The 288358-nt window shown below is 34.5% G+C and overlaps 1 protein-coding gene across 4 annotated transcripts; it reads right to left on the reverse strand.

The window, feature by feature from the left end:
* Nucleotides 1-20433: 20433 nt before the first annotated feature.
* Nucleotides 20434-205716, reverse strand: Prp8 (pre-mRNA processing factor 8). Of its 4 annotated transcripts, none has more exons than XM_014356031.2 (21): nt 205589-205716; nt 204184-204475; nt 203688-203856; nt 203435-203599; nt 203143-203358; nt 146746-147084; nt 144994-145099; nt 103423-103951; nt 102940-103166; nt 102475-102801; nt 102152-102358; nt 101775-102065; nt 57542-58087; nt 56101-57213; nt 25528-25697; nt 25304-25451; nt 23472-25184; nt 21467-21670; nt 21214-21338; nt 20986-21140; nt 20434-20884 (listed from the first exon to the last, which is right to left on the reverse strand). In XM_014356031.2, the coding sequence occupies exons 2-21, from the start codon at nt 204452-204454 to the stop codon at nt 20730-20732; spliced, it is 7176 nt and encodes a 2391-aa protein (XP_014211517.2). In that variant the 5' UTR covers nt 204455-204475; nt 205589-205716; the 3' UTR covers nt 20434-20729. The 4 variants fall into 4 exon arrangements, with proteins under 4 accessions (XP_014211517.2, XP_089451761.1, XP_089451762.1 ...); XM_089595635.1 differs by having other exon boundaries at nt 204184-204489; XM_089595636.1 differs by lacking the exon at nt 205589-205716 and adding an exon at nt 205496-205555 and having other exon boundaries at nt 204184-204489.
* Nucleotides 205717-288358: the final 82642 nt, after the last annotated feature.

Raw genomic sequence — 288358 nt, forward strand, 5'->3', positions numbered from 1 at the left:
GGTGGCGCATCTGCTACTGCTGAAGGCACTGCTACTGCTGTTACTGCACTACCTGCAGTGAAACGTGGTAGTTTAAGAGGCGTTGCAGTTTTTTTGCTGTTGCTGTTGATGTCGCTGCTGTTATTAGTAGTTTAGCTTGCTTCGCTAAATTTTGTGGTCCAAGATCTGTATACATGGTCTTGAGATCATTCAACCACTTATGTGTTAGATATATTGATAATAAAGTGATAGATCATTTGAAATTGACTCCAATAATTTCGTTAATGGCAGCTCTGTAAATAGTAAATAAGCATGTACTAAAAAGAAGTAAGATGTATGACAGTTGGGGGAAAAATGAGTTTCATTACAAATAAAGCAAAAATTAAAAACAAATTTTTAATGTCTTTTTAAATACTTATATCAGAAAAAATTGAAGTGTATTTTTCGTGATTCGTTGCTCCAGTAATTAGACGGTGGGTTGTGTGTAGTTGCAAGGAGTAAGGATGTGTGCGTGTGTCGCGTTAAAGAGTTCAGCGCCTCGCGATGTTAATGTAAATATATATCCAAACTCTACAACGCAACACACGCACATATTCTCACTCCTTGCAACTATAAATATATATACTAGTGGGGCTTTGCCCCCCTGCGCGCTTTGCGGGTCAACCCCTCAAGAAATGTTTTAATTTGAAAAATTCAATAACTTTATATGATTGAAATTTGAAAGCTACAAGACAATGAACTTGTGAGATGAAAAATCAATTGTTACTCAGTTTTTATACTTTTCTTCATGATGTTTCTAATATTCCAATATACTTAAAATATACATACGACATATAGTGTCATATCACAATATTTTATAATATAATAAATACAACTTATATTTGGATTTTAAGTATTCAGAGATAAAAATTTTATTATAAGGGCTTTTTTGTGAAAAAAATGTGCATTTTTGTACAATCGTATAAATTGAAAAATTTAGTGATTAATATTTAATATTGTTATTACATAGCAACGATATGGTATTTAGCAAAAAAAATAAAAGTGCGAAACTTTTATGATTATGAAATCGGCTTTTAAAAGTATACGACGATGTTTTTAATTATAAAATTCCTAGGAGAAAATTAAGGGCTCTCCTGTTCTTCAATTTTGTAAAATTAATTTTTAACTAAAATTCAATATTTTTTAAATGAATGTCAGAGTTATAATATGCATGAAAAATTTTATGATGCGAGGATTTCTATTTTTTTAAATGCAAGAATTCAGAAATACAGTGACTTAATATTTAAGTTTCTTTTATGTTTTCACGTGTTAAAAGTCTAATTTTCAAGATGCATTGTATATATTTGAAAAACTAAATCTCTTGAGAAAAAAAAAAAAAAATATATAAGAAATGAACTTTGACAAACAAACGAAAAAATTGTAAACGATCAAAAAATTTTTGCCATACAATGTTTTTAATGCTTGCTTGATTTTCCAAATCATTTTGTATAAATATATTGGATAATTCTCAGGATTTTCACATCTTGGTACTAATACGTATAGTTGACCATGAGAAAACAAAGGTCTTTTGTGGTAAAATCCTAATTCATCAAAAACTTTGACCTTGCAATTTATTTAATGTCATGGAAATAGCTAAAACTATTGGAAACTGTTTTCTGTATATAATAAATGATAAAGATGAGTTATTACTAGTTTTTAACGTGATTTTTAGAATAAAAACTTTATTACCAGACTTTCACCAGTTATTATTTCGCTTACAAATTATATTTAAATAATTTTGTTATACGTTGTCTAGTGCCATTGCACAATCTATTAAATATACTCAAGTTTCTTATTAACATAACAATAGCATCTACTTTGAAATTCATAACATGTGGCGGTAGTGCTTCATGTATATTTTTTAGAGTTTCTATGAAAAAACTTATGTTAAATTTTTATCAGTGCGATCACTACCTTTAAATTTTGATAATCGATGCTGTAATAAGTATGTTTTTTTCCTTTAATAAAATTCATAATTTTATCACTTGAAATGTACGAAAGTTCGTGATGAGTTGCTAGAATAATTTTGTTTATTCAGTTATTTATACCATCTCCATAAGTTTTTTTACAAACATTATCAGTTTTCCATTCCTGTGGAATTTCAAAAGACTTTATTGTTCCATTTCCAATGTCCATTAACATTAATAAAAATTTTAAATCTGTACACCACATATTACTTTTCAATTTCATAATTTTAAATTGTTTGCATAGAAATTAATACTTTGTAGTTTTACTAATTATAGAACTTTTACACCCATGCTTTATTACTGGAAGTACTTGTCTTCAATCTCCTAAAGTAACAATTTTCCACCAAATGGAATATTGTTATTACATAAACCATTTAAAGTTTTATCCACGATTTTCTAAGCTTTTTTAGAGATCATTGAAGCTGCGTCCCAAAAAATTACATATACTTCTCATGAACAATGTTATTTAAATTTAACGGTAATCAAAGTGTTTTATAACTTGTCATTCCTTTAGACAATAAAATTGAAGCAATTACTGTCAAAGCCATAGATATACCCCTTTTTTTTCAAACAAAAAATAAAAAAATGTTTTGTATAAAAATGTTTTTACGGAAGCTTCTGCACCATTAATAAAATATAATTTTGTATCACTATTAATTAGTTCATTAAAAATTATTATTGTTTTTGATCACTATTAGGGTTAACAAATAAATCATTAAACTTTGTTTCTAAATCAGTTACAGTTTTATTGTCTTCAATATTTTCAGATTTTACTGTTTTATTTGGTTCTGGGAGTCCTTAATCTTTACATGATTTTTCTTTAAATTTGGAGATTTCATATACAAGTGATAAAGCATTATTATGTTTATTGTCTTTAAAATCTTCAATAAAAAAACTGTTGGAGTGATTCCCAAATAGACTTAGCACGCACGTCTTCAGATATTAAAAATCATGCGAAAAATTTTGTCAGTTGATATGGCAGCATAACGTTACAAGCTTCTTTAAATATTTAATAAATACTTAAGAGTCGTGTTCAACTTAACCTAAAGCAATAGCATCACTAAACGTACTGTAATGTATGTTATCAACTGTTTTCAAACTTTCGAAAGATTCAGTTCCACTTGCCCGACTTAGAATTAATTTTGAAAAAAACGCTTAGAGTCCTCAGGTGACATTATTTTTAGTCACCGTAATATTTCATAACGTCAAACTTTTTCTCTTCCAACCTAAGCTCTTATCGTCGAATCAAAACAGTTTTATTCTGGAATATTCACGTATCTAATTTTTTTGCGAAACTTTCTATTTTATTTTATTTTGACCAAGCCGTTAATGCTGTTCCGGAGTTTTTTTATAGCTTTAAACTTTTTTTTTTTTTTTTAATATTTTTGTTTATTTTCAATATTACTGGTAAATTAAATACAGAATGACTACGTCTACACAGAGGAAACTTTTGCAATCTCCATGCTGCTTACATGGGGCTTCCATCTACATACTCTGATATTTCATCAAACATTTTTATATCGTCTTTTTTATCACTCGAATCTGTTTTCGTTATTTTACGTGATACTATTTTATCTCTTCCATTATGAATACAATCAAAAATATACTTCATACTTTGAATAGATGCACAATACTCAACATTAATGTGGCATTTATATTTGTATTGTATAGTACTACCATTGAATAATGAACTTAAATTTTTTCATTACTATTTTTGACTTTATATATGTGATTATAACATCTATTGTCACTTTTTTTGTAATTTGGATTTCCATTTTTTAAAAAAACAGCGTGATTAGCTAACTTTTTTGGAAACTTTTTTGAACAAAGTTTTTGATAACTGTTAGGACATGGACTATCTTTACCATAAGGTTTATGAAGCATGTGTTTAATAATTAATTTTTGTATTTGTGAATCAAGTAGAATTTCCGCTGAAATATATTATCTATGTCTATTGTAGTAAGTAATTTATTGTTTGTATGCAATGTTACAATCATATGAGAATAAGGTAATCCTCTGTTTTGAAATTTAATGGTATAAGCGTAAACAATAACTTTTCTGGAAGAATTATGTTTAGTTATATCGTCTAAAATTAATTTTAATTTTGTATGAAATAACCTAACAGCTATATTCGGTGTATCATTTGAAGTAGTACCTTCAGGAACTTTTTCTAAAATTTGCCTTACTTCTAACCATTTAAAGTTACGTGTAATGGTCATAAAATAATACGGTCGTCCAAACTTTCGCATTATTACCATTGCATCTTAATAATGTTATTATATTGCTTTCTATCATAACATATGCATGCAAAAGGAATTGTTGCATTAATTTTCCAGCATAGAGTATGGGACTAAAAATTTTACTATTTGGTCGATAGGAAGTTCGATGTAAGTAATATTGAAGCAATTTAAAATTCTCTGCTTTGGTTAAAAATTTTGGTCTATCACATATACTCCATGTTACATCTCTTACTGGAAATAATAAAGCAAGCACCATAAAATTAACATGCTGTATTCAGCATACAGCATCGATAATGCAACCTATAATGGTGTTGATTAATCAGATGATAATATTTTCGTAACTTTTCCCATAAAAATGTTAAACAATATTCGTGAAGGATTGACATCTATAAATTAAAATTATAAATAGGTACAATAATAATGTTACTTTGAAATTTAAGTATATTAGACGGCTTGTGTAATGGTACACGATTGCGGATTCCTAAATTGTTGAAGTATAACGTAGAAGGCGAGAGAAAATTGGTAATAAATTTTTTATTTCCAGAATTACATTTAGTACCAAAAATACTAATCATTACCTTTTATTTTATAAAGAAAACAATTCCCATTAATTGTAGCATTTGCTATTACTATAAACAAGTCTCAAGGTCACAGTTTCGATAATGTGAGATTATACTTGAAAAAACCTTTATTTTCTCATGGTTAATTGTACGTGGTTTTATAGACATACAAAAATAAAGATGAAATTTTTATCAAATCAAGAGAAAAAACATCTTAAATATTGGAAATATAGTTTGGAAAGAAATTTTTGATTATAAGTAATAATGCTTCTAATAATAACAACACGATTTGAATAAACAAAATTCATTACCTTATAATAAATCCAATGAAGTTATACTGTGTTTATCTATTGTATCAATTTCAACATTAACTTGCAACAAAATAGGAATAGACCTAAGTCTTCGTGGCTTGATGGGGCTTTATAAGTTGACTTATGAAATAAGTCATCTTAATGCAAAACTTCCACGGTTTGTATTAATGATAAACTAAATATAATATACGCTTTGGGCAACGACCTTCTATAAATCAATTATAACTTTTTTGCTTGCCTGCTGGGGCGTGAGTAGGGATCGTCTTGTCGGCTCTTGGCGCTCACACTACGAGAGCATCAAGGTCGTCGAGTGTTACTTAATTTAAAACAAAGAGGAAGGGAAAGCCAAGCTACCGTACTTGTGTTTACATTCGACTCTGCTGACTTGGTCGACGGGCTTTTTTCTATTTCTGCCAACATTGTCGAGCATAGTAACCTCATGGGAGTTCGTCATCTGTTTTGAAGAGCCAAGAAAATTTACTGCTCCAACGGAAGGTTATGTGTTTTTTTTGCGTTTTTGTTTAGAAATTTTAATTCGACTTTTTGTTTTGTTAGTTCTATTTATTTGCACTGTACAGATAGTTGTACTATCGAGTGCCTTGAAAACGTACATATAGCTCAAATCTGTTATTTTTTAATGAACACTGTACAGATTCAAATACAAAAGCAATATTGAATGAGACAATGGCGGAAAAAGAAATGATCAAATAAGTAAAACGCGCGAACTCGATTTCGTCATTTTCTTCAAATACATTCAAAAAGACTAGTGTTGCTAAACGTTGTTTGTACGGGGGAATGACTGTTGCAACGGTATGATAATAGACGACTTTGTCTTTCTACTCACTTAGAAAAATTAATGCAGTTGCCTACGGTTTGAGCCTGTAGCGTCGGGAATTTGTCGATGATCGTTGATTGTATTGAGGAAACGGTAAAAGCTTTTAGTGATTTGGATTGGCCTATTGAACAATACAATCATTTTGTGGTTTACTGCATCGTGCGTAAACTCGACCCGGGGACCAAGGAGTCATGGAACGTGTCCCAAGAAAAAGGAGAGGAATTTTTGAGTTATAAAGATTTGATTTTGTTTTTAGAGCGTAGAATTCGATCGATCGACCAGTCTCAATCAAATCCTCGAACTGAATTGCATATCGGAAATTAGTCAAATATAAATACTTCTGGATAATCGCAGTCTCGAAATATTGTTGCTCATGTAGGGCATAGTAATTCTAATATATTTTGCGTATTTTGTAAAAATGATCATAGTTTGTACATGTTTGAAAAATTTTGAATTTTAGTGTTACCCTTGCGTTTTTAATTTTGGAAAAAGGAACAGTCTTTTTTTTTTTTACCGTATTATCGCCACAGCTCTTAGGCCAAGTCGCCGTGGCCACCCACTTCCCAGCTATGTGTAGGAGTGTATTGCCGCACCCATTTTCCAACTCTTTTTTTTTATATTTGCCGTTTAAGCCGACGCTCTTTGCCGAAGCATTGGATCCAGGCTAATTAGCATCCCCAAAGAAACCCCATGTTTCAGGGATCACTCCTCGCCGGTAAGGCCGGCGATACCTGCCTGGCGCATCGGATTCGCTAACCCGTACCTGTAGCCCTAACACTGTTTCGCATTCACCCAGGCCCGAAGACCTGCGGGGCAAGGAAAAACTCCTGGTATTACTCTAAACGAAAATTCCATGGAAAAATCCGCCCCGAAACAGCCGGGGTTACATAGGAACTTTTCCCGATGAAAAGAGTTTTTGAAAAAATCTGCATTCACCGGAAATCGAACCCACGACCTCTGGAACAGCGTTGTATTAGTGAAAAGCATACTTACCACTGAGCCACCGCCTCTCATAAAAAGGAACAGTTATGTTTCAATTGCCTTGGAAAGGTTTACCACATGGCTGACTGACTTTTACGGTGGAGTTATAGTCATTGTGGCAAGCGTCACCACTCCCTGCTGAACATGCAACAATCAGTGAGTTTGGAGAATATTTCATCGGAGACTGCAGCCCACCAGACTCTGGCAGTGCCATCGGAATCGTCGTCTGCTTTGGAGAACTTTAATTCGTATGGTTTGCCTCTCGCTTTTGCCACGCCAATTGGTAGTCGAGTGCTTTTGGCCACTGCAAGCATAGTTCGCAATCAGACCGGTGAGTCGCGAAAGATTCGAGCCCTCGTGGATCCGGCCACTGAGCGTTCTTTTTTGTCTGAAAAAATAGCCTTATGTTTATTATTGCCTCATCGTAGGGTTTCGATATCGATTTCGGGAGTTGGTTCGACTGTTTGTGCTAAGGTTTCTAGTGAAGTCACAGCAGTATTGACCTCGAATTTTAATTGTAATTTTGCCACTGAGTGTCAGTTTGTCGTGTTGAGAGAGTTGTCTCGTATGCTCCGATCACAGATTGTAGAAATATCGGATAGTCGGTATTTGGCAGATGAAAGATACTCATTGCCAGGTCGTATAGACGCAATTCTGGGTGCTGACATTTTTTTTTAAATTCTTCGAGAATGACTCAATCGTGGGCTACCTGGTGCTCCTGTAGCTCAACTCACTGCCTCCGGGTGGGTGTGAACGGGATCGGTTTCGAGTCTTGGTGAACAATCGTCGTCTGCCATTTTTCGCTATTCGTATTTATGTATATAATATATGTGATAACATCTTTTCTGGCGCGGATACTTTATCACAAGCCTTGATTCGTCGTAATGAGTTGATTGAATTGTTAGCTGATGCAGGAATGGAGTTGGGTAATTAAGCTTCAAATGCTCGTGAGTTACTTGATGGTCTAAAGGAGATCTATAGTGCTCAGGTTTCAGTTGAAGGCGTGGAGACGGTTTCAACGTTGTGCTTGAAGTGAAATCTTTGAACGGATGAGTTCTTCATTGCATTGGATCTTCCTGTGTCATCGGAGCGAGTAACAAAAAAAAGGTCTTATCGGAAACGGCACGTTTGTATGATCCTCTTGGATTTTTGGCTCCAGTGATCGTAGTTCCCAAGATTCTTATGCAGGATTTATGGCTGGAAAAACTGGAGAGGAGCGAGGAGCTTGTTGGTGATCTTAAGTCTCGCTGGTTGAGTTTCCGTGCATCGTTGGCTTTTTTGAGTGAGATTAGAATTGTTCGTTGTTTGGTAGTTTCGGTGTCAGATGATTGGAGCCTCCATGGCTTTTGTGATGCGTCTCAAAGAGTATACTGTGCTGCAATATATTGCGTTAATGCTGACGGTCCTTTACTTTTGATTGTGGCAAAGTCTCGAGTTGCTCCTGTCAGGACACTGTCTCTCCCTCGACTTGAGTTGTGTGGTACTGTTCTTCTGGTTCGCTTGGCTAAATTCGTCGTGCAGCATTTGGAGTCAGCCCTCGGATGTGGTGTTTTGGTCTAATTTTAGAGTAGTTCTTTATTGGCTTCAGGGACACCTTTCTCGTTGGCAGGTTTTCGGGGCGAATAGAGTGAGTGAGATTTTGACTACTTCTTCATCAGTAACTTGGTGTCATGTATCGTCAGCCGAAAATCCTGCTAACCTTGCTACACATCTCAGTTGGCTTCTTCGGAGCTTTGATGGCATGGTCCGTCGTGGCTTCGATGTAGTATATCTCCAACGATGGATTTTGAGTCGACGGACGAGTTGCAGGTTGCTGTTGCCATGACTGCGTTGAAGGTGTCTGCGGATTTGGCTGAGCGAGGGAAGAATGAATTGTTAGAAGAGTTGAGACAGTATTCCAGTTACCCGACTATTTTAAGAGTTGTCACATTGCTGTTTCGTTGGCATTTGTGAGCCGAGAGATGATCTTTCAAGTGCTCAATATACACACGCGCGAGCGTGTATGTATATGCGTGTGTCATACGGCTGGCACCAGCACGGGTGGCGTGGCGGGGTCCTGCTTTTGCAGAAACGTCACGTGACTTGGCGTGGCGGACGATTTAAACTACTAACCCAGTACGTGGCGCGCACGAATACACTATTACACATAATAAGTCATAATTTAAATGAATGTGCAAGTTTTAAAGATTTGTAGATAAAACTTACTACTTTTTACTAATAGGATGGTAAACTAATTGAGCTGTTGGAGACTTACATATTTCAAAAATGTAAAACTAATGCATACGCAAGCGCTTAAGCTTCGTAAGAGTCAGAATTTATTTTACCCGTACATTGTACAGAAGGGTTTAGTATTCAGAGTCTGATCTAAAGCACAGTTAAATGTGTCTTGAATACATACAAGTGTTCAGCACTCAAAGTTTAATACGGATTTAAAATTGTAATTCATACAATACAGCACACATTGCATGGGCACGCAGATGGATAATGAGCAAGGCAGATGCTGTTGCTGTTGGTTCTAGATGACCTATCACACACTTTGAGAGACAGAAATAATTGTCAACTCAAAAATGATGAAATTCCTTTGAAGTTTTTCCAAATGAAAAATTCGAAGAACTTCTAGTATGCTACATTGATGACATAGTCCATCAATACTGTAGTTACTGGTACTGGAAGACTATTCACTTTACAGCTAGTCAAATAGGAGCAGCCATAATCCCGACTCGCATGTGAAGCAAAATATGATTTTTCGAAAAATAAAAAATAAAAAATTTAGACTCACATACGAAACAAAATATATGCTGTCTATGCACCAATGCAAGCAGCAAGCGCAAAGAAAAAGATACGTATTTCCACCCTTCCTTTTATTTTTCCTGAAAAAAAGAATCAACAAAAAAGATCAAGTACAATTTACTCCAAATATCCAAGTTGTGAATTGAAAAAATTACGATCTTAAGCAACACGTTTGTTACAACAATTTTTAATTATTTTTCAAGAGATTTAAAATTTCAAGGGATCAAATGCAAAGGTAACACCCACTGATTCCAAAAAATCAGATCTTGATTCGTCTCGAATCATCAAGGTTATGAACAATCGGAATTATAACTTACTAATTTTTTAATAAGTTGTCATTCTTCATGACGTGTTTGATTCTGGAACTTTATCATGATATGCAGTGTCTCGCAAAGTCAGCTGGTGTTGAGTATTTATTTTAACGTAAATGTGAAATTGATAAAGTTTACGACACATTACATTGACTTTTTTATACATTGTATGTTGTGATAAGACTCTTGACACATTTTTGAAAAACTGTTAAAATATTTTATTTTTATTAAACTTAATGTACTTTAAAGCCCTGCAAATATTGTTATTTCCTAATATTTTAAAAGTTTTTTTGTGCTTGCTTTAACAGTTTTTTTTTTTTTTTTTTTTTTTTTTTTTTTTTTTTTTTTTTTTTTTTTTTTTTGATAAGTCAATATGCATGATTTTAACCTGAATACCTTTTACTTGAAACGTATGATTTTAACCTGAATACCTCTTACTTAAAACGTTTTTCTTTCCAAACAAAACTTTTCAAAATTTTAAAGACAAGCCAAACAAAATATTTTGCTATCAAACTATAATTTCTCGCTTTACCTTATGCCAAGACTGTTGGATATAATCATATTACATTTAAATTTTTCTGAGAATTTTATACTAAACTCCCTAACGATGGAAAAAATCACAATTTTTGTTAAATGATAATTAATATCATTTAATTTCGCTTTCAGTTTAAAACCGAGGATTATGGACTACAGTCTCACGCTCCTTCACAGGCTGCGGGATAGCAGATAGTCCAACTATTTGTTCGTTTGTATATTGGGGAAAAGAAAAACAAAAAAGAGAGTGTTAGACATTGTAAAATATAAATGTCCACATACCTTTTTTTTATTTTTTTTTATTTCAACTGATAAAATATTCTGCAGAGTCTGGTTTGCTTTTTCTTTTTAATTTATTTAAATTTACACTAAATCACAATAATAACTATGAATTTATCAAGCAATATAATTATGAACTTATCGAGCAATTATAACAAGTTAGGTTAAAATATTGAACTATTAGTTTGGAACCACACTCGATGAGCGGTGGAAAGCTACTAACTAAAACGCCGCGCAAAAAAATGCACCTTGCGCGAAGCTTTAGTTAAAACTTCTTTATCTTACATGCTATGGGGCTGGTACTCGCTGACTTCATGTGTTCAGGCTTCGTGGCTCGCTTTGGTTGTCATTTGACACTTCCGAGAGCCACGAAGTACACAGTCAGTTTTGTTAGGTGACGACTTTCATTAAGTATAACTCTTTTAAAAGTCTTAAAATTTTATCCTTGAGAGAATAAATATAATATGAAACAGAATAAAAATAAGAAATGTATTCATTTTCGCAAGCTATCATTTAACAGAGACTACCGGTGCTTCGACTATCACAATGTTTTAGATTATTTCATAAAATAGAAGACATGAGTATTTTAAAGCTTGTATGTCAAATTTTATCACAAAATCCTACATTTACAGAGAAAGTTTACAGACGCGGTTAAGGAGGTTTGGGAGTTTCATTCAGAGAGGCGAGGAATGGAAAGTCCCCCTTGCCCGCGCATCTGGGCCCCCTCTACCGCGCACCTCCTCTAGCACTCTACAAACTTGAAACTGTACGACTGTAATTGATTATATTTAAAAAAAATGCCTGGCGAGTCATGATTTTTGTTGTTGAGAACCTTGCTTTTGTATCAAGGTATCGATGAAAACGTTTTTTTTTTTTTTTCAACACATTTAGAATATACCTTAATTGCAATTCGAAGGCAAACCTAACCTGCTCTCTCATAAGAGACTGTGTTAAACTGTCAATATTTCATAATTTTTTCTCGAAAATTTCCCCTGGTGAAGAATCTGAAAAATTCATGTGCACTCCTAACATGCTCAAATATAACATACATTTTTTTGGCATATTTCTCCATTTTCAACTTTTCTCCCAAACCTCCTTAAGACGTCAAATCTACTATCGTTAACAATAATCATTCTATCCTGTAGTGGTGAAAATTTTTGAGAAGGTATAATCCCACAAATGTCTTATGTTTGTCGACTGAATGCATCATCTCTTTACAAACTGATCAGCTGTCGGGATGTTGTAGACTGTGACGGATGGTATTATTTTACATTATTTTAAAAGTGCAAAAGTATTGATTGTTGCATAAAATTTTACTAGTTGGTGCAGCTTACATTTAATATGAAAAATGTTTCTCATTGAAGTAAACCGAAACAACTGTTTTTTAATACTGGAGAGTAATAAAACGAAGTTGAATTCAGAAAACTTTATTAAGAATCAACCAAATAATTATATATTATCTAGTATTAATCTAACAATTCATGGCTACCCTCTCAATAAGTCGGTTACAAAAAAATCGTATAGGGCTGTACTACAGTACTATCCGCCTATGTTTCGAACCTTTATTACAGATTTCTAAATGACAATTTGTAGATGGAGTTGTTCTAAGCTCACATGCATAAAGTCAACCAAGAAATCATTTTGTTGCTGTAAACAATTGTTTCCATAATAATGATGTCAATGAAATAGATCAGCTGCAGGCGGGTAATATAAACTCGACTGTTACTGTATACTATGGAACAAAATGTGTTAAATTTAATAAAAATTAATCCAATATTAAGAAAATTATTTAGGTAACCATTGCGGGAAAGACGATTTCCCGCACGAGTCGCGATTGACTCGCACGAGTGGCCGGAGTTGACGGGAACGAGTGCCAGTTGAGCACACGAGTGCGTAACACGTACTGTCACCAGCCACGAGTGCGAGTCTATCACACGAGTGCGGGAAATCGTCCCGCACGAGTTGCGTACTAGTTTTTTCGCTATAAGTATGCGGAAAATAAGTGTTTTCCGCACTGATACTAGTGTGTAAAATCAATTTTCCCATATAGTGTGCAGAAAAGGTGTGTGGCAAAGGTTTTTGTCGCACATCTTTTCCACATACTGTGTCGCACATCTTTTCCGCATACTGTGCGGAAAAACCTTTGCCGCTCACCTTTTCCGCACACTATATGGGAAAATCGATTTTCCACACTAATATTAGTGAGGAAAACACTTATTTTTCGCCCACTATTGCGAAATAGTAGTTTTCCTACGAGTTTGAAAAGTCTTTGTTTGCGAACCGAGAGGTTTGCGGCCCGAGCCGAAGGCGAGGTCCGTAACGAGGTTCGTAAAGGAGACTTTTCGAACGAGTATCGGAAAACTGCTTTTTTGCTCGAGGAAGTACCAGCCTCCCAAAACCACCCGAGGGTGGAAAAATTATTTTAAGCGAAAAAAAGGAACATATTGTATAGCAGTGTTTATGCATAGGCGCACTTTAACCACAAGTGGCTATATGTTTATATGAAAAAATTTGCCGTACTAAGCGCCTAACCATATTAGTCGATAAATGCAAAGATTGTATTGTGGAAGAGTTAACTTTATTATCTACAAAGCCGACTGTTAAAAAAATCATTGAAGTTTCATGCGTGGAAAAAATACTTAGAGAAAATTTGTATCATATACAAAAAAAGTAAAAAGAAAACCTTATTCTGTGATCGATAACGTATTTTTAGATCATTATTTTGATATATTTTCAAAGTTAACTATTTTTTGCTTAGAAATATTTGTAAGAGAAATTTATTTAAAATTGAAAAAAAAAAATAAATAAAAAAAATTATCTTATTGATTTTTGTGTAGCGCTTTTACATATATTTATGTTTTTCAAACGTAAGATATATAATAAACAGCTATACCAGTGCAAGACCAAGGAGAAAAAATACATATCTTGTACATCGAAAACTAATATGGGTATTTTAACGTATTGGTAAGTTTAAGTAAATAAATAAATCTTCTCATACACTTTGCAACAGACTTTGTCTTTGTATAACAATTTTTTTGTGTGTGAGTCTGAAAATATAATATGTATATAAATTACCATTTGTGTTATTTTTTATTTACGAAACCCTTTAAAATCCGCATAATTCCTTTCCACTTATTTGTATGTAAAAAAGTTATCAAGAGGCTACTAAGAAAAAAAAATTAAAAAACTGTCCGTGTTGTTGAGAGAAATTTTTATTACTACTGACTTAAAAGATTACATTATTACACATAAAAAATCATGATTAAAATAAAAATGCAAATCTTCAAGACTTCAAGAAAAATCTAACCTCTTTTAGAAACTTGCAAATTTAAAAAAAATAAAAGGAATGTTACGCAAGCGCTTAAGCTTCCTAAGAGTCGAAATTCATTTTACATATTCGTTGTACAAAAGAGATTAAAAGTAATTTTTTTATAAGGGTCTAAAATTACTTTAGCATTCAGAATGTGATGTAAAGCATTCCAACAAAAAAATTTTGCTTTGAACTATCTATCTCTACCTGGTTTTCCCCTCCACGTTTCAGCCAGAACCAGCCTAGCCCACGTATTCTTATGCAAGGAATCAAAAACATTATCTTGAATTGGAGACAACAAAAATCTACCATACTCCATTATAGATTTAACTAGTGCTTCAAACATCATCATTAGCACATCTAGATGAGATCCCTGATGAACACCTCTGAGACTTATTATATTTAATGTCAATATACATTTATCTTTTACCTCTTATAAATGTGAATTCCAATTCAATTTATTGTCTGGTCTCATACCTAGAAATTTCACTCTGTTACAGGTTTGATCTCATCTTTGTCAAAAAGACTAAATATCACTAGCTTACTTTTATCAGGCACCAAGCCTCTGTTACTAAGATACAGTTTTAATGCATCTACTACCTTCTGCAATCTACCAATAGTTTATGTTGTGTTTTTGTCCTAAGTAAAAGTTACTATGTCGTCCGCAAACATTAATGTATTAACATTGCAGCCACGTACTTCATTGATTTTCCTTATGTACAAGGATTAAAGGAAAGGAGTATTTGTGTTACCCTGCTTACGGAATTTGCGCAATTTATCGTGTGATAAATCGAACAATTTTTCTTGTGATTTATCATGCGATAAGTCGTATGCTATTATCGAGAAAAATGTCACGCGAGTTATTACGCGATTAGTGGTTTGAGTAATCGCACAATTTTTCTAAAAACATAGCAAAAAAAGTTATTATCCTAATAATTCTAGTTGGTTTTGTATTAAGAATAAATTAATGCTAATAATTTTAATGTCTGTAATCAATGTAATATTAATAACTTAAACAACAACGACAACAGTAACAATCAGATTGTCGAAATGGGTGACGAAAACGACGAAAACAATGAGAACAATGACGACTAGCATGACAAAAATGTAAATGCGGACGACAACGTCAAAGACAGTGAAGACAATGTTAACAAGTTTCAAATCATCTGGGACAATCATAATGTTTTATAAAACAAGATTGTCTTTTTTTAACGTTAGTCTGTATTTTACTTCTTTGGTTTTAGAAAAAGAATAACTTTGAAATACTTGATCGTAATTACTTTCACCTATAAATATCGATATTTTACATCTTTAAGGCTTTTTTAATACTAATCTTTCAAGTTACAAGTGTTAACTTGCTAGGCACTTGTAGGCTTGCATCGTCCAACCTTAAATAATTGACTAATCCTTTTAAACTACTTGTAAAAGTTACTTTTTTTTAAAAACTATATCGATAACTACATGGAAAAATTACATGACTTCATGCAGTTTTGATGGGGTTTATGATTGTAATGGACTATATTTCTACATGGCTTTTTATCTCTAATTACCTAATAGCTTTTAAATCCATGTAGTTACTTAAAACCATATTGTTTTTAAATTTTAAAAATCGCTAAAAATACGAAAAATCACTGAATTATGAGATAAAATAACTGTTTAGCATAAATTTACTCAACCCGTTGAAAAATATATAACAATCACATGGTTTTTAAGAAACTGTACATATTTTCAAAAGCATGTTGTTATTTAAGACAAAAAAACGATATAAAAGCCAAGCAAGATCAATACGTAAATAATAGAAAAACCACTATTAATTATATGGTTTTTTTTTAATAGAGAAATAGATTACCTACATACGTGATACATTAACTACGAGAGAACGTGAGAGGGTAGTTTTAAGTTTCGGCGGAGAAGAAAAATAACTCGTGTTTTTTACTAAGTAAATACATTTAAATCTAAGCTGAGAAAGATAAGGTAAGTTTTTTTACACAATCTTTCAGTAGTACAACTATTTACACTATAAAAAAACTCATAAAGATTTTGCATTAATCGTATAAATATATCAATCATCGAGAAAAAATATTCAAAAGAAATACCCAAAAAAATTGCAATCTGTAAAAAAATTATTAAACATTGATTGAAAGATTATTGAGCATTGTGTCGAAGTTTCCTGCTTGGATTTTTTTGGGTCCTAACCAGTGCCTCTGCAGCAGCTCTTAGAGATCAGATTTTGTGTCGTATAAAATCTACTGCTTGCATCACAATCAGCTTTTTTAAAAGGTAATATGGTATTTTGTATCTTATGTAATATTCAATTTCAAATAAATATTTATTTTATTTGCTATTTAACTTAATTATTGACTGATAAAAGTGTTGATTATATATTTATGAATGAGACTGATGCTTGTGTCAAAAACTTCTTATTTACCAAAAATGTTGTATAATAAATATTTTAATAAACTGTACAATTATTTAACCAAAATACGTTTTTATTATTATTCAATTTATTATCAATATTATCTTTACCAGGTGGTTCTGCCCCTTTTGGGTCTGTGCTTGTAACCTTTTCTTCCAATTGCTGCCTGTTTTTCCCTTCTTTGGTTCTCGAGATGCCAGTTTTTAAATTTCGTCTACATCCTTGTTCTTCAGAATTTTGCTACACTTGGATTTTAATATTTAGTCATTCAGACAACGCACTACGCATGTGTCCCTCTTCATAGTTTTGGTCAATATTGGGAAATTTTCTTCAGTTTTTCTAGGTGATGGTATGATTTTGTTGACCTCTACCCTTGTTTGAGTGTATGATACGTTATCTATGGCCATAATGTGGTTAATTATGTTTTGCTTGCTGTACGCATTACATCCTTAAGATTATAGGAATATAGTATACCGTTGGCTTTATGATTGTCCCTACACATGAGAATGATTTGGCGCCGTCAGAGTACTACCCGTAGTACAGAGCTAGTTCGGAAGTTTAGTGCCTCAGCGATACTAGTTGAGACGAGAGCTGCACAAAACGTGTACATGTGCTACACCTAACCTATGGTACATCTGTTGAACCACACTATAGGTAACGCTACTATGCTACTTTGGGACACTACACTTCTTGGGCAAGTAAGCACGCTGTTTGGACTAGGACACCTGCTATCCTAGTTGTCAGAGATAGCAAACTAATCATGATTTACCATAGGGAGAGAGGCAGCTGTAGCACCTAGTCTTTCTCAGTGCAGTTGGCACATGCTGGTTCCTTGTTTTAATATTTCAGTTCGTCATGATTTTCATCCAACTCCTTTGCATAGCGCATGCACTTAGGTCTATTCTTTTCTTATGGTACACCTTTTTTGTGTGTTCATAAGGCAAGCAGCTATGACATATCATAGGCCTAGGTATATAGACGTCTACTCTATGGCTACTTAAGTAAATTTTGACCTCATCTGGCATATTCTGACCCACAAAAAAGATAACTACTGCTCGGCTTGGTTTCCACTCGTTCTGCCTCTTTATTTTTTACCTCATATTCGTCTTTCTCACCTCAGTCACTTTAAGAGGAGATTTGACTCCTCTCATTATCTCTTCATCTGATATACGTAGGTTGACACCTCTTATTACGCCTCTGCGTTGCTTCCAGAACATTGGTACACTTGCAACTAGACTGTTGTTTTTTAGTTTTTCTTCCATCATGTTATTTGCCAAAAATGTGTTTGTCTCTTCCTTTTTCCTAAACAGAACCTCAACTTGGTTCCTTCCTATATGTTGTATGTCACTGATATGTGTATACCTTCTAAGCAGCGCCATACCAACGTAGCTATTATTTAGTCTACAATAATAATAAAAAGTGGTCAGTATAGTTTGGATGCACGGCTATTATAGCTTGGTGGATCCAAGCAGCTATTGTCAGGATAGGTTAGCCTGGGTGGCAAGTAGAAACTACTTGGCAGCTGAGGCAAATGTGACCAGTCACAAACTGAGTCCTGTGTATACTTGGGTACGTTGAACGACCAAACAGTTTCTGTTTGGCTAGCAGGCTAACCTAGCCTGACAGTAACTGCTTTGGTTGACCAAGCTAAAGTAGCCGTATATCTAAGCTATACTGGCCACTTTTTATTTTCAGTAAATTATTTTCCTTGCCAGCATCAAGATATTTAATCCATACCCCAAAAGGTCCTTTGTTCTCTTCACCAAATGAATCTGAATTAGCATTGTAGGACATGTCGGGACTCCTTGTCTCCTCTGTCATTTTTTAGTGATTTTCGACTTGCACTTTATTTCCTAACTTCATTTTGACTCGCTCTCTCTCTTTCTCTACTGTTTTGGTTATTATTGCTTGTTCAATCATATTACTATGATTGTCCTTGTTGGTTTTCATTTCATCGTGAAAATTGATGAGAATATTCTCCCTTACTTGAGATTGTAACATTGTTGCTTTACACCTCCCGCGAGACTGGAGACGCCCTACTTGATGACTATGCAGGTACGGGCTGTGAGGTTAAACTCTTTTATCGTGTATTTATGTCAGTTATTCAACCTATAGGCTGAAAATTCATTTCTCTACGATTATTTTCGCATTATGAACGCAGTCGTTATTAAAATAGGTTCTTTGTTTTTGTTTCTGTAATTGAGACGAAATAAAACCGACTCTTTGACTTCCCTTTACCTTTTTCCAGAGGTATGGTTTACTTATAATGGATCTGATGGGTCCGGTAAGTCTGATAAAAAGTCCTAGTAATACCTATCATGTAATAGAAAACAAATATAATGTAAAAAGAAAAACGACTCAATGAAAGTCTTCAATTTGTTTTATAAGACAGCCGATAAAATTTATAAATAGTTATTTACGTAACAAGTGCGGAAAAGACGATTTCCTGCACGAGTAGTGATTGACTCACACGAGTGCCGGAGTTGACGGGAACGAGTACCAGTTGAGCACACGAGTGCGTAGCATGAGTGTGATCGCAAGGTACGAGTTACCGTCACCGGCCACGAGTGCGAGTCTATCACACGAGTGCGGGAAATCGTCCCGCACGAGTTGCGTACAAGTTTTTTCGCAATGTGTGAGGAAAATAGGTACAAAATAGGTTTGAATTTTGATTTCCAGTGTGTAGCAAAATTTTTTCAGGTGTGTGGCAAAACCTTTTCCACACACCTTTTCCGCACACTGTGCGGCAAAAACCTTTGCCGCACACTTTTTCCACACATTGTGCGACAAAAACCTTTGCCACACACCTTTTCCGCACACTGTGCGGAAAAACCTTTGCCGCACACTATGTGGGAAAATCGATTTTCCACACTAATACCAGTGCGGAAAACATCCATTTTCCGCACACTATTGCGAAAAATATTTTAATTTACAAGTTTGGCACTTTTTTTATACACATCACACAATTTTGTAGGAACAAAAGCTTCGAACTTTTAACCCATTAAATATTCTTTTGCATGCTCACGCTGAATATTCGTATTTTTGGCGCTTGTACAACATAACTTCATAATTTAAAAATTTAGTACAACTTAAACATATTTAAGCATAGGTATGCAAAAAAATGTCTACGCAACTCGAGCATACAGTAAAGTACCACCACCCATGTGTCTTTACCGCTTTCGCCTTTGGCTCGGGCTCTTTTGAGCTTTATCTCTCATTTGCAAGTATCATAATAAACATATGTTATATAACGAGTTAAATCCCGACAAACACAAGAATCACACAAAATTTGGGAGCTTACGCGTTGTGTGGATTATGCTTGTTTGAGCTTTCAAGTGCTTTTGAAAAAAGGTGTACGCAAATTTTTCTATTAATATTTGTTAATGAAAAAAAAGGGAGAAAAAATATACACACGATGCCACTGATGTTAAAGTGAATGAGAAAGTGAAGAGGAGAATAGGCATGATCATTGTTTTGGATGTGAAAGTATAATTTAACCCTGTTTTAACATAATAGGTAATTTTCTTACATCTCGTTGTTATATAACTCGTCTTATCGATTTCATTAAGCAATATTTTCCAGTTCACTGTGCACCCTAGCGAGTTTCGCTCTACTCTTTCTGGTAAACGCACCAATTTTTTGTTAGGTAAGCACCAACGGGCAACGCGATGAGCTAATCCTATGAGATTAAAAATATGTAACATTTAAATAATAACTATAAGCTTACTTTATCATGTTTTTCTTCGTATAAATGATTGATTTTAATGTATGAATTGATCATAGGGTTATTTGAGAAGTAAATGACATCGATTGTAGCATAGCGCAGCATATTTGATTTATAAACAATTTATTTTAATAATTTCTGAAAAATAAGCTTATTACACTGTAAGTACAAATTTTTATTTGCAATAAAATGTGGTTTTAATTATATTTTTAAAATAATTAAAGAATAGAGACTGTATTTCAAGATTTTATTATAACAACATTTTTGCAAGATACTGCTTAAACTATGATTCGTAACTTAAACTTTATTTGTATTGATATTAAATAATGTAAATTGTTACTGTAGAATCGCTAAAAGTAAACGTGTATTTATCAAAACATATCAACTTTTTTTACATTTATGATGGTAAGAAAAACTGTTTATGCTTACAATTTGAGAAAAATTTTCTTAACTTTACGCGTACAGGTCTTCTCTATCTGCACCTGCTCCATCACCATCTTCTAAACTTGCAAAGTTTAAGAAGTGAGCAGGACGATGTACTTCGTGGTAAAATTCTTTTGGGTTCATGAGCTGAAGCTCGTATTTCATATTAGGATCATGTCTCACACCTTTAAATAGTCATGCAATTATTGGTTTATGTTTTAAACAAATCATGTTTACAGTTTTCTTTGTTGTTTTTTTCAATATATAACTATCATAATGTACTTACCCATAAAATTGTAATTCCAGGAGCCTTGATTTGGTACCATAAAGAATCCAAGAAATCGATCAGACAATAGCATTTGAACTTTCTCGTAGTGGCTTGGAAGATATCCTTTTGGATTATTTCCTTTATCTGTATTTTGTTTTCCCCACTCAAATCCACTGTAACAAATAGAATAAAAATTATTAATTACATTAGGTATAAAATAAATGTAAAAAAATTATCAAAATAAACCTAGGTGTAAGTTTGTAAGCAGTTAGAGAGCAAGAACCAGGAGTAAAACTGCACGTTATAACAACTGTTTTTTCTCCATCCCATGATATATTATCCGCCATAATTCTTGCATGAGTTGAGATGTCCTGCAAAATTATTGAATTTTGTAAAAACTTTTAGCCAATTTAGATCAAACCAAATTCCACAATCTGTCTGTTGAAGGAGACAAGTAAATGGATAAATAAACAAGTAAACAAATAATTAAAAAAGATACTTGAGGTGAGAGTTGTGGAAGTTCATTTGGCTGTGTATGAATCCATCCTAAGGGCTCCATTTCTTTAAGGTATTGATGATTCGGCAGCATATTTGGTAAATGAACTGTTTGATGAGTACCCCATTGAGGAGGCATCACGATACATCTGATTTCTTTGACTTGCGGATTATCTGGAGGACTGGCACCATATAAATATCCAGCAATCTAAAAATTAAAATGAATTTAAAAAACAAGAAATAAAAAAAAAAAATTAAAACAAGGAACAAAAAAAAATAAAACAAGAAATTAAAAACAAACCAGGGGGTATAAATGGGTCATGGGACCCACGGTAAGAACGAAGTTCTTTAAACATGACATGAGTATAAAAACACAATTTCTCAGGTAACAAGGGGGTCGCCAGACCCGTAGAAAGAACGAAGCTCTATAAACGTTAGTACTGCATTTATGTAGTTCACTAAACAAAAACTTGAAAAACGAATTAAAGAAAAAAATTAAAAAAATAGTTCAGTACTCACGATGGTTGAACTTCGTGAGAACGGCGTGCATAAATACAGTACTCACGAAGTTTAACCATCGTGAGTACTGAACTATTTTTTTAATTTTTTTCTTTAATTCGTTTTTCAAGTTTTTGTTTAGTGAACTACATAAATGCAGTACTAACGTTTATAGAGCTTCGTTCTTTCTACGGGTCTGGCGACCCCCTTGTTACCTGAGAAATTGTGTTTTTATACTCATGTCATGTTTAAAGAACTTCGTTCTTACCGTGGGTCCCATGACCCATTTATACCCCCTGGTTTGTTTTTAATTTCTTGTTTTATTTTTTTTTTGTTCCTTGTTTTAATTTTTTTTTTTTATTTCTTGTTTTAATTTTTTTTTAAATTTCATTTTAATACATTTTTTTCATTTTTTTGTATTTCCTTCATTTAATTACTTTTTTTATTTTCATATTTAATCTTTTTTTTTCATTCCCTTTTTTATTTTATTTTTTTTTATTCCGTTGTATTTATTCATGTCTTTTGTAATTTTATTTCATTTTATTTTCATATTTCATTTCATTAATTTTTTTTGAAATTTTTTTTTTCACTTATTTTTTTGCGATTTTATAGCTTATTAATGCAATTTTTATTTTATTTTCATATAATTACTCAATGACATTGTGCCATTATTTGTTTATCAAATTTAAAATAAGTACCCTTAAAAACCATGAAAATGATAGGAAACTCGAATTATATTTATATAATGATCTTACATAATTCATTTATAATTGATTTACTTTGAATTACTTTATTTATATAATTATGTGATAATGTAACATAATTTGTTTATCGAATTCGAAATAATCGCCTCTAAAAACCATTGATACATTCTTCAACTCTATTCCACATGTTTTTTTTTTTTTTTTTTTTTTTTTTTTTTAATTAAGTATTTAGAAAAAAAATACAAATATAATTTATCATGATTCGAATGTATTATCAGTGAATGCATGTAAAAATGGAATGTTATAGTTACGAACCACACCATAAGTACAAGAAATCGAGTTTCTATAAACGGCAGCGCTTGTAGCAGAATGGGTAAGGTACTGGACTCACATGCAGGAGGTCGAGGGTTCAAAACTCTTTATTGGAAAATGTTTTTTTTTTTTTTTTTTTTTTTTTTTTTTTTTAAGAATTGTAAAAGAAAAAAAATTCAAAGTGAAATAAAAATTATTGTGAGAAAATAAAATTGGGAGTGTGAGGGAGAATGGTGGGCAAAGGTGTGTGGAAGAGTAACACGGCACGGTTGGCCGATATACATATATAGTGGGGAGAGGGGAAGTGTATAGAGAATAGTCGGTGAGGGGGACGGGGTAAGGGGGGGAAACTTGAGAGGAAAAGTAAACCACTTTCGTTTCAAAAAAAAAAAATCTGTCGGTTTTAAAATTCCAGCCCCCCGAGTAACGCGACATAAAGAACTTCGTTCTAAAAAGTTTGTTTACAAATTAAAGGCTTAAATATTTTATTTTTACCTGAGCACGTAAATCTGAGATGGTAACAAACTTTTTGAGAACATTCTTTGGTAAAATGTACGTGTAACCAGTCTCTTTGATATCATCTGATGATACGTAAATATGATTCGTTCTCAAATGCAAATTCGTAGCAGAAATTGCTCGAATACGCCATTCGGTCTTGGAACTAAATGACTGCGTCTCGTAGTTTGACATTGTAGCTGTTATGATTTCGTCACCGTGTTTGTTAACTGTCCTGGTAGTTGTAGCAGTCAGCTGTGACTGCTCTTTTGTCTGCTTTTCGATTTCAGCGATCTGCTGTCGTTGAGCCGATGGGGCACTAATCTCCATACCAAGGATTATATCACGAATCTCAGACTGCGTGAGAGATGCCACATTTACGTTGTTTTTCTTGCCATAGTCAGCTAGAATGAGGTCTTTAAGCTGTACTTCAACTTTGACCCATTCTTCGTCAGTCAAAGAGGGCCAAATGTGATGTGGTTCTGTTATGGTTGTCTTGTCAGGTTTCAAGACAACTTTCGTTCTTTCAGTGTTGACGTGCAAGGCTCGAAGAATGAGGATCAGGCGCGAAAACGCTGTATAAGACGAGATCGTTTTGAGCCAGTCATCATAAAGATTAAACAATACCATTTGAGGCTCAGTAGCCTTTAAAATCAAGTCACCGAATTTTTCAACCTTCAGACAAGCCTGAAAGGGTAGCTGCAGCTCCGACCCTTTGATAACGATGTTTGGAAAATCAAGCAAGTGTACCTCGAGAGGATCTAGCATACCTTTTCTTGTCACGATAATTTGTTTTGGCTGTTCTTCCACAGGCAAGGATCGAATCAACGCGGCTACTTCTTCAGCAGTTTTCCACTTGGCTAATTGGCCCAAGCGTTTTTGACCAGCCCATACAGATGTATGAATAATTTTTAAAAATAACTGGCCAGTGCGAGGATTAAAGATGAAAATTGCACCATTAATGGGCTTTGTTGTCAAATTACCTTCAAAGGTCTTATGAATCGTGACACGATAAACGTTAGTATCATCGACGAACCAAATTATTTGATTGCAGAATAACTCTCCATAATTCTGTGATGACAGGTAAGGTTCGGTTGGTTCTGAAGAATAGAGTTGCAAGGCTTTTCTGATACGTTCTCGAAGTACGTAAAGCGCAGGATTTGCTTTCATAATCTTAGCCATGGCTTGCTGAATCAAAGGTTTACAGCCTGGGAACCAATTACCATAAGCGCTGTGAAGGTTGTATGCTAAATCGATAGCTATTAGCAGTCCAGTAGGGGACGGATAAATTGACATGTTATCAGTAGTGTAGTCCAAAAACTTGGCACGGGCATATCGCTCAATGTCGTGAGAATCGTAATCTCCCCATCGCAGCTGCACATCTATCCAGTATTTCTGGGTTGTTGTATTATCCATGACATCTTTTGAGTCAGCAAGAAGAGAAGGTCTTGACACGTTCCATTTATACGCAGAGAAGAGAAGAATGTCAGCGCACGAGGAATTCATTTTGTAAGACTTCCGAGGATGGATAGTTTCCTTTTGTACGGTTTCTATTTCAAGAGCATCAAGTTCTTGATCAAACACTTGACAAAGATCCATAACAATCGATTCGTGAACCTTTTGCCATAAATGAGCACGAAAAATTTGAATTAAAGAAATCTTCAGTGTTGGAATTTTGCCATGCATAAAAATTCCGGTTAGATCCAGTTGTACCTATTTTATGAATGATATATTTAAATAATATATTAGAATAAGAATTGCAGAAGAGTGAAGAAAAAAATGCTGATATAAATGTTATCAATAAATTGTTGAATCAAAATTAAATAACACACCTGGAAACCAACGTAAACATTGGCTCTGTTAATTGTTGGAGACCACCACAGTGTAAAGCGACGGTTTGGAATTTGATTTAAACCAGATCGCTGAGCATTTGTAAGTTTCTTGTACTTCATGGACTCTTCGAATCCTGAAGCTTTCTCCCTATAAAATAAGTATTATTTTAGTCTTTTGCGTCGTTTCGTAGGATTGCATCGAAATTTTTGAAGAACTTTTTTACCAAAATAAACCTTCCCAGGTTGGAAAATATGTTCCTTTAAATAATGTGTGTTCCAAAATACCCTCTACTCCACCAAGAGCTTGGATCATATCAGTTCTATAATTATTTAAGTTCCAAAGTTTACCATCGTGACGCTGGTGAGTCCACCAAAATGGATTTTGCTTAAGGACCTACATTGAAGTAAAAAAAACCTTTTAATTAGTAAAAGTATGAAATTATTGTGTTGCTTTTTTATTACAACTATTTTAAATATTTGTAAAGGCCAACGAAGGTATAAGATGAAAGGCATGCACATGCTTAACGGTAAAAGATTACCTAATAGCAACTTCCTAATTTAACGAGGGCTTTTAATTAGGGCTTGGTAGTAAGACGAGTAAATATTTCAATCCTAAATGGAAATTAGTGAATAATTCTTGGGTGGAATCAAAAAATAAATCTATCGTCTTATAACGCTGAAAATATTTTTGTATTTAAACTATGATGCCTAGATACATGTATTAATATACATAATGTACATAATAAAAACATTTATTAAAAAAATACCAATGCTCAGACCACTCTGCATGTTTATAATATTAGGATATTTAAGCTGTAAAAAAAGAATGAGCAGTAAGAGAGTTTTTAGAAATGACTGAAATATTCATGACTACTGTGATGGTTTAAAATTATCTAACTTTCAAACTTTTATCCAGTAAACCGCTCTGAGTGTGAATTTAAGCTTAGACTGAATGTAATCTTTAATCATGCACTGTGTAGGCTGGTTGCATGTAGTGAGCTTCAAGGGAGCAAAACGCAGGATAGTAGCTGATTGGCTGTCACGACCCACAAGATTAACACAGAATTCCACTCATTGTTTGTTGCAAAGTACACGTACAGATATATACGTCTAGTAGATTTTGTATAAAATGGTGTCGGTTCTGCTACTCACTCTCTTGAAACTCACTAGTTGCATGTACAGTGCTGCCTCCACTTCAAGGTAAATTCCTTGTTAAATCTTGTGAGGGAAAAACTTGTGATGGTCACTGTGAACATTCAGCTTAAATTCATAAAAATACATGTCAATAGTCAAGATGACACTGTCGTTAATTTACAACTAGTCTGTAATAAAAAAAAAATTTAGAGGTTTTAACTAGCTTAAACAAGATAAGAAGATAGATATACGTTTCAATAAAAAATATGTAGCAAATACGCGATATTTAAAAGAAAAAAGATGTTTAAATTATCCTAACGGAAAACCTGTACAACCACTTTTTTTCTGATCGACCTAGAATTCAAGGAAAAAAAAATTTTAACATTGACTGTAAGTCTCATAACACACTTTCATTCATTACATTTTTAACGTCGACTTTAGAAACAAAGTTTTATATTTTACTTTCTGTATTCACCATTATTCAGCTCTAAACAGTTCTGAAAAAAAGTGAAGTGTTAAAAAAAAAAAAACTTTAATTTCTTTATTAGATTATTTTTAAAAACGTCTAGCCTTGAAGTTATGGGTATAAAAAACTCAAGAAAAAAGCCTGGATTTTATTATATCAAAGTATAAACTCTTCTAGTATTTTTAGCGCCAAACTGTTAAATAATTTTTTTGGTTTATCATTTTTAACTTCTTCAATATAACGCTACTTTTAAAAAAATAAAACTGATAAGTGTATAAAATAAGAAAATGAACAGCCTAAAAACAGCTTCTGTTTTTTTTGCTTTAGAGGTCAGCGCTTACAGTTTTTAGAACGTTTTAAAAGGTGTTTATGGTAATAAACTGTAAAAAAAGTGTGGGTCACACGACTTCCACCATTTGACAAAAAAACGAGGTAGCTAGAATTTTAAAATTATGAGCCTATTTAGAATCAAAATAAAATGCAGCATTAGATTCTTAATTTAACTTGTGAAATTCTTGCAAAAGTAGTGTAAGCCTTAAAAAACCTTAACGTGTTCTTTAAGGTTCAGGTATCCCTTTTGAAAAATAGTAATATTGTAAATTCTCTATTTTAAAAAGAGTAATGCTCAAAAATTATTCTCTACAGAAGAAAAAATTTCTAAAACTACCATTCCTGTACAAAAATGTTTAGACTTTGATTTTTGTTACGATGCAAGGTTTGAAAAGTACCTATAGTAGATTACGAAACTAGGCCGGAAAGTTGGAGTTTATGGCTGCGAAGTTATGACGTCATAAGTCAAACGCCATCGACTTAAAGTACCCGGCCGAGTATCGTATAGTACTTTTCTTCCTTCCCCAGCCGAAAGTACGTTTTTAATTATTAAAACCTTAACGTACAGCATACGCTGATATGAAAAGGTATTATGGATATATGTGCCGCCAATGTGAGTTTAAGCTGACGAGTTGACAGCAGCGCTCTCAAAAGTGGCCACCAAACTTGGAGAGAAATTTGAATTGGCTACATAAAGCAAGACGCAAAATCCCAGATAACTCGAAAAAATTTCATACGTACTGACCTAATAAATTAATCCCAAGCTAGATAAACCAAAAATTCAACTCGCCAGTCAGCAGTATCTAGCGCTTGTGTTACTTTACTTATTGCATTATTTAATAAAACAACCAGTAAAAGCCCCAGATTATGTGGTGACTGGCGCTTGTGTCATTAAACTATTTGGAAAATTGACCAGTAATATCCCCGAGTTACGTGACAATTGAAGCATGCATAGTTAATTATTAAATTTTATTAACAAATAAAACTAAAAGTAAGCACTTTAAGTTGTGTGGTAACTAGCAGTTGCAAAATTAAATACTAAATTTTATCAACGATTACAATAACCAGTAAGCGCCCAGAATGGGTAGTGTTTGGCGCTTGTGTTATTTTATTAATTAACAAGGCCACTAGAAATAACCCTATGTTGTGTGGTGGTTAGCGCTTGTGTTATTTCTTTGTTTAATAAAGCGACGAGTAAGCGCTTGGAGTTTTGAGGTGATTTGCGATTATAATAATATGTCAAATCACAAAGTAACCAGTAAGCGCCCCAGGTTATGTAATAATTGGCCTTTGTGTTATTTTATTAATTAACAAAGTGACCAGTAAAAAACCCTAGTTATGTAGTGATTGGCGCTTCTATTATTTTATAAGTAAACAAAACGACCAGCAGGCACCCCAAGTTGTGCGGTGATTGGCATTGTGTTATTACATTAATCACAAAGAACTGGTAAGTGCCTAGAGCTGTGTGATGATTGGCGCTTGGGTTATTTTATTGATTAACAAAGTGACCAGTGAGCACCCTGAGTTGTGTCAATAGCCACTTGTATTATTTTATTAGATAATCAGAGACTAGTAAGCGCCCTAGGTTGTGTAGTGGTTGGCACTAGTGTTTTTTTATTATTTAATACAGCAACGTGTAAGCGCCCCGCGTTGTGCGGTGACTGGCGCTTGTGTTATGAGAGTAACTAACAAAGCAACTAGTAAAAGATCCGAGTTGTTCAGAGATTGGCGCTTGCGTTACTTCATTGATTAACAAAGCAACCACTAAGGGCTCCAGATAGTTAAGTGATTGGAGCTTGTGTTATTTTATTAATTAACGAAGTGACCAATAAGCGCCCCAAGTTGTATGATAATTGTGCTTGTGTTCTTTCATTATTTAATAAAGCGTCCTGTAATCGTTTTGGGTTGTGCGGTGATGGGCGCTTCTGTTATTTGATTAGATAATTAACAAAGTGTCTAGTAATCCTCCTGGGTTGGGTGGTAATTGACGCTTGAGTTATTGCGATAATTAACAAAGCAACGAAAAAGCACCCTGAGTTATTTGGTGATCGGCCATAGTATTATTTTATAAATTAATGCAGCGACCAATAAGCGCCCCGAGTTGTGCGGTTATTACCGCTTGTGACATTTTAATTGTTTTATTATTTAATGAGGCGACTACTGAGCGATCAAAGTTGTGTTGTGATTGAGGCTTGTATTACTTAATTAAGTAACCAAGTGACCCTCTGGGTTATGTAACGGTTGGCGCTTGCGTTATCATATTAATCAACAAAGCCACTAGAAAGCGCTTCGGGTTGTGTTGTAGTTGGCACTTCTGTTTTCTTATTATTTGATGAAGCAGCCGTAAGCACCGCAGGTTGTGCGATGTTTGGCGCTTGTGTTATTAAATTAATTAGCAATGCTACTAGTAAGTACGCTGGGTTGTTTGGTAATTGGCACTTGTGTTACTTCATTGATTTACGAAGCGACCACTAAGCGCCCCGGATTTTGTGATGATGGGGGCTTCTGTTATTTTATAAATTAACGTAGCGACTAGTAAGTGCCCCGGATTTTATAATGATTATCGCTTGCAACATTTTATTTGTTTTATTATTTAATATGGCGACCAGTACGAGGTCAAAGTTGTGTGGTGATTGGCGCTTGTGTTACTTCATTAATTAAGATAGTAACTAGTGAGCATCTTGGCTTGTGAAGTAGTTGTTGTTGGCGCTATTTTATCAATTAACAATCTGAGCAGTAAGCAAACCAGGTTGTGTGGTGATAAGCGATTGTCTTATTTTATAGATTGACATAGTGACCAGTGAGCAGCCCAGGTTGTGCAGTGATTAGCGCGTGTGTTATTTTGTTTAATTTTAGTATTAAATAAAGTGACCAGTTAGTGCCCCAGGTTGTGTGGTGATTGGCGGTTGTGTTATTGTATTGATCAACAAAGCAACTAGTAAGCAACAAAGATTGTGTTGTAGTTGGCGCTTATGTTCTTTTATTATTTATAAAGCGACCTGTAAGCGACCTGGGTTGTGCGGTGATTGGCGCTTGTGTTAGGTAATTTATTCTATTATTTATTAAAGCAACGAGTGAACGTTTCAGGTTATGTGGTAATTGACGCTTGTGTTATTTTATTAGTTGAGATAGCGACAAGTAAGCATCCCAGGTTGGTACGTGATTGGCGATTGCATAATCAATTAATAAAATTCAGTAATTATTACAATGACCAGTAAGGTTCCTGGGTTGTGTGGTGATTGGTGCTGTCATTAATACATTAATGACTTAAGTATCTGGTAAGTGCCTCAGGGTGTGTGATGATTTACGCTTGTGTTGTTTTAATAATCAACAAAGCGACGTATAAACGTCCTGGGTTGTGCAGTGATTAGCAGTTGTATTATTTTGTTTGCTCAATTATTAAATAAAGCGACCAGTTAGTGCCCTGGATAGTGTGGAGCTAATGGCTTGCCAAACTTATTTGATCTATTATTCAATAAGGCGACCAGTAAGCGATCCAATCCGTGTAGCGATTAGCACTTGTGTTACTTCATCAATTAACGAAGCAAATAGTAAGAGCCTTAAGTTGTTCAGTGATCGGCGTTTGTTTTACTTTAGTGATTAACAAAGCGACCACTACGCGTCCCGGGTTGTTTGACGATTAGCGCTTGTGTCAAATTATCAATTAACAAAGTGACCAGTGAGTGCCCTGTGTTGTGTCATGATTGGCGCTTAGATTATTTTATTAAGTAACAAGTGACTAATGAGCGCCCCGGGTTATGTAGTGGTTAGCACTCGTGTTATGTTATTATTGAATAAAGCAACATGTAAACGCCCCGTGTTGTGCGGTATTGGCACTTGTGTTGATTTATCAATTAACAAAGTGGTCAGTAAGTGCTCTAAGTTGTGTGGTGATTGGCAGTTGTGTTATTATATTAATCAACAAAGCGATTAGTAAGCGCCATGGGTTTTGTTGTGGTTGGCACTTGTATTATTTTGTTAATCAATAAAGCGACCAGTAAGCGCTCTAGGTTATGCGGTAATTAGCCCGTGTAACTTTATTTGTTTTATTATTAAATGAAGCTATCAGTTAGTGCCCCGGTTTATGTGGTAATTGGCACTCGTGTTATTTTGTTAATTAACAAATCGACCAGTAAGCGTCCCAGGTTGTTTAGTGATAAGCGCTTTTCCTTTCCATTTGTTTAATTATTTAATAAATCTGTAACAAAGCACTTTGGGTTGTGTGGTAATAGGCACTTGTGTTATTTTATTATTTAATAAAACGACCAGCAAGCGCCCCAGGTTTTGTAATGATTGGCGCTTGGGTTTTCTTATTAATTAACGAAATTACTAGTAAGGGGTCTGGTTATGTGTTGTTCAGCGATTGTATTATTTTATTAGTTAACGAAGCGATCAATAAGCGCCTCGGGTTGTATAGTGATTGGCACTTGTATTATTTTATCTACTTAACTATTTTATAAAGTGACGTGTAACGGCTCTGAGTTATGTGATAATTGGCGCTTGTGTTATTTAATTCATTAAGAAAGTGACCAATTAGTGCCCTAGGTTGTGTGGCAACTGGCGCTTGTGTTTTTTCATTTATTATCTTGATTAATAAAGTGATCAGTGAGCGGCTCAGGTTGAGCAGTGATCGGTGCTCGTGTTGTTTCATCCATTTTATTATTTTATAAAGCAACCTTGGAGCGCCCTGGGTTGTGTAGTAATTGTTACTTGTGTTATTTTATTAAGTAACAAAGTAACCGTTAAGTAACCTATGTAGTATAGTGATTAGTGCTTATATTTTGTTATTTATTTACAAATCGACGAGTAAGCGCCTTAGGTTGTTTAATAATTGCCACTTGTGTTATTTTATTCGTCTATTATTTAATTAAGCGACTAGTAAGAATCCTAGGTTGTGTGATCCCGCGTGGGGTTTTCACTAGTTTCTCCACACCGGGCGCTTCCCCAGGTGGCGGATAGGGGCATCCTCTTAAAATATGTATGACGATGGGCAGCTGGGGTGGCTCTCTGTGGTGGTGGTCGAGGGCGTGGATCGGGTGGCGTGTGTGTCGTTGGCGTGTGTATCTGCGGCGATGTGGACGGGGGACTAGTGCCCCATGCCTCCATCGGTGTGGATGCATGGGCCGGCTCTGCTTGTGCTCCTTGTTCTTCGCTTTTTGCTGCTTCCGTGGGTGGCACTCCATTGCTTGATGCGGGCCAACAAAAACTAGCACCCATCGTGTATAGAAGTAAGCGGCGGTTAAAATATTCTCCTCAGATACATGCATCACACACTCTCACTAAACAAACACAGGGACACTAACGGATTGTTCTATGTTGCATGTGGCAGGTCCTTTTCCGGACTTGCGTTGGAGGCCTGGCGGCGGGTGAAGCCGGATGATGAGGCCCAGGTGAGTCTGGGTAACCACATCTGATATGGCTGTACGCCTCATAAACAAAAAAGACGTGGTGGGCCGACTAATCTAGACTTGCTACCACTGAGAAGGCTATATGGCGGCACCTTAGTGCCTTACGCCAGCCCGTTTTGTTGGGTTATCTGCGCAGTCGTGGGACTGTACACCTGCCGCTCGTCTCGCTGGGATGACCGTTGTGTACCAACATATACATACATTACACACGAACACCATTCTTACACTTGTTACTCAATGCCAGGGCAGTCCCCGCAGGTGGGACTGAGGGAGAGTGGCGACTCCCGGCCGGCCCGAGCAAGTAGCGGTTCTCTCTGGTAACAGAGAGGGCTGCTGCCTTGGTTTTAACCCTTTCCAAATACTTATTTCTAGAAAAAAAGGGTAGTGCTGGCCTTCGCGGGTCAGTACGCCATTAAAAAAGATGCCAAAATGAAAAACGTTGATGCAAAACTAGTACCCCAGGCGGTAACCTCTCTGAGGGAATCCGCCGGCAGTTCCGATCCGGTGAAAGCCCGGGTGACTGTCGCAGGCCCCACGGATTTTGAGGGGGGCCACAAAGACGTGTCTCATGGCCATCAGGGACTGCTTAATGTTCCATGGCCCTTTCTAACGGACAAAGGACGAAGAGAAAGTCTGTCAAGCATAGGCACCAACGACACCAAGGACAGAAACGTGTCAGTATTTAGCTACCAGACCCAGGAGAAGCTTGCCTCTTTAGAAGAAAGTGGTGCTAAGCTCAGAGTAAAGCGACAGCAAGTGGCTGATGAAGTCGAATCAGCAACGAAAGATATAACAGAGACGCTACAATTAATCAACGATAAGTACGAGAACACAGCGAATGCTGTTAAGAATGGGCTTAAAGCCGCGCTTAAACACCTTTAAGAAGCAGAGGTGCTAAGAAAAGGCTTTCTTTATGAAGAAGAAGTGTGTGCAAACGCTTGGAAGTTGTCGTTCGAATCCCTGCAGTGGAGGGAACAAAGGCGAGATAATTTCCAACGGCATGTACAGAAAAGAACTCTGAACACTGCCCTTAAGGAAATAGAACATAGTAAAAGAAACAGGAGCCCATCGGATAGTCCTGAGAAACGCTAGCAAACCATGCCTCCAAAGAGAAAGAAAACAGGCAGTAGCAAACAAGAAGAAATTCTCCTGAATGAAATAACAAGCCAGAAGAAAAAAGTGGATGCGACAACAGCAGTAGTAGTGAAGTAATGCTAACGCGGTTCCAGGGTGGATCAAAAGCCACGCGGCATGGGGGAGGGTTTAGTGGGTATGGGTGGTCTAATAAAAAAAATCCATAGAGTCCCACACTACTACTGTCCCTGCGGTGTGCCTTAATGCATTTCCCCTCCCTCCACAAAAAAAAAAAAAAAAAAAAAAAAAAGGTTGTGTGGTAATTGGTGCTTGCGTTAGTTTATGAAGTAACAAAGTAATTAGTCATCACCCGGGGTTAGGCAGTGATAATAAGCAACTAATACGCACTCCGGGTTGTTTAGTGATCGGCGGTCGTAGTATTATTTAATTAATACAGCCACCAGTAAGCGCCACAAGTTGAGCGGTGACTACCGCTTGCGACATTTTATTTGTTTCATTATTTAACAAGCCAAGCCGTGATCGATTTAAGTTGTTTAGTAATTGTTGCTCGTGTTACTTTACACATCAACACAGTTACTAGTAAGCACTCTGGGTTTGTATGGTGATTGACGCTTGTGTTAATATATTAAATTGCAAAGTGACTTGTAAGCGTTTCAAGTAAGGTCGTGGTTGGCGCTTGTGTTCTTGAATTATTTATCAAGGCGACCTGGAAAAGCCCCAGGTTGTGCAGTGATTGGCACTTACGTTATTATATTAACTAACAAAGCGAACAGTAAGTGCTTCAAGTTGTTTAATGACTGGAACTTGTGTTATTTTATTAATTGATACAGTGACCTGTAAGCGCCTTGAGTTGTACGGTGATTGGCACTTGCGTTATTTTAATTTATTTAATATCAAATAAAGCGACCCGTAAGCGACCTTAGTTTTGTGGTGATTGGCAATTTCGTTCTCCAATTATTTAACAAAGTGACAAGTAAGCGCTTACTGGTCGCGTTGTTTATCAAAAAACAACACAAGCGCCAATCAAAACACAACACGGGGCTCTTATTTGTCACTTTATTTAGTAGTAAAATAGATAAAATAACGTAAGTGCTAATTACTACACAACCTGGGGCGCTTACTGGTCACTTTTTTAATTAATAAAATATTACAAGCACCAATTACTACACAACCTAGGGCGCGTACCGCTTACTTTATAGCTAGTAAAAAATACAAGCGCTAATTACCACACAACCCGAGGAACTTACTGATCATATAAGTAATTAATATTTCCTAATTACCAGTTACTTCACAATTTGGAGCACTTACTGGTCTTAGTAACAATTAATAAAATTTTATATACAATAACACAAGTCTCAACATCCGCACATCATAGGGCGCTCACTGGTCGTTTCTTAATTAATAAAATAACACAAAAGCTAATCAACACACTACTAAGGGTGCTAATTGGTCACATTATTTATCATGCAAAAACAGTAAATAATTAATTAATCGTTAAAAAAACAACTACTACTTAGCGGTAAGTGCCCTGGCTGATCTGGTGGTGAGCACCTGCATTATTACTTAATTAATTTTCTATTTTTTTAAATATTTAGTAAGCACCCTGGGTTGTGTGGTAATTGGTGCTTGTGTTATTTTAATAGTTAACAAAGTGATAAGTAGGTTTCCTGAGTTTAGTAGTTAGTGGCGCTTGCGTTATTTTGTTTATCATATTATTCAATAAAGCGACTAGTACGCGCTTCGAGTATTGTGGTGATTGGCCCTTATGTCATTATAATTATTAACAAAGCAACTAGTAAGTGCCCTGGATTGTTCAGTGATTGGTGCTTGTGTTATTTTGTTAATTATCAAAGCGACCAGTAAGCGTCCTAGGTTGTGTCATAATCGGCGCTTGTGTTATTCTATTACGTAACAAACGTGTTAGTTTTCATTTTATTATAGAATAAAGTGATCCGAAAGCACATAGGGTTGTGTGGTAATTAGCACTTGTGTTATTTTATCAATTAACAAAATGACCGTTAAATTATCTGCGTTATGTAGCGATTGGCGCTTGTGTTATGTTATTTATTAATAAAGTGACCAGTTAGTGCTCTAGGCTGTGTGGCGATTGGTACTTGTATTATTTTTATTAATTCACAAAGTGACCAGTAAGCGCCACTGGTTGTGTGATGATTGGTGCTCGCGTAATATTTTTTATTTTATTATTAAATAAAGCGACTAGTAAACTTCCCGAGCTGTGTGGTTATTGGCGCTTTCGTTATTTTATTAATCAACAAAGTGACCAGTAAGCATTTCGGGTTTTGCGGTGATTGGAGCTTGTATTATTTTATTAATTAATAAAGTGACCAGTAAGTGCCCTGGGTTGTGCGGTGGTTGCTTGCGTTATCTAATGTATTGTATCAATATCACGTTTGAGAGCGCTGGCTTACAGCTTATTGCTTGGTATGCTTGTATTATGTGCTGCCGTGGATGTGCGTGTTGACGCCTGTCAACCCTGCGACTTTCAGGTCTGGGGCGGGCTCTAAAAAGCCCATGCACAAGTTAACAAAATGAAAAATGAAGTCACAGGAATAGACAAAATCACATACAAAAAAATAAAATAAAACCATCTTGATTATATCAAACAAGTTATTATTTTACTTTTGATTTCGTATGCATATTGATTAATTATTTAATAAGTTGACACAAAGAGGGCAGAGCAAAACTATTGTAAAAATGCTGACCCGCACTGGCACTTGCAAGATAACAGAAATTGACGGAGGATCGCCGTTGTATTTTTTTGTTCCTTTTATTGGTTTTGTCACTGCACGATATCCTTAACTCTCTCGTAATTTGTATACACACAACTCTACAACATACACTGCTGCAACACTAAGATTAGGTTGGTCTTGGCTCGAAACGAAAAATGTCATTTCTCGACTGTAAACAAAAGAGACTCCTTCTTGCCAAGTAGACCGACTAGGAGATACGTACCTTCTGCTAGGGGAGGGAGAAAAACTAGTTTTTTTACACCTTGTTACGTAGCCTTGTCTAAGTTATAGCATATCATAATTTTTTTTTTATATTGTTAAAAATATTGTTATTGAAGACTTTATCTGTTTTATTGCCACAATTCTTTATAACTTTAAATGTTGTTACAGTTAAAAAAAAATTAAGTAAATTTTACATTATTATGTTTTGACTTCACCTTGCAGTTTTGATTTTTAAGCGTTTCCTCTTGCGTGATATCCCTAATCTGCCTAGCCATGATACTTAAAACCATAAAAAGTATCTTTAGGTATTATATTTAGGGTCAGGAGATTAAACGTTCTTATAAAGGGGTAAATATACGATTAATTGTATTCTTTTGTTCAATAGTGTTAGTGAAAAAAAAGTTATTAGGACCACCAAATTTTTTTTGCTGCTTTTATGTTGTACTCTTTTCAAAAATGGTATCGTTAACTTTGGACTGTATGCTTCATTCATAGTTAATTGAGCAATTACAATTATAATCCTTTAAAATATTTAACAATTTTCTTCAAAAACCTCATCCGAAGCGATATTTTGAAAAGAATTATTTTATTTAATTCTAATTTGTCAAATATACTATTTGGATTTTTGCACCTTAATAATGTCTATGTATCTTACTAATATATAAAGCAAAGTCGCTAAAACCGTTGTAATCGCTAACCGCGAAAACTTTTGAGCCAATTTTGCTGAAATTTTGCACACTGATTCATGATACTTCCTAGATGGTTTTAGTATAGTTTTTATCTTAAAAAATTTAATAACAATAGCAATAAATCAGCTCAAAGTTTTGCAAAAATACGCCAGCTTTTTACTTTAGTTCAGTAAAATCCGCTAGGTGGCGTCAACATAACATCAAGGCTACCTGCAACAGAATTAAATAAGTGTGGTTATAATACGCTGGAGCGTATCTGTTACTGATGCAGTCACGCTGCGACAGTTTAACAAGCTGCATAGACAATGGAGATTATAGTCTTGCAACTGGATATCCCGGTTACGGACGACACTCTTCTCTAAGGGGAAAAGGACCTACGTTTCCATTCACCCTGAATCTCGGTGAGTGCAATAAAAAAAAAAGAGTTCAGAGTTCAAACTTCAGAGTTGTGTGGCAGTCCCACCATCCCGCCTGGTGCAGTCAAAGAATTTTTGGCTACAAATGTAAGCCAGGGAAAAACAGCTCTGAGGGGTACGGGCAGCCACAACGGCTACCTTCTTGGTCGTCGCGTCCCCAACGCGCTTACCCGCATGTTCCCGTCTAACGATGAGCGGTTGGTTATCCAGGGAACGACCCGAAGACGAGATATCCATGAACAGCAGCATACCTCCATCCATTATCTCCGTACGTAGAGACTCCCAGGGTAAGAATCAAGCTACCCGTAGCCAGCTCTTCATCATCAGGAATAATAATAAGGAATAGCCTGGAAGTTTCACCACTGGCGCTTTTTAGAGCCATCATAATTATTTACGTTCCCTACTTAACCACCAATTTCATCGGTTCTTTTTAGGGGCCACCTAAGTGTAAACTACCTTGCCAACAAATACATTTTTACTACCATTTCTAGAAGCGATTCGTCGACTAAAGTAAAGACAGGCACTATTAAACCAAGTCAGCCATTTACTGGCAGTCGTCACCTGCGGAGTTGTTCTTCGCAAGGCTGAAAAACCCGGTGACCGACGACCCTATATTACCCTCTCGACTGTAAGCATTCAAAAAGGAATAACTGATCCTCTCCAAGGTCTGTGCTGGGAAAACCTACAACAGCTATGAAGGAAAAAAAACTTAAGCCAACGGGACAGCCTCTACTGGACAAGTATCACTAACCAATCTCCCCATCTAAGATCACCAAAACAACTGAATCTACAAATAAAAAAGGTGCTTTAGACACCAACGTCTTCGACGTTATACCGGAAGACTTTAGCAAAGAGCACTACAACTAGCCCCAAAGCTTCGAACTTTGTAATTTTTCTCCCGATCAGTCTGGGTCTTCAACAGCCGGCCAGAGAAGATCACCTTAAGGTATCCAGGTAGTCAATTGCTGTTAACTGCAGTCAAGAAAGAGTTGACTTAAGAAGCTCACCGGTCTTTTTTAGGGCTATCAGACGTCGAACTACCTTGCCAACAAATATATTAGAACTTTACAAAGTTGAAAGAAAACAGCCTTTAGGGGTCACAAAAATTTCAAGCATGCCAAAAGTCGCCAGAGGGTGGATTGGAAGAAAAACTTCAAATGTATCTAATAAATACTTAGGCGTCAAGAAACTGACGCATAAAATTTATCGAGATTGGAACAGGAGCGTCAAAATCGACAAATAAAGAATCCATTACGTGAGAGATCAGCTTTTTATTGTACCCTCACAGCAATCTCTGAAACCTTCAAAGATTCTACTTCAGATATTTAAATAAGTAGAAAATGTATTTGTGTTTTTTTGGCAATAAAAAATGTAGGGTTTAAGGTCCAGGACTTTGTTGCTCTTGTAATAAGGTTGTGAGATAAGAGAAAAAAAAATTTTTTTTAATATAAATTTTTTGGGAGTTTAAAATCTTGACAGCTTTAAAAAATAGCCCTTTTGGTGAATTACACGGGAGAAACTGTAAATCAACGTCTCCTTATGGCCACCGATTATTTTATGGCATAAAGAACGAACGGTACTTTCCAGCATTATTATTTTTTTGGAATTTTTACAATTTATTATTTGACCAAATAAACTATATGGGTCCAAAAAAAATATGTTTTTAATAAGAAGATTTTTGTTCTGAGATGTGTCAGGAAAATGAGTAAAATGTCTAACTGAAAATGTTTCACATAACATGTCAACACACTACGATGTTTTATTTAGTAAGTCTCGGGCGAAGCCGAGACGGGGGGCTGCTAGTGCATCGATATGATGTAAGTAGTGTGGATAATGTACATAGATATGTAGTTTCTAAAGAAAATTCTGAACATTGCGGCTTATCTGCCACACTGTACTTGATCCTCTGTAGCTAACATGCAGCACGCACGCTAGTAAGTGTATTTGTAAAATTTATGTTCCAAATAAAGAATTCTTAAAAACTAAAAAAAACTATAAGACAACTACATGACTTGAGCATAATCAGTGATTGATTGTTATTGATAGTTTTGCCACCTGACTGCGTAAAATTTAAGCTTTTCAATGTAAACCTTTGTTCGTCTCGTGTATCCACAAACTTATTTCTTCACTTGCTCGTGCACATTACTGTAGTGCTAAGATTTGTGTTTTTTTTTTTTTAATAAAAACAGTGTCACTAGGGAATGTTCGTTTTTAATTGATTTAGTATGCTGTCAATTTATTTTCAATTATTTTAGAAAAAGTTAAAGATTTATCACATTACATTTTTATCCAAAAACCTTTAATCTATTTTGTGAAATAAAAAAAACAAATATAACCTTGATAGAAGTAATGCTGTTGCATCATATATGTCGAGATGAATTTTTTTCATAAACCCATATGGTTATTACCTATTGATATGGCTTTTCGGTTACTTTTATTTATGAAAAAAATTTATAGACTAAAGTTCAAGCTAGGAAAACACTTCTTAGTATTATGAAATAATTTATGAAAGGCTCTTTAATGTGACTTTAAAAATAAGCCTCTTTAATAGTGATACTTCCATGGTTTTTGATATTCTATCAGTAAGAACAATTCAAGTTTCTATACGTACCAGTAATATATCATACAAATATATACAAAAATTAAAATTTTATGTACAGCTTTACAATAATATAAACAAAAAAGATTTTAGTGCCTCAGAAACTATATACTTACAATTAAATTATTAAATAATTTGATTATAATATTATGGAGTGGTAAATATAATAACTACTTAATAATCGTTTGTATGAAGTCAACCTACTTGCTTCAACGGCGGCATAAACAACAGCTGAAAAGCAAGTTTATCTATGAAGTATGTTCAAAAAGTATCGCAAATTTTGTAATTTTCGAAAAGTATGAATCTGTTCATAAATATCTATGTTCTCTCCTTTAAAAGAAACGCTCTTGAATATGATGTACATACGCCAAACTTTTTGTTCAACTCTCGAAGTACTTTAAAAAAAATCATTTTTTGTGATCTTGGCAGCTCTTTCTTTAATGCCGTTTTTATTTCTTTGATCATGGCATAGCCCCGTCCTTTAATAAGCCTATTTAGCTTTGGGAACAGAAAATAGTTAAAATGGGCCTCGTCGCAAAAATGCGGTAGCTAAGGCAGAATTACTGTGTTATTTTTTACCAAAAGTTCGCGCATGAGCAACAATTTGTGAGCAGGGGTATTATCATGTTCGTGTTCTTCCACTTATCTGGGAGTTTCTAATGGATTGCTTCACGCACATTTTACATAACTTGCATGTAATATTCTTCATTTACCGTCCTACTCGTTGGAAGAAATTCATGATGCACCACCCCCTGCCATCAAAGAAAACTGTGACAAAAGCTTTACTTTCGATCGAACTTTCGATGTGAGGTAAGTTCAATAATTATCAAGATTGATTATTTTTAATGTTTCGTTGGCTTTTGACAGCTGTTTGACTATTGAAAGGAAAATATTAAAGAATCTTTATTACATTTTGTGGGAAAAACAAACGAAATAAAATGCACGAACAAATTACTGCCGTCCAACAGAAAAAAGGTTTAAGTGACATTTTTATCGAAAATGAGTTATTTATACCAACCGATTCGTCAGACAATTCTGCATCTAGTAGTAAATCTACAATTTAAATATCTTATAACGTGATTTAGTACTAATTTAACGAAAATTGGAAAAATTGCTAATGGTTTTCGTCAGCGATCAAAAAAAAGGGTAAGTGATACAAAAAATGATGACAAAATGTGGAAATTGCATCAGGCAGACATCGTAAGTGCACTTACCCTTTTTCTACGTTGTAAAGTCGATGAGCACCACCTTGGATTACAGAGTAGAAAAAGGGTAAGCCCCATAACATGAGCTATATTTTTGCACTTACCCTTTTTTACGAGGAAATTGCGCCGAGTTAGAAGGGTAAGTACAGATTTTTATAGTTCCTATCGAAAAATCGTTTTTCTTTTGTGGAAAATAAAATGATTTCAGATTTATATAAAAAACAGTTTTTCAGGGGTCCAATACTCAAATGATCATTGATTTTTGAAGACACTTAGTTTTCCTTGATTTTCTCAGTTTGTCTCTCATGTCACTTATGCCATTTTCCGTTGGACGGCAGATTAGTAATGGTAACTATGTCATATGGTGAAGCTATCGTGAATAGCTTATAAATAATAGACGAAAATATAAGATAGGTAGTCGCGAAAATCGTGTCAAAATTGTTTATTTTGCTCAAAAACAGCATCATGTTCACATCGTCCAAGATGTGTTGGACTGGAATTCAGCAAGGTAGAAAGTATGTTCAGTTAAGAATGTTCTGTATTTGTATTTTGGCGCTAACAGGGCTGCCCTCATTAATGGGGCTGAGAGACAATGTCCTGGACATTATTTTTAAGCGTAGTTGGCATTTTATTCTCTATGATTGTCTAATTTAGTTACTGTCTCCCCATTTTGTATTTCGGTTGCTCGGCGCCCTCAGTATCGTAGTGGAGCGACGCGGCACGCTCGCTCTTTTTTTTAGCGAGATATCGGCCCAGAAGTATTTTTCTCAGGTGAGAGCAATTTTGATATTTATCTAGTTTTGATTTTCGCTCAGCTCCTGGCCAACTCTCAGCAGGTCACAACTCGAGCACCTCACCTTGCTCACTCAGCAAGAACGTCTACAAACTCGTAAGGATATTTCGTTCTTTTTTTTCTTATCTCACGATAGGGCTTTCACACAACTTTGATAAGCAATGTAAGACGTTAGCGTTTATAATTTTGTATATGATGTGTAAATAGCTTTATATTCTAATTTAAATATTAACATACAAGTGCTCCATCACTATGCTCGAGTATCAATCAATAGATCGACCGAGATGTCATAAAATAAATAAAAATTGTCTTAAATGAAGCTAAAGCAGTTTGCTCTACTATGTAAAAAGGTCTTAAAAAAATTAATTTTTAAATTAAATTGAATAGGCTTAATTTAGCTTAGATTATTTTTCATTAATACGTCATATCATTGCACAATAAATTTAATTACATCACGTATATTGTAAAATACAAATTTATGATGGAAGAGCTACACGTATTAATTAAATTAATGATTTTTTGTGTCAACTGATCCCACAGGACTTTTTCTTCTATACGTTTGGTGTGCAATATCTAATTAATTTTCTCATGGTACTATAGTTATAAACTATGTTTTCTTAATAGTAAAAATGTTGCGATTATGAGCAAATGATTGTTTTCGCACCTGGTGACGCATGTCTCCAGGGCAACCTTTAGGCCTGAGGGACTTGCGAAGCAGGGCCCGAGGGACTCTTATTGATTGCCCTGGTTGGATGTGTGCCAGGTGCAAACTTTATTTTTCCTACTGCGGGCGCTGTAAACGTCTAAATGTTTAAAAAAAATGTCCAAAAAAGGAAAAATACTCTTACAAAACCTAAACAAAGAAATAGGAGGGTTCTTCGAAAGTTTTTCTAAACATTCACAAATGCGGGTAAAGCAACAAATTCCTACAGCTCTTTTTAACAATTTTATGAAACGACCTATCTTTATGTTATTAATTGTCATAAAACTGAAACACTCTTACAAACCTTAAAAAAAGAAATAGGAGGGTTCTTCGAAAGTTTTTCTAAACATTCACAGATGCGGGTAAAGCAACAAATTCCTATAGCTCTTTTTAACAATTTTATGAAACGACCTATCTTTATGTAATTAATTGTCATAAAACTGAAACATAAAAATTTTTTTTAGGAAACATGACCGTCAGGCTTGTAAAATACATCGTTTCCCAACTATTTATGAATGCGCAAAGATCAAATAACAAATTTTTACAGTTCCCTTTAAGAGTGTTATAACGCTTAGAAAATAGATGTCGTTCATTGTACTTAATATCTACTTTTGGTATTTGCGTAAGAAAAAGGTCATCGTAATATAAAATTTGTTACAACTAGCATGCAGAAAATAAAAATTAGATAAACGTATCAATGTCGACTAGGACTTGAAACTCCTATTACAGTAGTGAAATAGCATGTATTTTAATAACTGGTAAAGCTTAAGAATATTTATTTAACATAATTTATATGATACTTTTCAGACTCAACAAAAATAATCGGCAGTTTGTCGATCATGAGAACAAATCGCATCAAAAATAATGAAAAATTTATAGACCACGAAAATAGTGTATAACGAGTTAATTAAAAAAAAAATTGCATAAGGCACAAACCTCTACGACACATTAAACGGTCATGATTTTTTTCTGTGGTTGTTTAGGTCGTAGTTGTCATTATTTTAGAGTAGTTTACCTGTTTCAAGGGTCTTACGTATTCTACATCTCCATCTCTACTATCCTTGGCGCCCTTTTTCTAGTAACCTTTCTTTTTTTCCAAGTTTACAAGTCTTTAATGCGGGCTCCTTGCACAATGCCCCTTAGATGACTCAGTCATCATCAATTCTACTGGCTTCGCGTATCTAGAAAGGAGAACCCTGTAAATAAATTCTGAAAACGCCAAAAAATGTGTAATTGTTAGCAACGTTTGAAAAGTTTATTGAAAAAAATTGCCAGATTTTATCTGATGTTTCAAAACTTTAATTTTCTCTGCTTCAAAAAATTTTTCAATCATGAGACGTATCTAGATCGTTTGCCAACTTTTTTCCAAGTTAGAAAAAATATGTGAAAATACTAAAAACGCAATATTATTACAAGCGAATAAATAATTGTCCTTCAAATATCGCCCCAAATATTTTCGATATACTACTATAACCCTACACGATACACACTCTATGTGCAGTTAATGGCGCCAAAATTTGTATATATAATTAAAAAAGTATAGTTTACATATCATAAGACTATAAATATTTTTAATACTACTTTTTATGATTTGAGATCCACAAGAGGTATGAATATACTTTTGAAAAAAATAGCTTTTTTGTTTTTAAATACTTAACAGTACGACTTAAAAAAAACCTGCTTTTTCAGAAGATTAGTAATATGTTCACAGACTAATGTCCAGGATATTGTTTCTTGGCCCCATTGTCGAGGGCAGCCCTGCTAACGCCAAATACAAGTACAAAACATTCTTAACAGAACATACTTCCTACCTTTCTAAATCCCAGCAACTACGAAAAATGTCTTTGAGCAAAAATTTTTATAAAATATCAGGGAAAAAAACTAAGTAAAGTATTAACTCATTAGAAAAACTTGTCGACTTGTCAAATGAAGCATAATAATAGAGTAAGCTTGAATATAAACAAAAGTACAATGTCCAAATCATTACGTGTTGCTTTTAAGGAGGTACCACAGCCACGAAGTTACCGAATAGATTTCGTTCAAACTTCGTACAATTGATGCTTTAGAAATATAGAATACACCGTCAAATTTTTGTTGCCCTGGGTTCGTTAGTTAAAGAGAAAAATGTAACATGCACTCTTATGAAAAAAGTGGAGTTTATGAACATTTTTATAAATATCTCAAAAGTTACCGAACAAATCTGTATGAAAATTAGGAAAGATATAAATAAGTATACGAGGAAAAGTATGGTAAAGAAATTAGGCAATGAGCTTACCACTGAATTCAATGATCAATCAATTATTAATGACACTCGCGGGACTTAGTTACTTTTGATGCCATGTTGCGTTGGCGCTGTTGGCAGGAAATACGAACGTAACTCCAAAAAATTTGGCTTGGCAAAACATAATTTTTTTTTTCGTCATAAGCATGAAATTAAATAACACTTAAATAACTGAATAATTTAATTAATTACAAATAATTTTGGTTACATAAAAAATATTTTTGAAAAAAAAATTACAGACTATTGAAGACTTGGGTGTTAATATAACACTACTTCCTTATCAATCTAGTATTCGGTCAAATAATTCTTTTATAAAGGTATTTATTCTGCTTATATCATGTTGTGATTTGGTTACACGAATGAGTTCTTTGGAATCTTCTCCAAACAAATCTTAATACCTTTTAAATTATTATTGATATATCAGTTTATAATATCTGAGAATGGGATATTAGCATTTACAATTTTCTTTCCAATAAAAACTCATGTCATGTTTACATATATGACACCTGCTCTTATGATCGTACGTCACACGTCACCTACGCGTCTCATCAACACATATAGCGCTAAGATTGGTAGAGAAGTATAGTTACATTTTTCTAGTGACATTTTTTAGACATTTCTAGGTTGGTACTGTATGTCTGAGGTACCTCTTTAATCTAATTAAAGCTAAGTTCTAAGACTTAGAGATATACTTTGAGTGGTCTGGGTCTACGTGTTTATCGGTTATCTGATCCGATCGATTATCTGGTTATTTAGTAAAGCTTAACAAAATAACGCTTTGTTTTTTGCAGAATTGAGCTAATAAAATTTACTAGATCTCACAGATCACCAGTAATAAAATGTAATTTTAAGTATAAAACTGTATATAATAACAATTTGACTGTGTATAAAACTATAATCAAAACAATGTAATAATCAAAAATGCGGCTTGAATAAAAACCATCTAAAAGCTTACAAAAGAAACAATGTTTTTATTTTTGCTTAACAAGCCTTGAGCATCCAACGAAAAATAAAAAAATTAATTTACAAGTTAAAAAAATTTGTATGTTCTATTCTGTTATCGTCAGAATTCTTTGAACGGAATCTTCCAAAGAGATTCAATTTATGAATTTGCTTTACAAACTGGATGAATTGTTGTTGTTGAAATCGAAACCGAAAATCGCAATGAACATTGTTTGAGATTAACAATTAGTTATATGGAAGCACTATTATTTCAGTATTTAAATTTTCTAATAATCGTTATTGGACAAATACTGTATCCAAAATCTACACCATTTGCTTGAATTAATTACAATTTTCAAACGAATAAATAAGACTTAATATTGAGAACATAATTATACTACTTGTCTCTGTGTAAATGAATGAATTTAGCAAACTTGGTTCATAAAGTTGCCATGACGCAAAGACTTTAAAACCTATGAATGTTGGTTGATCAACTGACTAGGATGTAGACATCCAGGGTATCCGCAAACTGCAGGCAAACACCATCAGGAACCGCAGCCTTGAGTATATAAATTCTAATATTTTTATAGTTTAAAAAAAAAATTTAATAAATAAATAATTTTTTATTAAACTATATTATCTCTATGCGTGTATATAATTTACTTTTTTTAAATAGTTTTTTAACTATGTATTTACAAAATTCAATTTTTGAATTTTTCAGCTTTAAAGACTACATAATTTGTCTCCACCCATAACATCATGAATTCAAAGTTTGAAAAACATATTCACTATTAGCCCCCCTTTAGTGTAATGATCAATCAAATGTAAACCAGTAGTCAGTAGTCAATGATATTGAGGCTTTACCTTAAAGCGATCGATTATTTAAGATAGGATGAAAGTCCATTAAAACAAATTTCTACACAGGAGCCCGTGTGTAGGTATAAAAATTATGACAATATTTTCCTTTAAAGAAACATTCAAATAATCAAAATTTTACCCTATCAAAATCTGAAGCCCTATGAGACATTTGTTTTGTGACAAGTTCCATACAGATCACATCGTAAGATATTAGCAATAAGGGCCCTTTAAATTTTGAGCAACGAACGAGCAACAATTTTCTCGCTTGCAGATTTGTTCCAGCCCGTTTTGAAGTTGAGGTACGTGATGTGCGTTACTGGCTTGATATCGAGCTATCAAAACTTGTCATATCTTAGTTTTCTAAATAGCAACAAATTTTATTTTTGCGTAACAAATTAGCAACAAATAAGCGACAAATTGTCCATATATTCTGTTATAGGAGTTGTTAATTGATGCTGCTACCTTGTTATACTTTAAGAGGCCTTAAAAGGACAACGCTACGCCTCGGTTAAGGAAATAAAGACAGCATTAGAGGAGGAGCTGGACAACACAAAAAAAGATTTTTGAAAGTGCTTCAAGGATACGAAAAAACGTTGATTTAAGTATATTATATTTAAGTTTAGAAGGAAACAGGAGAGATATTTATAAGGAAATAAATACCTATTAACAAAATACAAAATTCGCGATGTTTAGGTATCTATTATTTCTAAAAAAATGAATATCAAATGATATTACTTTTGAGGTATTTAAGATGGAAAAACTATAAGTTGCTTCAGCATGGATAATGCAATGTTTACAAGTGTGTATAATTAAGATGATAATATTTGTGTAAATTTTTCAATAGAAATGTTGAACAATATTTATGTAGGACTGTACTTTACAAAACCTGCATTTCTTTACGGACAATTGAACATAACTCTATCAAGATGCAGTAATAAAGATAGGATTTTTGTTCAAGTAGAAATACAGACCAATACAAATATAAGAATTTTGTTTGAAAAAAATTTTTATGTTAAAATTCATTTTTCTCAGATAATAAACAATTTTTCAATAATCTAACGACAAAAATATATATATTAAGTGGTCGTATTAAGAACTTATGTACTATTTAATAATAATATATGACATGGTGTATTATCGTATAATGACAAACTTTTGTTAAAAAATTGACAGTGTAAGAATGAAAATTATTACGTTTTATGAAGATAGACAAAAATATTAAAAGTGATGTTTTATCATTAATAATTGCATATACTATATATATATGTATAATTGCATATATTTTGACTTTCAAAATATGTTTTTATATTCATTTGTTATTCAAAAAAATTCAACGAGTTCGTCTACGACACGTACACGTCATAGGGTAAAATTAGTGTAAATAGTACATTCCGACTTCCTGTTATTTCATAACTAAGTATAACTTAAAATGTTATTAATAACTGGGATTATCAATAATGATTAAAATCTACACCTTTGTTCAAAATTTATTTTTCACTCGAAGAAAGGCTAACACCTATTTCAAAGAAATAATGACTCTCTTGGTGATGCTATCAAAATCGTTTATTGCTGTGAACAACGTTTCGACCCGTACAGTAACCCACGTTACAAGGCCCTCATTAGGTACAACTTTATATACCCACGACAATAGCGACTATAGGTATCACGATAGATGATAGATCGAAAAATACATCTACAGCAATAGGAGACGTAATAATGTAGATTACTCTATTTCATACTTTCCTTCTGATTTTCTCTTGTTTAAAGTGGTAAACCCTATATTTTTAAGAACTTAATAAATTCTGTATAAAAAATACATGAAAATCATTTTGAAAGTCTAAGGTTCGTGGTAAACTTCCGAAGTCTATTTTGTGATGATTTTTATGAGATTGTGTTTTAAATTGGCAAGTTTTTAGTAGCGATTTTCTCGAAAATAAAGTGGTAAACCGTAGTATTTCTTTAGTGTAAATGAATTTTGCATACTTTATTCACACGATATCTGATTTTCAGACATTTTTTGTATTTTAGTGTAAAATGTAGATCATTGAAGTATCATTCATTCAATTGAGTTTTTGAATTCGTTTTTACTATTTTTAAAATCAAATTTTTTCACCAAAAATAATTTTTTTTTTTTTTTTTTTTTTAGTTTAAGTTTTAAAATATTTTATGCTATAACATCTAAGAGATCGTTGAATTTTAAGCAAAATATAAATTTGCCCACGTATATCATTAATCATATTTTAAAATCCACTAAAGCAATAATGAATTATTTTTGGACTTTTTTTTTATTTTAAGATACTAATCATCTCTAGAAAAGACAATTATAATGTAATCCATCAGCTGTTACTTTAGCTCAGTTTTATCGATTTTAGAAACATAATTTTTCTTTTCTGATTTACGTTTTGTTTTTTCTATATTGAAAGATATTTTGCATAAAAGAATTTAAAAAATTGTTTAAGGCCATTTGAAATAAAATGCTGGCTAGCTCTGAAATTAAGAGATTATGTAAAAAAATTATGCTATTTTTTTATGTAAAAAAAAAGGTAGGTCACCACATTTATCTTCAAGGCAACCCCTTGTGAAAATTCGTCACTTTAACACGTAGTCTTACGAAACCTGAAATTCAATTGACTACCATACCGCAATAAAAAGCTGTGGGCCCATGCGTCAAATTGTTACACGTAGTTTAGACTATAAAGAATCTATTATTTCAAACAAAGGATAGGATCAAGACGTTGAATTTTCAAAATATAGTGAGAAAAACGTCGAACGTGAGAACTGTTTTGTTCAGGTACTGTGAGTACGCATGTGCCATAAAAGTTGCAACAGTGCATCAAAAAGATGGCGCGCCATTTAAATAGACAGCATACGTGAACGCGAATAATGGTACATTCTGTATACTAGTAATTAAAAAGTAATTTTAATAAACTGAAACTTAAATATTGTAGTTATTAAATAATAACTAACCAAATATTGTTAACTTTGTTAGAAGCATTTATTAACTGTTCTACAGCATTTATAACAAACAATATATACACCATTTTCTTTTATCCAGCTGATCAGAAATATTTTGGATGATTCTTTTGTTGGTGGTAACTAGTGGTTTATTGTTCACATTTTTTCCCAATAGGAATGTCAAACAGTCTAATCTTCCAGTTTCAATTGCTTTGAGGAACATTGTTTGATTAATACTAGCCTGAACAACTTTTTTTTTATAGCTGGTCTTATGTTTGTTATATCTGTTTTTGACTTCTTACTCTCTTTGATTTTTTATAATCAAGCTTTCGTATTTAATATAACTTCAATCCTTTTGGTATTTTTTACAATTTCAGATGTGTCTATACGAATCTGATAAATAAGTTTTTGTATAGTAAAACTAAAACATCATTTAACGTATTATGTGCGTTTATAACATTACTTTTATCGAAAAAGTCATTGGCTAAATCCACAGACTCCAGTCCAGCCCATGTGTAGGTATATAACAGCAGAATACACAAGGTGCGGCGCATAAAATATATCGTGAGAGTGTTAAAAGGTTTTTGGGATATCTTTTTTATTTAAAAATTTTTTTTTATTTTTTACTATAGTATATATTTCGTTGAAAGACAGTCAACATTTCTAAAATGGCTAGGATTCATCCTCTAGTTTACTGATGGTTCTTTACACTTTAGGACAATCGCGGAATCGACTCTGTGGGCTATTTTATTGAATACATATACAACTAATAGCATATAGGTTTTTTTACTAAGTTTTACTTTAGTATATTGAATTTAGAAAACAATTGTAAAACTACTTTAAAGTAATAGCAGAGAGTATCTCCTTTTACCTGAAAAAATTGAGTCCACGTTAGCTTATATCTAGCCAACATTAAGACAGTAAATGTTTATACAGAAATGAAAAATCTAAGTAACAAAAAAAAATCAAGACAAAATCTTAATTTTTTTAAGCTGTAAAAGCTCATACAAAAATAAAAAGCGAAGGTTCTTCAAAATCGCTCAATGAATTTTTTTAGTATGATCAATTATACGTGTAAGAATTTGTAAACCTACGCACCTGATATAACTGTCGTATATACTATATATAACATCTGTTGTATAAAGTTAAGGAGGCTTGGGCGTTTGGTGTCATATCTATTCAAGGGCTTCTGTGGGGTACTTGTCATACAAACGATTCTTCGTATTCATTTTTTTACAATCATATTGATTATACAAATGTGTCAACAAAATAGCAATAATACTTGGAAAAATCGTTAGGTAATTCAATATTAAAAAATAATATTAGTTTTCCTGAGGTAACGCGTGTAAAGTTAACGGCCCTGCCACTATAAAACTGACAACGCCGCACCTTGTGTATTCTGCTGTTATATACCTACACTTGTGCTGGACTGGAGTCTGTGGATTTAGCCAATGACTTTTTCGATAAAAGTAATGTTATAAACGCACATAATACGTTAAATAATGTTTTAGTTTTACAATACAAAAACTTATTTATCAGATTCGTATAGACACATCTGAAATTGTGAAAAATACCAAAAGGATTGAAGTTATATTAAATACGAAAGCTTGATTACAAAAAATCAAAGAGAGTAAGAAGTCAAAAACAGATATAACGAACATAAGACCAGCTATAAAAAAAAACTTGAACTTATGGCACGTTGGGCACTTTTTTGGGTGAGCATTTTTAGGTGCGCTCGCGACATGAGAAATTGTACATAAAAAATCAAGGTTATCAAAGCAATGTGGGCACTTTTTGAATAGACATGAAGTATAATAATATAGAAACTATATTCGAAGGAAGTGGTTTTATTAAATGAGTAAATATTAGTCAATAGTAAATACAAAATTTATCAATTTTTTTAACACAATACCATAACAGCAACACAAGTCAAATGAAATATTTAAATAAATAAATTTTTCGTTTAATATTCATTTTTAAAATAAATATAAAAAACTCTTAATCTCGTCTGTCACGAGGGCACGAACGAATGCCCATGCAAAGACTGCGTATCAGCGTTGGTCTGAGCATTATTCCACGCTCACAGTTCATGCTTGATCGCACATAGCGCCGCTGACTGGATCCCACCGAGAACTACTTCGCGCGAGAATTTGAATTCAAAATCGTATGATTTTTTCAACAGATAGTAGGCGCGGAAATTCAAATTCAAAGAAATTCTTGGTGTACTATTTATGTATGTAATCATGTGGCGTCTCACATCTCTCGCACTTCAGGCTCTACTCGCCAGGTGGCCAAGCCCCTGATATTCGCTCCCGTCAAGCGGCGAAATTCTCGCACAATTCATATATAAGCGCGATCGAGTCACTCTAAGCCCACATCTCTTCTGTGTCTAAGGCAGGGAGCACGTCATCAGCCTTACTGATGAGTCCTGGCGTGCTCTCGGGACGAAACACCTTTTTTCTCTCTTATAGACGACCTCTTGATCTCTATAATCATACAACATTATCCAATATTTTTAGGCATTAATTAGCCAATACATATAAAGATTTCTTTCGAATTTGAATTTCTGCGCCTTACTGTCTGCTGAAAAAAATCATACGATTTTGAATTTGAATTCTCGCGCCAAGTAGTTCGCGGTGAGATCCAGGCAGCGGCGCTATGTGCGATCAAGCATGAACTGTGATATGCTCAGACCAACGCTACTGCGTATAGCAGCAGCGCTCTCGCATACCTATACACTCTGAGTATACATATAGGTATGTAATCTCGTCTGTCGCAAGAGCTCGAACGAATGCCCATGCAAAGAGCGCGTACAGTATACATATATTATAAGAATACACGCGGAGTATATCTGTGTAAAATCTCGTCTGTCGCGAGAACGGCTGAAAATGCTCACCCACTAAAGTGCCCAACGCGCCTTAAGAAGTTTTCACTTCAAAAAGTTGTTCAGGCTAGTATTAATCAAACAATGTTCCTCAAAGCAATTGAAACTGGAAGATTAGACTGTTTGACATTCCTATTGGGAAAAAATGTGAACAATAAACCACTAGTTACCACCAACAAAAGAATCATCCAAAATATTTCTGATCAGCTGGATAAAAGAAAATGGTGTATATATTGTTTGTTATAAATGCTGTAGAACAGTTAATAAATGCTTCTAACAAAGTTAACAATATTTGGTTAGTTATTATTTAATAACTACAATATTTAAGTTTCAGTTTATTAAAATTACTTTTTAATTACTAGTATACAGAATGTACCATTATTCGCGTTCACGTATGCTGTCTATTTAAATGGCGCGCCATCTTTTTGATGCACTGTTGCAACTTTTATGGCACATGCGTACTCACAGTACCTGAACAAAACAGTTCTCACGTTCGACGTTTTTCTCACTATATTTTGAAAATTCAACGTCTTGATCCTATCCTTTGTTTGAAATAATAGATTCTTTATAGTCTAAACTACGTGAACAATTTGACGCATGGGCCCACAGCTTTTTATTGCGGTATGGTAGTCAATTGAATTTCAGGTTTCGTAAGACTACGTGTTAAAGTGACGAATTTTCACAAGGGGTTGCCTTGAAGATAAATGTGGTGACCTACCTTTTTTTTACATAAAAAAATAGCATAATTTTTTTACATAATCTCCTAATTTCAGAGCTTGCCAGCATTTTATTTCAAATGGCCTTAAACAATTTTTTAAATTCTTTTATGCAAAATATCTTTCAATATAGAAAAAACAAAACGTAAATCAGAAAAGAAAAATTATGTTTCTAAAATCGATAAAACTGAGCTAAAGTAACAGCTGATGGATTACATTATAATTGTCTTTTCTAGAGATGATTAGTATCTTAAAATAAAAAAAAAGTCCAAAAATAATTCATTATTGCTTTAGTGGATTTTAAAATATGATTAATGATATACGTGGGCAAATTTATATTTTGCTTAAAATTCAACGATCTCTTAGATGTTATAGCATAAAATATTTTAAAACTTAAACTAAAAAAAAAAAAAAAAAAAAATTATTTTTGGTGAAAAAATTTGATTTTTAAAATAGTAAAAACGAATTCAAAAACTTAATTGAATGAATGATACTTCAATGATCTACATTTTACACTAAAATACAAAAAATGTCTGAAAATCAGATATCGTGTGAATAAAGTATGCAAAATTCATTTACACTAAAGAAATACTACGGTTTACCACTTTATTTTCGAGAAAATCGCTACTAAAAACTTGCCAATTTAAAACACAATCTCATAAAAATCATCACAAAATAGACTTCGGAAGTTTACCACGAACCTTAGACTTTCAAAATGATTTTCATGTATTTTTTTATACAGAATTTATTAAGTTCTTAAAAATATAGGGTTTACCACTGTAAACAAGAGAAAATCAGAAGGAAAGTATGAAATAAATTAATCCACATTATTACTGCTCGGATTGCTTGTCCAGGTGTGCATGGCCCAGAACCGTACCTCGTATACAAGGTAACTTACAAAAATTTTTTCATTTTCACAATTAATCTTACCGGCAGTTTTATAAAAATTTCCTCATCTTGCATTAAAATTTTTGTTATAATAAGTATAGTTCTTAAAAAATTAGCTCAAACTTAAAATTTAAAATTAAAAAATATAAGTTTCTCAAATAATAACGCAAAAGGTTGGTCTTTAAGTGCTAATCACGGTAGCCATCCAAGCCACAGTGCAAAAAAATCTTTTGCGACATTATTGGAGTAACTTCTTTATTAATTAAGAAGTTTACAATTTACTACGTTGTACTTTAAATATTGAAGTATCAGATTTTGTTTCAATACGGGAAATTAACTGTGAAATACATTTTCAAGCTCGTTAAAGAAAATACGATTTTATGTTAAGCAACTGTTTTTAAAAACTTAAGAACCAATTGTACCAAAATTTTGTTTGGGTACTAGTGGACTATTATGACTAGATTTTAGATTTTAATACGATACTTATGTGAATATAAGTTATGAATATTTCCAAATTAGAGCGTATCATTGCAATTTGTGAGGAAATCAATGAGCTTATTGTGTTTCACTAAAGCTCATTTGTTGCGTTATTCTATTGCATTTATGTTTACTTAACTAAAACTTTTTACGTATATTATTATTTATTCCTCGTACAAAAACCTGTTTTTGTATTTTTTGTATTTTTTTTAACAGTGTAGTATTGATTATGTTGCAAAAAAAATTTTTAGTACCAGGGTTAAACTTCTTTAAAAATTACTAACGCATTAAGCTTATTAGACCAGTCCAATTTAACTTACTGCACTGGTACAAAATTTCACTTTCCGATTCCAGTAAGAATAACAGTATACACGACTCAGGCACAAACACAAAACCACGCTCCCAGTTCTACCTTTACGGAATATACGTATGTAATATACTATTTCTGGCTTTTTTAAGGTCAAATATCTGGTAAACATACTCGAACGTACGTTCGTAATGCAAACCTATGAGTCATTCGGAGTAACTTGGAATTACCTAAAAAGCTAATTTTTTCACACTAAAGTTAATATTCTAGAATGATCTAGCTAGCAGACTAGTGTATATATTTTTTCAATACATCTGCTGGAAGGTAAAAGTTTTAAAATTAAAAAGAATTTAACTTTTTAGCATGTACATGCAACATAACGTATACACACGTAGGCCAGAGACCAAACTACCACATCAGCAGTTGATTGTTTACTTTCTGACCTTAGTACGTAATGTACTATTCTTTCTACGTCACATATATCCTGACTTTCTATACTTACAGAAAAAAATATGCATTCCAAATTTAAATAAAGAAAAGGTTGGGTTGACGTTAGGGTATGTGGACTTCACCATGTTTCACAATGCATCGGTTCTAAATATATTTTAAATAGTTTAAAAAGGTCTAGATTAATATGTAGATACATCATGAAATGTCTAAAATATCATTTTAATATTACCTGATACTGTTTGAATTCAGTTCTAATGCGCCAGCCTTTATCATAAGCCAACGTATGTCTATCTTTTTGAAAAAGTGTATTGATCCTTGGAATACCACGATCCCAGCTATCTTCGAGATCTTCTAGAGTCAACCTGCGGTTCTGAGCATTTGCCTCTTGTCTTTTCAGGGCATATTCTGCCCACACTCTTTGTGAATCGATGAACTCAGATTCCCAAGGCTGAATGTATCTGTATAGGTTAGGAATGAGCTGATCCTCATCATGGCTCATTCCCGATCGGAAGTGAGTAATACCGACGTCAGTCTGCTTGGACCATCTGAGGTCGGACTGTGGGATAAGCACGTGACCCATGGATAGCATGCCCAGACCTCCCAGCTCTTTGGGAGTATAGAACACGACCGGGGGGAACCTCGAGGGCATTTTTGAGTTGAGACCAATCTTAATGCGAGTTTGAATCTTGTTCTCGCACTTGACTAACAAGTCTAAAAGTTCTTGAGTGTTGACTACTGCCTCACGAAAGTATGTCATCAAACCAATCAGCGCTGTATTCCATTTGTTTACAATCTTGGTAAAGGTGGTTGAGCCAGAAGCCATAAGGATCTGCCTGACGCGATTATGGAAGCGCTGTAGACTTTCATCATCGACGCGTAAAAAGCACTGAGCCGTGCGCTCCTTTGTTTTTTCATTTTGCAAGTTCCAGACACCATCCTTATGTGTAAACTCCTCGTGAGTCATGCGGCACTTAGGTAGAATACGGCACTCAAAGCCGCTCATGTTGAAAAGTAAGTTTGGGTTATCCTTACTATATACGCTCACAAAGCTATTTTCCCATTGAACGGTTGTTGTAGATCTAGGCAAACGGTTTTTGATATCCCAAAAAACAGCACGTCCGAGATTTACATCGTGCTTCATAAGGCGCATTCGCGCGTCACGTGGCCAGCATTTTTTGTTGTTGTAACCGACAATGTTTTCATTGTTCGGATCTGGGTGCTCCGTCAGGTATCGCTGGATTAGATCGCGCGCCTCATCTGCAGTGAAGCGAAGAAACAAGTGGATGCGGTCGACGTAACGACAGTATAAACGAATGGGATGGGCTGTTTCCGTTGCTTTATCCTATAAAATTAGTAGTTAATCTGATTGAATTACATTTAAGTTATTATTTTTCATATGGTTTTACAATTTTTTTAGAACTAAAAAAAAGCAGTGCATATCGAATTGTACATGTCTTAATGTGTTAAACTTTAAACTATTCCGATGATTGTAATCATTTTAAAAACTATATAAGGAGCATTTTGTATCAATAACAAAAAAAACTTTTTTTTATATTTAATTTTTAACGTGTTAACATTTTATGGAGAAAAAATATCAGTATCTGGAGCTTGAACTATTTTGATGTTTAAAAATATAACAAAGAAAATGATAAAACAAAAAAATAGCCAACCTGGAAGCTAAGAAAATCGTTAGGCATTTGGGGTGGACCAGCCATTTCACTGGCTCTTTGCAAGCCAAGAACGAGTAGATCCAGCACGAGTCCATAATATTGAGCTATAAAAGACGAAAACTGGAGTCCACGAATGATGCCGTAACTATTAATGTGGTTCATATCTTTATAGTTGATTACAATGTTGTTCTTAGCTGTCATGTAGTCAGCAATATTATGGTCAACAATCAAGCGTAGCAAACGATTGAGCAGAGTCAAATCAATTTTCTCGTACAGTTTTTCAAACTTTGATTCAAGCAAAACATTGCATTCTCCCTCACTCACGTCCCAAACATCATGGAGATTATTAATGCCCTGACACCATTTGTATACCAACAATGGTGGTGGTTCGGTATCAGCTGGCTTGACCCATGGCGGAAAAAGTCTACGTTTGTCTGCCTCGTACCATAAATACTGATCCAAATAGGCGTCTGTGATTTTTTCGAGAGGTTCAACTTCGTACACTGGAATAAGATGACTGTACAGATCCATAAATTCAATGCCAACCTGTAAAAGAAGGCAAAAATTATGTGAATTTTCTTTATCACAACAATTTGGCACTTTTTTATGACATTTAGATCAATTAGCTGTATGACATTTTTTATTAATTACATCTTGCTGCAAACAGCAAATACCTGTTAATGAGTCTATATTGAAAAAATAAAAGTCATCACAGTTGCACGAAATTTCTTTAAAATAATTTATTCATCTGATTGTATTTATTTATTTTACCTTCGATATGACAATTACAGTAATGAATATAGACAACTTCAAATCATTTTTTAGTAAATGTGCTATACTCACAAGAAAATTGCATTTTTAATCATCGTTTTTTAAATTGGTAAACAGGAATTACCAACGTGCCAAAATAGTCTATTTAAGCTTATAACATGATGATTTTCTGACACTTATAAGGGCTCCAAGTGAGCTTGAAAGATCTTAATATTTCTCCGTTAAATTATCCCAATAAAAAATACCCTACAAAAAAAAAGTATCTCCTAAGGCTCACCTAATCTTTCAAGTGATCCCTTTCACCCTTTATGATAGTAGTCAAAAGCAAATTAATAATCATAATATACATGATTGTATATAATGTACTTGTAAGACAAGATTCAGTCATTAAGCTCTCCCAGAACCCGCTTACTCACCTGCACTCCACTCTCTACAACAGAGACACCCAGTATGATTTATAACAGGTTGAACTTGCTTGGCATAGAGCTAGTGTATATGAATGTTAGGGGACAATATCATTGCATGAACACACACGCAAATAAATAATTATGCTTAAATTGTCGAGTAAAGTGTTGGAGTTAAATTAGTTTTAATTATGTAAAGAAATGGGCAAGTCGTTTAAGAAGTTTAATTATTGGCATAAAATTAAAAATACATGCTAGTTTTTCAACCTACAATGTTAATATTAATAGCATTATAACAATACGTATTAATGCAAGTGTAAATCGTGTTTGTCTGTGGCAAGACCGCCAGCACACTACACTGATAATTTCCAGCTAGCGATCGGGAACAAAACCATATCCTTTTTTTTTTTTTTTCCTATTTCTCATTTTTTAGTTTAATGTACTTTACGCTGTATATTGAAGGCACCAAATGTGGATTTTAACAGAAGGTAGAACATGCTTGGCATGAAGAAAGTGTGTATGCATGTATGGGTACATAATTGCACACACATTCATGCAAATAAATAGTTTTGCTTCAATAGTCGAGTGAAGTGTTAAAGTGTAATTAACTTTAGAATTTTGTTATTTAAGATGTAAAATAATGAATTTTGAATTGTTGAAATGACTTTTTCATGACAATTTAAATTTATAACATCATGACCTTCGTAAATTTTTTTTACAAATGTTATTAGTTTTCCTCTATAGTACTGAATACTCACTCTAATACTTACATTAATTTTTTTTTCTCCTTTTTTCGGAATTTTCCTACAGCGATCTAAATAAAAGATGTCATGCTTAAGACCGTTATCTTTTCTGTTCTGACTCCTCTCATTTTACCTATAAGAACAGCAGTCGCTGACCTTCAGAGTATCCACATAAATAAAAAACACCTAATAAATTTTGAACTTTAACGAGACAAATATCCTTAAGTTTTTCCATGTAAAAAAATGTATTGTAAACAAGCATCGATTTAAGGTTGTATAGGACACCCCTTTTACAGTAGAGTACACGTTTCAGATAAAATTCTTTATCAAGTCTTCTAAATACTTAACGATAACATTGTTATTAAATTATGAACATACAGTATGGCAACATCAAAAATAAATTTTAATAAATCACTCAATTATTTATAACAATGAAGCCGCTTAAAAAAATTAATTTCTTAAAAGACTGAGAGGTTTTGAATCGAAATTGGAAAACAATTGTATAAGTTAACAAGCGTTGAGTAAATTTATTTTAATGGCTATATTGTTATAAATAATTGAGCGATTTGTTCAAACACAATTTTTTCTTTATTTAGGCATACTATTTGTTTATTTACGATATTATCGTTAAGTATTTGGAAGACTTGATAAAAAACTATATTTGAAACGTGCACTCTAGTGTAAATGGGGTGCCCTATACAACCTTAAAAGAAAAATCTTCTGGTTGTAACCTTTATTTTTTTTTCACCCACACATATTATTTCAGTTATAAGAAGAGCACTTACCGACTTTTGAGTATCAGCTAAGATAAAGAACGCCAAACAATTTCCAAGTTTCTGTGATATGAAAAGCTTCCTATTTTCCCGTGTACATGAGGACGATATCGTAAACTACGAATACCAAAGAGAGGTCAAGAGAGCGAGAAACGCTGAAAATAACAGAACGTACCCTAAACAAATGGGGCATAGGTTACCCTCTTAAGTCTAAATAGTGAAAATTGAAGGTAAGAATAGGAATATCTCGAAACTACTATACTGAAAGTAGGGAAATCACAAAATTACTATTAAAGAATAGTAGTTTTGAGAAATCCCTTTTTTGAAAAGAGTAAAAAGCCAAAATTCTTTTTTTCGAAAGAGAAAACTTGAATTTTCTATTTTGAAAATGGTAAAAACGTAAAATTGCTTTCTTTAAGTAGGAATAAACGGAAACCCCTATTTTCAAACGTGGAAACTTTGATTTCGTCTTTTCAAAATGGTAAAAACGTAAAATTAATCATTTTAAAACAGAAATAAGCCGAAATCTAATATGTACAGGCAAGAGAGATGTACGGTAATAGATCGATTTTTCTAGAAATAATTTTTTTTGATAGACATTTTCCAGTCTAAAGGAAAAAATGATTATTACTTATATAAATTGCAAGTGTCCAAGCATTCGAACACAAGATTCTAATTTTCGATCAGTAATTTGGACGGCCAGAGTACTTGACATGCTAACAGTTCACAGTACTTGTAGTATCTTTTGACGATAATTTGACTTATTGTTAGTAAATACTATAAGCAATGCAGGAAACTGGGACACCTAAGGTGTTAATTTAAATCTTTATAGAATGAATTCAATTCAACAGAAGAGATTATATCTTTTTGTCGAAAATCTTTACTTTCTATGCAATTCTCCACTACGTTTTCACATATAGTATTTTTTTTAACAATTTAGACAATGATAATTATCATTACCAATTGCGAAAAACATTTTTACATTATAACTTGGTTTACTTAAAAAAAGTAACTGATGTCAGAGAGCCTACTCTCGCAGATTACAGAATTCGCCACTTTATGTAATTTTGCATTAGTGATTGGCAATTTAGCTAAGTTCCGACTCCTATAAATACAAGCCTTTTATTACCTATACGATAAATGGTTTAGTAAGTTCGTTACTCTGTAAAAACTTTGATACATGTTTAATTCACTTCTATTAAACAAAATATAAGATATTTCATTGCTGTATACATATCTTTATGTCACCTATTTAAAAATAAGGATTTTGGCTATCCCTCTTTTAAAAATGGAAAATTCGCATTTTTACTCTTTAAAGAAGAGGAAATTCAGGCTCCCTCTTTTGAAAAGAGGCATTATTCTCTTTTTATAAGAGTAATTCTACGTTTTTACTCTTTTCAAAAGAGAAAATCGAAGTTTCGTCTTTCAAAAATAGGGATTTCGGTTTTTTTCCTATTTTTAACAGAGTCGTTTTACGTTTCTACTATTTTCAAAATAGGAAATCCAAGTTTCCACTTCTGAAAATAGGGATTTCGATTTTTTTCTATTTTGAGAAGAGTAATTTTACTTTTTTACCATTCTCAAAACAGGAAATCCAAGTCTCCTCTTTTGAAAATAGGGATTTCAGCTTTTTACTGTTTTTAAAAGAGGGAATTCTCAAAGCTACTATTCTTAAATAGTAATTTTGAGATTTCACTTTTTTCGGAATAGTAGTTTCAAGATTTTTCTATTCCTACCCTCAATTTTCACTATTTAGACTTTGAAGTGTAAACACTCTAGTCACTAACTATTGGTACTTTCTCTCCTCTCTCCCACACTAAAGTAGGCAAAACCAAAATACAAAGTAACCTTTCTTTTAGAATTTTTCCTCTTCTTAAACTGATGAATATTTATTCATATTACTTCAATTAATATTATAGATATCATTATTACTGTTATTATTATTACTTTGTTATAATATAACTATTCAATATTCTTCTTAGGTTTAAGGAACATGGCGATCTCATTACTATTTACGATCACTATTATCGTTATGATTATTATTTCTATTGTTCACTATACTTATTAGTTTTAAGAAGATTAGTGGTCTTATTACTATTTACTATTAACATTATTATCATTATCGTTGCCAAAATAAATAATTAGTTACTATCGCCGTTATCGCATTTTTCCATGTAGCTACAAACTTTTTAATTCTCATTGCTGATCACTGCATTCTTGCATTGGTGTCTTTATTTCAGTTACATGTTCTGCGAACACTACTGTGTAAAATGTAGACAAATACTTTCTCTAACGTTAAAAGCAATATTTATTTTTTCTCAAGTTCTTTCTTAAATTGTTGTATTACTTTGTATCAATTTTACTTACATATTTACTTTTCTTACTGGGGATGAACAAGGGTATTGTTGCGGTCTTTTAGTGATTAGCTTTTATAACGTTTGTCTAAGAAATTCAGTTCGTCAAATCGTTGTAATTTTTTTTTTTTTTTTTTTTTTTTTTTTTTTTTTTTTTTTTTTTTTTTATGAATATTGGACTCAAAAACTACTGAATTCCGCTTTTATAAGCGTATAAACTCATGTATATTTGATTTAAAAAGAGGTTTGAAAGTTAAGTTGCCAATATTGGTATTATTGCGGACCTATGTGTATTATTGTGCACGTTTTATTGTGGTCAGTTTCAATACTAAAACAACAGGGTATTAGTAACAATACCAATATCATGAAAGAGGTTATGTGTGCACCAGTTATTGTGGACAAGATATTTTGTTATGCAAATGTTAAGTTTTTAACGCTATTTTGGAACTAAGTTTGATGAGTTAGATACTTTATAACTCAATTTAATGATTTCAAGTGTTCATTTACCATAGCTCATCAGTTCAATTAAAATATACATTTATACGAGAGTACCACAATAGTTATTTACGTAACAAGTGCGGAAAAGACGATTTCCCGCACGAGTAGTGATTGACTCACACGAGTGCCGGAGTTGACGGGAACGAGTACCAGTTGAGCACACGAGTGCGTAGCACGAGTGTGATTGCAAGGTACGAGTTACCGTCACCGGCCACGAGTGCGAGTCTATCACAAGAGTGCGGGAAATCGTCCCGCACGAGTTGCGTACAAGTTTTTTCGCAATGTGTGAGGAAAATAGGTACAAAATAGGTTTGAATTTTGATTTCCAGTGTGTAGCAAAATTTTTTCCGGTGTGTGGTAAAACCTTTTCCACACACCTTTTCCGCACACTGTGCGGCAAAAACCTTTGCCGCACACTTTTTCCACACACTGTGCGACAAAAACCTTTGCCGCACACCTTTGTCGCACACAATGTGGGAAAATCGATTTTCCACACTAATACCAGTGCGGAAAACACCCATTTTCCGCACACTATTGCGAAAAAACTTAAGCAACTGCAACAATAATCTTACTTACGCCTACACATACATACAATCTGTTATGTACTGCTCTTTGAAATAGTTTGTATCAGTCTGCTTACACCGCGTATAGCTAAAGCAACACGCTGTACATATTTTCCACAATACGTAAGGAGGCTTGACACTCAACACCTTTCAAAATAAAATTTTCATCAAATTAAATAACAGACAAACTAATATTTCGGAGGGCTAGGGAGCGCCTAGAGAGTATTCTAAAAAGAAAGGAGCTAAGGGGGGAGGTGGATAAGTATTATGAAAATAAAAGTGGTTGAAGGGAGACAAGGGGTATTCGTAAAATAAGGGGCTGAGGGAGGTACTTAAAGAAAATTTAATCTTATAAAATGAAAAACAAACAAAATTTATTTTAGTTCTTATAAAGGTGAGATTAGGGCGGCTGAGAGAGGGTTGAGAAGGGAATATATGGAATGAGCCTTCAAAATTACTGTTGTATATTTATATTCCTATATTGTATAGTTGTGTTAAGGGGATTCAGCCTCTAACCCCCCTTCATCCCCATTCATCCCCGTCCAACCTCTACCTTTCTCCGTAGTTACAACACCTTTTAGGATTTTAAGGGTACAATTGCATTTTGTTGGGTCGTTAATTTAATTGCGCAATTCAATTTAAGCGTAGTACACGATACATTTTTAAGAAGACTTTATATTGTATGAGATTATAAAAGATATATTTTTAAGAAGTCTTACAGTAAAATTTGTAGAGGAATATCCTATAGTAATAAAAAAAAAATAAATAAATTCATTTCGAAAAATTTATACACTATAAATTTACAAATTGTGATTTTTCATATGTCTTTTTAAATTTCCTAATCTTAAAAATACTTTTCCACATTTTATACAAATTTGTTTAATTTCACATTTACTGTGAATTTTCATATGTCTATTTAAATTTAAATTTAAAATCTTTCGAATTTTGAATCTTTTGAATTGCAATATACGCATGTGAATGTTTTTTCTAAATTATGTTCCATTTGATGCCTAACGAAATTTTGTTTTAAAGTAAATACAATTTTATAAAAATCACAAACGTATAACAATTTTCGATGTGTCTTTTTATGATCTATTAATGTTTCAGGGTTCGAAAATTTTGTTTAGCATACATTGCAGATGAATAAATCTTTTAAACTGAAACATAATTTTTTATTACAAGTATTTAAATAATTGTTTGAGATCAATGACGTATTTTTACCTTAACTGCATTGTGTGGCCTTATATAAAGCAAAGGCAAAGCGAAAACCAAAAAGTAATATCTACCGCTTGCTTGGACTAGAATTTCTTTAATTATATTACTCAACGGGATAAAAGGTCATAAAACATTTTAATTACCATTAGATTTAAATAACATTGAAAGTTTTTTTTAAAATACGAAACTTATAAAAAAAATTACGAGAAGTAAATGTAATTATTGAAGACGAAGCTTCAATGATCCCTATAAAAGCTTCGGAAATAGTGAATAAAACTGTGAAATATTAATGTAATAATAATTTTCCATTCGGTGGAAAATAATTCATTTTAGAAGGCGATTTTAGACAAATATTTTCAGTAATAAAGCATGGGTGTAAAAGTTCTATAATTTTCTTACATAGTTATTATATAATTAGTGAAACTATAAAGTATTCATTTTTATAGAAACACTTTAAAATTTTGAAATTGAATAGTAATTTGCGGTCTACAGATAAACAATTTTCATTATTAATGTCAATGGACATTAGAAATAGAACTGTTAAGTCTTTTGAAATTCCTCAGGGATGGAAAACTGATAACATTTGTAACCAAATTTATGGGGATGGTAGAAGCAGCTGATGAAAAAAAGTCATTTTGACACCTCATAACGAACGCTCGTATATTTTAAATAATCAAATTTTGAGTTATAAAGGTTGTGATCGCACTAAAAGTAATATAAACAAATTTTCCAAAATAAACTCTGAATTATGTACATAAAGGATAACCCCTTCATCTTTTAAATAAAAAAATTTACACTATTGTTATGTTGATAAAAAACTTGAGTATATTTGATGGTTTGGGCAATGGCACTAGACTACGTATAACAAAAAAATTCAAATATAATTTAAAGGACATCTTTTAATTTTGGATTCGAAATTTTACTACTATTACAAAAATCGTCGTAAATTTTTAAACGCAAAATTTATAATAATAAAAATTTCGTAATTTTATTTTCTGAGACAAACACAACATTGCTGCTATGAAATTGTTTCTATCTTTGTATAAATAACTTAAGACTTAGTCAATTGTGTAGACCGTGTGGTTTTCAATGTATGAATATTGAGAATCTTATTTTAAATTAATTTTTTAAATCTTATTTACAAAAAAATTATTGTAATTATAATTTTTAATATTGATCAAAGAATATTTTGATTTATATTCTCATACACACATGTACATTCTGCTATCACAAAAAAGTCTTTGTAATAAAATTTCCATCTCCTAATACTTTAACTCTAAGTCTATATTGTATAGATCATATGATAAAATATAGCTATACAAAACTATATGTTGTAAGTATATTTTAAATTAATTAAAAGATTGGCAACATCATCAAAAGAAGTAGAACAAACTAGGTAAAAGAATTTTACAGAGATAAAGAGATAACTTGTTAATTGTACTCGATTATATAACAAGTCCATCATTTCGTAAATTAAGTTAATTTAATGCTTGGGGGGTTGGCGCGCAGAGCGCGCAGGGGGGGCGGAGCTAATGAATGTGGAAAGGCGGAATGAATGAGATCTACATTTTGTAACTATGGCATGTATCCTCATAGCTTTTGAATGTTATTAGTATGTATTCTAAAAGCATGTAAAGTCCTCATAAGTCCCTTGTGACCATTTATATACATATAATCAAACATACATGCATCATATACTGTAATATATAATTACTGTAATATATGTATATTGGGTTGTGAGGGGCACAAATAGTACTAAACATGCATATATGGACCGATATATGTGTACAAAGATAACCAACTTGTATTGGAGCTGTTGCTTCTTAAAATTAGCAACACGATAACTTATAGGTACGCGTTCTAGATATTACTTGAAATCCAAAACTGTACGGCTAAAGAATAACCATACGATTTACATGGCTGTATACCAAAATAGTATTGAGTCAAAATTGCAAGTCATCCGGCCACCGACACCAGCATCGAGGATCAAGATCCTCGAGAGATATAAAAGGCCCATGACAAGCAATGTAAAATCACTCAGTCTTCATCTGCGAGTCCGGCACTTTGGCTAGAGAGCTCAGCTCTTCAAAGAGTCACTAATATATCTTTATAATAAAGATTTACACATATATTTATATAAATCACGTATTCATTTTTTTGTCCTTGTATTCTGTAGAATTCCCTGACAAGGTGGGAGGTGACGAGGCTAATACATTCTCCTAGCATACCCCATTTACTAGTGGTCTTGGCTGTACAAGCAAGGTAGTGAGCGAATCTCTTGGGCAGTGTGTCCTGGGGGTGATTCTCTAGGTAAGAAGTTGGCACATTGGCTCACCTACTAGGTATCACATCCCAGTGGAGATTCCCTTCTGTTGCAAATTATCGTGCCCCAAGCGAGTATAGGGGTAAACGTACCCATTACCGAACAGTTTTGCACCTACTTTTTTTGTATATTTTACTGCATCATTATTGTTTACTGTCAAATATTGATTAAAAACGTTTTAAATTGTTGTTTTGGGTTCCTTACACGTAAGAAAATTTTTTTTTCATCAGACTACCGGACCAAAATAATTTTATAACTAATCAATGATTTGAAAATTGATTTAAAAAAGGATTTACAGCATTTCTGAGAGCTTAGGCATGTGCATTATTAAAGTAACGAGTAGCGTTTATCGGTTCAAGCCAAGTAGCTAGCACGACACATACGGTGTTCATATTTAAGGTAGCTTCCTATCACTATATCATACGAAATTTTTAATTATGAATATAGCTGTTTGATGTAATCCAATAAAAATTAGATAGTGTAGTAACAGAAAGGGTAACAGAAAAAAAAATTCTTTCATAAAATGTACTTATTTTCATTCGTATATAATTCTCAATTTTACAATCGCACACAGAAAGACAGGAATCTTTTTGACTTTATACCTAATTGTAATTTATCAAAAGCTTTTTGTACTTTTTGAACAACTAAATATAATGTCACCGTAAAAAATTTTCAAAAATATTCAATGTGTCGTGACATTAGTGCAAATTTTTACTGCAAGGATTCTTGAAATAATGAAAAAGCGATATTTTTTCATAAAGTATTACATCTTATTTATTGCACATCAAATTTTGAAAAAAATTTTCCATGATGATTTTAAGTATTCTATCTAAAGAGTAAAACAAGCTTAGAAAAATGAAATTAAAAAAATTAGATAAGAAACCAAAAAGATTCCTGATTTCTGTGAGTGCAATTCTAAAATTCATACTTCCATGCAGTATAGAAACTTTTACATAATAATTTTTTTCTATTTGACCAAGTTCCCTCTTTTCCATATTCATGTAGTGGTAGAGAGACACTTAAACTTGATTTGGGAGGTACATCCACTGGGTGCATACCAAGCTGGGCCTCTAGTACAGCGTCAAAAACGTGAAACTTGGGTGCCAAAACGTGCAGACAACAGATGACAGCTAAGAAGAAAACATATACAGAAAAACAGTTTCAAGGTTATGTATGATATATGTGTGTATACTTATTTTTGATGGCGTTGTCTGCATGCTTCGGCACCCGAGTTGCACTGAATGTTCACCATGGGTGCTTAGATCGTTTCGCTTATCTCCTCCAATCACCTGCATCCAGTGAATAAGATGGTTTTAATCATTTTACATGCCAGTCGTCATTATTTTATGTTTAAAGTACTCGTTTGAATCCGTTCATTTAAATAAAATAAAGTTTTCACTTAAACCATACTTTGTGTCTACAAGGCTAAAAGTACTTTTTTAAGCTTCGGGCCCTTTGGATTGTATACAATATCAGCGGTTCAGTGCTAGAAGAAGGAACTTTCGTCCCTTAAATCGAAAAGAAAATCCTTTTTTTGGTGCAATACGGTAAACTGGTAGTTTTCGTACTTAGCGCCACGTGTCCGCAGGGTAATCATTGGTCCTGAGGAACTCTTTGTGCTTAACCTGCTTAAATACACACCAGATATAAACTATACTTTCCTACTGAGGGAGTAGTAAACGTCTAGAGGTAAAACCCCCAAAGTATAAAAGTAAATTTTTGAACATATTTCAGAAAATATAAGAGATTCAAGTTTGACATATTAAGTAAGTTCAGCCTTAAAACTTATTTTATAAAATTCATATCTTCAGTTTCATTCAAAGGAGAACTTTTTTTTAATTTCAACCATAGACGTAGATGAATAAGACTCTCAAATCCCATTTAACCCCATAATTAAAAAGTGTCCTACGGTGTGAGAAAAACACAGATCACAGAGACCCTCTCCATCTCCCTACAACCACAGTAAAATCGTTTGGTTGGAGATAAATGCTCAAGGTCTCTGCAAGCAAGTGACGTAAGACATCATTCAGCTTGCCTTGCACGCTTTATTATTATTTCTTTTTACTTTCAATATCTATGAACACCAAATATCGTAAGTTAAGAAAAAAAATATGTCTTGAAAATTATTCAAACAACGTTCTGAATAAAAAAAATTTTGAAATTGACTAATCCTAAAAAAGCTTACAATATTAGGATTTGGAGGTTGTTGCTGGAAAAATATATCGTGTTATTCAATTACATCCAAAGTTTAACAATAAAAATTTACTTGAAAAATACTGCATGTAATTTATCACTAATTCTAAAATTTATGAAGCTCTTAGATCAATTTTATTCCATTTGATTTAAAAAACCATATTCTCACATTAAAAACAAACCATCAACATTAAATTAAACGATATTACAAATCAACTTTACTATGGTGTTTAAATCCATAATTCATCTTCAAAAATATACATAGACGTATAATTTGAGACAAAAAAGCGGTCTAAGGCTCTAAAAATTAATAGAGTCGCTAAAAACTTAAAAATACATGTCACAAATACACAAGACTTCTTCTGTAGGTCATGAAAGCAACAAATTAATTTTTAGTGCAAAAATTTTTAAAACAACTTTTTTTTGTGGAGCTCAGTCGTTAAAGTGATCCAAGGTAGAGATCAGGTCATATCGCTTGCCTATTGAAGACTGTCCCGTTTTCTCAAGTTTGTTTTTCTTTTATAGCTTCTTAATTAGATTCACTGAGCGCAGACCTCAGAGAGGATTGGTAATTCACACAGTAGACGGGTTAAAATTAGCGGCATCGTGCTAGATCAATGGCAAAGGAATTTTTTTGCATAAATATGTTCATTAGATCCCACAGATTAAGAAACTTCATGTTGCCACCACGCAACCTGGTCACAATTTGTTTAAACTAACTTTTTTTAAACAAATTCGTAAAAGTGATTTTTTTGATTCAAAAAATGCTGCATACCGATGCTTGCCACTTTCTAGATGGTTAAAGTATAGTTTTTATCTTGAAAAAATAAACAACAAAAGCAATAAATAAGCTTACAGTTTTGCAAAAATATGCTGGCTTTGCGCTAGCTCAGTTGAATCCGCTAGGTAGCTTGGAAGTAGAATCAAAGCAATCTGAAACTGAATTAAATAAGTGTGGTTTAAATAGGGCCAAGCAACGTAGCGAATACGAAGTCGTTCACCGTCAGTGCCTTAAGCCTAGAGCTGAAAGTCGTGCAGCTGGGTATCCCAACTACCGACGACTCTGTTCTCTAATGAACAAGTGACTCACGTTGAACTCCATCTTGAACTACTGTGATTGACGAGAAGCCACCAATACTAAGAAGTTATGAACGCTAACGTCTCCAGCGAAATGCCGAGAGACGTCAAGCCAAAGCAGACTCTGCTCTAGCGATTTGGGGTTTTACGACCATTCTTCTAACCTACCTGGTGTTGCAAACAGAGCAGATTATATGACAATAGCAAGCTAGGGAGAACAACCCTGAGTTTGGGCAGCCACAATAACCTCCGCAGTGGTTCGTAGAAACGGTATGTCCACCAAGAAGGTATTCTGCAGGCACACTTTCCCGAATACCGATACGCAGTTGGTTATCCGGAAAACGACCTAGGGAGAACAACCCTAAGTTTGAGCAGCCCCAACAGCCTCGTCAGTGGTTCGTAGAAACGGTATGTCCACCAAGAAAGTATTCTCCAGGCATACTTTCCCGACTACCGATACGCAGTTGGTTATCCGGAAAACGACCCGAAGACGAGATACTCTTTGTTCAGTGGCGTACCTCCCTCCAGCACTGTCTCCGTACCCAGGGACTCCAAGGGTTAGAGTCGAGCTACCCGCATAACCAGCTCTCTATCATTAAGAATAATAACAAGTAATGGCTGAAAGTATTACTACTGGACAATTTCAGGACTATCATAAGTATTTACGTTCCATACTCTGCCATCTATCTCATCGGTGATTTTTAGAGCCACCTAACGTTAAACTACTTTGCCAACAAATACATGTTTAACACCATTTTCAGCAACGATTCGTCGACTAAAAGACCATATTATAAAGCAGGCCACTATTAAACCAAGTCAATCATTCACTGGCAGACGTTACGAGCGGAGTAGTTCGTCGCAAGGCTGGGAACCCCGGCGACCGATGATCCTACGTTACATTACTCTCTTAACTCTATAAGCATTTAACCAGATCTCACCAGTGCTCTCCAAGATCTGCGCTGGGCGAACCTAACAGCTTTAAAAGAAAAATAAACTTTAGCAGATGGGACGGTCTTTAACGGGCAAGCATCACGAACCAATCTCCCCACCTTAGATCTCCAAAACGACTGAGCTTTGCAAAAAAAAAAAGAAGGTGCTTTAGACACCAACGTCTCTAGCGAAACACCAGGAGACGTTGGTAAAGATCTCAAGAGCTCTACAACTAGCTCTAATGCTTCAGACGTCATAGTTTTCCTCACGATCAGTCTGGTACTACAACAGCAGGCCAGAGAAGACCACCCTGAGAAATCCAGGCAGTCACGTTTGCTGGAAACTTCAGTCAAAAAAGAGTTTAAATTACCGCTCCTTTTTAGGGCCATCGGACGTCAAACTATCTTGCCAATAAGTACGTTACAACCTAACAAAGTTGACAAAAAACAACCTTTATGCACAAAAGTTTTGACCATGCCTTTAGTCATAAGACATTGAATGAGAAGGAAAACTTCAAACGCTTTAATTGTTTGAAATTTTTCTCATCAAGAAACTGACGCGGAACATTTATCGAGATTAAAACAACAGCGGCAAATTTGACAACTAAAGAATCAATTTTGTAAGACATAAGAATTCTATTGTAACCTTGACAGTAATGATTTAAATCTTCCAGATTTTTGAATAGATCGAATAATGTGAATTTGTATTCATTGTTGCAATTAAGAATTGAGAGAGTAAAATCCAGGTCTTTGGTTTCTGGTAACAAGGTCATAAGATTAAAAAAAAATTTTTCAAATATATTTTTTTCGTCAGCTTTAAATGTTTAGAGTCTTAACAAACAGCACTTTTTAATTATTATAACATGAAAAAATGCGAATTAACAGCCCTGATTTTATATCGTCAGGAACGCACGGTACTTCTCAGCATAATTATATTTTTTCCACTTCTTATAGCTTATAATTTAACGAAATAAATTGCATGGATTCTAAATAAATATGTTTTTAATAAGAAGATTTTTGTTTTGAGAAGTGTCAGGAATAGATGTTAAATTTTTAACTGAAAACGTTTTACGTTGCGTGTCAACACACTTTGGTGTTTTATTCAGTTAAACTCGAGCAAAGCCAAAACGTAGGACTACTAGTACAGATATGCAAATATACATATATATATATATATATATATATATATATATATATATATATATATATATACACACACTCATGGGGCTCTGCGCGCTAACCCCTAAAAAATATTAAAAACTTTAAAATTTATTAATGTTGTATGATTTAAATTCAATATCTACAAAATAATGGACTTGTTAGATAAATAATTATTTGATACTTTGTTCACTTTTCTTAAAGCTGTTTTTAGAATTTCAATATACTTAAAATATACATACAACGTACAGTTTTATATTACAATATTTTATTATATGATAAATACAACTTATATTTAGAATTAAAGTAATTAGAGATAGAAATTTTAATGAAAAAAGCTTTTTTGTAAAAGAAACAAGGACATATTTGTATAATCGTATGAAGTAAAAAATAAAGTAATGAAAATATAATATTATTACATATCATATCACACAAAATATAATCAGCAATACGGTATTTGGCACAAAAAATAAAAGTGCAAAATTTTTATGATTATGAAATCGGCGATTAAAAGTATACAACGATTTTTGTAGTTGTACAGTTTCTAGTACAAAAGTGAGGGCTCTTTTGATCTTTAATTTTGTAAAATTAATTTTTTATCCAAATTCAAAATTTTCAAGGTGAATGTCATAGTTATAATATGCATGCAAAATTTTGTGCATTTGTGCAAAGTGCAATCACTACCTTGATATTTTTAAATCCATGCTGTCGTAAGTATATTTTTTCCCTTTAATATAATTCAAAATTTTATTATTTAAAATGTACAAAAGTTTGTTATAAGTTTTTAGAATTACTTTGTTCAGACAGCTATTTATACCATCCGCATTAATTTGTTAACAAACATCTTTGGTTTTTCATCTCTGTAGAATTCCGTAAGACTTTATTGTTCTATTTAGAATGTCCCTTACGAATAATGAAAATTTTAAATCTGTACATCGCATTTTACTTTTCAATTTCATAATTTCAGATTGTTTTAATAGAAATGAATACTTCATAGTTTCCTGAATTATAGAAATTTCACACTTACGCCTTATCACTGGAAGTATTTGTCTAAAATCATCTCCTAAAATAAATAATTTTTCACCAAATGTAATATTACTATTACTTAAATCTTTTAAAGTTTATGCACTGTTTTCGAAGCTTTTTTAGAGATTATTGAAGCTTGGTCCCGAATAATTACATTTCCTTCTGGTAAGTTTTTTCTATCAGCTTGGTATTCTGAAAAAGAACTTTAAATGCTATTAAAACGTACTGAAAATCAAAATATTTCATGACTTGGCATTCCTTTAGGCAATAAAATTTAAGCAATTCCTATTCAAGCCATCGATAAAACCTTCTTCTTTTCAAACAAAAAATAAAAAATAAATGTTTTGTATAAAAATGTTTTTACAAAACCTTCTGGACCATTATTAAAATATAAATTTGTATTAATGTTAATTATTTTATTGAAAATCAGTATTTTGATCACTAGGTTACAAAATAACTCCTCAAAATTTGTTTCTTAATAAATTACAGTTTCAGTGTCCTCAATATTTTAAGATTTTACTGGTTCTGGTAGTCCATAATCTTTGCGTGAATTTTCTTCAAATTTGGAGATTTTATTTAAAAGTAATGAAGCATTATTTTGTTCATCTTTTCGTAAATCTTAAATGAAAAAATTGTTAAAGTGATTTCTAAATAGACTTACCACACACATCTTCAGATATTAAGAACCATGCTAAAAACGTTCTCAGTTGATGTGGCAGCATAACGTTACAAGCTCCTTTAAATATTTAATATATTTGAGAGTCGTATTTAACTCAACCCCAAGCAATAGCAGGATCTCTAAACGCACTGTAATGTATGTTAGCAACTGTTTTTAAACTTTTGAGATATTTAGCTCTACTCGCCCGATTTAAAATCCCGATAAAAAAAAAAAAAAAAACACTCACAATCTTTAAGGTAGGACCTCCGTCTAAATATGGGGTACAAGACTTATGTAATTAAATAGATGAAGACCCACTGAATGCAATGGTACCTTCAGTTATGCTTGATGACTGACAAAATCTCGAGATATTAAAGATCAAAGTTCGAATGTTTTATACAGGCGCATACAAAAAAACCAGCAAAAAGTGACGTAATTACATATTACGAATAAAAAACAATTACGAAAAAATTTGGCTTTCTTCAAAAAATAGAAATTTCTTAGAAAGGATAAAAGTAATCACCAGGTTAAAATTTCAATTTGGCCACAATTTAAAGAAATTAAGTGTGAAAGTAGTTGATTCTTTCTTCAAACTCCACCTAGAATTTTTACGATCAATCAAAAATTTGCAAAGATACCATTAGAAAACAGAAATTTTATCAGAAATCGGCATATTGACGTGCTCTAGATATATTACGGAGGCTTTACTCCTTGAACTTTTTATGCGTCAACCCCCACTATAAGGTTATGCTGTAACCATAATTTTTTTTGAATAAGTAATTTTTTTTAATATTTCTAAGTCGATCTGACCAAATTCTGAAGATTACGGTTTTTTTCGGAAGTACTCGAAAAGACATGTTTTGCGAGGAGATCAAATTATGTTAGAATACATTTACGTGAATCACACTTTATTGTATGTAGTACATGGATATGAAAGTGAGTTCTTAAATATTTAAATCATTAAAAAGTTTTTCGATGAGAAGTGTTATACTTGCTCGTCCACACGAGTATGCATACACTTTAAATTATAAATTTTGAATGAAATAAATAAAGAAATAAAGACATATTACAGTATTGATAATGCAACGTTTTTGGAAGTCGATAAATCTGACAGCATCAATTACCCCCACTTCAGCTGGAAAAATTCAACAGATGTCACGAAAATTGGATATCGTAGAAAAATTCATTTGTTTCTTTAGTTGATGTGCTTACTGATGTCGATGACGTTGTAAAATTTACGCATCTTCGAGATTCTCTTGTAGGCAATGCACGTGATAAAATCGCGAGCTTTAATGTTACGGCAGCAAATTACAAACTTGCATGGCAACTTTTAGTAGAAACTTATCAGCGTAAGCGACTGTTAGTATACCAGCACTTAAATGCAATGTTAAGAGCTCCACAAATAACAAAGGCATCTTTTTCTGCTCTCTCACAGCTCGTTGATGATAACAAACAACATTTAGCTACACTCAACACACTAGATCTTGATACGAGTCAAATACATGATATTACAAGGTAAGATTGTTAGAGTATTCTTTGCCAGCCAATATCAAACGTAAATGGGACGATTCATTATCAGCAGATGTTCTTCGAAGTTTGGATCAACTTCAAAAATTTCTGCGCGAAACCTCATTCAAATATTGCAATTACGAGCAGGGTAGTTTATCTAAGCTAGGTACGAACAAACGCCGCTTCGATTCAACTCCATCGTCAGCCAAGGCAAGGCGAAGTGACTCCGGTACTCGAGGTTTCGTGACGTCTACGTCGGATGCGTGCGTAAAATACATATTACTTCATTCACTTCTTGAGTGCCCCGTTTATGAAAAAATGAGTTTGCAGCAACGATGGGATTTTGTTAAGTCAAAAAAACTTTGTTACAATTGCCTGCGCACTCATGAGCTGGGCAAATGCACTAGCAAAAATCACTGCAAGTATTGTACTCGTAAGCATCACTCGTCGCTGCACTCTTATAAAAGAAAAAAAAAAAAAGATTAATAGTCCGACTCTAACAGTGAGCGAATCTTCATCTACAGATCCCAAAATCGAGCTGAACAAATTATCTTGACTAGGCCATGTAACGCTAGCATCCGCATCGCAGTCTTTCGGATCTCAGCTAATGATGAGCGCTGTGGTACGAGTCAAGGATTCACGAGGCAGATTCATGGCTGCTCGTGTTTTGCTTTATACATGTTCCACTGCTTATTTTATTACTGAAGCATTAGCTAAACTTTTGAAATCGCCTACAGAATTTTGTTCGATTCCAGTTGGTGCCGTCGACGAAATGAATACAATTTCAAAGATTAAAGTGAAATTAACATTTAAGCCGCTTCACGGTGATTAAACAAAAACACTTACTTTTTTGACTATACCGAAAATTTCAGATTTCATTCCTGACTCGTTGTTTCCGCGAGACGCGTTTAATATTTCTAGTTATTTAATTTTAGCTGATCTTTAGTTTCATGTAACCCAACCTGTTGATTTACTTATTGGCACCGGCACCACTTTATCGTTATTATACATAGGCCAAATAAATCTTTCACGAAATAATAGCAAATTAATCTAACAGAAAACGTAACTTGGCTGGACAATTGCTGGGGGAATAAACGATACTCAACATGCTTTGATGGCTTGCAGTGTAGCCGATTTATCCACACAACTCCATCAATTTTGGAGTATTGAAAAGTTCGATTTTAATGCCAAACTAATTTCCCATTACGAACTTTGCAAACAACATTTTATTAAAAACTTATCTCGGGACTCGTCAGGTCACTACGAAATTGCTTTGCTTTTCAAAACAAAGAATACCAAATAAGGTAACTCTCGTGCTCAAGCCCTCAAGCGATTTCTTGCATTAGAATTTAAATTGAGTAAAGATTCAGAGCTTCAAACAGAATATTTTAAGGCAAATAATGAATATCTTGAATTAAAATAAATGAATTGAGTTGAAAATGACGACGAAACAGGATATTATTTACCTCATCACCCCGTAATTAGAAAATCTAGCTTAACCACTAAAATTTGACTATTTTTCGATGCATTGGCTAAAACGAGTATGGGTACATCTTTAAATGAATCTTTCTTAATTGGTCTGACAATTCAAGATAAATTATTTATTCATTTGCTTCGTTTTCGTATTCACCGTTATGTTTTAACAGCTGACATTGAAAACATGTATCGACAAATAGGCATACGACCCGAAGATCGAAAATTTCAACACATACTTTGGCGACATCAAAATCAAATTTGTAATAGAATTACGTTCGGAGTTTCTGCAGCTTTTTTCTTGGCTATACATACGCTACATCAATTAGCGGACGATGAGAAATTTGATTTTCCAAGAGCAAGTGTTGTTGTAAAGCGTGATTTTTACGTTGACGACCTTCTAACCGGAGCTGACAGTTTACCTAACAGCTAACAGTCTTGTTAACCTTGACGAAAAAACTTTTAAATTCAATTGCGCGGTAAAACAAAATCCAGTTCACAAAACTTTAGGCATCATTTGGAATTTACAGAGTGATTTCTTTACCTTTTCAGTAAACTCACCTAACACCAAAACAAAAGTAACCAAGCAACTGATTTTGTCTTTCATAGCAAAAATTTTCGATCCTTTAGACTTGCTTGGACCGGTTATTTTACATGCTAGATTGATAATGTAACAATGTTGTTTAGCTAAGCTTAATTGGAAAGAATCAGTTCCTTAAGAAATACAGATAAATCGACTACCTTTGCTGAACAACTTCATATGTTAGGTGACTTGAAAATTTCTCGTCGAATTTTAATAGATAATCCAGTCAATTTTCAAATACATGGCTTTTTTATGCTAGTTTCGATGGCTATGGTGCTTGTATATATTTACGATCTGTTGGTGCAACGAAATCAGCCTAGCATGTGCTAAGCTACGAGTAAAACCTATCAAAGATACAACTATTCCAAAATTAAAATTATGTGGGGCTCTAGTGTTAGCTAAATTTCTGCAAGAAATAAGATCGGCTTTCGCATAGTAACTGTACCATAAGTCATGTTTTTAGTTGGTCTGATTCAACCATAGTCTCATGATGGTTGAAAAGGCTGCTTGAATCATTGAAAAATTTTCGAGAAAAATCGAGTAGAGAATACTCGAACTTTGGCCGATTCTGTTGAATGGAGACACGTTAGTTCGCAAAATAATCCTGCCGATCCTCTTTCTCGCGGTCAGTTACCGGACAAATTTTAAAAAAATTCTTCTTGGTTTTTTGGGCCACCTTGGTTAAAACAATCAGAACATGATTGGCCTAAAAGCATAGTTAAGTCTGACGAAAGTCTCCCAGGAATTAAGGAGAATGTTTGCTTAATTACTAACAAAGTCCGCGATGATCTGTTCAATCAATTTACTTCCTATAAAAAATTACTTGACGTAACGGCATATTTATTAAGAATGAAACCCGCTAAAGTAAAAATCCGTCAGTCAAGAAGTGAAACACTTAATGTCGAAGAAAGAGCTGAAGCAGAACATAAAATTGTATCACTCTTGCAAGGTAAACATTTTTTTTCTGAGCTAAAAACGTTACGGTTAGCTCAGCATACAAATCCAGGCCAAATAACTGTACTTTATCACAAAACAACATGCTTTGACGAACTTGATTCGTTCATAGAAAACGATGACTTTTTGCAAGTCAGAGGACGATTAAAATGATCAAAATTAATGTTTGAGCAAAAATTTCCTATCTTACTGCCATCAAATAATCATGTTACTGATCTAATAATATAGGAAGTGCATGAAAAATCCATGCATACAGGTATTTAAGCAACTACATACAATCTACGCTTGCGTTTTTGGTTATTTAATGGCAAAGATCAAGTCAGAAAAGTCGTACGCCAGTGTGTCCCATGCGTCCGTATGAAATCCATGCGTCCGTATGAAATCCATTGCTTTGCAAGCTCCCCTTACCCGAATCTCGCATAACTGAAGCACCAGCATTCATGCACGCAGGAGTTGATTATTTTGGTTAAATATTTATTAAATAAAAAAAATTACGCAATCGAGTCCGCATCAAGGCCTACGATTGTTTAATTGTGTGTATAAGCACAAAAGCTGTTCACATTAAAATTGTTAGTGACTTAACTACTGATGCATATATTGGGACCTTGAGGCGGTTTGTCAGTCATAGGGGCATGCCTTCACACATTTACTGTGACAACGGTTCAAATTTTAAAGGTGCTCATAATCAACTCAATTTTTTAACGTTTCGAATTCCCTTTTGGCGATATAATTTTGTAAGTTCATATCAAAAATATATTTTATCAATACGGAAGCTTTTTCTATATATCTGCAAGTAAAATAAAGAACTCAAACATAGGATATAGCTATATAACTATGGTTTAATTTATTTTTATTTTTAGTAATACATTTTGATTTTATTTTATTAATGAAAAAAAAGTGTAGGTTTTTATATTTTTCTCTAAAAAAATACTGCTTTTCTAATAACATAAAATTCAAGTAGAAGAAGTTTTTAAAGCTCTCGGTTAAAATTATTAATTTTCTTTGTTTTAATGTTAAATGACATCTTAGTACGGCTTTATACCTGCAATGATTTGATTTTAAATAATATTACTCAAAACAAATTTCATGCCGTTGCGAAACAGAAATTTAAGGCAGCCAATGCGGATGCAACAAACAAGGGTTTTAATGTGTAAACGTTTGTTATAACTACAATGAATAGAAGTGTCAAAATTAAGAGATTAGCTTTGCTCATTTCACCGTCTAAGAGGAGACAGAGAATAACGATAAATTAGTGTCGGAGCAAGATAATGAATTTAAAAATGAGTTTTTTTTACCAATCAGTATTGCGATGTACCCAAGACTTTTCTTGGGTGCTTTCGGGTACTAGCACAAGCGCAAAAGAACCGTGCTTTCTTTCACCAGATAGGCACGAGTAAGGAAGCCCCGCTACCTATGCTCCAACTTTAACTCCATCCACTTCTCACAACTTAAATACTAACAATTGATTCAAGAAAAACGAGAACAGAATAATTGAATTTAGTTTTGAAAATAAAAAGTTATAATCTACTTTACAGTAATCATCGATTCAGAAATCTAGATTAATACTGTAAGTAAGTATCAAATTAATAATTTTAATGATTAAATACATTTCTACATCACTAATAGTCGGAGCACCAGAGACTAAAAAAAAGCGAAAAGTCGTGGTCCTTCCCATTATTTCGAAATCAGTCTTAAAATTACAAGAAAAATATATAGAACAACATCCTAACGTCTTGTCAATGGTCAAGGTCGGGAACATTGTTTATTATTGCAAAATAAGTTTTTTTTCAGCTTTTTTTTCGGTTATTGTCGATTATCTCCAAAACAGTAGCTTGTAGAGAAAAATGTTGAATACAAAAGTTGTTCAGGAGATAATTCTGCACAAGGATTAAGCATTTAAAAAAATTAAAAAAATTAATTCTCAGTTTACCCAGGCGGAAAAGTCAAAAAATGCTAATACGTGATTCACCAAAGATACGGCACATAAGCTGTTCATTACGCTATTTATATGTCGGTTTAAGACTACAAGTATTCGTAGACACTCGAGTGTAGGTGGTAAGTACAAGTATTGATCAATGAAATCGCTAAAAAACGGCTTTTTCATCGAGTGCATACGAAAACATGCATTTTTCGGCACTTTACGGAATAGTTACAACAAAATAAATGGCACCATCGGGTAGCTGACGAAAAATGACATAAGAATAGACCTTAGCTCGTTTTCGTAGGTACTTTTTTATACGAGTAAATAATTATGTAACTAAGAATCTCGGGCGGCTGCATGCACGGGCCATCGAGCGCTCTTCGGGCCGCTTCGGACGCCGTCGGCGCGCTCGGCTCGCGGCGGGCGGCGGGCTGTCTCGGCGGGAATTTCTGCGCAACTTTTTAGCAACTTAATATTTTGTTTATGCGGACAGGGTTGATCAAATTGACCCGAAAAAAATTTTCTACTATTAAGTAAACATTCAAGAAGAGGTTAGGCCGGGTTCGGAGCAGAAATATTAATTAGGGCAGGCACTACGAGTAAAAAAGTGGAAGAACCGTAACTCGGCTTCTGTTGGTCGTAGAAAAAAAATTTGTTTGTTTAAATTCATGAAAAAATCAGTGCAATTAAATGCATTTTATTGCAAAACTGTAGGTTGTAAATTGGCGAAATTAAGGTCCTTAACAACGGGTTTTTGTTAAATAACTTTTTTGTTTATTAATTTAAAAATCTGAATTTTTGGTATATCAAAGGCATCATCAGTACCTACCAATTCCAGCAAAGCAGATTTTGATTCGTCTTGAAGGACACGCTGTACAGACAATTCAAATTCCAACTTAACAATTTTGCAATAGGCCGCCATTTTGAAATTTTGCAATCGGACCGGGCGCATATTGTTAAGTATATCAAAGACTACAACATACTCAATTTTCATTGAATTTGAAGAATTTTTAGTACTGTTTTTAAATAATTTAATTTTTTAGCATTTTTTGACTTTTCCGCCTGGGTAAACTGAGAATTAATTTTTTTAATTTTTTTAAATGCTTAATCCTTGTGCAGAATTATCTCCTGAACAACTTTTGTATTCAACATTTTTCTCTACAAGCTACTGTTTTGGAGATAATCGACAATAACCGAAAAAAAGCTGAAAAAAAACTTATTTTGCAACAATAAACAATGTTCCCGACCTCGACCATTGTCAAGACGTTAGGATGTTCTATATATTTTTCTTGTAATTTTAAGACCGATTTCAAAATAATGGAAAGGACCACCATGGTCCACTGCTCTGGTGCCCCGACTATAAGCAATCTTTTATAGGTGACTATCAACGTTACTCTGATAAACAACTATTTCGTACGAACATTTAGAATGCATTATTAAATAAATTATAATTTAAGTAAACTCATTTCGATAAAAACTAAAAAACTTTGATTTTTTAATAATACTCTAATGTGGCACAAATCTAATGACCAATTCAAACATTTTACAATACACTTGTAGTGTATGAGAAAATAAATTAATAAACTAATGAAAATTTTTACGTTTGATGACACTAACTGTAATTTTTTACATAAATATGACTTTGAATTTAATTTGCAATTGACACAATTTAATATTATAGCTTTAAAAATAAACAATTGTATATAAAATCTCCCACATCATCATAAAAACAGCTGAGAATTATTTTGTATAAAGTAAACTAAGTCTTTAAGACATTTTAAATTAAATTATTGACAAGTTGAAAAAAAAATTTAAAACACCAAATTAATTATAAGTTGCCTTGAATTTTGATTTCTGGATCGACTGCTGAATCTCTTTTATACATTTTAGAGTTGAATACTTCAAGATGTTCTTCTGAAAATTTTGCACTAATAAAACTGAAAGAGATTGCATTAATACTTTGAATTGGAAAATAAGATCAAATAAAACAAATCGCGCTAAGTAAGTGAATTTTCATTTCGTTCGTTTTTTAGGTATCGTATCTGTACCGAAAAATTATTTTCGCTTTGGCGTTACAATGAGGAAAAAATGAAATAGCTTTAATTGAAATTTTTTAGTTGGGAAACTCTAGGATTTTATTCTTCAATCGTGAATCAATGATTTTTTCCAAAACTCATCCATTCTAAGATTGCAAAAAGTTAAATGATTTAAATCAAAACTTAATAGCAGCTGTGGAATTTCTTTCTTTAATAATTTAAAATTAATATCTGAAAACGAAAAATGAGTCTGAAAATCGTCAAGTAAGTTGGAATTCTAACTCTAAAATTCACTAGTCAAGGCATTTGTAGGTTCAAGAAAATTAAGCATTCAATGTACACGATCGTTTTTCAGATAATTTTTTTCAATTTCGTTGAAAGCAGTCACGTGAAAATTCAAGCAATTTTTTGAATGACCACAGAAACTAGAGAAGAAACTAGAGTCCATTGCTACTTTAAATTTTGAACAATTATTTCTGAATTTATAAATGACTGACTTTTTAGTTTGAAAGTATGCATTAAATTTATTGAAATATAGTTTAAAAAAGGGTAAAAATATAAATATGATGTCACTAAGTTATCTCTGAATTATATATAGTTATATGAGATTTTTTTTTGTCATCGTTACTTTTAGCATAGTTCTCGTGAGATTTGAGTAAAGAAAAGGATTTTAAAACTGATAATTTATCAAGTATCCGGTCAATACCATTAAAAAGTGAAAGCTATCTTGGGTTGGCTGATTTCAAAAATTACTTTGTCAAAGATTCTTCAATAATTTGAAATTCTTTTTGTTCTTGCATATCTTAAATCTATTAGAAAAGTATTTAGCAATCAATTGTAGCAAAGTCTGTCAATATGTTGGAATGTCGGCGAAACTTTTTTTTGCAACTAAGGCTAAAATATAATAAATTTAAGAAAGCAAATTGACATGTAGAGCTTTATTTTTCAATAAGGTAAAAAAAAAAAATTACATACCAAACTTGCTACATTGATGAAAGGAATTCCATGTTTTGTAAAAAATGTTTCAAACACTTACAACAGTTCTTTTGCACCACACAATTTTTCATCTAATTGAATGAAATGTAATAAATGATCAACTACTTTACCCGTTCTACGATTAAAATATTGAGTAGCGAAGCAAAACATTCTTTTGAGTGTGATACCTGTAGATTTATCCACTAACATTAAAAACCCTCAATTTTAAGAGTATTAACTACCTTTTGAAACTCATAAGCGCTCAAAAAAATTTTATCAAACTTGCACATTTTTTTCTGTTCATGCCCATTTGATCTACCATTTGTGGTTTTTTGCAGAGCTCCTGTACGAAAGGTATTAAGTTGTTTACAAGGTGAATCGGCAAATAATATTCTGCTATTGAAAGGGATATTTTAAATTCAAACTATTTAACTTGAGTAATTATATCAACAACATAGAATTATTAGGGGGATTAATTTTTTGTTTTTCAATATTTACCCTAGTTAGATGTTTTTCTGTTGAAATGTTGTAACGTTGTACCTGGCCAGTTTAGCACACGCACACCACTAGCCAGAATACAATGCTATGGGTACAGCTGTGCGGCTTCGGCCTCTTTGATACGACGGTCGAATCCCGACGCTGCCACTTAAGCCCCGCACAGCAGTTATTAAAAAACTCAATTATCGATCAAGTAACTAACACTTGGCGAGCCACTAAATTCCCGCCAACGAGCCACTGACGATTCCCCCGAGGAGCTACTACGAAAATCCCTCAAGAAGCCACTACTCGCTACTGCCCGCTATGCTCAAGGGCACGAAGTGCACCTCGCGACCCGAGTTTCCTTTACCCCAAAGTAAACTAGCCACGAGTTCTCCAATCCTATCAGCCACTAGCCCGATATGAGAGACTCTTAGTGTCCTCCTCACGGTTTCGCGCACCTTGCACACACTACCACCACTGATTAGGTATTAACAGTATTCACCCTGATGCTGGCGATTCCCCAGTCTCTTGGGTGCCCTGTTGCCTGGTGTTGGCTTCGGCCCAGATGCTCCTTCAACTTTTTTAGCCACCCGATCGCAACCGGCCAGCCAAAACCTTGGAGTTCTCTTCCCGGACACAAAATCCCAGGAAGGAAACCCAGACAATCGCGAGTTACACAAGACTTTACAAAATCTTTCTCTTTGATCACGTAGAGCTAAGAGAATCTCAACAACTGCTCAAAGAGACTCAAATTTCGCTACTGCTCAGCCCAGCTACTTCAACCTGCTTGATAACTCAGGCCAGTCCCTACCAACAATCCCTTGATCGATCGCCCACCGTCGATCAACGATTGCTGATTGGCTAATCATGCCCTAGCGCCCTTTTTTATTTATTCAATCATTTTTTAAGGGTTATTGACATAAGGTTTTGACCGGCAAATCATACCGGCGCCTCCACCGGTCTGGTCCTTCTGTTCCAGACCGTTTCACTCCCTCAAGAGTGGAGGCGCCGTCACGAACCGTCTACCCGACACCAACCAATAAGCCTCACCTCTGATGCCCGAGTCACGTCAGCACCGCTCACCGAGCGCGCACGCACGACCCATGGCCTGAGAGGCATTGCCCGATTGTGTCAAGCACACTCACAGAGACGCGCACATAAGCTTGAGGATTTAACACAGCCATGCTTCTGCGTGCGTGTGCTCGACTCTGCGACTTCGTCGCAATGTGCTTGACCAAATCTTGTATGTGATAGCACGTGAAATTGGTACTACAAAAAAAACAACGGGCTGGTTACTCAACGTTTAAAACATCATATTATAACCAATCTCGAAGCAAAGGATCGACTAACTACGCTGAAACTAAAATGCGACTGCTCTTATTTTTTTATTGATGCGCCAACATCACTGCTCTTTTTTGATTTTCGCTTGGAATTTTTATTCACACTGTAAGACATGATTTTGGCTCTAATCAAAAAGTGAAATAAACTGCCTTACGAACTCGCAAGATTTTTTACTGTGCCAGCAGTTAATTACCTACATATTACACACGATACACAGTATTAAACACTTACTTTATCAAAAGTACACTATTTCTTCGCTACTAATGTAATATAATAAATAGTAATTATTTTACTACTTTGTGATATCCGAACCTGCTTCCTCCAAAGGCAGACGCAAAAAAAAGAAAGCATAGTCCCCCACGCTGTAGTAGTGTTGCATATACGTATATTTTTTTTTTATATTATAGTGCAGTGTATATGTATACTTGAAAAACAACACATGTCGCAAAATCAAAACAAACAACATCCACGAATGCTTCAAGTGAGCCGCGATTGTCACACGTAGCTTTTGGTTTTACGCTGCCTGTAGGCACGCTCCTTCTTCTCATGCCATGCAGTAATTTATGATAACTGCTCTGTTTTTCAGAATTCTTAACTCTTGACAGATACGTATTGTCGTCGATGAGTATATAAAACTTGCCAAGAGTTGTCATGACTAATTTATTTATGTACTGATAATGTACTACAGCAAAATCACCCATGACTGAATCAGAGTTACGCCAGATTATATTGAGAAAAACTGGTCATTTATTAATTAATGTTTTTATAGTTACTAAATAATTTAAACGCATTTTCGTTTGGATCGTATCTTATTCACTCTTTTCTGAGTAATTAAATTTTTTTTTGAAAAAAAAAAAAAAAAAAAAAAACTCCTAATTTTAGTATTTTCATTATGCATTGCATTTCATTTTTGATAATTCATTCTTATAATAAAAATTATGTAAAATAAAAAATAATTATAATTAAAAAAAAGTACCACAATAAGGAAGGGAAAGGTACCTGGCTACGAGTCATGTGGTAGCAATACAGTTAGTCCGCTCGATCATCGATTAACGAATAGTCAGAATTAAAAGTAGTATTTAAGTTGTTAGAAGTGGGTGGAGCTGAAGTTGAAGGCTAGGTAACGGGGCTCCCCTACTCCTTCCTGTCATTGTGAGACAGCACAGCTCTTGCGCTACCAGCCAAGAGCATCCAAGAGGAGTATTTGATGTATTACACCACTGTTACTAATTCTACTTTATTAATACAAAATCTGTTAAAAATACAAACCCGCAATTTTCACCTGTAGTTTTTAATTTTTTCAGAAAATGTACAATAAATTTCAACCAAACAAGCCTGACACGATAAATTTTTTTACCATCTAAAACTTGTTACTTTCACTTTTTTTTTGTAAAAAGCTTATTTGGATGCGCAAAACACACGGTGTGTGCAGCGCCTTTTTTGCATCGAAGGCGTTCTTTTCAACTGTATAACGGATTAGCGATAGAAAAAAAAAGACATTAATTGATAGATTTAAACGTATTCTTTCATTGTGCAGTCAGTTTTTATAGAGAAAATTTTTTTCCTTGCTAATATCAATTTTCAAATTTACGCCGTTTTTTTCAAAGTACGTATTTTTTTTTAAGCGAAGCTAGCGAAAATAGGGAAAAGCGTCACAATATTTCTTGCCTCCTTCGTTCCTGTTCGTTCCCCCACCACCGCATGCTCTCTCGACAGCGAAAGAAGTACAGATATGTAGCTATACAGTAGCGGGCGAGCACGCGTTTTTTCTCTTTCTTTCTCTTAGTATCACCGAACGGTGAGAGAATTTAAAATAAAAATTAGACAAGAAACTCGAGAATAAAACAGGTGAGGTATACATTTTTAGAATAAATCATAAGCCAGAAAAATGTAGAAAAACCCTAATCAGAAATTTTCTACGTAAGCACCCTAGCTAGCATACATTGGTCCTCGTGCGGGAAATGCGCTGTTAGATAGTGGCATAATGTTACGGGCAAAGACCTTGGCCCTACATAGACATCTTAGTTTGTCTAAATATATAAATGTAGTAATTGTTTATACCTATATAGGTACAGTTTACAGAATAATTTTCCATAGAACTTTCAGAATTTTTCGAAATTTAAAGAAAACAGCTATCGATTAAAGAAATTAAATGATTTATTATGTAATGGGTGGATAGAACTTTGACCATTATTAAAAATATTTACTTTAAAATAGTAATATTTAGACTATTCTGAATCCATTCATATTTTTTTAGCATGTATTATATTATTAAATATTGAGAAATATGAAGATGGAAAATCGTGTTTAACACGGACTCTTATGGGACGGCTGCCTAATCAGCATGAAAAACTATGATGGAAATAATACATCTTAACAAAACTTAAAGGACCGATACACAACTATTCAAGGAGTAATGGGGCAAAGTTTCAACCCATCTTACAATACTTTTTACAGATTTAAGCATTAAACTGGTTAAAATCCCTTTAAAAATCACTTATTAGTATTCTGCTGTGCTTATCCATTTTATCTAACGCACCTGTAATGTGGTTACCTGCAAAAAAACAAATCAACTAAGCAACGTCCTTAAGGAGGTTGTTCTATTTATGCAAATAATAACAAAACGACTTAAAACTTAAAATTATGGTAGATAAGACTATTTTGCAGTAATTTCTAGACGATTAAATTTTTTTTTTTATTTGTAAATATATGTGTTTTTATATACGGCATTACATATGGCATCACTAATACAAAACCCGTTTTGTAAGGCTACGTGTAAAACCACATGCAATACCGCATGGCTTTCCCGAAGTTATGAAACATAGAATTCTCTCATCTATTTTTCAGGTAGGTAGCCTAATTGAAATCTCCGATCGGGAATGTGTGTAAACATGACGTTTCCAAACAGCGCAAAAATCTGAAAGTATATAAAACATGATGGCCAAAGTACGCGCGATAAATTGTTATTAATATAAAATAATGAATGAGCATTAATAAATTTGGCATTTCTTAGATAAAACAATGTTAAATGGACAAAAGCTGTATAATTTAAAAAATTGTTTTTCTATAAAAACCTTATCGAATATTCGCTTCTTCCATGGGGCTCGCAACCCATCGTATTTAAAATTTTTTTTTTTTTTACTTACATTCGTCAGAAGTTTGACTCTAACTATTGACATGCACATTTTCAAGTTGGGACCTATAAAGCTTGACAATTGACATGCACTTGAAGATAGCGTGGTGTAATTTAGCACTGGCAAGCAAGTATTTTGGGGAGTGTCAAGTTAGATACTGTTATACAACTCGATTATACTCTAAAACAAGTAGGTAGAAAAAATAAATAAAAATGCACAAATTGACAGATTTTGATTTGTTTTTTCTTTTACACAGTAAATTTTGTATGCTTAAAAAACTTTTTAAGAATGATTTAATCATAAGTTCAGAAAGTTTACTACTTTTAATATTAAATTATCGTTCCATTTCAAAGAATTATAAGAAAGTATATTTATTTTTCATATTTTCAAAATGTACATAATTACGATTTAGTCCTATCAATTAGAGTATAAATAAATAATATCAATCCTTCGTATTGTATTGAGAAAATTAAAATGTTGGCGGCAAAAAGTATGAAAATCATAGTGCAGCGAGGGAGCGAGACGAGGTGAGCGAGACCCGTTGTTTTAGCAGATGACACTGTTCTATCTGCCATGTTTACAACCTGTTACGCTATGTCTCTCATTCTTATGAAAAAGATGTCCTCTCGAAAATAAGTTTGTACACCATTTATTTATGTAACGTTATAAGTTATAGCTTACATTTTAGACCGAGCAACAGCGACATACCGCTGAGAACAATCAACCAAAGTACGCCAATCAGCAAATCGGTCAATATTCACATTACAAAGCTTTTAAAATTCAAAACAAAACTTACCACGTGATATTGGCACATCAGCGAGTTTTTCAAATTGTAAAGAAAAATAGTACTTTGGTACCCGAAGCTAACGTATGCCAAATAATAAGTGAAAAAATTTTAAATAAAAAAAAAGTTGACAGAAATCGAATTGCATACGTTTGTCAATGATATTTAAAAAAATTTTAATTTATAATTTTGCAAAATAAAACTAGCATCATGGTAGTATAAACTAACGTATGCAAATCTCAGATCTACGTAGTTTTACGCTTGTTAGGACAATTTAAAATTTTGCATACGTTTTCAAGGTGTACACTAAGTTCCGAAGCCGATCTCAAAATGTTACGTTTACCAATACCTCTGAACAATAATTTTACACATGTAAACAATATAAGTGTTGTTCAAGAGTAAAAATAGTGTACAATAAAAATTTGCATACATTTTTTGCGTGACTAAATTATTGGTATACGTTGAAACATGTATGTCTAAGAGGGCTTGGTGGCTTAGTCGGCTAGGTCGTGGCTCGGCACACGAGAGACCACGGTTCCATTCCCGGCCGGTGCGTCTTTTTCGGGCAAGTTCCTATGTGAATTTCACATATGCTTTTTTACTACGCAATTCTCCTCGAAGAGGGAATAAGGCGACCTCCTCGCAGCAAAATTGCCTAATTTTCCCCCAACCCCCCTCTCAGTAATGAGAGACCTCCCATCCCTCTTTCCTTCCTTCTCCCAAGTGCTAAGTGCCCTCAGTAGTGCTCTTTATACTAGAAGCCAGACGTAAAGCACTGTATTATAAAAAAGAAAAAAAAAAAAAAAACATGCACGTCTTTTTATATATTTTGAACAATAAACTAATGTATGTAAGCTTGTCTGATACAAACTTCATCAAAAATACGATAAGCAGAAAATTCAGCGTACGATATAAGAATGTACAGGAAGTTAAAACATGTTTTTGTATACAAAATTATTTAACATTTAGTAAGCAAAAATTTTTGAAAAAAAAATTTATTTTAGAAGAAACTTTGCTGAGAGTTTTTGTACACAAATAAAGAAATTTAAAATCATGCATTTTAATAATAAGTATTACATAATCTTCAGACAATAAAGGGAATTACTTAATTATAACTCAAAAATCTTTTTCGCTGTACCCGGAGCTGTAAAGTAGATTTTCAATACCTCTCAGTATCATGATATTTTCTACCTATTTATTAATACTTTCTTCTTCGTCAGTGCCATCATCTGTATCCTCATCCAAGACATAAGAATCAAGCTCATGTAAGTTTTCATGATTATCATCATTATTATCCTGGATGGAGTTTGAAAAACAACAAATGATTTACTTCACACGTTTTAATTTTTTACACACTCTACATTTGCAGTATAAGCAGTATATTACCAACATTCTCAGATAAGATGACAATCTGTCACTAATTCCGGCATTCTCTTACCATCAAACTAATAAAAATGCAATGACTTATTTTTCTTTAACCAACCAAATTTTGTGGAATCCCACTCGCAAGGGTTTTAAGTATCAGAATCTTGCTACATGCGATAACAGAGTATAGTTCTCCGCACGTGCTACTCCAATTCACGCAACGTTATAAGTTAGTGACCATTGCATAATTATGCGTAAAAAGTTGTAGTCTAGCGTCGTTGACTTTTAACAGCTTTGTAAGTCTGTTAGCTTTAATTGCATACATCTTGCATGTAAACTCTTGCAACAGATCTATCGTTTTCTTACTGATGTATAAAACAAAGTCGCTACAACCGTTGTAATCGCTAACCGCGAAAACTACTGAACCGATCTGGCTAAAATTTTGCAGACCGATTCTTGACACTTTCTAGATGGTTTCAATATTGTTCTAATCTTGAAAAATTTAACAACAATAGTAATAAATAAGCTCAAAGTTTTGTAAAAGTCCGCCAGCTTATCACTTTAGGGATATTGGGTTATTTTTTAATGACATATTTATCAAAATTTTCTTCAGACTTGGTGCATGGATCTATAAAATCCTTTCTCTTACTTTCTTCGATTGTGTGTACATTGAGCAAAAAATCAGACACCTCTGAAGGAGCAGCTTCTGCAGTACAAATATTAAAAAGCACATCGTCTTGAAGCTTGGCGAAGAAAGGATTAATTCGACTAATGAGACAGGTAATAAACTTTACCATCTGATGATGGCTCTCCTTAATCCTGTTAGGAACGAGATCATTAGTTACATCTTAATTTTGCATCAGCCTGCAATCAAAGAGTACAAAAAACGTAATGACCCTTCGAAAAGCATAACTAAGACACCACCGATATCGAGCACCTATAGAATTTGTGAGATACGAAGCTCCTTTCAGTTTATCCTTTGAGTCATGGTTTATGGACTGTTCCATGATCAAATCCAGATGAGAGCTTGAAAATGGCTTATTAGTTCTTTTTACACCGATTGAAATTTAATTTTTAAGCCTAGATGTGTTTGCTTAATATCAAAAAGTGTTATGGTACCACATCAACTAACGTGCATAATTAACGTGGTTGAAAGTAAAAAAAAGATTTGTTAATTTTAGCAATACATAAATCAATAAGTTTATGTTCACCATCCGAATACTGTATTCCAGAAGAAAATACTAATTGATGAATTCGATGTACATGGCTTAGAATTGTCGTGTTTTACCATGTATAACGTTAACCAATTCAGAATAAAAATCGCGAAAACTTCTAATCAATAAAACAGCATCTTCATTATGGATTATGAGATTACTTACATTATTTTCATGGAAGTCTGTAAGGTACTTAACGATATCATAGCTTATTTATGGGACGTTCTTTTACAAATCGAACACCTTTCTGACATTCACATCGTCGATTTGGTTGAAATTTTTTTTACATGTTGTATATCGAAAAAAAAGGGATACATTTTTTTTTTTTTTTTTTATCATTCAATTTTATGAAAAATAGAAGTGATCGAAAATTTGAGAATTTCATGATTTTTGCCTCAGAGGCTCAATTTCAAAAATTCGTAACTTTAGTTCTATTTGAGCTAGAATCAATTTTTTTTTTTATTTTATAGGTAACAAAATGAGCTTTAAGAAAAAATTGTTACACAAATAATTATGAGCAAATTTATATTGTTATAAACAATTAAAACGTTTAAATCGATTTTTAACAATTGCCCTACTCTCGTAACTAGTTTTTAATGTAACCATCGTATTCTACGACAAATTTCCTGTCGAAAACGTATATTTGTTTACTGGGGAAATTATAATAAGTATTGGAAATAAATCAATTTATGTAGTGCGGTACGTCTTATCGAAGGGCGCATTCTATCGCACGCCTCATTTTCTTGCACTCTGTCGCTTTTCTCTATAATACAAATAATTAATTATTTTTATCAGTTTAAAACAATTGTTAATGAAAAGATAGTTATTGAATGTTATAACAAATCAATTTCAGTTCTTTAGGAGTGTTTATGATATTATTAATGGATTAAGCTTATCTACTAACTTTCGTATAAGTCATACTTAAATTTCGCCTATGTTACCTATTACAATACAATCGTTTCCAATGACTCATATCTTTTAAATCCAATTACCAATACGTGTAGCTATAAAATCAGCTAAATAAAGCTCATTACCTACCTGAGCATCCTTCACCGTGTCTACGAGTATTTATTTTGAATTTATCCATTCGTAAGTGTAAACCTGTGTGTCTAAGCTATAGTGAGCCTATCGGCAAAGCGTTAATAAGAATAATAAAGATGCCTAAAAAAGTATCACGGAAATTACAAAGAACATGCATTCGAACTGACTCATGTTTTAATCCCTTTAAATTAGCTAGACATCCAAAAAAAAAACAGTGCAATTGAGAAAAGTAAATGAAAATTTGCTAGGTGCATTAAATATGTCAATATCTCCGGAGTTATTACAACTAAGAATTTGTGATACCTGTCGTCGACGCATCAAGAACAACAAAAAAGGAAATGATGCTAAGAGCAATAGTGATCATGGTGAAATGGTACGTAACTATATTATAATTATAGAGATCATGTTAATTCTTCTGGATACGTGACTGAATAGCATTTTATTAACACTTTGCCGATAGGCTCACTATAGCTTAGACACACAGGTTTACACTTACGAATGGATAAATTCAAAATAAATACTCGTAGACACGGTGAAGAATGCTCAGGAAGGTAATAAGCTTTATTTAGCTGATTTTATAGCTACACGTATTGGTAATTGGATTTAAAAGATATGAGTCATTGGAAACGATTGTATTGTAATAGGTAACATAGGCGAAATTTAAGTATGACTCATACGAAAGTTAGTAGATAAGCTTAATCCATCAATAGTATCATAAACACTCCCAAAGAACTGAAATTGATTTGTAATAATATTCAATAACTATCTTTTCATTAACAATTGTTTTAAACTGATGAAAATAATTAATTATTTGTATTATAGAGAAAAGCGACATAGTGCAAGAAAATGAGGCGTGCGATAGAATGCGCCCTTCGATAAGACGTACCGCACTACATAAATTGATTTATTTCCAATACTTATTATAATTTCCCCAGTAAACAAATATACGTTTTCGACAGGAAATTTGTCGTAGAATACGATGGTTACATTAAAAACTAGTTACGAGGGTGGGGCAATTGTTAAAAATCGATTTAAACATTTCAATTGTTTATAACAATATAAATTTGTTCATAATTATTTGTGTAACAATTTTTTCTTAAAGCTCATTTTGTTACCTATAAAATAAAAAAAAAATTGATTCTAGCTCAAATAGAACTAAAGTTATGAATGTTTTGAAATTGAGTTTCTGAGGCAAAAATCATCAAATTCTCAAATTTTCGATCACTTCTATTTTTCATAAAATTGGATAAAAAAAAAAAAAAAAAAATATGTATCCCTTTTTTTTCGATGTAGAACATGTAAAAAAAATTCCAACCAAATCGACGATGTGAATGTTAATTTTTGTCAAAATCTGTCCGGTTTGTAAAAGAACGTCCTATGTATGAAATTATTGTTAACAGTGGTATTATACTTACATGTAACAATATACGTAATGGCATACATTAGTTCGATGTACCACATTGGTTATACAAGATTATTTATTAATGTTATTACACCACGATGAACGTATCAGAAAGGTATGAAAATGTTGTATAAATAGCAAATCACATAAACTGCAACAAAAAATGTATTTAGAACCTTTAGCTTACAGTTCAGAGGTATTGGCGAATGTAACATTTTGAGATCGGGTTCGGAACTTAGTGTACACCCTGAAAATGTATGCAAAATTTTTAAATGTCCTAGCAAGCGTAAAACTACGTAGATCTGAGATTTTCATACGTTAGTTTATACTACCATGATGCTAGTTTTATTTCGCTAAATTATAAATTAATATTTATTAAATATCATCAAAAAACCTATGCAAATCGATTTCAGTCAACTTTTTTTTATTTAAAATTTATCACTAAATATTTGGCGTACGTTAGCTACTTGTACTCGAGTACTATTTTTCTTTACAATTTGAAAAACTTGCCGATGCGCCAATAACATGTGGCAAGCTTTGCTTTGAATTTTAATAGCTTTGTAATGGGCATATTGACCAGTATGCTGAGTGGAATACTTTTGTTTGGTTGATTGTTCTCAGCAGTGCGTCGCTGTCACTCAGTCTATTTTTAGATAACCTCAGATTAAATTTATATCTTCGCTCAAAACGATCGAATCATTGTATAAAACCTGTAGATACCACTTATTTAGAGTTTAAAGAATTTTCCTTATCAATATCATTTCATTTATTTCTACCTGTTGAGAAAACGTTTAAAAAATCAGCAAAATCAAAAGATGTTACCTAAACAAAAAAAACTTTTTTTAACTAATTCAAAAAAATTTTACTTAGAACGCAAAGTGAAAAAAACAGTTAATAATAAAGCACTGTAAATATATGTCAGCAAATACTAAGTTTTAAAATGAAATAAAGATCTACTTTTATTGCTGGCGTAATTTCTTATGAATATGTATATTATGAAAAATACATCTATTTGCTGCCACGTCAACTTCTTGAAAGATCTGCTTATTTTTTAATATTAAATCTAAGTTTTAATCGAAAATTCCTTGCGGAATAAGAATGAATACATTAAAATCTGTCAATTTGTATATTTTTATTTATTTTTTTAGCTACTTGTCTTGGATTATGCGAGTTGTGAAACAGTATCTCACCCGACACTTAACGAGATACGTGCGCGCCAGCGCTAGATTACACCCCGCTATCTTCAAGTGCATGTCATTTATCAGGCTTTATACGAACTTGAAAGTGTGCATGTCTATGGTTCAAGAGTTAAGCTTTTGACTAATGCAAGTGTAAAAAAAATACGTACTTTAAAAAAAAAACATAAGCTTGGAAATTGATGTTAGCAGGCAAAAAAAATTTTCTACATAAAAACTAACTGCAAAATCTGAAAGAGCAGGTTAAAATCGATTTATGCCTTTACCTTTTTTTCTCATTATTTCCCATCCGTTGTAAGCCAGTTGAAAAGAACGCTTTCGATGAAAAAATGGCGCTGCGCACTCCACGTGTTCCACTTTGCTTGGATACGCCCATACATGTATGTATATTTACACAAAAAACCGTATCTTCAATTTTTATGAATTTTGAAATTATGTTGTGCAACACCTACAGAGATACAAAAGACGCTACATTTTTAAGGATGATTCAGATTACACGACGTTATTTTTTGTTTCTAGGTAGCATCAAAAAACTTAATTTTCATAGAATCACTGGACTGTCCCATTCACAGCTGAAAACGTGAGTATTGTTCGGTGGGTTTGCCATCACGGAGTTCTCAAATACGTTAAAAAAAAGCAATACATTTTTTACTATCTCTTAACCAATCTCTGATACTTTCTGGTAAGCTGGCCGTATCTACACTCTTGGCAACTCTTTATTGGAGTATACCTTTGGTAGGTGGTGGTCTATCTTTATTGATTATTGGTTTTTTCTATCCAAACTAAGTATTGATTTCGAAGGTTTGCGCAACTGTTATCCAGTTGAGACTTCGTTGCCAACAAACTGTTTTTGTCGAAAACAAAAATAATGGAAAATTTGTGAACCACTACAAAAATTTTATTAAAAAAAGATTATTGTCACGTAAAATTTAAAAAAATGATATAATAACTCTTAAATTGTTAAGCAATCACTCAGTGAACCCGAAGCGGTAACTGATTGTATACAGAAATTGATTGTATACTAAAATAATCCTGTTCACAAAAAAAAAATTTTTTTTTAATGATAAAAAAATAATACTATTTCTAATATTAATCCAAAATTTTCTTGCGCTTGTCGAAACCAAATTAAAAGTGCTTATTAATAGAAAATTGCTCCCCACACGCTGATATTTTTATTTTTTCTGTATATCAAACCGTTAAAAGATATAAGCAAAACGAAATTTAAAACACAATTTTACACATTTTTGACATTTATAGACCACTCAAAAACAATTATAACTATTTTTTTTTTTTAATCAGCGGACTGAACTATATATAATATAAAAAACGCCTAATTATCGATCAATTTTATGTTTCAGAAGTTTCTCGGTTGGTATCCATGTATGTAATAAGAACAGAAATCAGATCGGCGTGCTGCGTAGCACAATCAGTAAGGTCCCTGACTACCAATCCAAAGGATGTGGGTTAGATTCTCGGAGTCAGTAAAGTTTGAAAATTTTATTTACACTCATATATTATATATAAATATGTATGTGGACACATATGTATACTACGTATTTTTAGCACATACATACGTCATATATACATGTAAAGAAATAATATTTTTAGACTCATTTACAAACAAAGGATGGAATTCAGTTACATATGCTTTAACATTCAGATACAAAGAAGGATTACTTATTGATTATGCTATGAAAAAAGAACGACTTATATTAGATATCAACAAATCCATAGACCCCACAACACTAATTGACCTAATTGCAACAGGTTTACCAGAATTTATATTGAATAGAATGAACAGAGATGAACTCACAGATAGTATCGATTTATTTAACGAAATTAGAAAACATGAAGGTATGATGTATAAAAAAAACTTTACAAGAAACAAAGAAACTAAACAGGATTGTAAAAAGAAGACTGAAGAGAGAAAGCCCTGCAAAACTTGCGAAGACTTGAAAAAAGGAATAAGATATCACCCAGAGGAAGCATGCTGGTTCAAAACAAAAAGAAATGAACATGAAAATATTAATAAGCCCAGAAAGGTTAATAATAATTCTATTGTGGAAGTAGATTTAAATACAGATCAATAAAATGAGTAATTACACCATTAATTAGGATCAAACTGCTAATAGAATATAAATTACAAGTAAATGGTATTTATGATTCAGGTTCACAAATCTCTATAATAAACTCAAGACTAGTCAATGTGAAAGAAAATAAAAGTAATGTAAATATAACATATATGAAAATGGTTGATGGTGTAAAGAAAACGGGTGGTTTGATAACTATTAAAATAAAAATTTTTGAAATTTAAGACAAAATAGATGTTTACATTGTGAATCAAGATGATTTTGAGGATTTTATAATAGGGTTAGGATATGATAAAAAAATTTTAATCAAGCCAAAATGAAAATTTAAAAATCGAACAGAAAAAGAGACATTTTTTGAAGAGCATCAAATTAACATAGATGAAAACTTTATCAGTAAAAAAAAAAACAGATATAGATGAAAAAACAGTTTCAATTAATTTTAACGAACATGTACAAGAAAAAGAATTTAAAATTAAAATAGACCATTTAGATCCAAAAGAACAAAACGAGATAGAGAAATTAATGGAAGATTATAGATCAGTTTTTGCAAAGAATAAATTCGATATTAAAACGGTTAAAGACTACGAAGCTCGGATAGATTTATTGATTGATAGATACTGCAGCAAAAGACCATGCAGATGTAAATTAGAAGACAAAAAAGAAATAGAAGAGCAAATATCTGAATTATTAAAAAACAATTCAATAGAAGATTCCTACAGTCCTTTTGCGCCTCTGGTAACATTGGCATTCCAAAAAGATGAGAATAGAAGATCAAGACTATGCATTGACTTTAGAGACCTAAACAAAATTATTGTACCTCAAGCCCAACCATTTCCACTAATAGATGATTTGATTTTAAAATGAGGAACTGTAAATTTTTCACGACACTAGACATCAATTCAGAATTCTGGTCAATACCCCTACGCATTGAGGATAGAAAAAAGACAGGATTTGTTACACAGAATGGACACTTCCAATGGATCTGTTTACCATTCGGATTAAGAACATCACTAGCTATTTTTCAAAGGATTTTATGCAACATCTTAAGAAAACACAAACTCACAAATTTCACGGTAAATTATATTGATGATATTTTAATATACTCACCATCTTTTCAAGAACACATTCAAGATATAAAACAAGTGTTACATGCAATAATTATAGAAGGTTTCAGATTGAAATTTAAAAAATGTATATTTGCATCAAATTCTGTAAAATATCTTGGTCATATAATTGAAAATAACTCGGTAAGACCTTTAAAAGACACTTTAACATCAGTAAGAAATTTCCTAACCCCAAAAATACAAAAAAACATAAGACAATTTTTAGGCAAAATAAATTTCTACCATAAATATACACCAAAAAGTTCAATAATATTAGATCCACTTCACCATCTTTTAAGAAAAAACCAGAAATTCATATGGACAGAAAAATGCGAAAAATCTTTTAATCATAAAAAAAAGATTTTACGTTCCCAACCAGTATTGGAAATATTCAACAAAGATTTGCCTATAAAAATTTATACAGATGCATCATTAGAGGGGATTGGGGCAGTATTGAAACAAACGCAACCAAATGAAAAAGATAAAACAGTGGCGTTTTTTTCAAAGAAACTCAACGAAACTCAAAAAAAGAAAAAAGCTACAGAGTGCCTTGCAATAAAAGAAGCTGTTAAGTACTGGCAACATTGGCTTATAGGAAAACAGTTTACTGTATACTCAGACCACAAACCTCTTGAAAATATGAACATCAAAGCTAGAACAGATGAAGAGATAGGAGACTTAACGTATTATTCATCGCAATATGATTTTAAAATAAAGTACATTCCAGGTAAAGATAATATAGAAGCAGACTGCTTAAGCAGAAACCCAGTATTAGAACCACAAGAGAACTATGAAGAACTATTAAAAATAGTTAATTTAATAAGAATTGATGATATATTAATAGACCAAAAAGAAAATAAATTATTAAGAAACGGTAAACTTCATTTGATGAAAAAAGATGAGATTTATTATAAAAAGATAAAAAGGAGAGAAAAAAATTTGTTATCAGAAGAGTTTAGCAAAAAACTTATAAAACAGGTACACGAGGATCTTTGCCATATTGGAATCAGACAGTAACAAAAAAAAATTAGTACGATATACACAGCGAAGAACTTAACGAAAAATATAACAAATATCTGTAAACACTACGAAGTCTGCGTTAAAGATAAGTCAAGAGGACAAGAAAAATATGGATTACTGTCACAATTAGGACCAGCAACAAAACCATTTTAAATCATGTCTATTGATACTATTGGTGGTTTCGGTGGAATTAGATCAACAAAAAAATATCTACACCTTCTGGTAGATCATTTCACTAGATATGCTTTTATTTCAACCTTAAAAACGCAAAGTGCCAGTGATTTTATTAAACTAGTAAAGAATGTACTAAAAACCGATAAAATTGAGTTAATTTTTACAGATCAATATTCAGGAATCAATTCAAGAGAATTAAAAAATTTCTTAAAAGAAAATAATGTGAAATTAATTTTTACAGCAATAAACACCCCCTTTTCGAATGGATTAAACGAGAGACTAAACTAAACACTAGTCAACAAAATAAGATGCAAGTTGAATGAAAAAAAAATAAAGAAAAAGACTTGGACTACAGTGGCTCACGAATGTGTTGATAAATATAATGAAATGGAACACTCAATTACAGGCTTTGCTCCACAATATTTGCTAGATGGCACTGATGTTACTATATTACCGAAGAAATTGAAAATGGAAAAAAAGGGAAAGGACTCGATAAAAGATAAAAAACAAGCTGTAAAAAATACGATGAAATCACACGATGACAATAAAAGACTATTTGATAAAAATCGAATACATTATGATTTCAACATAGGAGACAAAGTTTATGTAGAGAATGGAAACAGACTAAATAGGAGAAAATTAGATGAGTTAAGAATTGGGCGATACGAAATAGTAGAGAAAATATCAACTATTTACAAAATAAACACGGGAAAACAGAAAACAGAATCAACTTTGTTTCATATAACTCAACTACAACCAGTAATATCGGATGACGAGGGGACAGATCAAAAAGAAGAAATGAATACGGAATAACGAGATGGTGGCTGCTTCTTGCCTTGGAGGGGAGATGTAAAGAAATGATATTTCTTAAATTCGAATTTCATTACGTTTCGCGCGGTTGTAGAGTGATTGCCGAATACGTAAAGGGGAGAGTCACTGATAGAAAGAGATAAAGAAATAGATAGATATATAGTTACATAAAAAGACACACGTGTATGATTAAAATAAGTTAAATAAAATTTAAAAAAGATCAACTAATAAATGAAGAGTGAAGAAAGTGTAAATAAAGAAGTGATACAGAATAAACTTTAAATGTTGTTTCTTTGTTTACACGTGAGTTTGTACATAATGTAAATAACTGTGTAATTCCATGAATAATAAAACCTTTCTTTGTTTACAGAGAAACAATTTCTAGTTTATTTTAAAAAACCCTGAATAAATAATTGTCTTATATACATATTTGTAATTAAATATCATGTATATATATGTACAATGTTTAATTGTTATAAACTCTTCTATATAGCTATGTATACGGTTATTACACTTTAAAAAAAAGTGAGGGGCGGCAGTAAGTGCGCTGCGTGGAGAAAGAGACAGAAAGCCGAGCCGACCCGAGTGAAACCGGAGATCGTGCCATCGCTCGGTCACTTCATCGCGTCGGTCGAACTCCGAAGCGCGCCGTTAGATGTTTCACATAAAAAAAATTTAGTGTACTAACAGAGTAAAAATTATGATTCTTTTGATTACGAGCCCATTACCTAATATTTTGAACGACAGAAGTTTTATATACACACGATTAATCTTTTTACACAACGGATTCATACGAAAGCATTCAATTTTAGTGACTCAGAAGTTATAAAAACCATGGGAAAGGAATACAATTTACGTAGTCTAATTAATAAAATCAGGAATAAAGTTATCGTTGAAAAATATCAAGTTTTGACTAAATTAAAAAAACACAAATATAACCAACCTCTTTAAAAGTTCTTTGCGTAAGAAGGTGACGTTTGATTCTTGACAAAGCTTCATGTGGATTGTCATAAGCCTGTTCAATCAATCCAAGTTCCTCTCGTTGACTTTGATTTAACCTGGACTTGACACTGTAGGCTTCTTTCAACCTTTCTAAAGCTAAAATCAGCAATTTGGTATCGTGCTTGTAAGATAAAGGAGGAAATGGAATTGGAGCGAATCTTCGAGATTCTAACCAATGTACAGTTGTAGTGTAAATAGCAACTGCTTCCTCTGGTGAAATGTAAGGCCCATCCTTCAAGAAACAAGAAAATAAAAATGAAAATATTAAGAGGTGCATTTACTTATTAATGTTACAACTATTCAAGATACTTTTAGTACCTTCAGGTAATTGTGCTGGCGTTCTTGCTCTGCCTTTAGATAAAGACGAGTTAAACGTCCTAAATTCTTTTTACATACAGTTTTGTCAACAGTTGCACCTCGTCGAATACGCTCGCGATTGTAATGCGCTGTATTAGTCCACCAGTCAGCTTTCATTTTAACGTAACGAAGAATCATGTTTTCAATAGGAATGGGTAGTCCTGGAACCTGAAAATCAGAAATAGGAGAAAACTTTGTCAAAAAAATAAAATGTAAACAAACAGAAACAGAATAAAATCTTAACTGAACAGTATTAGTTTTATGTGTTAGAATGAATAGTTAACCTTCCATGGGATATTAGCTTTCCAGCATCTCCACGCTTCACTTAAGTGTTGCAAAATTGTTCTGGCCTTGTTTTGCTTTATACCTTCAGGCATCATATCAACGATATCGTGCATAACAGATGCTCTCAATTCAAGATCAAAATGAGACTCAACTCTTTGCTTGGTAACAGTTTTGGCCACGCCCTTTGAATGTCGCCCTTCAAACTGTCTCGACAGCAAGTTACCTAGCCATCTTTCAAGCAGTGGTGTAATACCACGCATAAAAAAGAGCCACACTCGCCAGCCAGGTGCCCAAAAACCGCATCCAGGACCTTTGCCAACTGGACCCTTAAAAAAAAAAAAAAAATTAAAAAATGAAATAAAATAATAATAATAAAAAAATTTTCAAAAAACAAAATAAAAAAAACACAAGTAATGAAAAAATTTGACTGTATATTTGTTTAAAAATTAAGGGAAAAAACTTACAGTGTTAAACCGATAATATATTAAGTGCTTTAAGTCTTTGCACATTCTAATTTGTCTCATTAACTTGTATTTGTATCTGTACATTCCAGTTAACTGCCCAACGTGGGCAAATATGTATTGCAAACCGTCGGCGAGTTGGAACGCATCAACATTATTCAAGCGATATTGAACATGCGAGTCGATGATTAATTTTGTAAGCCTTAATATTTCACGACACAAATGGAATGCTGAAATAATAATTGAGATTTATGAATCAAGTAATAGTGTACACTTAAATAGAAAAAAATGTTACCCTTTTAATCTCAAGCTATTAGTGTGTTATGTAATAAAAGAGAAAAAGGAAATAATTATTGAATAAAAAAAATATTAGCATGTTATTGACTTAGCCTTTAAAATGAAGAATAAATATTGCTGTGTTAATCTGGAATTATGGGTACAGAATCAAAGTAAAATTTAATAGAAACAAAGAACGACTCAACGAACCATTTCCGAAGCGTGACTTTTTTCTTTCCTTGGTTGTGAGGGTTTTGCTTGGCTTCAAATTAAAATTGTAATCAAGGTGGAGGTAATTAAGGTTCTTGCGGTGAATAAGCAGGTTCAGCATGTTATACCCTTGTCGGCAGACTTGGAGGCCGGCTTCGACCCAGTCAAGCGTCGTTGTCTGGAAGAACTTGGTGGACTTGAAGGAGCGGAAAAGATAGCGCTTTTTCTGTGGCTTCGGGTGTCGATGCTTGAGGGCGTTGAGCACGAAATATTTTAGCAGTTTTTGATAGCTGACACGCACCTTGACAGGCTGACCAGGCGGACAGTGCTCCCGGTACCAGGACTTGACGAGCGGTATGTCGATGGCCCGTCTTGTTCGGCCAGAACGCGTATTGAACGGACGTGGTGCCCACAGCAAAGCTATCCCGTTAGCCGTGTTATCTGTATAAAGTGGTGTTTCTTGCAAAAATGGCTGCACCTCCTCAGGCAAGACAAAATCTTCATCATCTTCGATTATTGGCTCAACGGTCTAAAATTATTCACAGCGTTATCGTTAGTTAATATAAGTTGTACAAATTCTTGTTTATCTGTGTTACTTTAAGATCGAATGATAAACTTTTATTCCATTTTCAATTAAATTTACTTAAACTACGTATAACAGAATGTTTATACAATTCTTGAAATGTTTTTGATGTGCTACGTTACAGAAAGTTCAACATTGACTCTGGAGTCAAAGATAGGCCAGAAAAATCAGCAAAAAACGGTGGAAAAAGTCTCTTATACGTAATGCTAACACCAATTCAAAACCAATAAACAACAATCCTATGACCATTACATGTTTTGGAGGTAACCTAAAGACTATTAATTACCAATCAGAATTATTAAAATTGGATAATTTCTCTTTTAAATAGTCGAAGTAAACAGCTGAAATTTTTTTTTTGCACTCCACTAATAATTATCTTAAAATCTAAAAATTAGTTAGAGGATCAAGAAAGCATATAAATTATCTAAATTGTTTTAGAAAGAAAAAATTTCAACTTTTCAAGAAAATCCACTTATTTTTTGAACGGCTTTAATTATGTGCACTTCAGTCGTACAATGCGTAACATAACCTGTTCAATATGATATATATATATATACATATATATATATAAGAGTAGATGGAACCACGCTTAATGAGCGTAGAGAGTTCACGCGTTGGTCGCACATTTTCTTTCTAAATAGAAATAAACCAACTTTAAAGTTATGGAATTCATAACTTGGACTGTGATTTTAAAATACTGAAATTATAAACTGGAAAAAATCATTAAAAACTTACGAATGGGTCTCAGGACCTCTTGCAGAAGTACATTTTTAAAATGGTCTGTTACTCAATTTAATCTTATTTTTAAAAAGTCATGCATTGCTTCTTATAACGTGATTTAATAGGTTGATTTGATTTGACATGTTTAATTAACTTCAAAATAATCCCTTAATTTAAAATTAAAATTTGCTTGAATTAAAATTTGAATTTTACGCCTTTAATAACAATATTAATATTAAATTATCAGTGTACATCAAATAATTATTACAGGCCGAGATACTTAAGGTGGCTACGGTTCGATAGCACTTATGTGGCAATTACTATATTTTCTACTAGTTAAGTAATTGTTGAATAAAAATATGTTCTCCATACAACTTAGACAGTGAGTTGTAAGAATCGTAATAAGAGAATTTTTTTACTAATTTAACAGAAATAAAAATAGTGTTACGTAAGATTCTATGGTCTTGGGGTGCGCACAAAGTAAATAGTCGAGGAACTAGTATCAACTTCTTTATTTATTCAAAACAAGAGAAGAGAGTGTCACGTCTGTAAGACCTTCGTCCTTGCCGGTTCTAACCCGACCCGGAGCTGCCTTCAGCATCCTATCTACTTATCCCTCTGCTCTATTCCACTACAAATGTCTTGAGTAGGCCCAAAGAAGAGGGGGCGCACGTACGTGTAGCTATGATACCGTACGTGAGACGTCCGAGGCCGCGACGCCAACTTCCTCGAAGGCAACTTCCTTCATAATTTGTATGTTTGTGATAGAATAGCGTTGGTGCAATGTTATTTGTATTGAATATTACTTCCAGTTTAAGGAAAAAGGATGGTTTCAAGCGCTGTGTTTCTGTTCCTCTTACTGCTTTATTTCATTGTATCTTATATGTATACATGTTTGTTCATGTTAGCGCACTTCTTTCATACAAAATTAGTTTGTTTCAAAATTCTTTTATTAACTTATGGTACATAATTGCTTACATATATTTTTCTTATTTTTATTTAATTATGAGCTATACAATAGATCGTGATGACACATTGTTTTTGCATTAAATAATAATTATTCCCTATATATTAAAACAATGGTTAATTTCGTACTCATTTTTTTTTTTTTTTTTTTTTTTTTTTTGTTCATTTCGTGTTCAAGAATGTCTAGGGTGAAGGGCTTACTGATTTAACCTAGTTATTATATTATCACTAGTGTATGTTTTTTGTTACTCTTACAATACATTTTATCATTGCTCCCTTCCTTTCATTCTTATATGTCATGCATGGAGAGGGAATTATGATAGAGCCTTATGGATTTCGATAATCTGACGGCGCTTGTGCCTATTCACTGGGTTATTGTTTTTTACTTTCTTCTCTCTCTTTTCACTAGCTGGTATTGCTGATTTTCGTCGATTCGTATGCTTAATTTTGCGTGCCGTAGCCTTTATGTTTGCCCGCGTAGATGACTACTTAACAACCTTTCCTATCTTTTCGTTGTTTTTTTAGGTTTTTTGGTTTTTTTTTGTTTTTTTTTTTTGCTGCATTATCTTGGTGGTTTGCCACCACCGTAACTTCCCCAAGTCTTTGGTGTGTCCCACGCCCTAAAGTGCTGGGCAGGTTTATTTTAGCAGAAATTGTTGGTGTTGTTTTCAGCAGCATTGCTGGTTATTTCTCTAACGTCACCATAGCGTCCGGGTAATCCGTAACGTTGATTTTTTTTTTTGTAAATTTCAATGCGTTCTTTGTTTTGTATTCTCCCAGATACTAGCGTCAGCTCAGAAAGTTCACTGTGCAGTCCGTGAGCCTTCGTCTTGGGTTACGAGAATTGCTTTCGATTGTTTTATGTCCGTACCGGAAGTATCTTTGTAGAATTACTGAGGGTAGCAGGGTGTTTTTAGGTTATCTTCAAGGAAGAAAGGGGTGGTTTTTAAACGCCACAGATGTGATTGCTTTAGCAGATCATCGTGTCCAGAAATAACGACAATAAGTTTGCGTTACCTAAAATCTGATCAACATTCTTTTCGGACTTTGTTCTGTCTTTTGATTTACTATTTTTTTTCGTCCATTCAACCCTGCATATTTCATGCTTACAGCCTAATTTTTGTCGTGTATATACGTGTTATATAATTTTGAAAGACTGTAGCACACCACTATAAGTCCCCACTTTAACAAGTGTGCATATATGTATTTACTTTTTTCTCCAATCCTACCGTTTTTGTTTATTTACCTGCTTCCATCAATGTATATTTTTTTTCGCAGCACGTCCGTTGGGCCACGAAAATTTAAGAAAAGAAGAAAAAAATTTTGTACGCTTTTTAACAGTATTGTTTTTTTAAAAGAGGGTGGGTTAATTGCCTGAATCTCTGTTGGTTACGCCGTTATCAGTTATTTTATTTAATTTTTTTTCGTATAATTTGTTGTTAACTCGTAGCTCATCCGAGGGCCGCAATCTAATGGAAAATAACGCTTTTTCCGCCTTTTAACCTCAAAATAGCACCTTCGCCGCTTGATTTTGGGTTCTCAGAAGAAAAAGTAGTATACGAAACTCGTTCGAAAAGGCTTCTTTACGAACCTCGTTACGGCCCTCGCCTTCGGCTCGTGTCGTACACCTCTCGTTTCGTAAATCGAAGCCTTTGCAAACTCGTACGCAATATAGTATTTCCTATATATTTATACACGTATGTTTTATGTGTATCCTGTATTCCTATGTAATACTATACTGGTATACTAGTTATATTATTCGTATATTCTGTATTCCTTCTGTCATTGTCGTCGTCGTTGTCGTCGTCGTCGTCGTCGTATCCGCCTCTGTTGTTGGAGCGAAGTTTGTTTCTGTGCTCCCTGAGGGCTTCACTGACCTACGTTCTTCTTCTTCCACGTTTTGAGCTATTGTACTGATCCAAGTTTGTGGTATGTCAGACTTAGCTATCATTATTTCTTTTGAAGGGCTCGTTGTTGGCGGCGTAATTGAAAACTTAAGCTTTTGTCTGTTTAATGAAATAAATTTTTTTTTTCTTTCCTCGATTAGTACAACTGCAGGTGTACTCGTCGTTTTTACTTCCCTTCGAAACCCTGGTTCTTTTATAATATAACATAAATTTCTATCTGTCATTTCTTGGAAAATAAGATTATCCCTTGCAGTAGCCATCGGACTCGCAATTTTTCCTGGCCACTTTTTCGCTTCGTCATCTGATGTATCCGAACCTATTCATTACATTTTCCTGTCACGCTTATATTAATTCTGTCTCTTACAGAATTATTTTTTTCTTTGCACCCTCTTATTACAGTTATTAGTACCGTCGGTCAGCGGCTTATTCGATGTATACTCGTACTGTGGTGGCTCTCCTTCACTCTCTTCTTCCTTTGATCTCTCTCGTACTTGATCGGTTCTATCTCAATACTTTGACGCCTCTGCCTTCGAAAACACCTTTTCCAGAGGTCTCAGTATCCCCTGCTACCTCATCTGCTTCCGTGAACTCTTGGGTCTCTTTCATTTCTTCATTACCTTTCACTTTCTTCGACTCTTCGGCCGCCAAGCTTGCTTGTATCAGCTGCCGGCCCCAACTATCAAGTCCTGTTCCGTGATTTCCTGATTAACTATTTATTATTACAGGTATTCCGCAATTTGCAACAACGATATCCTTTGACGGGCTCTCTTAGTGTTCCATAATAGAGAACGGTACTTGCTTTCTTGTAAGTGTATCTAACTGACGCTTATGAGTTTTCTGTCCCTTTAGTACGACCCCATTTTTCTCAATCACTGGTGTGCTTGTTGAATTTATCCCCTGTTGCATTCAATCTTTCCTTCGTAAGTAGGCTAATCTATCGTTTACCAGCCCCTGTAAAATGATTTCTTCTCCTGTTCGTCTGCCAGCTAATACAGTTCTTGGCGTGGCCGCTCAGTGTTTATTTTTCCTCTCCTATTACTGGATTTTGAGAGAGTGCATCAGGTGCTTTGTTTGAAATGCCTGGTCGATATACTACATTGAACTCGTAGCCTTGTTGTTCCACTTTCAGCCTGTTAAATCTCATGTAAAGCTGTTTTGACGTACGATAATGTTATAGTGGTTCATGATCTGTGACCACTGTAAATTTTTGCCTAAATAAGTATGTCCGAAACTGTTTTTTGCAAACACTACTGCCAACAGTTCCTTACCATACGTCGGGTAGCGTTATTCGCTACCTCAGAGGCATAGTGAAGAATATTCACACGGTTCATCTTTCCCCAGTTCGCCTTTGCTTAATATTGCCCCTATTGCGTAATCTGACGCGTCCGTTGTAACTATAAAGGGCTTGTCCAGATAAGATGCAACAGGTACCAGCTCACTACATAATGCTTCTATAAGTTTCGTAAAGGCTTGCTCCTGCTGTTTTTCCTATTTAAACCATGTTCCTTTTTTTAAGAGCTTGGAGAGCGGCTGAGCAATTTTTGCATAATTATGGGTGAATCGTCTGTAGTAGCCAACAAATCCAAGAAACTGTTCAATTTTTTTGGCATCAGTAGGTCTTGGGTATTTTCTTGCTACCTCGATCTTCTTTGGGTCCGTTTTTATTTGCCCATTCCCGACAATATGTCCTAACACTTTCACTTCCCATTTCAGAAATTCTTAGGCTCGATGGTCAAGCTGGCCTCTGCCAACTGATTTCAGAGTCTAATAAAGCGTTTATCGTGTTTCTGTAAGTTCTCAGCAAACACCATTATTTCATTTAAGTACACCTCTATTTGGTGCTCCTGTAGACCTGCCAAAGCGAGTGACATCGCTCTTAGAAATGTATTGGGCCAGTCCGTACACCCCGTTAGCATTCTCTTATACTGATAATGCCCGTATGTCCCAGAGAATGCCATTTTATGTGCGTCCTTTTCGTGAATTTCGATCTGAAAAAATCCTTGTTTTAGATCGATTACTGTCATATATTGAGCTAACGTTAAATGCTCGAGTATGTCGCTCTGAAATGGTAAGGGATGGCAGCTTCCTATGGTAATTTCGTTTAGCTGTCTAAAATCCGTTACTACGCGCTAACGCTTCTCTCCGTCCGGTCCCACGTTCTTAGGTACAATCCACATGTAAAAGTTGTATGGCGATTTCGATAGTTTGACTATACCTTGTTAAAGCCATTTTCCTATTTCTTTCTTGATTTTCTCCTTTAGTACCAGCGGATACCTATAGTGCTTAGCTGTCACGAGTTTATCTGTTGTAGTCTTAATGCTTTAATATGTTAGTGGCTTTTAACGGCTCTCGATACAGACCAAACACGAAGGGATTGTGCTGTATAAGTTTTCTGACATGTAATTTTTCCTCTTCGTTACAGCTAGACACGTCTACGAATTCCATTATTTTTTCTACTCTAGCAATTTAATGTTTATTTTACTGGCCGTCAAAATAAGTATCAAATTTTTCTTTTTCTCCTTTTTTTTTTAAACAACCTTGTCATTCCTTCATTGAAGCCGCTCGTGTCGTCCCCTTCGACGCTGAACGATTCAGCCTCTAGCATTACCTGGCACTCTAATAAATCGATTTCGGGTAACGATATTTTAACTGTTTTATCACTTGTAGTAATGCACTCTGCATAAAACTTTCCCACATTCTGTGTGGCTACGAAATTTCCAAATAATACGCTTTCTTTATCCATTTTCTGCAAAGGGACCCAACCAATATTAACATTTTCGCTCGTTTTCTTAACACGAGCGTATACCACTTGCATTTTTCTGGCAGGAATTTTGAGCATCTCTGGCTCCAATTTCATATTCATGCCTCCCAAATGCAAAGTATTTTTCCGGGCACATATACGGTCATTATACATTTTAAAAATATCCCAACCAATTATACCTTCCACATCCATCGGGAAGTTGCGTGGTACCACATGTTATGTACAAACGAGGCCATTTAGTAGTATTCATACCATACCTAAATTGCTAAGCTCACCATGCGTAACCACAATAATTCTAACTTGGGTTCCTTTGTCAACAAAAGTGTTTGGACGAAGGCTATCTTGTTTTACGATTGATATCTCTGCACTTGTATCGGCGTAGAATTTTATTTTACCATTTCATAGCCAAGAGCTTTTCATACATATTGGGGGGGGGGGTCTTACCTGCTCTAAATATACTTATAGTTCTACAAGAGGGTTCGTATTTACTATCTCTTCGTTCTTTTTCTTCCGTTCGTGGGCTATTTTGAAACTAATTATTTTTGCTTATCATCCTATCGACGTATACGCTCATAGTCAGTGGTTCTCTTACTTGAACATTGACTTCATATGACGCACTAATAACTTTTTTTGCGGACTGGGATAAGCTCAGTGTAATTTTACTGAGCTCCTCTGTCTCTACCAGCAATGTATATACACCTTCGTGCGTTTCGTTGTCTGCACGTGTGCCTGCTGCCCCTCTACCACTGAGCGCGCTTATCACCTTATTGCCTACTGCTGAATGCTCGATGTTTGGGGATCGCATCAAGCATCGTTATAGTTTAAATTTTCCACGTTTATTCTTGCGTCTTGCGACTCCCTCCATAAATTCGCAGTGGCCTCGTTTCCTCGTTGTTGGCCCTGGTTCTTATAACCCGTTTGATATTGATACAGTCCTCTATAATTATCACCCCCCTTTGTACTATTGTACTAAGCTGATGTAAGGGTGGTTATTATTGTTATTATTTTGATTTCAATTGTAATAGTTATTGTTATTATTATAGTTATTGTTATTGGGGCGCCTGTAATTACCATTCTTATAATTTTTTAACTGTTGATAATAATTATTTTTTCCATTGAAGTTGAAACTATCTCGCCACGTAACATATGATGAGTTATATTACGCAGTTCTGCTCTTATTTCCCATTACGGTAGATTCTTCGGGCGGTAAGTAGGGTGGTTTATCGGGTGTGCTAACTTTTCAGTTAGTATATCTCCATACAGCTTTTCACATTCCTTATTAAAGGGTCTTAGTATCCTCTACAATACGAACAAAATTTATCGTGTTCGTCAAACCTACTTACTACGTACTCTGTGCCTGTGCTTTTCATTTGTGCATCATTGGTTACTAATGCGTTTATTTTAGAATACCTTTTATCTGTGTGGTAACATTCTTGTGTTGCATAGGAATTGTGTGGTCCTTGACCCGTGTTACGCAAGCCCATTGTGTTGTCTACGCTTGTGGCTGCTTTTATAGCTTCATAATCTTTGTGCTTGACTGCAGTATTGTGCAATCGTTTTACTTGGGTACTGCGTTAACATTTTTAACTTAGCTAACAGCGTCTTCACACCCTCCATGCTTTCAAATCGTCGTGAGAGTGCTAGTAAAAATTCATAGACTGTATTCAACAGTGAAAGCCGCGCACGAAACTGGTCTACAGCTATACCCTTTAACTTATACCTTTGTGTCCCTGTAAAATATTGTTTATATGCCCATGGAATTCTTGTTTTCGCTATCTGTACCATCTCTTTAAATACCTGGAAGTTAATTGGGTCCCCGTTAAATTTTGGGATGCCTCCTGATGCGCTATTCACATGAGCTAGTATGTTGTGTCCATTCGAAGACTGCATGTATTTAGCTTGCTGGTGTGCTATGAGGCTGGTATGTACCATACCTGGTTGAACTGGATGTTGTTCGTGTAAAAGGGATTCCCCATTTATATTATTGCTCTGCAAGGGAAACTCAAATAACGGTACCCTTTGTTGGTATCGTCATTATTTATTTATCACAAATAATTAAAGCGACCAGTAAGTGCCTCCGGTTATGTGGGCACTTCCTGGTCTTTTTAATTGTTTGTATTAAACAAAATAATAACACAAGTGCTAATCACCATGTAACCCAGGACACTTACTGGTCGGTTACTTAATTTAAAAATAGATAAAATAATAACATAAGCACCAATCACCACACAATCTGGGGCACTTACTGGCTGCTTTAATTATTTATAATTAGTAACATAATAGGGCAAGTGCCTATCCTTACACAACCCAGAGCACTTACTGGCTGCTTATATTATTAATAAAACAAATATAATAGCGCGAGTGCCTATCCCCACATAACTCAAGGCGCTTACTGGCTTGTTAATTCATTTATGTTCAGTAAAATAATAACTTAATCGCCTATTTCCCACACAATCTGGGGCACTTACTAGTTGCTTTAATTGTTTATGATTAGTAAAATAATAACGCAAGCGCCCATCCCCACACAACCCTTCATGGCTGCCATAATTATTTATGATTAGTAACATAATAGGGCGAGTGCCTATCTTTACACAACCCAGAACACTTACTGGTCGCTTTAATTATTTGTTATAAAAAAATAATAATGCAAGCGCCAATCACCACACAACCCGGGGCGTTTACTATTCATACATATACACATACAGACAACATATACACATTTTTGTAAATTAACAATTAAAAATAAGTTTAGATCTATTACATTTAAGGTTCATCAACACTACCACTGAGAGGAATACAAATGAAAGACGACAAGGTATACTATTTTATACATAGATACTTTGTGAAGACAAGGAATCACCATTAAAACTTCTTTGAAGACGGTTATAATAATTGGAAAAATCTGGAAAAGCATAAAAAAACAATAAATCTTTATTTTACTGAAAATATGTTTATAAATATACACTTCATAAAATATTTCTTAGCACTGTAGATATCTATTAGCAAGATCTAAAGCAACAACAAGGCAACAATAGCAAAAAGATATTCAAAATAAGGAATATTCGTTGAAACTAGTGAAGACAAGTGGGTATTTACTCTTGTTTATCAGAGTTAACTTTCAGGTAGACACCAGGAAAATTTCTTATATGGACATAGGTAAAGTTTATTTTCAATTTCCTTGACATTTGATTATTTTAAAATACATTTTAATTATTGTAGCACATTCGTCTAAAACAAAATTATCAAGATAATTATTACAATGCTTAACATTGAAAAAAATTATAAAAGAAATAAAAAAATGTAGCTTTCTTTCCTTTAGTACTGATGACGCAAGATAAAAGAAAGAAGAACCATTTTGAAACAGTAGCACGTACACAGTCAACTTTAACACAAAAAAAATTTATTGTCAATTATTCTGCATCTAGAGATGTGCAAGAACTGACCACACAAACTTTTGAAATTCAAAACTACAATATTTGGGGCGAGATTTTGATTCTTGCTCGAAATTAAAACATTGGGTCTATAAATCATAATAACTTATTCAAGTATGTGTAATTTAAAATATTAATTGGCTTATCTTTTGATGAACTACAAATGTAAAAATTCATGGTCGTTTCAGAGTTTAATACAATTGTTACATATTATTTTCTTGCTATCAATTTTATTTTTTATTTATTTATTTTTTTCACGTCGAAAATAAATTTTTTTTGTTAATAAATATGTTATGAAAGTTATATTGATTGTTTATAATATAATGCTATTAAATATTTCTTTAATTTTTATTTAAAAATCTTAGCGTGATAATTAATTTTGTTGTTGTTAAAAGTTGATGTTTTCTTGAATTTCTGCAGTATTATTATAAATGTATAATTGGCTTGTTACTTAGTATTACTTAAATAAAAGGTTTAATACGATAGTCTTGTCCCTGTTATTTCAATTTATAAATGGTTTTTTTTTTTTTCATGGAATACATCGGCATTAAATGTTGCAAAACTAAACGATCTATAATGTAACTCAATCAATTGTTGAAATTTTTCATCCTTGAGTATCGGCTGCTAAATGAGTTTTTTGTATTTTTTGTATTAACCTAAAGGTAGTAACATCATTTTACCTTTGCAACAACAATTACTCTTAATTCTTTCTTGACTATACTAAATTGATGAACACTAAAAATTTTTGTACATGGTTACGTAAAAAAAAATTAATAATTTACGTTACGAAAATAATTTAATACACATTGTTTGAGAAAATTTGTTTTTTTTTAACGTATATTTGTATATTATACTTGGACATTTTTTTCGACTTCATTATTCAAATTCGAATTGTTCTTACATTGTTTCAAATATTATTTATTTTTTTTAAATAGTAGTAGAATAAAAAAATTAATGCATCTACTTTTTTTGAATGATACGTGTTTTAAATAAAAAGTTTTTAAAAAGTATGAAAATTGTTGATAAACATTTCATTAATTATTTACAAACACAGTTTAATTTACACTATCGACACGTTGAATAACCTTTTTTTGTTCCAAGCAACTTACAGAGCTATAAGATTCTATTTTTGTAAACAAATCTGTGAGACAAATGACGACATGATGATAAAAAGATTTATGTTATATTGATAATAATGAAAATAGATAAAATGATGACAATTATTGCAATTATGATAATCATATATTTATGTATAGGAATGATAACGATGATGAAAATGATAATAATAATTAGAATAGTGATAATAATAACCATAATGAAGACAATGATAATGATGACGATGGTAATAAGGAGAATGATAATTATTATTTTGGTAATGATGATGGTAACTGTGATAATGATGATTATGATAATTTGAAAATCATCCTTTTTAAAATGATTTTTAAGATTTGCCAACACTGTAACTAAGATGCTCACGGACTACATGATATCAACTAAAATACGTTTTTATTTTTAATGATAATCGACCTATAATGTACTCCTCGAGATAAATATTTTTTGTTTGCTTATTCTTTATTATTCTCAGACATGAATTACTTCAAAAATACTTGTGATATTGCATTTTTTGTAAGTTTTTTAACAAAATTTCATCTTCATAAGTCATAAAACAGTTCAATGTTACAAATTTTTTTTAAATCATGTTAGATTACTGATATTCCTTCCTAATAAGCAATATGCTATATTGAATAAATCGGATTCAACTACAAATTTTTTGTACATTATAGAAATACTTTCAGAATTTATTATTAATAAGTTTTTTTTTCATGTTAAATAATTTATTGAATTTTGCATTAAACTACACTTGATCTTATAGTTAATTCACGCCATAAATGTTGTAATAAAGCTACTGTGAACATAAGTACGTTTGTCAAGTACAGATTCGTAGTATTCAATACCAAAATAATGGGTCATATAATCATTTTCTTTATGACTCAAACCAGATACAATTTGAGAAATGCGCTAGAACTCCAAGTTTGTTATTAAAGTACTAAAACCGTTTACCCCAAAAAAAAAAATATATATAAAAAATCATGTTTAGAGTAACTACCCTAATGTTCTATGTAATAAAGGTAGATGCACATACATAAATTTCTTGTCTTTCAAGCTTAGTTTTGTAGACGGCAGAGATGGACTAAGAAAATATTACTTAAATCGAGGAAGGCGGACAAGGAGGTAGAGGAGGTGTTGATGGAGAGCGGGGAAGGAGGCTTAAATATTGTGAGGGTAGATCAAAAATCAGAAAGTGTTATGTTTAGAAATAATTTATTTAGAAACAAAAAGCAATGAAAATTAAATTGATGATGAAAAGTGTTCAGATTATCGATTAACTGAAGTATAAAAAAACGAAATTCTGACAGCCGAAAGTGAGAAGCACGGAAAGTCAATGAAAGGAAAAAAAAAGTTATGAAAAAAATTAAACCGTCACGCAGAATTCCGAAATTAAAAAGTTACGAAATTGAAACTTCAGAAACTGTACTTAGTTATGTAAATGGTTGCGAAATAGTATTTTTACGATGAAAATGGCTTAGAAACCTCTTATTGCTTGTGGTACAAGTTGAAAATGACTCCTAAAATCATCCACAGCATTATATTAAGATGAGAAATTAATTAGCATGAGCCAAAATAATTATAATTGTTTTTTCAGCTTCTACAGAATAAAATGAAGGTAAGACTGGCTTGCGTAGAAGTCACAACTGACCCCCTCACAAAATAACTATACCTATGTATACTGATATACTTTAAGTTAACTATACAAGATACATGATCATACATGTATTCATTCAGATCGGATTAGACACTGTGAAAAAAACTGATCTCATACCGATCTGAATAGCCTGACCGGAGCCTGATGATGAATCTAGTCTTGCCGAGAGTAATTTTAATTCGGGTCGCATATTTGGGAAAAAAAGGGGGAATCAAAAAATCAAACAGATAAGGTAACAGATGAAGGTGCAAATTTGTACATGAAAAAATTCTACAATACGTACACGTGAAATCTTATGTAAAACAAAAGTAATATACTCCTGGACAATGAAAAAAATTTTTATCAAGCTTACCGCGAGATACAATTGCTTACACGTTGATAAATTTAACTAATTAAATTATTGTCTGAATTTTTAGGTACGACCAGTGTATGGGAGTTCCTTATAATTTTGTCAGAGCAAAAAGTGTAACCACTTGTCAATCACCTATTTTTCGGCTAAAACATATTTTCAACCTTGTATGAGGGTGATCTGAGTTAGTCACATGGTGTATGAGATGTGAAAGTATGTGTGCACGCTATCAAGTTTTTCGACCAACCCAAGTAATTATGGTCCAAATGGCCTGAAATTTTATTTTTCAGCGATAATTTTTCTTGCGTACATTTTACACGTTCGCGTTTGAAGGCAAACTTGAAGAACTCGTTGAAATGCAACTTTTTTGTGTATCATACACTGTGCTTTAGACCGCAATGTAACGCTCCATAATAGCAAAATACACGCGAAAACAGCGAAAAAACGTGTTTTTTTGCCTGTTACGGAAATAAATGTAAATTGTACATCAAAATGTTGAATACAAAAATTGTACATCTCATAAAAATGAAACTTCATCATAACCCGTTTTATCATTAGTATGTTATATAAGTTTCTGTCGTATTAAAGCTGTCAAAACTTTATAAAACAATTCTTCACTTACTAAAAGACAGCTGAAGAACCGACGAAGAACAGTGTTAGAATTTTATAATTCTGTTATAGAATAATCGTATTTGGTAGATCTCCGTTAATACGGTAAGTTTTCAACTTATTTTAAATATTTAAAACCGTTATTTTTAAGAGTATCATATAATGATATAATAATATAAAACATCACAATAATAATAAAAATTCATTAAAAAAATAACATTGACATCAGAGTCAAGATATTTTGACTGACCACTTTTGATTATTATTATCATTTTATAAAGTATTTTTAATTATCATTACTACTTATAATTATTATTATCATCATGATTAACATTATCATCATGACTAATGTTATCATTATTATTATAATTATTATTATTATTATTATTACTATTATTATTATTATTATTATTATTATTATTATTATTATTACTGTAGCCAAGATAAAAATGGCGTTACATCGACAAAAATATTCTATCCATGATATTCTGACGTTATTGTGACGGAGATGCTGTCACAACAGTACGTCCACATTACTGGATACTGTTGTCACTTATAGTAAAAGTGTGTCAATGACGCCATCTCATTTTTCACTCAGCTACAAAACGCCACCTATGCTGAGTTTTCTGATCGTAGAGACCTCATACATCTCTACTGGTGAAAGCTTAGCTCAGAGGGCACCAGAGCCTCTCGGTTCTGGTTTATGGATGTGTTAATATATGAGCTGATGAGCTCCCGCCGATATTGTGCATCGTACGTTGCCGAGTTACCTTGTCCCGTTTTTGTGCGACTCCAACTTTAGTGTTGATACTGAATACACGTTGGCATCCCCCCCTCAAAGCAGAGTTCAGTACTCTAGAGACTCGCACACTATAGGCTGGCGCTACTAGAGTACAGCTCGAAAGTCTCTACCCCAGTTCCCCTACTCCTACTTTCCCTCTCCATGTGATGTGCATGCGATTACCCCAAGCCCGCCCAAACAGCTTGAATGATAATGTTTGGCCCCAAACTCTACCACCTGCAGTGCTGCTGCTGAAGAGCCATCATGGCGTCACAAATGTATATATAGATATACAAATGCATATCTACCATTCTTGTGTTTAAAATATATGTGTATAGATACAGTCATAAGCCTTATGACTGTATGCAGAGTAGCCTCCACTTATGTGCATGTAAACAATAACGTGACAGTCATCATTGAGTCTAAAGACGGTCAACAATATATCTATATATATTTTAGACGTCATGATATCTCTTTTTTTTTTTTTTTTTTTTTTTTTTTTTTATTCATCATCGACCGTAAGCTCAGACATGGCATTCTTTTACACAAGCATAGTGTTAATTAGCCACTGGTGCACCTGAGTTATGACCAGATGTAACTCAGTCACACCTATTGATCACGTTGACGAAGCGTCAGAGACACAGTTAATCGACCTTCGAGAAATCAAGAGCACAGGCGAAACGGCGAGACCCGAATGGTGACCAAGCGGTCACCCATCCAAGTACTAACCGCGCCGAATGCAGCTTAACCTCGTAGATCGACGGAACTGCAACTCTACCGTTGCGCCACCACGACCACTGATGGCTCTTTTACGACAGCGCTGCAGGCGGCAGAGCTTGGGGCCAAACACTCTCTTAAGCTGTTTGAGCGGGCTTGGGGTAACCATGTACATCACATGGAGAGGGAGAGTAGGAGTAGGGAAACTGGGGTAAATACTCTTTCGAGCTGCACTCTAGTAACGCCAGCCTATAGCCTACAAATCTCCATAGAGTACTGACCTCTGCTTAAATGGAGATGCCGTCTCGTCTGCATCACTAGGCCTTGACATTGACATACGTGCACCACCACACAGCATGATGCATCCACGCGTGGTTTCACCTGCCATAGATTATCAAGCTGGTGATGAAACTGAACCTCTAGTGCAACATCAGGCTGATGATGAGGCTGCAGGACAGTCTCCAGAAGCTCCTCGTGTAAGTAATATTTATTTATATTTTCACCGCAACTGCATACATTACGATTATTCAATTGTTTGTTCGATTTATTTTAAACTGAATCTAAGTAGACAGCTTAATCACTACATTCATCCAATTCAAAATTACGATGTACGTGCTTTTTCGGAGGGTGTAACTCTTCTGGATTTTTTTTTTAAATAGCATAAAAATTATTTTTCACTTATTTTAGCACTCATCACATAAGTATTGTGACGGTTTTTTCATAATTCTTTATTTCATAATTATGAGTGTTAATCACATAAAATAAAGTGTAAGTAGCATAAGTATTTCGATCGTAGAAGAATTTTTATTGAAGTGTGTGCGCTTACAGCCGTTGTCATCCTAAAAACCGGTAAAAAGTAGGAGGTTTCAAAAAATCAGTGTATCGTGCCCCTGCTCACAAGCACCTTCGTAGCTATAGTTCCAGTAGCGATAGTGAATAGTGATTGAAAAATTAATAAAAAAGTGAATATTGTGACTGTTTATTTAAAATATACAAAGTGCACACGCCCGCATTCATGTAGTAAACGTAACAGATAAAGTTTAAGAGTGTTAACAGCTTCTCAATGTTTATCCCAAAACAAGCTTTTTTTGCCAGTTTATCGGACATAAATTAATTTTTATTATGGTTAAATAATATTTACAATAACGTTTTGAATAAGATAGGATTTTCAGTAAAGTGTACGCATAAATTTGTTGTCCTCCTAAAAACCGGTAAAAATTAGGGGGTTTCAAAAAATCAGTGTATCGTGCCCGTGCTCACAAGCACCTTTGTAGCTATAGTTGCGGTAGCGATAGTGAAAAGTGATTGAAAAATAAATTTAAAAAATGAATATTGTGACTGTTTATTTAAACTACACAAGGTGCATATGCCCGCATTTATATAGTAAACGTAACAGATAAGGTTTAAGAGTGTTAACAGCTTCTCAATGTTTATGTCAAAACAAGCTTTTTTTTGCCAGTATTTTGGACGTAAACTAATTTTTATTATGGCTAAGTAATATTTACAATAACGTTTTAAATAAGATAGGATTTTGATTAAAGTGTGCGCATAAATTTGTTGTCCTCCTAAAAACCGGTAAAAATTAGAAGGTTTCAAAAATGAGCAGTTTAGTGCGTCCCCGCTCAGAAGTGCACCACCATGGCTATATCTATACCTTACACATTAATGTATGGTAAAATGCAGGGAGGTATTGACTATTGTAGTAAGGGATCTGCTGTATTTTTATTGCTCCCACATTATTGGCAGTCAAACAATGGTAGCAAACGAAGAAAACCATTTAAATAGTGCTTTCCTCGATTTTTAAAGCTGCCGGTCTATAATAATTTTAGTAGACTTATTTTACTTAGAACATTACTATCAAGTTATGTAATTCCCTGTATGCTTACCTACACTTTATATGCACACATATAACTCGAGTTTTGTTTGGATGCTCAATATAATTACATCTACGTAGAGCGTTCAAATAAAATCTATATTTTTTATAATATTCGATGATGCAAACTCGGATGCAAAGTTACTAAAAGCTAATTTTTTGCCTGCTGCTGTTACGACTTTAAACTCAAGTTGCAGCGTATCTATTGTTGTTGGTTCTTCGTTGACTACAATTATCGTTTTATATGGTGTTTTTGTTTCTTGAACTATACTGCTGAATAATTTTATATTAAAATATATTAGCTATAAAAGCCTCAGGGCTTAATAAAGCTTATTTATAAAAAAAAAAATTTTCAATATTAATATCTCATAGGAGTTAACCAATTTTTTTAGTTAATAATGAATTTTATTAACTAACCATTACAAACGTATGTGTACAAATACATGAACACTACTAATACATACCCATAAATACGTATATTAATGAATATTAAAAAATAAACAAATAAGTTACACTTATTACCATAAAATTAGTTTGCTCGTGAAGAAATATGTCTTTTAAAATAATAGTCCTGTCTTTGACAAATTTAATTTCGTAAAAATGATAATATCGTATGCATCTGTATCAGTGCACGTACAAATTTACTGTAAACAAACATGGCTATTAGGATACACGTATTATTTTTCATAGGAGTTTGCGTAGTTTACCTTTCATTTTATATATATATAACACAGTGAAACCAATGTTTTCACATTTTCTTAGCAAAATTATGATGAAACAATTTTTTTTGTTTTTGATAAATTACTTTTAACGCTCTAACAACTTATAAAAAAGAATCCCACACATTCCAAAGTTATACAACCGTTCTGGACATGAAAAAAATAATAGTATTGTTTTGAACAGAATTTTGCATAGTATGACTTTCATCTTTACATATAGTACATAATGGAACCAATGTTTTGAGATTTCCTTAGCAAAATTGTGACAACTTTTTTAACACGTTTTAAAACTTTAACCTATAAAAAAACGATAATAGGACTTTGAAGCGTGCAGCGTTAAAACGTCAATATGATAGCACTCTAAAAAGCGTGCAGCGTTGTGACTTTGAATTTTTTTTTTTTTTTTTCGTTAAAAAATTATGACAACAATTATAATAAACATTTTAAAACTTGGATCTATATAAGTAAATATAATAGGACTTTGAAGTGTGCATCGTTGCAACTTACATTTTTTTTTTGTTTTTTTTTTCTTAACTAAATAATGGCAACAATTTTTATAACCATTTTTAAATTTGGATCTATCAAAATAAATGTATTTTATGGTGTGCATCGTTGCAACTTACATTTTTTTTTTTTTTTTTTTTTTTTTTTTCCTAACTTAATAATGGCAACAATTTTTATAATGAAATTTGGATCCATAGAAATAAATTTAATAGAACTTTATGGTGTGCATCGTTGCAACTTACATTTTTTTTTTTTTTTTTTTTTTTTTTTTTTTTTTTTTTTCTTAACTAAATAATGGCAACAATTTTTATAACTATTTTTAAATTTAGATCTATCAAAATAAATGTACTTTATGGTGTGCATCGTTGCAACTTACATTTTTTTTTTTTTTTTTTTTTTTTTTTTCTTAACCAAATAATGGCAACAATTTTTATAATGAAATTTGAATCCATGGAAATAAATGTAATAGAACTTAATGGTGTGCATCGTTGCAACTTACTTTTTTTTTTTTTTTTTTTTTTTTTTTTTTTTTTTTTTTTTTTTTTTTTCGTTGATAGATTATTTTAAACGCTAAAACAACAACTTCTGTAAACGTTAAAAAATACTAATCCCTAAAAGCTAATATGATAGCACTCTCAAAATCGTGCAGCATTGTGACTTTTAAATTTTTTTTTTTTTTTCCGTTTATAAATTATGACGACAATTTTAATCAATACTTTAAAACTTGGATATATAGAAGTAAAATATGATAGGACTTTGAAGTGTGCATCGTTGCAACTTACATTTTTTTTTTGTTTTTTTTTCTTAACTAAATAATGGCAACAATTTTTATAACCATTTTTAAATTTGGATCTATCAAAATAAATGTATTTTATGGTGTGCATCGTTGCAACTTACATTTTTTTTTTTTTTTTTTTTTCGTTGATAGATTATTTTAAACGCTAAAACAACAACTTCTGTAAACATTAAAAAATACTAATCCCTAAAAGCTAATATGATAGCACTCTCAAAATCGTGCAGCATTGTGACTTTTAATTTTTTTTTTTTTTTCCGTTTATAAATTATGACGACAATTTTAATCAATACTTTAAAACTTGGATATATAGAAGTAAAATATGATAGGACTTTGAAGTGTGCATCGTTGCAACTTACATTTTTTTTTTTTTTTTTTTTTTTTTTTTTTTTTTTTTTTTTTTTTTTTTTTTTTTTTATTCATAAATTATGACAACAATTTTAATAAACACCTTAAAACTTGGATCTATAGAAGTAAATATGATAGGCCTTTGAAGTGATTATCGCTGCAACTAACATTTGTTTTTTTTTTGTAACAAAAGGCTTTTAACGCTTTAACAACTTATTAAAAAAGCTTTAACAAATTATAAAATTATAAAATTGTAATTATCTGGAGATATAAGAGTTCAAACAATAATTTACGTGTATTGGCAATAATAATGTGGTAAGGCATTAAAAAGTAATAAATTAAAATTACTACGGTGAATATGATTCAAAGTCAGTTTATGTTAACACAATAAACTATAAAAAAATATTTAAATAAATTTTACACTAGAATACGATAACGATATAACAATAACATATATCCTATATCACCTAAAAATCAAACATAGTTTAGACGAGATGTATACGCACTTACAAATAACTTGGAAATAGAAAATCATCCAAAACGTTACAACTATCTTAAAATACATTTGCACCCACGTATATAGTATACATACTTACATATATGCTCATATACAAGCTTCACACAAATACACGCGTACGTACGTACGTGGACATACTACACACGGAACGCATTATACAACAGTTATGTAATATAATACCATACATTGACCATATGCATCTGATAATCGGCAGTTTATTCATACAAACTTATTTCGTGTGTAAAGTACTTACAGTTGAGTGTATTAGGTTCAAGAGGATTGGATTATTAAAAGTATAAAGAACAAAATTAATAAACAAAATGTAGGTAACGTTTTACTGGTCATTGACTGCCTATAATTTGCATTAGTAAATCGTTATGAAAACGTGCAGGCAGTAAAGTTTGTCTGATCGTTAGAGGCTGCTTATCAATAAGTAATTAATTAGTATTATCTTATGATTTATGAATATTATATAATATTAGAATGTTCTACCACCACTTCATCAATGGTAAGCAAACAACGTACTTCCCCTCCCTCAAGTTGTTTACATAATTATTTTACAACCCTTCTGTATTATGATATAATTTTTTAGAAACTGAAAATAAACTGTCATTATATCCAGTGTCCTCATATTCTTATATTTACCTCATTTTTACTTTTGAAAAATGTTACTCTTTCTACAAGTAGTTTATTAATAGATGCGTAATTTGTATTAAAAACATGTGGGTGTCTTGTCCAGAACATGCGTTATTTATCCAAGAATTCTGAGCGTTCCAAACGTTCATTACTCAGGTAACCCAAAAACAGCTATGAGAGGTCCCTTACCTTCCCAGTTATTTCCGAATTATCTGAGTAAAAAGCGTTTAAAGAGTTTAGATAAAAAATGCGTATTTGAGACAAAAATTTGAGTGCTTGGATCTTTTGGATTGCTGCAAGCATCAAATTTCAACAGATGTATTATGTCAATCGAATATAGATTTAATTTAAAGATCAGTGTGTGATAATATAGCTAAATTAGTAAAGTAAAGCACTCTTATTCATCGACAATAATTTATCACTGAATTTCGTAATAAAGAATTGTTATTAGATGCAAATTAAAACATAAGCTCATTAATTTACGTATTACAGTTTGAAGAAAATGATCCAGATCATGATGTAACTATTACATCTAAACCTAATCGACAGTATCACTCTTTAGAAGAGCGCCGATTAAACGGAAGAACCTTTCACTATAACAAGACTGTGGGTGTTATATCGTAAGAAAAATTCAAGTAGATTTTTTTTATCGTGATTTTCCAAAAATTACACGAAATGAACAAAATTAATAAAAATTATCGAGAAAATTCAGTAAAAATCACAGTGCTGGTATGGCTCATGGTACTTAACGAACCAAGGATTTTTTTGGTTGAGTGAATAATTTAAGTCTAATAAAAGAAATTATTAATCTTAGTTCGTAATCGTGCTAAGATTAGACATTGTTAATGTACTATCACTGAAGCTTTGACTTTTTTAATTAAAATTTTCACTATTTCAACATTCATTTTCACTAAATTAACATTAATTGTTCCTATTTCAACATTAAACATCCTGTGCACTATGCAGCAAGGTAATTTGCGCTATGATTTTCTTGGTAATTTTTGTAAAGTTTCTCGATGAATTTATTAAATTATTTTTAAGCCGAACACATATAATGGTAATAAAGTATTTTTAATTTTTTAAAGTCTCTTTAATTTTTTAATACCATAAATCGATGTTCATAGTATTTTATACATCACAACGACGAAAACTTATTGTGTACCATCGAAATAACAGTAATAAAATTTAATGAATTTAATATTTTTTGTAGGTATTACAGATGCAGGAACAAAAAGTGTATTGGTAAGGCAGAAAAATTGGACACAGATAGTATCTTACATTTATCAGTCAACCATTCACAATTTTGCAAGCCAGATAATCTCGAAGAATGCATTGAAATGCGAAAATATATACGTGAACAATTAAGTCAAAAGTATTGGAGTTTCAAAGAGTTATACAAAGATGCGTGTAAAAGGTAAGTTAAACTTAAGAAAAAATTATAATTTGTAGGAAAGATTACGTCACCATAGATATATACTAAAGAGTATGTGACTTTTGAGTTTGTCTATACAAGTGATAATATCAAAAGGTTGGAGAGAAATCGCATTTCGCGTCCTCGCTCTGTTTTTGTCCTGCTGATAAACGTGAGTGGCTGCTCTGCCCCCCCCCCCACTCGCGCATTATTTGTACCACCAATTTCATCAAAATTGAGCGATTGCTTGGAATGTTTTCTTGTTCTATTTTCAACTAATGAGAATTTTATTAACTTTTACTTACTTTTATTGCTAATACCTTCAATTGTGTTAAGAGTTAGTTAATGAATTTGCTTTTTGCTTGTAACTGGACATTCACTAAGCGGAACTACACTATATAATCTAAGTTTCATATCAATTGTATTCCACGCACACTTGAAAATATTTTTTTCTAGATATCCAAACGCAGGTACTAAGGTCTCGCTTGCCACTTTGAGACCGTCAATGAAACGTTGGAGACTAGAACATTTTCCTTCTTGTCCTAAGACAATCGATCTGTTTGCCAAACAGCTATCTGAACAAAAGTATTCGACAATCTTGTTGTCTAATCACTCAGTTATAACGGCACTAACTGTCACTGATGTAAATGGCAATAAATCAATAATATTTTACGACCACGAATTTATTTTAAAAAATTTCAAAGAAGTTGAACATCTTTTTATTGATGGGACATTTCAGTGCAGACCCAAATTGGACGTATGCCAACTCTTAAATGTTATGGCAACAAAATCTGGACACGTATGTATATATATATAACTCAAAAAGTAACAACTAAAATCTACGCCGCACTAACCACTCTACAATAAAGTTTTGATACTACCAAAAGATTTTTCCAGTCGTGTTAAGTCTTACTTATTAGGAGATCTACCGAGGACATATTGTTTATCTTGGTATTATAGCTGTTGTGAGTCCTTGAAAAATAACCTATTGGAAGTCTTATAGACCAGCGCGAGCTCCTCAGTATATAAAGTACTGTGTGCTGAAAAAAATATAGCCTTAAACTTTCTAATTTTAAATAGAGAAGGACTATGTATCCAAAAAATTATTTAAAAAAATTGTTTATACTCTATTAAAATAAAATATATCAAAACAGTTAGTTCTTCTTTGCCAAATAAAATGAGTATGTCCTTTGAGTCCGAAGTTTTTTATAAAAACTCTTTTTAAACCATTATAAGTTACAATTAACTTAAGTTTTAGACTCTTATTTTTCGTCTGCCAAATATATTATTGTTAGTATTACAAAACATGAATAAAATTATTAAATATTATGAAAACAAATTGCAGTAGTAAGTTTATTAAAAAAAAAACAAAGTTATTCTAATATTAGAAATTACTTGCATTACCTTTTTGTTTAATAGAAGTTAAAAGCGTGGATTTTAGTTTTTACATTGTTATCAAACAATAACTGCTCACCCTGAACCAGGTCTTAAATTTGTAGGCTGCTCCAATCTTTTTTATTATTATGGAAAGAAAAACCACAGAATCATACGTATCTGTATTTCAAGAAATTGTGAAAATATTACCTGTCAACAAATTGAAAGTAATTATGTCTGATTTTGAGCTAGCGCTCAGGAACGCCATTAATTCCTGTTTTCCAGAACACGTTCAACTCACGGGGTGTATTTTTCACTATGATCAGGTAATCAAAATCCATTAAATAATATAACATAACTTTCTTTTGACCACTCTAAGGCTGTTTTTTTTTTTTAATGATTAAAATCACGAACAAAGGCACGCTCATTACAAAACATATCGGTTTTTTAAGTATTCCCAAGTAGTAAAATATCATTGTCGTGGTAACTGTAGTGTGCACTATTGAAAATCTAATTATTTTTCTAATGATGTTCTAAGAATTACAACGTCTTAAGTTACCCAAGTAAGCATCAATATCTATTAATCTTTCCTCTAACAATTACAATTATATAAGAGTGCAAAGTCATCATATATCTGAGCTTTTCCGCTATCATAAGGGTATTAAAACACTTTTCGTACAGAGTTCTTGATTTTATCGGTAACTGAATGATCACAAAAGTCACCTAATTTTTTAATTAAGTTGATTTAAAGCAAGATTTTGCAACAATATTAAAAAAATGTTTGCCATGTAGGATGTTTCCGAGCATATTTTTTATTAAAATATGAATATACTAAGATTAATGTGTACGTGTTACTGAATCATTTTTTTATATTTTTAAAATTTTTTACATATTTATTCATTTATATTCATATATTTTGCAGTGTATTTTTAAAAAATTAAAACCGTTAAAAAAGTTGATGGACAGTGATCCAAAATTTCGTAAATGGATTTATCGAATTCTTGCTCTTGCATTTTTACCATCTGAAAGAATAAAAGAGGGGTTTCAGTTCATAAAAACAGCAATGCCAGAGAATTACAAACGTAGACTCAGAAGCATTGGATTCTTCAAATACTACACTAAACAGTGGATCAAAATAACTACTCCCGAAGGTTATAGTGTGTATGGACTTCTAAAGCGTACTAACAACATAAATGAAAACTTTAACAGCCAATTAATCGAAGATATGGGAGTAAGTCCTTTGCCTTATAAATTTTTACGTAAGTACCTTTTATACCATTTAATGAGCACTTGTGATCACTTCTGCTTTGAACTCGAACGCATTATTGTCTAATATTTATTAGAATATTGTGAGCTGGAAAATTGTCACATTCTACTATTTTAAGGAGGTTCTGGCAAAAACTAAGAAATGTTGAATAAATATGTTGTACATGCTTATTAATTTTTCAATATTTTTATGTAGACGTACGTACATTCTAGAAAAAAAATTATTTCATTCCACAATTTAACATAGTCACTAATAAAACGTTATTAAATGTAACGCATTAAAAGATTTTTCATGTGATTTTGTTATTTATTTTTTTTTTGTTTTGATAACACAGCATATTTTTAATTACGTGCATTGCAAATAGAAGAAATGTTTGGAATACAAATCAATTATTTACCCCTATAAGAGTGCATGTTAATTTGAAGAATTAAACATTTTTTACTCAAAAATACGTCTAGCTAATTATATTGGAAAAATTCATACGCATGCATCAATTACGATATCAAAAAGAACGTAATTTTTTTATCGTTATTTCACATTTTTTTTGGTTTTTGTGGTACCTCCTTGAAAACACTTGACTGAGAATTTCCTATATATAATTATGCAAAACATTGATAAACTTCCAATGTCTACAATATACAATCACATGTAATAATTTACACTAAATACTATGAAAATGGATCTAAGATGGAAAGAATATTTTGATGACTCCCTAAATTCTAATAACTTGAAACGCTTATTAAACTTCAATTTTCTTTCTTTTAAAATGAAATTTTTATCTACGATTAGCAAACAAGACCATCAATATTCAGACACGAACCCATTCTTAGACCATGTTCCACCTCCCGTTGACAACCTTAGACATACGTTCTATCCCCTAGCCCTTGGAAAACTAACGTAGATTGTTATTTTTACATTAACTTAATCATATATTACTATTTTTTAAAAGCTGTGTTTCACAAAATAATTTTATCATAAAAATTTAATTATATAATATTTTGGGGACTAACAATTAGGTAAAATTTTTTTACGCCTAGTTTAATATTTTAACAATAATAAATGGAATGCAATATTTATATATATATATATATATATATATATATATATATATATATATTATTAACAAATGCACTCCCTTTTTCTATCCAAAAATTAATGTTTGTAATTATCGGCATAGTAATTTCAGATGTTGCAAAGTGACTAACTTAATTTTTATTTCTAGTGTTTCTACGTTATATGGCCAGAGTGAACAGCGTTCGTTTGAAAATACGATCTTGTTTTGATTTTTGGTATTCATTTTGAAATTAGTATTAATGGTCATATGTAGACAAGTCTTTACTATCTCTATGCATCACTTAATTACAAGTCACAGTTTTTATTTGTAACTCTCCTTTTCCTTACACCTAGTAACATATTTTTTGTATTGCCCCTAATAGTAATAAACCAGCAAAATTAAGAAATTTTTCAATTATCATGACCAAATCACATTTCATTATTGTAATGATGACCCAGTCTGTATTAAACAAACTCTGTTGCATTAACGAATTATTAAAGGTAGATTGAAATTACATATTGTGTTTTATGTAGCAATAAAGTATCTTTTAAAAAATGTGCTATATTTAATTACTCGTTCAAATCATGATCTCAATAAATGTGATTGACAGTAATGAAAATATTTTTTCCAGTTAAAATACGAGATATCATTGACATGGCTCAATGCCAGATTGAGCAAAGACTTAATTTATGCAAAGTAAGCTCATTACCAAAGTATGAGACCCAATTCAAAAGCGTAAAGATAGAAGAAGGTAATTGATCATTTACAATATGAATATTTTAAACTCCTTAACTGAGGCAGTGAACATATAAAATATTTAAATTGTTAATAGTTTCAATACTTTAGTAGAAAACGTTCGATATCATTAGCAATAACAGCTATGTGCTACTAAAAGGTGATGATACACGAAATGACGCCAGCGCAAGAAGCGGCTGCCAACGTAAACACAATTAATGCAGCAAAGCATATATTACCTTCAATATCTAAAGCCTAACTCAAACATGACAAATGTCCCGTTAAATAATTTTATTATACCATCTCTAGGGTTACTCAATTTTCGAATTATAAATCTAAATGTCATTTAAACTTTTTATATGTATACAACTCAGTTATATCGGAGTAAAATAATACAATCTTCTAGATTTAGTTTTGCCCACAGTACCAGAATAAAGTAGAGGATGTACTACTTCATAAGACACATGAATGTTCACTTTGCTTAAATTTTTTTAACAAGTAAAAAATTCATTTTAAAGAGCACGGAGTATTTAAAAAAGCTACCTCTATTCCAGTGTATAAGTATTACAAAATTTCTACATTTTGCAATATCTTGTCAATGTATTTTTTAAATAGCAATTGTAGTATTCTTATTATTTTTGTTATTATTATTATTATTATTATTATTATTATTATTATTATTATTATTATTATTATTAGTATTATTATTGCACAGTTTATTACAAATATTTTGATGATATATATTTATGACTGACACATTATTAAATAATTTCTTATTAAATATTTTTTGTCATCCTCATTATATTTTTATCAAAATGAATATTACATTTTACTGTCGAGTAGTATGTCCCACGTATCACATGGTATCATGTACGAGCTAAAGCTATCTTATCGATTAATATCTATAAGTAAAGTGATATTTAAGATGAATTTTTTTACAAGCTTGGGATAAACTTGTGCACACAAAGGAATTTACAATTGAAGAGTTTTTAGAAGCTATAGCACGGCTGAAAGGATGTGTAAGCCATGCTTTACAACATTATTTTAATGATGACGTAAGTGCGAACGATGCTGACGAAAATGAGGATGGAGTTTTTCCTAACAATCTTGAAGATATAGACGTATCAGAATCTGGCGAAAAGTCAGAGCCCTGTACAGAATCTGATGGTCGAGAATCTCAGCCGTCCCAACAATTACCTACATTTCCACGATTAAGAACACCAGGTATGATAAAAAAATTACGGAATACCATATTCACAAGAGAAATAATTATGAAACCTAGTATTTGTAACTATTTATTAAAACATTTTTTCTTATCTTTTTATTTTCCGAAAATAGTACAATATGCTTTGTATATTATGCACAAGCTCCTAAAAAAAGGTGCATTTAGATTTATGTCTTGTTCATAACACACATTACACATTAAAGTTTTGAAAGGAGTAATGAACTGATTGGAAGATCACTTGCATCTTATACCAAATAATAATTGATATTTTTATGTAGAGCTCTGTATACCTCTATTTATTTAATCCACTTTTTGTTAGTAAAAAATAAATAATACTTAAAAATTTTTCAATTTATATTCCATAGTTCAATCAGGTTGCACATATCGCATCATAGAATCGTAATAAAGTTCTTCGTATTTTTTATTTGTAATTGCTCTGTAAGCTGTCATACTACATGTAGATGCATTGTGATTAATAAAGTAAGTTGTAAAATTTTTTTTTTTTTTAATTTTCGTTAAACAGTTTCAGATGATTCTAAAATTTAATAAAACGATAAGTGTGACAGAAACTAAATATAATATTTTCCTAATAAATGTAAAAACTCACACATTTCCATATATTTTTTAGTATAAATGATTGCTTCTACCTTTCCATTATTTCATGATAATCTATCCATGCCCAATTAATAACCGTTTAAGACACATTGTTCTTCAGTACACATGAATTCCCTATTCGTATTGCATAAATTTAAAGAATTTTGTATAGTAAGGTGAATAAAAAATTTAAGACAATTTTTTTAAAAACAAAATACTATTGTGTCATACATAATGGATCTTTACATTTATGGAATAATAAAAACGATTGTAATAAAAACTCTGCATAAAATTTAATTTTAATTAACAGTAACATTTCTGAAACTTATATACTTTGGGCTTTGTGCGTACTCATGCTATAGCTCACATACATAGCACAAGAGAAATAAAAACTTGAGCCCACCATAGCGCTGTCTACAGACGGTCTTTATATATTATAAATTTTTAGCAACTTCAATGAACTACTAAATAGTGTAAAGTAGTACAAAATTGTTAAGTAGAGACAAAATTGTTATTTAGGATCTCTCATGTAGCATATGTAGTAGATGACTATATACTATCACTGAATTGTATTTCATATTATAACAAAAATCTGTTTTACAGTCAATATAATGATTTTTTGGTTTCCATTTTTTCTCTCTTTTATAAATATATGTTGTACAGTTGATGATGTAGACTTCGACCAGGCAGTATTAATGAAACCTGCTGAAAGGCGCTTGAACAAGCAAAGGGAGAAAATCCTAAAAAAACGTCAAAAACGACTCGAAGGTATAACTTTCATGGTATTAACTATTTTTCTCATCCATATAATATTCACGGAGATTGCTAAAAAATTGAGATGTTTAAGTTTGAATATAGCGTCCATTTTTTGAATAATATTGTTTCGTACGTCTTTGAAAGTATGTTTACAAACCTACAGAGTCTAAACCACATCCTATCTAAGCTCTCAACTTAAGTTTATAATTACGTTTTTGTTAAAAAAAAACCCAAAATATTCAACTGTATTAAAACTCAATCCATATTTTATATAATTATTTCAATTTGGTTTATACTTATTAAAAGTTTTCTTATATCGTTGAAAATTTTTGTTTTATTGCAAATTAAGTAACAGGTGTGGCAGGTAGATTTTGTACAAACATTCTATACTTACGTTCATGAATTTTTATGTTAAATTTGTACTCAATGTCACGAAGGTTTCAATATTTAGAATCTTTGTAACTTACGGCATTCCTTATTTACGAGCTTTAATCTGTTTAACATACGTCAGCTGGTCGTATTTTACTAAAATTTATTATGAGGTAATTTATAATTTCCAAATAATTTAGTCGTAGAGGTCTCAAACTTTTTTTTAATTATTTATTGTTACTTTTTCTCGGAATTCTGCGACAGCCTTCCCTGGGTCTAGTCACGAAGGCCACACACTTACCTCGTATGTGTGAGGGTGTTATTGCCACACGTGTTATCCCCTCTTTGTAATATCTCGCACGAAGTTGTCTTAAAAATGTGTAATATTTTCATTTCATCAACATGTGTAGGATACTCTAAATGACACATATGTACAAAGTTCTTGTTATTCACATTATTCTTTACTGTAGCCAAAAGAGTTTTCTTATAGCTAAGCAACATTTATTTAAAAATTTTATTATTTGTACTAAACGTATGTCGTAGAATTTTATTAAATTGTAATAAATCGTATAAAATTATTTTAATTATATTGTAGATAAACAGGATGAATCTTCACTTTCTAAGAATAGGCGTATAAATGGTAAATCAATTATATTTTACTGTATCGTATTGAAAAATAAATGTAAATCATACATTTAATTTAGATTCCAGTACTACAACTAATTTGAATCAGATTACAAACGCAACTCCCAATGCTAACAACTCTAATCCAGAAAGATTATTAACCGAACAGGAGGATGATATACATCAAGAAGGTTGGTACTTATGTTAAATAAAATATAACCAATACAGTATAACAATAATGTAAACAAAAGTGTTGATTTTATAGTTCTTAATAGATGTGATTAATTCTGAAAATTTTATAAATGTTTTGATAGATTTCGATTTTTCCATGTTTACTGATGTAGTTGATATTCCTACAAACCTCTATGACAATAATAGTCATGATCTGGAGAATAGTATCAACATTTCAACAGAAAAATCTTCTAAGAAAGGTAATTCTATAATTGCAAGTAGGCTTAGTGTATAAATGACTTATTTAATTAATACATATGTATATACAATTAGATCATGAGACACCTAGGAACCCGATGAAAAAAAGATTAAATAACAAAAGGAGACTAAAGCGAGCTCTTGAAAAGAAGAACCTACAGCAGGAGCACAAGTAATACTAATTATACCAGCCATCAGGTGTGCAATTCTATTCAGGTAAAAGTTTTACTTAGTATACAAATATTAGACTCTAGCGTATGAAGTTACTCAATAATAGTGCGTTGAATCAGTTACAACAGTTAAATCAGTTGAAAATCATAATGATCTTGTTGTACTTGTTTAATTTTAGTAAACAAAACACGTTAATCTTTTATTACTGCTCGCAGAGTAAAGTATACGAATTATGTACCTGCTTAGCTCCAATTATTAAGTTTTTTGTTTTAAAAACACTGAATTGTAAACAAAAAAATTATTTATTCATCCCCCACGTAACATATTGTTTTTTTTCCGTAAATGAATAATCATGTATAACTTGAATTTTCGTAAGTAAAATACTTTAGGTAAAAGTTACTAAGAGTATAGTTTAACATGAAGTTGCAGGCTAAGTTTCCAGAAATTTTATTGATCAAAATTAATGTATTTTAGTTCATCCTCCTATCGTAATGGTTATTAAGTAATCATCTGCAATTTTTTCCTAAAAAACGTTTGTCTACAATTGTAGGTTCGTACGTCATGTATATTAAGTCAACTGTTTATTTTAACTGTTTGAAATTGTTGTTTATAACTGTGGAATAAATGGTAGAATAATGGAAACTATTTTCTGTTAAATACTTAAGCAATGATATGAAAATTGTGCGAATAATAAACGAGCATAATTGATTAATTTGATTATATTTATATATAAAACAAAAACTAACACCTAAAACGTATATGTATTATTAAATCACAATACTTTACAAACATTCAAAACTTTATCAAACAATTCTTATAAAGATGGGGTACTTAATTTCGTATATTCAAATTGTTAAAGAATAAATTGTCAAAAAAATTTTGATCATTAAAAATAAATGCCTGTTTCATAAATTTCATACTTCTTGAGGAAGTGCTTTTTTGATATAAAACATGCAGATAATGTAGTATGGTTGAAAAAAAATTGAAATATCTAAAACAAAATTTAATTTTATGTAGAAACAGTTTTAAATAACCTCGCAAAATAAATAAATTTCTCTAAAAAATATTTAAAGCAACCCTTGTGTCGTGACGGTCATATACCGAGTGATAAACCTTTAAAAACCGGTGAAAAACGAGCATAGTGAAACAAAGAGCTATCTACATTGCGGTTTTTTTGTAATCGATTCATTAATTTATAATCTACCAAAATATTTATTGAATACTTACGATAATTATTTGTAGCTATTTTTTGGTATATCAACATTTCTTCAGAGAAAAGAATTTTATAGTATTTTTTATTCAAAATGACTAGGCTTTTCAAAACAATGTGGGTCTAAAAAATGGAAAAAGGGTAGATCTTTAGGAATCTATTTCTTATTAATATCTCAAACTTTTTCAATGTTTGACTGTAAAGAATAATTATTTGAACATATTTTTATACATTTTTTTATGTAGGTCATAACTTTTCTTTTTATGTGCGAAATTCGAGCTAGTACTCTTATACATATATATATATATATAATCATATAAACCCGTAGTAGAAAATGCAAATTTAAATTTTACCCTAATCGAGTATATAAAAACGATGTCTCAACAGCAAATTCTGCGAAACAATACTAGTTGTGAAAAATTATAAATTTAGAACTTGGCACGTAACAATCACGGGATGTTAGTTTCAATTAAAATTGGATCAAATTGACTATAAAATACTTTTTTATGAATCAAACTTAAGCGATTGATAATATTGATGTGCATTGATATGAGGTAACTCTAAGAATGTTAAGTATTATTTATCGTAATTGTGATATGAAAATTTTCTATTACTAATCCAAAGTAATTCAATATCGGTTTCAATATGCTATTTTAACAAATGTATTAGTTTATTTTTAGTATAATATTATTAATTACAATAACTATTTAAAAATCTGTTTGACATCGCAATAATTCCTAAGATGCACATAAAAATGGTTTTATTATTTCTAAATACATAGATGGGTGGCTTATAGATATATCTACATGTATTGCTGGTTTCGTCTATTAAAAATTTCTTAAAATAAAAAATTACTTGCTTATGTGATTTTCAAAGAGTTCATGTAAATAAACAATAAGTTATGAAGAACTATTTTCTTACATCACATTGTCGTATATGAAGAAATTTAATAGTTCCCTTAATTTAAAACAATGCAGTAACAGTGTAGGAGTCTACCATTATTCAGAATAAATTTTACCACATTTTTATGATACCGTAGGATATCAACCTAATGTGTTATCAGTATACACGATATAAATTATAATAACAACAATGAGGATTATGATGAGGATGATGATTTTGACAACATCAAAAATTAGAAATTTAGTGTACACGTACCGATGCACATTTTTCCGTTGATTTTTGATTATAATGTGTTTTTTACTATAAGACAAATATAATTTAGTTGTAATGATAATGTGCTGAATGTTGTATTGAGCTGTGTTTCTAAAATTTATTGATAATACTGTCACGGATAAATTTTATAACTGTTTAGGATTTTCAATGATTATTAGAAAAGATTTAAAGATTTTCAAAGCTATAGTGGCAGTTTGCAGCTTTTGGTAAAAGCTGGTGATAATGGTAACATTTTCGTATATTTTCTAATTGACCGCCAAAAGCTGAGCATGATAGCACTACAGCAATTCCCGCTCGTATTTCTCATGTTAAGGTTTTTCGTCACTGATTGACTGCTGAAAAGCTGGTCATGATGGTGGTGTATTCGTTGTTTGTCTGATTGACCGCCGAAAGCTGGGCATGATGACACTACAGCAATTCCCGCTCGTATTTCTCATGTTAAGGTTTTGCGTCACTGATTGACCGCTGAAAAGCTGGTCATGATGGTGGTGTATTCGTTGTTTGTCTGATTGACCGCCGAAAGCTGGGCATGATGACACTACAGCAATTCTCGTTCGTATTTCTCATGGTACGGTTTTGCGTCACTGATTGACCGCTGAAAAGCTGGTCATGATGGTGGTGTATTCGTTGTTTGTCTGATTGACCGCCGAAAGCTGGGCATGATGACACTACAGCAATTCTCGTTCGTATTTCTCATGGTACGGTTTTGCGTCACTGATTGACCGCTGAAAAGCTGGTCATGATGGCGGTGTATTCGTTGTTTGTCTGATTGACCGCCGAAAGCTGGGCATGATGACACTACAGCAATTCTTGTTCGTATTTCTTATGGTACGGTTGTGCGTCACTGATTGACTGCTGAAAAGCTGGTCATGATGGTGGTGTATTCATTGTTCGTCTGATTGACCGCCAAAAGCTGGGCATGATGGCACTACAGCGATTCTTGCTCTTTTTTCTCATGTAGCGGTTTTGCATCACTGATTGACTGCTGAAAAGTTGGTCATGACAATAACATTTTCGTTTATTTTCTGATTAACCATGATGGAAATAAAATCTTTGTCGATAAAAGGTATGGATTATTTTTCTTACACCATGCTTGTTGCATGACCTATTGACTGCCAACAGGCTGGTCATGATGGTCGTATCTTAAGGTGGCTCGCCAGTGAATCAAAGTGTCTCGCAAAATCGATGACAGTTTTCTAATAGACTTAATTGATTAATCTTAATTGATTTTCTAATAGACATTCTGAAGTAGAATATTGTGTGACCTAAACTGCTGACATTATAGTTCTTTGCTTGATCGTGATAATGCTATAACGAATTCAACTTAATATGTTTTGTTTGATACTTGTAACGTTACTCACTAATACCTGAATAGATAGTAGTGGAGAGAACTGTAATTAAATTTGTTTTTGGAATCCACGCATGCTTTTGTGGTTCAGGATTATTGTTAGTTATGACAATTCATGTCGATCATGAAGCAATGTAAGAGAAAATTGAGTTGCTGTGCTTGCAATCAAAAAGTACTAATTTTTTTTTGCAGTTTTGTGTTATGGAGAGAAGTTTTAACAAAGATAGTTGTAATATGTCTGAACAGTGAAATTTCTGGCTTGCGTGTAATTGATAATGTGACAATTCAGTTCTATAATAATATTAAAATAATAGAGGTTTCCAAAATTTGGTATGATTAGTTATATAAAGCTAGGTGAAAAAAGTCTCGTACATCGGCTGGTTTATTGAGTTCCAACGTATATAGCAGTGATTGTTTAAAATTTAAAACTGCAAACACTTTTAATTATGAACACTTAGGCTAAATATCTAATGTTGATACCAGAAAAAAGTTAATGTAGAATGTATACAAAAAAATTTAATAGTTAGAAATATTATTGCATTGTAATATTGTAATTACGTGTTCAGTGTCACATATTAGTTACAAAAATTGACGCTTACTGAAAAAGTTATTTTCTATTTGACTAAATAGTGAGCTTTAACTGTTAATTTAACGTTCTCAGTAAAAATTTGTGCGGTTTCGTAGACGAAAAATAATACAGATCAAATGCATACCATGCACCAAGATCAAAATGCGCAATAGAGAGCTTGCATTGTTTTTTGAAGCAATTTTTTAAATAGTATATTAAATTTCTAGTACATCTGATCAACAATATTTTTTTTTAATGCTAAAATAAATTAGTTATTATTGATGTAGTTTCAAAGTACTACTCAAATCGATATCACGTGAGCTTTTCCCAATGGGGGAGGGTGTGTTCGAGTCCGATATACGTCTTCGATAGCGAACACACTACCATATATTCAGCCATATATATATATAGCACGAACTCACATATATATATCAGTAAATGTGATATTCGTAAGCATCATTTCTTCTGCTTGTTAACGTTAAGTTGGGTAGTTTTAGCACACAATCAGAAAATTTCTGCCACCTGGAATCTATTATTGTTAAAAAGTGGGTTAAAATTAAAAAAAAAAATTTTCTACAGCTCTAAAGTTCTTTGTATTCTAGACCAAAAGCCATTAGAAATTTTGGTCTAACGTTTTTTTACGCTTTGTGCAGGCAAAGGAATTGTTAAATTAACAATCGAATAGTGACCTCATTTTCCGAAATAAACGGGGAAGGTTTTCCATGATTGAAGATTCTTATATTACGTACTTCATCCCAAATTGTCAATGATTTTTATGAACAAATAAAAAAAGTACAAATACACAAAGATTGATTTTAAGAACAGGAAATTTAGCACTTTTTTGCAATATAACATTGCAAAAAATAAATTTTTAAATTATCAAAACAGCTGTAATCGATAGGAAATTTCATTTCGAACAATTTTGCTTCCATACTTTTTTCAATCACACTTATAGGAAAGAAGTTACAAGTCAAAGTGAACTCTAAAAATTAATTGTATTTTTCTAATAACAATTGAAGATGACGCCTTGACAGAACAAAACTATTTTTTCTTTTTAAAATACGATATTTGTTAACGATTAAAACGATTTCCTTACAGGTGGCAGAAATGTCTTTATTCTTTTTTTTGTGCTTTAACTACCAGACTAGTTTAATGATTACCAAAAGTTTCAAAGTAAACTATTACAATTTTTTTAAGTCACTTTGGTAAAACCTGAATCCATAATTACAAATAATATAATAAAAATGATAAAAAATCAGGCAGTTTGTTATGGATCGGATCTGATTGGGTGAAATGACGTATTCTATCGAAAATTTACGTCATGATGCAATAGAGTGGAACACACTTATAAAATTTGGAAAAACTAACGGCATAGTCACGTGATATCGATTTGACTGACACCTTGAATAACGCACTTAGAAAATGGTTTTATTTTTTAATCTCCTCTCTATATAAAGTATATGTTATATAAAATTTAAATAATGTCATTAAAGTGATTAAAACTTTTCGTTCTTTAGAATTTAATCATTAAAAACATAATGTATACCTTTTTTCTCTAAGTAGAACGAAGAGTTCTAAAAGAAACTCAACGTACCACTATAATACCTTCTAAGTGGTGTAGAAATTTACTGATAAATATATAGCTAATGCTTAACGATGTAAATCAAAAACTCTTTTTTCTCACGAAATTCTGGGCACCAACCTCTCCCCACTAACAGATGAAATGTAAAGACTCTCCTTTTAAGTTAGAACAGTAGGGGGTTGGCGCGTGGAGCGCGTAGGAGGGCGAAACCCCCCTAGTATATATATATATATATATATATATATATATATATATATATATATATATATATATATTCTATTGCGATCACTATATCAATAGCAAGTATTAACAAAGTGATTCTTGTAGCATGCAAGTTTTCTATTCTGTGTTGAATTAATGTAAAAATGTATTCAAAAATTCGTACATTTCAAAAACATATCTCCAGTGCAAATTGAGAATAATAGTATGTAGCTGGTTGGATTTGAAAACATCTCATGTATAAATGTTGGATATATAATTCTCATTTGTAAAGATAGAAACTATGATACTTCAAAATTTTGATGATTGATAAAGCATTCTTAAATTTTAGTAAAAAATGTAATACTTAATATTTCGAATTATATTGGATGAAATAACTTATGTTTTGGATTTAGAGGATATATTATAGTGTTACGTAGGGAAGATATTGGTAAGGAGGTGCTTCGCGAGAATGATCAACGATTATTACTTCAAGGATCTTTATTCGTGATACCGTAATCATAGGCAAGATAGCGCGTGTGTTCCCTACAAAGGCTCGTCGTGTTCTCCCCGAATAGACTCTCTCCTCGCTCGCACTTCCCTTCCCTTGGCCCTAAGGCCCCTCGTTATGAGATTTGAGGAGAGGGAGCGTAGAGTTTCACCTATACTACCGTACGTTACAATAGGATAAATTGATGATTTTTCTACGAAACTTTGGGAAAAAAATTGTAATAAGTAATGCTGCAAGACAAAGACTCGTTTAACTATGGGAAGCCTTAAATATCAGACTGTGACGAATAATTATGAACACATCAAACTAATTGTCCATCGTACTCAATACTTAGAATAATCAAAAGACGAGTAATAAAATAATAATAATATCTTATATTTCGCAACTAGAATTTAAACTTAAGGTGTTTAATGCTTTATATAATACTGTTACCATTACGTTTGATAACAATAATATCTTATAAGAATTAAATCTCAGCGTATATCTTTTAAGAGCTATAAACAGATAAATTAGAAATCAATAATATTACTAAAAATATAAGTGTTTTTCAGGCACTGCACTTTCTTTTTCTTAATTTTTCTTCAGAACAATACACAAATAGTCGTAAAAAAAGTTTAGATCAACATAATACGTCCTTTTAAACTAAACAACGCAATCCATCGCTTAAGTACAAGTAAATAAATTAATATTTTTATTACTGTTTATTACATACACCAAAGAATTGTTTAACGGTAAAACCAAAAGATGTCTAGTTAATGAAAGTAAATAATTTCTGTAGACACTAATTTTGGAACGAGCCGCTCGCATATATATTTATTCTTAACATACTTAATACTCGGTTTATCCACCAACTAAAATATTGTAATGAATTCTAAATATGTATTGAATATACAGACTATATAAGTATGACAAGATATTGTGATTTGTAACTAAAGAGAGTTTTTCCTGTACTAATAGAATTAATTTTCGTTTTTCTAGATTTTTAATGTTAATTTAATAATAATGGTAGACGTTTAATATTTGCATACTAATGATTTTCACAGTTTTTAGGTATTTGAAGCCTCAGTTCAAGGAGTTTCGATGCTGCCTACATCTAATACAGCGATTGAATATACCATTTGTAAAAAATGTACTGTAAATCAATAAACGTATTTTGTAAAATAAATAAAGTTTTATAGAAAAATAAAGCTATATAAAGTTCTTTCACAAAGTATGCCACAATAAATACCGTTGTGCCAAAAAATTTTCCACGAGACTAGTACTAAACAAAGTATAAGAATAAATAATTTTGTAGTAAGACTCTTTTAGAATACTTATGCTCTCATGATGATGAATTTTCATTAATAATTGGTGAGTAAGTCTTGTATCAATGATACCATAATCAGAAAAGTAACCGCTGCATTACAGTAGTTTATAACGTGTAATAGTATCTAATACGATTTATTATTCTCATTCAATATTTCTGACTTTTTTTTTAGTTAATACATGGAGAATCATTGACACATATGCAGCATAGAAACTGTCGACCTAAAAAAGTATCATCACAAGTATAAAGGTGTAATGTAGGAAAAAAGTAATAAAATTAAAGCAAGCGAAAAACGATGTTTATACATTTTTTAAATGACAAAAGCTATAAGTTTGAAATTAAATGTTTTTAAAAATGCAAACAACATTTCAATTAGTTAAATTTATCAACGTGTAAGCAATTGTATCTCGCGGTAAGCTTGATAAAAATTTTTTTCATTGTCCAGGAGTATATTACTTTTGTTTTACATAAGATTTCACGTGTACGTATTGTAGAATTTTTTCATGTACAAATTTGCACCTTCATCTGTTACCTTATCTGTTTGATTTTTTGATTCCCCCTTTTTTTCCCAAATATGCGACCCGAATTAAAATTACTCTCGGCAAGACTAGATTCATCATCAGGCTCCGGTCAGGCTATTCAGATCGGTATGAGATCAGTTTTTTTCACAGTGTCTAATCCGATCTGAATGAATACATGTATGATCATGTATCTTGTATAGTTAACTTAAAGTATATCAGTATACATAGGTATAGTTATTTTGTGAGGGGGTCAGTTGTGACTTCTACGCAAGCCAGTCTTACCTTCATTTTATTCTGTAGAAGCTGAAAAAACAATTATAATTATTTTGGCTCATGCTAATTAATTTCTCATCTTAATATAATGCTGTGGATGATTTTAGGAGTCATTTTCAACTTGTACCACAAGCAATAAGAGGTTTCTAAGCCATTTTCATCGTAAAAATACTATTTCGCAACCATTTACATAACTAAGTACAGTTTCTGAAGTTTCAATTTCGTAACTTTTTAATTTCGGAATTCTGCGTGACGGTTTAATTTTTTTCATAACTTTTTTTTTCCTTTCATTGACTTTCCGTGCTTCTCACTTTCGGCTGTCAGAATTTCGTTTTTTTATACTTCAGTTAATCGATAATCTGAACACTTTTCATCATCAATTTAATTTTCATTGCTTTTTGTTTCTAAATAAATTATTTCTAAACATAACACTTTCTGATTTTTGATCTACCCTCAATATTGTTAGTTAAAAAATCAAGTAAAACTAAGCAAACAACTATGAGATTTTAGGAGGAGCTACGGGGAGGCAAGGGAAGCTAAGACTTTTTTTGTCTATACAACTATATAATATTGGGAGAAAAATGTATATACTAACATTAGCCTTGTAAATCAAAAACATCTAAATAAGCATTGATTACTGGATTATACGGAGCACGTTTCGCTTGGTTCGTGACCCATCAAATCTGTCTAGCACTGCCAAGTAGAATTTACTTGGATTCCCATGCAGAGGTAGCTTTCAGGTACTGATTTAGGCCACTTCAGCCTTTTCTATTCGATCCTTTCAGCCCTACAACTATGTTTTAACTTCTACTATATTTAATATAAGGCGCATTCTTTCGTTTTTCACTTTGTTTGAGGGGTGAATAATCTGTTTAGTACCTCTAAACCTGTGCATCATGATTAGTTAAAGCAAAAGTTAAATTTGTAAAATAGATAGAAAAGTTTTTAAGAACAGCAAGGAATTGTGAAGAAAACAATAATTTAATTGAAGGGCAGTACTGTTTCAAATTTTATTCTCCTTTAGTAAACATAATTGTTACTTGTTTGAAAAAGTTACTCTTTTCATTGCACAAAATAAAGTTATTAGGCGAGTTGGCAAGCTGAGCTCAGAGGGTGCTAAGGAGACGAGGGTCGGATACTATTTGAGACTCATGGGGAGTTTAGTTATATACTTATTTATCTGTATACATAATGATATGTATATCGTGACGTATATACGGACTGAATACTGTTTTTAAACTCGCACTTTTCGCAGAAAAACTTTGTAAGAGCTCGTAAAACAGATGAAAACTTATTTACTATACGTTGGTTTTACGCATAGTAAAGTAACTTTTTTCCATACCTGTAGCGGTACTACGACTTCCTACAGTGTTGAATGCTAGCTGTAGGCTCGGAGGCAATGTGTTGATAGCGAATATACAAAATACCTTCATAATAAGCTTCAGATACGATTTTCACCTAAAAGGTAATTTTACACTTTTGCTCCTCGATATCAGGGGAAAAGTAGTGTTTTCACCAAACGTAAGAAAAAATACATTATTTTTTACATGAAAGATAAATAGAACCTCCACATGTATGAGCGTAAGTTCCATTTCCTCTTATGAGAAAATCTATTTTTTTAGTTTTATTACTAGAATCTTGTTAAACTAAAAAAAAAAACGCTTAAAACTTCACTTAACTTTACACAGTGTTAAATAATCCGAACTTTCTGTAACGTAGTAATATTTCTATCTATAACAATGATGTAATATCATTGACTGATTAAATCAGTATAACCATCAAATTTATTTTAATTGAAGTACATTTTTATATGATTAAAGAAACGGTTCATAGCTACGAATATTAGAAAACCAAACATATAGGCTAATACAATAAGAGTTACAATACGCACCTTAAGAGAATTGCGATGAGAAATAGGATTGATGAGAGGGTCAAAATAGAATGCAGGTAAATCTGGATCTTCAGTTTTGATGTAAACCACATTCGGGGCGTGATACCTAAAAAGGTATTCAATTTTATTCATGTTTAAGAAAAAGAAAAATTCAAATTTCTTATATATATATTTTTTTTAAATATCCAGTGTAGGTAGAATCAGCGGCTATCTTTTTATTTCAACAAAGAAAGCGAATAACTACTACCAATTTAATGTACCACACTGCTAGTAAGATTCGATTGACTTGATTCAACATCTTAAAACAAACTGTGGATTTAATTTTTTTTAAGCCCTGTCTTAAGCACCGACTTTTTCTTCTGTTGTTTCTCTGATAAAAAGTGTCATTAACTGATCAAAAAAAAAAATGATCGCATCTTAAGCTTGTTAGTTACAATCTCCTTTAAAACATGTGACAATTTGCAAATTAATTATGAGAAATAACTCTTCAGTTAACTAAATATATCTTATGTTTTAACGGTTATATTGCACTTATGACGTGAACTTACAGAAAATGAGCATTTATACTATAATAACAGAAAAAAATAAATGCAAATTATAAAAAGAATATTAAATCTATAAAACAAAATATTTTTTTTTAGAATACTTATAATTCCTTCATCGCAAATAAAAGTTTATGTTTGTATTCTTAAGTTAATGTTTGTATGACAGTTTGTGCACGGATTAAGGCCATTAAGTATCTACGGCCAGGACTTCGTCTCAAGTAACCATTAACCTGAAACCGGCGGCTGCAATTAGTGGCTAACCAGGGGCATACAGGTAGTGTCAAGGAGCATCATTATTTTACAAAACAAAAACACTTCTCAAGTCGGCCATAACAAAAAAATCATTATTTAGAATTCATATTAATACTGTAAACTACATCAAATACCGATAACTAATATATGATAAATGAAAAATTTAACAAAAGCTAAACAAGTGAAAAAAATCAACATTCAGTGGAAAATGTTTATATCATAGGCTTGCATATTCCTAAAGCCTCGGAATTTTACGTACGTACCCTTACAATAGTTTGTTATAAGCATACATTATGGTTGACAACACGAGTAAAAGATTATTTAAAAAATTGTAAGCAAATTTAACAAGTGTAATATCGATTTTCCGATAGAAATCGTTAATGCAGCCCAGTATCATCACAGACACTCAGAATTTGACATGCATACTCATACAATAGTTTGTTCTTAACATATTTTTACTGTAGTGCAAGTGAAAAGTTACTTAAACTATTAAGCGTCTTTTTCACAAAAAATTAATAATTAAACATAAAAACAATCACACGCAAAATCTTCAGAAAATTTACGTTTAATAAAATTTAATTAATTCCACCATAAGAGCATATGTTATCTTGTGGAATTGAATGTGTTTTTTTGGAAAATACGTCTGAAATAAAATATTCAACATTTTCATATGCACATATCTTCGTAAAAAATAAGTCATTTGTTTCTCAAGTGTTACCAAACATTTATTATTTTTTTGCCGGAAACTCCTTAAACGTAGCTTAGACATCAAATCCCGATCCATATTATCACGACAGAGAAGCAAAAGTTGAACTTCGAATATTTGGTGTCAGTAGATATCTCGAGACTCGGGCTGGTGACGTTTTTGCGAAAAGATTAAATGTTAACAACCCGAGTTAATGGTAATTTTTTCTTATTATAAAATATAAAATATGCTGTGTATCAATTCTCTTACCAAGATAAATGGACGTGATGCGGCATATTGTTGTATAGATAAGGAAAAGCGATCCTATACTCAGTTCGAATGGGTTGTCTGATGATGATTTTATTGATATCATTAAATTCATTCCAATCTTCATCAGCAGCGTTAGAATCCTTGACAAGAGGCTCAAATTTCGGTCCTCCTGGTATTGCCATATTCAAAGCTTTTGCAGTAAAAAATGATTTTGGATCAAAAAGGTAGAAATAGTTTTGATCAACCAGATCTGTTAATAGAGGATTAGCCAGGCGATATAGAGTAGCCATCATAGGTAAAGATAAGTTCCATTTTCTGTACGTTGATCCATTGACATACCTACAAGTAAAAAATGAGATTTTTGAATAAATGCAATTTATTTTGTCATTGAGGTACATCATTAAAAAATAATAAAAACTATTTTTTTAAATTAGATATTTTTACCAAGATGCAAAACAATTTAATTTTACGTAACATCACTGTATGCTTCAATTTTACGCTGTACATGATTTTAAGTATTCTTACTCTGAAAAAAAGTTAGGTGGACTGTCTCCCCAACTTTACTGTAAACAGCGCCCCTATGGTTCGTGCTCTTTCTCACCTAAAGCAGGCAAGCAGCAGCAACAAAAGGCTACATAACCAAGCTCTTGGTGCAACTGCTCACCCACCTTGGGTGAACAGTTCACCCAACTTGGGTGAGCAAGCAGCGTTGGCCGTTGTAGTCAGAAGTTTAATGCCAAATGTTACCTTCAGGCTGCATGTTGGCAAAGCCCAGTAGAGCTCAGTAGAACGATGTATAATTATATATATGTAAATGTTAGTTTACGGCTTGATCGGCAGTGTCACTGAGCTCTACTGGGCTTTAACAACATACGGTCTGAAGGTTGTGTTTGGCATGAAACTTCTAACTATCGCAGTAAGAGCACCAACCAAAAGATGATCATATAATTGTTTATTGCAAAAATAAAAATGTTTGACATTTTTTCGTAATATATCTTATTGACATAAAATTTGAAAATTGAACAGAATACAATGATAATTTTATTAATATCATTATTATAGTTATTATTATTATTATTATTATTTTAATTATTGTAATTGTTATTATTATCATTATTACTACTATATTACTATTTTCAAAATTATTTTTGTTGTTATTAATGTTATTATTATTGTTATTATTGTTGTTAACTTTTTGCTGTCGTTATCGTTCTAAATGTTATTATTATTATTATTATTACTATTATTATTATCATTATTATTATTATAATGATCTACTTTGTTAAGAGGTTCTCAAATACATCAAAATACATCAAACCGTAGATATGCAAGATAAACAGTATACTAAGTGCCTTTTGCAAACATGTTTCATATTTCTAATGCTACTTATTTTCAAGTATTTACTGAAATAAATAATTTTTAGAGTAATAAGATCAAGAAGAAAGTCAAGTTTGTAGCTACATTAAAAAGTGTCAACTTTTTAAATATAATTTTATAATAAAATAAATATCTTTATTACAATAGTTACATGAAAAAAAAAAAAAAAAACAAATTAAGGATTCACAAAGTAATGAGATGAATGATTAAATTTTGTCAAGTTTGTTGACATACGAAAGACTTTTTATTTACTAAAAATGATTGAATAATGTAATAAATATCTTAGTTAAAATGTCTGAGCAAATAGAAAATTTTATAAAATGAGGTTAGAGATTCACAAAGTAATGAAATGAAAAAAATAGTTAAGTTTTCAAAAATCATCACTAACAACCATTGCAATAGTTTAATAAGGTAAATATTTTATTACAGAGCAAAACGTGTCAATATTTTGCAAAATTATGAAATCTGTTATATGTAACTTGCATATTTTGATTGTGAAAACCTTACGATCTTTGAAAATGAGTTCATGGAGCCTATTAATAATGGATAAATTTCTGATGAAAACTAGTTTATTAAAGAGTAGTGAATCAAATTTTACTGAGAAAACGTCTCCTACCTATGCTGCTATTCTGACTTGCAGTACGTCAAACGGTACAATTATTGACAGCAAATCTGAAACTCTGAAAGTTCTCAAGATGATTGTAGCATTGAAAGTATTGCAAAAATATATTGTATATGGAGTATCGTGAGCACATCTTTACGACGCCAAAAAATGAAAAAAGAAAGAGATATACTAATGGGGTGTTTGTCTGTTTAGAACCTCAAGCTTGCCCAATACTATTCACACATATAAAGTTTAAGTGTATATTTATCTAATATTTCAACGCAATTATTTTAATGGTTGGATCTCTTTCTTTCTCACTCTTAACCGTGGTCCATACCTGACGGATTATCTACGACAGTACCTTACCTGCACACTTATAATTTACAAGAGCAGCGATCGTGTGTCGTGCAGTGGAACCACATCATCACGCGTGAAAGAATCTCTGTAGCGAAGACATCAGAGAACTTGTGCATCATAAGCGCCGGCTAGTCGGGAAATTGCCTCGTCACGTATACACAGATTTCTAACCTACATTTCCATACTCTGTTTCCAACGTAGGTTAAAATTTTATGCATGGCAGCACTGTTTCCCTGACTATGTAATTGTAAGTCTCTCCATGCATGCAAAATCAGGTGAACTCAACGAATTGTCAAGAGCAGCGAACACTTTTTTCTAATACCAACTATTTTAGAAGACTGTTGCCGCTATCTATAATATTAACCAATGTATATTTTATACAATAAGCACGCAGTCGGTTAACAGGACGAATCAACTGATTTTTTTATCAATTAAATTAATAATACCCTTAAGTATGTCTTACCTTTTTTCTTACGCTTTTCCAAGTATACTGTACTAATCTTAAGATTGAACTAATTTGAGTACGCTAGTAATTCGATTCATTAAAAAAACTACTAATTTGTGCTCTCAACAATAAACCAACTATATTTACTTATAGCACGAAAAACAAATCGATTAAAATTTTTTTCATTTTATCGTCCTTTTTTACTGAATAAACAAAGAAAACTTTTGTATTTATTTACAGAAGACATAATACTGAAATATTTTCGAGAACGGTAAAAAATTTTAAGTGGCTGTATAGTTGCAATAAAGCCGTTTGCTCTGTTTTTACATACGTAGTACACAAAAAATTGCTAATCCCGTGTAATAAGAATATTTCTACATCTAAAAAAGCTTTCGTGAATGAAGGTTTCAACTGTTGAAAAAATGATATTACGTACGAACTTCTATAAGTAAAGGGCGCAACTCATAGATTCGTTCTACACACAAACAAATTTAATTTTTGTTCGTCAGGAACCAGCCGTCGCGCGTCAGCCAAAAGGCTTTATTTGCTATTACTGACAGTAAACTTTTCCTTTAAGGTAGTTCTTTCATGACTCCCGAGTCAAAGGTGCGACTGTCAAGTTGATATTTATTAATGCCGCTTAAATTTTAAATGATTATTTGTTAATATTGTTTATTGGGACAAATTAAGTACTAATTCAAAATTTTGGATCATAATATACGATATAGAAGTTCGTAGGAATAATTATCTAAAATTCACGCTTTAACTCAAAATACCAGCAGTGGATGCTTACCTATGTGCTTTTAACATAAAAAACGAAAATGTATGCCTGTGTTTAATTTAATATCTTTTAATTAAGTCCGCGAACACATATATTTCGAGATAGCGGTATTTTTGGAATTGCATAAGCTTTATTGTGTTAGCTTTTTACTTAACTACGTTCAGTAAATAAATGACTAGGCTACAACTTCCAGTAAAAAAATGCTTAGTTGCCATAAGAGCACATGTTTCGAATTTAATTTTCATTTATCATTTTCTTGCGTTCATATCTGTCAGCCTACTCTGAAATTTTTAGGGGTAGTGTATTGTAACTCAATAAATGATTCCTTAAGATTTGATGCCATTTCATTCATAATTATTTTATGAAAGAACCACTTTAAATCGCCTACTCGGCATTACGGCGTTAGGTTTCACCGAGCGGTATAAATGAAGTGGTGTACGCTTAGCTGGCATTGATCTACTGTTTTAGTTTATGTTTTATGTCATAGAGTAGTAGCGTATCTTATTCGTCTTTTTTATCTCACGTCTTTGTCAAAGTCTTTGTCATATGTTGTCTATTTAAATTTTCCTTGATATTCAATTGATTCGTCAAAGTTAGAGTTACGTTTCTAGGATTTTGAATCTTGGAATATATCATATAATTCAATAATTGAAATATTTTAATTAAGAAAATAAATTTTAATCAATAACCAAGTTATGTCTTATCTGATGATTTAATAAATTTAGAAAAGCCGAAAATATTGATTTTACAAATAATATAAATCATTAAGTTCAGATTCACATTTACAATGTTTATACATTTTGTAGTTTTTCTTAACTTAATTTACTTCTACAATCGTTGGTAAGCCACTGCTTGTCCGCACGCAGTCACAAGATCTTAAAAGGTTGAGCGCAACGATGATCCTAATCCTACACGAGAGTACTCGTGGCGATGATAATAATTAGGCTACTGCTTTTGACGTCGGAACCAAAGTCGACAGTTTTTTCTTTCTTGTTTCTCCTTGATTCACTTTTTAGGCGAGCTTACAGTGGCCTGGTTTACTCGAGCTTTTCTAACACAGCTTAGTCACTGAACTAAGTCTACATTTGCTTGAAATGCACGCTTCTAACACGTAGCTTAATCACCGAACTAAGTCTTATATCCACTTAAAAGACGCAACGGAACTCACTCTCCAACCTTCACAGTTACTTTGGAGCACTCGATGAAAAAGAAAAGGCGAATATCGTTACGTGCGAGGAGTTTTTATACTCTTGCACTTAAGGAGGACACGTTAGGTTGGAGATCCGAACGACCAATCTGAGATTAACCTAATTACTTTCGATTGACACGAGTACAGACGAGGTGCAATAATTACACAGTAAAAATGGTTAATACTGATGTCCCCTCGGATTTTACTGTAAGTACAAGTTGCTGTCGAAATTGTGTATGATATTTCTTGTGAACATACACAGTAGAGAAAGTTGAAATTGTTGATTATTCACATTCTTGGATGTACTACTGCGAATTGATGTTATAAGATGAACGCTTTATAAGAATGTTGGAATTTGCACTCGTAGTTCGAGTTTTGCGACGGTAGCTTGTTTCGAAAGAAGTGAGTTATGTTACGCGATCGCAGAAGCAGGTGTACCATTTGATATTATATCGTTCAAAAAGCACGAAAAGTCAGAACTGCACTTGGCTGCAATTAGATTAGTAGAAAAAAATGATACTTCGAGTATTCTGGATTAGCTAACAACATCTACGAAAAAAGAAATGTTAAAGGCTCTCGAGTGGCTTTAACCAAAACTTCTATATCTATTATTTTTTTGGCGAAACAAGGCTCAGCCTTTGGAGGCCATAGCAACGTCAAACGTTAAAATTTAATTAATTTGTTGCGTGTAAGAGCTGAAGATAATCCTAAACTTAATAACTGGTTGAGTCGTAACAGTAATAAATAGTTGCATCACACTATTATAGACGAAGTAATTCATTTAGTAACTAAGGAAATCATGACTCAAATTATTTACCAAATAAATTTAGCAAATTGTTTTCACTTACGATTGACGAAACGTTAGATATTTCACGACTTAAGCAAGTTTCTATCTGTATTAAAGTAGCTACGGAAGAACTGACCGTCTCTGAATATTTTATGGGCTTTAAAAATACATCAAATATAAAATTAGAATTTTCATTAGCTCTCATTACTATACTTTTAGCAGAAAATTCAATGAACGTTCATAATTTACGAGGAAAATGCTATGATGGAGCTAGCAACGTACCAGGCAATATTTCAGGTCTTTTAACACGTACATGCGAAACTGAACCAAGTGCATTATTCGTTCATTACTCTGCTCACAGCCACAATTTAGTTGTAAAAGATACACTAGAAGACGTTACATTTTTAAGAACGTTTGTTGGATTGGTAAAAGAAATCATAAATTTTATACGAGACTAACCAAAAAACTCCATAAATTTGAAAAAAATCAAAATGATCTTTGCGAAAATTGCAAAGTCTGTTAATTTATCTCCGAATGTCCAACAAGGTATTACTTATTATAATTTGTTGTGTAAATAATACATTATACATGAAGGGTTGAAATTAGTTTTGTAATTCATTATTATTGACCTTAAAAAGTTAATTATGAATGGTTAGGAGCTTTGCATTAAAGGAGTTAAAAAAGAAACTTCCTTTTTGCTCGTATTTTAAACTAATTTTCTCTGAAAGGTGCCACAATGCGCTGCAAAAGTTTTATTACCAAAATAGAACAACAACTGAAAATATATTCTTTCGTCCCTGAATTTCTAAAAGTTTTTTGCCTTAATAAGAAAATTTATTGAGATTTACTTACATAAGAATGTATGTTTAAAAGTTAAACTTTGACGTTGATGTACTTTAAAAAATGACCCGTAATAGTAACTTAAAAGTTCGAGTCTATTTCAGATACTCTTAAAACGGGTTTTTAAAGTTTAAAAGTTATCTCTGTATTTTTATATAACTCCTAATATCTTTACGAACTTCATGACATACACTCTTTTGATACGTACAGCATATTTACTGCCTATTTGCATAGAAAGTAATTTTAATTTTTTTATTTATTTTTTTTTTTCAGATGGGTCGTGCGATTTAAATCACGGTAGTCGCTTCATGTTAATCACGAAGCGCCAGTGAAATTTCTCTAAAGTATAAGTACAGCACGTGATGTAGATTGACGTATTTCAACATAAGATCAAGGTCTTTTACATGCTATTGAGATATTTTACTTTTATATTGTTTTGACCACAATAATAAAAATTTTTCTGACACAGAAAATCTTAATGCTCTAATGCAAAAATCTAATTTGCGTGTTAATAAAACTGACGAAAAAGTAAGAATAGTCACAACTGTTGTTAAATTAATGCATGCAGTATCAAAAATTAATTCAATGTAGTCAGAAACTATGCGAGAAGTCGAATAAACTTCATATTAATTAACACCTGTTATCACTCGGAATAGAAAAACTCCAAAGCGATTAGATTCTACCAATTCAAATGGTCATGTTTTTTAAACAGCTAAAATATTATTATAGAAAATGATTCTTTGAAAGTATATCGGGAAAAGGAGACAATTCGAGGGGTATTTAAAAAAAATGCTAACTGAGATATTTTCACGGATTAAGATTCGTATCTGTACGCATTAATAGTGAAACTGAAATTCAACAGTTGAACTAAAGCACGTTTTTTTTTTTTTATTCACTGGTAAAGTTGAAAAAAGTAGTTTTCCGTACATACAATTTTTCTTGGATACTTGGAAAAAAATGTTTGAACAAGAACTTAAAGATATTGAAAAGATCTACAAAATAAGACCAGTTTAGTTCAAACTGGTATTTTTGTTTTTTACAAAATGAAAAAAATCGCAAAAAATCGATGATTTTTAAATAACGCTTTAAGCAAACTATTATATACCTAGGCGTCCCAAATATTAATATACTGTCGGCTTCGACGCGTGGTATAAGTGGTATATTTTTGGAATTTTTTTCCTTTCAAATTTTTCTAAAAATCCATTTGTCTATTAAAAAATCACTCTTTTACAACTTAATCATCACCTCTCTCGTAGGTCGCAGAATGTTGTATTTTAGCTCTTTCTTAAGAGTTGTACTTTCAGTCTTTTTTTTCAGCTAATCGATTTTTTCAACTATGGTCTTGCAAATCAAAGTGCAAAAAAGTGCTAAGTTAGTAGTTGTTGATTTATAAGGATGTGGTGTGAATTTTCAGTAAGTAACAACTAAGGTAAGTACATTTATAAATTGATTTTAGAATTCAAAGCTTCTATACGTGCAATTGTATGAAATGACGAAATATTGTATATAAAATTGCATACATATTCTTTTGTTGAATATTCGCACTTAGTCGTTTCTAGACAGACAGTTTTTTCACACACACTCTCCAACTCTAAATCATTCGTATCTCTTACAATTTTCTCCACAATACCAAGTCTATAATCATCGATTGGCGCTTGATACATGTAACCACCTTTTTCTGAAATATAATCTACAAATTTCTGCGCAACAAAAGGCATCAAATCCAACAAATCACTCAATACACGTAAATGACAATCAATACATTTAAAAATGAATTTGCTTAAATAATCAAAGGTCACCTGTATTAGAACCAAACTACGATGGTATTGCTTCGCGACACTATCACTCACACCTGGTTTTCGTCCTTCTTCAAGCTCAATAGCCTTATCGTTATAACTTACAGTAAACTTCAGAGACCAGTTGGAGCCATAAAATTTAATGTCCTACAAGTTGCTGTCATCCGTGGTAAAACACTTCTTAATGTCTGTAAACGCCAATTTAAATTTCTTCCAACCCGGAATTTCGAAAGGAATTCCTTCAAAATCTGTGTCTAATAGACAGACTACAGGTTCCCAATCGTTGTCAAGTAATTTCGTATATTCCAGACCAACTATGGCTTTTTTTTCAAATGATTTATTCAACCCATAAAGCTTGAAAAAAATCTGCGGAGATGACTGTTGATACTGCTTAAAACGCTTGAGAGATCGATTGCTACCGACTACCCAACCCTCTTTTTCTAGGTTTCCATTTTACTGTTTAATTGTATTGACGGTATGACAATCAGTCAGAGACTAACGACTTAACCAACTTTTTCATTCGAGTCGTAGCTCGAAAGAGACCGTGTAAGAGACGTTTGGTAAATCACATTGTAGCATGATTAATTGCGTCGCCAACGCTTTGGGAAAACGTTAATTGTAACAAGTATGATCGTGTATCGCACGCGGATAAAAAAACGCTGACTATATAATTTTTTTCAAACTATCAACATTCAAAGACAGGATCGCAAAACGCTGGCATTGTTTACTTTTGGAATTCATAATAATGTAACATTAGTATCTGTTACTAGACGGTAAAGAATGCGCAGACTGTGAATTACGAATATATTCATGCGTACACTGATATCGCAAAGACTAACGACTAATCCGACTTTTTTTATTGTATTGACAACACATCTAGGACAACGTTAATTGAAACAGATATGATAGATAGATAGAATAAGTTTATTAAGGCTTTGGGGTCATGCCCCATATAGCCCTGAATATGCAAATACAATTTGATTAACAATTTGTAAAATATATACAAAAGTATTAACAAGAATAATGTAATTTTCATATAATAAATCACTTGATAAGTAACGCAATTTAACAGCTAGAGTTACATGGTATACTGACTAGTATTATAACTTATATTTAATTACATAAGAGGCTACTTAGTGTATTATCATGCGGTAATGGATTAAGAGTCAAGTTAATATCATATTCAACTCAATTCCGCCACTGATTAACCTTTAATTGGACCAGTTTATCACGAACTTTTTGCTTAAAATTACTTGTAAGTCTGAGATCAAATAAGACATTCATATCCGTCATTGTGTTAATGAACCTTGACGCAGTTAGATGGAATGAGTTTTCACGTACCTTTGTACGTGGCACACTAGTTAGTAATGGTGCAGGAGGATAACGTGGAGTGACACGTCTCTGTGTCATATTATCTCGTATTTTGAATAGATCAAATAAGTAGACTGGTTTACCAGACGAGATTACCATGAAGGCAAGATTAACAATAAAAAATAATCGCCTATTTTCAACATTTAGCCACCCAAGAGCTAGTCGATACGGTGTTACCGGAGCTTGCCATGGCATGTGCCCATAAACAAATCGAACACATCTGTTCAGAAGACGGTGTAGTTTTAGATTTTGCTCCTGCGTTAAATCATTATAAACTGCTGCTGCATAATCAAAATGTGGAAAAATCAGAGACTCAACAAGACGTTGCCTAAGTGTTTTCGAAAGTGCATGTTTGTGATAACGCAGCGAATAAAGCGCTCCGTGGACCCGACTAGAAATCTGACTAATATGTTTATCCCAGTTCAAATTTGAAGCAATTTGCACTCCAAGGTCAGATACATTACTGGAGTAAGAAATCGTAATGCCATTAATTATCACACTTGGAAGAATGAATAGATTAATGCTTGCAATAAATGGTTGACTTCCTAAAATAATCAATTTTGTTTTACTCGGATTCAGTTTAATCTGATTATTCTCTGCCCATTCAAAAACACGCTGTGCATCCTCAGCAAGTTTAAGTATATGTTCATGAAGTTGACTAGGAGAACAATGAAGATAGATGCGAGTGTCATCTGCATATGTTCCATGCTTGGTATGAGTCAGAGTTCTTGGCAAGTCATTTATGAAAATTGCAAACAGCAGTGGGCCAAGCACACTGCCCTGTGGAACACCCGCATACGTCTCAATGGGTTCCGACTGACAGTCATTTTCACCACGAACTATCTAGGTTCTGCCTTCTAAATAACTTGCAAACCACTTGATGACTCTATCAGAACAGTTTAGTGCACGTAGCTTCTGAAGAAGTAGCTTATGCGAAACTGTGTCAAACGCTTTTGAAAAATCAAATAAAATCAGCGGTGTGACTTGACGCTTGTCAATAGCCAATCTTACCTCCTCCATAAACCCTAAGAGAGCCGTTTGCGTTGAATGACGCAGTTTGAAACCTGATTGCCGAGAATCTAAGAGATTATGAGTGTTGAGATACCTAATCAGTTGCTCATGAATCACACGTTCAAATAGTTTGGAAAATTCAGAGAGAATCGCAATTGGGCGTGTATCAGATGGTGTGGTTGGTGGATTTATTTTGGCAAGTGGTATGATTGAAGCAAGCTTCCAAGTGTCTGGAAAAACACCCTGTTCAATTGATCTATTCAAGATCTCAATTAAGTATGGTCTTCGAACTGGGTATGAAATTGTAATCATTTCAGTTGATATTGAATCAGAACCTGTGCAATTTTTCTGTGCTTTCAATAATGCCCGATCAATGTCCACACCTGTTATAGGTGTAAACTCAAAGAGGCTTGGGAGATTACTACTAAGCGGGCACTTGATCACATAAAGAATTTCACTTGGTTGAAGTGGTCGAGATGCATGAGAGACTGAAGCAAAATGCTCATTCAGAACATGCGGTGAAAAATACTTAAGCGGCGAAACAGGTTTTGGTGCAGTCAAATTCATATTTTTAAGAATTTTCCAAGAAGTTTTAGCATCAGATGATGTATCAAGTAAAGATGAATAGTAGCAATTTTTCGCTACATCAATATTATTTCTTACTCTTGACCGTAAACTAGTACATAATAGTTTGTGAGAAGGCAAGCCATATAAATGCGCTCTGCGATATGCAGCATTCCTAGTCTTCATAAGCGCACGAATGTCAGCTGTGATCCATGGCTTATTCTTTGCAGGAATCGTAATTGTGCGTTTCGGAGCATGCATATCAAAAACATCAAGCAAGCTATTACTAAACGTTGTAGCTATGGAAGACAAATTACTTAACTCTATTGAAGTATCTAAGTGATCGTTGTCACTTATCATAGTGGCAGGCTCAGCCGAAAAATCTAGTCTTAATCTAGAAAATAATTCCTCATTAAATAAATTGATGTTCAAATTCTTAAAATTGCGAAGAGAGATCGTATTTGGTTTTACAGCTAATGATGGAAGGTTATACTCAAGTGAGATAAGATCATGATCAGCTGCAAATGGAGTATCAGTCTTCGTGTAAGAGCGCACTAAATCGAGCGATGGAAGAATGAATAAGTCGAGCCAGGTATGAGTCTCGCTACCATCTTCTCGAAAAATATGATGAGTAGGCTCTGATGGAACTAGTTGAAGATTATGCTCAAGGAGGAGATAGGAATAGTCTGATTCTGGATGACTTCTATGCATGGGAAAGTTAAAATCACCCATGATAATAAGATCATTATAATTTAAAGCTAAATCAGAAAGCAAGGCAAATAATGCAGTCGGGTAGCTTGCATGCGGACGACGATAAACAACTGCTATTATAATAGCAGTTGATTCATGCTTAACTTCTACAACTAAATACTCCGGTTTATTATCAAATGGATTATTAGAACTACTTAATACTTTAGTTTTATAACAATCACGAATGTAGAGAGCAACCCCAACACCCTCTTTACCAATACGGTCCTGACGATGCAAATTGTTACCTTGAAGCCTAAAAGGTGTATCAGGATTTTCAGGAGTAAGAAAAGTTTCTGTTATAGCAATTACATCATACATAAAATTTATTGAATCGAGAAAAGCTTCCAAATTATTAAAATTCGCTGAAATATGATTAATATTGCTATGACAAGTTTTAAAATAACCTCTTGAGGTAAAAAATTCATTTTGCGGCTGAGCAGTAAACCGTTATTGAGAAGTGACGTTTGGTTGAAACTTATTGAGATCATTTACAGAATACACGGGAACCAGAGGTGCTGCTTTATCAGCGCGCATACAAACAATTAAATTTCTCACAACTGGATTCATATAGTTTAATGATTTTGCTTTTTGAATAGCCATGCGTAATAATTCATATGTTGGTTTTGGCCAGATAGGTCTCATGTAGATCTGCTGGTTACCACCAATACCAAATACCGTATTTGAGGTTTTATCTTTGAGCAAGTGTGATTGCGATATTACATTATTCTAAATAGTTGACGAACTAAGCTTCACAACAACAGAAATAGACTCATCATTATTAAACTGATTTGTAGCTGTTGCAACATTAGTTGCAGCAGGTTGTAAAGATAGACAAATATGTACAGAGGATACAGAGTTAAGATTTTGTTCATTATTCGTCACTTTAAATACCTTTCGGACAGCCTCTTGACAATCATTCGTACTAGACTTTGGTATTCCCGCAATACGCACCTCACAAGAGTCAGATAACAAATCCCAGTCTTTCATACTTTTTAGCGAAGTTTTGACTTCATCTAACCCATTTTGATTTTCATTGCATACAGCCTCAAGATCAGTTATTCGCGAAGCCAAATCATTCAGTTGCTTATTAACCTGTGTTATGAAAGGTTGGATAATTTGAGCAGACCATCCTGAAAACCATTCTGGCATTTGGTCACCCACATTTTCAATGGATTTTGATGATGAAACTAACGAGCAAGATACTTTATTCCTTTGTAAGTACGTTGGAGATGGAGGAGACCGATCCACTGTCAATCTCTTGCGAGATACTGACGTGTTACATGACACTTAAGTTCGGAACGTTCCGGGAACGAAATTTGATAACAAAATTAATCACTTTAACATAGAGCGAAAACGAAACAGAACAACTAGAAACAGCATAAGACACTGCCAATCATATATATAAGTCGTAAAAATAATAACTTTCCATGATTATACCCAGACCAAAAAATATCATATATGTGCCTATGCTAACTTCCAACTCATTCAAATTTCTGAATTTCATAACTCGAAATCCAGAACGAAGGCCTCGCCAAAAATGATATACATTATTTATTATTACATAAACAATGTATAAAAATTTTAATATCAGAGAAAAAACGAAGGGGCGGGTAGGTTTTCAGCGATTTTCCACCTCACGCGTATATCGCGAACGGCCTAAGTGCGACTTCTGGATTTCATAACTCGAAATCCAGAACGAAGGCTCCGCCAAAAATGATACACATTGTTAAGTATTACATAAACAACGTATAAAAATTTTTATATTACAAAAAAAACGAAGGGGCGGGTAGGTTTTCAGCGATTTTCCACCTCACGCGTATATCGCGAACAGCCAAAGTGCAACTTCTGGATTATCTGAAATCCAGAAGCCGCACTTTGGCTGTTCTCGATATGCGCGTGAGGTGGAAAATCGCTGAAAACCTACCCGCCCCTTCGTTTTTTTCCCGCTATTAAAATTTTTATACATTGTTTATGTAATTATATTCTATGTGTATCATTTTTGGCGGGGCCTTCGTTCTGGATTTCGAGTTATGAAATCCAGAAGCCGCAGTTTGGCCTTTCTCGATATGTGCGTGAGGTGGAAAATCGCTGAAAACCAACCCGCCCCTTCGTTTTTTTCCCTATATTAAAATTTTTATACATTGTTTATGTAATAATATACAATGTGTATCATTTTTGGCGGGGCCTTTGTTCTGGATTGCAAGTTATGAAATCCAGAAGCCGCACTTTGGCCGTTCTCGATATGTGCGTGAGGTGGAAAATCGCTGAAAACCTACCCACCCCTTCGTTTTTTTTTTTTAAATTAAAATTTTTATACATCGTTTATGTAATAATAAATAATGTGTATTATTTTTGGCGGGGCCTTCGTTCTGGATTTCGAGTTATGAAATTCAGAAGTTTGAATGAGTTGGAAGTTAGCATAGGCACGCATATGATATTTTTCGGTCCGGGTATAATCATGGAAAATTATTATTTTTACGAATTTCGTTCTCGGAACGTTCTGAACTTCAGTGTCATCGTGTTACCTGATGAAGAAAGAGGAGTCAATAACAGTGAATCAGATGAATTTCTGGTTTGTAATCCGCTTTTAGTGATCGTGCTCAGAATAAACGTACCAATATCAGTTGATGAATTGGAGGTAACCGATGAAAGTGATTTTGTGCAAGGTGCACACGAATACCACTCTAAATTCCACTCCCAAGAACCTTTTAAGTACGTATAATAAAAGCAGTTTCCACACAACTTACACTTTTTGTAAGATTTAAATCCAGATTTTATGTTACAGTTACATGCAGGGCACACTCTCTCATTCATACTTCAGCGCTGTACAAATAACATGGCAATATCTGCCGCTAGTTAATCTATGCCAATAAAAAGAACAAATTATAAGTGATTAAACTGCTCAGACTCTCTCTCTCTCGACCGCGCTCTCTTGACGCGCAGGGTCGTTCCGATTTGTGCGTGTGTTTTAATAAGTTAAACTATGTAATTAATTTTTTGATGTATATCATCGTGTGCATCTTATCACACAGTATCGTTGTTCGAACTTTGTGTGTCCATTGTGTGCGACTGGAGTGAGTGTTTGACACCGTTGAGCTGGTTGTTGCTGAATTTATAAATCGCCATTTTAATTCCCGACTCTTAGTGTCGGTGGGTCCTATGTCGGTGTGAGTTGTCTTGGTGGATTGTGTTTGTGATTGTGCGCGTGTACTCATCATCACACTCAATCGCGAATAAATAAACACCAGGCTCGGCCAGGCTACGGCCTTGGCCAAGCCTCGCTATGGCTGCCAAGCGGCCGCGTGAGAATACTCCCGAAGCCGATACACAACCGACATCTCTTCTCTCTTTTGAGGAAGTTAACGTACTCGCAGAGACGATTAGCGGCTACCGCGATACTCTGCTAGAAATATTTCGTACCGAGAAGCAGTCCGAGCGATACTCTAAACTTCAAGAAGCGATTAAGGGCATAGACAACTCTTTTCGTGTGCTATCCAACGCCTACATTCATAGATTGGCTGTTGATGAAACCACGAAGCGTCACGAACACACACTATACGCTGCCTGTCGCTCTTTGAGCGACGTCGCGGCTAAGCTTACATTGACTACGGGTATGTGTGGAGACAGTACACGCGACACATATGCGGCAAGAACTGCTGCTGGCCTACAGTCCTTGGAGCGACCCGCTCGTAAGGTCTTACTAAATAAAGGAAAGGCTTTTCCGATTGCTCCAGACCAAAAGCGAGTCATTATCGGTCCCACGGAAGCCGCGAAGGAGAAGCTCGGGTCGTCGATCGATACCAGGAAGGCGCTCCTGAGCGCTGTAAATGCCACAAAGCTTAAACTAAGCTATAGTAAGATCAGATATGGAGCCAAGAATTCAGTGGTCATTGAGGGACTTGATTCGAGCGCGCTTAGTGACTGCCCAGAGTTTGCACATGCGGGACTAGAGATAAAGCCATTAGAAAAGATGAAACCGCGCCTCATTATTCACGATCTGCCTATCGATCTAGATAAAGACACCATCGCTGATAGTATAGCCAACCAAAACCTGCAGGATGCCACAGTCCGGGATGTCAAGGTGGTGTACGTATACCCGACTGCTAAAAAGAAAACACGCTCGTGCGTGATAGAAGTTGCGCCCGAACACCGAATACAGCTGCTACGAAAGCAAAAAGTGAATGTAGGCTGGAATATTTGCCGTATTGACGATCACGTGAACATTTTGCAGTGCTTTAATTGTGCAAAGTTCGGACACATCGCGGCTGAGTGCAAGACCGAAAAATGCTGTGGTTACTGTGCAGGGCATCACTCTAGCAGAAATTGCGTCGACAATAATAGTCTTAAATGTACAAACTGTGCGTTAACTGGGGGCGCGGCGCACGCACACTCTGCCTTCGATAAAGGTAAATGCCCTATTCTGCGGAAAAAAATAGATAATAAAATCGCTCTCATTGATTATGGTGTATAATACAAACACACCGTTAAAAATAGGACATATAAACGCACAGTCACTTGACCCTCACCTTGCTGACATTTTCAATATATTGACCAAACACAAGCTTGACGTTCTCGCTGTAAGCGAGTCTTGGCTCAAGTCGAAAAGTGCAACAGCCCGGTATCAGGCGCAGGGCTACAAACTATTGCGGCTCGACCGAGCCGGCAAGGGTGGTGGGGGCGTTGCTCTATACATCAGGGACTCGTTGGCTGTTAGGATTATCTGTCAGTCAGAACAGCCACTGGTCTATGTCAAAAGACCCGAATTTTTGATGGTACTTATTGGCGTTAAACCCTGCAAGATCTTGCTGTGCGTGGTATACAGCCCTCCGAAAGCTGGATATTGGGCGGATGTCGAGGAGGCCTTTCTCAATTGCAACGAATCTTACAACTTCGCTGTACTACTCGGTGATTTCAACATTAATTGGACGGAGGATTCAACGCCGCGCAGGATTCTCAGGAACATGCTCGCCACCTGCGGTCTCACTCCTATCGAGTATCAACCTACACACCACGTCGGCGATTCGCACTCCACCATCGACTACATATGTGTGAGCGATGTCGGGCGTGTTGCACACTATGCGCAGCTGTATTATCCCGGTGTTTCGAAACACGATTTGCTGCTGGTTTCACTCGACCTTGGGGTACACCGAGCGCCGCCACGTGCAATAACTCGCCGATCTTTTCGCAATTTTTGCCTCGAGAACTTCAAAAATGATCTGAGGCTTGTCGACTGGGGCCTGCTGCATCGCACGATCGGTGTTGACGAGAAGGTTGAGGTATTCACTGGGTCGCTCCGGCGGCTCTACGATTCACATGCACCGTACAATACGTTTGTCCCTAAAAAAAAGAAGAGCGCTCCGTGGTTCACGGCCGAGCTCGGAGAGCTGATAAGGACGCGTAACAGGGCGTGGAGTCTCTACAGACGTCACAGACGCCCAGTGGACCATCAAAACTATAAGCTATTAAGGAATCGGGTCAAGTTATTATTGCGCAACACTATCTCTAAACACAATGCTGATAAGCTAGTCAATGCTGCGAACGCTACTGAAATGTGGCGTTGCCTGGGCGAGCTTGGTGCTTCATCTGCCTCGAGGGAGACGTATCCGCTCCCGGCAGGCTGCGATGAAATTAACGAGCACTTTGCTGGACCTGATCATGTCACGCCACTGTGGGACCTCGTGCCCTACGCGCGGGTGGCCCCGGATAGTAGATTTTACTTCAGCCATGTCACAGTTGAGGATGTGCTTGCCGCCTTCCGTTCTGCTCGGTCCGATGCCCGTGGAATGGATGACATACCTGTTAGCTGTCTCAGGAACTGCATGCCGGATATTTTGCCAGTGCTTATGCATATATTCGACACGTCGCTGCAGTCAGGAGTCTTTCCTAAGGCGTGGAGGAGGGCCATTGTGCGGCCTATTCCAAAGGTTCGCCCCCCCATGGAAATCGGGCATCTTCGCCCCATCAGCATTTTGTGCGCTGCTGCCAAGCTTCTCGAGACAATAGCTTGCAGGCAGTTGACTGAGTATGTGGAAGGATGCAAACTCTTGGACCCATTTCAGTCGGGGTTCCGTAAGCGACACAGCACGCACACCGCACTTACAGCCATCGTGGACGACATTCGTGAAGCCGCCGACAGGCAGCAGGTTACCCTGCTGGTCACTGTCGACTTCTCTCAGGCATTCGACCTCGTGAACGTCAATCTAGCTGTTGAAAAGATGAAAAGACTTGGACTGTCTGACGCCGCGTGTGCATGGATCCATTCGTACCTTGTTGAACGTCAGCAAATACTCGTGAGCGACGACGGCGCGCGCTCTGCTCCTACTACTCGGCGTGCTGGGATTCCGCAGGGTAGCGTCCTGGGACCTCTGCTGTTTGCCTTGTACACCAACGACTCATCGTCGGTACTGCGCCACAGTAGGCACCATTACTACGCCGACGATGCCACTTACTATGTCCATGGCAGTTTTCGGGAGATAAATCGGATGATCAGGATGATTGAGGAGGATTTGGCGCTTCTCTCCGGCTGGGCCCTTAGGAATGGACTTAAAATCAACCCAACAAAGACACAAATTACCTGGTTTGCTACACGCAACTTTATCAGCAGACTGAATGAAATGAATCTCCCAAAAGTCAGGATTGGAAATAAGGAGTTAGAATACTGTGACAGTGTCAAAATTTTGGGTGTCCTCCTGGATAGTACCCTGACATTTGCCCCGCAGACGATGCAGACTACGCGTAAGAGTTTTGCAGCCCTAGCACGCCTACGTAAGTGCGGTGATTCAATTCCGCCTGGCATGCGTCTGCTGCTGGTAAAGACACTTGTTTTTCCCTATTATGAGTACTGTTCGGGCATCTTCTTGGGACTGTCGGCCGATTTAGTGCTGAAACTTCAACGTGGTAAAAACGCAGCTATACGCTATGCCACGGGTGTGAAGAGGTACGAGCACATCACTCCTACATACGACAGACTTAGCATCATGCCATACGAGGTGCGTCGAGACTTCCTCTGTGTCCGGTTGTTGGGTACGATACTATGCCGGCAACAGCCCGGCTACCTGTTTAAGTACTTCGAGTTTCAGTCGAGCGACGGAGCGGGCTCGACGAGGAGTCCCGAAAATAACCTTCGTATTCCATGGGCGAGGACCGATGTGTATAAGTTTTCCTTCCGCATACATGCGGCGCGACTATGGAATAGTCTGCCCTCCGATCTGCGTTTGATGGTGACGCGTCCGTGTTTCGGACATCTCCTGGAGGAACACTTCCTGCGACGGTGCTTTGAGCGGTAGTGACGATGGGATGGATGATGGATTTCCGTGCTGTTGTGTTTCTGTGGTGTGGCGTGGTTTTTGTGCTCCGGGTGCGTCGTTGTTGTTGTCGTTGTTGTTTTTATATTTATTTTTGTTTTTTATTTATTAATTGACTTATTTATTTATTTATTTATTTATATATTTTTTATTTTTATTTTTATTTATTTATTTATTTTTTTTTTTTATGTGTCCATGTCCGTTGTACATATTTCTTGTTGTACGTATTTGTATTTATAAAAGAAGCTTTCAACGGCAATTGCCGGACCATGTAGGACTATGAGTCCTTGGACCATTTAAAATAAATCAATCAATCAATCAATCAATCTCTCGCCTAAAACATACCGAAAAATTAACAGCACGCATATATACAGTATTTTCTCATACACACTTGCACACACATAGAATGATCATACATACATACATACACGTATGATTATATGTGCACACACATACACACCCAACAAGTAGCAATGCTGTACTTTATGCTTTTATAGAAGTATTTATGCTAATTAATCATATAATCAATATGCGATACACAATTAATTATCCTACACCAAAAACTTTCTGCAAATATGCAAATAATATTTTCAAGCTTTCTCGTTTCACGAGTATAAGTGTCGGCAAGGTAGTAGATAGTTTTCACTCATATATGTTACAGATCTATTAATACTACCACTCTATATATCCATACACTCATACCGTACACTTACACTTGTAACAGCACTTGCTCATGTCACACATACATGTGTGTGTGCGAAACATGCATGTGTAAACAACAGCCTCACGTATATATTCATACGTATCTGCAAATGCTTATGTATATATAAAAGCAGAAATCCACACCTTATTAATTAATCAACTTAACAATGTCTGATGCACTTATACCATAAACAATTAACAAACATAGAAATCAAGATGTTATCGATCTCACACACTCTCACTTTGATACACTCGATAGTAGTATGCAAAGAAATTCCCACCTTAACTATCACATGTAAATTTGTCATTTGCACTTCAAATTATGCACTTATGTCTTATTGTTACGTACTGTTCACACCACTATCACACATATCGATGCATGTAGGCGAAGATGACATTGTCCGGTGTTTATCAGCTAAGATATGAGCACACTTGTTGCAGATGAATGAGCAGACAGTAGCAGCTATAGTACACACCAACACAAGCAAAGCAGCAAAGCGTGAAATGGCTTTAAGCAGCGAGTAAGGTGTAGCAGCAAATTGCAAAGTTGAAATATCGTTCAAGGGTCCATATATGCAAGAATTGACTAATGCACATTTGGCTACTGCTTCAGGACCCACCTATGAACGTAGTTCTGCAAAAAGTTTTCACTCAAAAAACTGAAAAATACGTTAAATTATGTTGAAAAGCAGGAGCGATGTGAAACACGTGTGTATTTACTCACTGTATCCAAAAGAGAGTGATGGTAGTGTATCGCGCGCGGATAAAAAACGCTGAGTATTTAAGTTTTTACAAACTATAAACATTCAGAGGTAGGATCGCAAAACACTGACAGCGTTTATTTTTGGAATTCATAATAATGAAACATTAGTATTTGTAACTGGGAGTTTGAGAATGTGCAGACTGCAAATTACAAGTATATTAATGGACACACTTAATATCAAGGACATTTCACTGCAACTTTTTTGTAAACATTTTACAAGACAACAAGGAGACAAAACAATACACTATGCAATCAACAGTCGAAGTTAGAGCATATTAAACGTCCAATCTAACGCTGCCGCGTTTAATCAGGTTCCAATGAAAACATTCGTTGGCCAATAAATCTGATATTTAATAGAAAGCAAAGAAACAGTAACCGTTGGAATAAGATTCGCAATCTATGGGATTTCCTTCATTAAGAAAAAGAACGCCAGTACCCAAAAACAAGGTATAATAAGCATCTACATAAAAATTATTCGTTTTAAAGTCTGGCTTAGATCGTTTGGAAGAAACTTCAACACGAAACCTACTTTAAAATGTCTATGAGACAAAATGCATTGCGAGATCTTACTAATAGCATCTCACCTCGACGCCATTATTAAGTAATTTTTTCCGGATTGCACGTATCGCAATAAAGATGATCAATCCGATCAATCGATTTCACTCCATCGCTGGTAGTAGTGTACGTCGCTTGACAAGTCCCACGTTGGCATCCAACACATCGTTCATCTTTGTCACCGTATCGTCGCACCATAATGTACTCGTTAAGTGGGATGATTATGCCGCAGGTGTCCATAATTCAATAAAGTTTCCAAATACGCTCTGTAAGCGTACGCGTTGTTAGAAGGTGATACAGGATTCTAATTAGAAAACACATCGACTTGATTAAACACCGAATGCATAAAACTAATTATTGGTCCCGCCTTTAGGATTTTAGCTACGTCAGCATTGAGTTCTACATCGTCATTGACAGCCAACTTGAAACGAAGACTGACCATCGTGTGTGAGAGATCAATGTATTCGTCACAATTACCTGGTACGATAAATTCGATCGGTAAATCGTCCATGAGTGATGATATCGGCTTGTATTGAATCCAGTACGATTCCTCGATAGTTGTTTGAGTCGGTGAAGTATCAAAAAAAAGAAGCTCAGACTTTAAGCACTCGCAAGAGTGACTGTGTAAAAAAGCCATTTTTTAAAAATTTAACTTTCAAAAATATCTCTTGCAGTTTTCTGTCCTTTCTTTTTTTTCTTTTCATTGTTTTTTTTTTCTTCTCTTCACCTCGCTTGCGCGTTTTCTTAGTTTTTGTTCTTTTAACTCTTACGCCAACCACGCTTGAACTGCACAGTTTTACGAAGCAATTGCAACTTAAATGGCTCGTCGAGTCGGCCAACTTTATTTCCTGAACCTTCCATAAGTTTATCCAATTTTTTTCTGACTTTTCTCTTTAGCGTGATACCAGATTCCGTCATGCGCGTGCGAAATGTCTCTTTGAAAAGTATATTTCTAGCGGTGACGTCAGACATCATGTTCATACATGCACGAACAGCTTCTTTGCCAATAGCTTTGGCACCTCGTTTAATGAGTGGTAAGACTCGTCGAAATACTCCAGCAAGAAACGATCCGATACAGCTGTGTCTTTGTTGATAGGGCGTGGACATGAATTGTGGTCAAACTACCACTACTACCACCACCACTTAGTGCAATAAAGTAGCCCTTGTAGGAATCCATAATTCTTAATCGTCTCGTTTAAAGTGAAGCGTTACCATTAGCGTACTAAAGTTAAATGGAATGAGGACACCAATCGGGTCCCTTATATCAATTTCAATGTTGTAAACTGAATTAAATAATAATGGTACTCACATAGGTGGTGAGAAAAATTTTATTTTTGACACAACCGTACGCGTAACCTTGAAGGTCCAACAACACCGCCCGCAACAAACGCGATTGAACGTGTCCTACAATGTATCATTCGCAGATGTTGCTGTAAATTATGAGCAATAACAATAAAGCAGTGGCGGCATTTACTGAATAAACGGATCAAATTTCATTACTTTCCAAGAAAAGACTTGTTGCACTCTGAAAGCCCAAGATCTTACGTAGTTTTTCGGACAATAGTAAGCGATACATAAATTCACTCCGCACTGTTTTGGAACAGACTAACTAAGCCACTACGTAACCGCCTTTTTCCAAACTGAAAATCACGTGATCTCGCGTGGTATCGAAACTATTGATTTCTTGTATAATTTCTTCGAAATTTGCGTATAGACCGGGGCGTATGTAATAATGTACATTAATCACAGGACGTTCTACGTGTACATTATTGTGTAGCCGTGGTATATAATTTACAGTAATTTTTCTTTCGATATCTTTTATCGCATGTTGAAACATGAGAGGTAATTAAATCTCTAATATACCAACACTCCATTGACCTTGCAAACTTATTTGCTGAGGTAATCTTGTCACGTACTGCGCAGTAGTATTATCAGGGTAAAACTGTATACTACTGTTGCTAGGCAACACAACGTTAAGTCACGTCAGCTAGCACCATCTTTGTCAACGAATGCTTCATGCGATTGTATGCCTCTGTTATGCTTGGGAGAATGTCAACGAAGCTTTGATTATTTGTGTGTGTAAAGTATCACCACATTCTTTTTTTAATAGTTCTCATAAAACGTTCAGTTACTGCAGCCTCTGTCTGTAGGTTACGTGCTACTCTATATTTAATTTCATTTTCTCGTAAAACGGATTGCATTTCACGACTTACAAATTATGTACCTTTAACTATTTAACGACATATGAGTGTGTGATCGTCACTTCTTGATAAAATATGTTAAAATTCTTTGGCGACTTTTTTCGATGTTGACGACATCGATGACAACGAGAACATAAGCGTAGCTATCATTGTAAGTTTTTAAGGTTCTCAAGTCCATTAAATCAGCTTTCCACACGTCGTCAAAGTTACGAACGTTATAGCTTCTTCTGGGAAAGCGATTTCTTATAGGCCTATGTAAATTATAGGTATCTTGACTCACTAGCCAACTTATAACGTTCGATCGCAAAAATTTGTTTTCCACAGCACTCGCGAATTTATTACCACCAGCGTATGCAGTTGGTCACGCTGCTTCGTACTAAAGTTTCTGCAAAGTCCTATGCAGTATTCTTTTTTTTCTTTTTCTTTTTAGACTCAGGTTCAATGACTTTCTTGATGCGCGAAAAAAAACTTGTCAAATATAATCTTGCTACACATGCAGCATGCTGTCAATAAAAAAACTGTTCACTCATCCGGCATACACGGAAAAGCGAATTCAGCCTACGCCCAATCGGCTTTTAGACGTTGGCCTTTCTTCTCCGTAGCGAAGGCAAGATCGTGCTGACGACATGCTTCGTCCACAGGATTTATACCCACATCACCGTGCTCAATGCGTTTCGATAGCTTCGATCTAGGACCGCAAAATTTGTATCCAGGTACATGCATCTCATACAGTAGCAACTCGATTAAGGCGTCAAGAGCTCTACTATTATCCTTCTCCTCGAGTTTTACTTATGTTTCTTTGCCTTGGTTACTTTTCCACTGAATCGACGCCATGTTTGTACTTGATTCGAAGGAGGCACAACTTTTTTTATCTTTCTTTATTTTTCGGTGACGTCGTTGATTCAGTACCACTTTCATCAAGAAAACTTTCTCTATTCGACGTCGATCTCGGACTCTTATTTGTCGATTTTGAATTATTGTCGTCGTCGTCGTCGTCGTCGATTAGTAGTTTTAATACTCAAGCGTTTGTGATACACTCTTGCAAAATGTTTGCCATACGAAATGCCACTGCAAACTGATATTCTGTTTCTCAAGGCATCGTTCACCAGGTCCTTAACGTTCGACTGTAGTATGCAAACGCCACCTATGATGACGGTATGTTCATTGCTTTACTCAAAGTTACCAGTAGCGCGCAATCGTCGTATGATGAGTGCAGCTTTTTTTTTGACGAAACTTTTTCGGTACGCTTTTGATAACCTCGGTATCCTGCTTTTTCTCTTATTTACGATTCTCTTCGTCCCCTTCGACGTCGTCGTCAGAGGGATCGTTATCTTGTGATACCTTGGTGTTATCCGTGATCGTGTCACCTTGTCGTTTTCTTTCGCTGTTTAAATCCTTATGGTGCCAATATCATTGTAAAATTTGTTGGTATTTCTTCCATTTTTGTCGCTCATCGATATACGGCGTTAGCTCAGACTTCAGACCAGCGTAGTGAAATGAGCTTTTCAATCGATCAACGCTTTTTTGAAGCAGAAGAATCATTTTTTTGCGTGCTTTATGTTTGTTACAGCATCGACAACACCGTTCCGAGGAGCGGACCCAACAAAGCAGGTAAGAAACTTTCTATCTGTTGTACGATAATTTTTTTTCTTTAGCAACAGATGAATTTTTGCGTTCGCGAGCTTTCTGAGAACACTGGCGTGTCTACGTAAACGTTTTTTGTGTGCGACAGTTAGCGAAACGTTTTCTTCGAGAATGTTAAATGCATACTCGCAAATGTACTTGATTACCGTTTTATCGGCTTAACGCAACAGCGCCCTTTGTTGTTCGGTGTCTAGATGATAAAGAAAAAGACGTTATGTAGGATAGACCGAGCACGCTTATGGAAGCGGCTGAAACGCACACTGAGTAAGACAGCAATAGAATAGGAAAAGTATCTTTCTCTTTTTAGGGAGATATGGAAGAGGAAAGTGATCAGGGGAAAGGTCATAGAGGTAAAGGAAGGTACCTTCCTCTCCATGTCTCCCTAGAGAAAGAAAGATACTCTTCTAACCATATTGCTATCTCTCTCAGTGTGCGATTTAGCCACCTCCATAAGCGTGCCCGGTCTATCCTATGTAACGTCTTTAGATAAAGAATGGCGACATCTTTTTGACTAAACGGGAAACACGACTTTGGTACCATTGCAACGATACCACTGGAACTTGGTTTACCATGTCGCTCCTTTTTATCTGTTTTTTAGTCACGTCAACGCACAGATACTCGTCTTTTGAAAAAATAAGTTCAAATTCGATAATTGTACCATGTATTTTGCTTGAGACCGAAGAAAAGGTAACCAAATGATCGAGAAGTAGCGTCCCAATACGCTTCTTGCAAGAACCGAAGATTTTTCGGATACACTTGCCTTAAAAGATGTTGTATTTAAGCGCAATCTCGTAAATTTCCAAAGATTAAAATGTATTGCGAGTTTAGCGATATGTCGCGTTGACCCTTACCTTGATGAAATATATTTAGCGTGATTAAAATTACGCTTAAATTCTTATAATGACTACTTTTAGTAAATAAGTCAACGATACCGCTACTACCAGATGATTCGCGCATCAAATCGTCAATAATGACCAGTTTTGATCTATAATCGCCCGCCCAATCGCTATTTTGTGGTAATCCCTCGTTAAACTTAATATTAATCCCGAGATCGCGATAACCAAGCTGCCACTCACCATAACAAAAAATGACCCACTTGAATCGAGTATCACTCATACCGTCAATGTGTCGTGAAAACCATCTGCCAAACACGGTCTTGCCGCAATCTGTGGGTCCACTCAGTGTACACGTCCACGGGTGTTGTCATCGCGTATCCATACTGACCAACTAAACTCTGTCGAAAAGCTGATTGAGCGCAACGGGGGCCTCCGAAACCGCAAGCGCTTTTGAGAGGATAGCGTAAAGGCGGCTCGTGTGGCCAATCAGCTCGTTTCGTCGGGTTTCACCGCCAATCCAGCTCTTTTTGCCGCCATTGACGCCACCATCGCTGATGGATGGCTCGCACGACCAATCGGCTTGTAACGTCACGGCGGTTGGAGCACATATTGCGCATGATCAAGATTACCTTATTAGAAGGTTTCCTCCTTATTCGTGGCAGTTTTGAAGTTAAAGTCACACGAGTAATTGACATTAAGATGAATTTTTTTTTCAACGTTAAAGATTCGTAGTAAAGAATGTGCTAATGTCGTAGTTTCCGAAACATGTATCAAGTTTTATTAAACATTCGTCGCAAGAGTTTCAAGAATGCGCTGACGTGAGTACCAAGTGATCATCGACATTTTTCGCTACAAAGGATGATCTTTATTGTCATAGTTTAAGGTTCGTGGTGAAGAATGTACTGATGTGATCTTTTTTGGAATATGTATCGTATTTCATTAAACATCTGACGCAACACCGACACAAGTCTCAGGTAATCAATTACATTTTCAACTAGTATAAGTGAGTAACGTATTGGTCCTGAAAAGGACCGATTTTTGCAATTGGATTAACTATCTTTCATGACTCTGTATCCACTTTTTTCGGATTCAGAAAAGTATTTTGGGAAACGTATTTTTTATTTTTTTTTTTTCATATGATTTTTCTATAAGCGGTTTCCGACTATCATCATCATCATTGTTCCTAGAGCTCATCGATGTAGCGTTTATTTTGCGATGTTTCGAACCCATCTTGTCGTTTACTTGTTGATGTATCGGCTGTGAAAAGGGAAATGAACCAACCAACAGCTTTGTCGCACCTCGACCGTGTGAGTGTTTTCCCCTACTCTGATGTATTATACCCCTTCTCCTGCGACATCACGTTGGTAACCATACGGATAACTCATGGTCATGCTGTCGAAATATCTTTTACTATGGACTGGTTGACATGTTTTTATTTCTGGTTGAGTCACTGTATTTTGAAAAATTGTGCGACGAATGAAGAAATTCGACAATGTTATTTCCGTAATATTAGTCATAACAAGCTCACAAATCATATTAAAATTTATCTTTTGACTATTGCAGTAACTTAATTTCATACCTTTCACTTTGCAAACATAATCTTCACTATCGTCGGATTTTTTAATCTTATATGCGTAAAACTTTGGTCCACCGCATAAAAATAAAGAAATGTATGTGCCAACTCCTTTATCGGCCAATTCGTCAGTGAGATTGCCTAATGTTGTGCCAATGGGTAAATCGTCCAGTCCTTCTCGGGAAACATAAAAAACGGAATCTGTGTCGTAATAAGAGCACGTTCTTCTAGGAAATGCAGATACTCGAAAAGCTTTAAGCATGCAAGTGCTATCACGAAAGCGGCAACCACAACGTTAATAGATGGTAATGACGTCAAGGGCTAGGTCTTTTAATTCCGGTTAACGTACAATGTATCATCGTTGACAGGTAAAACACCATTTACATCGATTTCTGCACTCGTAAGTAATTTCATTATTCTTTATGTGACCGTCACCACTTCAGTCTTTGTCAAATTTTCACGTTGACCAATTCACCCCACAAAGAATTTTAGTAATAATTTTGCAACGGATCTTAAGCCAGTATTAAGATTTATTTCATTACTGTCGAGATTTATTCCTTTGGTTCTACAAAATTCGTCGATATAGGATTCGTCGATACAGGTAGGTCGGTAACCAAAATCTAGTGTTTTTTTATTTCAAAAATTCGTTAATATAATGTGCAAATAATCCTTCTTTATCCGTTTCTTGATTGTAGTGTGTTACCCGATATTGATATATTTCATAAACATTTTTAACGATATAACCTACGCGAACAACCACCTTGACTTCTTCGGATACCCACGTACCTCTTAAAATGCAGTCTCTTTCGTCGTCATGGATACAGTGCTCTTGAAGCATATTCTCGTAACATGTAGGGCACAAAAGAAAAATAAGCTTACCGTGGATTTTCACCGGTAATACAGGATGATACACATTTCTAGGTGGTAGTACATCACACATAATTAAACCGTTCACTTGGAAAATATTGTTATCACCTACTATTTTTTTACACTCCACTTCAGTATAGTATTCGCTATGTGCCTATGTCAGGTGGCGCCGTCGAGTGAGAGAAATTGTCCCTCGCTAAAATCGCCAGAATGCATGGAGCCTTATAGGAAAACTTTTTAATAAGTTAAAAAAAAGTCTATTAAGAATGAATTGACCAAATGAATCAGTGATTTAAGTGTGTATTATGTTAATGTACAGTAATAAGTTTTGGTTGGTGTTGTCACATGTACTACAAGATTCAAAAATTGGGAAAAATATAAACATGGATTGCGACTGTGCTAACACAACATAATGTATGTGTATACACATGCTTGCACTTGTATGGAGCTTGAGAAACACAAGTACTGCTTACATTTATCTATTTCTCACAACACAGTGTTCAATAAAAATTAATACTAATGATAGGTTAGGCTAACTTTTACACATTTAAACTACGTTTTTATGGATTACTTGTGTTTTTTTAGCTTTACACAAGTGTAAGCATGCACTCAAATATGCTGGTTCTCATAGTCGCAATCCATATTTCAATTTTTTCTAATCTTGTAGTACACGTGGCAACACCAAACAAAATTTATTACTGTACACTAACATAGGACACACTCAAATCACTGATTCATTTGGTCCATTCACTCTTAATGACCTTCTTTTTAATTTATTTAAAAATTTTCCAAGAAGACTCCATGCATTCTGGCGATCTTAGCGAGGGACAATTTTTCTCACTCAATGGCGCCACCTGACATAGGCGCATAGCGAATAACGTTGGATGACCAACGGGGAATATACCTCGTTGGCAAATATATGGATACAAAGAGCATACGTCAACGTGTTTAAGTTTTTTCTCTAACCCAACAATCATACGTTTTAACAATGTTTCCTGTTTGACCACTGAAAATGCATCACGTGGATTCAATGGTTTTCCACTCTAATCGTTTTCGTTTTCTTGAATAAAATTTTTAAGTTTTTCGTGTTTACGTATTTCTCGTTTTAAGTCGCATTCCCATTTTTTCTACCAACTTATAATTTGACATTCCTATTTTTTCGAAAATAAAAGTCGATCGTAAAACTCTTAAGAATGTGCTGACTTGAGGTAGTCTAATAATTTAACTGAACGTTTATACTCGAGTCTCCATACACCGCTTGGGAGATCACGATCATTTTGGGCAAGCTAAGTAGTATACAGAGAAGCGGCTCGTACTTTTGATCGGTTTGTTTAGGCAATCCACGCGCAACTCACGTGACCCACCAGCGCAACGGCGTGGTGGCGAGTTATAAAACTAATCCGTATACCTTAGCACTCCGTGCATTGATCAAAAATTTGTGAGTGGTTTTGGAGAGTCAGCGCTAAGATAATTCGTTCAAATTGATTAGCTACTGCAGCGAAAAACTGTGGCCCAGCCATGACTCTGCTATCTGTATCAGTCAAGAGGTAGCGCTTTAGTTCCTTGAATTAATAAAGCGGTTATAAGGAAAGTGTGGGTGAAGTGTCCAAAAGTCACTGATTGGCTCCATTATTTTTGGGAACTAATTGGGAAAATTACAATCCAAGCAGTAATGTGTAAATCTGTATTTTCCTCTCTACGACTTCCATCCATCATGTAGTCCCCAAAAATAGCGACTTCAGTCACACTTCCATTATACATACTGCACAATCATCTTACAGTAGCGCTGCTCACATCTCTACTTCGCTCTCCTAAGTAGTAAGTCGTTTATCATAATCTATGTCTCTCGCTCTCTTTCTTAGTATGTCAAATATAGTTACTCCCTACACCCTCGTCACTCGTCATACCATCCCACGTACAATAACATGCAATACTTCTGGTTCCATCAAAGCAACATACTTCGTATGTAATAGGATACCTATAATATTACACCACGTGGCTCTCTACGTCTCCAAGATTTCGAATGTATCTCTCTCTCCGCGTCTCTCTTTCTCTCTTTCTGCAACGTTTAGATTTCGCGTGTTCTCCCCTCAGCTCGACAAGGTTTTTCATACTACCCCTACCAACCTCACAAATACTTACATGCAAGACTTTAGCTTCGTCAAAGCAAACCCCTACCCGAGTGGTGGGGGTTTGTTTTGACGGGCCAAAGTGTTGCACTAACTACTTAGGTTGCAAAATGAAATAACTTAATAAATACGAACATAATTTTTTTGAAACTTTTGCTATTTGATTGGCAGATTTTTTGTTTAAATGTGAAAAAAAAAAAAGAATTTTACATGACCAATGGACGCAGAGTCAACTTTTTTCAATAAAAATTCCTGATGCTCCATTTTACAACAAAACAGGCTGAAATTTTTATGGATTACAGTTTAAGAAGTATATTTTGGTACAAAAATAAAATAACATGTTGTTTTAGTACCACATATTGTTACTAAACTAATGTTAAAATCGACATTGATTTTGTCGGCAAAGTAGGAATAGCTGGCATCAGGTGCTATGAGAACTAAGCACGAGCGTTTCAAATCGGGCGTGCTTGAAGAAATATCGATATCTTAGGTTGCCGTGGTCGCACAAAAAGTTACGACCAACCGATTTGGGGTAGTATGTCTAGATAAAAAGAATTATGGCATAAGTTTTGTAATAATTTTACTATTTTACTATTTTTGTCAGTTTTTACACCTAACTTTTACTTTTTCATTATATTTTTACTGTTTTTAATCAATTATTATGATTTCTATTATATTGCTAATGTTATGAAAGCTCTTTAGTATACGTTGTATAGTATCTTCAATATGTATAAAAATTAAATGTACTAATCCATAGATATACCTCAATTATTTGTGTTTTAAGATACGTTTAAATATACTTGAACTACTGTTAACAGTGCCTACCAAAATCTATTCATATGTGTTGTAGCGATGTATTTATTGTAATAATAACAAATAATCTAATAAGAAAAATCAGAAAAGTATATTTTATTGTCCGAATTACAAAAAGAAAATTATATTTCACAATTTATTTAAACGTACTCTTAAAAATTACAGTAGAAAACACGATGAAACTGGGTTTTAATGGAAGAGTATCACACATATAATAAATAAGTTAAATAGGTTACAATGGGCGAGCTCCATGTAAAGTTAAAGCAAAATAACTTGAAAAACGTCACAGTTTTCAGTTATTTCGTTATAACTCGAAAACCAAGGGTTGTAAAGACAACGTTTTTTTACTTAAGTTGTTCAGCAAAAGAATTTACGTAGAAAAAGAATTTAAAAAACTGAAAAATTGTTTGTCAAGCCAAAAACATACCACAAAGTTGAAAAAAGAAAAAAAATAAAGGTATTGAAACATACGTGTGATTATCTTTTTTTTTTTTTAAATTTGGATATAACGTAGACATTAGTACTATTAACAAAATACACCCAGTGCGTTTGCCAAAAAAAACAATGGCGAACTAAAGCAAGATTGTTCATTTTAAACTTTGAAGTACTGCAGTTGCAGTCACCACACAAATATCTCGATGTAACCAAATGAAATCAGTAGTTTTTGGTCATATATAATAATAAACTCATTTTCAAATTTTTACATTAACAAACGTTATCAACAATAAATAAATTTTTACGTCTTATATCTTCGCTCATTTGTAAGTTAAAGATTCGCAGTAGAGTGCATTGGACTGCGCTAATTTTTTTATGAATAAAAACAAAGAGACTTAGACAGTTACATCCGTACACTTTTCTCTGCACGGTTATTTTTTGTCATAGCGATTAGAGTAAGCTTTCATAGCCTAAACGTTGTTTCAAGCCAAGCGTAAAATTGTTAACTCACGCTTGACCAGAAAAAGGAGCCAATCAAAGAGGCGTTTAATAAAAAGTAAACAAATTACAAGAAAATTACATTTCACAATTAAAAAAAAAAAAACTTTTAAATTGTACGATAAAATATATTTTTCTCATTATTTTTATTGAATTATTTACTAGTATTACAACAATTGTATCTCGATAACATGCAAATCCTTCATTTGTTAATTCATTTTTTAATTTTTGTAGAAAAGCTTCTTTCCCAAAAAATTATAAATAAATAGATTCAAGTAGGCACTGTTAACAGTTGTTCGAATATTTGTGTACGGATCGTAAAACACAAATAATTGACGTGTATCTATAGATTACTACATTTAATTTTTATATGAATTAACGACAATATTCAACGTGTACTAAAGAGCTTAAATGACATTAACAATCTAATAAAAACCGTGATAGTTAACAAAAAACAGCGAAAATATAATGAAAAAGTGAAGGTTCAGTATACAAATTGAAAAAAAAAGTAAAACAGTAAAATTATTACAGAACTTATGCTATAATTCGTTTTAGCAGAGCTACTCCATATCTATTGGTTAAAACGCTTTGTGCGACCCTTGGTACCCAACATACCGATATTTTTTCAAGCGCGCGCGACTTGAAACCCTTGTACTTAGTTCTCGTAGCATCTATTCCTACTTTGCCGACAAAATCAATGTCGATATTAACAATTGTTTAGCAATAATGTATGGCACTGAAACAACATGTTGTACTTCGTACCAAAAATACAACTATTATGCTGTAATCCTTAAAAATTGTAGCATCTTTGGTTGTAAAATTGAGAAACAGGAATTTTTATGGAAAATAAATATTATCTCTGCTCCCATTGGTCGTAGGGCGTTTACTTAAAAAAAATTCTGACAATCAAATAGCATACGTTTTAAAACGATTACGTTTGTATTTAGCGGGTTATTTCATTTTGCAACTTAGCATTTTTTTGGACTTCGATTTGCAAGACACTTTGCAAAAATCGATTAGCTAAAAAAAAAACTGGAAGTACAACTCTTAAGAAAGAGGACGAGCCCAAATATAACATTCTACGATCTACTAAAAAGGTGATAATTAAGTGTCAAAAGAGTGATTTTTTCATAGCTAAATGGATTATTGGAAAAATTTACAAGGAAAAAATTTCTAAACAATATTACTTATACTAGGCATTAAAGCCTACAGTCTATTAAAATTTGGAACGTCTAGGTATAAAATAGTTTGTTTAAAGCGTTATTTACAAAATATCGATTTTTAGCGGTTTTATTCATTTCATGAAAGTACAAAAAAACCGATTCAAACTGAACTTGTTTTATTTTGTAGATCTTTTTAATACTTATAAGTTCCTTTCAACAGATTTTTTTCTAAAAAGCCAGAGAAAAATTATAACCGAAAAACTATACCAGAAACCTGACCAGAGCAAAGGACTCGACAAAACAGGCTGGCGTAAACAATGCACTGACATCGTGTAGCCTTATCAGTGGTAAGCCTAAATTAGTCAATCTACCACATCTATTTGTTCACGATACGTACAGCCATATTAGATGAGGTTACCCGGCATAACCCAGGCATCTCCGTCCGGCTTCACCCACCGCCAGAGCCTCCACGCCAGCCAGAGAAAGATATCACCACGCGTCACCCGAAATAACTCGCTAGTATGCTTGTGCTGGTTTAGTGTTAGTTTAATGCCTATATCTGAGAGGAATGTAATAACCATCGCTCACTTCTACATTAGACGGGTGCCAGGTTTTGTTGGCCCACCTCAAGCATTCAGGCCACACTCATGGCGGAACCGGGAAGCAGAAGGCAGAAAGCACAAAGCACAGGGAGCACCGACCCACGAATCTACATAGATGAAAGGTAAGAACTCAAGGCTTATGCCTCTACAGACACAGATAACGAGCCAACACCACCCACACGCCCCACCTCCTATCCGTAACCTTGTCGGAGACCGTACTGCTTGCAGCATAGGTCAGGTGAGGGGGATTTAAACTAACAATATACCTTCTTTCTTACTCTTATAACTCCTCCATCCTTATACATAGTCCTATAAACACTTACATACATTAATACTGACATACTTATAAGACCTGGGCACTTAGAACCATTTGCAGGGGCTGGTTGCCGCCCGTGACCCTGTGCTTCGGCAAGAGAAGGGGGTGAGACTCGATGCGGTGACTAGAAAGATCCAGGTATCTCTACCGCTGATAAAGCTTCATGGCAACGAACAAAAAGATGTGGCAAACCTCTTAATTGAGGAATGTGGCCATCGAAGAACCATATGGAGGACACTTTAAGTGTATATCAGCTTACACTTTCTTGCACGGCCAGGGCTCGTAAGGTAGCGGTTAGCATGCCCTGGCTCGTGGTCTGAGGTGTGCATAATACAGCAGAACCACACACGTATACTATAACAACACCTTACTATTTAGTTTAGTATTTCTGGAAACTCAAAAAAATGGGCCCTAGCCAAGGGCAAAAGGCTCACCGTGTTTGCCATGCGGTGCGACCTATGAGAGGCCAAAGGGAGATCCTGGGCAGCAAGGCTATACCTAGGCTGCGTGCCAACGTGACCCAAATTATCTTTGGACTCCTGCTGACTGTAAAATGGGAGGCTGGATTCCTTACCAAATCTGGTCAATCGGCTAACACTGGAAAATCTCGCGGCTGATGTTGGCTGGCTGTGCTGCTGCGGTGATTTTGTTTGTCAGATAGGGGCCTTGCCTGGTCTTCACGCTTGCTTGACCTGGCGTGCGAACACTTGGAACGGCGTTGTTGCTCACGTGATATTCCTGGTCCTTCTTGGCTGCAGGGCTTTTCCTGTGTGGCAAGTAAGTTCTGGTGGAACAGTGGAGATTCTAGTATGAAAATATCGAACATCAAGTATAGCGCTCAAAAGAACTACTACTGATGGAAAAGGAGGGATAGAAGTGGTATTGCTAATTATCATGCACTCGGACACAGAGTCGATGACATCAGCCATTCTTGATATCGAGGTCCTAGCTAAACTAGGGACCAAGACCTGCACAGACGACACTGTATAATTTGCTACAGAAGACTGTTGCAACTATGAGTTTATTGTGTATTAAGTATGGCAACATATAGAAGGACATCAAAAATAACGTAGGAATTATAACTATGACGACAGAAAAATTAGTCCACTGAAAGGAAAATCGACAGGAGGAGAGTCCTTCATCTTATCAAACTGCCGAGAATAAAAGAGAAGTTAAAAGTAAGAGAACTACTGACAGAAAAACTTCCAGCTCAGTAGATAACAAAAAATCCCCGGCACGAATCCGAAAATAGAAATGAGACACTCCTCCGAGTAATCAAACAGAAGCACATAGTGTCAAGTGAAAGGACGCAGAAAAATGGGCCCAGGTTGTCAAGAAAGGAAAAAATAATAGGAAATAAAAAATTGCGCTGAGGACACAAACCGTTAGGTGAAATGTTGCGCAACTCAATCAAGATACGATCCCTGAAGCCCTAGCGAATGCTCCTTCTCCAGCTTACCTAAACGCAATCTCTGGGTCAGAGGAGGTGAAACAGCTCGTAAATAACACCATGCATTGCATACAAAAATGATGTGACACCAATATACCTTGAAAATCGACCAGATCAAGTCGGAAACCAAGCTACTGGTGGACCGAAGAAATCGCTCACATGCGGAGGGAGTGTCACAGACTCCATTGCAGATCTTAGCACTTCTAGACAAGGGAAAGTGGAGAAGAAAAAGTAGCGCTTTGCAAAGAAAAAACTGGTGAAGGTAATCAAAGAAGGCAATTCCCGTTGTTGGCATGAGCTTGTGGCCGAGGTTGACAGAGACACCTGGGGTCTGGGCTACCGCATAGTCAAACAAAGACTGAGAGGCTCCGGACCGGTAGGGCTCATGAAGCCGTCGTTTATGCAGGACGTTATTTTTTTCGGTACATCTGGAAGAGGAGTGGACTGAGATGGCCATAGTAGACGAAGTCACATTGTTTATTCAAACGGAACTGTCGAGGGTTTTTTTAGCTTTGCTGGGACGAAAGGCCTTAGCTCCAAACGGAATAAGTAATGAAATTTTTAAGATCATGGCAGCAAAGCAGCCGAGTATGTTCAATGCTTGTTTTAACGTAGAAATATTCAATGGGCCGTGAAACATTAAACGCCTCGTTCTTCTGGACAAAAGTAAGGGACCACCTGTGAACCCAGTGCCATCCAGCTCCTGTATATGCTGGACGATACATGGATGGCAAGGTACAGAAGGGGATAATTCGAATGCATTTACGTGGGGTGGTAAATCTAGCCGACAACCAGCACTGTTTTAGGGTTGGCAGATCAACTTGCCACGCGCTGACCAAGGTTCTGAAGTATGTGAAACGAGCATGGCAGGCTACTCACAAGACAAGGAATGCTAGCATCTTGATCACTCTAAACGTTAAGAATACCATCAAATCGCTAAAGTAATCCGACATAAGAAGGACACTTGAACACGACTCACTTGAAAAGGCTTCTGGACAACTATTTCTAGGACCGCGTGCTTCGGTACAATACAACGGAGGGACCACAAAAAGTAAGATTGACGTCGGGGCTGACTCAGAGCTTTGCACTGGGTCCAGACTTCTCGAACGTTGTGTACGATGGCCTCCCACGCTTAAAGATGCCTGAAAGAGTAAAGCTAGTAGGCTTCGCGGACGATATTGAGTTGGTCGATCTAGTAAGATCCCAGGTCCAAGCTGAGATCTAGATTCTGTGGGGAACCTTCAAGTGGCTAGAGGACCACGGCTCTGATCTGTCTAGCCACAAAACGAAGATGGTTGTCCTTACCAGGTAGCGATGGTTTGGTGGCGACTTTCACGTGAATGTCGCATGTGCGACTATTTGCGAGAGCCCTACAGTCGAATATCTTAGAGTGTGGGTCGACTCTTGACTAACGTTCCGGGAACATATTAGGAGAACCACAAAAAAGGCCTTAATGGTGGCAGGAGGTCTGTCACGACTGATGCCGAATATCGGTGGGTATCGGCAGTCTAAATAAATATTCTCGAGGTGGCGAGCTCCATTATGTTGTGCGACTTAGAAGTCTGGGTGGATGCGTTGACTATAGCATATTCTCAAACCACTTACCATTAGTGTAGTGGGTTAAGGCTCTGAAAATTGCCTGTGCAGATCACACAGTATCTTCGGCTGCGGTGATGGTGATCGCAAGAACCGTGCCTATAGTTCTTTTGGCTCAGGAGTGCAGAACAAAATTATGACTACTTATTAGCTATGGTAAGCACCAACCATTTAATGGCGCTTACGATGTATGGAGCCTATAAAGTAGCGCTAAACACGGATACGGATCGTCAAGGACGCCAAGTCTTTTTCAGGACTCGTAAGGATTAGAACCTCTAGCAACTGGTAGCGAGCTTGCTCGCTAAAGCTGTGTGATACAATGTTCTCTCTGATAGCTCCACCCTAAATTAATGTTAACGCGGTTCTGGGGTGGAACTAAAGCCACGCAGCAGGGGGGGTTTAGTGGATATAAGTGAGCTAATAAAAAAATATTGTTTTTCAATACATTTTCGGCATACTTAAAAAAAAGTTATGAATACGAAAAATCAACCGGTGTTAAATTAACAAATTATTACGAGAAAAAATTTTGAAAGATGGTTCTATTTAGTTTAACAATGAACGCCAGTAACAAACCATCGAGAAACGGGGTGAAATCGGAACTTTTTGGCAATTTGTGGAAAAACGGCAATAGCGCGTCTTTTTTTTGTAGAACTTTTAGCCATTTTTACAATTGTTTTTACCTATTACTAACATTTTTTTCGGTCTTCATGTAGTAACGTTTGTTGTCGGGCTCGAGATCTATAAAGAAAATTTTTGTAGCCCAGTCTGGATTTTCATCAAATATGTGTAGTTTTTATGTAGTTTGCTCACACTAATGGATCTTTATCATAAGGTGTCCGACTTGAACGACAAAAAACGTTAATTTCAAAAATTAATAAATTAATAATTGTGGAGCAATACAATAATTTTTTTTTTGTATCACTAAAAATGGTTTTTTAATAGTAGAAACGATTTTATTAATGTAACAATACGCTATTTTGTCGTAGAGAAAGGATATAAATTTTTGCCTTTGAAAACTGTTTGGTGATATCCTACTTCACCTTTTGGGTCATTTGACTGTTTAAAATCATGCATTTTTCAATTGTTTCGGTTGAGATAACGAAACCATATGTAATAACTCAAATTGTAAACGGATACTTATACACCAAATAAATATTGTGCTTTTGTTCATAAACTTTTAAGCAAGTGTTAGGAGTAATACTGTTAAGAAGATAACAATAATTATTAATAATGTTTTATTGTTAACTACACACACGCGCGTGCTCGCGCTCGTGTGTGTATGAGTGGATCATTTCCCAAAAACTGCGATATTTTTACGCCCAAATTGAGATTTTTTACTTTAAATATTAAGAGTTTTTAAATTTCTTTTACAAGTTATGTAAGGTCCAAATTAGTTGGAAACTTTATGGCCTGACTCTACGATCATTTTTTAAAAACCTATGTTAATTTAAATGCATTTTTTTAAAAAGACGGTTACGGTAATGAGAAGTATGTCTTTAGTGTAACGGTACTTTTTTGCGATTGTAAAGCCTCAAGATGGAATTTTTCAACGAAATTTCGTTTGTCACATCTGCACCCTAAGCCCCTTTGCACACTATAGTCATCTAACTTATGATTTCAAATTCCTCTGAGATTAGGGGCGTTACGGTAATGACCACTTATTTGACCGAGAAAAACGCTATGTACTCGAGACGATACTACAATTAGCCTCATTAAAATTTGCTTCTGCAAAAAAATTGACAGTATTCTTGTACACTCCGGAATACAAAACGGTTAATTACAAGTGTCTGAAAAGTAGGCTTCTCAAACGAAACTTCCCGTCCTTGAGAAAAAAATTTTTTTTTCCTTTCTAAAATGGCAGGAAAGGTGCTCAGCACCTTAAATTTTTAGATACTATATCGTAAAGAAATTTAAAAATCAACGTGTAGGCACCATAAGCCATGAAAAATAAAGTTGTTACTACTTTACGTTCCGGTAATGACATTTTTGCCTTCTTTTTTAATCTTACGGTCACAAAAAATTTTTTCGATACAAACTCAAAAATGAATCTAAGGAAAATTGGTTTACACCGTTTACAAAAAGTTCTGACTCAAAATAATTGGATCCGTTGTTTTTAAACAAAGGTTTCATGGAATATCGCATGTTTTGTGAAATAACTCATAAATATATATCGAATAAAGCTATTTTAGACAGAGGACGAAAGCTCTCAATATTTAATAATTATTTTTCAAAAATCTCCCCTGGTCAAAAATTTGAAAAAATTCATGTGCAGTCCTGATATGCTCAGATATAGCATACATTCTTTTGGCACGATTCAACATTTCGAACTTTTCTCCTAAACCTTCTTAATTTAATTAGGGATAGGCGGTAGTACTCGATACCTCAATACTGTGTTACTGATTTCAAGTGAGTATTAATACAATACTTATGTTGATGTTGTTATTTAATGGCTATGGGTACAAATTGGAATCCGAAACGCCACAATTCATGCTTTTTGTTTAAATGATAATTTACGAGGCGATTTTACTACGAGAGAGTCGCCCACCCTCCCTCCTCGAGGCACCGTTGATGCTTACTGTTTCGACGGCACGGTATGCATTACACCTCGGACCCAGGCACCATTGTTCTTTAATATCTTTAACAGTAAGCATTACACCAGCTGCCTAGGAGCTATCACAGTGATTAGGACATGTGTAAAAAAACCACACAGGTACCTGCGACGAAGTGGCGGAGCAGGGTCTCGAACCCGAGCCCTCCAGGCGGAAAGCAAGCGCTCCACCACTGAGCCACTGAGAGCTCCAATACCACAGTTTACACAGTTGCGATACTCAGTGCTGTGAGAAAGCCTAGAATTTTCTCAGCATATACGAGGTGTGATCAAAAAGTAAGGTGACTTTTCATTTTTAAAAGAAAATATTTATTTATTCATCTAAAACTATGCAATGCCCCTCAAAATAACCCCCCTCAGATACAATGCACTTGTGCCAACGCTTTTTCCAGTCGTCAAAACACTTCTGAAATGCTATTTTGGGTATTGCTTTGAGCAGTACTTGATGGAAGTACTGTTTTTGGCCAATAAACTACTAACTAATAACGACTTGTACGCAGGTGAATTATCATGGTGTTCGTGGATACACGTCTCATACCTAAAACATCCGCCAAATTGATTGGCATGAGCCAAACGATATGTCAAGATCATTAGCTATTTCTCTAATCGTGATTTGACGATCTTTTAGCACCATTTCTTTCACTTTCTGAACATTTTCGTCGGTGTTTGACGTGCTGGGTCGCCCAGAGCGAGGTTCATCATTAACATTTTCTCGGCCCTCTTGGAATAACTTATACCACTTATAAATATTTTTTTTGCTCATAGTTGACTCACCGTAGGCCACTGTCAATATTTCAAGAGTTTTTGAGCACTTAACAGGGGAGAGCGGGGCACTACCGGCTCCCTAAGCTAATTAAATCATTGTACCAAAATTTTTTTTAATTTAATGATCAAAAACATTCAATAATAAAGATAAACACCTAAAAAATATAATTTAAGCCCTTCATAATTATATTAAAATTAAATGTGCATGTCATAAAAATAGAATAATAAAAATAGAAACCGTTTGAGAACGGGGCATGGGCCATCATAGAGAGGTATGATCCGTCATGGGGTGGGTTCGGCCTGAGGATTATCTGTAAAATGATTTCATGCATCTTCTGTTTATATGAATTAGAAATTAATCTATATGTTTATTGAAACAAATTTTACAAAATGAAATAAAGTTAAAAATATGGAATAAGAAACAGAACACACAGTATAGAATTTATTTTCAAAATTTCATTTTGAATCACATTTTTAGTTTTATTATTTGGACAATTGAAGAAATATTAATACTGTTCAGGATTGAAGTGAATTTAGTCCGCGTTTATACATTAAACCTATTCTTAGAAATTCACCTTGACTTGTACATCTTTATTTCTCTGCGAGCAGTCACACTGCAAATGTAAACAAAGACTTTCACCCATGTTACAGACAATTTTTATCTTTTCTTAAGTTCTCTTTCTCTTCCTATTATTTTCCAATATTTTAGTTTCACACGAGCCACTGCTCTGCGTAGCAGTACACATATATGCTAACAAATACATATCTGTTCGCGCACTGCTCTGCGAAGCAGCCTAATGAGTCAGTCTGCTTTCGGCGCGTACAGCTAAAGCAACTCACAGTACTCGCTTGCTATATGTAAGGAGGCTCGAGACTCGACGCCTTGCATATACATGAAGACCGCGTTTTCCAATCTGTAAAATAGTCTGTAAATAAATAGTTCCAACAGTTTTATTACATCTCAGTCTTCCTCCATATTTTTGCTGCTTCTTCGTGTGCTTTCGAGTGCACGAAGAGCATCTATTCACAAACCTTACCCAGATCACTGTAATGAGCTTTTTCAAGCTCAGCCACGCCAACCGCAATACAGTCCACTACAGTCAATATCCAACATTTGGTCCTTCGAGCCGGATTACAGTGACGGGAAAGGATACAGTGTTTAAGTGTTAAGTGAAGTTGTGTCACACTGAGAGACTTACAACCTCTCAGTGTGTTGGTGAAGTGCTACAGTTATATTCTCGTGCTAAGAGATTTACGACCTCTTAGTGCATTTGGTCGTAGGAGCCTTACAACCTCCTGCGTACTTCTGTGACGAGTTGAGCTCCTCGTTCACTACTCTCACCTCTTGATTCGTCAAGGCGGGCGGCATTTTCACATTTTTCCACACGCTTTACTACGGCAGCATAATGTCCAAGGATCTGAAAACCTTGTTCAAGCGGCAGCAAGATTTATATTTGAGAATATTCAATGCCGAGACCAACCTCAAGAAGCTCGGAAAAGACAACATCAATAGATGTGTCGTTGACAAACGTCTGGGTCAACTTCGCAATAATTGGAATGACTTCTTGAGCAACCATTTGAAGATTCTCGACTTGACGGTTGACTGTGAACAAGAAATCGGCTATTTTGCTGAAGATAGTTACGGCATCGCGGAGGAAGCATATCTCTCCTCAGCCGCGTTCATGGCTGATGTGCTGCAGAAGCTTCCCGTCCCGCCACATCAAGATACTGCTCCCGCTACAACAGCTCCGTCAAGAAGCATGCCTGCAGTGTCCGTGCCTAATTTCTCGGGTCAATTTTGCGATTGGCTCGAGTTCAAGGACTTATTCTCGGCGATTATTGTGCGTGACTCTCGTCTAAGTAACGTCGAGAAGCTGCAGCAGCTTAAAACCCACGTACAGGGTGAAGCCGCGGAGATGCTGAAGACGATTCAGCTTACAGACGCCAACTTCGAGGTCGCTTGGAAAGCTCTCGAAGACCATTACACGAACAAGAGACGTCTCGTCTCAGCTCTTGTTCGAGATCTGCTCAATCTACCAGTCATCACTATAGAGTCTGCTTCGGAGCTCAAGGCATTGCTTAGTGGCACAGTCAATGCACTTGCAGCGCTTAAGCAACTCAACCGCCACACGGACCATTGGGACGATTTGATCGTTGCACTCACCGTTCGGAAGCTCGATACTCAGTCTTTCCGCAAATGGGAGTCGTCGATTTGCTCTCAAACTGATCCACCTACGTTCGCTCAGCTTAAGACCTTCATAGAGCAGCGCATCTCAATGCTTGAGATCATTAATGCATCTGTGAAGGCCTCCAAGGTCAAGCAGAAGTCAAAAAGCCACGTTGCGCTTAACCAGTCGGACAAACGCCATAAATGCTTCTACTGTCAAGGAGAGCATTTTCTCTATCGCTGTGAAGAGTTTCACGGCAAAACTCCACAGGAACGCAGACAATTCGTCACCCAAAAGGGTCTGTGCACGAATTGTTTTGGCTCACACAAGCTCACCGATTGCAAGTCAAGCCATCGTTGTCGAACTTGTTCCCGCAATCATCATACGATGCTGCACGATGAGACGTCATCCTCTGCACACGTAACGTCATCAGGTACTTTGCCAGCTGTCTATGGCAAAGACAGTCAAATATATTGTCATCTACAACTACCTGGTACTTCAGCTGTGTGCACGACGCTACTACCAACAGTACTCGTCCAGCTGCAAGGACCCGACGGACGCAGACATATTGCTCGTGCCTTGCTCGACAGCGCTTCACAAACCACGTGTGTCGCAAAAAGCCTGTTGAAAAGGGCGGGCATCGATTATAAACCGCAAGAACATAGCTTGCTGGGAATTGGCGGCTTTAATGGCCCACCAGTGCATGGAATCGCACACCTCAAGATTTCACCGCTAAACGACGACAAGGTCAAAATCGGCTTTGACTCCCAAGTCATCTCGCTTATCACGAAGTACTGTCCAGGCCAACACAAAATTCATAGCGCTTGGCAACATCTAAAAGGCTTAGCAATGGCAGACGATTTTCGCGAGAGACCCTCAGAAATCGAGCTGTTGCTAGGTGCCAATATCCTGCCATAAGTGCTAAAGGAAGGACTACGAATTGGAGCGCCAGGGACTCCAATGGCTCAACGTACCATTTTTGGATGGACGCTGTCAGGTGTTTTACAAACACCAGCTTCATCTTCATCATCGCAACTTGCACATCATTCTCATCACCTTGTGTCAGTGTCAAATGCAAAGTGTCGTGTAAAAGAAAACAATATTTCGCTCAAGTTTTGTTCACGAAATAGGCGGGCGGAATGTTCAGGATTGAAGTGAATTTAGTCCGCGTTTATACATTAAACCTATTCTTAGAAATTCACCTTGACTTGTACATCTTTATTTCTCTGCGAGCAGTCACACTGCAAATGTAAACAAAGACTTTCACCCATGTTACAGACAATTTTTATCTTTTCTTAAGTTCTCTTTCTCTTCCTATTATTTTCCAATATTTTAGTTTCACACGAGCCACTGCTCTGCGTAGCAGTACACATATATGCTAACAAATACATATCTGTTCGCGCACTGCTCTGCGAAGCAGCCTAATGAGTCAGTCTGCTTTCGGCGCGTACAGCTAAAGCAACTCACAGTACTCGCTTGCTACATGTAAGGAGGCTCAAGACTCGACGCCTTGCATATACATGAAGACCGCGTTTTCCAATCTGTAAAATAGTCTGTAAATAAATAGTTCCAACAGTTTTATTACATCTCAGTCTTCCTCCATATTTTTGCTGCTTCTTCGTGTGCTTTCGAGTGCACGAAGAGCATCTATTCACAAACCTTACCCAGATCACTGTAATGAGCTTTTTCAAGCTCAGCCACGCCAACCGCAATACAGTCCACTACAGTCAATATCCAACAAATACGTTATGTCTTTTAATGTTGATTTTTTTTATAAATTCCATATTCTTTGTATATTAGAAACATTTTAGACACGATTTTATTAACGTATGACCATTTTTACAACAATATTTTATCAAAAATAATCAGTCTTATTTTTTAAGTGCATTAAAAAAATAATTTTTTTTTTTAAAAAATATTAGTTGTCTTACTTTTTTTTCATTTACATTACTTTTATTTTAAATAATTAAATATATATTTAAACATTACTTGTCTGTCCCTTTAAAATACTATTGTATGATGCTGCTACTCTATCCTGAAGTGTCGTTCTAGGAATACCGTACTCTGATGCAGTATTTTTAATTGATTTTCCATCTTGTACTTTTCCCTAGGCTAGTGTCATTTTTTCATTTGTCCAAAGACACTTTTTCAATTTTTTTTGAAATGCCTAACCATTTTATGAACACTTTTTGTAAGAGCTGTCAGATAATTAAAAAAATTAAGGTTTAACGACAACCAAGCAGCAGACGAAACTTTTTCAGTTAAAACGCCTGCGCAACTGTTGCTACGCATCCAGCTCAGGCCGGCTTGTGCCCCACCATGGGAGACGGACTGTGCCCCACACGAGACCTTGTTTAAATAATTTATATTACTTTAAATATTAGGTCTGAAAAAAAAAATATCTGGTTATAGTTGAAAGTTCAAATTTTCGAATATGCTAACTTTGATTTGTGTTCCCTAAATATTTCAGTGTTGAATCAAAGACTGAAGTTTTCAAAAAACCTAACTAAATACCTATTGAAAATTAAATCAGTCTACTGTAAAAAAATCCCTTTTCTCTCTTACAACTTTTGAAGAGGGATTAAATAAAAGCATTAAATAACCGATTTCAAATAGATTTGGTTGGCAATATGCATCAGTATAAAAAAAAATTAGATTGTCGGAGTTACCCGACAGACGGCGCATACCTCGCTCTCCCCTACCATTTTTTCCACAACAATTAATACTAACTCTTTGCTCCATTATTTTCAACAGAAAGAAATCGTCGAGGACGCAAACACGAGTCTAACCTTTAAGTCTCTCACATAAAAACAACACATGCTATATAGTCAAAACTATGAACATATGATCGTGACTAGTGTACCAACATAATAAAAAAAAAAAATTTCAACTTAGAGTGTAAAGAGCGTGCGCAATTCAAAAAGTCACCTTACTTTTTGATCACACCTCGTATACACAGACTGACACAATTAAGAATATGACAGCAAAGCGCAAAAAATTAAAAGTATTCGAAACATTCAAAAACAGTTCTAGGCCTCTTATAAATACAGCTAATCAGCCACCAGCATAAGTACAATACAAATTGCATGGATTATAACAGCAATGTTTTATCACCCTGGTTTTACCTGTTCGCATAGGAGAAGTAATTTTCAGCATATGTGACATGAATAGTATTTATCATGGTATTTATTTGTTACAATGCTTTTTTTTCACAGGCGAGCTTTAGGTAAGACTTGATTATTGTGATTTAGTTGATTCTACTTAAATATAAGGAAAAAATGGAAAACAGAAAAGGAGATTATTATTGTGTTTAAAAAAATTTCAATAAGAAAACTGGCCAATCGCGTGGTATAAGTTTTTTTCGTTTTCCAAAAGATGCCGAAAGGTAAGTCATACATAAAAATTACGTATGTGTAACGTGTTACCAGATGGCTTTTAATTTTTTTTTTTTTTTGCAATTCCATAGTCTTGTGTTTTTAATAACGGTTGTTGACTGCTGAAATTTTCAAATGATACAAATGAATTGTAATGGATTTATAGGTGTGCAACATGGACTAAACGTTGTGAAAGTGAGGATTTAATTTTTAAAAATAGTAGTGACTTGTATGAGAACTACAGAATGTGTCAACTTCACTTTGAAGAAAAGGATTTTTTAAACGACCTGAAAAATAGATTACAAACTAACGCATGTCCAAAACTATACAGTGAAAAAGAATTGGAAATTATAAAAAAATCAACATCACACGATGTTTGTGAATCACATAGTTACCTTAAAGGTCAGGGTGTCTACTACTATATCTCAAAAAAATTTCCTGAGATTTCTAGGTGCTCCAGAGTCTTAATTTTAAAAATTCCAGAAGTCAAAAAAGGAAAAAAAAGAATTAAATTGTAAGTAAATTTAGAATATTTATTCCCAAGTATAACTGATTTTTTTATCATTTGACGAGAGTCATTAAAAAAAACCATACAAGAAATAAACAATTGTTTCTTTTCACTTTAAATACAAAATAAATGAAACGTGTTCTGTAAGCTTTGTTAAGTTCTAATATATTTGTTGGCAAGGTAGTTCGACGTCCGATGGCCCTAAAAAAGACCGGTGAGCTTCTTAAGTATACTCTTTCTTGACTGAAGTTAACAGCAATTGTGACTGCCAGGATACCTCAGGGTGATCTTCTTTGGCCTGTTGTTGAAGCCTCAGACTGATCGGGAGAAAAATTTACAAAGTCCAAAGCTTTGGAGCTAGTTGTAGAGATCTTTCCCAACGTCTGCTAATATAAAGTCGAAGATGTTAGTGTCTAAGGCACCTTTTTTTGCAGACTTAGTTGTTTTGGTGATCTAAGACCGTGATGCTTGCCCGTTGGAGACTCCCCCTTGACTCAAGTTTTTTTTTTCTTCATAGCAGTTTCGTTCGCCCAGCGCAGACCTTCGAGAGGATCGGTGATTCCTGGTTGAATGCTTAGAGTCGAGAGTGTAATATAAGGTTGTCGGTCACCAGGGGTCCCAGCCTTGCGAGGAACAACCCCACTCGAGACGACTGCCAGTGAATGACTGACTTGGTTCAATACTAGCCGTGTTTCGTTAACATAGTCTTTTAGTCGACGAATCGCTTCCAGAAATGGTAGTAAAAATGTATTTTGTTGGCAAGGTAGTTTAAACTTACGTGGCCCTTAAAAGAACCAATGAGATTGATAGTTAAGTAGGGAACGTAAAATTAAAATGGCCCTGAAAAGGGCGAGTGGTAAAACTTCCAGCTATTTCTTATTATTATTCGTGATGATGAACAGCTGGCTGCAAGTAGCTTGACTCTTAGGCTGCAGTCACGTGAAGCGTAATAGAGCATGCAAGATAGAATTGTCCCCGTAATCGACTGTGTTAAGTCTATTGCGCCGAGCAATAGGGCTATCCTGCAACGCAATAGACTTAACACAGCCGCTTATGGGGACAATTCTATTCTGCACGCTCTATTGCGCTCCACGTGACTGCAGCCTTACCCTCGAAGTCTCTGTGTACGGAGACTGTGATGGAGGGAGGTACGCCAGTGACCAAAGAATATCTTGTCTTCGGGTCGTTCCCCGGATAACCAACCGCTCATCGTTAGTCAGGAAAATGGGCCTGGAGAATACCTTCTTTGTGGGTATGCCGTTGGGACGGCCACTGAGAAGGTAGCCGTTGTGGCTACCCGTGCCCCTCAGGGCTATCTTCCCTGGCTTACATTTGTAGCCAAAAATTCCCTGACGGCACCAGGCGGGATAGTGAAACGGTCCAACTACTTAGAAGTGTTGGAACAGGCTGTGCTCTGGCTACATACGTCTCCTGGTATTCTACTGGAGACGTTACCGGTTACATTAATTTTTTATTGGTGGCACTCGTCAATCCTGGAGGTTCAGAGTGGATGTACACCTAGGTCACTTGCCCATTGGGAAAGAGTGTCGTCGGTAACCGGGATACCCAGCTGTACGACTGTCATCTACATTTTCGATGCAGCTCCATGAACTACCGGAAGACGACTGCAATAATTATCGAGACGCTCCGGCTTATTATAAACACACTTATTTAATTCTGTTGCAGGTAGCTTCGATTTTATGTCGACGCCACCTAAAGGATCCTACTGAACTAAAGAGAAAAGCTAGCATATTTTTACAAAACTTTCAAGCTTATTTATTGCTATTGTTACTAAATTTTTTAAGATAAAAACTATATTAAAACCATCTAGCAAGTGTCAAGAATCGGTATGCAAAATTTCAGCAAAATCGGTTCAGTAGTTTTCGCGGTTAGCGATTACAACGGTTTTAGCGACTTTGCTTTATATATTAGTAGGATAAATAGTTTTTATTATAATACTTCTATTTAGTGAGTTGTATTAGTTTTCATACGAAACTTCAATCGTATTTTTTTCATATTTATATTATTATATTTTAGAATCATGTATGCACTATATCTCTGAGAATCTTAAAATTTCACAGCGCTCAATAGGAACGCCAACAAATTCAAAATTATCAAATAATACGCTAAGATAAGTAAAATTACAAACCCAGTTAGATGCCTCAGGAAAGAAGATTGTACGTTAAAAAAAATAATATCTACCAAGCAAAGGTCAAAATGAAATACTGTAATAGTTATACTTAAACTTATATTATTCAGGTATAAAGGACTACAAAAATATGAGAAAAAAATTTAACCTGCTATCTATTAGATCGTTACAAAGATTGACTAGAAAGATTTTATTTGGCTGTGGCACAAATAACTTTTCATTTGATATATTGAAGCTTAAGGGGGTAGTATCACAAAATCCAAAAATTTAGAAACGCCTTGAAAAAATTTGTTTAAGCTAACAATAATATGTAGAATAACATACTAAAATTTCAGATACCCTAGCTTCACCGTTTTCGAGAATTAAATTATTTATTTAACACGTACTCTTCTCGGAAAGAGTATTTTACAGATTGCGATTAAAAAAAAATTCAGACTTTGCTGAAATTGAAATATAATGTAAAATAGTACGTTCTAAACATCATATTTCAAGAACAGCACCCGTAGCTTCACCGTTGTTTAGTTATAACAAATTAAAAGACTCTATTTAAAGATCCATGAAGATGTTGCAACGGAGATTTCACCACCAACTGAATGTTGACGTACAATATAACCTCCGAACATATCTATACTTATACGTATAGATGTACAGAGGGTTTTCGTCTCATGCAGCGTTGACACATTTATTTTCACTTGTCTGTTTTGGAACACATAATGTAGTTCAGAACACGCATTGACTATACATTGTGAGCGCGCGGTGGCTGAGTCGGCTAGGTCGTGGATTGGCACGCGGGAGACCGTAGTTCAATTCCCGGCCAGTGCGACTTTACGGGCTAGTACCTCTGTGATTTTTCACATGTGCTTTTCCACCACGCAATGCTCCTCGAGGAGGGTTTAGGCGACCTTCTCGCAGCACAAATTGCCTAATTTCCCCTTACCCGCCTCTCAGTAATGGGAGGCCTCCCATCCCTCATCCCTTTCTTCTGCAAAGTGCTAAGTGCCCATGGTAGTGCCCTTATTAAAAGGAGCCAGACGTAGAGCACTCTAATATAAAAAAAAAAAAAAAGACTATACATTGTGACACTACCCCCTTCAAGCTGAAAACTTGAACAATTGTGACGAACACTGTAGTACTCTTTGCATTGACAAAATGTCTTTAAAAGATAATTTAAGTTATGATTATGAGCATGATGAGGTACAGGGTCTAGAAAATATACTAAGCGATGAAAGCGATGGAACGTTAAAAAATGTAACAAATAGCTTAGACTGCTTAGACAGCTGGATAATCACTATTCGTCTAATCAAAGGTTTATGGGAAAAATAAAAAAATAGTGGTTTCTCTTGTCTTTTTACACGACGTTTAAATCAAGACGCTTTAACATCTTTTTTCGGAGCTGTAAGGGCTCAAAACGGTAACGCATTAAATTCAACTCCTTAGCGGTTTATAAATGCTTTCAAGAAATTATTTTTTATGAACTACTCGGATATGGGCGAAGGTGGAAGCTACGTGACTGATTATGACACTATTTTAATAAAATTTTTAGATGTAAATAACTTAAGTACACCTTCGTTTAAATTGCATGATGATAATTATTATTATGATGGTTTCACAAATGTTATTTTTGATAATATAGAGGAAAATAATACTTCAAAAATTACCGAAGCAAATGTTTTTTCATAACACAATCAAGTACATGGCGGCATATATAAAATTCTGGACGCTCTTACATCACTGAGTGTCGCAACTGTGTTAACTGTGCCAATACTTATGAAAATACTTAAAAATAACGGTACTATCGATAATCGAAACTTTTTTATTGACTATCGATTAAAAACATGAACAATTATACATATATTTTATTTATTTAGAATATAAAATTCACAAAAGTTATATTTAATAATTGTGTTTCGTAGTTTAGCCTGTAGATATGTATATTCGCATAGCCAAATTTAAGGACGCTGCGGTAGTTAATGAGACGTAGACAAGCAGGAGAATAATATACGCGCAGAAAAGTATCACAGAAATTTTTACCGTAAAAGCAACGGTAATCCTGTAATAACGTGTCATTACGTCAATTTTTACCGTAGTTGTTCATGAATTTTTACCGTAGTTTACAGTAATTTTTAGGGTAACGGTAAAATTTATTCCAAATTCACTACAATTTTTACTGTACGGCAACGGTAAAATTTCTTCCGAAAGAGTATATATGGCTATAGGCTGTAGGGTCACGTTGGCTGGAGGGGAAGGCCGAGCACATGATAGTGGTCTGCTAAAGCGGGGACTAACCTACGAATTGTAGATCCGTAAAGATATTTGTATCAATAGAGTTGGTACTTAACGAATTGTTGGACACATGATGCAGTACTCTTTCGCTTATAGCCATTCATAAAAGATACCCGTACTTTTATCTATACGTTGATTTCGGTAATACAGATGTTACGTCTATCTCGTTCTCTCATACAGGTTATATAGCCTGTTACAGTAGACATCTGGTCAACCCTTCCCTACAGCCCACGAGACCCTGCAACCTATAGCTAAATGCAATTTCAGGGGAAATTTTACCCCTGCCGTACAGTAAAAATTGTTGTGAATTTTGGATAAATTTTACAGTGACCATAAAAATTACTGTAAACTACGGTAAAAATTCATGAACATCTACGGTAAAAATTTACGTAATGACAAATTATCACAGGATTACCATTTCTTTTACGGTAAAAATTTCTGTAATTCTTTTCTGCGTGAAACATTGTTCATGGGTCTTTCAATCCTACTGGTTATTCATGCTTTTTACAACTACTCAAGTCAATGTAATTTTTTTATATTCTTTCGGTTGCCTGAATTTCAGAGGTACCAAATTTGATTAGCACTACGTGGAACACTTTTCCTTGGTCATCTGTATCACGAATTATTTGCATTTGAACACATAAAAAAAAAGAATTATTGTATACATATTTAGGCTATATTGTTGATTTTAAAAAATTAGGGAAAAAAACGTTTTCCACTCTCACAAAGTTAGCCTTGACATAATTAATGGTTTTAGTTGCTTCTTTTTCATTGGAACGATTATTTTTATTGACAGACAAATTTGAGACCGATGATTGAAACAAACCAATAGCTAATCATTTCAGTATACCAGTATTTTTACACTATGTCTTACTTATCACTTAAAAATTACTTAAAAGAACTAATGATAAATAAAGCTCCCATATTGTTACGTATTTAATATCTTTATGAACATCATTGGGTATCCTTATTTTTTTATAATACTTCGATATTATCCGATTCTCATTAAGAATTCTTCTTTTTTGAATAGAAAAAGAGAAACCAACATTTATTTAGAGGTGTTGTTATAAACTATATGAACACTTACATAAGATACGTAGTACTTTCCTTTTCTAATCAAAACTAACTATTTAGACCATTGCCCGGAGATAGAAAAAAATACGATTCAATCTTATGATTTACAGTAGAGAAAAAATGGATCATTCTCCTATAGAATTTTCCCAAAAATACAGGAAAAACCTTTTTGTCCAAATCAAAAGTCGGCTTCATTTATTTATTTAATAGTCTACGGAAAAAAAGCCAATTTTTTTTTTAGTTTCTTGCTTATGTCTCCGCTTCTATTACTCTTAGAGAAATTTATGGACCACTTATCTCCTTGTCATCAAACTTCCTACAGCACAGACACTTAGACGAATCCACGATTTATTGTAAATAACACGTTAATGGCAAGAAAGTGCAGAAAAAATTTTGTTTACTGAAAAACTTTCGATTTAGGTAAAGGAAAAATTATCGTATTGATTTGAACATAACCTTTAAAAGATAAAGATATGAAGTTGCTTGACAATTAGCTATTTGTAAAATTGCAAAATAATTGTTAGTTTTTCTTTAAATATTTATTCGACATGAAACTTCAATGTGTTATCACAAACTTCAATGTCGGTGTACGGACATTTCGCTTCGGTGGAAACATTGTATATAATGTAAGTAATAATATCAAATGAAAAAAATTGATTTTTGTGACTTCTGATGTGTTTCTACCAAAAATTTTATTTTGTAACAGTTGTTAATATCGCAGTTAATTTTGCATACTTTATTTCCAACAAACGTCATTGAATTTGTCATAAAAAAATTAAATAAAATAAAAAATGATACAAGAATTTGTCGTTTTTTGCAGTAGCGGACTGATGATTAAATCTCTTATTACAAAAAATTTTGTGTATCATCTTCATGTATTTTTTCATTATACTGCTGAAGGCACCATATCAATTTCATAAATAAGGAAGCTAGAAAAAAATCAAGAAAGTCGTATTGTAACAGCCAGGGCAGCTCAGCAATCCCATCTTTACCCCTCTCTTGCGACTACACGGAAAATTTTTTTCGCCTACTAAAGCTCGTACGTATTGGGATTGACAACATAGCGCTAACACCATCTGCTGGCGAACTAGGGAGAAGTGAGAGAAGCCTTTGAGATACTCAAGTGCTCAGCTGTTCAAGTATACACAAAACAATTTCTATCAAGGCTAAACAATATTACTGCACAAAAATATTAGTTTATAATAAAGTAATAATTCACAGTAATATTACTAATACATTTTTATCATTCCTTTAATCGCTTTTCTTTAACTTGGGCTGAAACAAGAAACTTGCTTACGGTTTTTTGTATTTACAATAAAAACGCATATTTACAATAAAAAATTGATACCCTGAAAATCAAGATTTGTATTTGTCTAATACTGTGGACACTTAAAAGTAGAGCTAACATTTTTTTTTTTTTTTTTCATACATTTTATCAATGACATTGATAAAGTGCTCTGGCAGTGTGATACAGAAATACATAAAGATTATACACAATTTTTTTGTAATAAATAATTTTGTTATAAGTTTGTTATTACAACAAACACTAATTTCTTGTGTCTCGGCTTCAGCTTAAGCTAGAGCATTAATTTTTTTTGTGAGAAATGCAATGACACTTGTTGGAAAAAAAGTATGCAAAATTGAGTGAAATATTAGCTATTGTTTAAGCTGCAACATAAGATGTTTGGTGGCTAAACTTCAGAATTCACAATAATCTTTTTTTTTTAATATGATATCACTACTAACATTAAATACAATGTTTTGCCGAAGCGAAATGTTAATAAATCGACTGTGAAGTTTGTAATGACACTTCGAAGTTTCACTTTAAAAAATAAATTGACAAAAAACTAACAATTATTTTGCAATTTTACACATAGCTATTTTTTATGAAACTTAATATCTATATTTTCTTACAGTTATCTTCAAATTAACATGATGGTTTTTTTTTTTACGTCGATCAAACATTTTTCGGTATACATAATTATTTTCTGCGCTTTCTTGCCATTAAACGTGTTAGTAACAATAAATTATGGATTTGCCAAAATGTTTATGTTATGGGAATTTTAAGACAAAGCGATTGGTGATCGAAAAATTTCACTAAGAGCAATGGAAGCAGATATATGAGCAAAAAAACTAAATAAGAAATTGTCATTTTTACATAAACTATTAAATAAATACATGAAGCCGACTTTTGATTGAGACTGTTATTTTTCCCGTATTTCTGGGGAAATTCTGTACTGGTATAACCGATTTTTTCCTCTACTGGAAAACATAAGATCGAAAAATTCTTCGGGCCATGAAGTAGTTATCAAGTTGCTCGATGAGGGCGTAGTTTCGTAATTGCGTTCAAAGACAATACTTACTTGCCATTTAACGATGCTACGGTGGAGCCTCAATATCTTTTCCCTTGCCTTACATGTTACAGAATAGGGACTTAAAGTTTATATGTAATACATAAAAATAATGAGCACTTTTAAAATCTGTAGAAATTGATACTTTTTTTACCAAATCAAGTTAGATGCACTTCGCGGGCTATAATTATTATTATTTTTTATCCGGGTTACCGCGACAGCGTACTGACCTAGTCGCCGGGTCCACCCACTCACCACCTCTGCGTGGGGGTGTATTGCCGCACCCATTTCCAACCCTTTTTATACTAATGTTAAACCTAATCCATGGGCGCCTGGTGCGAGTATCTCCGCACGGGAAAAAGACTAGCACGGCAGCTCGCCACTGAGAAAGAAGACAGAACGCCCTACAGCTTGGATCGCTGCTCATCCAAGCTCAGGGCTCACAGCAAGCCCTAAATAGATGAGCGGGAGCTGATCTATGTATACATGTATACACCACATTTAATAGTAGTGTCAGACTTGACAGTCAACTGAGCCAGTCAGCTCGCCTTGTCAAGGCATGCTGTGAGCCCTGAAGTGGCGAGCGGCGCACTTATATAGGCAATAGGCGTGCCGCGTTCAGTGTGTTTTGGCGGGACAGTGTTCCTGCAGGGCGCGGTGCCGTGCCAGTCTTTTTTCCGTGCAGTGAAAGACCTTGCCAGTTAAGCTGACATCAATAGTGCATCGGGTCCACTCTCCACTGTGTAGCCTTTCCGCGGAGAGGACTCCATATTTCAGGACGTCCACTCCTCGCCGGTTAAGCCATCGCTCTCTGCTGAAGCATCGGATCCAGGCTAATTAGCATTCAGGTGAAACTCTATGTTTCAGGGACCACTCCTCGCCGGTAAGGTCGGCGATCCCTGCCTGGCGCATCGGATTCGCTAACTCCTAGCTATATAGCCCTAACACTGTTTCGCATTCATCCAGGCCTGAAGACCTGTGGGGCAAGGAAAAAACTCTGGAATTACTCTGAAGGAAAATTCTACGGAAAAATCCGCCCCGAAACAGCCAGGGTTACATAGGAACTTTTCCAGATGAAAACAGTTCTTGAAAAAAGCTGCATTTACCGGGAATACAACCTACGACCCCTAGAACAGCGTTGTATCAGTTACAAACACGCTTACCACTGAGACAAAGCCGCTCTATAATTATTCTATTATTTGATTTGGTTTACATTTACGAATATTGTTCTATTTCGATATTCAATTTTTATATACAACCAAACAAAGTTTCCTACATTTTTCATGGTGTTAAGAATGAGAAAAATTAATTTTCTTGCTATCTATCATGCGGATCCTTCTGACTTGTGTCAACAATCCTTTAATTTAAATTACCATAACATATACTTCAAGATTTTAGCTTTCTGATGTAAAATACTAGCTCTCAAAATGACAAATGTATTTGAGAGTACAAACAAATCAAATTGTATTTAACTACAGATAATTTTAAAGCAGACTAATTTTTTATTTTAATCATTACTTCGATTTAGCAAGATTAATAGTAAAAATAATCTTTATTCATGAACAATTTGATCTATTTAAATTCAGAAATGTCAATTATTTAGTTATTTTACATTATACAATTTTAATTCATTCATAAATTATCTTTTTCAACTGCGTTTTTAAAACTAATTATTAAATTCACCCGTTCTTTACAAGTCTTGTTTAATCACAGAATAAACAAAAAGACGTTCAAGTCACGTGACAATAAATCTTTTAAGACAGAATAGGATATTTATGTCATATACTTTTTAACTTACCCTTTGCCAACAAGAGGTTTGTGCTCATAGAACCAATCGACTACAGATTGATCTTCTTCTGGATCTAACTCAATTTGAATAGCTTCTAACGGCTCAACATCCAAAACGTTATCTGCATAATCTAGTGGAGGTTCTTCATCATCAAATGGTGGGAATCTCATCCTTTTAAAATGTCTGCGGTCACGTTTTTCTCGCCTCATCATAACCCACATGGTGCTATAATAATTCAAGTTATGTTAATATTGTAGTAAAAAATATATTGAAAATGTGGCTATTCAATTTTTTTATTTACCCCCATTGTGCAATATAAACAGGTTCAACAACCCATGGTATCTCATTAACAAAAGTTATTGCTCCTGTTATATGATATAAAACTTTAACGTCTCTTATCTGTTCCCATGGCATAGGCATATTCTCTAATAATTTCATCACGGCATGCGGCATATATTTGAGAGCTCTAAAAATAAAAATTGTGAAAAACAAAAAAAAAAAAAAAGAAAAAGAATCTTATTGAACAAAAAATAATTGGATGATGTTCAACTTACCCTAAGTAGACACGTTTGTCATGTCTATATTTACGACTACTCATATCACCGTGATCTCTAATAATTTTACGAATATGCTCGGGAGGCATGTCTTCTTTCTGAGCATCGACGAAACCAAACTTCCGTTTTTCAGCAAAACGTTTTAACTGTAGTTGTTGCCACTGTAAAGCTATAAAAAATATTGATATTCATTTTAATGCAACTACACATTTTACATACTCGCACTGACAATCATGTATGCAAAGTTTTTTTCTTATAGACATCGATCCATACTAAATGCATGCATTTATTTAAATAGTGTAAATGACAACTATGTAATTAAAAAAAAAAAATAATAACTATTGCATTACTCAATAAAAACTCTAAACTAGTCTGGCAGCTATGCACTTCCAATACTTAAATAATCACTTAACAGAAAATATTTTGACTAGCCAGTTGCAATTTTCAGACATTAATTTCAATACTACAGTAATTAGAGAAATATTGATGGATGTACCTTTTTCCTGCAGTTTGTCTTCAGAAATAACTTCAGGCTGTTTTGGCAGTGGTTGTAGCAAAGGAAGTCCTGCTGTTGCTGCTGCAGCCACTACTGCTGCAGCTGCTACTTGTCCTTGCTGCATTGCCTGCATATGAGCATGATGAGCTGCTTGGGCTTGAGCAGCTGCCTGAGCATGAGCCTGAGCAGCTGCTAATTGTGCTTGTGCTTGTTGCTGGGCCATCATTTGTGCCCAAGGGTTCGGGCCCAATATATAGGGAGGTAAAGACATGTTTTTTCAACAACTGTTAACCTGAAAAAAGTAAACTGCCATATTCTTGGTGAAACAGATTACGTTCTTTGCACACATAGAAAGTTGAGGTGTAATTTTTATCAGCACATTGTCGATTAATATGACGGCACAACAGAAATGTTGCAGCTTTTTCGATCCACAAAGTTAAGCAGCGTTAGCCACAATTGCTAAATTGGATCAGGTAGTTATTCAAAGACTGAGTATTTGACCAAGCTGTTAATATCGAAGATTGATCAACTATTTTCTCCTTATTTAGGGTAATTATTAGTGACAGACAGGAGTACAGAAGTTTTCAGCTTCTGTTGATCAAAAAAAAAATTAGAGCTAAGGCATGAGAATAGAAAAACTTAGAAGACAAAAAACGGATGCACTATTCCATGTTATGAAAAAAATTCTGTATACATGTATATGGGTGCTGTTAAATTGTCTTTCTCAATTTTTAATTAGTAAAACAGATTTTAAACGCGTACAAATTTATTTTAAATTTAGGTAGTTTTGACAGTAGGTCCACGGATATTTTATACCCCTACATAATATTAATAAGTGTTTATTCATTCATATTAACACATTCTAATTTTACACACTTTTGATGGAATAGACCGCTCAAGCTGAGATAGTATTGTGCTCGGTATAAGTATTTTAGAATATTTATCTGGTACATCCTATCACCACTACAGTCAGTACTGTTTGCTGTACAATGTAAAATGTCTAAATCGTGGCTACATGGTTAAATGTAATTGTGTGATAAAATGGCATGTTTGATAACGTTACGCTCTTAACGAAAAACGATTTAGCATATGAAATTACTACACTTTTCTTTAAGCATTCAGTGTATTGTCCACACACAAGTCGATCACTGGAATGATGTCGTACAAAAATATAATACAAAATTGTCTTGAGTGCGACAAAACAACGCAAAAGAAGATACGAGTTACCAAGAATTGCTGATAATGAAATGGCAGTATTGAATATAGTTGCATGTCATCACTTATGCATACTTTTGTCAACTGATAGAATTACCGTTACAATTGTTATCCATCGGCACGTACATTAATCAAGAACACGCTCCTATAGTCTTTCAATGTCTCCGGACACAAATGTAACCAAACTTACCTTTGAATCTTTGAAATAATCATCCATCCATGCAGTCGGCCCTTAATATGGCATATCGGCGTCTCAAAGAATGATAAAAAACAGAACAGAACATGAAGTCGGCCCAGTCACCACTCACAACCAGGGATGGACGTGTCATTTATTACGCGTGGTAAGTTCAATTTACGATGCGTCTAAAACTGTAATAAACGACACTACGATGAACCTCAATTTCCGACACAAATGTATTTACTATTTTTTATTTACACAAGTGTATTTGTTTTATTTTTTATTTTATATCCACTGCCAGCGAAAATCATGTTTACTTGCGCAAATAGTGAAATTTTCACTATTATAAATTTAGAGAGTGCCTTTTTACAGTTCAGCCGTTTTTTGTTCAGTTCATCTTAAGTTATTGTATTATTATTAATTGAATTTATTAATTATTTATTTGATGGCCTGATCACAAAGTCGTAAATACACTTGTGTCGGAAATGGAAGTGGATATTCAGACCCCACCGTTTCGTGTCTGTGTAGAAAAATGTTCGAGATTACGAAGAAAAAGACCACTTCCGTCATCTTCCGTACAGATAATTTATCTAGCATGTAAAGGACTGTTTCCGTTTCTGCCCGTGACAAAACGGAACAAAAAGTCGAGTTCCGTAGGAGTACGTAAGTGCTCGCCAAACAATAATAATCCCGAAGTAGTGACAAATGAGGGTCGCTTATTGGCATCCAATCGGTACAAATTTTAATTTTAATTATTCATTAGTAATCCGATAAAATATTTTGATCCAAATGAAGGTAATTGCTCAATTCGTACACACTTTTCAAGTACTACCAACAAAAGTTTTAACAACTAATTGAAATAGTGAATCGTTAGCTTGAAAGAATAGTGAATATTCACTATTTCACAGAGACTTGTGAAGTTGGTGCCCATAAATATTAAATATTAATTTTTTGCACCCATTCAGGACTTAAACGACTCCTCCTTACTTGCGGATTCATCCTCCACTTGAATTTTTATTTGGGGATCAATAGTTTGCGAGATATTTGCAAAATAAAAAGTCGAAGTATAAAAAAAAAAACAACAACAAACCAGGGGGGATAAATGGGTCATGGGACCCACGGTAAGAACGAAGTTCTTTGAACATGACGAGTATAAAAACACAATTTCTCAGGTAACAAGGGGGTCGCCAGACCCATTGAAAGAACGAAGCTCTATAAACGTTAATACTGCATTCATGTAGTTCACTAAACAAAAACTTGAAAAACGAATAAAAAAAAAAAATAAAAAAAATAGTTCAGTACTCACGATGGTTGAACTTCGTGAGTACTGTATTTATGCACGACGTTCTCACGAAGTTCAACCATCGTGAGTACTGAACTATTTTTTTTATTTTTTTATTTTATTCGTTTTTCAAGTTTTTGTTTAGTGAACTACATGAATGCAGTATTAACGTTTATAGAGCTTCGTTCTTTCAATGGGTCTGGCGACCCCCTTGTTACCTGAGAAATTGTGTTTTTATACTCGTCATGTTCAAAGAACTTCATTCTTACCGTGGGTCCCATGACCCATTTATCCCCCCTGGTTTGTTGTTGTTTTTTTTTTTATTTTTTTATTATTTTTTTTTTTTTTAATTTCTTGTTTTATTTATTTTTTTTTTTACTTCTTGTTTTATTTTTTTTCATATTTCATTATATTACATTTTTTTTCATTTTTTTGTATTTCCTTTATTTAATTTCTTTCTTATTTTCATATTTAATCTTTTTTTTTTCATTCCCTTTTTTTTCATATATCATTCTTTTTTTTTCATATTTAATTTCATTACTTTTTTTTCATTCTTTTGTATTTCCTTTATTTCTTTTTTTTATAATTTTCTATTTATATTCATTCTTTTGTTTTTTCTTTTTTTTCATTTCTTTTTTCATATTTCATTTCATTATTTTTTAATATATTATTTTATTTGTTCAAATTTCATTATTTCTTTTTTTCATATTTCATTTTTTCATATTTCGTTTCTTTTTTTTCCATATTTAATTTCATTACCTTTTTTCATTTATAACAGTAATTATTAGCATTACTGTAATGCAAAAAAAACCTCAGGTTTAATGAAAATACAAATATGTAATGCGTAATAACGCGCCTTATTATATTTAATCTACATAACCATATTTATGCTAATTAAATTTTTTTTTTTTTTTTTTTTAGATGTATTATTTAGAAAACAAATACACAATTTATAAAACAAATTCATAATTGAATGTATTATCAGTGAATACATTAAAAAATGGAATGTCATAGTTACGAATTACACGATAAGTACAAGAAACCGACTTCTATAGTCGGCAGCGCTCGTAGCAGAGTGGGTAAGGTACAGGACTCACATGCAGAAGGTCGAGGGTTCAAATCTCTTTATTGGAAAATATTTTTTTTTTTTTTTTTTTTTTTTTTTTAGAATTGTAAAAGAAAAAAAAATTCAAAGTGAAAGAAAAATTACTGTGGGAAAATAAAATTAAAATTTGTTAAAAAATTAATTGCTTGGGAGTGTGAGGTGGAATGGTGGGTAAAGGTATGCAGAAGAGTAACACGGCACGGTTGACAAATGTACATATATAGTTAGGAGAGGGGAAGTGTGTAGAGAACACTTGGTGAGGGGGGACGGGGTGAGGGGAAATACTTGAGAGGAAGAGATTTCTGATTCAAAAAAAAAAAAATCTGTCGGTTTTAAAATTCCAGCCCCCCGAGTAACGCGACATAAAGAACTTCGTTCTAAAAACTTTGTTTTAAGTGCTAAATTAGGTTAAAATCTAATTCTAACTGTACGATTTGATTCCTCCTCATTTGCGGATTACGAAGGTATATAAATTGATGTAATGAAATGTCACAAAGTTTGTAAATGATGAATTTAATTATTGAGTGAGAGAATCTAGTAACTTTTGTCTAGTGACTTTTAGTCCAGTGCTCCGCTCCTGTTGTTCGGTACATGTCGTTTACTCTGTTCAGCGGGTTTTACAAAATATTTATCAGAATAGAAAACTTTAGTAGGTATTGATCTATTAATTATCAGTTATAAGTTATTCAGCTTTTGGGTCAATACACACACACACATTTTTCGATGACTGTGCAATCTAGTTTAAAGCCATTTTATAAACATTTTTTAAAATCAAGTACTTGTAAATTTACTGGGGCTGTGTTTGCGTAGGCTCCGTTTGTAGCATGTTAAGGTCACGTGATCATTCACTCTAATTTCCCCTAGAGCCTTGCGCGCGCCTGCACCCGCCGCTGATTGGCTCGTGTCCCATCAGTACGGTGGTGGTAGGGGCGGGGCTTCAGGACTTGACAGTTTTACTTTTTCCGTTGCACGCTCTCTCTTGTCTGACACGCCGAATTGGAAGCATTGTTAATATCTCGCTTAGTGCCTGTTTTACCGCTTACAGTTTGTACCGTCTGAAGGAGATTTCGCCGCTGTCATCGAGCCCCAGGACTCAGGACATCGTCATTGAAACTTAAGTCTATCTTATTTTTTTTCCTTCTATCTTCATCTTCACTCATAGAATCGACATTCTCTTACACCTCTCTTCACCTAATTGGTCCATCACCCACGCTTTATTAGCTTCAGCATTCGCCATTAACTGCATTTGCGTACTCGTGCTACATCTCAACATCCTCTGCAACAAACCGTCAATTCATTCGCTCATCCGTCAATCTCTTATTCATACTGTCTCCCTTTTCCTAAAATCAATCCTTCCTTCCTCGAAACCGCTTTTGTCATCATCATACTAGCTCGTCAGTTGTTCCTTCCCTGCACGCCCCCCCCCCCTGTCACCTCGACACCGTTCGCTTGCTCTACATTATCTCTCTCTCTCCCCATCGTCCAACCTTCCATCGACCTCAACTTTACCGACCACCACCCACCGTCACGATCTTTCTCGAGCACGCCACTAACCACCTTATCAGTCATCCCATCTGTTATACGAGTCATCATCGTTGGCATCGCATCTCTGTATGCACGTAGCATCATCTTAACCTCGTCTTCGCTCCATCCATCCGCATTTAACCTTGTCACTACATATCGTACACATCATACATCTATTACACCTTATTCAGTGCACCTTGGCATCCCGTCATCATCACTCCGTATCTCGTCCGCTTCATTCCAATTCTCGTTCCGGAATCAGGGTCCCCACCCGAACACACCACTCATAACAACCGTCATCGCAAGCTACCGCAAGTGGTAGTCAACTTCGACTTCCGGGCGTCGGCCCGCTTTCACCAGCTTCGCGCTGACTCGTGCGACCGTGCAGGGCCCGCCGGTTCGCAGAGGAGATCACTCCTCACTCACTCGTCTCACATTCGCACACTGGGAGTCGTTACCACCAGGTCCTCCCGCACACACTTAAACATTCACGCATCAACACAACACACGCTTACCACCGTTCCAGTTGTCAGTGTTATTATTAGTTTAACCTGTTCTTCAATTGTATACACTCCAAGTTGTTTAAATAAATCTGGGTTTTTTATGCCACTGGCTTTTTCCCAATAATTAGTTGTTATTAATTGTGTCAATCCCTTCCCCCGTTTATTTGCTCATTTCAAACATTTCATAATAGTAAATTTTAGCATTATAATTTATCAATTTTCTTTATTTAATTAGGCCATTTTTTATTATTTTTTTCTTTATTCATTGGGAATCCTTTGTCGTTAATTTAATTCAATCCCTTCCTCTCTATTTAGTGTACTTGTTTTTATTGGGTTAATTTTTTTTTATTTTTTTATTTTATTTGAACTAACACTCTTTTACAGTAGTAAGCCCCTATATTTCTATTAATCGTACTTTGAACTTGGACCAGGCAATCCATGTTGGATCGACTGTGTCTCCACGCAACACGCTTGTATTATAAGCTGAAAAGTTTTGAATTTTCACACTGGGTTGGGTCTTTATTTGGGAGCACTGCAGCAGTGTGAGCTCACCCTCACCAAGCATCGGCTACTTAAGTGTCGTAAATACAATTGTGTCGAAAATTGAGGTTCGTCGGAGTGTCGTTTATTACAATTTTAGACGCGTCGGAAATTTAACTTATGACGCATAATAAATGACACGTCCATCCCTGCTGGATAGTGAGTACTTGTGGTTACAATAAGGCTATTCACATAGACATTTTTTGCTTATTTCATTGTGAACGTTCATATTGAAAAGGGAGTTCTACGGTTCCGCTAAACTCAAAGTGAGTGAACAGGCTGAACAGACCTATACCTCTTTTTCCATCAGGCCACAAAGCCTACGGTCGCAACTATGTTGACTGACAGAGAACACAGTATAGCCTATACTGTGTTCTCCAATTTGAGTTTAGCGGAACAGTGGAATCCCCTTGTCAATATGAACGTTCACAATGAAATAAGCAAAAAATGTCTATGTGAATAGCTCCTATAATACACAGAGTAAGCAAGGTTTCCTAAGACTGCAGTTGCATTGAGCTCAATAGAGAGTGCAGAATACAATTGTCCCCATAATAGACCAAGAGCTCAGGCCAGGGTTGTCAAAATTTTAACCAGCCGCCACTATTACCAGATTTGAGGTACCTTATGATTCATAAAGATTCGAAACATTTTAGTCATATTTCATAGAGGTGAAAAGTGATGTGGTAATTATAGAAGTTCCTATGGTTTTCTTATCAACCAGCCAAAACTTAAACCAATGGCTAGAAGATAAAAAATTGTCGACTGATAATGCAATATGCGGCAAGATTAGAATGCATCTTGTACATGACCATCGACCTCCGAAAATCTAGATATTGTATTCTTATTTATACTGTTATCTATAACGATTGATCTATTATCTTACATAAGTATTACAGGTAAGATTGGGTAGAAAGTATATATTTTTGAAGGTCGATTTTTTGGTACAAAATACATTGTAATCTTGCCCTGATTAGCACTTTCAGGAGACAATTTTTAATTTTCCATTTATTGGTGTAAGTTGCGGCTAGTTAATAATAAGACTATACAGCACTGCTATAATGACCACATAACTCCTTACCACTATGAAATGTAACCAAAATAATTTGGATCTCTACGAATCGTTAGATTCCCTCATTATGGTGAGAGTAACAGCTGGTTAAAATTTTGTGCACCCTTCGCTTCGGCCTCAGCTATTGGTCTATAACTGACTGCGTTTAGTCTATTGCGCCGCGCAATAGGTCTTTCCTGCAACGCAATAGACTTAACACAGTCGCTTGCATAGACATATAATAAATACTGCTCGTTCTTATGTACGGCGCTAAAGCACAAGTAAAAGGAGACACAACATTGAACGTGAGTATCTGTCTTTCTCGCACAATTCCACCTTCGGAAATGTGCGAGAAAGATATATACACCCACGTTCAATGTTGTGTCTTCTTCCACTTATGCTACAGCGCCCTACGGCCTACACAAGAACGAGCAGTCTGTATTTTTTATATGTCTATGGGGTGTAATCCGCAATCGCCGCCAGCAGTAAAGCAGACGACGTCTGTCTACTTGCTCTTTTTCGTGACATTTTCTGATTGTAAACAAAGCAAAGCAGACGACAGAATGTCGGAAAATGTCACGAAAAAGAGCAAGTAGACGGACGTCGTCTGCTTTACTGCTGGTGAGATTGCGGATCACATCACCAGTAAATCGACAGTAGCGCCCCCAACCACGCAACGTTGTCACATCGTACATATGTAACTGCTGGCGGCGATTGCGGATTACACCCATGGCCGCTTGTGGGGATAATTTTATCCTACACCCTCTATTGCGCTCTATGTGACTGCAGCCTAAGGTCAATAATGTTTTCATTTATATTGAGAATCCTCTCTAGTAATCCGATTATCTCAATTAGAATTCCTACCCAGATAGCATCACGTGGAGAGCTGGAGCCGTACCATATAACTTTTTGTAGCTTCGCGGGCTTATGTTATAACATAGGCCGATGTACAGAAAAATAGTTATATGGTACGGCCCCAGGTCGTGCAAAAGCTGTGACCGCACCTTGTGCTGTCAGTCTGCAGTCAAGGTGTCGTCACAGTATGATATAGCATGCTGTGCAGCCAATCTGTAGCTGAAGCGAAGTACGCCATGCGGTAGAACGTGTACGCATGCTGGAGGTATGTTGTGCTCCAGATAAGCTGCACGCATCATGCATAAGCAAGGAAAAATTAATATATGCCAAATAAATACATATACATGGCCATCATCTAAAGTCTACTTATGTTTTTTGCTTCTGACGGTGAAGATCATATGCAGAAATTTTGTCTAAATTTTACAGTATATATAGTCATTAAAATTTTTGTTAATGTAAAATAAGTGCACTTTCAACTTTTCAAGTCATCTGTAAGCATATACATACATACAAGTAGAAGGTAAATTTTTTTATCATTATCACTGCTTATCAATTAATCCTACACTTTTAGAGGTTAGGATCTCTTGCAAATGTAAAATATGATTAGTTTTTAACCGATGGTATATTTTATGGGTTACAAAACGTTAATAATTTTTTAGATTAACGCTATTAATGTGAACTGCGGTGTTTTTATATTATTAAGAGAGTGTGTAGGAGTAAGTAATCCATCATAAAACTCATAGAGTATATGGTGTATTTTATACAATCTGGGTAATTCCTTAACTTGCCACAGATAGCATCACGTGGAGAGCAGGGGGTGCGCTTGTGTGACCGCATGCTGTGCTGTCAGTCTGTAGTCATGGTGCCGTCATAGCATGTTAAAAGCATGCCGTGCCGTCAATCTGCAGCAGGTACTCCGTACGATGTGCAGTAGCCTGTGCGCGCACGCCAAAGCATTTCGTGCTCCAGATAAGTTGCAGATCGTACCTTCAGGCCCTTCAGCCGTATACCAATCGCGCGGAGAAGCAGAGGAGAAACGATCGAGGAGTACGAAAAAACTTCCGCAAATTATAACTTATTGATCGTCAGGACTATTGGCAAACATTTGCAGGTCATCGGAACGTAGTAACGAAGCACACGCAAAAGAAAAGTAAGTGTTTTTATTCTCAACACATGGCTTATGAAAGTTTTACACAGATTTATTGCTAGAAGAGGTTATGATCTCTCTCGCAAAAGCTGAATTTTAGTAAACATGCCAGACAAGTGTTTATAAATGTATACTCAAACCGAGACAGTGTCACGGCTGCAGAGTCATTTTTTTGTCGTTGTTAACCTTCGTGAATGGGATAGCTATAAGTATTTCTTTTTATCTCGTCGTCGTGACCGGAAGATGTGCTGGAGGCAACCCTAGTTTTCATGTACTTTGTTAGGCTTCAGACAATACACCGGGTCGTTCTGCATGGATTTTTTCTGAGCGGCTTCCTCACCCACAGGACTTGTCTGCATTAAAAATTTTATTTGTGAAGAAATGAGCCAAAGATTAGAACGTCTCGAATTAAAAGTTGAGTAAGTATCCATATAGAAGCAATCAGTTACAATAACAGTAGCATTGTAGCTTATAAAATATAAATACATCTAAACATTTCAGGGCCAATCACCGAATGATGTCACGATTAATTTCAACAAAACGAGGAGGGACAAGAGCAGAGCCACAGTTTTTGCACAACACAAATACTTTTGATGCTTTTGATCAACCTTCTCCATAAAAAAAAAGTAAGTTTAATTAATAAAATCAATTTTAATAAATTTTCTTTTAATGATTGTGACATGGTTTTGCTCATAAAATAAATCATTACAGGGGTTAAGTAAGCTCAAACTTCTATAAATCCTGAAAGCGAGATTGGAGTTAACTTTATACTTCATTGTGGCAGTGCACTTTAATTTAAGTTTCAGTTTTTTTACTCAACTTTATTTATGTATCATACTGTGAACAAAAATTTGTGATATTATAATTTTAATTATCGCATAGACATACGGTTTTGATTGTTTTGTAAAATACAGTGCAACATTGCTGTACTTAAAAATATAAATTATTTTATATGTAACAACTTTTTTTTTATTTACAATACCCATGTAATTATTTACTAATAAAAAGAGGTTATGTCGGCTACACACGGCATGCATACCACCTCGCGTGAGCGCACACTGCAGCCCTGGTGAACGCACAATGCAAGCAGTCTGACCAGAGATTAGTAGGGAGATTGCTGACTGCCATGCTACGGAGTGTGCCCACTTTTTTCCAGTGGTTCGAGCGCCCCGCCGCGGCCAAGCGGCCGAACCAGGCGCACATTTTTTTTTTTATTTGAGAAGCACGGTAGGGGTATGAGAAGAGTGGATTCGCGTGGAAATGTCCATATAGGCGCACATTTTGGAGACGCGTGGAAGGGGTATACCGAATGTGCGCCTACGAGGAGAGGAGTGGAAATATCGGCTATATAGCTGTATATATCTGAACGCACAGCCAAAGCAAGCGACGACACGAGTTTTGCTTTTTTGAGAGTCTTTGGACTCAGCAACTGAGTACATGCTATGTATAATATGTATATATTTAACTGACTTGCTCTCGCTCTGGCTTCAGTGTTATCCATAAATCTTATTTAATTAAATCGTGGAACTAAATGCTCATTAATTATATGCACATAATTTTGATTTCAATACATTATGTTTTGACTCTCCCGTACTCTTAAAATTCCCAAATCCATTTATGTTTTCAAAAAATTAACCACTAATTTATTAATTTCACACATCCTAACTTCTGTAAACTGTAGGACAAGCTCCGGAGGATATCCATGAACATATGTGACTTCGAAGGAATTACATTCTGTCCTTCGGATAGCTGAGATGGATAAGGCTTATGCCCTTACATAGATTATTTTGCACTTAAGGGTTCAAATCCACTTTATGGTAGATATTTTTTTTTTTTTTTTTATTCAATGTATCATTTTGTCTTCATTTCTTTTATTTATGTTTCGTTAAAATATATGTATGTAGTCACCATTTTTTTTCGGATACATCAAAACAAATTAAATTAATATTGATACTTTGATACAAGGCAATTCTATAATTTTATAATACTAAAATAACTTTTAAGGATTTCAATATAATTTGTGTATTTTAAAACTCCTAAGAAATTGTGAACATCCTATTTGCGACAAAAACAAGCCGCCCGTTTACTGCTATTTACTTAATGTTGAAATTTTAATTAGTAAATGATTTTGATGAACACAATATAACATAGTTTTGTAAATATTTTAAAATTGTTTGCAAATCTTTAATAAGGTGTGCTACTTTTATTTATTTTTAGACAGCCAGAAGAAGAATAATGAATGAAACAGTTCGATGAATAAGTAATGAAATTTATTCGGCAAGATTCTGAGACTAAACATTTTTTATAATACCGCAGTGTTTTGTTAAAAACAAAAAAAAAAGTGAATTACCTTTAAGGGTGATGATTGTTATAAACATATTTTTAGGCTGTAGATTATAAAGGAACTTTAATCATTTATATTGAATGCAGGAAAAGCATCGTAATATTTTTAACAATGATACAATCGGGTGAGTGCAAGAAAGAGTCTTTTTAGAGTAAAAGTCAAGAAAGAGCCTTTTTAAATTTTCGGGCAGAATAAAGTTCTCTTAAACTAAAAGAAAAAGCCTTTTTATACAGAGGTACACTCGCACTGAGGTGTTGGCGTCGATTGGTATGATTGAGCCCAACGAATCATCGCTCAAGATTATTCTTAGACATTTTTGAGTTCTTATTTGTTCCTCACCCAGCTCTCGGTTGGTCTCGTACCCCTGTACGAATCCACACATTTATTCTATACTTGAGAGCAAAACGAGGAGTTTAACAAAAAGATATCAATGCCTTTTTAACTAATTTGTTTACTTCTATTTTAAGGTAGTAATGTATACATTTTTATAGATCAATTATATACATACACACATAAATGTAGTACCAACTTAAAATCGGAGAAATAAAATTAAAGGCTCTTTCTTATATTCAGTTTGAAAAGGCTCTTTTACGCCTATTACTCTGAGAAGACTCTTTATTATGCTAACGTGATAAATTATTTAGAATCAGGAATTGTGAGAACTAACAAAATTTTTTAACTACGAATTTCTATATTAGTAAAAACTGAGTCTGGGTCTATTTCTGCTAGCAAAAACTTCGATTAAGTTACGGGGATGTTGTGATATTTCATTGTTTGAAGAAATTTCTGAAAAAATTTGTATAGGTATGTTTCAGTATCATAAATAACATGTTAAAATTTCAAAGAGCCTAGTTTCACCGTTTTAGAGAAATAAAATCGCGAAGTTGGCCACTCATACACATGCTTTTAGATGGACTTGTCGGAAAATGCACGTTTTTACTCATAACTTTTGAAATTTTCTTAAGAATCTTTTAAAAAATTAATATGTTAGGGTTTATTATAGTTGAAATAAGTATACTAAAATTGAGGAAGCCTAGCTTCACTGTTTTTAAAATATAACAGTTTAAAGTTCAGTTACAACGTTACTAGAATACCTATATAGTGGTACAGTCCGAGGCGAAAGTTAGGTTAATTTGTTGTTTTAACGTTTGTGTTTACTTTCCTGGGCATTTTTCTGTTCCATATACCTAATTTTTAAATTATTTACCTGTTTTGTTAAGAATAATCACAACAAAAACATTTCTAACACGAAAATTCAATTTTGAAATTGACTGTACCACGACAACCCCCTCAAAATAGTATCAACATATATGTAAATGTTTGTAGTGCAAAATCTTTCAAAAATCTGCAGTTTACTGAAAAAATCGACCAATTATTTATTCTAGTTTTCCATTTTATTCTTAAAATCGTGAAGTATTCAAACTATTATTGTTTATTGTAGTTAAGTGCATACTTCTTTATGATAAATTAATTCAGCTATGATTATCAATAATTAATGTGTAGAGCTATGTAGAGTTTTAAAATACACAAATTATGTTGAAATCCTTAAAAGTTATTTTAGTATTATAAAATTATAGAATTGCCTTGTATCAAAGTATCAATATTAATTTAATTTGTTTTGATGTATCCGAAAAAAAATGGTGACTACATACATATATTTTAACGAAACATAAATAAAAGAAATGAAGACAAAATGATACATTGAATAAAAAAAAAAAAAAAAAATATCTACCATAAAGTGGATTTGAACCCTTAAGTGCAAAATAATCTATGTAAGGGCATAAGCCTTATCCATCTCAGCTATCCGAAGGACAGAATGTAATTCCTTCGAAGTCACATATGTTCATGGATATCCTCCGGAGCTTGTCCTACAGTTTACAGAAGTTAGGATGTGTGAAATTAATAAATTAGTGGTTAATTTTTTGAAAACATAAATGGATTTGGGAATTTTAAGAGTACGGGAGAGTCAAAACATAATGTATTGAAATCAAAATTATGTGCATATAATTAATGAGCATTTAGTTCCACGATTTAATTAAATAAGATTTATGGATAACACTGAAGCCAGAGCGAGAGCAAGTCAGTTAAATATATACATATTATACATAGCATGTACTCAGTTGCTGAGTCCAAAGACTCTCAAAAAAGCAAAACTCGTGTCGTCGCTTGCTTTGGCTGTGCGTTCAGATATATACAGCTATATAGCCGATATTTCCACTCCTCTCCTCGTAGGCGCACATTCGGTATACCCCTTCCACGCGTCTCCAAAATGTGCGCCTATATGGACATTTCCACGCGAATCCACTCTTCTCATACCCCTACCGTGCTTCTCAAATAAAAAAAAAAATGTGCGCCTGGTTCGGCCGCTTGGCCGCGGCGGGGCGCTCGAACCACTGGAAAAAAGTGGGCACACTCCGTAGCATGGCAGTCAGCAATCTCCCTACTAATCTCTGGTCTGACAGCACGACGTGCACTTTCCACGACATGCTTGCAGTGTGCGCTCAGAAATTACGACAGCTGGACGTCACGGTGCTGCCACGCGTGCTAGCCGTGCTCCACGCTGCGGTCACAGTGCCGTTACGACGCTATCTGGGATGACGATAACATTTTTTTCAGTATGAGATTTTGCTTTAATAAGTTGTAAAAGAGACATGTGTTCCTTTGCTGCTCGTACATGTGAGCTACGCTTATACGTTGCATGTGTCAGTAAAGTGTGTAAGAGAGATCAGTGCTCCCGACTGCGGCACCCCACCCAGCGGGAAATTCAAAAATAAAAAAAATAAAAAAATAAATAATTAAATTAAACAACAATGTTAAAGGTTTCAATTGATTGCTGGTAGAATATGTACAGTCATAAAATAGTTTTTTTTGATTATTCTATTTTTTATTAATATTAGAGCCCAAAATTATTCGAACGAATGCGCATTGCTGAAGATTACTGTCAACCTACTTGTATAAAATGTGATTGAAGGCAAAACACGATTATTAGTGACTAAAATATTAAGTATCATGAGTTGCTACGTATAAATATTTAATTAATCTTTGATGTTAAGGCTTTTTGTCCAAAACGGAGAAGCTGTATATATATAAATATGGATGCTACATTTGTTCAGCTTGAAAGTTGGCAGCACCTTTATATACATAGTTATATAGGTAGAAGTTGCAGACGATGCAAAAAAGAAGTGGACGTCGTGCTTAATATTCTCGTTTTATCGGCTCGTTATTGCTCGGTGGAACTGAAAAATATTTCGGTTACAGCCAATTTATTAATCGAAATTGCATAATTGATCGGTTATCACTCGTTGTACCTGCCAAAATATTGGCTCACAAAGTGCAAGTATGAGATTATTTCAGCTGGACGTCGAATAACCTGCAAATATCAGATAAGTAAAAAAGCCTTTCGCTTGCTTCACTGAGCATTATTACTCAGCATTAATTGCATAAATGTAATGTGAACCAACGAATCACAGTAAATAAACATTTATTTGATTTTTAACATTATTTTTCATACTTTTACAATTTTGAAAACCTTTATACTTCGTTTCCCTTTCCATTATACATTTATCAAGAGCTTTTGAGCATAGGTACTTTGTATAAACGTTTACTTTTAGGTTTTATTTCAAGACAACAGGATGTCATGTCAGCGGATTCGTTTGGCTGCTCATTGGGACTCGCCTCCTTTTTAATGGTAATTTTATGAATAATTAGATACCACATCGCCCCTGACAGTATACATTCCACAAGAGGTAATGAGCTCCAGCTTACAAGCTTGTTCATAATAGGGGAGTTTGTGTAACCGCTCGAAGCTTTCATTTGGTAATAGCACCAGGAAAAATAATGTGACGCAGTCCATGGATTGCGATGCAGTGCAAACAAACGCCATCGATAACCGCCAAAGGCAAGAAGTTCCCCCAGGTTATCTGTACATCGAAAAATTTACTCCAAAACTTTGCTCGACAACTGAGTAAGTAATATTTTTTAAAAGCTACCAGTTTTCTGTGCAGATGCACATAAACGGTGCTCTTACATTTATTCCTAAAGATGGTTATATTTTTTTCTGGAATTATGCAATTCATATTTCCAGGGTTCAAAGTCTTGGAGGCACTCGACTAACATTGAGAGGTAGCCTCGATAATAATTTTTCAACTTCGACATCACACTTGTAATAATCGTCACTTAACGATATTAGCACGTCATATTTCGTCATGTTTATTGTTATTTTTCAATGTTATGGGTACACGTTCATACGCTATTCGAATGACAGATCGTCTAATTTTACAGTTCCTCAGGCTTCGCATTTCCGTACAGGTGATTTGCCCTACAACCTCTATGATAGTCAGCGAAATCAACAGCCATCCAAATAGCATCGTGCAAAGATATGTATTCAGCCAGTGTCTACTTACCATTCTGACTTGAGAAGGCAGTATAAAGTGATGTTTTCCAGCTTCTATCGGATACTCTGATTATTACTTTCTCCTTCTGATCATCAGTAAGGTGCTCGATGTCATGGTTATTTTTAGTTTTCTCTCTAGGCATCTTCTACATTCATCCCAATGGACTTTCAGTGCGTCCAGAGTACACTCGTGCGTGCAGTGAAATTGTCTCGCTAAGCAATTGATAAGCAATCACTCGGAGCTTCCAGTGATATTAACCGGGGAGATCGAGATAATGAAATTACACCTCGATTCTTTTATTCAACATAAAGCGCACTCTGCACTAGGATCAATTCCTACAGTGTTACGTGCCCAACGTTTGATGTACTTTGTAAAATGTACGATTTTTTTGGAATTGTAATTTTCCTCTCATCTTGGGGCTTTGTCTTTATATTGAGCTGAACTTGTTAAATTTTATTTTCCTGTCGATCGAGTCCATAAATCTCCTCGGAAGCTTTGAGTTCATTTTTTTAAACCTGCTAGGCGAGACAATGTCACAAGACGTACGATTGAATTTTTCCTTGTAGCGATTGAATTTTCTCTCGATGGCCCATCACCGCCGACTATTCGCTGTATTCCTGTACATGTTTACTACAATTGTATTCAAATGTTCGGCTATTATGTATGACAAGCTCAGATTGAGGGCTAACTTTGGAACGTAGAAGAAAGTGTTTAGATATTATTTAGGATAATTTATTAACATTATACTCATATTTCTCACACAGTACACTTTCGGTGCAGTTGACTTAAAAAAAGTGAGAGTAATTTTTGAATAGATACAGTGTAACTTTTTCACCGATAAGACAATGGTTTGTCAGCCCTAGTGACGCTTACGATTTTTTTTTTTTTTTTTTTTTTTTTGACATAGTCTGTACATTATTACGTGATCTTATTTTCTTGACAATTCTACTTATGTTCTTCCTCTTATAGTACTGACGTTTCAAGTACAAATCAATCATTTCTTCGGGTGGCTCAACATTTCCATTGGTATTATACGATCGTACAAATTGTCGAGCTCGCATTACTCCATCAACAGTTTTTGGCTTCAAGCAGCTTCTTTTTTTTTATCTCGTCTCTATTAAATCACTGAAGGTCCGCTCTGGTGTCGCGTTCGCATGTGGAATACTTTTAGCTACAAGTGCTACTGAACTTAACTCGAAAAACTGTTTTACTCCATCTTTCTCTACCTGATTTATGTACAACCAAAAATCGTCTACCGTCATTGAAAAAACGTTGAAATCAGGTGGCAATTCCAAGGAGGGTAGTTTATTCCATTGCTCCTTTAAAATATTAGCATCGCTTTCAACAATCAATTTTTGAAATACGCTCAAGAAAGATTTAAAGCAATTCGTTTCTCTAAAAGCCGTTGATACCGCGTTTTGAGGATGAAGGCAAGAAGTTCCATCGTACACAATGTTCTCAAAATCGTGGAATCTAAAAACGTTTTTATAATATTAACATTTCATCAGGTATTTTGAATGAACTCACACTTTTCTATGCAAATGTACATGCCGTCAAGACTTGTTAAAATTATGTATCACTACTTTACAATGCATGCTTACCTTTCTTTCAATTGGAGAGCAATCGATATTACAAAGTTGTATGCATTTTTCCAAAAAACATCCAACTCTGCTTTATGAGTTATCAAAGCACATCGGACTTCCTCTCCAAGATCAGCATCTATGTATGGTAAATAATGTTTGAAATCAAAAATATCGATTTTATCCAGGGGCGTGAACTTTATGTAAACGCGATTCATTATACAGGATACAATATTTTTGTACGTTTTTTCAACTTGGTGCTTGACTTGGTGAATTACCACGTCTTCTCTTTGAAAAAATATGTTCAATTTGTTTAATTTGGCCAAAACATGTTGTAACAATAACAGGTACATCTTTGTTTCTTTTTTTGCATGGTACTCAAATTTTTCATCGCTACGTCATCTTTCGCAGCAGCAAGTTGTTGGACCATAACGAAGAGAGCATTCCATTGTTCAATAATTCTACTGACGCACATTTCCAGCTGCAACCAACGGACTATCACCCAACGAAGAATCTTATGCTCTGGTAGATGAAGCTCATTTTGGATATTAATGAAATCGTGCACTCTCTTCTAACTCTTAAGCATTTTGTATAGATTGCTTATTAACAGTGTAACTTCTTCGGGTATCTGTTTCATCGTGTGCTGTGCACATAGATGTGTTGCGTGGGCCGGGCACATTATGCTTATTATATTCGGAGTGCATTCTTGTAACCGCGCTTTTAAGCCTGTTTTTCGACCAGTCATGGTATTGCAACCATCAAAGCATACGCATAAAATATTTTGTAAGGGTACAGCGTGCTTGTTAAACGACTCGTATATCACGTCAAACAGGCGTTCAGATCCGGCTGTAGCATTACTTCCTTTACGGTACACTGGTGCCATATCCCACAATACCGTATGAGTGGTTCCATCATTGGGATGGGAAAATCGTACCACAATACTTTAAAAACTTATCCTTGTTGACGTCCGTGGACTCGTCAACAAGGATACAAAAATAAACATTTTTTAAAATGTTTATTAGTCGATCCTTTGCAAATTTACCAATTACTTCTAAGCATACTTCTTTAGCTTTGGTAGCTGCCATACGTACTTTACTAAAAATACCGTCCGGCTCGATACATTTCATGGTGTTAACGACAGTTCCTGCATTTCTAAAAGCGATATTTAAGTTTACCATCAATCCTACAATCTGTAACTCGGCTTTTTCAATTTGTCTAGCTTCATTGCTACCTCTCTTTGGCAATTTAAACGCTGACTCGGGTGGCGGATCCTTTAAGCCACACTTCTTCAAATGGAGAGCACTGCGAGCATGACGTTTAAATGTGGAAAATTTCGCCCCCAGTTTTATTTTGTACTTTGTACAAAATACTTTCTCGCGATTTTTCCTCAGTATTTTTAGCCAATTCTTGAAAGCCTCGATTTCAAGCCATTCGTCTCGACTTAGCTGTATCGTCGAGCGCCTGTTCCTTCCATTACGTGTCTCCTGCAATAATAATTTTAATGCATTGGTACAAAAAAAATTGGCTACCGATACTTTCACAATTTTCAAAATTCATCCCTTATGTGTTCCTCATGCCCCAAATTGAATTTTTCTTCGCTCCGAGTAGTTGAATCAGGTCTTTGGGTCGTAAAACTAATATGAAAACCGAATAAACCCAAAAATTTGGTGATTAGGCCGTATCGCTAGGAGCACATCGATTTTCCATTTACATAACATGGAATTTTTATTTTTCAACTGTGTTGAATTTTTTTCCCCACATTTAACAATTTTTCAGGATTTTTATACTATCATACATATTTGTTACGTATCACTTCAACTTGGTTTACAATTTTTTTCAGCTCAAAGGGAGCAAGTTTGATTTTGGCGTTCGAAAGCCTTCGAAAGAAAAAAAAAAAAAAAAAACAGCTTGCACCTTTGGAGCTGAAAAACATTGCATGTGAACCAAGTTCAAGTTATACATAACAAATTCTCATAGCTAAAACATCCAGAAAAATTATTTAATGTGAGGAAAAAAATTCAGCAAAGTTGAAAAATAAAAATCCCATGTTATATTAAAATGGGACATCGATTTGCTCCTATACGGTCGCGGTCTAATCTTCCAATTTTTGGGTTTCTTCGTTTTTCATGTTAGTTAAGGAACTCAAAAAAGTTATTTAGGTATCCGGAGCGAATAAATATTAAATTTGGAAAATAAGCGACAGTGTAATATACATACTATGTATGATACTAATTTTTATGTAGAAAAAGATGTTACGAATAAGTGTCAATTTGTTATGATATTACGTAGAGAGGCACGTTTTTCTGAGCTACCAAGCTCTAGACATAAATAGCAAAATAATTGTCCCCTTTATATACCAATAATAGCATTTTTCACGTTTGCTGACTATACTTATAAAATAATACTCACATGATTAGCGTCAAGACTACCTGCACCTGCAGCACTGAACTTGGATAAAACAGTTATCTTCGTTTTGTTGATGAATAACTTCATTTTTTACAACTTACGTTTTATTACCTGATATAGGACGTGCGACTTTATGCACAAAAACTTTCCATTGTTAAGTACTTCTCCTGATATTGTGCGAATCGTACCCCAATGGACAAAACAGCTGATCTACATATATATCACAGCAAAAACATGAAACATATGTTGTGAATTGTGAAGCCGCTGCGATTTTCCGCCATTTGCTGTAAGCAGAGACATACTGGATGTTTAGTCAATGAGCGTACACGAAGTTTTTCCTTCTCAACTTCTGCAGTGCAGTTTCGTTATATATGTATATGACGACTTCATAAACAAAGTTTGTTATGGTACGAGTACATACATTTCTCATTTTTCGATATCGAGTTGATATTTTTCCAGTTTTCCTTATGAAAGGTACACCGTGAATCCTTAACATTAATTATAAACTTAAACCGGCAGTGCTCCCAAAACCGGTACCCAACTAAGCGCGAAAATTCAAAACTTTTAAGCTTATAACCCAAGTGCCTATCTATCACCCATTAACTCAGGGCGCTTACTGGCTGCTCTATTAAATAATAAATTATTAATGAAAAACACAAGCGCCAATCATCCGATGACCCGAGGCGTTTACTGGCTGCTCTATTAAATAATAAATTATTAATTAATAACACAAGCGCCAATCACCCGATGACCCGGGGCGCTTACTGGCTATATTTATCAAATAATTAAATTGATAATTAATAATACAAGCGCCTATCACCCGATGCCTTGGACCGCTTACTATCTATTCTATTAAATAGTTGAATTGTTAATTGATAACACAAGTGCGAATCGCCCGATGACACGGGGCGCTTACTGGCTGCTCTATTAAATAATAAATTATTAATTAATAATATAAGCACCAATTACCCGATGACCCAGGGCGCTTAGTGGCAAATATATAAAATAATAAATTGTAAAATTTTATATCACAAGTACCTATCATTGGCCACTATTAATTAAACATTTATTATTTAATACATCATCCAGTAAGCGCCCTGGGTCATAGGGTGATTATTGCTTGTGTTATTAAATTTGACAATTTATTATTTAATATATTTGCCACCAAGCGCCCCAAGTCATCGGGTATTTTGCACTTGTGTTATTAATATAATTTTGTTATTCAATAGTGGCCAGGAAGTGCCTCGGGTCATTAGGTGATTGGCGCTTGCGTTAATAATTAATAATTTATTATTTAATAGAGCAGCAGTAAGTGCCCTGGATTAATGGGTGATAGGCACTTGTGTTATAAGCTTAAAAGTTTTGAATTTTCGCGCTTACTTGGGTACCGGTTTTGGGAGCACTGGAGGCCCGGTGACCGGGTATATACGTATGATAACCTGGAGATACTATATTGCGCATCCCGCTCGCGTAATCGACATAATTACTCGTTTCTTCCAGAAACAATGTTTCAGTTGTTGGATTTATTTACATCTACAACCTTACACAATTGTAAATACTCAAAAATTGGTACGGGTACATTTACAAAATAATAAACAATAATAAAATAGGGGCCGTTATTAGCCGATTTCATGTTTTCGGCTATTTATCGTGTTTCGTGTTTTGACGTGCACTTTCATGGATACCAGTGGCAGGCACTACATGTGCAGACTGCCCATTTCATGTACATTTAAATAAAAAATTTTAAAGCTGACTAAACAAGTGGAGAACTCTTTGAACTGACAAGAAATTAATAATATATTTCGTACCTAGGGCGCAAAGTACAAAATATAGGGCCAGAGGGCGCGGTTTTTGTATGTTTGTGGCCGAGTTGCGAACGCAATTTTTTACAACAGCAAAATGACATTGTGACCGTTGGCGCAAAGTATGCCCTGGGTACGCAAAGTCATGCGCTTGAGGGTCTAAAAAATAATTTTTGCAGATCCGTAGATAACTTTCAGAAGGGTGAAAACAAGTTGTCGTCCGCGTGGCAGACATTTTCCACTCTTACTCATCATCCTGCAACAAAAATAAAGTGGTTGAACAATGTCCTAACCGATTTTTGTTGATCAGATAGACTAATATAACTATCACAATTCGGGTTATTACAATTTCATTCATTATTAATACTATTTATGTTGATATTGTTATACGTACTGTTATTACTATTATAATTTTAACTGTTCTTAGTAGTATTATAAATTATAGGGACGTAATTATTCTGTAGGTGTTAGCAACTAATAGATACGTTCTAGTGCTCGAACTATTCTGTAAACACTTTCATTAGGCACGACGGCTCTACAGGATGAGTACCTTATATTTTCACTAGAGCAAAAAGTGTAACCATGGTTAAATCATCTACTTTTTGCGTAAAACGAATTTCTATCCTAATATGAGGACGATACTAGTCCTCTACATGATGTGTGTCATCAACACTGTGTGTACGTAATCATGTTTCCCGGAAAATTCGAGTAAATTACACCCCACTGGGCTGAAATTTAGTTCATAACTTCACCTCGGTTAGTGAATGTGACGGTCCTCTTTTGGTAGAATTTTATCAAAGTTACATTCTTTTGCTCTAATAATATAGGCAGCAGTCGTGCCTTATATGCAAAAACGTAGTTTTTTGCATAATTTCCTGCTAGTTTTACTTTCATATCACTTTTTCCCAGATCTGAACCTTAATTTTAGTTTGATTGCCGTTCAATCTGTTACGTACAATACGTGATTTTCCATAAACCTACAGAACCCATAATGTCTATAACGTTGTTCTCAGTTACCTTGACTTCACAAAATTTTAACCACGTTATTTTGACGTCAACATCTAATTATAGGTCAAATTTTGATCAATATCTGTACCGTAATTAAGGTACCGGCAGTAATACCTTTAAGTGACTTCAAAAAATTAATTGTCCTTTTCAATAATGTTAATGCAATATTTCAAAAACGTTTACAGTCTGCTGTATTTGCCGCTAATGTTACCTAAAAGTGCATGTTAAGACAAGATCTGTACAATTTCTTACATCCATAAAAGATTACCATTTTTTATTGGTCCCCCCTGGGGAGATTTTTCTCGGGATATAAAAAATGTTTATTTTCAATTACCATAAAATCCACGTGGTTAGGGTGCAATTTTTTTAACTTATGCCCCCCACCTCCTATCGCGAAAACTGGCACTCGGCCGTACGTATGGGCTACTATACAAAAAATGCTAAAAACACCTCAGAAACATACTCATAAAAACGGCTGACAATTACGACTTCTGTTTTATAATTAACGATCACACGCTGTACTATAGTAGATAGAATCGCTTTCTGTAGAGCTACTCCAAATGAAATTTACCTTGGTTTTTTCTAAGGCTGAGTTACACTGTAGAGCTCATTTAAATATGTCCTATGAATATCAGCGTCAGCAATGGCGGCATTTAAAAAATAACTTGTATAACAAATACTTCTTGTATCACGACTCGCATTTCCATATGACAAAATTATACTTTCAGATACTTACTTCAAATCGCGATATGATTGGGAAGCTGAATACGAAATGGTCCCGTAAGTTAATTTAATATTAATTAATCCAACAAATAATTGTGGACGATATATATATATATATATATACATTTTACTACGCCTTTTAAAAATCTAAAAATCAACAACCAAAAAATTTTAAGGGGGCTCCAGCGAAGAGTTATGTAAGCCCCCACAATTATCGAGCACTGAAAATGTGGGGTTTTTTTTGTGTAATACTACTTGTGATCGAGTACGTTATGAGATAAGACCATCATATATTTATGCGATGTGTAGCTGTATGATAACACTACGAATCCATCAATACCCTACAGAATATATTAAATTTTTTTCACGAATTCCGATACTTTGCGAAGTATTATGTGATATATCCGATTTTTTTCCTGTAAAACAGTTACTGTTCTGATGTGTAACTTGTTGATGAGGGTTAAACAATAACTATTTTCACATTGCTTCATAAGGATTATGTCTAATTTACAAATTTTTAGAAGGCATGTCTCGAAATTTTACACATCTAGAGAGGATGAACATATACCGTTGGAATCAACGGATTTTTACTTATCAACAAACCGCAACAAACATGCATTCGATTTCTTACGTTCCCTCGCTGGAGCCCTTTACAACATTTATTTTTCTACATTAATCTTCATAATAGGTACACATATCATTCGTTACAATTACGTGCATAACATACAGCCACAATGATTCCGCGTATAGCGTTATATACTTTAATGTAAGTCGTATACGCAAGGGATACACGGGAATATACAATAGACTAGTGCGAGGCCACACCTTATTTCTGTTGTATGCGTTGTGACGAAGTAGTGCATACGTGGAATCCTTACTTTAAATGTTAGAAGTACTTAGCATCGGAAAATTAAGTTATACGATTAAATCATATACATATCCTCACTATTTTAGATCACGTTGGCCTTCGAAATCCCGATAACAGATGTTACATAAATAGTTGTATACAAACGCTATTTATGTTACCAGAATTTAGAAACTTCGTACTCGGTCTTTAATGCGTTGGAGACCCAGATAATAGTAAATGTAACATTGCTGCCCAATTACAACAACTTTTCATTCAAATGCAGGTAAGACGCCAAATACACTATGTTATCCATACTTTGCGTTAGGTTTTCCTCGTAAAATTTTTCAAATTTTTAAATAATTATTTTTGTCGCTAACCAAAAGCATAAGTTAAGCTCCAAAAAAGTAGTGTATACGGTAATGCGCCATTTTCGTGCGGGATCATATTCTTCAATTTTAATTGCATTACGCACCACATTTTTAAACGATTGGGCAATGCGTAGTATGTTTAATCAATGACATTAATTACTTGTATTTTGCGCGCTCGGCTGTGTGGAGCGAGAGTTGTATGGCCACCCGATAGCCGTCACGATAAATTACAACATTTGAAAAGGCCAATTAAACCAGTCTACGAACATAGAATCAGAAATTCATTTGCAGTATTAATTTTTTTCGTTAAATATGTTTTATCCGTACCGAACTAATGTTTGCAGACATCAAAATCGTCTGCCGATACAAAGTATTTCACCGATAGTTGCGGTTGGATTCATGATGGACAACAAGATACTCAAGAGTTTTATCTATCCCTTTTCGGAAAGCTTAACGATCATTTTGTAGATTATTACAACAACGACATAATCAGTAGCTTATACAGAGATAAATATAACTAATTGCTTTCATATATTTTACTCATGCACTATTTTACGTACACACCGACCAGCGTAGAAGCAAGCGTCTGTTTTTATTACGTTTTATTAATATTCTACACTCGTTTATTTTTTATCATCTATTTATGTATTTTACGAAATAAGTAGCAACCTTCGAATTTAAAAACATATCGCAAACTTTCAGTGTTCCTGCGAAATTCCAAATAATTGGTGGATCCCAATCAACAAATCTTTTGCTACTCTATGAAATAAACTAAAATGAAATTTCATTTATCCATCGTTACGTACGAGCCACCGATACAACGTAAATTTTTCTATACATTGGGTGACTGCATAGAGGTAGAGGGTATTGTGATTGAATGGAGGCTCAGTTCGTATACTTATAAAACTAAATATTCAATGTCGTATACAAATATTTTTTTCAATCTTTAGAATTACACGCCTTCTCTCTATGTCTTCATTGTCACTTGCGAAGAATACTATTAAACACTACAGTGTACACTACTTGTGCGACGTACTAGTGTTCACATTGATTATGTACACTTTTGATGATTGTGCTATAAATACTACAGATACATTTGTCCTCATTTCGTTTCATAATGTACCCTATTCTTCTTTACACCGATATAATAACCACCAACAAATAAAGACCCCATTGTATGATTATTTACTCCGACCATTTCAACCGATTATCAGTAACATTTTTTCAGGATCAGTAATAGAATATATCAAGTGTTCATCTTGTTATTCGGAAAACCATGATATACAACCCTTTTACGACATTTCTCTGCCTATTCAATCAAAATTCTCTGGAGTAACGTTTACCAACTTGGTACGTACCCCATTCTAATACTGTAAATCCAAGTGCATAGTTTCTATGCACTTGATTGTAACACTTTTTTATGCACTTTCGTGTGCACAATTTTACGCGTTATTTGTGCATAATTTAACATTACACACTCAGAACGCCTTATTTCAACACATTTAACACATTTAACAACACACTGCAAAAAGTGTTACAGAATTTACACACTTAAGTGCGTAGAAACTATGCACTTGGATTTACAGTAAACGAATAATTAATTTTTTAAGGTAGTTGGTGATTATACAGTAGTAGTTATTTTATGTCTATGGTAGTACGAGGGCCATTCCGATGTGCTATATACATAAATTTATCCTTCAATGTGCACCTACTTATCTCATATATTTATCATTATTATTATAACTACTTGACATTATTTTACACTCAAGTAGCCTTTAAATCTTTGAAATTATCAAAAGCACAAGGATTATATATATATATATATATATATATATATATATATATATATATTTATATTGTTTATCCAAATGACCTCATTACACAGATGATGGTGTCCCTTCTGTACCGATGCATACTTATTGATCAATGATAATCCACATTCTGATATTCCGAAAATATTTAAGTTATCACGTGCCAACACACGCTAGTTTATTTCTCATTTTGAGAGAATAGGACTTAAATTTTTAACTTAATTAACGATTTTTGGCCACTTATTTTTTCAAGATTCGTAATTTATCACGCTTTGTTACGTATACATTGAACTTGGTGCCTAATTTGTTGAAGCTCAATGGGTGCAAGTTGGCAACATTCAATGTTTCTACCTTGTGTAAACAGTGCGGCATAGCCTTTCTGCCCTGGGGACGCACTTTATACCCTCCCAATGACAATCGGGAAGCCGCACTTTCTGCAGTAAGTGCGATAAACAATATTCGTAACTTCGGAGACCAAACTTGAACTTTTCCAAGTTCGCTCAAAACTTCTTCTTGAACTTTTCCAATTTGCTCAAAAGTTTTACCTTTTGAGCTGAAATACCATTACAAAACAAGTTTACGAATACGTATCAAAGTATGGTAAATTACTAATCCAGGAAAAAACATAGTGTAAGTAAATAAAAATATTAAATAACGTTGATAAAAACAAACCCAATAACGTTTACATGGGAAATAAACTTGTGTCTGGTGGCCCAATTTCAAAAATTTTTAGAATGTGGATTATCATTTTGTAATGCAACGAATAAATTCCAGAATGTGTTGTGTCAAGAAACCAAAATTGGTTAATGAGCGACACTTCAAAGTATATACAGTCAAAGTATTTCGAATCATACAAATCTAATACACCCCTTTACCTTAAATATAAATCGGTAATGATATTGTACATTGAACATAATTCTAATGATAATGATGTAAGTCTTGTCTCCGAGTTCCAACAAAATCGAAATCAAATTAATTTTGTCACCAACTCCCTCACAAACGCAGCATACTCTATTTGGCCGATATACTGTCGTCAACAATTGTTTTTATCATAATTATATTTACATTAAAGGAAGAGGCTTTGACAGAATACGGAAGACCAAAAATATTGATGGATAAAGTTTATTGCTGTACATGCAAAAATCAAAAGTATGCGTTAAAAGGAATCAAATTTTTACGTTTTCCAAACATCTTGACCATACACTTGAAAAGATTCAAATTCTGTGAAAGAAGCCACAGTATTAAAAAATTAAATAACAAGTGAGTACAACGATCAACACAACTTGTTTAATAACGCGAATTGTAAGGTTTCGTCACTCCACTGAGACACCGATTTATTAATAGTCAGCATACCTATGTGTATGTTAATAATATCGATAACACGCATGTTTATGGATAAATAAGATTTTTAGACTTAATACGTAATATGTGAAGTATTAACATACCAAGCTTTGATGTGTTAATAGTTAACACAGTGGAATTGTCGTTTAAAATGTTAATATCTCCATATTTGCTCAAAATTAACAATATCTATGTTTATAGTTAATATACATGTTAACTTTGAATACATCGGCCTCTCAGTGTGCTAGGACACACATCCCATAGCGATACAAAAAACGGGCATAGCTTCAAAGCGAAGTAGGTGCAAACAATATTTTTCACACAGAAAGCACTGCAAACAGCCAATGTTTTAAAAAGGCATAGATAGAAGCTTATACCTTTTTTTCATACGTGTTGGCACATGTCACCACGTCAAGAGCTAGGTCGAAGGGACCTACAACGCACAGTGTCACGAACCTGATTTTTTTGAAAATAAAATAGCACCATCTGTGAGTATACGACTTAGATAATTTATTTGGAGGTTATAGGTAAAACCATACATAATATAGAAAAAATGGTTCGAACTAAGAAAAAAGTTTCAGAGGTTGTTAAAACAAACGTTAAGACGAAACAAAATATTACATCTGACGTCTGAGTAAGTACATTTTCTTAAAATAAGAATTTAAAGTGTCAATGAATGTTACAAATTAAAAAGACATACAGGGGTAATGTACTACACACGGGTTTGAACGAACAAAAACGACTCCTAACTGATAATTGCGCGTCTAATTAGCATTAATAAAACAATGTGTCTATATCATTTTACTGTAGGTTTTGTGGTCGCAGTTCATCAATTTACCAAAATTTAATAATGGCGGGTACGAAATGGCGAACGGAATAATAAGAAAAATAATTAAAACCATCCCTACATGTAAAATTTTTTTTTAATTCCTGATAAGTAAATAAAAGTGTTTGAAGTTAGTGTGCAATAGTTTTTGTGGTCACAGATTTTCAGTACATTGTCTGATTTAAAAAATTCAAAATGGGAGGCACGATGTGGTGACCAAAAAAATCAGTAAAACAGTTAAAAGTACACCTAAAAAATTGAAGTTATTGTTCAATTGATGTCAAATAAATTATACCATTCTAACTTGGTGTCTTATACTTTTCCTATAGATTTTGAAAATTATAAAGGCGGACACAAAATGTCAACCAGACAGTTTGGAAAAAAAATAAAAACAACCTCTAAAACGGAAGTTGTTGTCGAACTCGTGTCAAGTAAATAAAACTATTTTAACTCAGAATGATATCTGATTTTTTTTTCGTTTGAGATATAGTAACCCAGTAACCTGGTGAACAGCAAGTGAATAATATAAAAGATTAATAAATTCTAGATTTAATAACAACATAACTTATATCCGAAGGTTTTGAACCCCGTTACCCGTAGGACAGCGAGTAAATAATATGATAGATGATTAAATTATTATTTCAATAACAATATAACCTAAATCCCAAGTTTTTAATATAGTAACCTGGAAGACAGCGAGCACAAACTTGAATAGAAGAAAAAATTATTGATGAAACAACAACATACATGAAATCTCAAGCTTTTTAACCCAGTAACGCTGGGAGAAGCGAGTGAAAACTATAATAGTAAATTAATACAGTGGGTTATACTGGTTGTTACTGAACGCTATATTTATCTATTTTATTATGTACTCGCTGTCCCCCCTGGTTACTGGATTATAAAGCTTGGGATGTAAGTTATACTCTTATTTGTATAATAATTTACTTAACCAATATTTACCATAACTCGCTGCCCCCTGGGTTACTAGATTAAAAAGCTTGGGATATAAGTTATGTTTTTATTCAATCTAGAATTTACTAATCTTTTAAATTTTTCACTCGCTGTCCAACGGGTAACTGGGTTACAATATCACAAACATAAAAAAATAAGATATCATTCTGAGTTTCAGTAGTTGCATTTACTTAACATGAATTTTAAAGAAACATTTCAACTTTCGGGGTAGTTTTGATTGTAATCTAATTTGTAATCTATTCTATTTATTTGTAATCTGTGACCACGAAAACTATTGCACACTGACTTTAATTGTACAAAAATTTCAATTGTAGGAATTGTTTTAATTATTTTTCTTATTTTTTCAACCGCCATTCTTTATCCACCATTGTAAAATTTTAAAAATAATTGGTTAATTGATGATCAGCGGCCGCAAAACCAATAGTAAAATGATTTAGACACATTGTTTTATTAATGCTAAGTAGACGCGCAATTCTCAGTTATGGGTGATTTTTTGTCGTTCAAACCCGTGTGTAGTACATTGTCTCTGTTTGCCTTTTGTTGTTATCATTATATGAACATTGTTGTTTGGTTGTAACATTGATTAACACTTTTAATTAATATTGTAAGGAAATGTACTTACTCAGATGTCAGATTTAATATTCATTTTTCGTCTTCATGGTTGTTTTGACAACCTATGAAATATTTGTATTAGTTCGAAACATTTTTTGTATATTATGTATGGTTTTACCTATTACCTCCAAAAACATTATCTAAGTCGTGTATTCGCAGACGGTACTATTTATTTTTACACCAAAATATTGCGTTTCGTCACGCTGTGCGACGTAGGGCTCCGGGGATTCTGTGCTTGCTTTGGTTGGATGAACACCTGATGCGGACACTATTTTTCCTGCCGAGAACGCTGTATACATCGAAAGTTGGAAAATAAAATACATCATGCTCTCGATGGGACAAATGAAGTCGCTACATAAGCTTCACGAAAATGGATTGTGCACATGCCCTTTTCACAGTCCTTTTTTGCAGTTTTGGAGCTTTTGAATACTCCCGATGGCAATGGTGCTCATGTTACGAAAACTAGAAAATTTATAGTAGTGTTACTGTGTAACAAATATCCACGTATAGTTACGAGTTACAAGACTTCGTACGGATATCTCTCCAAATCCGGAGTTAACGTGCAATATGTTTGTTATTAATATATTCACGGCAGTTTATGTAATATAATACTGAATAATTATAGTTTTGCTCGAAGATTATGTACATTATGTACAGTAATGCTTGATTTGAAAATATCAATTATACTTGCAATTCCTATGAAAATATTAATTGACAATGGTAGAAGGACTTGGGAAAAGTTCAATACGCCTTTACACAGCTATACAGTACTTTGAGTATTTATTCTGTAATTATGAGAATTTGAAGTCTTCAGCCAAACATAGGCTTTGATTGTTTCAATATTAACCATTTTTCAGAATTACATTCCCAAATGAGCTCAACATAGGATCAATGTTAGAAGTAAGGGACGACGACAATCTGAACAATAATGGTACGTATGGATTTTGTTTAATGCTTTATATTTAGTATATTGTATAAAATAATATCGTGGGCTACTACACGAATACTGGGGTAAAGGTGTACTCTACATACAAGTGTTAGAAAACAAAAACACTGAAGTATATTATATCTAGGTATCACATGTATTAAACAAGCTTATACTTTTGAAATATGGGTGTTAAATTTAAAGCACTTGCCAATGCAACCCTTTCAACATGGTTCAATGAAATCAGTCACTTATGTGTATGAAAATCAAAGTTAAGAGTACTTCAACTTCATGTAAGCGCTACAGTTTCACACGACTATGACTTTCAAACTATTTAAAACATATGACGGAAATAAAATACTCTAGTATTAAGTTACAAAACACGTACATTTTCAGTGTCATTTACTTGTTCGTATACAAATACCGTAGACATATATTGATCTGCATTCTAGACAAACAACCGCAGGGACAAAACAATATGTACCGGATATTCTCCATTATCGTACATGATGGAACACCTAATAATGGACACTACTTCACGTATGCGAAAGATTTGGAAATAAATGAGTGGATATGTTGCAACGATAATAATATTACGAAGGTACATTTTTCTACTTACGTATTTCAAGATTATTTTATATGACATGTCTCGTCGAAAAATAATCAGTTTAATAGCCTAACGTTTTATATGGGCTACATTTTTCAATCCAAATGCCGTTGGAGGGTGAGCCCTGACGTTAACCACGTGGCCTCTTCGACAAAGGGAAGAGGGGAGGAATCGTCCGAGTTTGACACAAGTATACATTGAACCACGTTGGGGAGGTTGTATTTGAAGTAATGGGTGCCATTGGCTATGTCTGTATGTCAATAACAATTATTTGTAAGATCACATATGTGAGGTGCAGCATAACGTTACGTCGGATAATATTAAGCGTACTTACCTACATTTTTGCAGCTTTGCTTAAATTCAACTCAGTTACGAATCACTTATATAATACGGCATATGCCATGCTGCATACGGCACTTGTTTGTATTTGTTTAGCCATAGTGAGTGTAATAGATAACTGATATTGATTAGTAAAGAAAACAATCGTAAATAATGTGGTCGCAGTAGCTGGTACAGATAGCACAAAAAGAAGGGATAAAGTTACACTTTGGATTTATATTTAATTTGCAATAGCGTGGTCTTTAGTAAAAATCTGCTTAACAATGCCATACTTCGTATCAGCTTTTTTTTACGGTACAGTCAATAATTACAACTTAACAACCATTGATGACTTACAAAGTAGTTTATTTCTTTGTTTTTACTCTTGGATTTACTGTATTATTTTTGTCATCAAGTAATTTACATTCTGGAATAGCTCTTTTTGTAATGTAGTAATTGAAGTAGTAGAATCAAGTATTGTAGGGTCTAGTTTCGTGGGAAAACGTACAATGAATAAAGCCACGTGGTTTACGTAAGGTAGATAAGCAGCACGACACATATTAATGATCTGTCACTTATACCAGCAACAATTAGTCAGACATCAAACGTTATTTATCAATGTTTAGAAAGTAAAAAAAATTTTGTAAAAAAAGTTATTTTTAAAATAACTTAATATTTAATGAACAATCGTAATGAATGTTAGAATACATAACAGCAAACCCATAACTCCTTTGCAAAATTTTCTTATTCTCAAGTCGGTAAATCACGAAACAAAAATAACGCCTGGTTATATTTGCAGCTAGATGAACACCCTATAACTGTGTATGATAATATCAAATTATTATTGTAGGCACGTGCAGATGATATTGTGTCTACTTTTGGAATGGATAGTAATGCCAATGAAGCATTCAATGATAGTAATCGGAACGCATACATACTTTTGTATTGTAAATTTGTGAAAAATGTTGAAACGTCTGTCGCCAAAAATGAATATACGCACGAAGAGGTATCGACATATAATAACATTACGTTTAATGTATAACCTGTTAATGAAAAACAGTTATCCTATAATACGTAGTAAAACTGTAACCTGTACACTTTGTACATATTACATCATGCAACGTGTTTATCACAGTGGCTTCGGCACACGGTGGTCGATTTTGTTTTTGTTTCCTCAAAACCTAATATCTCGTTAACGTCGATAGATGTGTAAGGTTTTTTCTTCTTCCTCTAATGATGGAGAATAAAGAAAAACTTTACAGAAGTCCGTAATTTCGTAATCTAACTAACAATTTTGCGGTAAACAGCCATTATTCGTGATTTTCAATCCGTTTTTATCTTCTTTAGCTGAAATTGGAAAAAAAGTGTGTCAATTTTGTTATCAACTCTAGTCTATTCATTTTTTTTTCTGCGCAACACTAACTTGATATACTGATGTTAGAATCAAATTACTTGGCACTATATTCGTGCACACACACACACACACACACACACACAAAATTACAATTACAATGCTTTTTTTTGTAAATATCAACATTTACAACTTTCACAAACAAACGTATGTTTTAAGGTCATTTCTGAAAGAGTCAACAATTATGAAAACAAGCAAGAGATAAAGGGAGATGGCAGTGAGACACTGTTGATGAACAATTGCACAGACCTTGATACACGCAGTGTATGTGAAGTACTCGAAACGCCAATGAATGTCAATGAAAGACCAGACAAAACTGCTGAAGATGACAAGTCGATTGCATCGGAATCTACAACTTTTGAAAATGATAACGAGATGGTAGAGGGGGTCGACGCTTTAACCACATTATTAGCACAGGTAATTGCACATAAGCGTTGCTTTATTTTATGTATACTTGAGTACATCAGCGGTCTGTTGAAATCAGTACTTGATCGTGATGTACACACGTTATACAGGCTAGCTCCTACAAATTATATTTCGAAACCAATCACTCCTTTTGTCAAAAAAGATGTAAAGGACACTTCAAGCAAACCTAAAAATATAAACTTGTTAGAAGTGTTCAGTATTAGCAGTAAACCGGCAAATCCTATCTGTAAGTATTGATGGCCTTCAAGTGAAGCCTCTATTAGGATTGGCCAACAGCTGCTCACATGATCAATTTAGCGAGAGATTTTAAAATTTAATTTTGAAAAACAAATGAAGAGTATTGTAAAATAATATAATTATTAAAAGTGAAAGCATACGTTTTAAATTACCTGTTTATTGGGTCCGCTAAACACTAATATCGAATAGGCATCGGTCTCCGATGGACCTGATGCCCAGGGTGAACGGTATTAACGTCATCTCCTGGAGTTGCATACAAATTAGTAAAGTAATTACTGACTCAAGGGTTTGTGGGGTTGCTGAGCACGAATATCATGTCAGCAACGGTCTCCGATAGACCTGGGGCTCCGACCGATCAGTGTGTACCGAGTTTAACATTTATATTTAAATGTATCTTTGAGATACACTTCTGAAATTCATACTTTAATAGCGAAAATGCAATTTCGCAAAATAAATTCATCACTACAAGTCATACAATTACTCGCACAACAACAAAATCAAACTAAATAATTTTTGTTTTTGGCACAACACATAGAATAAAATTTAGACTTTTTCCTTCATATACATATGATATGACAAATAATTGTATTTAATACGATATTAGCCTACAGTTAAAGTCAAGAGTAAAATTTCCTTAGTTTGATTTTGTTCTTATCCGAGTAATATACTAAATAATAAGTGTTCTGCGCTGGAAGGGAAACAAAACTTGACTTTTTCTGGGTTTTGATTTCATTACTTTGCACGTCTGAGAATGTGATGTTATACGAATTATAACCAGTGTATAGAGACATTAAAAATTGTAAATTTATCTCATCAAACAAACCTAACGTTTGATTTTTGCTGAAAGGTCAAATGGTAGTACATGACAAAGAAAAATGTTTTTCCCACTTATTGTTTAATATTTCGATAGCTTGGAAAAAGTAAGTGCTAACTGAGGAATCGGTTCGAAAAACGGTTACTTAAGAAGGCATTCCAAAAAAAGCTCTCACAATGTGATTGAAAAAACTGCTATCTCAATATTTGGTTGAAAACAACGCTAACTCATAATTTGTTTCTGAAAAGCGTTATCTCAAAATTTGTTTTAAAAAAGCGCTAACTCGGAGAGTTTATTTTTTTTTCTTATTTTGAAATGTCAACACTGCTTAATTCTTGTATTTTTGTTTATGAAATGAGGAAGACAGATATAGTTGTTTTCATCGCAAATGTGCATCTCGATAGGACGGTCCCTGATTGGCTTCTGGTACGCCCTAGTCGGGTGCACATAAATGGCGAACACCTTTGTTTTCTACTGAGAGTACAGTAGCATTTCTAAATTCTCAAAGTAAAAAAAAAAATTTGTAAACCGTAAAATAAACTATCGTATTATTAATTAATCAAAGAATACGTTGTTGTTCCATTTAATGTTAATGATTACTGTAGGTCTTTAGTAGGGTTCGTAAATTTTGAAAGCCTTTAGGCCTCTGCAGTTCCGATTTCGACCTCTCTTGATCCATTTTATGCACTTGTAAGTTCAAAACTGCTGCGTGCATCTGCCCAAACATTTGCACGCCCATATCGAGAAATCAGTTAGACGCAGTACTTAATACATTGGCGGTTCAAATACGGCGTTTAGGTTTATCTTGTGTCTTTTAAAAAACGTTACTCTTTGTAAGTTGATTAATGTACCACCACAGATGTGATGGTTTAAAAATCTTTTACTTACTTTTCTTTTTGCGAAGTTAAAATCTGCGAGTTACAGCTGTTATGAACCAAATTTTAAGACAGAGCTCATTTGTCACAAAGTTTGAGATTACGCTTTTTTGAATCAATTTCTGAGTTGGTCCTTTCTTGTACCGAGTCATTGATTCCTTTTTTATCGAGCAGTGCAAAAATTTGTAATTAAACTTTAAATGTTAAAGTACAACCAAAGCCTAAGAGGTTCCATTAAAGATTTTTCCAGCAACTCCCACATATTTTTTTTTGTTAAACACTGTCCCTACCTCGCCGTCTCAGCTCAACAATATACCTTGAATGATTGCTTTCCATAGCTTCCAACGTTGACTACTGCGGAGAAATTAGAAAATATGAAACAGTTTAGTCTCAACTCACAAATTGCAGTAAATAATGTATCTCCGTATTTTAATGCACGATTTCACCACACACTACAAGATATACCAGATGTTTTAATAACAAAATGCAAACATCTTCAGTTTATTTCAACAACTCAGGTAGTAAAACCTGAAGAGATGGAAGATGACACTGGTGGAGCTGTGGACAACACAGGTATGCACCTATTATTATTACTAAACCCCAGCCAATAAAGAGGCACAAAACTTCTTCAAATAATAACTGTCCGGATTTTTTTTTTCTTTATATTTAATATTTTATAAAATGCAACGAAGTCGATGGTGTGTTTATTTTCATAACATCACATCTTACAGGTAGAAAGTATAAGTATTAACGATTTTCATTATGTGTTTGCCATATTTAATGCATCGTTTTGACTGGTAATACGTTTTACACGATGTAATTTAATTATTCAATTATAATTTTGTTGCAGAGGAGGTATCTTATTCACAAACGCTTTCTGATGTTTTAGACGAATCCTTGTAAGTACATCCGATATGAAAAAGTATGTATTAAAGGTGATACTAATATGTAAAATAATACAACTGTATGAGTAACCCCAAACGCTAGGTTATATTCAATTGAAATATGGGTTATTGTCCTCCCTTTTGGACACAATTTGTATTTCTGAAACTGCCCTATTGTTGCGGTCCAATAAAAACCAATAAAAAATTCATTGATTTTACCATAGGATTTTTCTATTGATTTGTTATCGGTATTTGCACCCGTAAATCCAAATAAAATCCGAAATGGTCAAAAATAGATTTTCTATATCATTTATTATAACTAGGACATGATTGAACAAAAATAAATTGACAAATTTATGTCATACCATCCGAATGGTAACACCAAAACGGGGGGACTAAAGTATTTTTTACAAAATTCTAATAAAAATTAATAACTAACTTTTCTTTCAATTTACATATAAAATACTCTAATCCCCCCGTTTTGATGTTACCATCCGGATAGTATGACATAAATTAGTCAATTTATTTTTGTTCAATAATGTCCTAGTTATAATAAATGATATAGAAAATCTATTTTTAACCATTTCGGATTTTATTTGGATTTACGGGTGCAAATACCGATAAGAAACTAATAGAAAAATCCCATTGTAAAATTTTATTGGTTTTTATTGGACCGCAACAACAGGGTGACGCTGCGTGTTACACTTGATAACGTTAACCTTGGTATTTATACGTCTGTTTCCGTGATTGCTCATACTGAATGTTGTGCAAAGAAGTAATAAGTTTATGTTGTACATAATACGTATAGGTCAAAATCCGGAAAAAATATGGTCTTTTTTTGTTCAAAATTTACGTTAAATGTTTTCGCGTGACACACCTTAAATACGCAAAAATTCATGTTCTGTGGGTACTCGTTCTCTTCGTCTTAAACCAGGAAAAACGGAAAAACGTTTTGCTTCGCGGGATACCAATTTTTTTCTCCTGAGTCATGTTTCACGCTCAAGTAGGACTCAAATTATAGCTCGTGCTAAGTGCTACCGAATGATTGTTAATACGATTATATAACTTAAACCAGAGTCGGACCCCAACGAAAACAGTACAGCTATAATTTGTACAGAATTTTCCTCTGTACGGAGCAAAACGTGTTCCTTGGTTCAAGACGAAGAGAACCAGCACCCGCAGAACACGAATTATTGCGTTTTGAAGGAGAGCCACGCGATAACATTGACCGCAAATTTTAAACATAAAAAATGCATATTTTGTCCGGATTTCGACATATATGTTCATAACACGTGTTAACAACTAAACCAACAAGTAAATCAATAACTAACCCATTAACTTACCTGATAAGTATTAGTTGCTTGAACAGCCCTAGTGTATTGGCGCTAATGTGATGAGAATATGTAATTATGAACGTTTGCACATAAGACGTTGAAAGATGAAGTCAACCGGATATTATAGCGCACACAAAATGCTTATGCGAAGAAATTGCAGAATAAATTTTTTATTAATTAAATATTTCAGTTACGATAACGTACAGAATACTCAAACGACATTGTCTTCAGCTGTATCGTTTTCCAGCAAATCAATAAAAACTAATAAAAAGGCGTCAAACGTCGGGCCTCGTCGTAAAAAAGTTCAAAAAGTTAGTAACGCTTTGAATTGAGCCAATTCTATTGAAAAATATAATATTGCTATCAATGTTTTGCAAAATATCGAGTTTGAATACTGTGAAAACTTGTAAATGTTGTAGGAATCCAAATACATAAAAGATTTTTTAGCGGTTTGCCCCCATTGTTCCTTGACTTCAGCCGATTTCAACTACTGCCTCAGATGCCACAAAAAACTGCCAGAATATGTTGAAAAGATTCCAACTTTGTCAACATGGCTAAATAATACTCCAGCTATGGTTAGTTCGTCGGGGTACACAAATATTTTGATAAAAAGGATTATTGGCCAGGTGCAAGCCTTTGAGAGACATCTGGAGTGCGCCCTCTGCAGGAGCTACTCGGCGAACTTTGGTCCCCAATTTTCAGACACCATGAGATAATTTACGAAAAAATCACGAGTTAAAATTTAAGAAATGGGTTCGACTCAAAATTTTTATGTATGATATCACAAACGTTATTTAGAATTGAATGATATACAAACCGTTACGATAAGATCAATAATTATAACGATAGTTGGATTTGAGTTATGCTTTGTATACTGTCGCTAATATGTATAGCTATACTTAGCAGCGCCAGTTGTGTTTACACTGGAAACCGTTACTCACGCTGGCGTCGAATTATCGATTCCCTCCAACAACTTACACCTGGCCAATAGTTAAGTATAGCTTACTGAACGATCATTATAATAATATTACCATATAATTGTAGTGTTATTCGTTGAGTCACGCAAATCCAGGTAAATATCTGTATCGAAATATATTAACAAACATGATAAATTTTTTGTAGATGCTACGTGAGTTAAAATGTGTATCTGAACATTCAAAAGTGGAATATCAAAGTGATATGACTATATCCATCGATGAAGGTGGAGTAATTGAAGGATGTGATACAAATATGTGAGTACGTTGTCGATCCTATCCATTTTATGTCGTTAAACATCGTTTAACATTTAGTCAACATATTGTAAGTGAACTTATGCAAATTACATGTGCTTGTCGTACAGATTGCTGATTTATCCTGAACCACTGGCTAAAGGAGGAATATGTATATATGTGGAAAATATAAAATGCCTAGAGGACAACACTAATGTGAACGATGTCATCATAAATTTTTATTGTAAATAATTTTACCTGGAAGTATTAAGCGACAACGATCGACGCAAAAGTTACGTATATGATACATATGTTTATACAAATGCTCAAAGAGATAGAGAAAAGTGCAGATCGATGCATTCTATAAGTAACAAGAAATAGAAACAAATCAATCCATTTGAAAAGGATTTCCTACTGATTCCGGTTAATGAAAGGTAAAATCACATAATATATTAGAATCACGCATTCATGTGAGTATGTGTGTGTGTGTTTACAAATATGTACACATGATTCTCACAACACTGGAATTGATAACCGTAAAACGTGTTGTTTAAAATAAGTTGAAAAGCCGTTGTAAGGTGGTTCTTCACGACTGTACCATATCAAGGTGTTATATTAATACATTTATATATGAATAAACGTGCTAGTGAGTAACGTGAATTGAAAAAATTTTTTTGTGCTCAAGTTTCTGAAATTGATATATCGACGGCTTGTACGAAGAAAATCACAGTAAATTTGGCTTCGACAAAGAAAAACACATCTCATTTAGTTGAACGAAAAAAATACCAACTTCAGGTTTCTCACGAAGGCTATGACGGTTTACGAAGTCTGGCGAAGACCAATTTACACACTCGCGCTCCACCGAAGACAATCACGCATAGCAACACTCTTACGAAAGAAAGCATAGTATGCGTAGTCGGACGAAAAATATCACAGCTAAGTGCAATATGACGAAAACAATCACGGCTCACCATACTCCGACGAAGAAAATCACACCTCCTAAAGTCTAACGAAAATTATCAAGACTTACTACGCTCTAACGAAAACTATTACGGATAGCAACACTCTTACGAAATATATCACAGTTCGTAGAGTTAAACAAAAAATATCACTACTAACTGCTATCCAACGAAGACCATCACGGTATCTTTTAGCCAACCGAAAAGCTTTACAACTCGTCTAGTTGAACAAAAAATAGAGCACGTCTTACTACGCTTCAAGGAAGAAAAACATATCAATATTGAAGATATTCTTTGCCATTATTATAAATGTTATGTTAAAAGGGTACAATTAAATGTTGAACCTGCCAGTTATTCAATGGGAAATCTACGAATCAACTCGCTAAACAGCACACCCCACAGGTAATCTATTTTTATGAAGAAAACGTTATTTTTACCTAATATTTAGAGGTATACTTACATAAATTTTAAAATATATACAAATATAAGCAACTAAATTAATTTATCGATGAGTAAGTATTAATGCGAGTAATTTAAAATTAAAATACAAGGTGACATTTTTTACATTGCTATGCATGACAATTTTTTGACAAACTAGTCGTTTTAACTAAAAAAAAAAAATAAAGTAAAGTTGCCTGTGCATACTTGTCTTTTATAGAAATTTTGCTAAATTAAATAACTCACATTAGAACAAAAAAATAATCTTGAAATAATTTTGAGAACCTAGTACAATCAAAATTTTTTTTTTTGCAGAATTACTCTTTCACATATCAAGCACACGTGTATAGATTTTCAGATTTGATAATTCGCACAAAGCAAAACGTTACACAATAATAGTCAGCATATGCAATAGCAGGCGATGCAAGTTTTATATTATACCGAAGGTTTCAAATAATTTAAGTCAATCTTAATCCGTAAATGGCAATAAAACGTTAAATTTTCGTTTAATTTACTTGTTATTTAAATAGCAATTTAATTCAGGTTTAAATTAAATAGTTTTCTTTAAGAATTTCATTTTGTTGTTAATTAAAATTAGTTTTAGTTAATAATTGAATTGCGCATTAAAATGATCGATTAAATCTTATCGATAAAGTATTTTTATTTTATATATTATGACACTTTAAACTGAATATTTATTATTACTGGACTCTGCAGACGATAAATTCTTCTTAAGATTAATGAAATTGCGAATAAAAGATTAAGAAACTTTGTTTTAAAACTTTTTGTTTCACAAAAATCTCATAATGTTATTTTACGTCAGAAAGGTTTTGATAAAAGTACTTATTAGCTTGTGAACATCTAAATATTTCGAAGCAACTTTTTTTTTAATAATTCTTCCTTGTCGAATAAATAATAAATATTTGTAATATTGTATAAAAAATATTATTTATTATTCTTTTGTACATAAAAACATACAGTATCTGTATATAATTATTATGCAGACACGAAATTTTTTTTCACATTTTTTAAATTCACATTTTCATGGCTTCTTGGAAATCTTTCTTACTTTTTAACGGAATAAGACCCTTTTCAAGCATTTTATTTAAATCAGAAACCTTTTTTTCCTTTAACGGGATTTTCTTTTGATAGGCTAGTTCCAATGTATGCAAGCAAATATCATTGATATTTTTATTTCGCTTCATAATATTCATTTTTTTTGGGTCATTAAAAAAGTCAAACTTTACAAAAACTACGGTACTATTTGGAATCACTCTAATTTCACGGATACTACCAATTTTAGCTGTTTTCCAATTAAATAGATCGGCTAAAGGGTCAAAATTGTAGATTTCACTTTGTTGAATTTCTTTTACTATGTAAGATGGCTCCTCTTTTTTACTTGTACGTATTTGTTCAGCCCACTCTTTTTGAGTAAATATGGATGTTGCTTTGACATGGTTTTCTATGCGGGCATGCATGGAGTCGACCTCTGACTGCGTATGCCCTACCTCTAAAAAACTATAAAACAAATAAAAAATCTTCATTGTACTTTTTGTTTGTGAAATATTTTTTAAACGCAAAGGCTGAAATCCGAAACATTAAGTTTCATCTTAGAAAATTTATTGGACAAGTAATACAATAATCACAATATAATTAAATTTTACGATAGCATCATTAAAATATATAATAATATTTTTAAATTGATAAAAAAAGTGAAAGTAGTATGATATTTATATCTAAAAGATTTTGTCATATGGCCGAAGTCTTTCTACTTTTTATAAAATTTAATGAAACTAATTACATGATTCGTTAGAGCAAGATAACTTAAAATTAAAAACGAAATATTATTGATAAAAGGTCAGGGGATCGATATGCAAAAAATGCAGAAGATGAAACATCCTATAGATTTAATTAGTATATCCGTATTAAAGTTAAAAATCAGTAGTCTCTAGTTGTGACTCAACTTATTGAGCAGGACGGTAAGGAGCCTTGCCTTGCCATTGTCCTTAAGTTTCAATATTTTTTATTATTGTTAAAAAACTATTGGAACTAATTATATTTTATTGTTTTGATGTAATGCGTGACAATTCCAGTTGTATAATGATTCTCTCAAAGCCCGTGGCAGTTCTTTTCATTCTCAGACTCTGTAAGGATGCCTCGAAGGGCCACAAACCAGATCGAAGGCCCCGCTGAAAATGATACACATTGTTTATTATTACATAAACAATGTATTAAAACCAAAATGTCCCAAAAAAAAAAACGAAGAAAGAGTAAAACGAAGAAAGTGTGAAAGAGTAATTCTGCAAAAAAAAAATTTTGATTGTACTAGGTTCTCAAAATTATTTCAAGATTATTTTTTTGTTCTAATGTGAGTTATTTAATTTAGCAAAATTTCTATAAAAGACAAGTATGCACAGGCAACTTTATTTTATTTTTTTTTTTTTTAGTTAAAACGACTAGTTTGTCAAAAAATTGTCATGCGCAGCAATTAAAAAAATGTCACCTTGTATTTTAATTTTAAATTACTCGCATTAATACTTACTCATCGATAAATTAATTTAGTTGCTTATATTTGTATATATTTTAAAATTTATGTAAGTATACCTCTAAATATTAGGTAAAAATAACGTTTTCTTCATAAAAATAGATTACCTGTGGGGTGTGCTGTTTAGCGAGTTGATTCGTAGATTTCCCATTGAATAACTGGCAGGTTCAACATTTAATTGTACCCTTTTAACATAACATTTATAATAATGGCAAAGAATATCTTCAATATTGATATGTTTTTCTTCCTTGAAGCGTAGTAAGACGTGCTCTATTTTTTGTTCAACTAGACGAATTGTAAAGCTTTTCGGTTGGCTAAAAGATACCGTGATGGTCTTCGTTGGATAGCAGTTAGTAGTGATATTTTTTGTTTAACTCTACGAACTGTGATATATTTCGTAAGAGTGTTGCTATCCGTAATAGTTTTCGTTAGAGCGTAGTAAGTCTTGATATTTTTCGTTAGACTTTAGGAGGTGTGATTTTCTTCGTCGGAGTATGGTAAGCCGTGATTGTTTTCGTCATATTGCACTTAGCTGTGATATTTTTCGTCCGACTACGCATACTATGCTTTCTTTCGTAAGAGTGTTGCTATGCGTGATTGTCTTCGGTGGAGCGCGAGTGTGTAAATTGGTCTTCGCCAGACTTCGTAAACCGTCATAGACTTCGTGAGAAGCTCTTAGATGTTATAGTTTTCGTATATATCTGCAGTGTGATTCTTTTCGTACGAGCCGTCGATATATATATATATATATATATATATATATATATATCTGTACTCAAGCAGAAATAGCTGAATTATACATGAGCGTAAATATGCTGTCGTGGAGCATCGCCCATTGTTTAGGCAGAATATTCTCTTTACCTTGTTTGTCTATTTATCAATAAAAATACGTAAATAATTTAATATTTCGTCAAGGTGAAATCCAATAATTACGTTGAAGTCAATATTTTTCACAAACATGATAATAACAGTAGTTTTCCTACGAGTTTGAAAAGTCTCTGTTTGCGAACCGAGAGGTTTGCGGCCTGAGCCGAAGGCGAGGGACGTAACGAGGTTCGTAAAGGAGACTTTTCGAACGAGTTCCGGAAAACTGCTTTTTCGCCCGAGGAAGTACCAGCCTCCCAAAACCACCCGAGTGCGGAAAAATTCTTTTACTGATGTACTTATAATCGTATCACTAAGAACAGTATTAAATTTGAAGTTATTGTACACATGCCGGGCATCTCCTCATTTAACCGACAGACATGACACTCTCGCTGATCGCCAAATTACTGCTTTTACGATTAAATATTGTTTTTACCATGCATATTGGGCCCTCGGATAGCATTTTGGGCTCTAAATCATTTTGCGCTTACGAGCGGGAAACTACTTTTCCGCCCTAGGGCTCAAAGTTATTATCGGGTGCAAAGTGCACTCATGAACCCAAAGTACAACTTTGTGCCCTTGTGTCAAAAAAACGTCGCTCCCACCTCGAGCTCAAATATAAAAAAACCTCGTCCTTCGGGCGTAATTTTTTTATTTTGCGTCCATGGTAAAAGATATACTCTTAACGGCAGTTTTCGTTCAAAAAGTACATCTCTCCAGGGCGGTGCCTTGGCCCTAGGGCGCTTGCGAAGCAACGCCCGAGGGCCGAGGGACTGTTGGGACGCCCTGGTTGGATGCACTTGAGTTGTGAACACTTTTTTTCCTACCGAGGGCACAGCAGCCTTTCAAAAATTCCCGAAGTAGAAAAAAAATTTTCCGCAATTATTGGTATGGAATTCTTTTAGTACGGATTTTTTCTATCATAATCTTAAGTCTACTGTACGTGATATTACGCTGTATCATACAACGGAAAAACAACTAAACCTCAGTAACACTGGGTTTTACAAGTGCATTTTCTAACTGAACCTTTTTCAAAAATGTGCCTGATAAAGGGATTTTATAGTTTGAGATGATATTATTCATATATTTAATAGCAACCTCTCTAAGTTTTACTTGAGGTTAAAGTAAATGATTTTCGTGAAGAACCACCTTACGATAATTGGTTTCAGTAATAGTACATAACGCACCTAGAGAGCGAGGTGAAGAATGTCGCAGATTTCACGTGAATAAACGTTAACGTGAAATGTAGGACATTTCCTAACCTCCGAACGTGGTGCGTATGCTATTTTCACTTACCGAACACCAGAGACGTAAACAAATTTTAATATGTAATCGAAAAATACGTTTTCTACGTATATATCGTGCAAAAATGATCTCAGTCGTCAACGTAGTACCCAACAGCTCCCACGTGTTACTTGTCCACTTAAGAAACGTTGATTCTGATACTGAAGAAGACTTCTCGATTATCTGAAAAATCGTTCACGAAACGTTTATGCAAGCTCTTGTCCGATGTTACATTACAAAGTTGGCACAGTAGTAGTGAACCTGAATCTTACAAAATATTTTTGAAACCAACTAGGCGGCTGCAACGTGGGGCCGAAACATGAAATATTTTTGAACGAATGTGTTGATCAATCACATGAATCGTGGTACAATTAAGAAATTGAGAGACACTCGATATGTATATTGAATTTGTTGTACGTACAATACTTAGTAGTTTTCCTACGAGTTTGAAAAGTCTCTGTTTGCGAACCGAGAGGTTTGCGGCCCGAGCCGTAGGTGAGGGCCGTAACGAGGTTCGTAAAGGAGACTTTTCGAACGAGTATCGGAAAACTGCTTTTTTGCCCGAGGAAGTACCAGCCTTCCAAAACCACCCGAGGGCGGAAAAATAATTTTCAAAACTGTGAATGAAATGCGTCTGCAGCGTCTAGTTATTACCGACTGTAATAAGTAACACCGGACAAGAAGATCTCAGCGAAACGTTATAGAAACACTTTTTGAGATTTTCGTGTAACGGTTTTTCAGTGTCAGATTAAACGTGTCATAAACGTTTTGGAAACGGACAGTGCTGTTTTGGTTAAAATTAGCGTTTTGCCCCTGCGCTGTATATAAAGGACTGCAGCATCGTTTACCCTATGTCCTTGCAGTATTTATAAACGAAGAGTTAAATACTTTTAGTAATCACTGGTTTTTGGCTGTGGTCTATTTAACTCGCCGTGAAGAATTGAACAATGGTCCCGGTGCAATAAAAAGGAGACGTTATGATGGGACAGAGAAAAGGTACAACAACTATTGATGTATTTTTTCTACCACTATGCTGTAAATAGTATGTAAATAATATATTCACGACGAATGCGCTACGAATCATGCAAAGGCGTAAAGTAAATCGATAAAAAAGATTTTGTAGTTGTGAAAAAAGTTATCGTACTGTGAAATTAATTTGCACGAAGTGTACTGCACTACTCACAGACATATGGAACAGCTGGAAGCTATTAGTAGTTAAACATTATTTAAACAAATGTCATTTCATACATGATAATAATGTTAACTAATAATCAGTGTATAATAATTATAGCTATCTAAAGCTTTTTGACAATGTGTGATTTTCATACATTTTATAGTCTTAAATGTAGACAGTTATTATTAGATATTATTTTTTAAGCACTTTTTAAAACAATTATTATGAAATAATAGAATGAAATTTTTTCATGAGTGGGGGACCTTGTCGGCATACCTTACCATATGCGAATCCCACATGGAAATAACTGTTGGAAAAATATTACCAAATTGTTTTTCTTATCCTCATGGTCCTCATGGAGATGTAATGTAATCCTCACACGGTTTTTCCATGTGAAACACAACGATGGTTGTACAGAGTGTACAGCTCACAGCTTTGCAGTAGGAGACCAATTCCCGACTGTAATAAAAAATTATATTTGTTGCAGTTCTGGTATTTTGATTTTTAACTCCATAATGGGATATGGAACGAAGAATGTGAGTGGAAATATTTTACACTTATTGAATGAAAACTACCAAATGTTTTTTGGTAACTCAGACGTATTCAATTCGAGTAATCTACCAACAAGACAAATAGACGTTCCGCAACAAAATAATAGCACGGACTGCGGTTTGTATATGTTACAATTTGTGGAATCATTTTTCAAAGTAAGTAAAAAAGGAGTTGATGAATGAAAACCTAAAATAAGATTAATACGAAATACAGTAATGTACGTAATTTTTAGAATCCCATAGAGAATTATGAAGAACCATGCTCGCTGAAAAATTGGTTCGGGGGTGAAGATATATCATTGAAAAGAGCAAAAATAAAGCAGTTAATTAAGCAAATGGCAGTACGTTATCGGTTGAGAAAGTGAGATGTAGTGTGTAAATAAATTTTATTTTTTTGGCAAACCAAACGTATTAATTATGTAGACTGAAGCTGCAATTATCATCCTACAATTGAAATGACTTCTCCACAATGCCCCTTTGTGATCGTCATGTAAACGTAGATGTTAATTAGTTATAAAGGAAGAAAGAAAATACTAAATATTTGCAGTTATCGAAGTTCACGTGTACGAATTATGGAATGATGATAGTCATGCGAACAATAATAATAATTACAATAATAATAAGAATAATAGTAATAACAACAATAATAATAATAATTATTATTATAATAATAATAATAATAATAATACTAAGTACAATAGTAATATTGGTATCAGTAAAAATGATGGTAAAGATGATTATGAAAATAATATTGATAATAATAATGGTTATGATGTTAAGAAGAATAGTACTGATAACAATAGTTATTAGTATCATTAAGATTAATACTTCGTAATACATCAATAGTGTGATATTAGTAAATAGCTGAAACGTATTGTTAGTGTGTTTGGTATTAATACTAATAATAATTATTATTATTAGTATTGTTACTATAAATAATTATATTTTTAGTTGTATAACTTTTTTTGCACAGCAGAAATTTAAAAAATGCTACTATGTCACCGTTAAAACAGTCATTTGTATTAATTTTTTAAATTAATTTATACGGATTATAATAAAGTCCTGTAAACTATAATATTTTCAATAACAAACAATAGTCAACAAACAAATGATTTATTGACGAGGTGTAATGTATACCAGTTTTTATAAGCACGAATTATATGTCAACTCAGACATGCCATTGTATTAAAAATGCGTATCTCAAAGGGTTGAATGTATCGTTACATTTGCACATATGCCTTTTTATTAATTCTGTGATTGCTCGAGATTCGTGACGAGGGGGTAAATGAAAAATTGGTATTTCGGAAGATAACTAAGTAGTTATAAAAATTTTGAACGATAAATACTTTAAACTAAAGGTTTAAAATTATTTAATTATTCTTGATTTTTATAATTCGAATAGTTCATTTAGTTAAATAATTTTGGATGAAGAATTCGTGAAATCGTAGTAAATATTAAAACAGAAAAATAGTTAACATTCTCAAAATTTTTTGACGACACTATGTGATTTGTTTCTAATCGTAAATTATAATCTTATCTTGAAAAATTATTTACAAAAATAAGATTTTAAAATATACGTTATAGCACATAAAATGTAAAAAACGGGGAGTACGGTTAATAAGTGGATGGGGACCGTTAAAGTCTTGCCTTTGTCAATTGTAGACACCAGGACATGACTCAGGCAATGCACCGGTCATTCCGGGGATGAGTTTTTCGATAGTGGTTTCCCCATCCCACAGGACTTAATGTCGTGGGCGAATGCGAAGCGGTATTAGAATTGTAAGTACGTGTCATTAACTTATATCCTCTCCCATCCTTTGAATGTTATTAAATTATCCTAAATAATATCAAAGCTTCCGAGGAGATTTATGGACTCGATCGACAGGAAAATAAAATTTAACAAGTTCAGCTCAATATAAAGACAAAGCCCCAAGATGAGAGGAAAATTACAATTCCAAAAAAATCGTACATTTTACAAAGTACATCAAACGTTGGGCACGTAACGCTGTAGGAATTGATCCTAGTGCAGAGTGCGCTTTATGTTGAATAAAAGAATCGAGGTGTAATTTCATTATCTCGATCTCCCCGGTTAATATCACTGGAAGCTCCGAGTGATTGCTTATCAATTGCTTAGCGAGACAATTTCACTGCACGCACGAGTGTACTCTGGACGCACTGAAAGTCCATTGGGATGAATGTAGAAGATGCCTAGAGAGAAAACTAAAAATAACCATGACATCGAGCACCTTACTGATGATCAGAAGGAGAAAGTAATAATCAGAGTATCCGATAGAAGCTGGAAAACATCACTTTATACTGCCTTCTCAAGTCAGAATGGTAAGTAGACACTGGCTGAATACATATCTTTGCACGATGCTATTTGGATGGCTGTTGATTTCGCTGACTATCATAGAGGTTGTAGGGCAAATCACCTGTACGGAAATGCGAAGCCTGAGGAACTGTAAAATTAGACGATCTGTCATTCGAATAGCGTATGAACGTGTACCCATAACATTGAAAAATAACAATAAACATGACGAAATATGACGTGCTAATATCGTTAAGTGACGATTATTACAAGTGCGATGTCGAAGTTGAAAAATTATTATCGAGGCTACCTCTCAATGTTAGTCGAGTGCCTCCAAGACTTTGAACCCTGGAAATATGAATTGCATAATTCCAGAAAAAAATATAACCATCTTTAGGAATAAATGTAAGAGCACCGTTTATGTGCATCTGCACAGAAAACTGGTAGCTTTTAAAAAATATTACTTACTCAGTTGTCGAGCAAAGTTTTGGAGTAAATTTTTCGATGTACAGATAACCTGGGGGAACTTCTTGCCTTTGGCGGTTATCGATGGCGTTTGTTTGCACTGCATCGCAATCCATGGACTGCGTCACATTATTTTTCCTGGTGCTATTACCAAATGAAAGCTTCGAGCGGTTACACAAACTCCCCTATTATGAACAAGCTTGTAAGCTGGAGCTCATTACCTCTTGTGGAATGTATACTGTCAGGGGCGATGTGGTATCTAATTATTCATAAAATTACCATTAAAAAGGAGGCGAGTCCCAATGAGCAGCCAAACGAATCCGCTGACATGACATCCTGTTGTCTTGAAATAAAACCTAAAAGTAAACGTTTATACAAAGTACCTATGCTCAAAAGCTCTTGATAAATGTATAATGGAAAGGGAAACGAAGTATAAAGGTTTTCAAAATTGTAAAAGTATGAAAAATAATGTTAAAAATCAAATAAATGTTTATTTACTGTGATTCGTTGGTTCACATTACATTTATGCAATTAATGCTGAGTAATAATGCTCAGTGAAGCAAGCGAAAGGCTTTTTTACTTATCTGATATTTGCAGGTTATTCGACGTCCAGCTGAAATAATCTCATACTTGCACTTTGTGAGCCAATATTTTGGCAGGTACAACGAGTGATAACCGATCAATTATGCAATTTCGATTAATAAATTGGCTGTAACCGAAATATTTTTCAGTTCCACCGAGCAATAACGAGCCGATAAAACGAGAATATTAAGCACGACGTCCACTTCTTTTTTGCATCGTCTGCAACTTCTACCTATATAACTATGTATATAAAGGTGCTGCCAACTTTCAAGCTGAACAAATGTAGCATCCATATTTATATATATACAGCTTCTCCGTTTTGGACAAAAAGCCTTAACATCAAAGATTAATTAAATATTTATACGTAGCAACTCATGATACTTAATATTTTAGTCACTAATAATCGTGTTTTGCCTTCAATCACATTTTATACAAGTAGGTTGACAGTAATCTTCAGCAATGCGCATTCGTTCGAATAATTTTGGGCTCTAATATTAATAAAAAATAGAATAATCAAAAAAAACTATTTTATGACTGTACATATTCTACCAGCAATCAATTGAAACTTTTAACATTGTTATTTGATTTAATTATTTATTTTTTTATTTTTTTTATTTTTGAATTTCCCACTGGGTGGGGTGCCGCAGTCGGGAGTCGGGAGCACTGCAGAGAGAAATAGAAATCCAACTGGCGGCAGAAAACCGATGACGTGACCGTCATAGTACCGCATTAGGAACTGACGCACTGTAGCCAGAGTAAATGCCCGCCAAGCAGCAAGTTCAAACGTACTAAAGCTAAGTAACTAAACTCCAAGATATTTAACCCAATAACTCAGTATCCAAAACATCTTAAACCAAATAACCGTATACTACAAACAAATAAAACCCAACAATATTTTAAATGTACGCTTATTAACTTACAAATGTGTAAATAAATCGCCTACAACCAGATGACCCAGGGTGCTTAGTGCTTACCGGCAAAATTGTTTATAAATAAACTAAGCGCCCATCTCCTGCAGTTGACTTAGAGCGCTTACGGACGCTCCCCTCAGGAGCACCCAAACTGTCTGCCATATTTTTTACGGCCTCAACCCTGTACAACACACACACAAACCAAAAGTACGCTTTCAATCACACAATACACAGCGTCCTGACACACCTCACACACACATATAAGGACACAAAATTTAAGCACCTCTAATTCTATTCCAGCGCAATGTCAATACTCGAGCTTCGCGCAGATTCGTAAGTGCCCCTCTATCTCTTCGAGAGCGAGTCGGCCTCCGAAATTCTCCGTTATTTTACTTTTCTCTCTCCTCTTATACCCATTTGTCTTTGAGGAGAGTGGTCCTACCGGACCTGTCCCATGCGCGGAGGTTCGTTTTTAGTCGGTAGGCACACCGAAGGAATCCGACACTACCACCGGAATAGCCGGGGTGTCTATGAAGATTTCCTCCTCCTCGCTTCTTCAAACAAAAAAAAAAAAAAACAAAAAAAATTATGTTTCCAATGACGTCACACATTGTATCGTAAGAATAAAGCAGCTCTTGTTAATATCTATAAGGGAGCACCTACTGAAAATATTCAGGTGACTTGTCATATGACATATGTTATTTGTCAGGTGACATGTCAGGTCAAAACTCGTGCCAATTTACCACATAGAAGCGTCATGTAGAATTGTCATGAGGATTTTTATAAGCTAGATTCTTGGCAATTCAAAATTAAAATGTAAAACTTGTACTCCTAGCTGCTTAAAATCTGTAAGAATAGCTAATATGAATAGAAAGAAAAGCATGTCTTAGCTCCAGTAAAGGGATTTGGACCTGATCCGGATCATTGGTAGTCGAGTGTCTTTACCACTTGGCCAAAATGGATTAGACACTTAGGACATAATTTACGTCCTTATCAGATACATCTAAAACTAATGCTTATTTCATGATTTCGTGAATAACATTTACCACCTTAGTTACCTAATTGATAATCAACTTTTTTTAAATGTTCATTTTACATTGTTTCGTGTCTCTTAATACGTTCGTCAACAGTAAATTTAGTAGTTAATTTTACAACCGCTTTGTTTATTATTTAAAAAAATAATTAACGCAAGTACCAATCACCACACAACCCAGAGCGCTTACTGGTTGCTTTGTTAATTAATATAATAAATAAAATAACACAAGCGCCATTCCACACACAACCCGGGGTGCTTACTGGCCCCTTTGTTTTTTAATATAATAGATAAAATAACACAAGCGCCGATCCCCACACAACCCGGGGCGCTTACTGGCCGCTTTGTTTTTTAATATAATAAATAAAATAACACAAGCGCAGATCCCCACACAACCTGGGGCACTTACTGGCCGCTTTGTTTTTTAATATAATAAATAAAATAACACAAGCGCCAATCCCCACATAACCCGAGGAGCTTACTGCCCGCTTTAATTTTTAATATAATAAATAAAATAAAACAAGCGCCAATCCCCACACAACCCAGGGCGCTTACTGGCCACTTTGTTTTTTAATATAATAAATAAAATAACAGAAGCGCAATCCCCGCACAACCCAGGGCGCTTACTGGCCGCTTTGTTTTTTAATGTAATGAATAAAATAACAGAAGCGCCAATCACTACAGAACCCAGGGCGCTTACTGGCCGCTTTGTTTTTTAATACATTAAATAAAATAATAGAAGCGCCAATCCCCACACAACCCGGGGCGCTTACTGGCCACTTTGTTTATTATTTAAAAAAATAATTAACGCAAGTACCAATCACCACACAACCAGGACGCTTACTGGTTGCTTTCTTAATGAATATAATAAATAAAATAACAGAAGCGCCAATCCCCACACAACCCGGGGCGCTTACTGGCCGCTTTGTTCATTATTTAAAAAAATAATTAACGCAAGTACCAATCACCACACAACCCGTAGCGCTTACTGGTTGCTTTGTTAATTAATATAATAAATAAAATAACACAAGCGCCAATCCCCACACAACCCGGGGCGCTTACTGGCCGCTTTGTTTTTTAATATAATAAAAAAATTAACACAAGCGCCAATCCCCGCACAACCCGAGGAGCTTACTGCCCGCTTTAATTTTTAATATAATAAATAAAATAAAACAAGCGCCAATCCCCACACAACCCAGGGCGCTTACTGGCCACTTTGTTTTTTAATATAATAAATAAAATAACAGAAGCGCAATCCCCGCACAACCCAGGGCGCTTACTGGCCGCTTTGTTTTTTAATGTAATAAATAAAATAACAGAAGCGCCAATCACTACAGAACCCAGGGCGCTTACTGGCCGCTTCGTTTTTTAATGTATTAAATAAAATAATAGAAGCGCCAATCCCCACACAACCCGGGGCGCTTACTGGCCACTTTGTTTATTATTTAAAAAAATAATTAACGCAAGTACCAATCACCACACAACCAGGACGCTTACTGGTTGCTTTCTTAATGAATATAATAAATAAAATAACAGAAGCGCCAATCCCCACACAACCCGGGGCGCTTACTGGCCGCTTTGTTCATTATTTAAATAAATAATTAACGCAAGTACCAATCACCACACAACCCGTAGCGCTTACTGGTTGCTTTGTTATTTAATATAATAAAAAAATTAACACAAGCGCCAATCCCCGCACAACCCGGGGCGCTAACTGCCTGCTTTGTTTTTTAATATAATAAATAAAATTAAACAAGCGCCGAACTCCACACAACCCGGGGCGCTTACTGGCCGCTTTGTTTGTTATTTATAAAAATAATTGACGCAAGTACCAATCACCACACAACCTGAAGCGCTTACTGGCCACTTTGTTTATTATTTAAAAAAATAATTAACGCAAGTACCAATCACCACACAACCCAGAGCGCTTACTGGTTGCTTTGTTAATTAATATAATAAATAAAATAACAGAAGCGCCAATCCCCACACAACCCGGGGCGCTTACTGGCCGCTTTGTTTGTTATTTAAAAAAATAATTGACACAAGTACCAACAAACACACAACCTGGAGCGCTTACTGGCCACTTTGTTTATTATTTAAAAAAATAATTCACGCAAGTACCAATCACCACACAAACGAGAGCGCTTACTGGTTGCTTTGTTAATAAATATAATAAATAAAATAACAGAAGTACAATCACCACACAACCTGAAGCGCTTACTGGCCACTTTGTTTACTATTTAAAAAAATAATTATCGCAAGTACCAATTACCACACAACCCAGAGCGCTTACTGGTTGCTTTGTTAATTAATATAATAAATAAAATAACAGAAGCGCCAATCCCCACACAACCTGGAGCGCTTACTGGCCGCTTTGTTTGTTATTTAAAGAAATAATTGACGCAAGTACCAATCACCAAACAACCCAGAGCGCTTACTGGTTGCTTTGTTAATTAATATAATAAATAAAATAACAGAAGCGCCAATCCCCGCACAACCCAGGGCGCTTACTTGCCGCTTTGTTTTTTAATATAATAAATAAAATAACACAAGCGCCAATCTCTACACAACCCGGGGCGCTTACTGGCCGCTTTGTTTGTTATTTAAAGAAATAATTGACGCAAGTACCAATCACCACACAACCAGAAGCGCTTACTGGCAACTTTGTTTATTATTAAAAAAAATAATTAACGAAAGTACCAATCACTACACAACCCAGAGCGCTTACTGGTTGCTTTGTTTATTAATATAATAAATAAAATAACAGAAGCGCTAATCCTCGCACAACCCGAGGCACTTACTGGCCACTTTGTTTATTATTTAAAAAAATAATTAACGCAAGTACCAATCGCCACACAACCCGGAGCGCTTACTGGTTGCTTTGTTAATTAATATAATAAATAAAATAACAGAAGCGCCAATCCCCGCACAACCCAGAGCGCTTACTGGTTGCTTTGTTAATTAATATAATAAATAAAATAACACAAGCGCCAATCCACACACAACCTGGGGTGCTTACTGGCCGCTTTGTTTTTTAATATAATAAATAAAATAACAGAAGCGCCAATCCCCACACAACCCGGGGCGCTTACTGGCCGCTTTGTTTGTTATTTAAAAAAATAATTGACGCAAGTACCAACAAACACACAACCTGGAGCGCTTACTGGCCACTTTGTTTATTATTTAAAAAAATAATTCACGCAAGTACCAATCACCACACAAACGAGAGCGCTTACTGGTTGCTTTGTTAATAAATATAATAAATAAAATAACAGAAGTACAATCACCACACAACCTGAAGCGCTTACTGGCCACTTTGTTTACTATTTAAAAAAATAATTATCGCAAGTACCAATTACCACACAACCCAGAGCGCTTACTGGTTGCTTTGTTAATTAATATAATAAATAAAATAACAGAAGCGCCAATCCCCACACAACCTGGAGCGCTTACTGGCCGCTTTGTTTGTTATTTAAAGAAATAATTGACGCAAGTACCAATCACCAAACAACCCAAAGCGCTTACTGGTTGCTTTGTTAATTAATATAATAAATAAAATAACAGAAGCGCCAATCCCCGCACAACCCAGGGCGCTTACTTGCCGCTTTGTTTTTTAATATAATAAATAAAATAACACAAGCGCCAATCTCTACACAACCCGGGGCGCTTACTGGCCGCTTTGTTTGTTATTTAAAGAAATAATTGACGCAAGTACCAATCACCACACAACCAGGAGCGCTTACTGGCAACTTTGTTTATTATTAAAAAAAATAATTAACGAAAGTACCAATCACTACACAACCCAGAGCGCTTACTGGTTGCTTTGTTTATTAATATAATAAATAAAATAACAGAAGCGCTAATCCTCGCACAACCCGAGGCACTTACTGGCCACTTTGTTTATTATTTAAAAAAATAATTAACGCAAGTACCAATCGCCACACAACCCGGAGCGCTTACTGGTTGCTTTGTTAATTAATATAATAAATAAAATAACAGAAGCGCCGATCCCCGCACAACCCAGAGCGCTTACTGGTTGCTTTGTTAATTAATATAATAAATAAAATAACACAAGCGCCAATCCACACACAACCTGGGGTGCTTACTGGCCGCTTTGTTTTTTAATATAATAAATAAAATAACACAAGCGCCGATCCCCACACAACCCGGGGTGCTTACTGGCCGCTTTGTTTTTTAATATAAAAAATAAAATAACACAAGCGCAGATCCCCACACAACCTGGGGCACTCACTGGCCGCTTTGTTTTTTAATATAATAAATAAAATAACACAAGCGCCAATCCCCACACAACCCTAAGAGCTTACTGCCCGCTTTAATTTTTAATATAATAAATAAAATAAAACAAGCGCCAATCCCCACACAACCCAGGGCGCTTACTGGCCACTTTGTTATTTAATATAATAAATAAAATAACAGAAGCGCAATCCCCGCACAACCCAGGGCGCTTACTGGCCGCTTTGTTTTTTAATGTAATAAATAAAATAACAGAAGCGCCAATCACTACAGAACCCAGGGCGCTTACTGGCCGCTTTGTTTTTTAAAATATCAAATAAAATAATAAAAGCGTTAATCCCCACACAACCCGGGGCGCTTACTGGCCACTTTGTTTATTATTTAAAAAAATAATTAACGCAAGTACCAATCACCACACAACCAGGACGCTTACTGGTTGCTTTCTTAATGAATATAATAAATAAAATAACAGAAGCGCCAATCCCCACACAACCCGGGGCGCTTACTGGCCGCTTTGTTCATTATTTAAAAAAATAATTAACGCAAGTACCAATCACCACACAACCCGTAGCGCTTACTGGTTGCTTTGTTAATTAATATAATAAATAAAATAACACAAGCGCCAATCCCCACACAACCCGGGGCGCTTACTGGCCGCTTTGTTTTTTAATATAATAAAAAAATTAACACAAGCGCCAATCCCCGCACAACCCAAGGAGCTTACTGCCCGCTTTAATTTTTAATATAATAAATAAAATAAAACAAGCGCCAATCCCCACACAACCCAGGGCGCTTACTGGCCACTTTGTTTTTTAATATAATAAATAAAATAACAGAAGCGCAATCCCCGCACAACCCAGGGCGCTTACTGGCCGCTTTGTTTTTTAATGTAATGAATAAAATAACAGAAGCGCCAATCACTACAGAACCCAGGGCGCTTACTGGCCGCTTCGTTATTTAATGTATTAAATAAAATAATAGAAGCGCCAATCCCCACACAACCCGGGGCGCTTACTGGCCACTTTGTTTATTATTTAAAAAAATAATTAACGCAAGTACCAATCACCACACAACCAGGACGCTTACTGGTTGCTTTCTTAATGAATATAATAAATAAAATAACAGAAGCGCCAATCCCCACACAACCCGGGGCGCTTACTGGCCGCTTTGTTCATTATTTAAAAAAATAATTAACGCAAGTACCAATCACCACACAACCCGTAGCGCTTACTGGTTGCTTTGTTATTTAATATAATAAAAAAATTAACACAAGCGCCAATCCCCGCACAACCCGGGGCGCTAACTGCCTGCTTTGTTTTTAATATAATAAATAAAATTAAACAAGCGCTGAACTCCACACAACCCAGGGCGCTTACTGGCCGCTTTGTTTGTTATTTATAAAAATAATTGACGCAAGTACCAATCACCACACAACCTGAAGCGCTTACTGGCCACTTTGTTTATTATTTAAAAAAATAATTAACGCAAGTACCAATCACCACACAACCCAGAGCGCTTACTGGTTGCTTTGTTAATTAATATAATAAATAAAATAACAGAAGCGCCAATCCCCACACAACCCGGGGCGCTTACTGGCCGCTTTGTTTGTTATTTAAAAAAATAATTGACGCAAGTACCAACAAACACACAACCTGGAGCGCTTACTGGCCACTTTGTTTATTATTTAAAAAAATAATTCACGCAAGTACCAATCACTACACAAACGAGAGCGCTTACTGGTTGCTTTGTTAATAAATATAATAAATAAAATAACAGAAGTACAATCACCACACAACCTGAAGCGCTTACTGGCCACTTTGTTTACTATTTAAAAAAATAATTATCGCAAGTACGAATTACCACACAACCCAGAGCGCTTACTGGTTGCTTTGTTAATTAATATAATAAATAAAATAACAGAAGCGCCAATCCCCACACAACCTGGAGCGCTTACTGGCTGCTTTGTTTGTTATTTAAAGAAATAATTGACGCAAGTACCAATCACCAAACAACCCAGAGCGCTTACTGGTTGCTTTGTTAATTAATATAATAAATAAAATAACACAAGCGCCAATCCACACACAACCTGGGGTGCTTACTGGCCGCTTTGTTTTTTAATATAATAAATAAAATAACACAAGCGCCGATCCCCACACAACCCGGGGTGCTTACTGGCCGCTTTGTTTTTTAATATAAAAAATAAAATAACACAAGCGCAGATCCCCACACAACCTGGGGCACTTACTGGCCGCTTTGTTTTTTAATATAATAAATAAAATAACACAAGCGCAGATCCCCACACAACCTGGGGCACTTACTGGCCGCTTTGTTTTTTAATATAATAAATAAAATAACACAAGCGCAAATCCCCACACAACCCTAAGAGCTTACTGCCCGCTTTAATTTTTAATATAATAAATAAAATAAAACAAGCGCCAATCCCCACACAACCCAGGGCGCTTACTGGCCACTTTGTTTTTTAATATAATAAATAAAATAACAGAAGCGCAATCCCCGCACAACCCAGGGCGCTTACTGGCCGCTTTGTTTTTTAATGTAATAAATAAAATAACAGAAGCGCCAATCACTACAGAACCCAGGGCGCTTACTAGCCGCTTTGTTTTTTAAAATATCAAATAAAATAATAGAAGCGTTAATCCCCACACAACCCGGGGCGCTTACTGGTTGCTTTCTTAATAAATGTAATAAATAAAATAACACAAGCGCCAATCTCCACACAACACGGGGCGCTTACTGGCCGCTTTGTTTTTTAATGTGATAAAAAAATTAACACAGCGCCAATCCCCGCACAACGCGGGGCGCTAACTGCCTGCTTTGTTTTTTAATATAATAAATAAAATTTAACAAGCGCCAAACTCCACACAATTCAGGGCGCTTACTGGCCGCTTTGTTTGTTATTTATAAAAATAATTGACGCCAGTACCAATCACCACACAACCTGAAGCGCTTACTGGCCACTTTGTTTATTATTTAAAAAAATAATTAACGCAAGTACCAATCACCACACAACCCGGAGCGCTTACTGGTTGCTTTGTTAATTAATATAATAAATAAAATAACAGAAGCGCTAATCCCCACACATCCCGGGGCGCTTACTGGCCGCTTTGTTTGTTATTTAAAAAATAATTGACGCAAGTACCAACAACCTCACAACCTGGAGCGCTTACTGGCCACTTTGTTTATTATTTAAAAAATAATTAACGCAAGTACCAATCACCACACAACCCGGAGCGCTTACTGGTTGCTTTCTTAATAAATGTAATAAATAAAATAACACAAGCGCCAATCTCCACACAACACGGGGCGCTTACTGGCCGCTTTGTTTTTTAATGTGATAAAAAAATTAACACAGCGCCAATCCCCGCACAACGCGGGGCGCTAACTGCCTGCTTTGTTTTTTAATATAATAAATAAAATTTAACAAGCGCCAAACTCCACACAATTCAGGGCGCTTACTGGCCGCTTTGTTTGTTATTTATAAAAATAATTGACGCCAGTACCAATCACCACACAACCTGAAGCGCTTACTGGACACTTTGTTTATTATTTAAAAAAATAATTAACGCAAGTACCAATCACCACACAACCCGGAGCGCTTACTGGTTGCTTTGTTAATTAATATAATAAATAAAATAACAGAAAAGCCAATCACCACACAACCTGGAGCGCTTACTGGCCACTTTGTTTATTATTTAAAAAAATAATTCACGCAAGTACCAATCACCACACAAACGAGAGCGCTTACTGGTTGCTTTGTTAATTAATATAATAAATAAAATAACAGAAGCGCTAATCCTCGCACAATCCGAGGCACTTACTGGCCACTTTGTTTATTATTTAAAAAAATAATTAACGCAAGTACCAATCACCACACAACCAGGACGCTTACTGGTTGCTTTTTTAATGAATATAATAAATAAAATAACAGAAGCGCCAATCCCCACACAACCCAGGGCGCTTACTGGCCACTTTGTTCATTATTTAAAAAAATAATTAACGCAAGTACCAATCACCACACAACCCGTAGCGCTTACTAGTTGCTTTGTTAATCAATATAATAAATAAAATTACACAAGCGCCAATCCCCACACAACCCGGGGCGCTTACTGGCCGCTTTGTTTTTTAATATAATAAATAAAATAACACAAGCGCCAATCCCCACACAACCCGGGGAGCTTACTGCCCGCTTTAATTTTTAATATAATAAATAAAATAAAACAAGCGCCAATCCCCACACAACCCAGGGCGCTTACTGGCCACTTTGTTTTTTAATATAATAAATAAAATAACAGAAGCGCAATCCCCGCACAACCCAGGGCGCTTACTGGCCGCTTTGTTTTTTAATGTAATGAATAAAATAACGGAAGCGCCAATCACTACAGAACCCAGGGCGCTTACTGGCCGCTTCGTTTTTTAATATATTAAATAAAATAATAGAAGCGCCAATCCCCACACAACCCAGGGAGCTTACTGCTCGCTTTAATTTTAATATAATAAATAAAATTAAACAAGCACCGAACTCCACACAACCCGGGGCGCTTACTGGCCACTTTGTTTATTATTTAAAAAATAATTAACGCACGTACCAATCACCAGACAACCAAGAGCGCTTACTGGTTGCTTTGTTAATTATTATAATAAATAAAATAACAAAAGCGCCAATCACCACACAACCTGGAGCGCTTACTGGCCACTTTGTTTATTATTTAAAAAAATAATTCACGCAAGTACCAATCACCACACAAACGAGAGCGCTTACTGGTTGCTCTGTTAATTAATATAAAAAATAAAATAACAGAAGTACAATCACCACACAACCTGGAGCGCTTACTGGCCACTTTGTTTACTATTTAAAAAAATAATTCACGCAAGTACCAATCACCAAACAACCCAGAGCGCTTACTGGTTGCTTTGTTAATTAATATAATAAATAAAATAACTAAAGCGCCAATCCCCGCACAACCCGGGGCGCTTACTGGCCGCTTTGTTTTTTAATATAATAAATAAAATAACACAAGCGCCAATCTCCACACAACCCGGGGCGCTTACTGGCCGCTTTGTTTGTTATTTAAAAAAATAATTGACGCAAGTACCAATCACCACACAACCAGGAGCGCTTACTGGCAACTTTATTTATTATTTAAAAAAATTATTAACGCAAGTACCAATCACCACACAACCCAGAGCGCTTACTGATTGCTTTGTTTATTGATATAATAAATAAAATAACAGAAGCGCTTATCCTCGCACAACCCGAGGCACTTACTGGCCACTTTTTTTATTATTTAAAAAAATAATTAACGCAAGTACTAATCACCACACAACCCAGAGCGCTTACTGGTAAGTTTGTTTATTAATATAATAAATAAAATAACAGAAGCGCTAATCCTCGCACAACCCGAGGCACTTACTGGCCACTTTGTTTATTATTTAAAAAAATAATAAACGCAAGTACCAATCACTAAACAACCCAGAGCGCTTAATGGTTGCTTTGTTAATTAATATAATAAATAAAATAACAGAAGCGCCAATCCCCGCACAACCCGGGGCGCTTACTGGCCGCTTTGTTTTTTAATATAATAAATAAAATAACACAAGCGCCAATCTCCACACAACCCGGGGCGCTTACTGTTCGCTTTGCTTGTAATATAATAAATAAAATTACACAAGCGCAGATCCCCACAAAACCTAGGGCACTTACTGGCCGCTTTGTTTTTTAAAATAATAAATAAAATCACACAAGCGCCAATCCCCACACAACCCGTGGAGCTTACTGCCCGCTTTAATTTTTAATATAATTAATAAAATAACAGAAGCGCAATCCCCACACAACCCAGGGCGCTTACTGGCCGCTTTGTTTTTTAATGTAATGAATAAAATAACAGAAGCGCCAATCACTGCAGAACCCAGGGCGCTTACTGGCCGCTTTGTTTTTTAATATATTAAATAAAATAATAAAAGCGCCAATCTCCACACAACCCGGGGCACTTACTGGCCACTTTGTATATTATTTAAAAAAATAATTAACGCAAGTACCAATCACCCCACAACCCAGAGCGCTTACTGGTTGCTTTGTTTATTGATATAATAAATAAAATAACAGAAGCGCTAATCCTCGCACAACCCGAGGCACTTACTGGCCAGTTTATTTATCATTTAAAAAAATAATTAACGCAAGTACCAATCACCACACAACCCGGAGCGCTTACTGGCCGCTTTCTTTTTTAATATAATAAATGAAATAACACAAGCGCCAATCCCCACACAACCCAGGGCGCTTACTGGCCGCTTTGTTTTTTAAAATATCAAATAAAATAATAGAAGCGTTAATCCCCACACAACCCGGGGCGCTTACTGGTTGCTTTCTTAATAAATGTAATAAATAAAATAACACAAGCGCCAATCTCCACACAACACGGGGCGCTTACTGGCCGCTTTGTTTTTTAATGTGATAAAAAAATTAACACAGCGCCAATCCCCGCACAACGCGGGGCGCTAACTGCCTGCTTTGTTTTTTAATATAATAAATAAAATTAAACAAGCGCCAAACTCCACACAACCCAGGGCGCTTACTGGCCGCTTTGTTGGTTATTTATAAAAATAATTGACGCAAGTACCAATCACCACACAACCTGAAGCGCTTACTGGCCACTTTGTTTATTATTTAAATAAATAATTAACGCAAGTACCAATCACCACACAACCCAGAGCGCTTACTGGTTGCTTTGTTAATTAATATAATAAATAAAATAACAGAAGCGCTAATCCCCACACATCCCGGGGCGCTTACTGGCCGCTTTGTTTGTTATTTAAAAAATAATTGACGCAAGTACCAACAACCTCACAACCTGGAGCGCTTACTGGCCACTTTGTTTATTATTTGAAAAATAATTAACGCAAGTACCAATCATTACACAACCAAGAGCGCTTACTGGTTGCTTTGTTAATTAATATAATAAATAAAATAACTGAAAAGCCAATCACCACACAACCTGGAGCGCTTACTGGCCACTTTGTTTATTATTTAAAAAAATAATTCACGCAAGTACCAATCACCACACAAACGAGAGCGCTTACTGGTTGCTTTGTTAATTAATATAATAAATAAAATAACAGAAGCGCTAATCCTCGCACAACCCGAGGCACTTACTGGCCACTTTGTTTATTATTTAAAAAAATAATTAACGCAAGTACCAATCCCCACACAACCCGGGGCGCTTACTGGCCGCTTTGTTTGTTATTTAAAAAAATAATTGACGCAAGTACCAACAAACACACAACCTGGAGCGCTTACTGGCCACTTTGTTTATTATTTAAAAAAATAATTCACGCAAGTACCAATCACCACACAAACGAGAGCGCTTACTGGTTGCTTTGTTAATAAATATAATAAATAAAATAACAGAAGTACAATCACCACACAACCTGAAGCGCTTACTGGCCACTTTGTTTACTATTTAAAAAAATAATTATCGCAAGTACGAATTACCACACAACCCAGAGCGCTTACTGGTTGCTTTGTTAATTAATATAATAAATAAAATAACAGAAGCGCCAATCCCCACACAACCTGGAGCGCTTACTGGCCGCTTTGTTTGTTATTTAAAGAAATAATTGACGCAAGTACCAATCACCAAACAACCCAGAGCGCTTACTGGTTGCTTTGTTAATTAATATAATAAATAAAATAACACAAGCGCCAATCCACACACAACCTGGGGTGCTTACTGGCCGCTTTGTTTTTTAATATAATAAATAAAATAACACAAGCGCCGATCCCCACACAACCCGGGGTGCTTACTGGCCGCTTTGTTTTTTAATATAAAAAATAAAATAACACAAGCGCAGATCCCCACACAACCTGGGGCACTTACTGGCCGCTTTGTTTTTTAATATAATAAATAAAATAACACAAGCGCAGATCCCCACACAACCTGGGGCACTTACTGGCCGCTTTGTTTTTTAATATAATAAATAAAATAACACAAGCGCCAATCCCCACACAACCCTAAGAGCTTACTGCCCGCTTTAATTTTTAATATAATAAATAAAATAAAACAAGCGCCAATCCCCACACAACCCAGGGCGCTTACTGGCCACTTTGTTTTTTAATATAATAAATAAAATAACAGAAGCGCAATCCCCGCACAACCCAGGGCGCTTACTGGCCGCTTTGTTTTTTAATGTAATAAATAAAATAACAGAAGCGCCAATCACTACAGAACCCAGGGCGCTTACTAGCCGCTTTGTTTTTTAAAATATCAAATAAAATAATAGAAGCGTTAATCCCCACACAACCCGGGGCGCTTACTGGTTGCTTTCTTAATAAATGTAATAAATAAAATAACACAAGCGCCAATCTCCACACAACACGGGGCGCTTACTGGCCGCTTTGTTTTTTAATGTGATAAAAAAATTAACACAGCGCCAATCCCCGCACAACGCGGGGCGCTAACTGCCTGCTTTGTTTTTTAATATAATAAATAAAATTTAACAAGCGCCAAACTCCACACAATTCAGGGCGCTTACTGGCCGCTTTGTTTGTTATTTATAAAAATAATTGACGCCAGTACCAATCACCACACAACCTGAAGCGCTTACTGGCCACTTTGTTTATTTTTTAAAAAAATAATTAACGCAAGTACCAATCACCACACAACCCGGAGCGCTTACTGGTTGCTTTGTTAATTAATATAATAAACAAAATAACAGAAGCGCTAATCCCCACACATCCCGGGGCGCTTACTGGCCGCTTTGTTTGTTATTTAAAAAATAATTGACGCAAGTACCAACAACCTCACAACCTGGAGCGCTTACTGGCCACTTTGTTTATTATTTAAAAAATAATTAACGCAAGTACCAATCATTACACAACCAAGAGCGCTTACTGGTTGCTTTGTTAATTAATATAATAAATAAAATAACAGAAAAGCCAATCACCACACAACCTGGAGCGCTTACTGGCCACTTTGTTTATTATTTAAAAAAATAATTCACGCAAGTACCAATCACCACACAAACGAGAGCGCTTACTGGTTGCTTTGTTAATTAATATAATAAATAAAATAACAGAAGCGCTAATCCTCGCACAATCCGAGGCACTTACTGGCCACTTTGTTTATTATTTAAAAAAATAATTAACGCAAGTACCAATCACCACACAACCAGGACGCTTACTGGTTGCTTTCTTAATGAATATAATAAATAAAATAACAGAAGCGCCAATCCCCACACAACCCAGGGCGCTTACTGGCCGCTTTGTTCATTATTTAAAAAAATAATTAACGCAAGTACCAATCACCACACAACCCGTAGCGCTTACTAGTTGCTTTGTTAATCAATATAATAAATAAAATTACACAAGCGCCAATCCCCACACAACCCGGGGCGCTTACTGGCCGCTTTGTTTTTTAATATAATAAATAAAATAACACAAGCGCCAATCCCCACACAACCCGGGGAGCTTACTGCCCGCTTTAATTTTTAATATAATAAATGAAATAAAACAAGCGCCAATCCCCACACAACCCAGGGCGCTTACTGGCCACTTTGTTTTTTAATATAATAAATAAAATAACAGAAGCGCAATCCCCGCACAACCCAGGGCGCTTACTGGCCGCTTTGTTTTTTAATGTAATGAATAAAATAACGGAAGCGCCAATCACTACAGAACCCAGGGCGCTTACTGGCCGCTTCGTTTTTTAATATATTAAATAAAATAATAGAAGCGCCAATCCCCACACAACCCAGGGAGCTTACTGCTCGCTTTAATTTTAATATAATAAATAAAATTAAACAAGCACCGAACTCCACACAACCCGGGGCGCTTACTGGCCACTTTGTTTATTATTTAAAAAATAATTAACGCAAGTACCAATCACCAGACAACCAAGAGCGCTTACTGGTTGCTTTGTTAATTATTATAATAAATAAAATAACAAAAGCGCCAATCACCACACAAACTGGAGCGCTTACTGGCCACTTTGTTTATTATTTAAAAAAATAATTCACGCAAGTACCAATCACCACACAAACGAGAGCGCTTACTGGTTGCTCTGTTAATTAATATAAAAAATAAAATAACAGAAGTACAATCACCACACAACCTGGAGCGCTTACTGGCCACTTTGTTTACTATTTAAAAAAATAATTCACGCAAGTACCAATCACCAAACAACCCAGAGCGCTTACTGGTTGCTTTGTTAATTAATATAATAAATAAAATAACTAAAGCGCCAATCCCCGCACAACCCGGGGCGCTTACTGGCCGCTTTGTTTTTTAATATAATAAATAAAATAACACAAGCGCCAATCTCCACACAACCCGGGGCGCTTACTGGCCGCTTTGTTTGTTATTTAAAAAAATAATTGACGCAAGTACCAATCACCACACAACCAGGAGCGCTTACTGGCAACTTTATTTATTATTTAAAAAAATTATTAACGCAAGTACCAATCACCACACAACCCAGAGCGCTTACTGATTGCTTTGTTTATTGATATAATAAATAAAATAACAGAAGCGCTAATCCTCGCACAACCCGAGGCACTTACTGGCCACTTTTTTTATTATTTAAAAAAATAATTAACGCAAGTACTAATCACCACACAACCCAGAGCGCTTACTGGTTAGTTTGTTTATTAATATAATAAATAAAATAACAGAAGCGCTAATCCTCGCACAACCCGAGGCACTTACTGGCCACTTTGTTTATTATTTAAAAAAATAATAAACGCAAGTACCAATCACTAAACAACCCAGAGCGCTTAATGGTTGCTTTGTTAATTAATATAATAAATAAAATAACAGAAGCGCCAATCCCCGCACAACCCGGGGCGCTTACTGGCCGCTTTGTTTTTTAATATAATAAATAAAATAACACAAGCGCCAATCTCCACACAACCCAGGGCGCTTACTGTTCGCTTTGTTTGTAATATAATAAATAAAATTACACAAGCGCAGATCCCCACAAAACCTAGGGCACTTACTGGCCGCTTTGTTTTTTAAAATAATAAATAAAATCACACAAGCGCCAATCCCCACACAACCCGTGGAGCTTACTGCCCGCTTTAATTTTTAATATAATAAATAAAATAACAGAAGCGCAATCCCCACACAACCCAGGGCGCTTACTGGCCGCTTTGTTTTTTAATGTAATGAATAAAATAACAGAAGCGCCAATCACTACAGAACCCAGGGCGCTTACTGGCCGCTTTGTTTTTTAATATATTAAATAAAATAATAAAAGCGCCAATCCCCACACAACCCGGGGCACTTACTGGCCACTTTGTATATTATTTAAAAAAATAATTAACGCAAGTACCAATCACCCCACAACCCAGAGCGCTTACTGGTTGCTTTGTTTATTGATATAATAAATAAAATAACAGAAGCGCTAATCCTCGCACAACCCGAGGCACTTACTGGCCACTTTATTTATCATTTAAAAAAATAATTAACGCAAGTACCAATCACCACACAACCCGGAGCGCTTACTGGCCGCTTTCTTTTTTAATATAATAAATGAAATAACACAAGCGCCAATCCCCACACAACCCAGGGCGCTTACTGGCCGCTTTGTTTTTTAAAATATCAAATAAAATAATAGAAGCGTTAATCCCCACACAACCCGGGGCGCTTACTGGTTGCTTTCTTAATAAATGTAATAAATAAAATAACACAAGCGCCAATCTCCACACAACACGGGGCGCTTACTGGCCGCTTTGTTTTTTAATGTGATAAAAAAATTAACACAGCGCCAATCCCCGCACAACGCGGGGCGCTAACTGCCTGCTTTGTTTTTTAATATAATAAATAAAATCAAACAAGCGCCAAACTCCACACAACCCAGGGCGCTTACTGGCCGCTTTGTTTGTTATTTATAAAAATAATTGACGCAAGTACCAATCACCACACAACCTGAAGCGCTTACTGGCCACTTTGTTTATTATTTAAATAAATAATTAACGCAAGTACCAATCACCACACAACCCAGAGCGCTTACTGGTTGCTTTGTTAATTAATATAATAAATAAAATAACAGAAGCGCTAATCCCCACACATCCCGGGGCGCTTACTGGCCGCTTTGTTTGTTATTTAAAAAATAATTGACGCAAGTACCAACAACCTCACAACCTGGAGCGCTTACTGGCCACTTTGTTTATTATTTGAAAAATAATTAACGCAAGTACCAATCATTACACAACCAAGAGCGCTTACTGGTTGCTTTGTTAATTAATATAATAAATAAAATAACTGAAAAGCCAATCACCACACAACCTGGAGCGCTTACTGGCCACTTTGTTTATTATTTAAAAAAATAATTCACGCAAGTACCAATCACCACACAAACGAGAGCGCTTACTGGTTGCTTTGTTAATTAATATAATAAATAAAATAACAGAAGCGCTAATCCTTGCACAACCCGAGGCACTTACTGGCCACTTTGTTTATTATTTAAAAAAATAATTAACGCAAGTACCAATCACCACACAACCAGGACGCTTACTGGTTGCTTTCTTAATGAATATAATAAATAAAATAACAGAAGCGCCAATCCCCACACAACCCAGGGCGCTTACTGGCCGCTTTGTTCATTATTTAAAAAAATAATTAACGCAAGTACCAATCACCACACAACCCGTAGCGCTTACTAGTTGCTTTGTTAATCAATATAATAAATAAAATTACACAAGCGCCAATCCCCACACAACCCGGGGCGCTTACTGGCCGCTTTGTTTTTTAATATAATAAATAAAATAACACAAGCGCCAATCCCCACACAACCCGGGGAGCTTACTGCCCGCTTTAATTTTTAATATAATAAATAAAATAAAACAAGCGCCAATCCCCACACAACCCGGGGCGCTTACTGGCCGCTTCGTTTTTTAATATATTAAATAAAATAATAGAAGCGCCAATCCCCACACAACCCGGGGAGCTTACTGCTCGCTTTAATTTTAATATAATAAATAAAATTAAACAAGCGCCGAACTCCACACAACCCGGGGCGCTTACTGGCCGCTTTGTTTGTTATTTAAAAAATAATTGACGTAAGTACCAACAACCACACAACCTGGAGCGCTTACTGGCCACTTTGTTTATTATTTAAAAAATAATTAACGCAAGTACCAATCACCAGACAACCAAGAGCGCTTACTGGTTGCTTTGTTAATTAATATAATAAATAAAATAACAAAAGCGCCAATCACCACACAACCTGGAGCGCTTACTGGCCACTTTGTTTATTATTTAAAAAAATAATTCACGCAAGTACCAATCACCACACAAACGAGAGCGCTTACTGGTTGCTCTGTTAATTAATATAAAAATAAAATAACAGAAGTACAATCACCACACAACCTGGAGCGCTTACTGGCCACTTTGTTTACTATTTAAAAAAATAATTCACGCAAGTACCAATCACCAAACAACCCAGAGCGCTTACTGGTTGCTTTGTTAATTAATATAATAAATAAAATAACTGAAGCGCCAATCCCCGCACAACCCGGGGCCCTTACTGGCCGCTTTGTTTTTTAATATAATAAATAAAATAACACAAGCGCCAATCTCCACACAACCCGGGGCGCTTACTGGCAGCTTTGTTTGTTATTTAAAAAAATAATTGACGCAAGTACCAATCACCACACAACCAGGAGCGCTTACTGGCAACTTTATTTATTATTTAAAAAAATTATTAACGCAAGTACCAATCACCACACAACCCAGAGCGCTTACTGATTGCTTTGTTTATTGATATAATAAATAAAATAACAGAAGCGCTAATCCTCGCACAACCCGAGGCACTTACTGGCCACTTTGTTTATTATTTGAAAAAATAATTAACGCAAGTACCAATCACCACACAACCCAGAGCGCTTACTGGTTAGTTTGTTTATTAATATAATAAATAATATAACAGAAGCGCTAATCCTCGCACAACCCGAGGCACTTACTGGCCACTTTGTTTATTATTTAAAAAAATAATAAACGCAAGTACCAATCACCAAACAACCCAGAGCGCTTAATTGTTGCTTTGTTAATTAATATAATAAATAAAATAACAGAAGCGCCAATCCCCGCACAACCCGGGGCGCTTACTGGCCGCTTTGTTTTTTAATATAATAAATAAAATAACACAAGCGCCAATCTCCACACAACCCGGGGCGCTTACTGGCCGCTTTGTTTTTTAATATAATAAATAAAATAACACAAGCACCAATCTTCACACAACCCGGGGCGCTTACTGGCCGCTTTGTTTTTTAATATAATAAATAAAATAACACAAGCGCAGATCCCCACACAACCTGAGGCACTTACTGGCCGCTTTGTTTTTTAATATAATAAATAAAATAACAAAAGCGCTAATCCTCGCACAACCCGAGGCACTTACTGGCCACTTTGTTTATTATTTAAAAAAATAATTAACGCAAGTACCAATCACCACACAACCAGGACGCTTACTGGTTGCTTTCTTAATGAATATAATAAATAAAATAACAGAAGCGCCAATCCCCACACAACCCGGGGCGCTTACTGGCCGCTTTGTTCATTATTTAAAAAAATAATTAACGCAAGTACCAATCACCACACAACCCGTAGCGCTTCCTGGTTGCTTTGTTAATCAATATAATAAATAAAATTACACAAGCGCCAATCCCCACATAACCCGGGGCGCTTACTGGCCGCTTTGTTTTTTAATATAATAAAAAAATTAACACAAGCGCCAATCTCCGCACGACCCGGGGAGCTTACTGCATGCTTTAATTTTTACTATAATAAATAAAATAAAACAAGCGCAAATCCCCACACAACCCAGGGCGCTTACTGGCCACTTTGTTTTTTAATGTAATGAATAAAATAACAGAAGCGCCAATCACTACAGAACCCAGGGCGCTTACTGGCCGCTTCGTTTTTTAATATATTAAATAAAATAATAGAAGCGCCAATCCCCACACAACCCGGGGAGCTTACTGCCCGCTTTAATTTTAATATAATAAATAAAATTAAACAAGCGCCGAACCACACACAACCTGGGGCGCTTACTAGCCACTTTGTTTGTTATTTAAAAAATAATTGACGCAAGTACCAACAACCACACAACCTGGAGCGCTTACTGGCCACTTTGTTTATTATTTAAAAAATAATTAACGCAAGTACCAATCACCACACAACCAAGAGCGCTTACTGGTTGCTTTGTTAATTAATATAATAAATAAAATAACAATAAAAGCGCCAATCACCACACATGCTGGAGCGCTTACTGGCCACATTGTTTATTATTAAAAAAAATAATTCACGCAAGTACCAATCACCACACAAACGAGAGCGCTTACTGGTTGCTCTGTTAATTAATATAAAAAATAAAATAACAGAAGTACAATCACCACACAACCTGGAGCGCTTACTGAACACTTTGTTTACTATTTAAAAAAATAATTAACGCAAGTACCAATCACCAAACAACCCAGAGCGCTTACTGGTTGCTTTGTTAATTAATATAATAAATAAAATAACAGAAGCGCCAATCCCCACACAACCCGGGGCGCTTACTGGCCACTTTGTTTATTATTTAAAAAAATAATTAACGCAAGTACCAATCACCACACAACCAGGACGCTTACTGGTTGCTTTCTTAATGAATATAATAAATAAAATAACAGAAGCGCCAATCCCCACACAACCCGGGGCGCTTACTGGCGACTTTGTTTATTATTTAAAAAAATATTTAACGCAAGTACCAATCACCAAACAACCTAGAGTGCTTACTGGTTGCTTTGTTAATTAATATAATAAATAAAATAACAGAAGCGCCAATTCCCGCACAACCCGGGGCGCTTACTGGCCGCTTTGTTTTTTAATATAATAAATAAAATAACACAAGCGCCAATCTCCATACAACCCGGGGCGCTTACTGGCCGCTTTGTTTTTTAATATAATAAATAAAATAACAGAAGCGCCGATCCCCACACAACCTGGAGCGCTTACTGGCCGCTTTGTTTGTTATTTAAAGAAATAATTGACGCAAGTACCAATCACCAAACAACCCAGAGCGCTTACTGGTTGCTTTGTTAATTAATATAATAAATAAAATAACACAAGCGCCAATCCACACACAACCTGGGGTGCTTACTGGCCGCTTTGTTTTTTAATATAATAAATAAAATAACACAAGCGCCGATCCCCACACAACCCGGGGTGCTTACTGGCCGCTTTGTTTTTTAATATAAAAAATAAAATAACACAAGCGCAGATCCCCACACAACCTGGGGCACTTACTGGCCGCTTTGTTTTTTAATATAATAAATAAAATAACACAAGCGCAGATCCCCACACAACCTGGGGCACTTACTGGCCGCTTTGTTTTTTAATATAATAAATAAAATAACACAAGCGCCAATCCCCACACAACCCTAAGAGCTTACTGCCCGCTTTAATTTTTAATATAATAAATAAAATAAAACAAGCGCCAATCCCCACACAACCCAGGGCGCTTACTGGCCACTTTGTTTTTTAATATAATAAATAAAATAACAGAAGCGCAATCCCCGCACAACCCAGGGCGCTTACTGGCCGCTTTGTTTTTTAATGTAATAAATAAAATAACAGAAGCGCCAATCACTACAGAACCCAGGGCGCTTACTAGCCGCTTTGTTTTTTAAAATATCAAATAAAATAATAGAAGCGTTAATCCCCACACAACCCGGGGCGCTTACTGGTTGCTTTCTTAATAAATGTAATAAATAAAATAACACAAGCGCCAATCTCCACACAACACGGGGCGCTTACTGGCCGCTTTGTTTTTTAATGTGATAAAAAAATTAACACAGCGCCAATCCCCGCACAACGCGGGGCGCTAACTGCCTGCTTTGTTTTTTAATATAATAAATAAAATTTAACAAGCGCCAAACTCCACACAATTCAGGGCGCTTACTGGCCGCTTTGTTTGTTATTTATAAAAATAATTGACGCCAGTACCAATCACCACACAACCTGAAGCGCTTACTGGCCACTTTGTTTATTTTTTAAAAAAATAATTAACGCAAGTACCAATCACCACACAACCCGGAGCGCTTACTGGTTGCTTTGTTAATTAATATAATAAACAAAATAACAGAAGCGCTAATCCCCACACATCCCGGGGCGCTTACTGGCCGCTTTGTTTGTTATTTAAAAAATAATTGACGCAAGTACCAACAACCTCACAACCTGGAGCGCTTACTGGCCACTTTGTTTATTATTTAAAAAATAATTAACGCAAGTACCAATCATTACACAACCAAGAGCGCTTACTGGTTGCTTTGTTAATTAATATAATAAATAAAATAACAGAAAAGCCAATCACCACACAACCTGGAGCGCTTACTGGCCACTTTGTTTATTATTTAAAAAAATAATTCACGCAAGTACCAATCACCACACAAACGAGAGCGCTTACTGGTTGCTTTGTTAATTAATATAATAAATAAAATAACAGAAGCGCTAATCCTCGCACAATCCGAGGCACTTACTGGCCACTTTGTTTATTATTTAAAAAAATAATTAACGCAAGTACCAATCACCACACAACCAGGACGCTTACTGGTTGCTTTCTTAATGAATATAATAAATAAAATAACAGAAGCGCCAATCCCCACACAACCCAGGGCGCTTACTGGCCGCTTTGTTCATTATTTAAAAAAATAATTAACGCAAGTACCAATCACCACACAACCCGTAGCGCTTACTAGTTGCTTTGTTAATCAATATAATAAATAAAATTACACAAGCGCCAATCCCCACACAACCCGGGGCGCTTACTGGCCGCTTTGTTTTTTAATATAATAAATAAAATAACACAAGCGCCAATCCCCACACAACCCGGGGAGCTTACTGCCCGCTTTAATTTTTAATATAATAAATGAAATAAAACAAGCGCCAATCCCCACACAACCCAGGGCGCTTACTGGCCACTTTGTTTTTTAATATAATAAATAAAATAACAGAAGCGCAATCCCCGCACAACCCAGGGCGCTTACTGGCCGCTTTGTTTTTTAATGTAATGAATAAAATAACGGAAGCGCCAATCACTACAGAACCCAGGGCGCTTACTGGCCGCTTCGTTTTTTAATATATTAAATAAAATAATAGAAGCGCCAATCCCCACACAACCCAGGGAGCTTACTGCTCGCTTTAATTTTAATATAATAAATAAAATTAAACAAGCACCGAACTCCACACAACCCGGGGCGCTTACTGGCCACTTTGTTTATTATTTAAAAAATAATTAACGCAAGTACCAATCACCAGACAACCAAGAGCGCTTACTGGTTGCTTTGTTAATTATTATAATAAATAAAATAACAAAAGCGCCAATCACCACACAACCTGGAGCGCTTACTGGCCACTTTGTTTATTATTTAAAAAAATAATTCACGCAAGTACCAATCACCACACAAACGAGAGCGCTTACTGGTTGCTCTGTTAATTAATATAAAAAATAAAATAACAGAAGTACAATCACCACACAACCTGGAGCGCTTACTGGCCACTTTGTTTACTATTTAAAAAAATAATTCACGCAAGTACCAATCACCAAACAACCCAGAGCGCTTTCTGGTTGCTTTGTTAATTAATATAATAAATAAAATAACTAAAGCGCCAATCCCCGCACAACCCGGGGCGCTTACTGGCCGCTTTGTTTTTTAATATAATAAATAAAATAACACAAGCGCCAATCTCCACACAACCCGGGGCGCTTACTGGCCGCTTTGTTTGTTATTTAAAAAAATAATTGACGCAAGTACCAATCACCACACAACCAGGAGCGCTTACTGGCAACTTTATTTATTATTTAAAAAAATTATTAACGCAAGTACCAATCACCACACAACCCAGAGCGCTTACTGATTGCTTTGTTTATTGATATAATAAATAAAATAACAGAAGCGCTAATCCTCGCACAACCCGAGGCACTTACTGGCCACTTTTTTTATTATTTAAAAAAATAATTAACGCAAGTACTAATCACCACACAACCCAGAGCGCTTACTGGTTAGTTTGTTTATTAATATAATAAATAAAATAACAGAAGCGCTAATCCTCGCACAACCCGAGGCACTTACTGGCCACTTTGTTTATTATTTAAAAAAATAATAAACGCAAGTACCAATCACTAAACAACCCAGAGCGCTTAATGGTTGCTTTGTTAATTAATATAATAAATAAAATAACAGAAGCGCCAATCCCCGCACAACCCGGGGCGCTTACTGGCCGCTTTGTTTTTTAATATAATAAATAAAATAACACAAGCGCCAATCTCCACACAACCCAGGGCGCTTACTGTTCGCTTTGTTTGTAATATAATAAATAAAATTACACAAGCGCAGATCCCCACAAAACCTAGGGCACTTACTGGCCGCTTTGTTTTTTAAAATAATAAATAAAATCACACAAGCGCCAATCCCCACACAACCCGTGGAGCTTACTGCCCGCTTTAATTTTTAATATAATAAATAAAATAACAGAAGCGCAATCCCCACACAACCCAGGGCGCTTACTGGCCGCTTTGTTTTTTAATGTAATGAATAAAATAACAGAAGCGCCAATCACTACAGAACCCAGGGCGCTTACTGGCCGCTTTGTTTTTTAATATATTAAATAAAATAATAAAAGCGCCAATCCCCACACAACCCGGGGCACTTACTGGCCACTTTGTATATTATTTAAAAAAATAATTAACGCAAGTACCAATCACCCCACAACCCAGAGCGCTTACTGGTTGCTTTGTTTATTGATATAATAAATAAAATAACAGAAGCGCTAATCCTCGCACAACCCGAGGCACTTACTGGCCACTTTATTTATCATTTAAAAAAATAATTAACGCAAGTACCAATCACCACACAACCCGGAGCGCTTACTGGCCGCTTTCTTTTTTAATATAATAAATGAAATAACACAAGCGCCAATCCCCACACAACCCAGGGCGCTTACTGGCCGCTTTGTTTTTTAAAATATCAAATAAAATAATAGAAGCGTTAATCCCCACACAACCCGGGGCGCTTACTGGTTGCTTTCTTAATAAATGTAATAAATAAAATAACACAAGCGCCAATCTCCACACAACACGGGGCGCTTACTGGCCGCTTTGTTTTTTAATGTGATAAAAAAATTAACACAGCGCCAATCCCCGCACAACGCGGGGCGCTAACTGCCTGCTTTGTTTTTTAATATAATAAATAAAATCAAACAAGCGCCAAACTCCACACAACCCAGGGCGCTTACTGGCCGCTTTGTTTGTTATTTATAAAAATAATTGACGCAAGTACCAATCACCACACAACCTGAAGCGCTTACTGGCCACTTTGTTTATTATTTAAATAAATAATTAACGCAAGTACCAATCACCACACAACCCAGAGCGCTTACTGGTTGCTTTGTTAATTAATATAATAAATAAAATAACAGAAGCGCTAATCCCCACACATCCCGGGGCGCTTACTGGCCGCTTTGTTTGTTATTTAAAAAATAATTGACGCAAGTACCAACAACCTCACAACCTGGAGCGCTTACTGGCCACTTTGTTTATTATTTGAAAAATAATTAACGCAAGTACCAATCATTACACAACCAAGAGCGCTTACTGGTTGCTTTGTTAATTAATATAATAAATAAAATAACTGAAAAGCCAATCACCACACAACCTGGAGCGCTTACTGGCCACTTTGTTTATTATTTAAAAAAATAATTCACGCAAGTACCAATCACCACACAAACGAGAGCGCTTACTGGTTGCTTTGTTAATTAATATAATAAATAAAATAACAGAAGCGCTAATCCTTGCACAACCCGAGGCACTTACTGGCCACTTTGTTTATTATTTAAAAAAATAATTAACGCAAGTACCAATCACCACACAACCAGGACGCTTACTGGTTGCTTTCTTAATGAATATAATAAATAAAATAACAGAAGCGCCAATCCCCACACAACCCAGGGCGCTTACTGGCCGCTTTGTTCATTATTTAAAAAAATAATTAACGCAAGTACCAATCACCACACAACCCGTAGCGCTTACTAGTTGCTTTGTTAATCAATATAATAAATAAAATTACACAAGCGCCAATCCCCACACAACCCGGGGCGCTTACTGGCCGCTTTGTTTTTTAATATAATAAATAAAATAACACAAGCGCCAATCCCCACACAACCCGGGGAGCTTACTGCCCGCTTTAATTTTTAATATAATAAATAAAATAAAACAAGCGCCAATCCCCACACAACCCGGGGCGCTTACTGGCCGCTTCGTTTTTTAATATATTAAATAAAATAATAGAAGCGCCAATCCCCACACAACCCGGGGAGCTTACTGCTCGCTTTAATTTTAATATAATAAATAAAATTAAACAAGCGCCGAACTCCACACAACCCGGGGCGCTTACTGGCCGCTTTGTTTGTTATTTAAAAAATAATTGACGTAAGTACCAACAACCACACAACCTGGAGCGCTTACTGGCCACTTTGTTTATTATTTAAAAAATAATTAACGCAAGTACCAATCACCAGACAACCAAGAGCGCTTACTGGTTGCTTTGTTAATTAATATAATAAATAAAATAACAAAAGCGCCAATCACCACACAACCTGGAGCGCTTACTGGCCACTTTGTTTATTATTTAAAAAAATAATTCACGCAAGTACCAATCACCACACAAACGAGAGCGCTTACTGGTTGCTCTGTTAATTAATATAAAAATAAAATAACAGAAGTACAATCACCACACAACCTGGAGCGCTTACTGGCCACTTTGTTTACTATTTAAAAAAATAATTCACGCAAGTACCAATCACCAAACAACCCAGAGCGCTTACTGGTTGCTTTGTTAATTAATATAATAAATAAAATAACTGAAGCGCCAATCCCCGCACAACCCGGGGCCCTTACTGGCCGCTTTGTTTTTTAATATAATAAATAAAATAACACAAGCGCCAATCTCCACACAACCCGGGGCGCTTACTGGCAGCTTTGTTTGTTATTTAAAAAAATAATTGACGCAAGTACCAATCACCACACAACCAGGAGCGCTTACTGGCAACTTTATTTATTATTTAAAAAAATTATTAACGCAAGTACCAATCACCACACAACCCAGAGCGCTTACTGATTGCTTTGTTTATTGATATAATAAATAAAATAACAGAAGCGCTAATCCTCGCACAACCCGAGGCACTTACTGGCCACTTTGTTTATTATTTGAAAAAATAATTAACGCAAGTACCAATCACCACACAACCCAGAGCGCTTACTGGTTAGTTTGTTTATTAATATAATAAATAATATAACAGAAGCGCTAATCCTCGCACAACCCGAGGCACTTACTGGCCACTTTGTTTATTATTTAAAAAAATAATAAACGCAAGTACCAATCACCAAACAACCCAGAGCGCTTAATTGTTGCTTTGTTAATTAATATAATAAATAAAATAACAGAAGCGCCAATCCCCGCACAACCCGGGGCGCTTACTGGCCGCTTTGTTTTTTAATATAATAAATAAAATAACACAAGCGCCAATCTCCACACAACCCGGGGCGCTTACTGGCCGCTTTGTTTTTTAATATAATAAATAAAATAACACAAGCGCAGATCCCCACAAAACCTAGGGCACTTACTGGCCGCTTTGTTTTTTAAAATAATAAATAAAATAACACAAGCGCCAATCCCCACACAACCCGTGGAGCTTACTGCCCGCTTTAATTTTTAATATAATAAATAAAATAACAGAAGCGCAATCCCCACACAACCCAGGGCGCTTACTGGGCGCTTTGTTTTTTAATGTAATAAATAAAATAACAGAAGCGCCAATCACTACAGAACCCAGGGCGCTTACTGGCCGCTTTGTTTTTTAATATATTAAATAAAACAATAAAAGCGCCAATCCCCACACAAGCCAGGGCACTTACTGGCCACTTTGTATATTATTTAAAAAAATAATTAACGCAAGTACCAATCACCCCACAACCCAGAGCGCTTACTGGTTGCTTTGTTTATTGATATAATAAATAAAATAACAGAAGCGCTAATCCTCGCACAACCCGAGGCACTTACTGGCCACTTTATTTATCATTTAAAAAAATAATTAACGCAAGTACCAATCACCACACAACCCGGAGCGCTTACTGGCCGCTTTTTTTTTTAATATAATAAATGAAATAACACAAGCGCCAATCCCCACACAACCTGGAGCGCTTACTGGCCATTTTGTTTATTATTTAAAAAAATAATTAACGCAAGAACCAATCACCAAACAACCCAGAGTGCTTACTGGTTGCTTTGTTAATTGATATAATAGATCAAATAACAGAAGCGCCAATCCCCGCACAACCCGGGGCGCTTACTGGCCGCTTTGTTTTTTATATAATAAATAAAATAACACAAGCACCAATCTTCACACAACCCGGGGCGCTTACTGGCCGCTTTGTTTTTTAATATAATAAATAAAATAACACAAGCGCAGATCCCCACACAACCTGAGGCACTTACTGGCCGCTTTGTTTTTTAATATAATAAATAAAATAACAAAAGCGCTAATCCTCGCACAACCCGAGGCACTTACTGGCCACTTTGTTTATTATTTAAAAAAATAATTAACGCAAGTACCAATCACCACACAACCAGGACGCTTACTGGTTGCTTTCTTAATGAATATAATAAATAAAATAACAGAAGCGCCAATCCCCACACAACCCGGGGCGCTTACTGGCCGCTTTGTTCATTATTTAAAAAAATAATTAACGCAAGTACCAATCACCACACAACCCGTAGCGCTTCCTGGTTGCTTTGTTAATCAATATAATAAATAAAATTACACAAGCGCCAATCCCCACATAACCCGGGGCGCTTACTGGCCGCTTTGTTTTTTAATATAATAAAAAAATTAACACAAGCGCCAATCTCCGCACGACCCGGGGAGCTTACTGCATGCTTTAATTTTTACTATAATAAATAAAATAAAACAAGCGCAAATCCCCACACAACCCAGGGCGCTTACTGGCCACTTTGTTTTTTAATGTAATGAATAAAATAACAGAAGCGCCAATCACTACAGAACCCAGGGCGCTTACTGGCCGCTTCGTTTTTTAATATATTAAATAAAATAATAGAAGCGCCAATCCCCACACAACCCGGGGAGCTTACTGCCCGCTTTAATTTTAATATAATAAATAAAATTAAACAAGCGCCGAACCACACACAACCTGGGGCGCTTACTAGCCACTTTGTTTGTTATTTAAAAAATAATTGACGCAAGTACCAACAACCACACAACCTGGAGCGCTTACTGGCCACTTTGTTTATTATTTAAAAAATAATTAACGCAAGTACCAATCACCACACAACCAAGAGCGCTTACTGGTTGCTTTGTTAATTAATATAATAAATAAAATAACAATAAAAGCGCCAATCACCACACATGCTGGAGCGCTTACTGGCCACATTGTTTATTATTAAAAAAAATAATTCACGCAAGTACCAATCACCACACAAACGAGAGCGCTTACTGGTTGCTCTGTTAATTAATATAAAAAATAAAATAACAGAAGTACAATCACCACACAACCTGGAGCGCTTACTGAACACTTTGTTTACTATTTAAAAAAATAATTAACGCAAGTACCAATCACCAAACAACCCAGAGCGCTTACTGGTTGCTTTGTTAATTAATATAATAAATAAAATAACAGAAGCGCCAATCCCCACACAACCCGGGGCGCTTACTGGCCACTTTGTTTATTATTTAAAAAAATAATTAACGCAAGTACCAATCACCACACAACCAGGACGCTTACTGGTTGCTTTCTTAATGAATATAATAAATAAAATAACAGAAGCGCCAATCCCCACACAACCCGGGGCGCTTACTGGCGACTTTGTTTATTATTTAAAAAAATATTTAACGCAAGTACCAATCACCAAACAACCTAGAGTGCTTACTGGTTGCTTTGTTAATTAATATAATAAATAAAATAACAGAAGCGCCAATTCCCGCACAACCCGGGGCGCTTACTGGCCGCTTTGTTTTTTAATATAATAAATAAAATAACACAAGCGCCAATCTCCATACAACCCGGGGCGCTTACTGGCCGCTTTGTTTTTTAATATAATAAATAAAATAACACAATCGCAGATCCCCACACAACCTGGGGCACTTACTGGCCGCTTCGTTTTCTAATATATTAAATAAAATAATAGAATCGCCAATCCCCACACAACCCGGGGAGCTTACTGGCCACTTTGTTTATTATTTAAAAAAATAATTAACGCAAGTACCAATCACCACACAACCAGGACGCTTACTGGTTGCTTTCTTAATAAATATAATAAATAAAATAACAGAAGCGCCAATCCCCACACAACCCGGGGCGCTTACTGGCCGCTTTGTTCATTATTTGAAAAAATAATTAACGCAAGTACCATACAACACACAACCCGTAGCGCTTACTGGTTGCTTTGTTAATTAATATAATAAATAAAATAACACAAGCGCCAATCCCCACACAACCCGGGGCGCTTACTGGCCGCTTTGTTTTTTTATATAATAAAAAAATTAACACAAGCGCCAATCCCCGCACAACCCGGGGCGCTAACTGCCTGCTTTGTTTTTTAATATGATAAATAAAATTAAACAAGCGCCGAACTCCACCTAACCCGGGGCGCTTACTGGCCGCTTTGTTTGTTATTTATAAAAATAATTGACGCAAGTACCAATCACCACACAACCTGAAGCGCTTACTGGCCACTTTGTTTATTATTTAAAAAAATATTTAACGCAAGTACCAATCACCACACAACCCAGAGCGCTTACTGGTTGCTTTGTTTATTGATATAATAAATAAAATAACAGAAGCGCTAATCCTCGCACAACCCGAGGCACTTACTGGCCACTTTGTTTATTATTTAAAAAAATAATTAACGCAAGTACTAATCACCACACAACCCGGAGCGCTTACTGGCTGCTTTCTTCTTTAATATAATAAATGAAATAACACAAGCGCCAATCCCCACACAACCTAGAGCGCTTACTGGCCATTTTGTTAATTATTTAAAAAAATAATTTACGCAAGTACCAATCACCAAACAACCTGGAGTGCTTACTGACTGCTTTGTTAATTAATAAAATAAATAAAATAACAGAAGCGCCAATCCCCGCACAACCCGGGGCGCTCACTGGCCGCTTTGTTTTTTAATATAATAAATAAAATAACACAAGCGCCAATCTCCATACAACCCGGGGCGCTTACTGGCCGCTTTGTTTTTTAATATAATAAATAAAATAACACAATCGCAGATCCCCACACAACCTGGGGCACTTACTGGCCGCTTTGTTTTTTAATATAATAAATGAAATAACAGAAGCGCTAATCCTCGCACAACCCGAGGCACTTACTGGCCACTTTGTTTATTATTTAAAAAAATAATTATCGCAAGTACCAATCACCACACAACCAGGACGCTTACTGGTTGCTTTCTTAATGAATATAATAAATAAAATAACAGAAGCGCCAATCCCCACACAACCCGGGGCGCTTACTGGCCGCTTTGTTCATTATTTAAAAAAATTATAAACGCAAGTACCAATCACCACACAACTCGTAGCGCTTACTGGTTGCTTTGTTAATTAATATAATAAATAAAATAACACAAGCGCCAATCCCCACACAACCCGGGGCGCTTACTGGCCGCTTTAATTTTTAATATAATAAATAAAATAAAACAAGCGCCAATCCCCACACAACCCAGGGCGCTTACTGGCCACTTTGTTTTTTAATATAATAAATAAAATAACAGAAGCGCAATCCCCGAACAACCCAGAGCGCTTACTGGCCGCTTTGTTTTTTAATGTAATGAATAAAATAACAGAAGCGCCAATCACTACAGAACCCAGGGCGCTTACTGGCCGCTTCGTTTTCTAATATATTAAATAAAATAATAAAAGCGCCAATCCCCACACAACCCGGGGCACTTACTGGCCACTTTGTATATTATTTAAAAAAATAATTAACGCAAGTACCAATCACCCCACAACCCAGAGCGCTTACTGGTTGCTTTGTTTATTGATATAATAAATAAAATAACAGAAGCGCTAATCCTCGCACAACCCGAGGCACTTACTGGCCACTTTATTTATCATTTAAAAAAATAATTAACGCAAGTACCAATCACCACACAACCCGGAGCGCTTACTGGCCGCTTTCTTTTTTAATATAATAAATGAAATAACACAAGCGCCAATCCCCACACAACCCAGGGCGCTTACTGGCCGCTTTGTTTTTTAAAA

The sequence above is a fragment of the Copidosoma floridanum genome, unplaced genomic scaffold, assembly GCF_036245765.1.
Source record: "Copidosoma floridanum isolate Cflo_tuat_1 unplaced genomic scaffold, Cflo_Japanese_pri ptg000026l, whole genome shotgun sequence".
NCBI classification, from domain to species: domain Eukaryota; kingdom Metazoa; phylum Arthropoda; class Insecta; order Hymenoptera; family Encyrtidae; genus Copidosoma; species Copidosoma floridanum.

What these genes read in the sequence shown, in the direction of transcription:
- Prp8 (XM_014356031.2), bottom strand. Translation starts at nt 204,454, where the DNA reads ATGTCTTTACCTCCCTATATATTGGGCCCGAACCCTTGGGCACAAATG. An exon ending in GCCAGCACAATTACCTGAAG is followed by an intron (nt 102,066 to 102,151) that starts GTACTAAAAGTA and finishes TGTTTCTTGAAG; the next exon opens with GATGGGCCTTACATTTCACC. An exon ending in ACGATTTTCTTAGCTTCCAG is followed by an intron (nt 57,214 to 57,541) that starts GTTGGCTATTTT and finishes CTAATTTTATAG; the next exon opens with GATAAAGCAACGGAAACAGC.